Here is a 288,358-nt window from a genome sequence, read left to right as displayed (position 1 = left end):
TGATAATTGTGCAGAGACTCTGTGCTGTCCTCAGAGGATGGTAAGCTAGCTGTGATCCACGAGCCCACTCCATAACACTCCCACTGAATCACCGCTCCCACTGCTCTTAATGATAGAAATGCTTCTCTGTTTACCAGGAAGCTGTGGGAGTGGGAGGCTGGCTGCCTGGCTGGGGGAACCAACCAGGTTCATCAAATGTACTTTTAGAGGAGAGAACGGGTACACACTGTACTGCACTCTACCTTTTGAAGGTTTTGCTTGCTGGGGAAATAGACAGTATAAGAGACTGATTTAATCTCCACCACCACCACCAGAGAGGGTAAGGGTTACACAAACTATGTTTGACCCACCTTTGAAAAACATTTTTTTGAGAGAAGGCGAGAGAGCTGTTTTTCTCATTTTCTTTTCTGCTATTTGATATTATTGGCCTATTCTCTTGCAAATACATAAAACACTATATATTTGTGCCTGATAAGGTTGCACTGGATAGACTAATTTTATGTAAAATCCTGCTTACTGTAGGTCCAAGTGACTCATCCCTATTCACCATTATGCAACACATTTTCATTTGGAATCATAAAATGGTTCTGTATGCTTTATGATAATATATATATATATATATATATATATATATATATATATATATATATATATATATATATATACAGTATGGCCCCAACAATAGTGTTACCTAGACTCACACTCCAATGTAGGGCATAATGATTTAGCTGTAATGGTGATTTATTTCGGCTGACTGATGCTCAATATTTGTTAAATGTAACTGCATGTGACATGTACAGATGTAGCATCCTAATTTGATCCAGTTTGCTACAGCAGGAAAATAATCCTGCAGCAACAGGAAATGTGAATTATGATGTAGATTATAATTAATGGACATTTTTGTAGTGGTTGATACATTTTTCTAAAGTAAAAATGAAGTCTGAAATTTTACGTGCCCCCTCAGATTTATCCTGTTTAACAAATAAATGTAAAAAAGTTGTTGTTGTTGTTTCTCTGTAATACTACTAGTGACCTAGCAATTTTATGAAGTTGGCATTAGCTAGCCCAGATAGGTTCCCAATCTTCCAACCTCATAACTATCTACCAAGAAGCCATTTCAGGCTATCAAGTTAGAGTAGCTAACTTGTCTAACTACAGGTAACTGCCAAAATAAAGGAAACATAAAGTGTCTTAATACGGTGTTGGGCCACCACAAGCCAGAACAGCTTCAATGCACTTTTGCATATTCTACAAGTGTCTGGATCTCTATTGGAGGGATGCGACACCATTCTTCCACGAGAAATTCCATAATTTGGTGTTTTGTTGATGGTTGTGGAAAACGCTGTCTCAGGCACCGCTCCAGAATCTCTCAGAAGTGTTGAGTTGAGATCTGGTGACCGAGACCTTTCATCATTTTCATGCTCATCAAACATTCAGTGACCACTAGTGCCCTGTGGATGGGAGCATTGTCATCCTATGTATCCTTTTCTCTCTCGCTCTCCTCCAACACTACTCACTCTGCCCCTACACAGATGGTAACGCGCCGCCGCAACCTTCGCTCTCTCTCTCCCACTACTCTCTCCTCTTCCATCCTATCATCTCTTCCCTCTGCTCAATCCTTCTCCCTCCAATCTCCTGATTCTGCCTCCTCAACTCTCCTCTCCTCCCTTTCTGCATCCTTTGACTCCCTGTGTCCCCTATCCTCCCGGCCGGCTCGGTCCTCCCCTCCAGCTCCGTGGCTTGATGACTCATTGCGAGCTCACAGAACAGAGCTCCGGGCAGCTGAGCGGAAATGGAAGAAAACTAAACTCCCTGCCGACCTGGCATCTTTTCACTCCCTCCTCTCTACATTTTCTTCATCTGTTTCTGCTGCTAAGGCCACTTTCTACCACTCTAAATTCCAAGCATCTGCCTCTAACCCTAGGAAGCTCTTTGCCACATTCTCCTCACTGCTGAATCCTCCTCCCCCCCCCCCCCCCCCCCCCCCCCCCCCTCCTCCCTCTCTGTGGATGACTTTGTCAACCACTTTGAAAAGAAGGTTGACGACATCCGATCCTCGTTTGTTAAGTCTAATGACACTGCTGGTCCTGCTCACACTGCCCTACCCTATGCTTTGACTTCTTTCTCCCCTCTCTCTCCAGATAAAATCTTGCGACTAGTGACTGCAGGCCGCCCAACAACCTGCCCGCTTGACCCCATCCCCTCCTCTCTTCTCCAGACCATCTCTGGTGACCTTCTCCCCTACCTCACCTCGCTGATCAACTCATCCTTGACCGCTGGCCATGTCCCTTCCGTCTTCAAGAGAGCGAGAGTTGCACCCCTTCTCAAAAAACCAACACTCGATCCCACTGATGTCAACAACTACAGACCAGTATCCCTTCTTTCTTTTCTTTCCAAAACTATTGAGCGTGCCGTCTTTAGCCAACTCTCTTGCTATCTCTCTCAGAATGACCTTCTTGATCCAAACCAGTCAGGTTTCAGGACTGGTCATTCAACTGAGACTGCTCTTCTCTGTGTCACGGAGGCTCTCCGCACTGCTAAAGCTAACTCTCTCTCCTCTGCTCTTGTCCTTCTAGACCTGTCTGCTGCCTTTGATACAGTGAACCATCAGATCCTCCTCTCCACCCTCTCCGAGCTAGGCATCTCCGGCGCGGCTCACTCCTGGATTGCATCCTACCTGACCGGTCGCTCCTACCAAGTGGCGTGGTGAGAAGCTGTCTCCGCACCACATGCTCTCACCACTGGTGTCCCCCAGGGCTCAGTTCTAGGCCCTCTCCTTTTCTCCCTATACACCAAGTCACTTGGCTCTGTCATATCCTCACATGGCCTCTCCTATCATTGCTACGCTGACGATACACAACTAATCTTCTCCTTTCCCCCTTCTGATGACCAGGTGGCGAATCGCATCTCTGCATGTCTGGCCGACATATCAGTATGGATGACGGATCACCACCTCAAGCTGAACCCTGGCAAGACGGAGCTGCTCTTCCTCCCGGGGAAGGACTGCCCGTTCCATGATCTCGCCATCACGGTTGACAACTCCGTTGTGTCCTCCTCCCAGAGTGCGAAGAGCCTTGGCGTGACCCTGGACAACACCCTGTCGTTCTCTGCTAACATCAAGGCGGTGACCCGATCCTGCAGGTTCATGCTCTACAACATTCGGAGAGTACGACCCTGCCTTACACAGGAAGCGGCACAGGTCCTAATCCAGGCACTTGTCATCTCCCGTCTGGATTACTGCAACTCGCTGTTGGCTGGGCTCCCTGCCTGTGCCATTAAACCCCTACAACTCATCCAGAATGCCGCAGCCCGTCTGGTGTTCAACCTTCCCAAGTTCTCTCACGTCACCCCCCTCCTCCGCACACTCCACTGGCTTCCAGTTGAAGCTCGCATCCGTTACAAGACCATGGTGCTTGCCTATGGAGCAGTGAGGGGAACGGCACCTCCGTACCTTCAGGCTCTGATCAGTCCCTACACCCAAACGAGGGCATTGCGTTCATCCACCTCTGGCCTGCTGGCTCCCCTTCCTCTGCGGAAGCATAGTTCCCGCTCAGCCCAGTCAAAACTGTTCGCTGCTCTGGCACCCCAATTGTGGAACAAGCTCCCTCACGACGCCAGGACAGCGGAGTCACTCACCACCTTCCGGAGACATTTGAAACCCCACCTCTTTAAGGAACACCTGGGATAGGATAAAGTAATCCTTCTACCCCTCCCCCCCCCCCCCCAAAAAAAAAAAAAAAAAAAAAAAAAAAAAAGTATAATTGTAAAGTGGTTATCCCACTGGCTATAGGGTGAATGCACCAATTTGTAGTCGCTCTGGATAAGAGCGTCTGCTAAATGACGTAAATGTGCCCTTGAGCAAGGCACTTAACCCTAATTGCTCCTGTAAGTCGCTCTGGATAAGAGCGTCTGCTAAATGACTAAAATGTAAAATGTAAATGATAGCCATGGTAGCCAAAATAATGGCCTGCCCAAAATGTTTATACATGACCCTAAGCATGATCGGATGTTAATTGCTTAATTAACTCAGGAACCTTGTGTGGAAGCACCTGCTTTGAATATACACTGAGTGTACAAAACAACAAGGACACCTTGCTACTATTGAGTTCCTTCTGTAGCTCTTTCCTGCAGTCAATGACCAAAAGCGCCCTCTTTGGCCTCATGGGTGGAATATTATTCATATTTTTCATTACAAACTCAACGGAAATCTGGTATTTCTATGTCAAACAGTTTTATTATATTTCAGTGTTTTGTGATGTATATAAAGTGTAATATTGCCATGCAAAGTCAAAATTGAATACATTTCAACTCTATACCTGACATGGTACAGGTGTTTTCTCTTTTTTTAAGCCCATAACCATGTGTTGTAGGTGTATAGGTGCATCCCATTATCCTGTGAGTTGTACAATTATTCCCCAATAAATCATTTTTACATAAATCATTGCATGCACTCTGATCTGTGATTTAATTTCAGAGGGTCAGCTGACCTTTCAGAAGCAAAAAAGTGAACTTTGGCCCAGCCTGACTCAGTTAATATAGAATGGCCTGGTATATTAATGGACTATTAAATCGTTAATGAGCCATGTAATCACTAATGAGAGAGTGTGTGTGTGCGCGTAGGAGGGAGGTCAGATGCCATTGTAACAGTGATTGGGTGGCCCACAGGGAGGTAATGTCAGGTGGAGGAAGCTAGTGAGATGGAACAGGACAGGACTGTGCAGCTTCATCCAGACTTAAGCTGAGCTACCAGCCTCTGATATACTTCAGAGCTGGCTAAACTTGGGCAAGAAACTGAGTTAAGCCTTCCTACTTTCACACATTTGAGTCATTTAGCAGACACTCTTATCCAGAGTGACTTACAGTAGTGAGTGCATACATGTTCATAGTTTTCCCATACTGGTCCCCATGGGAATCGAACCCACAACCCTGGTCATGCTCTACAAACTGAGCTACACACCTACGCACGCACAAACTGATGTTTAGTACTGTTTTTTTTTTTTTTTTTTACTTTGTACAGACAAAACAAAATATGATAAAAAAATGCTGTCATTTTGAATAGATCTCATTCCAACCACACCTTCTGTTGTCCTATTCGTTACCCTCTGAAAAACTCACAGTGAATTTATGAGGAGACACTCTCCAAGATAACAATATGACATTGTACAGTATGTTAGACTCAGACTGAAAGAAATTTGAAACACAATCTCTCTGTTGCCTCGAATTCCCATTTGTCTGTTTGAAAAGAAAGATAGAGAAGCTGTAAATGGAGTGTGAATATAAGCTTGATTTGGTTACTGAAAGCTGTCTATACCTCCAGACTGCTATGAGAGATGGCGATGCTGTCGGGAATAGTTTGTCTTGCACTGCAGCTCTGACTGTTTCTATTGGGCACGGGACCCCAGAGAGTGTTGACTTATCCTGGATTGTTGTCTCACAGTTACCTGTCTTGTTTAGGAGATGGTATTGGGGTTGGATTGTGCTTCTGAGATTTAAATGATTTATTAATGCGTAAACGTTCTAAAGAATTGACAGAAAATACTGACTGTTACAACCCTTTGCTCACTCCCTCATGGAAAAAACACAGTATAATTTTCCTCCTCCTTTTCTTTCCTCTAACAAACAAGTAGAGAATAGAGAGATACCCATGATAGAACCTGTCTTAGATACTTTTGATAAGGTTACAACTGTCATCTGCACTGTTTCACCTGTCCTCTATCTGTGAATGTAACTTCAGGGGCCACCAGGCAGGAAGCCATACAGACAAAGATAAATTGATTACTCCTGCACCATGTGAATCACAAAAACCCATTTGTTGGATTAACACAGGGACATATAAAAACACATGAATCAAAGGGAGCTAGGGATATACCTTAGGGAAGGGGCTGGTGGTGGACCACATTCGAGGTGTCTTTCAACCTCAACAATACAAATCTGCAACCAATCTACCAAGAAGCACAAAACAAGTAGCGAGGTACCAGCAGAAAGTGGAATGTCTCATCATGTCAAAGGCATGCCTATCAGTCCCTAGCTGCTCCTCAGATGAGCACACCCAGCTGTGGAGCCTAATCGCCCCCACCAATCCAGAGCTAGTGTCCAGCTGGGTCTAGTTCCACCAGACATGCAGTCACAGTGGAGGGCTGCTGTAGAGGCCTCTGAAGGAACTAGACCTCCCTCCGCCACATCTCTCTATACTGACCCAGTTTAGGAGTGGACAACTAAGAGATGCTTGATGGGAAGTACACATTCAGTACATAGCAAGGGTCTCCTTTAATACATGTTTTATAGCAGCAAGAAGCATAGAGAGATGTGAATAGAAAAATATTTGAATAACAACTGTTGGTGTACTCAGATTTTTGATGGAACATGGGGGAGAATATTCAAGATTTTCAGTACAATATCAGTTCAAAACTATGAATTAGTTGCTGAACATGCATTGCGGCAGAGAGCTCAAATGGGATGCAAATGTTTCCACATTTTGGCAAACGACTCGAGATTCGAGACCACACTCTGGGGTGTGTCGAGGTCTTGGTTGTGTTTGTATACATCCCCAAGTGGACCATTGTGCTACCGTGGATACAGGGGAATGAGAAATGCCTGAGCATGTCCTATGGTCAAGTAGACTGCTGGCAGTGTGCATATGTTGATGCATGAATTCCAAATGTCAAATATAATTTTCTTTGCCTGAAATATACATTGCATTGCATGACTGATACTGATTCTGTTGAATACTTTGGAGTTGCCCTTCCCTCTGTATAATGTTGAGCCATTTACCTCTGTTTCTTCATTCCCCCAGAGAATTTCACCAGATCCATAAATCTCCTCTCTGTCTCCCACGTCTGAAAACATTAACTATATCAAGAGCCTGTACCACCGTTAATCTCAAGTGTCTCTCTCTCTCTATATATATATTTCTCTCTCCCTCTCTTTCCCTCTCTCTCTGTGAGCTTAGTTCTTACATTCATGCCACACATAAATGCAGTTGATCTTGATATAATATTCCCTGTTATTCCTTTTAAAAGGCCAAAAAAACAAACAGACTCTCACCTAATGATACAGTGTACATGGAAACCCGATCTGCAGTATACCGGACAGCATTTCCTGACCTAGTTTCTGGATTATACATTTGTTGCCTGAAGGATATAGAAAATCCAACACGCAAATGTTATCAGTGAAGCAGATAAAACAACAATGCATTCACAATGTATTCATAACACATGACACAACACATGACACAACACAACTGTGCACTCATAACACATGACACAACACATGACACAACTGTGCACTCATAACACATGACACAACACATGACACAACTGTGCACTCACAACACATGACGAAGAATGCCCATAGTGTCTCTAAAGACTATGCTTGCATAACGCACACATTTTCAAACCAAGCAACAACTTTTCTCACATTATGAGCAGAGCTAGGCTCTCTTTAAATTGTGTCTAGTCTCAGTCCATTTGATTTGATTTGAATCACACCTTAGTATGTCTTGCGATGTCAGTTTTAAAGGCTTCACTTCCATCTCAGTTTGATTAAATCATAGTACAGTTCCCAAAACACAAAATCTGGCCAGTTGTGCTGACATTCATAAAATGTTTGTATTAGGGTGCAGAGAGAGGATAACTAATCTAAGTTCTCCATTATTTCCTCACCAATTCTCTTCATATACCATGCAGTTGGGATGTTTTGACTTTTATTTTCCCTATGGACTTGGTTTCAGAAATCATGTTAAATTATTACCTGACAGATTGTGGTGAGTGATACATAGATAGATGTGCATATGTACTAAGAAATATAGCCATAGTTTGAATAATAATTGAAGGATTTCAGTGAAAAGGGAAATCGACTGGAAACATTAGGATGCAGCAGACTAAGTAGCCTACAGGGCTGGAAGATAGCAGATTGCAGGTTCAAATCTATGTTTTGGCAATACCTTAATATATATCGAAGATTGAAATGCCATTTCTTTAAAAGTTTGTCAATTTCATATAATATGTTCTGTTATTCCTATGTTCCAAGGAACAGTACAGTACATATCAATATTAGAAGAATTGCAGCAATGTCAGCAATGTTTTCACAACTACTTCCATTATTGTTGAAGTATGTTTTTAGAACATTATTGGAACATCATGTCATAACATTAACGAAAACTTTATAAGAGTCTCGCCCGAATGTTTCTTGTTTGTTGTTATAGGTGTTTGTAGTCATATCTCCACATTTTCTTATAAAAAAATAGTTGGTGATCAAAAACATTTGAATGTTACAGCCCTCTAACCAATTGTACTATTATGTGTGTTTTTTGTGTTATTTGTAATTTATTCTGTACACAATGTTTCTGCCACCGTCTCTTATGACCAAAAAGAGCTTCTGGATATCAGGACAGCGATTACTCACCTCGTATTGGACGAAGATTTTTTCTTCAACGAGCCGGACGCGAAGGATATCCTACAGACACCCGACAAGGCCCAAATCCCCGTCAATCGCATGAGAAAGAGACTGAGATATCATGGACGGGGACTTTAATGCAGGGAAACTTAAATCTGTTCTACCTAATTTCTACCAGCATGTTAAATGTGCAACCAGAGGGAAAAAAAACTTTACTCCACACACAGAGATGCATAAAAGCTATCCCTCGCCCTCCATTTGGCAAATCTGACCATAACTCTATTCTCCTGATTCCTGCTTATAAGCAAAAACTAAAGCAGGAAGCACCAGTGACTCAGTTAATAAAAAAGTGGTCAGATGATGCAGATGCTAAGCTACAGGACTGTTTTGCTAGCACAGACTGGAATATGTTCCAGGATTCTTCAGATAGCATTGAGGAGTACACCACATCAGTCACTGGCTTCATCAATAAGTGCATCGATGACGTCGTCCCCACAGTGACCGTATGTACATACCCCAACCAGAAGCCATGGATTACAGGCAACATCCTCACTGAGCTAAAGGGTAGAGCTGCCGCTTTCAAGGAACGGGACTCTAACCCGGACGCTTATAAGAAATCCCGCTATGCCCTACGACGAACCATCAAACAGGCAAAGAGTCAATACCGGACTAAGATTGAATCGTACTACACCGGCTCTGACACTCGTCGGATGTGGCAGGGCTTGAAAACTATTACAGACTGCAAAGGGAAGCACAGCCACGAGCTGCCCAGTGACACAAGCCTACCAGACGAGCTGAATCACTTCTATGCTCGCTTCGAGGCAAGCAACACTGAAGCATGCATGAGAGCACCAGCTGTTCCAGATGACTATGTGATCACGCTCTCCGTAGCCGATGTGAGTAAGACTTTTAAGCAGGTCAACATTGACAAGGCCGCAGGGCCAGACGGATTACCAGGACGTGCACTCCGAGCATGTGCTGACCAACTGGCAAGTGTCTTCACTGACATTTTCAACATGTCCCTGACTGAGTCTGTAATACCAACATGTTTAAAGCAGACCACCATAGTCCCTGTGCCCAAGGACACTAAGATAACCTGCCTAAATGACTACCTACCCGTAGCACTCACATCTGTAGCCATTAAGTGCTTTGAAAGGCTGGTCATGGCTCACATCAACACCATTATCCCAGAAACCCTAGACCCACTCCAATTTGCATACCGCCCCAACAGATCCACAGATGATGCAATCTCTATTGCACTCCACACTGCCCTTTCCCACCTGGACAAGAGGAACACCTACGTGAGAATACTGTTCATTGACTACAGCTCAGCGTTCAACACCATAGGGCCCTCAAAGCTCATCACTAAGCTAAGAACCCTGGGACTAAACACCTCCCTCTGCAACTGGATCCTGGATTTCCTGACGGGCCGCCCCCAGGTGGTAATGGTAGGTAACAACACATCCGCCACGCTGATCCTCAACACGGGGGCCCCTCAGGTGTGTGTGCTCAGTCCCCTCCTGTACTCCCTTTTCGTCCATGACTGCATGGCCAGGCACGACTCCAACACCATCATTAAGTTTGCTGACGACACAACAGTGGTAGGCCTGATCACCAACAATGATGAGACATCCTATAGGGAGGAGGTCCGAGACCTGGCAGCGTGGTGCCAGGATAACAACCTCTCCCTCAACGTGATCAAGACAAAGGAGATGATTGTGGACTACAGGGAAAAAAAGAGGACTGAGCACGCTCCCATTCTCATCGACGGGGCTGTAGTGGAACAGGTTGAGAGCTTCAAGTTCCTTGGTGTCCACATCACCAACGAACTATCATGGTCCAAGCACACCAAGACAGCCGTGAAGAGGGCACAACAAAGCCTATTCCCCCTCAGGAGACTGAAAAGATTTGGCATGGGTCCTCAGATCCTCAAAATGTTATACAGCTGCACCATCGAGAGCATCCTGACTGGTTGCATCACCGCCTGGTATGGCAACTGCTCGGCCTCCGACCGCAAGGCACTACAGAGGGTAGTGCGTACGGCCCAGTACATCACTGGGGCCAAGCTTCCTGCCATCCAGGACCTCTATACCAGGCGGTGTCAGAGGAAGGCCCTCAAAATTGTCAAATACTCCAGCCACCCTAGACATAGACTGTTCTCTCTGCTACCGCACGGCAAGCGGTACCGGAGCGCCAAGTCTAGGTCCAAAAGGCTTCTCAACAGCTTCTAACCCCAAGCCATAAGACTCATGAACAGCTAATCATTGCTACCCGGACTATTTGCACTGCCCCCCCACCCCCCTCTTTTATGCTGCTGCTTCTCTGTCTATTATTTATGCATAGTCACTTTAACTCTACCCACATGTACATATTACCTCAATTACCTCAACTAGCCGGTGCCCCTGCACATTGATTCTGCACCGGTACCCCCCTGTATATAGCCTCCCTACTGTTATTTTATTTTACTGCTGCTGTTTAGTTATTTTTTTAAATTTTTTTTACTTAACACTTTTAAAAAAATATCTTTAAAAAATGCATGGTTGGTTAAGGGCTTGTAAGTAAGCATTTTCACCTGTTGTATTCGGCGCATGTGGCAAATACATTTTGATTTGATTTGATTTGATGAGATGATGAGGTACAGGTGCGCTGGAGGTGATTAGGGTGCGTTGGGTTTCCATTCCAGTGTTGCCGATGTGGTGCGCTCAGACCGGTGGCTCAGTAAACCGGCGAATCAGAGCGCTGGAGGGGAGCAATTGGAGGAGATGTGACAGTACCCACCACCGGACGCGAGGCTCCCGCCGCAGGCCGTCATCGGCCAGGAGGATGACCCCGAGGACGAGGAGCAGGCCGGTCAGGGCGGCGACGGTGGAAGTCCCGAATTAGGCTGGGGTCCAGAACGTCCCCAGCCGGAACCCAGCTCCTCTCCTTAGGACCATACCCCTCCCAGTCCACCAGGTAATGGAGCTGTCCCCCAGGGAACCTGGAGTCCAGCAGGTCCCTCACCGCATACGCCGGACTCCTGTCAATGTCCAGGGGCGGAGGGGGCGTACGCCGGGGGATGGCATCCGCCAGAGGACCAGGACCCACCGGCCTGAGGAGAGACACATAAAAAGTGGGTGAGACACGATAGTGAGGAAGAAGGACCAGCTGGTACGATACCTAATTTGTCTGCCGGAGGACCTTAAACGGCCCCACCGGGGCTAAGTTTCTTGCAGGGCAGGCGGAGAGGGAGGTTTTTAGTGGACAGCCAGACACGATTACTAGGCTGGAATACGGGGGCCTCACTGCGGTGCTGGTCGGCTTGGTCCTTCTGCTGACGAATGGCCCTCTGGAGATGGACATGGGCGGCGTCCCAGACCTGTCCGGCCTTGCGGAACCACTCGTCAACAGCGGGCGCATCGGTCTGGCTGGGTGTCCAAGGGGCCAGGGCCGGCTGGTACCCCAGGATGCACTGGAAGGGAGTGAGCCCCGTGGAGGAGCGAACAAGGGAGTTCTGGGCATATTCTGCCCAGGGAAGAAACCTCGCCCACTCACCCTGCCAGTCCTGACAGTAGTAACGAAGAAACCACCCCAGCTCCTGGTTCATGCGCTCCACCTGCCCATTCGACTGAGCCCTATACCCGGAAGTGAGGCTGGCCGTGGCCCCGATCTTCTCCAGGAAAGCCTTCCACACTTGGGAGGTGAATTGGGGGCCACGGTCCGAGACGATGTCCTCCGGAAGTCCATAAAGCCGGAAGACCTGTTGGAACAGGACCTCAGCGACCTGGAGAGCAGAAGGAAGACCAGTTAGTGGCAAAAAACGGCATGATTTGGAAAACCGATCTACGACCACCAGGACTGTGGTGAAGTCGTCAGAACGTAGGAGGTCGGTGACAAAGTCTATGGACAGGTGTAACCAAGGTCGCTGAGGCACTGGGAGAGGAAATAGTTTGCCTGCCGGGGCGTTCCAAGGTGTCTTCGTTTGGGCACATACGGAACAGGAGTTGATATAGAGGGAGACATCAGTAGTCAAGGTGGGCCACCAGTATTTTTGTGAGAGAGAATGTAGGGTGCGCGCCATACCGGAGTGCCCTGCCTTATGGGTGGTGTGCGCCCAGATCAGCAGGCGGTTACGGACACTGGTGGATGTCTTCGTCCACATCCCAAATGACAGGTGCCACGATGAGACCGAGGCAGGATAGGACCCCCCAGATCCTTCCTTTCTCCGGTATGGTGCATCCTGGAGAGTGCGTCAGCATTCACATTCTGGGATCCTGGGCGGTAGGACAGAATAAACTGAACGCGAATAAGAAATTGGGCCCACCTGGCTTGACGAGAGCTCATCCGTTTCGCTGCCCATATGTGCTCCAAATTCCGGTGGTCAGTGAGAATCTGGAATGGATGGACTGTGCCCTCCAGCCAGTGTCTCCATTCCTCCAGAGCGAGGACCACCCCCAACAGTTCCCTGTCTCCAACTCCATAGCTCCGCTCTGGGGGGGTCTTTTTTTTTTTTTGAAAAAGGCACAGGGATACATTTTCTCTGGCTTACCTTGCCGCTGGGAGAGGACCCCACCCACGCCCTCCTCAGTGCGTCCACCTTCAGGATGAAAGGACGAGCTGAATCTGGGTGTTTTAGGAGGACGCTGTGGTGAACCTCTCCTTCAGCCTCTTGAAGGCAGCTCCTCCAGGCCAGCTTCTGAGGCCCCCCCTTAAGGAGAGAGGTGAGCAGGGCGGCTATGGAGCTGAAGGACCTGATGAAACGCCGGTAGAAATTTGCGAAGCCCAGGAAGCTATGTAGGCCCTTGATGGTGGTGGGGACTGGCCATGACCTGACGGCGTCCGTCTTCGCTCTCTCCATGAACACCCCCTGAGGACTGATCCTGAATCCCAGGAAGGAGATGGCCTGTTGGTGGAATTCACATTTCTCCCCCTTCACCAACAGGCTGTGTTCCCGGAGGCGGAGTAGGACCGCTCTGACGTCCCTGACGTGCTCCTTGAACGTAGCCGAGTAGATCAGGATATTGTCGATGTACACCACCACCTGTCTACTCAGCATGTCTCGGAACACGTCATTGACGAAGGACTGGAATACGGAAGGTGCGTTGGCGTAGGGCATGAAGCAGTATTCATAGTGGCCTGAGGTAGTGCTGAATGCAGTCTTCCACTCGTCTCCTTCCCGGATTCAGATCAGGTTGTAGGCACTCCTCAGGTCCAACTTGGTAAAGTACCGGGCCCCTCACAGCTGCTCGATGGCCGATGGAACCAGTAGGAGGGGGTACCGGTACTTGGTGGTGACTGCGTTCAGCCCCCAGTGGTCAATGCACGGCCTGTACGGGAGTAAATGCAACACTTCGGAAGGTGTTTTGTGCCTCCAGCAGGTCAATGGCGCAGTCCCAGGGCCTGTGAGGAGGGAGACACTTAGCCTTGGAGGCAGAGAAGACATCGGAGAGATCTGCGTACTCACGTGGAATGTTGGGCAGGAGGGCGGACTCCGGACTCTCCACTAACGTGGAACAACAAACCACCGGCAGGCAGGTCCTTCGGCATGAGGGGGACCAGGCTGTGATCCTCTTAGTGATCCAATTGATGGTGGGGTTGTGTAATCTGAGCCAGGGCAATCTCAAGACAATCCGGTGAAGGGGTGATGTAACAATGTTTAAGGACAGCTCCTCGTGGTGCTCCGGTAGTGTGGGAATGGTGATGGTGATGGGGAGAATGGTTTATTGTCCAGCGAGGTGATGTGTAGCGGAGAAGGCAGTGGCACGGTGGGCAACCCCCATTCAGAGACCAGCTCCCTATCTATAAGGTTCCCCGCTGATCCGGAATCTATCATTGCCATGGAAAGCGAAGAGAAGGAAGAACCATTCACCGTTAGGGGAACTAAAAGCAATGGTTTGGTGACAGGTGATGACGGAACACTCACAGAGCGGCAACGGGAATCATAGCGCCTAGATAGGGAGCCGCCAGGAGATCTGTGGTCCGTGGTGGTGTAGGGGGTGCTTCCCACCTCCATGGGTGAGGACACGGAGGCAGGGCAGCTTCCATAGCTATGATGGGGTGAGCGTCAAGGCTCCAGGAGGTGTTGGGAATGCCGTCGGTCTCTCAACATGTCGTCAAGACGACTGGACGTGGCGATGAGGGTATCAAGGTCCATCTCGTCGACCCGACATGCGAGTTCCATCGTGATGTCCTCCTGTAAGCCTCTCCTGAGGGCCGTGCGCAGGGCACGCTCATTCCAGCCTGAAGACGCCGCCACCGTGCGAAAGCTCAGGGCGTAATCGAACGCGGCCCCCTCTCCCTGTTGTAGCCGGAGGAGACGCTCACCCCCGTCCTTTCCCTCCATGGGATGATCGAACACCGCCCTGAACCGAGCGAGGAAGGTGGAGTAGGGAAGTGCCGCGGCCTCACCTCCTTCCCAGACTGCCGTGGCCCAATCCAGCACCTTTACCTTCAGTAGTGAAATCACCAACGCTATCCTGGCTTGGTCCGATGGAGATGCCCCAGGCTGACGTGCCAGATACAGTGAAATCTGTAGCAGGAAGCCTCTGCATTTCGTCGTTTTCCCGTCATAGTGCTCTGGCAGGGCGAGGGGTCCCTCAGACGTTGGTGATAGCACGGGAGGAGGTGGACTGGGTGCACTCGCCGCTCCCAGAGGTGGAACCGGAGCGATGGTCAGTTTATGCAGCGTTTGGAGCACTTCCTGCATGATGGCGTTCTGCTGGGCAATCTGCTGCTGGTCAAAACGCTGGGAAACTCCAGGAGGATTACCTGCTGCATCCATCTTCGTGATTGGTGTGTGATTCTGTGACGAGTACTGAGGATACGAAGAGGCAGGATGCAGACATCAACAATGAAAAGGTTTACTTAACACTGCGCAAGAGCACAACAACACGCGAGTACATGACAAGACACTAACAATCACACACAACACTGAACAGTCCAGGGCTATATAGGGGTGGTGATGAGATGATGAGGTGCAGGTGCGCTGGAGGTGATTAGGGTGTGTTGGGTTTCCATTCTGGTGTTGTCCGAGGTGGTGCACTCAGACCGGTGGCTCAGTAAACCGCCGAATCAGAGTGCCGGAGGGGAGCAACGGGAGGAGACGTGACACTTTCGAGAGCTGTACTTTGTATTTTTAAATACAAAATACTTTTCCATACCATTTTTTATAGCGGTTCACCATTTTGTGGCCCCCTTTCACCCTGCTTTGGAATATGAAGTCTGAAGGCACTGTGGTGTGATAAGAGCATCTGGTAAATGAACTAAATATAAATGTATATGTAAAAATGAGCAATTGCGAAGCATGCTGAGTATTATTCGAATGAGCTCCACCCCAATAATAATACCCAGTGTGCTTTGCAGTTCAGTTTGGTATGTTCATTTTCACATATCAAGTTTCAAGTTTTAATGTCACATGCACAAGTACAGTGAAATGCCTTTCTTGCAAACTTACATTTTGGTCATTTAGCAGACATGCTTATCCAGAGTGACTTACAGTCAGTGCATTCAACTAAGGTAGATAAACAACAACATATCACAGTCATAGCAAGTAAAGCATTTCTGTAACCGTTGTTGAGAATGTTGTTGCTGTTCGGACCGGCTACTTGCAAATCTATATCTGTATTTTCAAATACAAAATAAATGTATTTTTATCAAATACATTTCAAAATACAAGTATTTTGTAGTTTATTTTGAATCATTGATCTTTATGGTATTTTGTAATTATATTTTGTAATTTTTGCCCATCCCTGGCTGGGTCATCACTTAAACATTTTCATTAGAAAGTGAAATGTGTCATTCTGCTATCATCAATAAAAGCAAAGCCCAACAATATATATTGGCTGACACTAAAGTAAAATTGATTCTCATAAGAAGGCAGGGATGAGGAGAGTGATTTATGATGATTCTACTGAGAGCAAAATAGCCTATCAAGCAACCCTGTAGGATGCATTTCAATGGTGTCATCTTTTCTTTTCAGGCTGTAAAACATCTCAGTTGACAATTAGAGACATTTTACAGTAACCAAAGGTGTCTCTCCTATGCCATGTCTGTGTCATTGTGTCTGTAGTCACAGAGCTAATTGTGGGGGCACACGAGCCAATTAAAAACCAAGCTCCATAAACTTCTGCTAATTACAGCAGGTGGCATATTGCAATAATGGAGTAGGTGACAGGCCAAGAAGGTCATATGGAAATGAAATACCACTGCACACTTTGTTGCCAGAGTTACCAAACAAAACAAAACAAAATGCAACAGCAGCTTTCTAAGACACCCATATGAATATGCAATTTTGAGCACTGTGCTGCTATGAATTCTCTCTCTCTCTCTCTTTCTCTCTCTCTCCCTCCACAGTATTCTTTATGAGCTACAGGGAACTGAACCTGGAGCCTGTGGATCAAAAGCATCATGGAAAAAGTAAGGCTGCACTTCTCACACACAAACCTTAAGGGCTCCAAGTCCCGGGAGAGCTGTAGAATGCTGGGGAAAGGAGGGTACATTACATAAGTACAGTTGCGGCCAAATATATTGGCACCCTTGCACTTTTCTTAAATAACCTCACTTGGGATTTGAACTCACAACATCTCGGTTGCCAGCGACCGGAGTTTTCTGCTACACCACTGGATCTGTGGGTATGATAAAGATTGTTAAAAGATTAGAACCAATAGACATTCTGTCATTTGTCCCTATGGGGGAACCCTTTTGGGTGCCACGTAGAACCCTTAGATTTTTTAAATCCTGCTGTAGGGGAACACTTTGGGTTCTACATTTAACTCTGTCATGAAAAACCTTCTGGTTACAGAGTTATGTAATTTGTCCCTATGGGGGAACCCTTTTGAGTTCCATTTAGAACCCTATCATTAAAAACCCTTTGGTTCCAGGTAGAACCAATGACAGGTTCTACAGTTATACTTATAGGATAATTCATATGTGCTTATGGCACACACTGTTAAAAATTACCTGTAAAATGACTTGTGGTTTAACTTACATTCACTGCACTTTGTTTGAAATGAAGGTCGGGGCAATGAGCTGGTGGGTGCTGATTAGCATATTTGGGGGCATGGTCTAAAATATGTTGTATTAGTGCCAACCATTAGTGGAAGTATTGTACCACTTTAAGTGGTTTTATTGTTATGTTGATGAAGGTTGAGGGCTACGGTGAGGAGCAATGGTGGCATGATTGATGATTGATGATTGATGATTGATGATTGATGATTGATGATTGATGATTGATGATTGATGATTGATGATTGATTTGTATTGGCGGATCACAACCAACTGAAAGGTGCATACACTGCCACAATGTGTCTTTCGCCTCCGACTCATTCTAGTAGAAATCCTTGTCCAAACACTTCCACTGACGGTTGGCACATATACACATATTATTAGATCACACTCCTAAATATGCTAATGCCCACACCTATATTTCAAAAGCGCAGTGATGATTGTACCTTCTATTTAAAATATTGGCAAAAATGTTTTACCATTATACTAGATTGTCCACACATGTACCCTAAAAGGAACCGACCAGTACCATGTGAGTTCCTATGTGTACCTCTGAAGGTACCTTATGTGTACCTTTGACCTTTTTGTACCCCGGTGAACAACGCTGTACCCTAACCGTACCCTAATTTTGGGAACGTGAACACTGAATGTACAAAACATTAGGAACAGCTGTTCTTTCCATGACATAGACTGACCAGGTGAATCCAGTTAAATACTATAATCTATTATTGACGTCACTTAAATCCACTTCAACCAGTGTAGCTGAAGGGGAGGATACAGGTTAAAGAAGGATTTTTAAGCCTTGAGACAATTGAGACGTGGATTGTGTATGTGTGCCATTCAGAGGGTGAATGGGAAAGACAAAATATTTAAGTGCCTTTGAACAGGGTATGGTAGTAGGTGCCAGGCGCACCGGTTTGAGTGTGTCAAGAACTGCAACACTGCTGGGTTTTTCACACTCAACAGTTTCCTGTGTGTATCAAGAATGGTCCACCACCCAAAGGACATCCAGCCAACTTGACACAACTGTGGGAAGCATTGGAGTCAACATGGTCCAGCATCCCTGTGGAATGCTTTTGACACCTTGTAGAGTCCATACCTCAACGAATTGAGGCTGTTCTGAGGGCAAAAGGGAGTGCAACTCAATATTAGGAAGGTGTACCTAATGTTTTGTACACTCAGTGTATGTTCTTGCTGATGAAGATGTACCTAGTGGCACTACTGAAACATTAATGCACTTCTGCCCAAAATCAAAGTTCAAATCCCCAAAACATTTATGCACATTTTACATCAAGTGTCCCGGAGCACTGCTGTTTTTATATTGGTGTTGTCAGATAATCTGACAATTATTGACTTGATTCTGGACAACTTTTAGCAAAGTGCAGAAATGTAGTCTTGCCATTAAATCTGTGGCCAATTTCTGTCATGCCCACAGACCTTGTGGCGTAGCAGGAAATTCAGGTCATTAGGAACAAGAGGTGGTGAGTTAAAATCCCAAGTGAGGTATATTCTCTAGTAACCAGCATTTAGCAATAAACTGTCCTATTCAGGGCTCAAAACACATGCATTTGTTACCAGAATGTCAAGCCCTGCAAGGGCATGCTAATTTAAAAGATGGCTAATCATTATTAGCCTGGTTCTGTATGGACTGCAGGTATATTATGGGACATAGGTCAGGTCATATGGGACACAGTCATTTGGTGTGACCAAATCATGTGCTGGTGCCATCAATTGAAAAGGTTGGTAGCATCAGTAGAAAAAGTTAGTCTAGAGCCCTGCTTTTACATTCAGCTGTAAAATATTGTAACTTGTTGTTGTTTACCTTACTTTCACTGCAACCAGTAGCCTGTAGTATAAAGTAAAATGACAGGAACTTTGTAACAGTGTAACATTTCATGGCATAAAAGGAAAACCTGGTGGAGAGGTTTTTCACAACCATCACAGCAGTAAAGAACAATTCCTGATATGCAAAATAAAATTGTTACACATATCACCCTCACCCCTGACAAAGAACCCCTCAATAAAACATTTTATAAGAGTGTATGCTGGTCCAGCATGGTCTTCTAGCTGGTCAAGCTGGTCTGCAAAACCACACTCATGATTATCATAGTTCCAGCATGCTCTAATGCAGTTAGATTTTTAGAATTGTTTGTTTCAATATCTATGTTTTTTCATCTACATTGATTGATTAATTCATCAATTAATTTATGTTATGCTACACAAAGATAAATAATATAAAATGTTCTAAACTAATTCAATCTGTTATTTGGACTTATTGCACCCGCTACTAAAATTATTGTTCCCGTTTAGATGGTTTAGGTACAGTAGTCTCATTTATTCATCTTTCTAACCCTGGCAGTCATTCTGAATGCAGATTGTGGGTGAATAAAAGTCCAAGTTGGCATAGCAGTGCGTTCGTGTTTTCTATAGTGTCCTCATGTAAATAGACAGCTAGCCAGCTAACTAGCTACTTGCTATTAGCCACCGTTAGCGGTCTTCACCATTGTCCGTGGCCTGCACTACCTACCTTACACGGTACCCCTTCCTATTTATCTGTTTTTATTTTATTTTATTTTATTTAACCTTTATTTAACCAGGTAAGCCAGTTGAAAACAAGTTCTCATTTACAACTGCGACCTGGCCAAGATAAAGCAGTGCAGAAAAAAACAACAACAACACAGAGTTACATATGGAATAAACAAAACGTACAGTCAATAACACAATAGAACATCTATATACAGTGTGTGCAAATGTAGTAAGTTATGGAGGTAAGGCAATACATAGGCCATAGTGCAAAATAATTACAATTATAATTTATATGTTTAGCAGCATGAGTGAAGGGGACTTTGTTGCGAAATAGGAAGCTGATTCTAGATTTAACTTTGGATTGGAGATGCTTAATGTGAGTCTGGAAGGAGAGTTTACAGTTTAGCCTCAGCCCAAACTTTCGTCGCCATTACCAGTTGTTGTCTTAGCCCTCTCGAATAACACCTGTGATTGCGTTATGCCTCTCTTCCATGTCAATATGCCTAGCCATTTTCGGTTTGGGTTAGTTCTTATTATACATTTTCACTGTAGAGCCCCAAGTTCAGCTCATGTACCCACTTCTGTAACCGTAAAAGCCTTGGTTTCTTGCATGTTAACATCAGAAGTCTCCTCCCCAAGTTTGAGTTATTCACTGCGTTAGCACACTCTGCCAACCCTGATGTTCTAGCAGTGTCTGAATCTTGGCTTAGAAATTTCCATTCTGAACTACAACATTTTCCGTCTAGATAGAACTGCCAAAGGGGGCGGAGTTGCAATCTACTGTAGAGATAGCCTGCAGAGCTCTATCATACTATCCAGGTCTGTGTAAAAGAGTTTGAGCTTCTACTTCTAAAATTCTACCTTTCCAGAAATAAGTCTCTCACTGTTGCCGCTTGCTACAGACCCCCCTCAGCCCCAAGTTGTGCCCTGAATTGCTTGCCCCCCATCTATCCTCAGAGTTCGTACTGCTTGGTGACCTAAACTGGGATATGCTTAACACCCATCCTACAATCTAAACTAGATGCCCTCAATCTCACACAAATCATCCAGGAACTTACCAGGTACAACCCTAAATCCGTAAACATGGGCACCCTCATAGATATCATCCTGACTAATTTACCCTCTAAATACACCTCCGCTGTCTTCAACCAGGATCTCAGCGATCACTGCCTCATTGCCTGCGTCCGTAATGGGTCCGCGGTCAAACGACCACCCCTCATCACTGTCAAACGCTCCCTAAAACACTTCAGCGAGCAGGTCTTTCTAATTGACCTGGCCTGGGTATCCTGGATGGATATTGACCTCATTCCGTCAGTAGAGGATGCCTGGATGTTCTTCAAAAGTGCTTTCCTCTCCATCTTAAATAAGCATGCCCCATTCAGAAAATTCAGAACTAAGAACAGATATAGCCCCTGGTTCACCCCAGACTTGACTGCCCTTGACCAGCACAAAAACATCCTGTGGAGTACTGCATTAGCATCGAACAGCCCCCGCGATATGCAACTTTTCAGGGAAGTCAGGAACCAATATACACAATCAGTTAGGAAAGCAAAGGCTAGCTTTTTCAAACAGAAATGTGCATCCTGTAGCACTAACTCAAAAAGTTTTGGGACACTGTAAAGTCCATGGAGAATAAGAGCACCTCCTCCCAGATACCCACTGCACTGAGGCTAGGAAACACTGTCACCACCGATAAATCTACGATAATCGAGAATTTCAATAAGCATTATGCTACGGCTGGCCATGCTTTCCACCTGGCTACCCCTACCCCGGACACCAGCTCTGCACCCTCCGCTGCAACTTGCCCATGCCCCCCCCCCCCCCGCTTCTTCTTCACCCAAATTCAGATAGCTGATGTCCTGAAAGAGCTGCTAAATCTGGACCCCTACAAATCAGCTGGGCTAGACAATCAGGAACCTTTCTTTCTAAAATTAGCCGCTGAAATTGTCGCAACCCCTATTACTAGCCTGTTCAACCTCTCTTTCGTAACGTCTGAGATCCCCAGAGATTGGAAAGCTGCCACGGTCATCCCCCTCTTCAAAGGGGGTGACACTCTAGATCCAAACTGTTACAGACCTATATCCATCCTGCCCTGCCTTTCGAAAGAATTTGAAAGCCAACTTAACAAACAGATCACCGACCATTTCGAATCCCACCGTACCTTCTCCGCTATGCAATCTGGTTTCCGAGCTGGTCATGGGTGCACCTCAGCCACGCTCAAGGTCCTAAAAAATATAATAACCACGATCGATAAAAGACAGTACTGTGCAGCTGTCTTCATCGTCCTGGCCAAGGCTTTTGACTCTGTCAATCATCGCATTCTTATTGGCAGACTAAATAGCCTTGGTTTCTCAAATGACAGCCTCGCCTGGTTCACCAACTACTTCTCAGATAGAGTTCAATGTGTCAAATCGGAGGGCCTGTTGTCTGGACCTCTGGCAGTCTCTATGGGGGTGCCACAGGGTTCAATTCTCGGGCCGACTCTATTCTCTGTGTATATCAATGATGTCGCGCTTGCTGCTGGTGACTCTCAGATCCACCTCTACGCAGACGACACCATTTTGTATACATCTGGCCCTTCATTGGACACTGTGTTAACAAACCTCCAAACGAGCTTCAATGCCATACAACACTCCTTCCGTGGCCTCCAACTGCTCTTAAACGCTAGTAAAACTAAATGCATGCTCTTCAATCGAACGCTGCTTGCACCCGCCCGCCCGACTAGAATCACTACTCTCGGCGGGTCTGACTTAGAATATGTGGACAACTACAAATACCTAGGTGTCTGGTTAGACCGTAAACTCTCCTTCCAAACTCACATTAAGCATCTCCAATCCAAAGTTAAATCTAGAATCGGCTTCCTATTTCGCAACAAAGCCTCCTTCACTCATGCTGCTATACACGCCCTCGTAAAACTGACTATCCTACCGATCCTTGACTTCGGCGATGTCATTTACAAAATAGCACTCTACTCAGCAAATTGGATGTAGTCTATCACAGTGCCATCCGTTTTGTCACCAAAGCCCCATATACTACCCACCATTGTGACCTGTAAGCGCTCGTTGGCTGGCCCTCACTACATATTCGTCGCCATACCCACTGGCTCCAGGTCATCTATAAATCACTTCTATGCAAATCCCCGCCTTATCTTAGATCATTGGTCACCATAGCAACACCCACCCGTAGTATGCGTTCCAGCAGGTATATCTCACTGGTCATCCCCAAAGCCAACACCTCCTTTGGCCGCCATTCCTTCCAGTTCTCTGCTGCCAATGACTGGAACGAACTGCAAAAATCTCTGAAGCTGGAGACACTTATCTCCCTCACTATCTTTAAGCATCAGTTGTCAGAGCAGCTTACCGATCACTGCACCTGTACACAGCCCATCTGTAATTAGCCCACCCAACTACCTCATCCCCATATTGTTATTTACATTGTCATTTATTTTGCTAATTTGCACCCCAGTATCTCTATTTGCACATCATCTTCTGCACATCTATCACTCCAGTGTTAATACTAAATTGTAATTATTTTGTACTGTGGCCTATTTATTGCCTTACCTCCATAACTTACTACATTTGCACACACTGTATATGGATTTTCTTTTGTGTTATTGATTGTATGTTTTGTTTATTCCATATGTAACTCTGTGTTGTTGTTGTTTTTATCGCACTGCTTTGCTTTATCTTGGCCAGGTCGCAGTTGTAAATGAGAACTTGTTCTCAACTGGCCTACCTGGTTAAATAAAGGTGAAATAAAAGAAAAATAAATAAACAATTGTTGGATATCCACACTCAGGCTGGATTCCAATAGGAGTTAGACATCACCTTGCAAACCTGCATAATGTGACTTGATGCTGGTTTTGCAGGATTTAGATTGTCCCGTGCTGGGTGCCAGCCGGTTACTGGGATGCATTTTACCACCTAATCCGATTGAGGCTCGTTATGACAACAGTACCCCCAAGTGGTGATGCCAATCGGGGTACGTCACTGATCGCCGGAGCTCTTGTACCCAGAGTGGGCCTGGCTTTCAAACTTTTTGACCCGTGACCCCCAAAAAGGAATGGTACAAAACGTGTTTTCTCCGTGCATATGCGAACATGCCCGCACAATCACTGCGCAATTGTAGTATGTCATTACAGATATAAACGGTGATGCACTTTCAAAATGCACGATAGTATACAGAAATAAACTGCATTTGGAGCTGAAAGTCATTAATGTTAGCAGACAATATCAACTAGGGATGTATCATGTCACTTCTCTGGAGTCCAGAGCAAGCAAAATCAAACAGCCTACTTGTAGCAGAGGTTGCAGGATCGGTTGGAAAGGATGTTCTGTCTGCACCATGCCATCACTTTGAAGGGCAGCCTGCCTACAGAGTGCTCGTTGCCAGCCGGGTAGCCCTGTTCTTCCTCACAAATAATGTAATACATTTGCCAGAATATGTTACACCTTCATCCCATAATATTGAAGGCAGTGCTATGTTACAAGTGCTTATCTTTACACACATAGCCAGTAGCCAGTATATGGATAATAAACGTAGGCCTACTCTGTTTTTGCCAGGCAAAACTGGAGGAAATAAAACAAGTTCTTTCTGGTCTAGATATGCGCACCCGCCCTTTCTGCGCCAACGATGATGACTTGTCATTGGTCAACAATCAAGACTTGCACATTTTTGGTTCTGAAGCGTAGATGAGAATTTAACTACAACTTGCAGGCAGTGGGTTCAGAACAAGAAATTATTTTGGGGAAATTATACCACCACCCAAAAGGGCACTTCAGAGACTGGAAGGGCAAAGGGGCATGTGCTCTGCACAGGTAGAGCCCTATCTGTGCACGTGCCTGCCCATCAGGCCTGCGGACCCTGTCCCAGTTGTGGGACTCTGCTATAAATCGAGAGCTTGGGGCTATAAGGTTTATCTGCATTTTTGTCAAATTGAGTAATTGACATAGCCTTGTTCTGTTCAATGTTCTCTACCTATATAGTATGCTAAATACCCCCAATTCATGTTGCTGCTAAGTTCAAAAGAATACAAGATAGACATTTTCTGACACCATTCAAACCAATGACGGTTTGGAACTTTAAAGCCAATTATTTAAGAATGATATTTTTGCAGATAGAATCTTATAGTCCCAAGCTCTCATATTGTCTGGGGGCTCCCATGGGCTGAGTTGTATCCTGCAAGGTGATCACAACGGACGCATCCCCCCGAGGGTGGGGTGCGCTGTACTAAGGCAAGGTTATGAACAGTGATGTGGAGCGCACTGCATGTCAATTACTGTACCTGGAGCTCCTAACGGTGTATCTGGCTCTCAGACGCTTCCTCCTACTTTTGTCGGGCAGGCTTGTGCTGGTCAGAACCGACAGTATGTCAGTGGTGGCTGCATCAACTGACAGTGAGAGATTCGGTCTCTCTCCCTCCTAACTTTGGCTTGCTCCCTATTGCTGGGGATCAGTGCGCACATGCTTTCGCTTCGGGCGACGCATGTCCCCGGTTGCCTCAACTCAGGTGCAGATATTTTATCCAGGGGGGGGCCCTCTCCCTCAGGAGTGGAGGCTACACCCCTGGGTGGTCTCCCAGATATGGGAAATGTTTGGATATTTGGTGGCTATTTTAGTGTATCATGTGGGCATTGATGGTGCCACGCCAGAGCTAATGCCCTGGTGGTGCGGTTCCTAAAAGGTGCACCGTCTCGGACCGGTTTCTAAACCTGTTGCGCCCATTTGGGATTTAGCTTTGGTTTTGGATGCTCTGAATGAGGCCCCTTTTTGAACCACTGGAGTTTGTGGATATGAAGATCCTTTCCTACAAAACCTCCTGGCTCTTAGCTTTGGCATCGGCTAAACGCATTGGGGCTCTCCATGCATTTTCCGTACACCCTTCCTGTACTCAGTTCACTCCTGGCGACTCTAAGGCGACGTTGCTTCCTAATGTGGTATTCGCTCCCAAAGGGCATGACTATACCCTACAGGTCTCTAGCTTTGAGCTAGTTCCCATTTCGCCTCCTCAATTTGCTTCTGAGATACAACGGCGGTTACATGGCATGTGTCCCGTACAAGCTTTACACACACACTGTACATTGAGCACACCGGGATATCCATTTATGTTACCAGCTTTTTGTCTGTTTTGCTAATCCAGCTCACAGCTGGGCGCTATCTAAGCACTCTCCCACTGGATTGTAGACTATCTCCCTGGCATATAGCAGCAAGGGGCAAGAGTTACCTAAATCCTGTCTCATGCTTCCCAGTCGAAACAGTTTGCGCATATATTCGGACAACATTTTCAGACATTTTTGTTCATTTTGGTGTTCGGCAGGTTTTTTTCAGCTATTCGAGCACCTTTCTTTTTTTCTTGAGGCAAGTCGAAGTTTAGTAGCAGAAGTTTACGCCCCTTCGTCTGTGATTGGTCAACAGTACCACTTCTAGTAGGTGTGGGAACTATGGCTGGGACTCTTCAATTAAGTGTTTGTTGTCAGATGACTACTTTTCATGCACATTTTTTCACTTGAGAAATACTGCATCAAACATTTGAATTAGATGTAACATTTTGCGATTAAGACCTCCTTGGCAAAAACGTCAAAATGAACTACAGATCATACTTTTTTTAATTCGGACTATATAGAGGAAGTGTATACTGGCTATGTTGTTGCTACGGCATCTCAAGAGGGACAAACAATATTGCAGATTTTCTTCTTGTTTTTCAAGCTAAGAACTTTTATGGGAGTATGTGAGGCACAGACGTTCGCTTCGCGTGCTAGGAGCCAACCAGCCTTAACAGTGTATGCGCCCACTCCACCAGGGGTCTGACGGTGTCTTCGGCATTATTTAAAGGGTTGATTGTACGGGATATTTGTGCTGCGGCGAGTTGGGCCTCACCACACACTTTTGTGAGGTTTTATCGCTTCGATGTCACTGCTCCCAGTGTAGCCCACAGTGTGCTTACAGCTGGGACAAGAAAGGGTCATAAGGCACGCGCAGTGTGCGCAATACTCAGACTACCACAACTTGCGGGGTGGAGGTCTGGGTGGTTTGCCATGGGCCATTTCATTTGGTATTGGTTGGGGAGGAATTTCATTTCCCATAGCTGTGTTGTACCAAGAGTACCGAATGATGCCCAGCTTGTGCAGTAAGGCAAGGAACAGCACATGCTTTTTTATGTGCTACTTTTTCAAATCATAGTCGCATACCTCATGTAGCGTAGGCTTTGTATCACAACTGGTTTGTATCACAACTAAAGTGGCCAAATAACTTCTTAAAATTAAGCACATTAATCTGCTTTATAACTAGTGTAGAGCCTAACTGGCATACATAGGCTGTGCATGAGTTTCAAGTTTGGAGAAGATCATTTTCATCAGACAAAAGCACCTTTATAATAAAGCATTACATGCATAATCGCATTTGCCGTCACTTTCGAGAACAGTGTTTTCATGCTAATTGATTGCATTTTGGAACATTCGCGCTTATAGCCTAATGCCGTGTGCACATTGCTGCGCTTATAATGTGAAGCCTAATAGTTTATCAACATTTTAAGCTGAACGTTCTGATCTGTTGCATCAGCTTTTAAAAGGTTTTTGATGGTAGTGGTTGTATTAATTTGGGATCTATCGCACCCCACAACTTTCCCAGAGTATGTTTGGAATATTTATTTATTGCACAGAAGAACAAGTTGACCAATAGAATAGTTCAACTTTTGTACTATGGGGGATAGTAGATTGACATAGGCTAGTGCTTTAGTTGTTCGTTAGGCCTACTCATCTTGTTGGCTGACGAAAAGTAAATGTGGACAGTTCTAATATCTTCAATATGCGCCTCGGAATTCGATAAGTGGGACGCGCGCAGTTGCGTCCCCATGTGTCTGTCTTCATTCCCTTGTAGCCTACTTCTTAGCTGAAATGCCTGTGAGAAGGACCCAATCACGTGAGGGCATTGGCTATATCTGAGAGAGCCATGTAAGGGCGAGGTGCTTCGGAGCAAGGTAGCCGGGAATTATAATTATTATATTCAGCCCAAGGGCACAAAGGTCACTTTGGTCGCAAAAGGCATGGATTTTGGGGGGGGGCATTACAGTCACACAAGGGGGATGCCGCTGGGAAATTCGAGGCCTGGTGAGAATATTATCAAGTGCTTGTCAAATTGTGAATGAGAGACTGATGAAGAGTGTGCAGCTTGCGATTTATTTCAAATCATCATTAGAGTCCCATCATGCAGCCTTAGAATGTATTAAAAATCAAAACATATAGCCCAACGTTTATATCACAACTAAAGTTGCATAAATAACTCAATTAAGCATATAGGAGGACCAGTTTCATAACCGCTCAATACAGAACACCATATCCTTTGAAATTGTTTGGAGAAAATATCCTTTCTATTTTATTAAGCTATGTTCAACTCTATTCTTCATACTATAAAATAAAAAATAATTCCAAGCAAATCTTGTCTGCTAAATGAACTAGTGTAGCCCACAGCCATATGGCATAGCCAGATCAGGGCCTAACATAAGGACAACTCAGAGTATGCTATTCTGTTCCTCCGAAATATAATACATTTTCTTCATATCAGGTTTCTTTAGACCTGTCTAAAATAAATAAGGGATTTATTGTGATGGTGTAGGCTATATTAAATTGATTTATTAGACTGTGTAAATGTAGATGCTCCAAAGGTCTGCATCAGTGGCTTGTAAGCTATGCATGAAAGCCAGGAGATGCTCAATTTGTTTATGTTAATTAACGGTCAATTACCCTGAGACCGGCAGTTATTTGCTTAACAATCACCGGCTGACAAAATTTCATGACCGCCACAGCCCTAGACTGACAACATAACAAATACTTGTGTCCATTGTGTCGCTTTAAGCACAAACAGTATAGGGGTCATAGTGAACAATTATGGGCACTAGCCTTGTGAATGTTGGTTCCAATGACAAATCCAATGTGCCACTATATGAGGAATCTCATCAAAGTCAAGGATGCTTGAACAAACACCCCTTGTAGCACAGACCACAAAAGTGACTTCAGTAATTAGAGAGTATTATGGAGTGCTGAATAAAGTGTTCAATTCTGTGTGAAGGTATATAAGACTAATACACTTACATTGCAGCTGTAAAACACAGCGAGATGAAAAGTCGGTTGAGAAAGGTTAATCTAATTATGTTGACAGGGTCATAATGAAAATACAGCCAGTGTGAGATTCTTCCAGATTGGAGGTCTGAATTCAAAGGCCACTTAAATGGATCTGTCACTGGACACTCAAAACATGTCGAATGCAATTGAAGGGCTTTATTTTTGCCTGCCTTTCAGTCAACTGAGTGTAATTATGTAATTGAGGTTATATTTTTCCATGCGCAGCAGCAGGTGAGAACGCTTAATGAGACGGGATCATCCTTTTGATACCCTTTTGATTCTGGGGAAAGCGTCATGCTCTGGAACGTGCAAATGTTACACACGAGGACGCGCTCCATCCACAGGCATTGCACATAGACTTGTGTCTCTATGGGAAATCAATAGCATTCATCTGTGACTGGGTCTAGACCCCCATCCATGGACAGGGGGGATGAAGCCATTAGAGAGAATGTACACTGGGGAAAGCTTCTCACTCATGGGCAATTACTATACTGCTGGCTCCATAGCATTGCTCTGACTCGACTGAAGCCTCATACCATGATGGCCACTGAATTATTTTCCATTACAATCAATGACACCACCTAACAGTTGAGAGCTGTGAGAGGTACTAGTATGTGTATGGCATGTAGAAGCGATATCCCCTAAGGGACAGCCATTATGCCTTGACCTTCACTGTCAAATTATCTTACAAAATGGCTTTTCACTCATACACGGGCAAAATCCCCTCTAAATCTCTAAAATCACAATACAAAACCAAAGCCTTTGGCTCAGTGGTGTAGATAGTTTGAGTTTATGTATTCTTGCTCAGAGATAAAACTGAAGAAATGCAGAATTTACATCAATCAATCAAATTAATGAAATGTATTTATAAAGCCCTTTTTACATCAGCAGATGTCACAAAGTGCTTATACATAAACCCAGCCTAAAACCCCAAACAGCAAGCAATGCAGATGTGGAAACATGAGTGCTTATTATCATAGAAAATTGCTAAACACTCACCTCAAATACATAACACATGCCATAAATAGAATACAGGACAATTAATACATTACAGAACATTTTTTCATGATGGAAACTGAAATGTTAAAATGTGATTGTTAAAAAGATAATTTTGGTATATAGGTAGGCTTGAATAGCAGAATCATAGTATGTGGGCTTTAGCAAGCCTGTTAAATAACCAAAATGGATGAATGACTGCAGATACCTTTTCAACACAGTACAACCAGAAGAGGACTGGCCACCCCTTGGAGCGTGGTTCCTCTCTAGGTTTCCCACTAGGTTCCTGCCTTCTTGGGAGTTTTACCTCACCACTGTGCTTCTGCCTCTGCATTGCTTGCTCTTTGGGGTTTAAGGCTGAATATCTGTAAAGCACTTTGTGAAAACTGCTGATGTAAAAAGGGCTTTATAAATTACATTTGATTGATTGATTGATTGATTGATTCAACCTGTCAGTCACCTGCCCTCCCTCTGATATGTCCCCTGGGTGCTCTTCTAGGTTGTCAGGACAGGGCCTACCTTTTTTTTTACCCCTCCTCCTCATGTCCTCACCTCCTGCAGATAATCCTTCTTACTCAATGACCAGGTTCACATTCACACAGTATTCTAGCTCATGACCCGCTTATGGTCTTATTTGGGATAAGCTGTTTAAATGCACCTTTGATATCCCGCTCACGAGTATCCCTGTATCCATGAATAAACTGAATATTCCTCATTTAAGTTCATATGGGTTAAAGTGGAATAGTAACTGAAATATGGACTCTAACTGTAGGCTTAGAACTGCTCACATGTAGCGTATTATAATATTAACTCCTGCAGAATGATGCATTTCTTGGAGTAAAATGATACAACGAATATTAATTTTGTCTCGTGAACAGGAGTGGAGAAATATGATTTCTTTCTTTCAGCATCTCTTGAGAAAATGTGATTGCGCGTGTAATGTGTTATCTTTGAAACTGTTATGCAAGCAAACAGTATTTCAATGTCACAATCGTTGAACGGAGTAGACCAAGGCGCAGCGTTGAAGGCAAACATCCTTTATTAACCAAAGTGATAAAACACGAACAAAACAATAAACGAATAACGTGACGTCCTAGGTTAAACAACCAACACGGAAACAAACCAAAAGGAACAAGATCCCACAACACCTGTGGGAACACAGCCTGTCTAAATATGGCTCCCAATCAGAGACAACCAGCAACAGCTGACACGTTGCCTCTGATTGGGAACCACTCTGGCCAACATAGAAATACCATACTAGACTGTGACCATAGAACAAACACACATAGAATCTACACACCCTGGCTCAACATATAGAGTCCCCAGAGCCAGGGTGTGACATTCAACCACATAAAATACGCACCCAAGATAAACTGAAGTCTTATCAGAAATCGTTTTCTCAGCTTTTCATTTCCTTAAAACCAGTCAAACTGATGACATTTGGAAATTTTGCACAGGACCAATCTTTCCACTGTTTTGGAGTTAATGCATAATCTCGCCAGTTCCTAAACAAAACCGACAACTTTACCAGTGTTAACTAGATTACTAATGCATTAATTCTATCTATGTAAGACATTATTCTGGTGAACACTACTTTATAGTCTTCTGGGGCAACAAGTTATGACAGAAGAGAAGCTGCATGGATTTAACTATAGTTGACAAACAAATGGCCTACCAGATGTCGGAAATTATAATATGGCCTACCAAATGTCGGAAATTATAAGCAGAAACTTGTCTAAATTAGGGGTGAAAGTAGCCAGTAGATTATACGGTCCAGTACGGAGTATCAGCAAAATAAATTATTATGGAATTATGCCGGATCCAACTGCGCAGGTAGCCTACTTTTTGAAGTGATTTGTTTGACAATCAGATGAAAACATCATCACACAACACCCATGATATGCAAAACTGAGCCTGCGCAGACCGCGAAAAACTGTAAACGGGGTAAGATGTTTACATGCCACAGTATCCCATCTAAGATCAGCATATCCCAGGCATCTTATCCGGGTTTCTCATAATAACCGGGATACAAGCTTTTTCGGGTTATTGTAAATAGGCTATGATGTTTATATGAGTCAACTCAAAAACAGAATACTTCAGTATCCCGAATAATAACGGGATATTGGTGTGCATGTAAACGTGGTCACTTGTCAGCCATAGTCAGCCCAGGCAGGTGTAATAAAGGCTGAATGGAGAACAATTTCCTGGTGGATCTCAGTTACCATGTGCCAGCAGGACTCATTAACACACATACTGTGTATCCATCAATTTACCCACCACTCGCCACGATAAATGAACCTGCTTGGGCACAAATGATATGCCTTGACATTAAATAAGTGATTCCAATTTGCCTTTGAGAGCTATCAAGCTTTTTTTTTTTTTTACAGTAAATAGGAACTCTTGTCCAAGAGAGTGACATGGCCAGCTGCTTCTTTGATTCAAGTATTAGAATATTCTCTGGGTATGTCTTGAGTTCATGTCAGCGTGAAGAAATTCCACTGCCCTAGTCTCAACCAGGTTGTGATTAAAAAGTACTTGCTAAGCGTTATCATAATGACTGGAACAGTGTAAAGGTAAAGGCACATATTTTGCAACAATTTATTTTGCTAAAATGTTTCCTTTTATTAAAGCATGCTAGGCTAGCTAATGCTAAAGCAGCCAATTGGATTCCACAACACTTCTGGCAGCAACTAACCCCAATGCTAAGGTCACATTTTAATGGAATCCAATATATATATTTTTATATATACTTGTGTTGTGTACTTCTTCTTTTACCATTGCATGTTTTAGGATATTTTGGGCCATTGGAGGAGAATCAGGTACTGTCTACTAACATACTTGGCGCCGACAAGATGGCGGACTCGTGACTAGTTCTTAGGAAACTTTGCAGTATATTTGTATTTATATATTATTTATTACATTATTAGCTCAGAACGTGTTTGGCATCATTACATACAGCCGGGAAAAACTATTGGATATCAGAGCAGCGGTAACTCACCAGCATTACGACCAGGAATACGACTTTCCCGTAGCAGATCCTTTGTTTGCTCTCCCCAGGGCAACTGAACTGATTCCAGCGGCTGACCCAAAACATCGGCGGCGGAGGAGAGGCACTCGGAGCGGCCTGCTGGTTCGACTTAGGAGGCACGCACACCACCCACCGCTTCCAAGTATACTACTCGCTAATGTTCAGTCTCTGGTTAACAAGCTCGACGAACTCCGGGCAAGGATTTCTTTCCAGATAGACATCAAGGCCTGTAACATACTCTGTTTCACGGAAACATGGCTCTCTTGGGATATTCTGTTGGAATCGGTCCAGCCAGATGGGTTCTCAGTTCATCGCGCAGACAGGAATAAATATCTCTCCGGGAAGCAGAAGGGCGGAGGTGTGTGTTTCCTGATTAATGACTCATGGTGTAATAGTAGTAACAAAGAGGAACTCGAGTCCTTCTGTTCACCCGACCTAGAATATCTCACAATCAAATGCCGACTGTATTATCCCCCCTCAAGCCGATACCACGACGGCCCTCAAAGAACTTCACTGGACCTTATGCAAACCGGAAACCACATATCCTGAGGCTGCATTTATTGTTGCCGGGGATTTTAACAAAGGAAATTTGAGGACTAGGCTGCTGAAGTTCTACCAACATATCGACTGTTGCACTCGCGCTGCCAAAACCCTCAACCATTGCTATTCGAACTTCTCGGATGGTTATCAGGCCCTCCCCCGCCCTCCTTTCGGCAAATCTGACCACGACTCCATTTTGCTTCTCCCTTCCTATAGGCAGAAACTCAAACAGGAAGTACTCGTGCTAAGGACTATTCAACGCTGGTCTGACCAATCGGAATCCACGCTTCAAGATTGTTTTGATCACGCGGACTGGGATATGTTCTGGGTAGCTTCCGAAAATAATTTAGACGTATACACTGAAACAGTGACTGGGTTTATCAAGAAGTGTATAGGTGATGTTGTGCCCACTGTGACTATTAAAACCTACCCTAACCAGAAACCGTGGATAGATGGCAGCATTCGCGTAAATCTGAAAGCGCGAACCACCGCATTCAACCATGGCAAGGTGACTGGGAATATGGAAGAATACAAACAGTGTAGCTACTCACTCCGCAAGGCAATTAAACTGGCAAAACATCAGTATAGAGACAAAGTGGAGTCGCAATTCAACGGCTCAGACACGAGACGTATGTGGCAGGGTCTACAGACAATCAAGGACTACAAAAGGAAAACCAGCCACGTCGCCGACACCGACGTCTCGCTTCCAGACAAGCTAAACACCTTCTTCGCCCACTTTGAGGATAACACAGTGCCACTGACGAGGCCCACTACCAAGGACTGTGGCCTCTCCTTCTCCATGGCTGACGTGATTAAGACATTTAAGCATGTTAACCCCTGCAAGGCTGCTGGCCCTACGGCATCCCTAGCCGTGTCCTCAGTGCATGCACAGACCAGTTGGCTGGTGTGTTTATGGACATATTCAATCTCTCCCTTTCCCAGTCTGCTGTTCCCACATGCTTCAAGATGGCCACCATTGTTCCTGTACCCAAGAAAGCAAAGGTAACTGAACTAAATGACTATCGTCCTGTAGCACTCACCTCTGTCATCATGGAGTGTTTTGAGAGACTAGTCAAGGATCATATCACCTCTACCTTACCTGTCACCCTAGACCCACTTCAATTTGCTTACCGCCCCAATAGATCCACAGACGATGCAATCGCCATCACACTGCACACTGCCCTATCCCATCTGGACAAGAGGAATACCTATGTAAGAATGTTGTTCATTGACTATAGCTCAGCATTCAACACCATAGTACCCTCCAAGCTCATCATTAAGCTCAAGACCCTGGGTCTTAACCCCGCCCTGTGCAACTGGGTCCTGGACTTCCAGACGGGCCACCCCCAGGTGGTGAAGGTAGGAAACAACATCTCCACTTCACTGATCCTCAACACTGGGGCACCACAAGGATGCGTGCTCAGCCCCTTCCTGTACTCCCTGTTCACCCATGACTGCGTGGCCAAGCACGCCTCCAACTCAATCATCAAGTTTGCAGACGACACAACAGTAGTAGGCTTGATTACCAACGATGACGAGATCGCCTACAGGAAGGAGGTGAGGGCTCTGAGAGTGTGGTGCCAGGAAAATAACCTCTCACTCAACGTCAACAAAACAAAGGAGATGATCGTGGACTTCAGGAAACAGCAGAGGGTGCACCCCCCTATCCACATAGACAGGACCGCAGTGGAGAAGGTGGAAAGTTTCAAGTTCCTTGGCGTACACATCACCAACAAACTGAAATGGTCCACCCACACAGACAGTGTGGTGAAGAAGGCGCAACAGAGCCTCTTCAACCTCAGGAGGCTGAAGAAATTCGGCTTGGCACCTAAAACCCTCACAAACTTTTACAGATGCACAATTGAGAGCATCCTGTCAGGCTGTATTACCGCCTGGTACGGCAACTGCACCGCCCGCAACCGCAGGGCTCTCCAGAGGGTGGTGCAGCCTGCCAAACGCATTATCGGGGGCAAACTACCCGCCCTCCAAGACACATACAGCACCTGATGTCACAGGAAGGCCAAAAAGATCATTAAGGACATCAATCACCCGAGCCACTGCCTGTTCACCCCGCTATCATCCAGAAGGTGAGGTTAGTACAGGTGCATCAAAGCTGGGACCGAGAGAATGAAAAACAGCTTCTATCTCAAGGCCATCAGACTGTTAAATAGCCATCACTAGCACATTAGAGGCTGCTGCTGCCTATTGAAATCACTGGCCACTTTAAGAAATGGAACACTAGTCACTTGAATAATGTTTACATATCTTGCACTACTCTTCTCATGTGTATATACTGCATTCTATTCTATAATATTCTACTGTATCTTAGTCCATGCCGCTCTGTCATTGCTTGTCCATATATGTGTATTTTTCTTAAATTCCATTCCTTACTAGTTCTGTGTGTATTGGGTATATGTTGGGAAATTGTTAGATATTACTTGTTAGATATTACTGCACTGTTGGAGCTAGAAGCACAAGCATTTCGCTACACCCAATATAACATCTGCTAAACACGTGTATGTGACAAATAAAAAAAATTCAACCAGCAAAATAAAGTTCTGAACCGGTTCGAATCCCCAACAAGTACTGGTTTATATCATTCCTTTTCTGTTCCTGTGAAATAAAACGTTTTTTACATTTAGATCATCAAATTACTACACCAATCAGTGCGGATAGAGCAGGCAAGCTAGTTGTTTTCAAGCATGATGGACAGACAAGTGTAGCCTATAGTGCAAACTGCGACTGAAATGTTGAAGTGCTGGGCATCTTGTTATGACATGCAATATATAAATTAGGTCCACAGAATTATACCTAGGAGGAGCGGATTCTATTTAGGAATTTCTATTGTCCTTTGAGCTAGCTAACAAGCTTGTGTGTGCAGAGCTGCACCAGAATTAAAAACGTCTTACCTTTCTGTAGTTAATAAATTCAACATGAAACGTGATAACTAGGCCTGTAGTATCTTTAAATTGCACTGAAAATGTTAATCAATTCTTCTCTAGCTAATAAAAAATCTTGGGGCAGGTAGCCTAAAAACGCACAAAGATTTTCAGCTTGCAGGAAGACACTCAAATACGTTTCTGAGTGAAAAAGTAAGGGCTTTGCATAGGCGCTTTGTTGCATTTCGTTGTGGGACTAGAAAGAAATGCCTGGAACGTAACAGGACGTTATTAACCGGTTCCCATTCTTTTAAAATAACAGTTCTGTTCCGAAACAGTATGGATCACTTTCATTCTAGGTTCCATTTCTGTTCCTTGATAAATGTCATTATTTTCTGGTTCCAACCTCTGACTGGTACTTTAGCTTCATACTTGTGTATTATATTCCTCTTGTGTTACTATTTGAAATGTTCTTTTTTTTTTATACTCTGCATCGTTGGGAAGGGCTTTTAAGTATGCATTTTATGAGTCTACAAACATTAATTTGGCGCCTGTGACAAATACATTTTCATTTGATTTAATTTAATGTGGCCAGCTTTTGGGGAGTAACAAATAACAAAATGCTTCTTTTTTTTGAGGGTCTCAGATCATAGACAGGCAATAATATTCAAAAATTACATAGACAAAGAATCGAAAGATACTATAAAATAAAAACTTGCATTCAAGACTAAACAACAAACAATACATTAAAAAATATATACAATAATGAATTAAGAAGTCAATAATTGTTCTGTCTGTCCCATTTCCCCTTTCCCTCCCCCTTCTCTGTAGACCCATTCCTACTTCCTACATACAGTGGGGAAAAAAAGTATTTAGTCAGCCACCAATTGTGCAAGTTCTCCCACTTAAAAAGATGAGAGAGGCCTGTAATTTTCATCATAGGTACACACCAACTATGACAGACAAATTGAGGAAAAAAAATCCAGAAAATCACATTGTAGGATTTTTAATTAATTAATTTGCAAATTATGGTGGAAAATAAGTATTTGGTCACCTACAAACAAGCAAGATTTCTGGCTCTCACAGACCTGTAACTTCTTCTTTGAGGCCCCTCTGTCCTCCATTCGTTACCTGTATTAATGGCACCTGTTTGAACTTGTTATCAGTATAAAAGACACCTGTCCACAACCTCAAACAGTCACACTCCAAACTCCACTATGGCCAAGACCAAAGAGCTGTCAAAGGACACCAGAAACAAAATTGTAGACCTGCACCAGGCTGGGAAGACTGAATCTGCAATAGGTAAGCAGCTTGGTTTGAAGAAATCAACTGTGGGAGCAATTATTAGGAAATGGAAGACATACAAGACCACTAATAATATCCCTCGATCTGGGGCTCCACGCAAGATCTCACCCCGTGGGGTCAAAATGATCACAAGAACGGTGAGCAAAAATCCCAGAACCACACAGGGGGACCTAGTGAATGACCTGCAGAGAGCTGGGACCAAAGTAACAAAGCCTACCATCAGTAACACACTACGCCGCCAGGGACTCAAATCCTGCAGTGCAAGACTTGTCCCCCTGCTTAAGCCAGTACATGTCCAGGCCCGTCTGAAGTTTGCTAGAGTGCATTTGGATGATCCAGAAGAGGATTGGGAGAATGTCAGATAAAACCAAAATATAACTTTTTGGTAAAAACTCAACTCGTCATGTTTGGAGGACAAAGAATGCTGAGTTGCATCCAAAGAACACCATACCTACTGTGAAGCATGGGGGTGGAAACATCATGCTTTGGGGCTGTTTTTCTGCAAAGGGACCAGGACGACTGATCCGTGTAAAGGAAAGAATGAATGGGGCCATGTATTGTGAGATTTTGAGTGAAAACCTCCTTCCATCAGCAAGGGCATTGAAGATGAAACGTGGCTGGGTCTTTCAGCATGATAATGATCCCAAACACACCGCCCGGCCAACGAAGGAGTGGCTTCGTAAGAAGCATTTCAAGGTCCTGGAGTGGCCTAGCCAGTCTCCAGATCTCAACCCCATAGAAAATCTTTGGAGGGAGTTGAAAGTCCGTGTTGCCCAGCGACAGCCCCAAAACATCACTGCTCTAGAGGAGATCTGCATGGAGGAATGGGCCGAAATACCAGCAACAGTGTGTGAAAACCTTGTGAAGACTTACAGAAAACGTTTGACCTGTGTCATTACCAACAAAGGGTATATAACAAAGTATTGAGAAACTTTTGTTATTGACCAAATACTTATTTTCCACCATAATTTGCAAATAAATTCATTAAAAATCCTACAATGTGATTTTCTGGATTTTTCTTTCTCATTTTGTCTGTCATAGTTGACGTGTATCTATGATGAAAATTACAGGCCTCTCTCATCTTTTTAAGTGGGAGAACTTGCACAATTGGTGGCTGACTAAATACTTTTTTCCCCCACTGTATCTATGCATAAAACAAAATACTTCATGGATAACTCATCTTATTGTCAAGAGTGGAGTGTAGTGGGATGTGGAATCACACGCAGGACACAGAGATATAAATCCAAAGGTCTTTAGTGAAGTCCGTAGTAACACGCCAACAACGGCCACAGGCCACAGGCGAAATAAACGCACACTACACAGAACAAAGTAAGTGTGCACAAAGTGCAGGACTCTCTAAATACAACATGAAATAAAGAGAGAACAAAATCCAGCGGACCAAAACTACCACACGACAGTAAAACAATTACACACAACACCTAAACTAACACAAGGAACTAAATAGGGTGCCTAATGAGACTAAACACTAAACAGGTGTGACAAACAGACAAAACCAATCAAACATGAAACATCGAACGGTGGCAGCTAGTACTCCGGAGACGACGACCGCCGAAGCCTGCCCGAACAAGGAGGAGGGGCCGCCTCGGCCGAAACAGTACCCCCCCCTTGACGCGCGGCTCCAGCCGTGCGCCGCCCCCGGCCTCGGGGACGACCAGGAGGACGCGGAGCAGGGCGCGTAGGATGACCACGATGGAATTCGGTCAGAAGGGACGGGTCCAGGATGTCCCTCCTCGGCACCCAGCACCGCTCCTCCGGGCCGTACCCCTCCCACTCCACGAGATATTGGAGACCCCCCATCCGGCGTCTCGAATCCAGGATGGCCCGAACAGTGTACGCCGGAGCCCCCTCGATGTCCAATGGGGGCGGAGGAGTCTCCTCTATCTCAAAGTCTTGGAGTGGACCAGCTACCACCGGCCTGAGGAGAGACACATGGAACGAGGGGTTAATATTTTTGTAATCAATGGGCAGTTGTAACCTGTAACACACCTCGTTCAATCTCCTCAGCACTTTAAAAGGCCCCACAAACTGCCGACCCAGCTTCCGGCAGGGCAGGCGGAGGAGCAGGTTTCTGGTTGAGAGCCAGACTCGATCTCCAGGTGCGTACACTGGCCCCTCACTGCGGTGGAGGTTGGCGCTCGTCTTCTGTCGACGGATGGCTCGCTGCAGATGGACGTGTGCAGCGTTCCACGTCTCCTCCGAGCGCCGCACCCACTCATCCACAGCAGGGGCCTCGATCTGGCTCTCATGCCAAGGTGCCAGAACCGGCTGGTACCCTAACACACACTGGAAAGGGGTTAGTTTAGTGGAGGAGTGGCGGAGAGAGTTCTGTGCCATCTCGGCCCAGGGCACATATCTCGCCCACTCCTCCGGCCGGCCCTGACAATATGACCTCAGAAACCTACCCACATCCTGGTTGACACGTTCGACCTGCCCATTACTCTCCGGGTGGTAACCCGAGGTAAGGCTCACCGAAACCCCCAACCGTTCCATAAACGCTCTCCAGACTCTGGAGGTAAACTGGGGGCCTCGATCAGACACTATATCCTCGGGTACCCCGTAATGCCGGAAGACGTGAGTAAATAGAGCCTCAGCGGTCCGTAGGGCATTAGGAAGACCCGGCATGGGAAGGAGACGACAGGCCTTCGAGAACCGATCCACAACGACCAGGATGGTGGTATTCCCCTGTGAGGAGGGAAGGTCGGTAACAAAATCCACCGAGAGGTGAGACCAGGGTCGTTGTGGAACGGGCAGGGGTTGTAATTTACCCCTGGGCAAGTGTCTGGGCGCCTTACACTGGGCACACACTGAGCAGGAGGAGACATAAATCCTCACATCCCTGGCTAACGTTGGCCACCAGTACTTTGTACTAAGGCAGTGCACTGTCCGGCCAATACCTGGATGTCCAGAGGAGGGTGACGTGTGAGCCCAATAAATAAGCCGATCCCGGACCTCGAGCGGGACGTACGTCCGACCCACCGGACACTGTGGAGGGCTAGGGTCGGTGCGTAATGCCCGCTCGATCTCCGCATCGACCTCCCACACCACCGGTGCAACCAGACAAGACTCAGGTAGTATGGGAGTGGGCTCCACGCACCTCTCCTCTGTGTCATACCGCCGAGACAGGGCATCTGCCTTCCCGTTCTGGGACCCAGGGATGTAAGTGATCTTAAACACAAACCGGGCGAGAAACATAGTCCATCGAGCCTGGCGAGGATTCAGTCTCCTAGCTGCCCGAATGTATTCCAGGTTACGGTGGTCAGTCAGAATGAGAAAAGGGTATTGAGCCCCCTCAAGCCAATGCCTCCACACCTTTAGGGCCTGTACTACGGCTAACAGCTCCCTGTCCCCTACGTCATAATTCCGCTCCGCCGGACTGAGCTTCTTAGAATAAAAAGCACAGGGGCGGAGTTTAGGTGGTGTGCCGGACCGTTGTGAAAGAACAGCCCCGATACCGGCTTCAGACACGTCTACCTCTACTTGGAATGGTAAAGTGGGATCCGGGTGCGCCAGCACTGGAGCCGAGGTAAACAGGTCCTTCAGTCTCCCAAAAGCCCTGTCCGCCTCAGCTGACCACCGCAAGCGCACAGGACCCCCCTTCAGAAGGGACGTTATGGGAGCTGCCACCTGTCCAAAACCCCGGATAAACCTCCGGTAGTAATTCGCAAAACCCAAGAACTGCTGCACCTCTTTAACCGTAGTTGCGGTTTGCCAATTACGCACGGCAGACACACGGTCAACCTCCATTCTCACCCCTGACGCAGACAACTGATAACCCAAAAAGGAGACCGACTCCTGAAAGAACAGACATTTCTCGGCTTTGACATACAGGTCATGCTCCAACAATCTCCTCAATACCCTGCGCACCAGGGCTACATGCTCGGCCCGAGTAGAACTGTACACCAGAATATCGTCTATGTACACCACTACTCCCTGCGCCTGCATGTCCCGGAAAATCTCATCTACAAAAGATTGGAAGACTGATGGAGCATTCATTAACCCGTATGGCATGACGAGATACTCGTAATGACCGGAGGTAGTACTAAATGCTGTCTTCCACTCATCGCCCTCTCTAATGCGCACCAAGTTATATGCGCTCCTGAGGTCCAATTTTGTGAAGAACCGTGCCCCGTGTAAGGACTCCGTCATGGTCGCAATCAGCGGGAGTGGATAACTATATTTCACAGTCACCTGATTGAGACCGCGGTAATCAATACACGGACGCAAACCTCCATCCTTTTTCTTCACAAAAAAGAAGCTCGAGGACGCGGGAGAAGTGGAGGGCCGTATGTAACCCTGTCTCAGAGACTCGGCAATGTATGTCTCCATTGCCCTCTTCTCCTCCTGTGACAAAGGATACACATGGCTCCGCGGGAGCGCAGCTCCTGCCTGGAGGTCTATCGCACAATCCCCCTGTCTATGAGGCGGCAACCTTGCCGCTCTTGTCTTGCTAAACACGAGTGCCAAATCCTCATACTCAGGTGGAATGTGCAGTGCTGGCATCTGGTTCGGACTCTCCACCGAGGTCGCCGCTACGGAAACACCCAGACATAGCCCCTCACACTGAGCAGACCACCCTTTAAGAGCCTTCTCTCGCCACGAAATTGTAGGATCATGGGTAATCAACCAGGGAAGCCCCAGTACCACCGGATACGCAGGAGAGTCGATCAGATAGAGTTGAATCGTCTCCTCATGACCCCCCTGCGTCTTCATCCTAAGTGGCGCCGTGACCTCCCTAATCAACCCAGATCCTAACGGACGACTATCTAGGGCATGTACAGGGAAAGGATTATCAACCGGAAGGAGGGGAATCCCTAACTCAACACAGAATTTACGATCTACAAAATTCCCAGCTGCGCCTGAATCTACTAGCGCCTTATGCTGGGAACGAGGTGCAACCTGTGGAAAACAAACAGGTATAGTTATGTGTACGACAGAAAGCTCTGGGTAAGTGGGGCGCCTACTCACCTGGGAGGATTCCCCAATGTGTGACCTGCCGTCTCCCTCACCAGGGGACCCTCCCCAGCACCTAGCCGCGGTGTGCCCTCCACGGCCACAGTTGGTGCAGGGGACAGCCCCCCTCGGGCTCCTTCTTCTCCCCCCTCTAGCGCCAGCACCTCCGAGCTCCATCGGGCTCGGCTCGGAGGCGCTGGAGGGTGGAATGGGCGACCCCCACCTGGGACGTCCGCGGGTAGCGAGCAGGGTGTCCAGCCGAATGGCCATGTCCACCAACTGGTCAAATGAGAGTGTAGTATCCCTGCACGCCAACTCTCTGCGGACGTCCTCCCGGAGGCTGCAACGAAAGTGGTCTATGAGGGCCCGCTCATTCCACCCTGCATCTGCCGCTAGAGTCCGGAACTCCAGCGCAAACTCTTGAGCGCTCCTCATCCCCTGCCGGAGGTAGAATAGACGCTCCCCCGCCGCCTTCCCCTCTGGTGGATGGTCGAAGACCGCACGGAAGCGGCGGGAGAACTCCGCATAGGTGATAGTGGCGGCGTCTATTCTCCTCCATTCGGCGTTGGCCCACTCCAACGCCTTGCCGGTGAGACAGGAGATGAGGGCGGAAACGCTCTCGTGTCCCGAGGGCGCCGGGTGTACGGTGGCAAGGTAGAGTTCCACTTGTAACAGGAACCCCTGACATCCGGCAGCGGTGCTTCGTACGCCCTCGGGAGCGAGAGCCGAATCCCACTGGGTTCCGGTAGTTGGACGGGCGGGCTGACCGATGGTGATGGTGCGGTAGGTGGAGGTGTGGGTACATCGCTGATCTCCCATCGATGGAGAATGTTCATCACCCGGTCCAGGGCGTGCCCGATTTGGTTGATCCGATCTTCTTGACCACGAAAGCGCTCCTCCATGATGTCGGTGGGAGTGGGTGCTCCTGCTGATTCCATGAGATGGTGTGTAATTCTGTCAAGAGTGGAGTGTAGTGGGATGTGGAATCACACGCAGGACACAGAGATATAAATCCAAAGGTCTTTAGTGAAGTCCGTAGTAACACGCCAACAACGGCCACAGGCCACAGGCGAAATAAACGCACACTACACAGAACAAAGTAAGTGTGCACAACGTGCAGGACTCTCTAAATACAACATGAAATAAAGAGAGAACAAAATCCAGCGGACCAAAACTACCACACGACAGTAAAACAATTACACACAACACCTAAACTAACACAAGGAACTAAATAGGGTGCCTAATGAGACTAAACACTAAACAGGTGTGACAAACAGACAAAACCAATCAAACATGAAACATCGAACGGTGGCAGCTAGTACTCCGGAGACGACCACCGCCGAAGCCTGCCCGAACAAGGAGGAGGGGCCGCCTCGGCCGAAACCGTGACACTTATGTTTGAATATTTGTTTGTGGAACCAAGGTAAACAAAAATTAAGTCAGCCTGCATCCATTGATACACAATAAAGATATTCAAGCTAAAACATGGTTCTGAAAACATAGAGACAATACATTGGACTGAGCTCATTTATTAATGACCCTCAACTCAATATACAAATAAATTCCTCTTACCTAAGACTATTGTGACGGTTAACCCAGTCAATTCCCAGAGAGAGACAATATACTCTCATGTACTGTACATGCTCTGGAAATGGATGGACGACTCATGAAGTGTGAAGAGATTTGTATTAATCCGCACAGAAATAGTTTCAAAATGTGTGTGAAAATAGCATGCAGGGAAATATATACATTTCCGTGGCCAAGAGTGAAAATATCTATGTGAAAATACATTTTTCCCACCAACGTAAAGGACATAATAGAAAAAACTAGATAATTGAGTTGATGTAATATAGCCATGGTTTTAAACCTGGAGCAATTTGAATTAGATATAAAGCAGAACGCATTTTAGAATGATGTGTAAATATATTTATCTGTGGGAATGGGGAATACATAGAAAATATACAATACCTTCAGAAAATATTCATATCCCTTGACTTATTCTAAATTTTGTGAATTTAAAATTGATTAAATATATATTTTTCCCTCAGCCATCTACACACAGTACCCCATAACGACAAAGTGAAAACATGCTTTTAGAGATTTATGCTAATTTATTGAAGATGAAATACAGAAATATCAAATTTACCTTAAATATTCACACCCTTGAGTCAATACTTTGTAGAAGCACCTTAGGCAATGATTACAACTGTGTCCGCTGGCAGTGATTACAGCTGTGAGTCTTTCTGGGTAAGTCTCTAACAGCTTTCCTCACCTGGATTGCACATTATTATTTTCAAAATTCTTCAAGCTCTGTCAAATTGGTTGTTGATCATTTCTATCATTGCTAACCATTTGCAGGTCTTGCCATAGATGTCATGAACCCTGCGTCCTGAGTCGGTTCCTGCCTGTGTTGCCATTTTTCTGCTCGGAATCTCCTGTTTCCTGAAGGTTCTTGAACGCTCCCTGCCTGGTTGCCGGGCGACGTTGCTAGGTGGGAGATCTCCCGATTACCCGCACCTGCATCTCATCAGCGATCTGCACACCTGGTCCTGATCATCACCCTTCATAAGCTCTGACCTGACATCCATTCCCTGCCGGATCGTTAGCCATGAACAGTATGTTTGTCAACGTATCAGCCCTTGAGTTTCTAGCGTTAGTTTTGTTGTTTTGCACCTTGTTGGCTTGCCGTGTACTTACCTCCGTTTGTTTCTATCTACAGTCAATCTCCCGGAACCTTCACCCAACCCCTGCCTGGTTGTCGGCGGCTGCCGAGCCATTATTGGATCTGCCACTGCACCTCCACCAACTCATCTCCGCCGCCCGCTCTGTCCCCTGGATTATTCTGCATCGTGTTTTTTTGAATCTGTTAATAAATACTCACCTTCGGTCAACTCACCTTGTCCTGGTCTGCTTCTGGGTTCTGGCTTAGAAAACCGTGACAATAGATTTTCAAGTAGATTTAAGTCAAAACTGTAACTCGGCCACTCAGATATATTCACTGTCTTCTTGGTAAGCAACTCCAGTGTAGATTTGGCCTTGTGTTTTAGGTTATTGTCCTGCTGAAAGGTGAATTCATCTCCCAGTGTCTGGTGGTGTCACGCTCGTGGATTGACGGCTCGGACAAAGGTGCAGCGTGGTAGGCAAACATATTAATTTATTAACTGAATACAACAAAATACACACAAACGTAAAGTTCTGCAGGCTAACAAAGCCACTACACAAAAACAAGATCCCACAAACTAAGATGGGGAAAAGGCTGCCTAAGTATGATCCCCAATCAGAGACAACGATAGACAGCTGCCTCTGATTGGGAACCTTACCCGGCCAGCAAATACATAGAACAACTAGAATGCCCACCCAAATCACACCCTGACCTAACCAAAATAGAGAATAACAGGGATCTCTAAGGTCAGGGCGTGACAGGTGGAAAGCAGACTGAACCAGGTTTCCTCTAGGATTTTGCCTCTGCTTAGCTCCATTCCGTTTCTTTGTTATCCCGAAGAACTCCCCAGCTACTACTATGCTTGAAAATATGAAGAGTGCTACTCAATAATGTGTTGTATTGGATTTGCCCCAAACATAACACTTTGTATTCAGGAAAAAAAATATTGCTTTGCCACATATTTTGCAGTATTACTTTAGTGCCTTGTTGCAAACAGGATGCATGTTTTGGAATATTTTTTATTCTGTACAGGCTTCCTTCTTTTTATTTTTTTGTTGATCCATCCTCAGTTTTCTCCCATCACAGCCATTAAACTCTGTAACTGTTTTAAAGTCACCATTGGCCTCATGGTGAAAACCCTGAGCGGTTTCCTTCCTCTCCATCAACTGAGTTAGGAAGGACGCATGTATCTTTGTAGTGACTGGGTGTATTGATAGTGTAATTATTAACTTCACCATGCTCAAAGGGATATTCAATGTCAGCTTTTTTTTTTTACCCATCTACCAATAGGTGCCCTTCTTTGCGAAGCATTGGAAAACCTCCCTGGTCTTTGTGGTTGAATCTGTGTTTGAAATTCACTGCTCGACCGAACGACCTTACAGATAATTGTATGTGTGGGGCACCATTAATGCACACAGGGTGAGTGCATGCAACTTATGTGACTTCTTAAGCAAATGTTTACTCCTGAACTTATTTAGGTTTACCATGACAAAGGGGTTGACTACTTATCGACTCAAAACATTTCAGCTTTTAATTTTTAATTAATTTGTAAAAATGTCGAAGAACATAATTCCACTTTGACATTTTTGGGTATTGCGTGTAGGCCAGTTACAAAAAAATCACTATTTAATCAATTTTAAATTCAGGCAGTAACACAACAAAATTTGGAAAAGGTCAAGGGGTGTGAATACTTTCTGAAGGCACTGTAGTTATAGCAGGAAAGAAGATAAGGAAAAAGGGGGTTGGGGAAGTATAACTCTATTAGGAAACTATTATTATGGGGAAATGACATGAATACTGCTAATTTTTCTAATGTAATTCAAAACGTCCAGAATTCATAGCTCGCATGCCTGCATGAATGGCTAATGAACAGTACAAGATTAATTTATTAATTTTTAAACATTTTTATACACAGACAGAATAGACGATTTGCATGTCAAACTGAAGGTTCTAAGGTCAATTACATTTTCAATACCTGGGGGCATTTTGTAACTTTCTAATGGAATTCATTTAATATATGCTATGGAGGAGTTTGGAAATAAATTGCAGCATGTTACTTTGCACACACCTCTTCTGACCCCAGTGAATATTGTTGTGTGGGAGAGGATGACTACTTTAATCTCTCCTCATAAATATTGTATTCTACACCAATTAGTACTCCAATAGGGGAGTCCTAAATATGTGATATGTAGATTATATGTGATTAAGGCGCTAAGTGTATTCAGTGCCAGGAAAACAACTTGGAATGTTTTTGTCATAAATTCAGTAGATTTGGAAACAGCATCTGCATATTTACAGAGATGGATGCCTTACGGCGATATGGAAAAGGTTCTGAAATATTTAAATATATTCACCAATAGCGTAGCTCTCACATTACTGCCACACAAATCTCAGTGTGTTTGTGTCATACTCAAATTAATCAAATAAAAAGGAAGATAATATAAAGTGTTAAGGTCCCTTATTAATCCATGTATAAACCGTTTGTAAAGAGTTTACTTACCATTTATTAATTATTATTACAAAGTGTCAAAAAACAATCTCTAAATAGTGTTTATAAATGGGCAAATGACTATTTTTAGTTATTTATTAATGATTTATAAGATAATTAATAAGGTGTTTGATTATATTATATTCACAATTTGTAAATTATAAATAATGTACTACTAATGTACTTAGAAACTAGGTATAAAGGAGTTATTGTCAACTCATACAATTATTAAAAATGCATTTGTTAATGGTTGGTAAATGCTTTGACTCACCATTTATATACATATTTATAAATGTATTTAAATATGTAATGAATGGAATATTTATTAATTGTTAACGACTGCATTTGTAAATGTGAGTACATGCACTTACTTATACATCAGTTGATAATTAATGTAGATCCTTATCCATTTACAAATTATTAATAAACTATTTTGCAGCCCCTAATCTAAAATGTGCACTATATATACTTTATAAATATTTACCCATTACGTATTACTCGTCGGACATCTTTGCACGTGCGATAGAAAAGCAGAGTATGTACTATAATTTTTACCACGATCCCGGAGCTCCTATTCTCCGTTTAATAAACAAAACAAAAACCATAACAAATACAACTAGGGGGCCCAATGACAGTGCATTCGGAAAGTATTCAGACTCCTTGACTTTTTCCACATTTTGTTACGTTACAGCCTTCTTCTAAAATTGATTAAATAAATAAAAATATCATCAACCTACACACAATACCCCATAATGATAAAGCAAAAACAGGTTTTTAGAATTTTTTGCAAATGTATTAAAAATAAAAAACTGAAATCTTACATTAACCTAAGTATTCAGACCCTTTACTCAGTACTTTGTTGATGCACCTTTGGCAGCGATTACAGCCTTGAGTCTTCTTGTGTACAAGCTTGGCACTCCTGGCTTTGGGGAGTTTCTCCCATTCTTCTCTGCAGATCCTCTCAAGCTATGTCAGGTTGGATGGGGAGCGTCGCTGCACAGCTATTTTCAGGTCTCTCCAGAGATGTTCGATCGGGTTTAAGTCCGGGCCCTGGCTGGGCCACTCAAAGACATTCAAAGACTTGCCCCGAAGCCACTCCTGCGTGGTCTTGGCTGTGTGCTTAGGGTCGTTGTCCTGTTGGAAGGTGAAACTTCACCTCAGTCTGAGATCCTGAGCGCTCTGGAGCAGGTTTTCCCAGTCCCTGCCACTGAAAAACGTCCCCACAGCATGATGCTGCCACCATCATGCTTCACCGTAGGGATGGTGCCAGGTTTCCTTCAGACTTGATGCTTGGCATTCAGGCCAAAGAGTTCAATCTTGGTTTAATCAGACCAGAGAATCTTGTTTCTCATCGTCTGAGAGTCCTTTAGGTACCTTTTGGCAAACTCCAAGCGGGCTGTAATGTGTATTTTACTGAGGAGTGGCTTCCGTCTGGCCACTCTACCATAAAGACCTGATTGGTGGAGTGCTGCAGAGATGGTTGTCCTTCTGGAAGGTTCTCCCATCTCCACAGAGGAACTGGAGCTCTTTCAGAGTGACCGTCGGGTTCTTGGTCACCTCCCTGACCAAGGCCCTTCTCCCCCGATTGCTCAGTTTGGCCGGGCGGCCAGCTCTAGGAAGAGTCTTGGTGGTTCAAAACTTCTTCCAATTAAGAATGATGGAGGCCACTGTGTTCTTGGGGACCTTCAATGCTGCAGACATTTTTTGGTATCCTTCCCCAGATCTGTGACTCGACACAATCCTGTCTCGGACCTCTAAGTACAATTCCTTCGACCTCATGGCTTGGTTTTTGCTCTGACATGCACTGTCAACTGTGGGACCTTATATAGCCAGGTGTGTGCCTTTCCAAATCATGTCCAATCAATTGAATTTACCACAGGTGGACTCCAATGAAGTTGTAGAAACATCTCAAGGATGATCAATGGAAACAGGATACACCTGAGCTCAATTTTGAGTGTCATACCAAAGGGTTTGAATACTTATGTAAACAAGGTATTTCTGCTTTTAATTTTAAATAAATTTGCAAAAATGGCTAATAACCTGTTTTCGCTTTGTCATTATGGGGTATTGTGTGTAGATTAATGAGGAAAAATGTTTACTTCATCCATTTTAGAACAAGGCTGTAACGTAACAAAATGTGGAAAAAGTCAAGGGGTCTGAATACTTTCCGAATGCACTGTATGAATGGACAAAGCCATTGATCATATGACACCATTCATTCCTATGTGAAGACTCAATAGCACATTGAAGCCAAATTTTGTCGGTTAAGATGGCATGTCATGGAGACATAACATGCGCAGTTTGTGCTACTCCAGGAAGTGACATTGTAGGCTAGCTCAGTGCTGCCCCCTCTATCTCAAATTGTAGGCCAACCGGGGTACTGCAGGCTTCCATTAGCAACTAAATGGCTTTACATCACCTGCCATCACATGGTTGGAGTGTTATTTATCCAATAGATACCAGAGAGTGCTTCAATGGAAGCTTTTGGTCTTTTCCCATCTTGATTTCTGTCTGGTAATATGGTCAAGTGCAGCAAGGAAAGACCTAGCAAAGCTGCAGCTGGCTCAAAACAAAGCAGCACGCCTTGCCCTTAACTGCACATACATAACTAACATCAACAACATGAATGCCAGTCTTTCCTGGTTGTGGGTTGACGAGAGATTAACTGCTTCTCTTCTAGTTTTCATAAGAAATATTACTGTGATGAAAATTCCAGATTGTCTGCATAATCAAATGACATTCAGCTTAGACACCCATACATACCCCACAAGACATTCCACCAGGGGTCACTTCACAGTCCCCAAGTCCAAAACGAATTCACTGCAACTCACAGTATTATACAGAGCCATGATCCCTTCCATCTCCAATTACTCAAGCAAACAGCAAAATTACCTTTAAAAAAAATAATTTAACAACATGTCATGGAATGGCGGGGACTGTGAGGGGACACACAAACACACACACACACAGACACACTCTAACAGACACATCATTTTTTTGTTGTATTGTTTCTATAATTTTGTTGTTGTATTGCTTGTACTGTATATCGTTGTATTTTAAATGTGTGTGACTGTCCTTATCTATCAGTGTATCAGTGTTTTGTTACTTGTCATGTTTTGTGCTTTTTGTGGATCCCAGGAAGAGTAGCTGATGCTTCTGAAAAAGCTAATGGGGATCAAAATAAACAAATACACAGATAAATAAACAAATGAATGATCCTTATAACTTCTTCTGTGTGTGATTTTAAAATAGTCCGTTCAAGGACATACATCTGGTGTATTAGAAGCAATTATTGGTACCATGATTGCTCTTGAAACATTTTTTTATTTACACAAAGATTGACCACGAACATAGGCATTTTTCCATTCATTATAACGGGGGATCCTGTTTTCTGCTAACAATACCTGCAATACCGTGGTTGGCTTTGAACTTCCGTGGTTTCAATGATAAGGGCCAGTCGTATCTCAATCCAGGGATGGAAGGTGTCGCTGTACTCCTAATTATCCAAGCCGCAAAATCGAGAAGATTGAAACACTGCTAGTTTTTAATTAAACTGCCTATTTCATCAGCATGCTAGGCTAGCTAATGCTAAAGCAGGCCATTGGATTCCACAACACTTCCAGCAGCAACTCACCCCAACGCTAGGCGTCACATTTTTCATGAAGTGTTTTTTATTATACTTCTTTGTGTTGTGTACTTCTTCTTTTACCATTTAATTTTTTAGGTAACTGTTTTGCCATTTGGTGGAGAATAGCCACCCTTTGCCTCCTGTAGCTCAGTTGGTAGAGCATGGCGCTTGCAACGCCATGGTTGTGGGTTCGATTCCCACAGGGGGCCAGTATGAGAAATGTATGCACTCACTAACTGTAAGTCACTCTGGATAAGAGCGTCTGCTAAATGACTAAAATGTAAATGTAATGACAGCTTTGCACACTCTTGGAATTCTCTCAACCAGCTTCACCTGGAATGCTTTTCCAACAGTCTTGAAGGAGTTCCCACATATGCTGAGCACTTGTTGGCTGTTTTTCCTTCACACTGCGGTCCGACTCAACCCAAACCATCCCAATTGGGTTGAGGTCGGAGGATTGTGGAGGCCAGGTCATCTGATGCAGCACTCCATCACTCTCCTTCTTGGTAAAATAGCCGTTACACAGCCTGGAGGTGTGTTGGGTCATTGTCCTGTTGAAAAACAAATGATTGTCCCACTAAGCCCAAACCAGATGGGATGGCGTATTGCTGCACAATGCTGTGGTATCCATGCTGGTTAAGTGTGCCTTGAATTCTAAATAAATCACAGGCAGTGTCATCAGCAAAGCACCCCCACACCATAACACCTCCTCCTCCATGCTTTACGGTGGGAACTACACATGCGGAGATCATCCGTTCACCCACATCGCGTCACCGCGTCACCCACACCTTTTAAGAAGGCACACCTGTTAATTGAAATGCATTCCAGGTGACTACCTCATGAAGCTGGTTGAGAGAATGCCAAGAGTGTGCAAAGCTGTCATCAAGGCAAAGGGTGGCTATTTGAAGAATCTCAAATATGAAAATATATTTGTTTAACACTTTTTTGGTTACTACATGATTCCATATGTGTTATTTCATAGTTTTTATGTCTTCACTGTTATTCTACAATGTAAAGAATTGTAAAAAAAATTAAGAAAATCCCTTCAATGAGTAGGTGTGTCCAAACTTTTGACTGGTAGCGTAGAAAGTATGAAATATAAAACAACAAACAGGTTTCCAATACACATTTCAACACCGTCAGATTTATCTAGTGTTTCAAGGTGTCCTAAATATATCCTATATGCTGCTCCCTTCAGGAGAGGGGTTGTTGTTTCTGTCTGAGTATAGGTGGCTGGAGTTTACTAGACATTTCACCCTAGAGAGTGAGGGGGAGGAGCTCACAAGCGCTCAGCAATAGCAAGCCCACTGATAACACCAAGTTAAAAAGGCTTAAAAGGTAACATATGACTCTGTTAAAATAGCAATATAGAGTCAGAGTGTCAGAAAAGGATAGGGATAGGCAAAGACAAAATGGAATAATGGCAGTTTTGTTTGACATGTTTAAATCCACAGTCTGCTTGTGGGTTTTAGTTTTTGGGGAATGGCACGATATTTGATTTTGAAATGGGTAGAAGCTCAAGGTACTTGGACATAACACTGGAGCAATGGCGTAAAACTACAGGTGTGGTATCTTCATTTGATCACTCTGTTATCGCTGAGAATTTCAAATGAGCCTTGTGATATACATAAATTCACTGAAAACCTGCAGTTCTCTCTCTCGCTCACTCACTCAAACGCTAACACACCAGACATAATAAATGTCCTACTACTGTAGGTCCTACTACTGCGACATTAAAATGTAGAACAACTTTTGTTTTATATAGCTTAATAACACAAGATAGATATTGGTCTTCACTATGACATACAAGTGTATCCGAAATGCAGCCTTAGGATACACCTAAACAAAGCCTACGGTAGCCTATGAAAACTAATTCCTGTATCACTTTTTTTAAATAATCAAATCCTTCTGCTGCAGGATTATTTTACACCTGAGACTAAACTGGTCAAATTAAGATCCGACATCTGTACACTGTGTTGTTTTTGTCTCATGTTTGAACATGAGCAGTCTAAAACTGCTACAGTGTGCTGCATATGACATTTAAACCTATGACTATTGACACACTTCAACTAATCCAAGCTGACTGCGTTGACTCCAGGTCCCATCTTCTCCTCCTCTTCTGTGATGGTGGTGATTGGGGTGTCATGGGGATGTCATCCAGACAGGACAGGTATGCAACCCTGGGCTGATGAGGAGAGAAGGCAGGTGTTTTGATTCCTTAATCTGCAGCTCGCTATAATTCAACGCTTCAGATGCTAGTCCTTCAGCCATGTCTTTTTCAGCTACAACACTGATACTGTCACGACTTCCGTCGAGGCCGCTTCCCCTCCTTGTTCGGGCAGGTTTCGGCGTCACCGGCTTACTAGCTACTGCCGATCCATTTATCATCACTCCATTTGTCTTGTCTTCAATCACACACACCTGGTCCTTATTCCCTCATTAGTCATTGTATACGCGTTCCCTCTGCTTCATTGTCTGTGTGGGTGATTGTTTATTGTGGAGGTTAGTAAAGCTCGGTGAAGCTTGTGTATTTTGTATCGACGGGAGTATTTCCCGTGTGCCTTGTATTTTCCAGTGTGCCTGTTTGGTGCCCTGGAGTGTGTTTGACGCATTTCTGCGTGAACCTGTATTTTGCGGATTAAAGCCTGTTATTCTGTGATTTACCCTCCTGCGCCTGACTCCTTCAACACCACCTCATCACAGAATCACCCACCCGATATGGAGTCAGCGGGAGAGACGCGCATGCCTGGAGTCGTGGAACGGGTCCAGGAGCATTCAACTATGCTAGCCAGCTTGGGGGAAGCGATGGATCTTTAGGTCGTCCAATGCCTGGAAAGGAGAGAGCCAGATCCGTTGAGACCAGCTGGCCAACCGGATCCCGCCACCCACACCCCAGCACCCGGAGGGATCCAGATATTCCGACCACGGGAGTTTGACGGGACAGCGGCACTGTGCCAAGGATTCCTTCTCCAACTGGAGCTCTACTTCTCCTGCATCCAGCCGGTCCCATCGGAGCGGGAGAAGATGATCTCCCTCGTCTCCTGCCTCTCGGGGAAAGCCCTGGAGTGGGCCAACGCGGTATGGAACGAAGGAGGAGCCACGTTGGAGAACTAGCGGCGAGCGGCTGGTCCACCTGAGGCAGGGGACGAGGACTGCGCAGGACTTCGCATTGGAGTTTCGAACTCTGGCAGCTGGGTCCGGGTGGAACGAGCGGGCCCTGATCGACCATTTCCGGTGCCATCTGCGAGAGGATGTCCGACGGGAGCTAGCCTGCCGTGACACCATGTTGTCCTTCTCGCAACTGGTGGACATGGCCATTCGTTAGGACAACCTGCTGGCAACCAGAGGACGTCCTGGAGGAGGTCTGCCCAGGGGAGGGAATGGCCAGCAGGGATGTAGCTCAGTTGGTAGAGCATGGCGTTTGCAACGCCAGGGTTGTGGGTTCGATTCCCACGGGGGGCCAGTATGAAAAAAAAAAAATATATATAATAATGTATGCACTCACTAACTGTAAGTCGCTCTGGATAAGAGCGTCTGCTAAATGATTAAAATGTAATGTAAAAATGCATCACCCCAGGTATCGAACACCCACACTCGTTCAGAGCCCTCTGCTGTGCACTGTAAAATACACATCTCCTTTCCTGAGCACATGGTAGTTCCCCAGTGTAAGGCGCTAGTCGATTCAGGCGCAGCTGGGAACTTTATGGACTGGGCATTCGCACACCGTATAGGCATTCCATTGATTCCCCTATCCATTCCACGCCCCATCAGAGCACTTGATAATCGACCATTAGGATCCGGGTTGGTTAAGGAAGTTACTGCACCAGTCACCATGATTACCCAGGAGACTCATTGTGAGCAGGTTACTTTTTCCATTATTGAGTCTCCTGCTTTCCCTGTGGTATCCCTTGGTTAGCACTCCACAACCCCACCTTCTCATGGCCGCAGAGGGTTTTCACAGGGTGGTCGTGAGAGTGTCAGGGTAGGTGTCTAGGTGTTTCCGTTGGTGCAACCACGGTGGAAAGTCCAGACAGTACCTCCACCGTGCGCATTCCCTCTGAATACCTCAATCTGGTGCAAGCGTTCTCTAAAACGCAGGCAACTAAATTACCACCTCATCGGGCGGGGGATTGCGCGATAAACCTCTGGGTAGACGTTGTACCTCCCAGGAGTCATACAGTGGGGGGGGAATTATTTAGTCAGCAACCAATTGTGCAAGTTCTCCCACTTAAAAAGATGAGAGAGGCCTGTAATTGTCATCATAGGTACACGTCAACTATGACAGACAAATTGAGAATTTTTTTTCCAGAAAATCACATTGTAGGATTTTTTATGAATTTATTTGCAAATTATGGTGGAAAATAAGTATTTGGTCACCTACAAACAAGCAAGATTTCTGGCTCTCACAGACCTGTAACTTCTTCTTTAAGAGGCTCCTCTGTCCTCCACTCGTTACCTGTATTAATGGCACCTGTTTGAACTTGTTATCAGTATAAAAGACACCTGTCCACAACCTCAAACAGTCACACTCCAAACTCCACTATGGCCAAGACCAAAGAGCTGTCAAAGGACACCAGAAACAAAATTGTAGACCTGCACCAGGCTGGGAAGACTGAATCTGCAATAGGTAAGCAGCTTGGTTTGAAGAAATCAACTGTGGGAGCAATTATTAGGAAATGGAAGACATACAAGACCACTGATAATCTCCCTCGATCTGGGGCTCCACGCAAGATCTCACCCCGTGGGGTCAAAATGATCACAAGAACGGTGAGCAAAAATCCCAGAACCACACGGGGGGACCTAGTGAATGACCTGCAGAGAGCTGGGACCAAAGTAACAAAGCCTACCATCAGTAACACACTACGCCGCCAGGGACCCAAATCCTGCAGTGCCAGACGTGTCCCCCTGCTTAAGCCAGTACATGTCCAGGCCCGTCTGAAGTTTGCTAGAGTGCATTTGGATGATCCAGAAGAGGATTGGGAGAATGTCATATGGTCAGATGAAACCAAAATAGAACTTTTTGGTAAAAACTCAACTCGTCGTGTTTGGAGGACAAAGAATGCTGAGTTGCATCCAAAGAACACCATACCTACTGTGAAGCATGGGGGTGGAAACATCATGCTTTGGGGCTGTTTTTCTGCAAAGGGACCAGGACGACTGATCCGTGTAAAGGAAAAAATGAATGGGGCCATGTATCGTGAGATTTTGAGTGAAAACCTCCTTCCATCAGCAAGGGCATTGAAGATTAAACGTGGCTGGGTCTTTCAGCATGACAATGATCCCAAACACACGAAGGAGTGGCTTCTTAAGAAGCATTTCAAGGTCCTGGAGTGGCCTAGCCAGTCTCCAGATCTCAACCCCATAGAAAATCTTTGGAGGGAGTTGAAAGTCCGTGTTGCCCAGCGACAGCCCCAAAACATCACTGCTCTAGAGGAGATCTGCATGGAGGAATGGGCCAAAATACCAGCAACAGTGTGTGAAAACCTTGTGAAGACTTACAGAAAACGTTTGACCTGTGTCATTGCCAACAAAGGGTATATAACAAAGTATTGAGAAACTTTTGTTATTGACCAAATACTTATTTTCCACCATAATTTGCAAAGAAATTCATAAAAAAATCCTACAATGTGATTTTCTGGAGAAAAAAAATCTCATTTTGTCTGTCATAGTTGACGTGTACTTATGATGAAAATTACAGGCCTCTCTCATCTTTTTAAGTGGGAGAACTTGCACAATTGGTGGCTGACTAAATACTTTTTTCCCCCACTGTATATACCCCCTGTCACAGGCTGAAACGGTGGCTATGGAAACATATGTCACCGAGTCCCTGCGCCAGGGGTATATACATCCCTCCACTTCACCCGCCTCCTTGGGTTTCTTCTTTGTGAAGAAGAAGGACGGAGGTCTGCGCCCGTGCATTGATTATCGACCACTGAACAGGGAGACGATAAGATTTAGTTATCCTCTCCCCCTCATTCCTTCAGTGATTGAATCAATGCATGGGGCGCGCTTCTTCACCAAATTAGATCTCAGGAGTGCGTACAACCTGGTGCGTATCCGAGAGGGAGATGAGTGGAAGACAGCATTCAGCACAACCACGTTATGAATACCTGGTGATGCCCTATGTTTTGATGAATGCTCCCTCAGTTTTCCAGTCCTTTGTGAACGAGGTGTTTCGGGACATGCTTGGTCGCGGTGTAGTGGTCTATATCGATGACATCCTGGTGTATTCCGCTATGCACGCCGAGCATGTGTCCCTGGTTCGCAAGGTGCTGGCCCGACTGTTGGAAAATGACCTTTATGCTAAGGCAGAGAAGTGTATGTTTTTCCAGAAGTTTGTCTCCTTCCTTCGATACCGCATTTCCACCTCAGGTGTGGAGATGGAGGGGGATCAAATTTCAGCCGTACGTAATTGGCCGACTTCAACCACAGTTAAGGAGGTGCAGCGCTTCCTTGGCTTTGCCAACTGCTATCGGAGGTTTATCCAGGGCTTTGGCAAGGTCGCAGCTCCCATTACCTCCCTGTTGAAGGGTGGGCCATCCCGGCTCCGCTGGTCTGCTGAGGCTGACCTGGCCTTCAGCAAACTGCGGGGTCTGTACTGGCCCACCCTGATTTATCACTACCGTTCGTAGTGGAGGTGGATGCGTCCGAGGTTGGGATAGGAGCTGTCCTGTCTCAACGGTTGGGTACGCCACCCAAGCTCCACCCCTGTGCGTTCTTCTCGAAGAAGCTCAGCCCGGCGGAGCAGAACTACGGCGTTGGTGATCGGGAGCTGTTGGCTGTTGTCTGAGCCTTGACCGTGTGGAGATATTGGTTCGAGGGGGCAAAACACCCTTTCCTCGTCTGGACGGACCACCGTAACCTGGAGTACATCCGGGCAGCGAGGAGGCTGAATCCTCGCCAGGCCAGGTGGGCCCTATTCTTCACCAAGTTTGATTTCACTCTATCATACATCCCGGGTACAAAGAACGTTAAGGCAGACGCACTGTCCCGGCTGTATAACACAGAGGAGAGGCCCAGCGACAACACCCCCATACTGCCGGCCTCCTGCATGGTGGCGCCGGTAGTATGGGCGATGGACGCGGATATAGAGCAGGCATTACGCACGGATCCCTCTCCACCTCTGTGTCCAAATGGCTACAGTACGTGCCTGCTCTTATCCGTGATCGTCTGATCTACTGGGCACACACGTCACCCTCCTCTGGTCACCCAGGTATCGGCCGTACAGTGCGCTGCCTGACCGGAAAATACTGGTGGCCTACCTTGGCTAAGGATGTGAGGGTGTACGTTTCCTCATGCTCAGTGTGCGCCCAGAGTAAGGCACCTAGGCACCTCCCAGCTGGTAAGTTACAACCTTTACCAGTTCCACAACAACTATGGTCTCACCTAAGTGTTGATTTTCTAACTGATCTTCCCCTCTCTCATGGTAACACCACTATCCTGGTCGTTGTGGACCGCTTTTCTAAAGCCTGCCGCCTCCTTCCTCTGTCCGGTCTCCCCACGGCTCTGCAAACTGCAGAGACCCTGTTTACACACGTCTTCCGGCATTACGGGGTACCAGAGGATATAGTGTCTGACCGAGGTCCCCAGTTCACGTCCAAGGTCTGGAAGGCGTTCATGGAACGTCTGGGGGTCTCGGTCAGCCTGACCTCTGGGTTCCACCCCGAGAGTAATGGGCAGGTGGAACAGGTAAATAAGGACGTGGGTAGGTTCCTGCGGTCCTACTGCCAGGACCGGCCGGGGGGGTGGTCGGTGTTCTTGCCATGGGAAGAATATGCCCAGAACTCTCTCCGCCACTCCTCCACTAACCTAACGCCTTTCCAGTGTGTTCTAGGTTACCAACCGGTTCTTGCACCGTGGCACCAGAGCCAGACCGAGTATCCTGCGGTGGATGACTGGTTTTGGTGCGCGGTGGAGACGTGGGATGCTGCCCACGTTCACCTCCAACGCGCAGTGCGTCGTCAGAAGGCCAACGCTGACCGCCACCGCAGTGAGGCCCCCGTCTTTGTACCGGGGGATCGGGTCTGGTTCTCGACCCGGAATCTGCCCCTCCGCCTGCCCTGCCGGAAGCTGAGCCTGCGGTTTGTGGGGCCTTTCAAAGTCCTGAGAAGAGTCAACGAGGTCACTTATAGGTGGTTATTACTTCCCCCTGATTACCGTATTAACCCCTCGTTTCATGTGTCTCTCCTCAGGCCGGAGGTAGCTGGTCCGCTCCAGGAGTCTGAGGTGCGGGAGGTCCCTTCACCTCCTCTGGACATCAAGAGGGCCCTGGCGTACTCTCTCCGTTCCATCCTGGATTCGAGGCGTCGGGTGGGGGGCCTTCAGTACCTCGTGGAGTGGGAGGGGTACGGTCCGGAGGAACGGTGCTGGGTCCCGGTGAGGGATATCCTCGATCCCTCCATGTTACGGGATTTCCACCGTCGCCATCCTGCTCGCCCTGCTCCGGCTGGAGCCGCGTGTCAAGGGGGGGTACTGTCACGTCTTCCGCCGAGGCTGCCTCCCCTCCTTGTTCGGGCAGGTTTCGGCATTCGGCATCACCGGCTTACTAGCTACTGCCGATCCATTTATCATCACTCCATTTGTCTTGTCTTCAATCACACACACCTGGTCCTTATTCCCTCATTAGTCATTGTACAGTGGGGAGAACAAGTATTTGATACACTGCCGATTGTGCAGGTTTTCCTACTTACAAACCATGTAGAGGTCTGTAATTTTTATCATAGGTACACTTCAACTGTGAGAGACGGAATCTAAAACAAAAATCCAGAAAATCACATTGTATGATTTTTAAGTAATTAATTTGCATTTTATTGCATGACATAAGTATTTGATCACCTACCAACCAGTAAGAATTCCGGCTCTCACAGACCTGTTCGTTTTTCTTTAAGAAGCCCTCCTGTTCTCCACTCATTACCTGTATTAACTGCACCTGTTTGAACTCGTTACCTGTATAAAAGACACCTGTCCACACACTCAATCAAACAGACTCCAACCTCTCCACAATGGCCAAGACCAGAGCGCTGTGTAAGGACATCAGGGTTAAAATTGTAGACCTGCACAAGGCAAGGATGGGCTACAGGACAATAGGCAAGCAGCTTGGTGAGAAGGCAAGAACTGTTGGCGCAATTATTAGAAAATGGAAGAAGTTCAAGATGACGGTCAATCACCCTCGGTCTGGGGCTCCATGCAAGATCTCACCTCGTGGGGCATCAATGATCATGAGGAAGGTGAGGGATCAGCCCAGAACTACACGGCAGGACCTGGTCAATGACCTGAAGAGAGCTGGGACCACAGTCTCAAAGAAAACCATTAGTAACACAGTACGCCGTCATGGATTAAAATCCTGCAGCGCACGCAAGGTCCCCCTGCTCAAGCCAGCGCATGTCCAGGCCCGTCTGAAGTTTGCCAATGACCATCTGGATGATCCAGAGGAGGAATGGGAGAAGGTCATGTGGTCTGATGAGACAAAAATAGAGCTTTTTGGTCTAAACTCCACTCGCCGTGTTTGGAGGAAGAAGAAGGATGAGTACAACCCCAAGAACACCATCCCAACCGTGAAGCATGGAGGTGGAAAAATCATTCTTTGGGGATGCTTTTCTGCAAAGGGGACAGGACGACTGCACCGTATTGAGGGGAGGATGGAAGGGGCCATGTATCGCGAGATCTTGGCCAACAACCTCCTTCCCTCAGTAAGAGCATTGAAGATGGGTCATGGCTGGGTCTTCCAGCATGACAACGACCCAAAACACACAGCCAGGGCAACTAAGGAGTGGCTCCGTAAGAAGCAACTCAAGGTCCTGGAGTGGCCTAGCCAGTCTCCAGACCTGAACCAAATAGAACATCTTTGGAGGGAGCTGAAAGTCCGTATTGCCCAGCGACAGCCCCGAAACCTGAAGGATCTGGAGAAGGTCTGTATGGAGGAGTGGGCCAAAATCCCTGCTGCAGTGTGTGCAAACCTGGTCAAGACCTACAGGAAACGTATGATCTCTGTAATTGCAAACAAAGGTTTCTGTACCAAATATTAAGTTCTACTTTTCTGATGTATCAAATACTTAAGTCATGCAATAAAAAGCAAATTAATTACTTAAAAATCAATGATTTTCTGGATTTTTTTGATTCTGTCTCTCACAGTTGAAGTGTACCTATGATAAAAATTACAGACCTCTACATGCTTTGTAAGTAGGAAAACCTGCAAAATCGGCAGTGTATCAAATACTTGTTCTCCCCACTGTATAAGTGTTCCCTCTGCTTCCTTGTCTGTGTGGGTTATTGTTTATTGTGGAGGTTAGTGAAGCTCAGTGGAGCTCGTGTATTTTGTATCGATGGGAGTATTTCCCGTGTGCCTTGTATTTTCCAGTGCACCTGTTTTGTGCCCTGGAGTGTGTTTGGCGCATTTCTGCATAAACCTGTATTTTGCGGATTAAAGCCTGTTATTCTGTGATTTACCCTCCTGCGCCTGACTCCTTCAACATCACCTCATCACAGATACAGCTTCCAGCTTCAAGACATGCGCCTTGACAAGAGATATGTGACAGTTTGGTGTGACCACGATTTATTTTGCCTGCGTGACACATCTCCTTCGCATAGAGTTGATCAGGCTGTTGATTGTGGACTGTGGAATGTTGTCACACTCCTCTACAATACCTGTGCGAAGTTGCTGGATATTGGCGGGAACTGGAACACGCTGTCGTACACGTCGACCCAGGTCATCCCAAACATGCTCAATGGGTGACATGCCTGGTGAGTATGCAGGCCATGGAAGAACTGGGACATTTTCAACTTACCGAAATTGTGTATAGATCCTTGCAACATTGGGCCATGCATTATCATGCTGAAACATGAGGTGATGGCGGCGGATGAATGGCACGACAAAAGGCCTCAGGATCTCGTCAGGGTACCTCTGTGCATTGAAATTGCCATAGATAAAATGCAATTGTGTCCATAGCTTATGCCTGCCCATACCATAACCTCACCGCCACCATGGGACACTCTGTTAACAACGTTGACATCAGCAAACCGCTCACCCACACAACGCCATACACGATGTCTGCCATCTGCCTGGTACAGTTGAAACCAGGATTCATCCATGAAGAGCACACTTCTCCATCGTGCCAGTGGCCATTGAAGGTGAGCATTTGCCTACTGAAGTCGGTCACGACGCCAAACTGCAGTCAGGTCAAGACCCTAGTGAGGACGACGAGCACGCAGATGAGCTTCCCTGAGACGGTTTGTGACAGTTTTTGCAGAAATTATTTGGTTGTGCAAACCCACAGTTTCATCAGCTGTCCGGGTGGCTGGTCTCAGACGATCCCGCAGGTGAAGAAGCCGGATGTGAAGGTCCGGGACTGGCGTGGTTACATGCGATCTGCGGTTGTGAGGCAGGTTGGACGTACTGCCTATTGGAGGAGGCTTATGGTAGAGAAATGAATATTAAATTATCTGGCAACAGCCCTAGTGGACATTCCTGAAGTCAGCATGCCGATTGCACGCTCCCTCAAAACTGTGGCATTGTGTTGTGTGACAAAACTGCATATTTTAGAGTGGCGTTTTATTGTCCCCAGCACAAGGTGCACCTGTGTAATTATCATGCTGTTTAATCAGCTTCTTGATGGATTATCTTGGAAAAGGAGAAATGCTCACTAACAGGGATATAAACAAATTTGTGCAAAGAATGTGAGAGAAATAAGCTTTTTGTCCATATAGAACATTTCTTGGATCTTTTGTTTCAGCTCATGAAACATGGGACCAACACTTTACATTTTTGTTCAGTGTAGTTAGCTTAGCTAGCTAGCTAGAGTTGACGATGGTCCTATAATCTTTGTCTATCATGGATTATATGAAACATCCTACCTGCAGACTGAAAACATTAGGAACACCTTCTCTTTCCGTGACATAGACTAACCAGGTGAATCCAGGTGAAAGCTATGTCACCTGTTAAATCCATCTCAAAAGGTTAAAGAATGAATTTTAAGCCTTGAGACAATTGAGACATGGATTGTGTATGTGTGCCATTCAGAGGGTGAATGGACAAGACAAAACATTTAAGTGCCTTTGATCGGGGTATGGTAGTATGTGCCAGGCACACCAGTTTGAGTCCCCTGTAGCTCAGTTGGTAGAACATGGCGCTTGCAACGCCAGGGTTGTGGGTTCGTTTCCCACGGGGGGCTAGTATGAAAATGTATGCACTCACTAACTGTAAGTCGCTCTGGATAAGTCTGCTAAAATGACTCAAATGTAAGAACTGCAACGCTGCTGGGTTTTTCACTCTCAACAGTTTCTGTGTGTATCAAGAATGGTCCACCACCTAAAGGACATCCAGCCAACTTGTCACAACTGTGGGAAGCATTGGAGTCAGCATGGGCCAGCATCCCTGTGGAACACTTTCGACACCTTGTAGAGTCCATGCCCCAACGAGTTGAAGCTGTTCTGTGGGCAAAAGGGGGTGCAACTCAATATTAGGAAGGTGTTCCTAATGTTTTGTACACTCAGTGTATGTAAGACAATTGGGATTTTGAACAAAATAATCAAATCATCAAATATTAACTGTCTAGAATTGGCATGTGGTTGGGGCTGATATTTAAAAGTTCAAATTGTTCATTGAGAAGCGAGGAGACGTTAAGCCTAAAATGTATTGAAACTACAGAAATCACTTGCCATAATGTCACCAAATGGATTTAATAAACTATTCAGACCCCCGTTGCTATATAATTAGCGAGTGGATGCGCCCATTGCCTCCTGAATAGCATGAATGAATTAGTCGGCCATTTCTATGCATTCATTTTTCAAGGCCTTCTACTTGGCTGAGTGAATTTTTTTTTGTTCTATTCAATCAGACATCCTGCATTCTCAGCAAAGAGACACACATTTACTGCCTCTCATGAGGACTGATAGCAAACTTTTAACATACTTTTGATATCAGCACTGTTTTTCAGAGGAAGAACATTTGGGAACCATTGGTGTGAAGTAACTAAGTAAAAATGCTTTGAAGTACTTTAGTGGTAGGTTTTTGGGGTATATGTACTTTATTATTTATAATGGTCCAATTCACGCACTTGTCAAGAGAACACGTGGTCATCCCTACTGCCTCTGATCTGGAGGAATCACGAAACACAAATGCTTCGTTTGTAAATTATGTGTGAGTGTTGGAATGTGCCCCTGGCTATCTATAAATAAATAAAAAACAAGAAAATCGTGCCATCTGGTTTGCTTAATATTTGTAATTTTAAATGATTTATAGCATTTACTTTTACTTTTGATATTTAAGTATAGTTTGGCAATTACATTTACCTTTGATACGTACGTATATTTAAAACCAAATACATTTAGACTTTTACTCAAGTAGTATTTTACTGGGTGACTTTCACTTTTACTTGAGTCTTTTTCTATTAAAGGGCAACTCCACCACTTCTCATTTTCATTCTCCAGCACAATACCATTGTCTGCATACGTGAAAACGGCACATTTTTAGGTTTTGTAGGGAAAAAAAGTTCTACCCTATGACAGATTTTGCGCATAGCTGCGGGAAGTAGGGATGCTGAGGATGCTGCCCTAAAAATATATATATATACGTCCACAGAGTGGTGCAGAGACACCATTCAATCAAATGTGTGCAGACTCTTTAAGGCAGCACAGGATCACCTTCACCTTGGTGATGAGGATATCCAGGGGTTGAAGGGAATGCATCCAGACAGGCAGGAAGTCCCAGCTCCGCAGCCTCACTGGCAGACAGCCTGCCCTGTGTACCTGCAGCATGTTCGCCACAGACACCAAGTGGAGGGCCACAGTGAAGGGCACTCCCACCCCCGCCATCACCTGCCAGGCTGCCATGGAGAGGGCAAAGATGAGTGAGGGCAGGAGCAGGAAGCACAGAAGCAGGTAGAGCACAGCGAACCAGCGGTACTTGGTCGTGCACTGCCCCAAAGTCCTGGCCATATGGGCAGGCGGGTGATGGACACAGGGTACCACAGCAGAATGCCCAATATGTTAAAAAATAAATGACACAAGGTAACCTGTAGAACAGACCAGGGTAATTCGAGAGGTATGACGAGAGAATACTGGGACAGAAGACCCTGTAAATACAGCCAGCATGTTCCCTGGGCTTGACAATGCTGCCAGGATAGTTGTGGGGGTTGTCCCAATGTTTGACCCCAGTGTCAATATCTGAGATCACAAGAAATCACAGTACAATGTCATGTCATCACAGAGCCATGTAATGGGGCTGAAACTCCATAGAGTGGAGCTTTGTTTTCTATAGAAATCAGATGGTAAGTTATCTAGTTCTAGATAGGGAATAGCAATGGCTCCCGCTGTGAAACAACAGTCAATTCTGAGATTCTTAGTGATTTGCTGTCTGAGAAAGATTCTGTTTCCATGCATGCACAGCGGATCCCAAGCTCCCACCAGTATGGCCAGGTAACCTGTCCGCCAGCCAAACGGGTATGGGGAGTCTGGAGGGGGGGAGAGAAGGGGATTCAAATTACTTACAGTATGTGAAGTTTCAGTAATGAGCTTTCAGGGGAAATATGTGGGATGCTGGGGTTGTTGTTGTTATTTTACATACTGTATAATGTAGCTCTGTGTTTACAGATGTATTTAAGCTTTGCTTATACTTAAGAGCTTTCCTCATACAACCTAAATGTAGCTATGCTTGCTAAATGATTATGTCAGCTATATTGTAGTGCTTATGTAAAAGCTTTGCAGAGTCGATCGACGCCACCTCAAATCGGCACCAAGTCAAATAGATATTCAATGCAATCATACAACACAGTGATTCCAAAAAAAGGCAATGCTACAGTGCCTTCGGAAAGCATTCATACCCCTTGACTTATTCCACATTTTGTTGTGTTACAGCCTGAATTTAAAATGGATTAAATAGATTTTTTTTCTCACCCATCTACACCAGTGGTGGTCTGTGCCATTTAAGATGAGGGAGGATGCTATATATTTTTTATGAGCATGGCCTTATTTCTATTACAGCATATTGGATGACTGTCATTCATATTCCATTCACCCAGCTCAATGTAACATGTTTCACTATTTTTATTTTTATGAAATTCACTGAGGAGGATGGTCCTCCCCTTCCTCCTCTGAGGAGCCTCCACTGATTGACACACAATACCCCATAATGACAAAGTGAAAACATGTTTTTAGAAATTTTTGAAAATGTATTGAAAATGAAATACATAAATGTCTCATTTACATAAGTATTCACACGCCTGAGTCAATACTTTGTAGAAGCACCGTTGCCAGTGATTACAGCTGTGAGTCCTTCTGGGTAAGTATTTAAGAGCTTTCTAGACCTGGAATGCCCATTATTCTTTTCAAAATTCTTCAAGCTCTGTCAAATTGGTTGTTGATCATTGCTAGTCAACCATTTTCAGGTCTTGCAATAGATGTTCGAGTAGCTTTAAGTCAAAACTGTAACTCGGCCACTCAGGTACATTCACTGTCTTCTTGGTAAGCAACTTCAGTGTAGATTTGGCCTTGTGTTTTGGGTTATTGTTCTGCTGAAAGGTGAATTTGTCTCCCAGTGTCTAATTTTCCTCTAGGATTTTGCCTCTTCTTAGCTCCATTCCATTTCTTTTTTATCCTGGAAAATTCCCCAGTCCTTAAAGCATACCCATAACATGATGCAGCCACCACTATGCTTGAAAATATGGAGATTGGTACTCAGTAATGTGTTTTATTGGATTTGCCCCAAACATAATACTTTGTATTCAATTCAAAATTGAATTGCTTTGCCACCATTTTTTCAGTATTACTTTAGTGCCTTGTTGCAAACAGGATGCATGTTTTGGAAATAATGTTTCTGTACAGGTTTCCTTCTTTTCATTCTGTCAATTAGGTTAGTATTGTGGAGTAACTACAATGTTGTTGATCCATCCTCAGTTTTTTCCTGTCACAGCCATTAAACTCTGTAATTGTTTTAAAGTCAACATTGGCCTCATGGTGAAATCCCTGTGTGGTTTCCTTCCTCTGGAAACTGAGTTAGGAAGGACGCCTGTATCTTTGTAGTGACTGGGTGTATTGATACACCATCCAAAGTGTAATTTATAACTTCAATGGAGCAGAGAGTTGAGTAGCTTGACCAACAGCACCAGACAGGTACACAGGAGCACCAGAGAGCAGGCCAGCAGAATGAGGCTTACCGCCAGCTCTGACAATGACGAATCCACTAACAGATGCCTGCCTAGGGGCATCAACAGAGCAGAGAACTGGGTCAGTCATTCTATTCTGCTACTTTTATCTGTAAAGACCGTCACTAGGGCCCCCAGCCCCAGGACTGTAGTGGAATCAGTATGACTGTCACATATTTCCATGTGACAGTACTTTGTCGCTCGCTCAATTCCAAGAATGAAATGACATTGACCTCCATTTTTGTATATTTACAAGTAGAGTCACGATCTGGGTTGTCCAGGTTGCTGCATTGCTTTGTATTGATGTACAGTAGTATTGATGTACAGTTGAGGGACTAACATTCACAGAGGACTGCAGGTGGAAGAGAAAAACATCCGTCTTTGAAACCAGCTGGTGACTCCAAATATATTACACATCAAGAGAGGCCAGTGGGTAACCGTTAGGGTCTTACCATTAGGATGTGGCTCTTAAACCACACCCTCACCAGACTCATGCCCTCGTCTCCCGTGGCGATGCCTGTGATGACAGATTTGTCTAACTGCAAGGAAGAATAGGAATAAAACATCATATTGATCAATGCAAAGTGATCAAAGGAAGCAGGAGTGATCCACAGCCAAGCTCATTACTCAAGTCGTTCCAGTTTCCTGGACATATGAGCAAAGTGTTTGACCTTAGCCATACAGTACAGACTGTTTGGCCCACACATTAACCCCTGCAGTACCTGTATGATGAGTTTGCTGAGTGGTTCAGTGATGACCTTGAGCAACTCCTGGGCCTCCTCTCCAGAGCGGATGTGGAAGGTGTCCACCACGGCCTGAGACAGTCTCCTCAGCAGGCCTGAGACAGTCTCCTCAGCAGGCCTGAGACAGTCTCCTCAGCAGGCTTGAGACAGTTTCCTCAGCAGGCTTGAGACAGTCTCCTCAGCAGGCTTGAGACAGTCTCCTCAGCAGGCCTGAGACAGTCTCCTCAGCAGGCTTGAGACAGTCTCCACAGCAGGCTTGAGACAGTCTCCTCAGCAGGCCTGAGACAGTCTCCTCAGCAGGCCTGAGACAGTCTCCTCAGCAGGCTTGAGACAGTCTCCTCAGCAGGCCTGAGACAGTCTCTAGTGGCAGTAGCACCAGCACTTTAAAACAGCCATGTAAAACAGCCTGTCACTCCAGCAAATGCCCTGCAATGAACAGACCATGTTACTGCACATCATGCATGATGCCAAACTGTACAGGTACTTGGTTCAGGGTTTTTCTAAGGCAGGGCTCGCCAACTCTGTTCCTGGAGAGCTACCGTCCTGTAGGTTTTCGCTCCAACTCTAATCTAGCATTTTGATAAGCTGAATCAGGTTAGCTACAACTGGGGTTGAAGTGAAAAGAGGAGGGAACAGATCTAACGCATAAGGCATTATGGGACAGGAGGATACAGCCGTTTCCAGTGGTGGAAAATGTACCCAATTGTCATACTTCAGTAAAAGTAAAAATACCTTAACCAGTGGTGATTTTAGCAAACTCAACCTTTTTTGGGGATGCATGCCAGCAAAGCCACTATATAACACAACACTAAACAGTACATTAATTACACTATAACGGTGACAAACGGTGCCCACAAACTGTTAGGGCCTACATAAAGCTGTCCCAACAGCAGAGCTTTCTTTTCAGCACAATGGAGTGAATCCTTACCATCACTACACCTGAATATCAACGGAGCCTTGTCTGGCAGCAAAACAGTTCATTCAGCCTCATTTACTGCCTTTTTAAAAAACATAGCTGATATGGCTGACTTGCTAAAACAAATGTGGTTTCTACAGAAAATGTAGATTTACAAACTATGGCATAAGGGTGAGCGGATAAAGAAAATAAAATTTGACATATTTAGCTGATGTTATTGCAGGTGTAGCGAAATGCTTGTGTTCCTAGCTCCAACAGTGCAGTAGTATCTAACAATTCACAACAATACACACAAATCTAAAAGTAAAATAATGGAATTAAGAAATGTGTAAATATTAGGACGAGCAATGTCGGAGTGGCATTGACTAAAATTCAGCAGAATAGAATACAGTATATACATATGAGATGACTAAAGCAGTATGTAAACATTATTAAAGTGACTAGTGTTCCATTATTAAAGTGGCCAGTCTTCCATGTTTATATACAGTGAGGGAAAAAAGTATTTGATCCCCTGCTGATTTTGTACGTTTGCCCACTGACAAAGACATGATCAGTCTATAATTTTAATGGTAGGTTTATTTGAACAGTGAGAGACAGAATAACAACAAACAAATCCAGAAAAACGCATGTCAAAAATGTTATAAATTGATTTGCATTTTAATGAGGGAAATAAGTATTTGACCCCCTCTCAATCAGAAAGATTTCTGGCTCCCAGGTGTCTTTTATACAGGTATCGAGCTGAGATTAGGAGCACACTCTTAAAGGGAGTGTTCCTAATCTCAGTTTGTTACCTATATAAAAGACACCTGTCCACAGAAGCAATCAATCAATCAGATTCCAAACTCTCCACCATGGCCAAGACCAAAGAGCTCTCCAAGGATGTCAGGGACAAGATTGTAGACCTACACAAGGCTGGAAGGGGCTACAAGACCATCGCCAAGCAGCTTGGTGAGAAGGTGACAACAATTGGTGCGATTATTCGCAAATGGAAGAAACACAAAAGAACTGTCAATCTCCCTTGGCCTGGGGCTCCATGCAAGATCTCACCTCGAATCAGCCCAGAATCAGCCCAGAACTACATGGGAGGATCTTGTCAATGATCTCAAGGCAGCTGGGACCATAGTCACCAAGAAAACAATTGGTAACACACTACGCCGTGAAGGACTGAAATCCTGCAGCGCCCGCAAGGTCCCCCTGCTCAAGAAAGCACATATACAGGCCCGTCTGAAGTTTGCCAATGAACATCTGAATGATTCAGAGGAGAACTGGGTGAAAGTGTTGTGGTCAGATGAGACCAAACTCGAGCTCTTTGGCATCAACTCAACTCGCCGTGTTTGGAGAAGGAGGAATGCTCCCTATGACCCCAAGAACACCATCCCCACCGTCAAACATGAAGGTGGAAACATTATGCTTTGGGGGTGTTTTTCTGCTAAGGGGACAGGACAACTTCACCTCATCAAAGGGACGATGGACGGGGCCATGTACCGTCAAATCTTGGGTGAGAACCTCCTTCCCTCAGCCAGGGCATTGAAAATGGGTCGTGGATGGGTATTCCAGCATGACAATGACCCAAAACACACGGCCAAGGCAACAATGGAGTGGCTCAAGAAGAAGCACATTAAGGTCCTGGAGTGGCCTAGCCAGTCTCCAGACCTTAATCCCATAGAAAATCTGTGGAGGGAGCTGAAGGTTCGAGTTGCCAAACGTCAGCCTCGAAACCTTAATGACTTGGAGAAGATCTGCAAAGAGGAGTGGGACAAAATCCCTCCTGAGATGTGTGCAAACCTGGTGGCCAACTACAAGAAACGTCTGACCTCTGTGATTGCCAACAAGGGTTTTGCCACCAAGTACTAAGTCATGTTTTGCAGAGGGGTCAAATACTTATTTGCCTCATTAAAATGCAAATCAATTTATAACATTTTTGACATGCGTTTTTCTGGATTTTTTTGTTGTTATTCTGTCTCTCACTGTTCAAATAAACCTATCATTAAAATTATAGACTGATCATGTCTTTGTCAGTGGGCAAACGTACAAAATCAGCAGGGGATCAAATACTTTTTTCCCTCACTGTAAGGCAGCAGCCTCTAAGGTGCAGGTTTGCGTAACCGGGTGGAAGCCGGCTAGTGATGGCTATTTAACAGTCTAAAGGCCTTGAGATAGTTGCTGTTTTTCAGTTTCTCGGTGCCAGCTTTGATGCACCTGTACTGACCTCACCTTCTGGATGATTGATAGCGGGGTGAACAGGCCGTGGCTTGGGTGGTTGATGTCCTTGATGATCTTTTTGGCCTTCCTGTGACATCGGGTGCTGTAGGTGTCCTGGAGGGCAGGTAGTTTGCCCCCGGTGATGCGTTAGGCAGACCGCACCACCCTCAGTTGCCGTACCAGGCAGTGATACAGCCCGACAGGATGATCTCAATTGTGCATCCGTAAAAGTTTTGAGGGTTTTAGGTGCCAAGCCAAATTTCTTCAGCCTCCTGAGGTTGAAGAGGCGCTGTTGCGCCTTCTTCACCACACTGTCTGTCTGGATGGACAGTTTCAGATCGTCAGTGATGTGTACACTGCAGTCCTGTCGATGTGGATAGGGGCGTGCTCCCTCTGCTGTTTGTTTGGTTGACGTTTAGTGAGAGGTTATTCTCCCAGGGCCCTCACCTCCTCCATGTAGGCTGTCTTGTCATTGTTGGTAATCAGGCCTACTACTGTTGCGTCGTCTTCAAACTTGATGATTGAGTTGGAGGCATGCGTGGCCACACGGTGCTGAGCACGCCCCCTTGTTGGGCCCCTGTGTTGAGGATCAGCGAAGTGGAGGTGTTGTTTCCTACCTTCAGGGCCCGAGCTTAATGATGAGCTTGGAGGGTACTATGGTGTTGAATGCTGAGGTATAGTCAATGGACGGCATTCTTACATAAGTATTCCTCTTGTCCAGATGGGATAGGGCAGTGTGCAGTGAGATGGCGATTGCATCGTCTGTGGATCTATTGGGGCGGTAAGCAAATTGAATTGGGTCTATGGTGTCAGGTAAGGTAGAGGTGATTCTTAACTAGCCTCTCAAAGCACTTCACAATGGTGGACATCTTGAAGCAAGTGGGGACAGCAGACTAGGATAGGGAGAGATTGAATATGTCCGTATACACTCCAACCAGCTGGTCTGTGCATGCTCTGAGGCCGTCTGGGCCGGCAGCCTTGCGAGGGTTAACACGCTTAAATGTCTTACTCACATCGGCCACGAAGAAGGAGAGCCCACAGTCCTTGGTAGTGGGCACGTCGTTGGCTCTGTGTTATCCTCAAAGCGTGCGAAGAAGGTGTTTAGCTTGGCCGGTGTCTGTGACGTGGCTGGTTTTCCATTTGTAGTCCGAGATTGTCTGTAGACCCTGCCACATATGTCTCGTGTCTGAGCCGTTGAATTGCGACTCCACTTTGTCTCTGTACTGATGTTTTGCCTGTTTGATTGCTTTATGTAGGGAATAACTACACTGTTTGTATTCAGCCATATTCCCAGTCACCTTGCCATGGTTCAATATGGTGGTTCGAGCTTTCAGTTTTGAGCGAATCCTGCCATCTATACATGGTTTCTGGTTTGGGTAGGTTTTAATAGTCACGGTGGGTACAACATCTCCTATACACTTCCTGATGAACTCAGTCACCGTATCCGTGTATTCGTCTGTGTTATTCTCAGAGGCTACCAGGAACATATCCCAGTCCGCGTGATCAAAACAATCTTGAAGCATGGATTCCGATTGGTCAGACCAGCATTGAATAGATGTTAGCATGGGTACTTCCTGTTTGAGTTTCTGCCTATAGGAAGGGAGGAGCAAAATGGAGTCATGATCAGATTTGCCGAAGGGAGGGCAGGGGAGTGCCTTGTAGGCATCCCGAAAGGGGGAGTAGCAGTGGTCCAGTGTTTTTCCAGAGTGAGTTCTACAGTCAATGTGTTGATAGAACTTCGGTAGCGTTTCCCTCAAATTTGCTGTGTTAAAATCCCCAGCTACAATAAATGCGGCCTCAGGATATATGGTTTCCAGGAAAAGAGGCAATCCATAATTTCGATTAAGACATTAATGAGTGAGCTAAGATGGAAATAGTCAATATAACTATTTGTTTAGCACTTTTGAAATGTATAGTACAGTGACAGAATTCTGAACATATAAGCAGACAATGAAAGCTCTTACAATATTCGATGATGATGTTTCTCTAAAACAGGCTATGTGCACCACCAGAACAGTAGGCTAAGTTATGAGGGAGAAAGGTGCCACATTATTAGGGTGAGGCACATGGGCTACTAACAGCTTACTACACAACATGCACTTAGTATTAGTTTCTTAGCTACAGTATACATATCTCCCTGGCATATTACATAATTTATGCAGCAGCAACAAATACATTTTTTGGACTCATCTTGTTGTTCTATGCTGACTAGAACAGGAAGGTTGTGCGGTGGTCCTTCATGGGCAAATTTTGGCATCAAACTTTGTAATCAAAGTCTGCCATTCTCTGGATTTGCGGTGCTTTCAAGTTGTCTTGAACTCACTGAAGTCTGAGATTTCCCAATTCCGAGTTTCCAGTTGTTTTGAACGTGGCAGAAGTCATGCTGGATTGACAGCATGGCCAATGTATTCAACCTTTTCTGGCCCATGGTGTTGCATGTGAATGTTTATCCTTTTAAGCATGGAAAAGAGACCCTTAAACCCAAACTTGGACCACACACCCTCTCCTGTCACGCTCTGGCTCCGGGACTGTGTTGTTTGAGCCAGGGTGTATTCATTTGGTTGTGTTGGGTATAGGGTGTGTTCATTTGTTGTGTTTGGTATTGGTTTTGTTTTCCGTGTTTGGTCAGTGACTCCCAATCGGAGGTAACGAGTGTCAGCTGTCGGCTCGTTATCTCTGATTGGGAGCCATATTTAAACTGCCTGTGTTCACCTTGTGGTTGTGGGTTTTTGTTCCGTATTCAGTCATTGTCACTGTGGACTTCACTATCGTCATTTGTTTTGTTATTTCGTGGTTGCTTTGATTTAATAAAGTCAACATGTTCGCTAAACACGCTGCGCCTTGGTCCGCTTCCTTAGACGATCGTGACAGAAAAACCCACCTCAAAAGGACCAAGCAGCGTGTCCAGGAGCAAAGAGACTGGACATGGGAGGAGGCGCCTGGTAAGGAGATCGAGAGGCTGGCGATGGCCCAGGTGGGCAAATCGTGGTCCTGGGAGGACATGCTCGGGGGCAAGGGACCTTGGGGGAAGATCAAGGCCCTGGCGAGAGAGGAGCAACGGCGTCAGCAGGGCCATCGTCGGAAGGACGAGAGGCAACCCCAAAAAGTTTTTTGGGGGGGGCACATGGCTTGGGCGGCTGGGCAGCAGGAGGCTGCCACAGGGAGACGTGGAGAGAAGGCTACCGGATTACGGGAGCCATTGGCGAGTAGAGGGAGGGAAGTAAGTGAGGCACGGCGTGAGAGACTGAGGTGTGTTACCAGTCCGGACCGGCCTGTTCCTGATCCCCGGTTAAGGCCAGTGGTGTGTGTTCCCAGTATGGACCGGCCTGTTCCTACTCCACGCACCAAGTCCACGGTGTGCGTCGCCAGCCCGGCCCGGCCTGTTCCTGCTCCACGTAGAAAGCCTACGGTGTGCGTCGCCAGCCCAGCCCGGCCTGTTCCTGCTCCACGCACAAAACCTACGGTGTGCGTCGCCAGCCCAGCCCGGCCTGTTCCTGCTCCACGTACGAAGTCTACGGTGTGCGTCGACAGTCCTGCCCGGCCTGTGCCTGCTCCACGTACCAGACCTACGGTGTGCGTCGCCAGCCCAGCCCGGCCTGTTCCTGCTCCACGTACTAAGCCTAAGGTGTGCGTCGCCAGCCCAGCCCGGCCTGTTCCTGCTCAACGCACAAAGCCTACGGTGTGCGTCGCCAGCCCAGCCCGGCCTGTTCCTGCTCCACGTACGAAGCCTACGGTGTGCGTCGCCAGCCCAGCCCGGCCTGTTCCTGCCACCCGCACCAAGTCTACGGTGCGCGTCGCCAGCCCGACCCGGCCTGTTCCTGCCACTCGCACCAAACCTACGGTGCGCGTCGCCAGCCCGGTCCGGCCTGTTCCTGCCACCCGCACCAAGTGTACGGTGCGCGTCGCCAGCCCGACCCGGCCTGTTCCGGCCACTCGCACCAAGCCAAGGGTGCGAGTCGTCAGCCTGGTCCAGCCCGTTCCTGCTACTCGCACCAAGCCAAGGGTGCGAGCCGTCAGCCTGGTCCAGCCCGTTCCTGCTACTCGCACCAAGCCAAGGGTGCGAGTCGTCAGCCTGGTTCAGCTCGTCCCTGCTACTCGCACCAAGTCTGTGGTGCGTTTCGTCAGCCCTGTCCGGCCCGGTCCCGCTCTCCGCACCAAGTCAAGGGTGCGCTTCGTCAGCCCGGTCCGGCCCATTCCTGCTCCCCGCGCCAAGGCAGTGGTGCGCGTCGTCAGCCTGGTAAGGCCCGTTCGTCCTCCACGCACCAAGCCAGGGGCGCGTGTCGTCAGTCCGGCTCCGGCCAGCGGGGCTAGACAGGACCAGGGGTACTTTGGGGGGTTGGAGAGGAGGTGGGGATCAAGGCCGGAGCCAGAGCCACCGCCGAGGAGGTATGCCCGCCCAGCCCTCCCTTGTTTAGCCCGTATTGAGGCGCGGTCGCAGTCCGGATATATGGTTTCCAGGAAAAGAGGCAATCCATAATTTCGATTAAGACATTAATGAGTGAGCTAAGATGGAAATAGTCAATATAACTATTTGTTTAGCACTTTTGAAATGTATAGTACAGTGACAGAATTCTGAACATATAAGCAGACAATGAAAGCTCTTACAATATTCGATGATGACGTTTCTCTAAAACAAGCTATGTGCACCACCAGAACAGTAGGCTAAGTTATGAGGGAGAAAGGTGCCACATTATTAGGGTGAGGCACATGGGCTACTAACAGCTTACTACACAACATGCACTTAGTATTAGTTTCTTAGCTACAGTATACATATCTCCCTGGCATATTACATAATTTATGCAGCAGCAACAAATACATTTTTTGGACTCATCTTGTTGTTCTATGCTGACTAGAACAGGAAGGTTGTGCGGTGGTCCTTCATGGGCAAATTTTGGCATCAAACTTTGTAATCAAAGTCTGCCATTCTCTGGATTTACGGTGCTTTCAAGTTGTCTTGAACTCACTGAAGTCTGAGATTTCCCAATTCCGAGTTTCCAGTTGTTTTGAACGTGGCAGAAGTCATGCTGGATTGACAGCATGGCCAATGTATTCAACCTTTTCTGGCCCATGGTGTTGCATGTGAATGTTTATCCTTTTAAGCATGGAAAAGAGACCCTTAAACCCAAACTTGGACCACACACCCTCTCCTGTCACGCTCTGGCTCCGGGACTGTGTTGTTTGAGCCAGGGTGTATTCATTTGGTTGTGTTGGGTATAGGGTGTGTTCATTTGTTGTGTTTGGTATTGGTTTTGTTTTCCGTGTTTGGTCAGTGACTCCCAATCGGAGGTAACGAGTGTCAGCTGTCGGCTCGTTATCTCTGATTGGGAGCCATATTTAAACTGCCTGTGTTCACCTTGTGGTTGTGGGTTTTTGTTCCGTATTCAGTCATTGTCACTGTGGACTTCACTATCGTCATTTGTTTTGTTATTTCGTGGTTGCTTTGATTTAATAAAGTCAACATGTTCGCTAAACACGCTGCGCCTTGGTCCGCTTCCTTAGACGATCGTGACATCTCCACTGAATAGCAGGCTAGTGATTGCTTTGCAACGCTAGCAGTTAGCCACTGATTCCTTCCAAACCACTCATTGTTGAATTTGCGATTTCCAACTTGTTGTGTAATGTTTATGTTTAATGTCCGATGAGCATCGATACGTTTTATTTATAATTTCTCTTCATATGACAAGGATTGAAAAGGATTTGCCAGACTTGATTCATGATGATGACTGCTTGTCTTGCTTGCTAGCTAAGATTTTGAAAGTATGATGTTGATATGATGTGTCCCCATGAGTGGCAGAACACTGAGCCAATCACGACGCAACTAGAGAACATTACCAACCCCTTCGCTCTGTATTTTCTGCTGGCTCCCCCACCACCACAGGTAGCACTGAGCTAGCCTGAAACACCTGCATTTTGGTACTGCCTTACTCAAGAAAGAAAAAAAGAGACCATGTTTGTATGCGGCTATATTAACTCAATGATTGTTTTTTACAATGTTTGCAAACTGATATCTGACACGTATTAATTCCAAAATAACAGGTGGGGCCCCACCTGCCCTGAATGACGGGTCGCCACTGACCTTAATAGAAAATGAATGTCACCCAGCAAAATTCAACTTGAGTAAAAGTCTAAACGTTTTTGGTTTAAATATACTGAAGTATCAAAAATAAAAGTATAAATCATTACACATTCCTTATATTAAGCAAACCAAACGGCACAATTTTTGTAATTTATTTATTTACAAACAAAGCATTTGTGTTTATTGAGTCCACCATATCAGATGCAGTAGGGATGACCAGGGATGTTCTCTTGAGAAGTGCGTGAATTTTAGCATTTTCCTGTCCTGCTAAGCATTCGAAATGTAACGAGTCCTTTTGGGTGTCAGGGAAAATGTATGGAGTAAAAAGTACATTATTTTCTTTAGGAATGTAGTGGAGTAAAAGTTTAAAAAATATAAATAGTGAAGTAAAGTACAGATACCTCCAAAAATGTATTTTTACTTAAGTACTTTAGACCACTGGCCGTTTCTTACCCTTCAAACTCATCCCTCTCCCCAGCCTGCATCAGAGCAACGATGGTGTTGGTGACAGACGTCCCAAAATTCCGATGATCGGGATGGCAGACCTCACATTGAGCATTCCATGATGATCGGGATGGCAGACCTCACATTGAGCACTACACAAGCAAGCAGTTCAATAAACCCCTATTCATCTATATTACAATGCAACACATCAACAAATAACCTTTCATCTTGTATTGACTTAAATCAGTTGCTCCTCCTGTAATCCAGATCTATTGTGCAGTAGAGTGCAAGAGTGAAATATAGTACAGTAGAGGTTGTGTGTGTGTGTGTTTGTGTGTTACAGGAGTGGGTCGCAGTTCCGGAGCGACCCACTAGGTGTCATCCTCCGACAACCTTAGGCACCTCCTCACTCACAGTCGGGACTAATCATCTTCCTATTGGTGTCACCTGTGTCTATCAGATTCACCTGTGTATTTATGCCCTCACTTCCCTGTGTTCCCTTGCTCAGTTTTCTCTGCTAGTTCCTTAATGTCAAGCAGTACGTATCAGTGTCGGATCACGTGACGGAGTTACAGGTACTCGAGAAGTGTTCTCCCTGTGTCATTGTGTTTTTCCAGTCAGAGTTAGTATTTCGTATTGTTTGCTGTCAGCCTGTTTTTTGGAGACCTATGTGCTCCTCATTTGTTTTCGTGTTTAGTCCATTGTTTTGTATCCTGGCTTTTGGACAACCAGTAAAGATCCTTGTTTCACCATCCTTGCCTACTGGGTCACACCTCACACCAACCCTTACAGAAAACTGAGCCAATATGGACCTAGCGGAGGCAGCACAGTATCATAGCGCATTGGCAGTGCAGGGAGCCATGCTGGATCAGCACGACCGCGGCCTGCAGCAGATCATCAAGGGTCTCCGCCGGCTGATGATCGCCGTGCAGAGCCAGGTGGACACCCGACCAGCCCCGGCAGCCGGCAGAGTGGAAGCCGCGGCAGCGGTGTCTCCAGTCTCGCCTGCGACATTGCGAGAACCCCGCCTACCACCTCCGGAGAGGTACGACGTACGTCCAGAGGGCTGCAGGGAATTCCTAACCCAGTGTTCCCTGATGTTCAGCTTACAACCCTCCTCCTTCCTGACGAAACAGGGTCGGGTGGCCTACATTATCACTCTGTTGACGGGTCGGGCTCTTTCCTCGGCTACCGCGGAGTGGGAGAGCCAAACTCCGGCATGCTCCGACTCCTACCAATTCACCCAGGAGTTACGCAAGGTGTTAGACACCTCTCGACTGGTATCAGCCTGGAAGCTTTCTGACGATTCAGGAAGGAGATGCCTCAGGAGGAGATGCTGAGGCTCGCTTGTCCCGGATGGAGAGGTAGAGGCATCTGCCCCATGGACGTTGCCGGTACTGCGGCCACGCAGGTAACCACTGCGACTCATGCCCGGAGAAGCCAGGAAAACGGGAGGGCTCGCTGGTATCGGGAGGGGTGCTAGCGAGCCGGAACTGAAACCCCAACTCCAGAGACTCCCAGACTTTTCTCCCCGTCAGGGTTTAGTGGGCCCGCGCTCCGTGTCGGAGCATTGCACTGGTGGATTCTGGGGCCGCGGGAAACCTGATGGACGCAGGGCTTGCCCAAGGGTGGAACGTTCCGTTACTCTCTCTCTCCGAGCCGGTTCCGGTCATGGGCCTGGACGGCCGGCCATTGGGGTCGGGCTGCATCACCCGGCGCACTGTCCCCGTGCGTGTCCGGGTGGCGGGGGGGCTATGGGAGTATATCCAGTTTTTCATTGTTGACTCTCCGGAGTGTCCCCTTATCCTCGGGCACCCCTGGCTGGTCGCCCACAACCCCCGGATAGACTGGTCCACGTGGTGGCTCATCCTGGAGGGAGGCTCCGCCCCCGTCCTGTTCCGGTCGCCACAGACCACTCATCAGCCCAAACCACCATCCCAGACCACCTAACAGTCCTCACCTCTTAACCCAGGTCCCTTACGTGGGTGTCTGTGTGTGTGTGTGTATCTGTGTGTGTGTGTGTGTGTGTTTGTGTGCCACACAAAGCTCCCTCTCCCTCTGAAAGGATACGTTTTCTTTTTTTCTTGATGCAGGTCTTTAGATGTTGTACACATGAAATTGTGTCATTCCGAATTGTATCCACAATGTTATATTCCCTTTTGAACAAGTTTTCTCTCACTTAACCATGGAAACAAACAATCTTTCTGAATGTTTTACTTTTCAACATTATGCCTGGAGTGTTGCAGGTGTAAATCACCTCTTTCACTTTCCGTGTGCTTTTGTGAGTCGGGATTCAGCCCAGGTTTTCGCAGGGTCTGGAAGGATGTCACCTTCCAGGTATGACTGTTGGCTCAGGTATTTCCTCTCCACCAGAGCACATGATGAGTCCTGGAGGGGCATGCTGTCATGGAACTCTACGTCTGAGAGGCCTTTCCTATTGTAGAGGAGTCTCTTTCCAGTTAGAAATTAATAGAAATGACATTAGAGACCACAGTAAAGTCAAATTACAGTTCCCTGTGAAAAATATGTCTTAAGCATGGACCCAACAGAACATAAAATATATGATAATAAACCATTTGGACTGAGGTCAGGTGAGATAATAGAAATGTGATTCTGTATTAAGTAGCCTATGTGAGTCAACATTGCATTCAATCTTGTACGAAGGCGATTTCCAGTCATTTAAAAGGCATAGGCTTTTGTATCATATTCCTCCATTATGCTAATTGTTCTCATTAAGTCATCTTTCAGTACAATATGTGGTTGCATTTGCTCTTAACCTTAAAACAAAACGTTTTCATGAATGTGTACCTCAATTAGGAGGCCCATATACAGGAAGGAGTGCACACGTTGTATGGATCTACCGCTTTTGAAATGCAGATCAAAACGCTGCCACAAAACTGTTTTTGCGAAGCGTAGCGGCATTATAAAGCCTGGTGGTCCATGAAAGGGTTAGATCCTGTCGTCACTGTCTTTATTGCTGCTGAGGAGGCTGATCATCAAGCCATTAGTCTTCCACTAATTCAAAGGCTTTACATCTGTGGGTACAAAAAGTACTCTCCAATGCCACTCAAACTCTCTCTAATCCCTTTGATAAAAAATTAATATCTAGATAGCACATGCTAGCTTAGAACCCCAAAATTGACAATGTTAACAGGACCCACAGAGAGAGAAAATAATTTTCATTATTTTGTTATAAAAATATATGTTTGATTAGTGACAGCTCGTAGACAGACTTTTCGAGCCCAACACTTTACCACCAAACAATTACAGCACACTCCTGTTTTGACAATGTGTGAAGGAGAGAGTCCTGGCTTTTGTATGTCTCCTCCTAAATCTGGGGTGCAAAGTCTAAAAGTAGCACCTCTCTAGTGGTTAACCACAAACTATTAATGTGTTCCAGGTGGTTAAATAATAACTAGTGGAATATGAGGGGAGAGTTCATTGATCATGTGTGAAATGCCTAAAGGCTGCAACTCTCTTGAGGAAAGACAGTGTACGAGGGATGGGAAGCGTTCTCATCTTTGCTCCGTCTTTTTAGTGTTGAAATTGAATGTAAGTGTGACACCTTGTGGTCAGACTTGGAGAAGCCGGCGAACGTTGATCTCCATTGAGCTGCCTGGCTGCCCACTACTTGTAAGGTCACTCCGGAAAGGAATAGTTGGTGTTGTTGATGTCATAGCCCTGGCTGTGAATGATGAATCTACTTCCTGGACAGAAACGTACCATTTCTGTCACACAGAGAGGACAAACATGATGAGTCACATGGAGATCTAAGCCAGATAACAGACATCATTGATCACACACATATTTTTTATTTTATTTTTTTAACCTTTATTTAAGTAGGCAAGTCAATTAAGAACAAATTGTTATTTAAAATGACGGCCTACCAAAAGGCAAAAGGCCTCCTGCGGGGACGGGGGATTAAAAATATAGGACAAAACACACATCACAAGAAGAGAGACACCACAACACTACATAAAGAGAGACCTAAGACGACAACATAGCATGGCAGCGACACATGACAACATAGCATGGTAGCAACACCACATGGCAGCAGCACAACATGGTAGCAGCACAAAACATGGTACAAACATTATTGGGGACAGACAACAGCACAAAGGCAAGAAGGTAGAGAAAACAATACATCACGTGAAGCAGCCACAACTGTCAGTAAGAGTGTCCATGATTGAGTCTTTGAATAAAGAGATGGAGATAAAACTGTCCAGTTTTAATGTTTTTTGCAGTTCGTTCCAGTCGCTAGCTGCAGCGAACTGAAAAGAGGAGCGACCCAGGGATGTGTTTGCTTTGGGGACCTTTAACAGAATGTGACTGGCAGAACGGGTGTATGTGGAGGATGAGGGCTGCAGAAGGTATCTCAGATAGGGGGGAGTGAGGCCTAAGAGGGTTTTATAAATAAGCATCAACCAGTGGGTCTTGCGACGGGTATACAGAGATGACCAGTTTACAGAGGAGTATAGTGTGCAGTGATGTGTCCTATAAGGAGCATTGGTGGCAAATCTGATGGCCGAATGGTAAAGAACATCTAGCTGCCCGAGAGCACCTTTACCTGCCGATCTATAAATTACATCTCCATATTCTAGCATGGGTAGGATGGTCATCTGAATCAGGGTTAGTTTGGCAGCTGGGGTGAAAGAGGAGCGATTACGATAGAGGAAACCAAGTCTAGATTTAACCTTAGCCTGCAGCTTTGATATGTGCTGAGAGAAGGACAGTGTACCATCTAGCCATACTCCCAAGTACTTGTATGAGGTGACTACCTCAAGCTCTAAACCCTCAGAGGTAGTAATCACACCGGTGGGGAGAGGGGCATTCTTCTTACCAAACCACATGACCTTTGTTTTGGAGGTGTTCAGAACAAGGTTAAGGGCAGAGAAAGCTTGTTGGACACTAAGAAAGCTTTGTTGTAGAGCGTTTAACACAAAATCTGGAGAGGGGCCAGCTGAGTATAAGACTGTATCATCTGCATATAAATGGATGAGAGAGCTTCCTACTGCCTGAGCTATGTTGTTGATGTAAATTGAGGGGAGCCTTGGGGTACTCCCTTGGTGACAGGCAGTGGCTGAGACAGCAGATGTTCTGAATTTATACACTGCACTCTTTGAGAGAGGTAGTTTGCAAACCAGGCCAAAGACCCCTCAGAGACATCAATACTCCTTAGCTAGCCCACAAGAATGGAATGGTCTACCGTATCACAAGCTTTGGCCAAGTCAATAAAAATAGCAGCACAACATTGCTTAGAATCAAGGGCAATGGTGACATAATTTAGGACATTTAAGGTTGCAGTGACACATCCATAACCTGAGTGGAAACCAGGTTGCATACCAGAGAGAATACTATAGACATCAATAAAGCCAGTCAGTTGATTATTGACAAGTTTTTCCAACACTTTTGATAAACAGGGCAAAATAGAAATTGGCCTATAACAGTTAGGATCAGCTTGATCTCCCCCGTTAAATAAAGGACACACCGTGGCTGCCTTCCAAGCAATGGGAACCTCCCCAGAGAGGAGAGACAGGTTAAAAAGGTCAGAGATAGGCTTGGTGATGATATGGGCTGCAACCTTAAAGAAGAAAGGATCTAAACCATCTGATCCAGAGGTTTTTTGGGGTCAAGTTTAAGGAGCTCCTTTAGCACCTCAGACTCAGTGACTGCCTGTAGGGAGAAACTTTGTAGAGGGGCAGGGGGAAAAGAGGGAGGAGCATCAGGGCTAGTCGCATTAGAAGGGATGGGAGATGAGGAGATGTTGGACGGGCAATGAGGCATGGCTGAGTCAAATAGGAATCCTGACTCAGCCATGTGCTCCTTGTCAGTAACAACCACATCATCAACATTAAGGGACATGGGCAGCTGTGAGGAGGAGGGTTTATTCTCCAGGTCTTTAACCGTTTTCCAGAACTTCTTGGGGTTAGACCCACAGAGAGAGCATGCATGCACGCACTCACACACACATACACACGCACACACACACACACACACACACACACACACACACACACACACACACACACACACACACACACACACACACACACACACACGCATGCAAGCTCACATTGCATGAATATATGATGTGAAGAATGCAGATGTAGCCATTTTGAAAATGTTCAATACCGGTGGGTAAATCAGCTCATTTTCAGGGAAGAATACATTTAATAGAACACTATGTTCTGTGTTGTGTGTTGTGTGGTCTCAAATCAACAACTCTGGAGAATACACAATAAGGTATATTTACAGGTTCAAATGCTTCACATTTTCAAAACAACATACAGACATTGATTCTGACAAATTAGTACCAAAAATTGTTTTAGGAGAGTGTGTACATAGCCAATGTGTAATAATTAGGCAATAATGTGTGATGGGGTGTGGTATATTTAAGCAATAAGGCCCAAGGGGGTGTGGTATATGGCCAATATACCACGGCTAAGGTCAGGGCGTGACAACCAGACCGTATACCATGGGTATGACAAAACATTTATTCTTACGGCTCTAATTACGTTGGTAACCAGTTTATAATAGCAATAAGGCACCTCGGGGGTTTGTGGTATATGGCCACCTCCTCTGTCCTTATTGGATACAGCCCTTAGCCGTGATATATTGGCCATATACCACAAACCCCCGAGGTGCCTTATTGCTATTATAAACTGGTTACCAACGTAATTAGAGCCGTAAGAATAAATGTTTTGTCATACCCATGGTATACGGTCTGGTTGTCACGCCCTGACCTTGAATGCCTGTTATTCTTTAGTTAGGTTGGTCAGGGTGTGAATGCTAGAGGTTATCATGTGAATATCTAGGTATCTATGTGTAGATCTAGATTGTATATTTCTATGTTGGCCGGGTGTGGTTCCCAATCAGAGGCAGCTGTAGATCGTTGTCTCTGATTGGGGATCATACTTAGGTAGCCATTTTGCCTACCTATGTTGTGGGATCTTGACTCTTGTTTGGCTTGTTTGTGTGTAGCCATTGTGAGCTTCACGTTACGTTGCTTTTGTTGTTTTGTCAAGTGGTTAACTTTGTTAATAAACACGTACGCATTCCACGCTGCACCTTGGTCCAATCCTGTACTCAACGAACGTGACAGAAGATCCCACCACCAACGGACCAAGCAGCGTGGCCAGGAGGAGCAAACACCCTGGACACAGGTGGGGAAGATATTTGCTGGGAAAGGACCCTGGGCGAAGGTAGAAGCCCAGGTAGGAGAGGATCAACGGCGACGTCAGTGGTCCCGACCGCTAAGGAAGCCCGAGAGGCAGCCCCAAGATAAAACATTTTGGGGGGGCACACGGGGTGGTTGGCTAAGCAGCAGGAGGCTCGGAGAGACCTGCAGATTAGCACTCTGACAGAAGAGACTCTGCCAGAGCAGTCCGCTCCACCGGTGTCTAGTCCAGCTCCGGTCAGCTGCTCCACTCCAGTGCCAGAGCTGTCCGCTCCACCGGTGCCCAGTTCAGCTCCGGTCAGCGGCTCCACTCCAGTGCCAGAGCAGTCCGCTCCACCAGGGTCCAGTTCAGCTCCGGTCAGCTGCTCCAGTCCAGAGCCAGAACAGTCCGCTCCACTGGGGTCCAGTTCAGCTCCGGTCAGCGGCTCCACTCCAGTGCCAGAGTAGTCCGCTCTACCGATGCCTAGTCCAGCCCCGGTCAGCTGCTCCAGTCCAGAGCCAGAGCAGTCCGCTCCACCGGGGTCCAGTTCAGCTCCGGTCAGCGGCTCCACTCCAGTGCCAGAGTAGTCCGCTCTACCGATGCCTAGTCCAGCCCCGGTCAGCTGCTCCAGTCCAGAGCCAGAGCAGTCCGCTCCACCGGGGTCCAGTTCAGCTCCGGTCAGCGGCTCCACTCCAGAACCAGACGTCAACCCCTCTCCAGGGTCGGGGCCTCCCACACCAGGGTCCAGACAGGGCTTGGTGCATAGTGGGAGGACTGAGAGGGGAAGCATCTCTGCCTTTCCCTGTCTGCCACTGACTGCCCCTTCATAATTTCAGCTCTTCTGATGAGGAGGATGGGGTCTCTGGGGTCTCCTGGCAGACAGACAGATAGACAGACAGACAGACAGACACAGAGAGAGAGAGAGAGAGAGAGAGAGGGGGGGGGGGGGGGGGGGGGGGATGAGCGAGAGAGCGATAGGGGGAGAGCGAGAGAGAGAGAGAGAAAAGAAAGAAAGAAAGAAAGAAAGAAAGAAAGAAAGAAAGAAAGAAAGAAAGAAAGAAAGAAAGAAAGAAAGAAAGAAAGAGGGTGGAGAATGGGAAAGAAGTGAGAAATAAGATAATAAAGACATTTTAGCAGCAGGAATAATGTGATAGACAATGGAAAATGAATGCAGTCTCAGGCCTGGAAGAAACGTAAGATAAAGCATGTTATACAGTATCTACCTTATTCTCCATCCCCTGGCAATGATTTCTGTGTTGTGTGAAAGGCCTGGAAAAATAGACTTTCATACCAACAAAAGGAAAACAGCCGAAAGGTACTGTTTCTCTCTGATAATCAGTTCTTCCAAGTTTCAAGTTCTATTTATCACATGCACAAGTACAGTGAAATGCTTAACTTGCAAGCAATTCCCAACATGCAGTATACAAATTCAAAGTAGTATAACAAAAAAAACGGGAGAAATAAGAGAGGAAGAAAAAAAAGCTGGAGAATGCAAGCTAAATACAGGGTCAGTGCCAGTACCAAATGTACAATGTGCATGGATACTAGTGTAGTGGAGGTAGATATGTACATGTAGGCAGGGATTAGGAGAAAGTGACTGGTAGCAGGATAAATAATAACAATAGTAATAATAATCAACAGCTGCATAAGTGGTGGGTGGGTATGTGGTGGTGAGTGTGTGTATGTATGTGAGTGTATGTGTGTGTAAGAGTGTCAGTGTAGGCGTGATAGGCTGATATACTGTACATGTAAACAGGGCTATGTAAAATAGGCTGATATACTGTACATGTAAACAGGGCTATGTAAAATAGGCTGATATACTGTACATGTAAACAGGGCTATGTAAAATAGGCTGATATACTGTACATGTAAACAGGGCTATGTAAAAGGAATAACCTGTCACCTGGCAGTCTCTCTCTCTCTCTCTCTCTCTCTCTCTCTCTCTCTCTCTCTCTCTCTCTCTCTCTCTCTCTCTCTCTCTCTCTCTCTCTCTCTCTCTCTCTCTCTCTCTGACATAACATGCCACGTCTTGTCATGAAAGGAAGACCTGCAGCTCAGGTGGTTTAAACACACCAGCAGGGGGCACTCTTAGATATGGAAATGCTTCGGTACAATGAGATGGATCAAGAAAGATGGTGTTGCAAACACATGAGCAGACTGACTGATGGTACAAGGCCTTCCACCTTTTTGGCTTGTTGAACCTCATCTGTTGACTTAGACCTGTTCTTCACTCTCTGTTTATGAGGACAGGTTGGTTGAGCCTGCATGGGAAAAAGAAAAACAAGCAAAAATAAAATTTGTTCAGACAGGATGATGACACCAATTGACGTAAGTCCCACATAATTTTTTTTCTCATTAACTTTATTCTGTGCCGACTTCATAGTAGTTTCTTCTAGCCCCAGGTTATGTGTAGAGTCTGTAGTTCACAGGCTGTTGTTCAATGCCACCGGTAGCTGTTCTTCTGCTTTAAAAACAACAGTCAACAAGAACCCAGGTCAAGGGGCAGACTGAGACTTCTCTTGGATCAGGTCCTCTCAGGGATCTAAAGCTGTAAATGAAAACAGTACATTGTAAGTTTCGTTATGGAGGTTTCTGATGTTTTGCAATAGACCCAGTCTGTAATAGGCTACTAATGGAGGGTTTAAAGCATTTAACAAACACTTCATGAGCATAGGTGCATTACTGAGACTGCATGACCTTGTATGAACCAAAACAGGTTTTTGTCAAAGTCAAGAAAACTTATCCCAGCACGTACAGCCCATAGACAATGTTTCACTGTCAGACTACTGTTGATGTAGACATCTGATAAGCCTCGTATAGGGAGGAATACATTGACCTTTACATTGAATAGGAACTAGAGTTACAGATTCAGAACTCTGGTTACAGATAGATCACAATACAGATTGAAGAAATGATCATTCTAGCTTAACTTTGAGGAGAGCTCTGAAAGGCATCAAAGATTAAAAAAACATCACACAGCCTTGATTTTCATCCCTGAAAATAATTGTTACGTAGCAGACGTTCTTGTATGGTTCACTATTGCCCAAAATACACTTCACTGTACAAAGCCGGAACTAAAGCCAGAATGACTATTAAAGCCAATTTATGCTTGATTCCGAAAATGTGGTCGGAGGCTTCATATGGAGGGTGTAACGCAATTGCGGTGCCTCCGGAGGCACGCAGAGGCCAAATCAAGCTCTGTACCGCATCGCCGTGCACCTCTCAAATTTTGTAACAATGGGGAGGGCTCCGTGTTGCTTTACATGATTGGTTGACGGTAGGTGGGGGAGGCAAGTCCTGTATAAACACAAACTCACTTCCTTGAGAAGTATGAAAGCCCTGAAGTCTGCAGAGGCTGCATGGTAGTAAATGCTGTACGGCCACTTCAGACGTCAGATTGACCATGTAGAGCCTTTTAAGGGGTCTACAGACAATACGCAAACAGGGCAGATGGAGCATAGAGCAGTGTTGCAATGACGACCTAGTTTTGTTCTACCTGGAAATTGAGACCCGACATATCATTCCTTGTGAAGACTGAGAGCCAGTATTGAGTGAGTTTTGCAACAGAAGTCCTGCCCCTGTGTCTACATCACATCTTTTCCCGTATCCCTTCTGGTATAACCACAGAAGAGATGGATGTTCTGCTACTTCGCTGCTACTACTTGCAGTCTTCCTTTTTTTGTATTTTTATTTCGAGTTTTGCTAAGCACAATTATGTCGATGTCCAGTTTTGAGGAGCATCTGTTTGAGCTAGTGAGACAATACCAGAACCTTTACAACCCTTTGATGCAGTTGTATTCGGACAAGCAAGCAAAAGACAACAGCTGGAGGGAGAACACCGATACTGATATCAAAGACACATGGAGAAAGATTTGGGACCGATATGTTCGCAATATGAAAAGGGTGAAGGAGACAAGGAGTGGAGCTGCTGCTGGTTTGTGTGTCCCAACGATTGTCAGACAACTGGATTGGCTTCGTGTTCATGTGAAACATCGTCAGACAGACACCAATATGCCAGATATGGAATGTACTCGTCTTGCAGCCGAGTCCTTTTGTACAGTGTGTGTGTTTGTGATCTTATTTGTACTTATTAAGGATCCCCATTAGCTGCTGCCAAGGCAGCCTCTTCTCTTCCTGGGATCCAGCAACATTAAGGCAGTTATATACTATTTAAAGTATTACATGACATTACATTTTATAACACTTTTCACAACACATTAAGAGTGCCCTCAGACCACTACTCTACTACCACATACTGTATATACAATACAAAATCCATGTGTATATGTGTGTAGTGTGTCTTATCGTGTGTAAGCGTGTGTCTATGCCTGTGTCTGTGTCTCTTCACAGTCCCCGCTGTTCAATTTTTTTCTGTTTTTTAAATCTGATTCTACTGCTTGCATCAGTTACCTGATGTAGAATAGAGTTTCATGTAGCCATGGTTCTATGTAGTACTGTGCGCCTCCCATAGTCTGATCTGGACTTTGGGATTGTGAAGAGACCTCTGGTGGCATGTCTTGTGGGGTATGAATGGGTGTCCAAGCTCGGTGCATTCAGCATGTTAATACTTCTTACAAAAACAAGTAGTGATGAAGTCAATCTCTCCTCTACTTTGAGCCATGAGAGATTGACAAACATATTATTAATGTTAGCTCGCCGTGTACATTTAAGGGCCAGCAGTGCTGCCCTGTTCTGAGGCAATTGTAATTTTCCTGAGTCCCTCTTTGTGGCATGTCACGCCCTGGCTCTAGGGACTATTTTATGTTGAGCAAGGGTGTGTAGAGTCTATGTTTTGTGTTCTATGTTTCAGTTTCTAGTTCATGTGGTTCTATGTTGGCTGGGGTGGTTCTCAATCAGAGGCAACGTGAATCAGCTGTTGCTTGTTGTCTCTGATTGGGAACCATACTTAGGCAGCCGTTTGGGCATTTGTGTTTTGTGGGATCTTGTTCCGTGTTGGTTAGTGTTTGTTTAACCTTGGACTTCACGTATCGTTTATTGTTTTTGTTCGTGGTGTACTTAATAAATAAGAATGTACGCATATCACGCTGTGCCTTGGTCCACTTTTCATGACGAACGTGACATGGCACCTGACCACACAACTGGAAAGTAGTCCAGGTGCGACAAAACTAGTTGAGTCACTAACTGCCTTGTTCATAGTGTTGTTAAGAAGGCAGAGCAGAGCTTTATTATGGACAGACTTCTCCCGATCTTAGTTACTGTTTCATTAACATGTTTTGACCATGACAGTTTACAATCCAGAGTTACTCCAAGCAGTTTAGTCTCCTCAACTTGCTCAATTTTCTCATTATTCATTACACGATATAGTTGAGGTTTAGGGTTTAGTGAATGATTTGTCTCAAATACAGTGCTTTTAGTTTTAGAAATATTTAGGACTAACTTATTTCTTGCCACCCATTCTGAAACTGACTGCAACTCTTTGTTGACTACAACTAATTTCACTCACTGTAGTAGCTGACGTGTACAGTGTTGAGTCATCTGCATAAATAGACACACAGGCCTTACTCAGAACCTTATCCACAATATAGCAGGGGGTGTAAAGCCATAACACATAAATTTTTCCAGCAGCAGACTACGATCGATAATGTCAAAAGCCGCACTGAAGTCTAACAAAACAGCTCCCACAATCTTCCCCTTGATCCTGACTAGTCTCCCAGTCCCTGTCGCTGAAAAACATCCCCATAGCATGATGCTGCACCACCATGCTTCACCGTAGGGATGGTGGCAGGTTTCCTCCAGATGTGACGCTTGGCATTCAGGCTAAAAAGTTCCATCTTGGTTTCATCAAACCAGAGAATGTTGTTTCTCATGGTCTGAGAGTCCTTTAGGTGTATTTTGGCAAACTCCAAGCGGGCTGTCATGTGCCTTTTACTGAAGAGTGGCATCTGTCTGGCCGCTCTACCATAAAGGCCTGATTGGTGGGATGCTGCAGAGATGGCTGTCCTTCTGGAAGGTTCTCCCATCTCCACAGAGGAACTCTGGAGCTCTGTCAGAGTGACCATCAGGTTCTTGGTCACTTCCCTGACCAAGGCCCTTCTCCCCCGATTGCTCAGTTTGGCCGGGCAGCCAGCTCTAGGAAAAGTCTTGGTGGTTCCAAACTTCTTCCGTTTAAGAAGAGGCCACTGTGTCCTTGGGGACCTTCAATGCTGCAGACATTTTTTGGTACCCTTCCCCAGATCTGTGCCTCAACACAATCCTGTCTCTAAGGACAATTCCTTCAACCTCATGGCCTCGTTTTTGCTCTGACATGCACTGTCAACTGTGGGAACTTATATAGATAGGTGTTTTTCTTTCCAAATCATGTCCAAATCAATTGAATTTACCACAGGGGAACTCCAATCAAGTTGTAGAAACATCTCAAGGATGTTCAATGGAAACAAGATGCACCTGAGCTCTATTTCGAGTCTCATAGCAAAGGGTCTGAATACTTATGTAAATAAGGTATTTTATTTGTATTTGTATTTTTTGCAAAGATTTATTAAAACGTGTTTTCGCTTTGTCATTATGGGGTATTGTGTGTAGATTGATGAGGAAAAATTATAATTGAATCAATTTTAGAATAAGGCTGTAATGTAACAAAATGTGGAAAAAGTGAATCGGGTCTGAATAGTTTCCGAATGCACTGTACATTATCAAGCATTTCACACATATTATCCAGATACTGACTGTTAGCACTTGGTGGTCTATAGCAGCTTCCCACAACAATTGGCTTTAGGTGAGGTAGGTGAACCTCTAGCCATATTACTTCAACAGTATTTAACACGAGTTCCTCTCTAAGCTTTACAGGAATGTGGTTCTGTATATAGGCGTCAACACCGCCCCGTTGGCATTTCTGTCTTTTCTGTAGATGTTATAGCCATGTATTGCTACCCCTCATCAAAGGTATTATCTAAGTGTGTTTCAGAGATAGTCAGAATATGAATGTCATCTGTTACTAGCAAGATTGATTTCATGAATCTTGTTTCTTAGGCTACATATGTTAATGTGGGCTATTTTTATTACTTTTCTGGGATGCTTGATTGTTCTTATTGCTTTACTGGGAAGGTTACCAGAAGTAGACATGACAATATTATTTATGTTTGAGCTGATCCTTTAACTAATTATGCAATGCCAGGGTTGTGGGTTCGATTCCCACGGGGGGGCAGTATGAAAAATGGATGCACTCACTAACTGTAAGTCGCTCTGGATAAGAGCGTCTGCTAAATGACTAAAATGGCAATGTAATAGTGAAGGGTGAGCTGCACACAGTGTACTTCCTACTAAGGCACACCGCCTCAATGCTAACAGTATAACTCTGGGATAATGTACATTTGCTGTAGCATTACTACAACTCAGCGACACAATGGTAGGGATTATCTGAATGCAGCTTTGAAATGTGTGGACAGAGTCTAGGAGCCAAGATTATTTGGATGGACTCCGTTACTCCTGTAGAGCATCTTCTTTTTCCAGACTGGTCAGAAGCAGCCTTGTTATGTCCTGTACTCGTGCTCCAGGATAGCACAGGGTTTTTGCCCCGGGAACCGAAATGTTTCTTACCATAGAGCTGCCGATGACGACAACTGGTGCAATGGCCCAGGAGGTCCGGCCGTTCTTTCGCCTCGAGGGGTTTCGCAAACCCCTCGAGGACCGAAGGGCCCGATGGACCTGAGCCAGCTGTAGTATCCATCGTGGATGATGAATGGGCCGGAGTCTTAGACAGCCTCACGGTCTGATGAGGAGGGAGCTCTGAGGATCTGAACCCGAGGTAGAAGCCACAGGAGAGGGAGACAAATGTTTAGCAGACCTAGTTAGAACATGTGAAATCAGACAGTGTGTTGTGTGTGTGTGTTAATTAGATTGAAATGTTTATGAAATCTGTTATTTGGGGTAAACATTTTAACTCAAAGGAGCTCATGGAGATGTTTTAAGATTGCTTGCATTCTGTTCTAATGTATTTGCCATCTGCTTGTAGGTGTTGGAGAGGGGTGGTGTTTTGGACAGTCCAGAGATGAAGCTGAGCCCTGAGGGCCCATCTACAGGGGGTTCATCGCCCCTTGATTCATCATCTCCCCAGCCTGGTTCATCACCTCTCCGGCCCCTCTCCCCAACGCCCAGGCCCTTCTCACCAACACCTTACCCACCATCCAGGCGCACCCTTGCTCTCTGCCCTGCAACTCCATCAACCTCCACTCCATCTCCCCGACCCAGCTCCAATTGCCAGAAGAGGAAGACAGCTGAGGGTGGTGGGTAATTTACTGGGGGGGTTTTGGTGGATGTTTTTTATACCTATTTCCTCATTTGCATGGTGTTTACTTTGTGTTTTGTCTCTTATTTTCCCCTTTCATCATACTTTTCACTTGTGTATTACATTGTGATAAATAAATATCTAAAAGGTCAGCAAATGTATTTGTCTAGTTATTTGTACTTGTGGCAGAAAATATGACAGTTTTGAATGTCACTCAGTAAACGTGTACTGCTTTGTACATGAGCTATGTAGATGAGTTTAACATCTCGAGGGTCTGTCCTTATTGTCTACAGCTGGATAGCCATTGTCACCCATGTACCAAAGCAGGAAGGTCTCTACACATAACACAAGGTTAGGTACATTTCTTGAGTGTCTACCCTCCCAAAAATATATGAAAAACTAAAACAACACGAGAATGAAGTGAATGTCGTTATATTAATCTTTATTGTGATTTGTAAAGTGTGAATAAGAAAAACAGCAAAATCTAAACAGCAAAACCAAGTGTGTAGCTCACAATATGACAAACAGTCATCAACCAGAAGAAGAGAACATACATTTGAAGTCGGAAGTTTACATACACCTTAGCCAAATACATTTAAACTCAGTTTTTCAAAATTTCTGACATTTAATCCTAGTAAGAATTCCCTGTCTTAGGTCAGTTAGGATCACCACTTTATTTTAAGAATGTGAAATGTCAGAATAATAGTAGAGAGAATGATTTATTTCAGCTTTTATTTCTTTCATCACATTCCCAGTGGGTCAGAAGTTTACATACACTCAATTAGTATTTGGTAGCATTGCCTTTAAATTGTTTAACTTGGGTCAAACATTTCGGGTAGCCTTCCACAAGCTTCCCACAATAAGTTGGGTGAATTTTGGCCCATTCCTCCTGACAGAGCTGGTGTAACTGAGTCAGGTTTGTAGGCCTCCTTTCAGTTCTGCCCACAAATGTTCTATAGGATTGAGGTCAGGGCTTTGTGATGGCCACTCCAATACCTTGACTTTGTTGTTCTTAAGCAATTTTGCCACAACTTTGGAAGTATGCTTGGGGTCATTGTCCATTTGGAAGAAGCTTTAACTTCTTGACGGATGTCTTGAGATGTTGCTTCAATATATCCACATAATTTTCCTTCCTCATGATGCCATCTATTTTGAGAAGTGCCCCAGTCCCTCCTGCAGCAAAGCACCCCCACAGCATGATGGCGTAGTAGTGCGGTCGTGTATTGTGTTGTGTCCTCGTGTAAATAGCCTGTTTTTTTTGTTTTTTGTCTTTTATTCGTATATATTTCTCTATCTCACTTTCCATCCTTTAACTAAATATACTTTCCTGCAACCGGCCTCACCCAATGTGGAACGGATTCTATTATTTCTTTATTTTCATCAAGAACATACGGCTGAAACTAGCCAGCTAGCCAGCTAACTAGCTACTTGCTATTAGCCACCGTTAGCGGTCTTCACCACTGTCCATGGCCTGCACTACCTACCAGCCAGCTCTAGCCTGGTCAATTATCGGCCAGTCTGCACAGTGTGCTATCGACTCAGAGCATATCAGATTTTCTGCCGGAATCACTGAATAACTGGACCTTAACAACGGACCATCGCAACTAGCTAGCTGCAACCGAATGGCTGTTGTTGGCTAATCTCCACTTCCCGATGTACCAGTCAGCCTTGAGCTAGCCTCGAGCCAGGCCCATCTCCCAGCTATCTACCTCTCTGTCAACCGGACGGGACCTCCTAGTGTCGACACGGAGCCCCGCCAATCTATCACGACTGGTCTGCCGAGGTAATCGTCTGATGTGGTTTCAACAGGCTTCCCGTTGCGACGACCACGAAGATCCATCTGCTAGCCCCGGCCCTCTAGCACGCGCAATCAACAGCCGTGCCTCCTGCTCGCCTGTGCTTTAGCAGCCTACGATCTGCTCCCGGACTTACTTACTGCTGTTCACTGGACCTTATGATCACTCAGCTACACAGCTAATGCCTGCTGGACTGTTCCTTTACACGGTACCCCATCCTGTTTATCTGTTTAGCCTCAGCACAACTTTCGTCACCATTACTAGTTGTTGTCTTAGCCCTCTCGAATAACACCTGTGATTGCGTTAAGCCTCTCTCCCATGTCAATATGCCTAGCCTATTGCTGTTTGGGTTAGTTCTTATTATACAATTTCACTGTAGAGCCCCAAATTCAGCTCAACCAGCCTCAGAGAGCTCCTTTGTCCCACCCCCCCATACACGTGGAGACCAGCTCAATCGGTTCCTCCAGTGATGCTATCTCTTTCATAGTTACCCAATGATTAGGTGTACCTCCACTGTACTCATATCCTTCCATATCCTTGTCTGTACAGAATGCCCTGAATCTATTCTACAACGCCCGGAAATCTGTCCCTTTTCTCTAAACCCAACACACTAGAAGACCAGCTCTTAAAGCCTTTAGCCGTATCCTTATTCTATTCCTCCTCCATTCCTCTGGTGATGTAGAGGTTAACCCAGGCCCTGTAGCCCCCATTATCACTCCTACCCCCCAGGCACTATCATTTGTTGACTTCTGTAACCGTAAAAGCATTGGTTTCTTGCATGTTAACATCAGAAGTCTCCTCCCCAAGTTTGAGTTATTCACTGCGTTAGCACACTCTGCCAACCCTGATGTTCTAGCAGTGTCTGAATCTTGGCTTAGGAAGGCCACCAAAAATACAGATATTTCCATTCCGAACTACAACATTTTCCGTCTAGATAGAACTGCCAAAGGGGGCGGAGTTGCAATCTACTTTAGAGATAGCTTGCAGAGCTCTATCATAGTATCCAGGTCTGTGCCCAAACAGTTTGAGCTTCTACTTCTAAAAATCCACCTTTCCAGAAATAAGTCTCTCACTGTTGCCGCTTGCTACAGACCCCCCTCAGCCCCCAGTTTTGCCCTGGACACCATATGTGAATTGCTTGCCCCCCACCTATCCTCAGAGTTCGCACTGCTTGGTGACGTAAACTGGGATGTGCTTAACACCCCGGCCGTCCTACAATCTAAACTAGATGCCCTCAATCTCACACAAATTATCAAGGAACCTACCAGGTACAACCCTAAATCCGTAAACATGGGCACCCTTATAGATATCATCCTAACTAATTTACCCTCTAAATACACCTCCGCTGTCTTCAACCAGGATCTCAGCGATCACTGCCTCATTGCCTGCGTCTGTAATGGGTCCGCGGTCAAACGACCACCCCTCATCACTGTCAAACACTCCCTAAAACACTTCAGCGAGCAGGCCTTTCTAATTGACCTGGCCCAGGTATCCTGGATGGATATTGACCTCATGCCGTCAGTAGAGGATGCCTGGATGTTCTTCAAAAGTGCTTTCCTCTCAATCTTAAATAAGCATGCCCCATTCAAAAACTTCAGAACTAAGAACAGATATAGCCCCTGGTTCACCCCAGACTTGACTGCCCTTGACACTCTAGATCCAAACTGTTACAGACCTATATCCATCCTGCCCTGCCTTTCGAAAGTATTTGAAAGCCAAGTTAACAAACAGATCACCGACCATTTCGAATCCCACCGTACCTTCTCCGCTATACAATCTGGTTTCCGAGCTGGTCATGGGTGCACCTCAGCCACGCTCAAGGTCCTAAATGATATACTAACCACCATCGATAAAAGACAGTACTGTGCATCCGTCTTCATCGACCTGGCCAAGGCTTTTGACTCTGTCAATCACCGCATTCTTATTGGCAGACTAAATAGCCTTGGTTTCTCAAATGACTACCTCGCCTGGTTCACCAACTACTTCTCAGATAGAGTTCAATGTGTCAAATCGGAGGGCCTGTTGTCTGGACCTCTGGCAGTCTCTATGGGGGTGCCACAGGGTTCAATTCTCGGGGTGACTCTGTTCTCTGTGTATATCAATGATGTCACTCTTGCTGCTGGTGACTCTCAGATCCACCTCTACGCAGACAACACTATTTTGTATACATCTGGCCCTTCATTGGACACTGTGTTAACAAACCTCCAAACGAGCTTCAATGCCATACAACACTCCTTCCGTGGCCTCCAACTGCTCTTAAACGCTAGTAAAACTAAATGCATGCTTTTCAATCGAACGCTGCTTGCACCCGCCCGCCCGACTAGAATCACTACTCTCGGCGGGTCTGACTTAGAATATGTGGACAACTACAAATACCTAGGTGTATTTTTAGACTGTAAACTCTCCTTCCAGACTCACATTAAGCAACTCCAATACAATGTTACATCTAGAATTGGCTTCCTATTTCGTAACAAAGCCTCCTTCACTCATGCTGCTAAACATGCCCTCGTAAAACTGACTATCCTACCGATCCTTGACTTCGGCGATGTCATTTACAAGATAGCTTCCAACACTCTACTCAGCAAATTGGATGTAGTCTATCACAGTGCCATCCGTTTTGTCACCAAAGCCCCATACACTACCCACCATTGTGACCTGTACGCTCTCGTTGGCTGGCCCTCACTACATTTTCGTCACCAAACCCACTGGCTCCAGGTCATCTATAAATCACTGCTAGGCAAATCCCCGCCTTATCTTAGCTCATTGGTCACCATAGCAACACCCACCCGTAGTTTGCGTTCTAGCAGGTATATCTCACTGGTCATCCCCAAAGCCACCACCTCCTTTGGCCGCCATTCCTTCCAGTTCTCTGCTGCCAATGACTGGAACGAACTGCAAAAATCTCTGAAGCTGGAGACACTTATCTCCCTCACTAACTTTAAGCATCAGTTGTCAGAGCAGCTTACCGATCACTGCAGCTGTACACAGCCCATCTGTAATTAGCCCACCCAACTACGTCATCCCCATATTGTTATTTACATTGTTATTTATTTTGCTCATTTGCACCCCAGTATCTCTATTTGCACATCATCTTCTGCACATCTATCACTCCAGTGCTAATACTAAATTGTAATTATTTTGCACTATGGCCTATTTATTGCCTTACCTCCATAACTTACTACATTTGCACACACTGTATATATATTTTCTATTGTGTTATTGACTGTATGTTTTGTTTATTCCATATGTAACTCTGTGTTGTTGTTGTTTTTATCGCACTACTTTGCTTTATCTTGGCCAGGTCGCAGTTGTAAATGAGAACTTGTTCTCAACTGGCTTACCTGGTTAAATAAAGGTGAACAAAAAAAAATTAACAAATGCTGCCTCCTCCATGCTTCACGGTTGGGATTTTGCAAGCACCCCCCCTTTTTCCTCCAAACATAACGATGGTCATTATGGCCAAACAGTTATATTTTTGTTTAATCAGATCTTTGTCCCCATGTGCAGTTGCAAACCGTAGTCTGGCTTTTTTATGGCGGTTTTGGAGCAGTGGCTTCTTCCTTGCTGAGCGGCCTTTCAGGTTATGCGAATATAGGACTTGTTTTACTGTGGATATAGATACTTTTGTACCTGTTTCCTCCAGCATCTTCACAAGGTCCTTTGCTGTTGTTCTGTGATTGATTTGCACTTTTCGCACCAAAGTACGTTCATCTCTAGCAGACAGAACACGTCTCCTTCCTGAGCAGTATGACGGCTGCGTGGTCCCATGGTGTTTATACTTGCGTACTATTGTTTGTACAGATGAACGTGGTACCTTCAGGCGTTTGGAAATTGCTCCCAAGGACGAACCAGACATGTGGAGGTCTACAATTTTTTTTTTGTTAACAAGACATTTGTGGAGTGGTTGAAAAACAAGTTTTAATGACTCCAACCTAAGTGTATGTAAACTTCCGACTTCAACTGTATGTGTGCACATTTTCCAAAGCACACTCTAACATTTACTGTAGCGTGCCACACCTGATAGCAGCATCAAGTAGTCCTTGAGGTTGTTGCACATGTCTATAGCAACTCTGTTTGCCCTGTCTGCCGACATGTTTCTTGGGTCCAGGAAGCTAGTACCACCTGTCTCCACTCTCCTGGAAACAGGTCCCCAGTGGGTGTGGAGTGGTCAACAAAAGTGGGGGGGATGTACCGTGTTGATGAATCTGTGTTGTCAGTGTCTGTGTTGCCTGTGGTGCAAAGGTAATTGTGGAGGGCCACGCAGGCCTTCACAATGGTCTGAGCTTTCTCTGAGGAAACCTCAAGGGCTCGTCACAGCATCCTCCATCTTGCAGCAACGATCCCAAAGCAGTTCTCTGAAATTCTTCTGGCTCTTGAGTGGTGGTAGTTGTAGATCTTCTTGGCGTCATTAAGGCCAGAAGAACCTTTGAATAAAATTACTGGTTTCATTAGTATTGAACAGGAACATGAAGGCTATCAAATGTGTACTGTAACATCTGTGTAACCTATGTATATACTCACATGTATTTAGCGTATCTTACCTGGATATGGTTGCATCAGGTTTACCCTCAGAGGGAATGCCTCATCTCCCACGAAGACATATGGGCTCGGTGTCTGGGTCCCCCGGCAAGCACTCTGGCCTTGGTAGCGGCAGCTGGCTTGCAATGAGTTGGGAGTTGAACTTGCTTCGTGAGAAGATTCCCGCATCTCCCTCCCGACCATATGTGCCCACATCGATCATGGTGAAGCTGTACCTTGCATCGCAGACTGCCATCAGGACTATTAAGAAAAAGCCCTTGTTTGCGGGGCTCGGATCCGAACATGTTTTCCATCGACAGCTCCTGCACAAAATGGATAATTCAAATGATCCCCCAAAATCTCTGCCGATTTCTGCTCATTGTGCCACGGAGGGATAAGCAACAAAATCCTCTTTCAGGAGAAGTCAGATAGCCTGGCACACTTCCGTGACGATGGCACAAACTGTAGAGATTCCTAGATTATAACTTGCAGCGATACTTTGCTGTGTGCTGCCTCTCGCCAAAACCAAAGGGTCACAGACAGCCTTTCTGCAGCACTTACGGGCAAGCTGTGAGTTCTCTCGTGCAAGATGTGAGGGGCAAGTCGCTGAAGCATGTCTTTCCTCATCAATGCTTCGCATAGGTTGGACAAGAGACGTGTATTCTCCATCATCCCCTCTTCTAGTGTTCATTGGATGAACTTGTCATTTTATATATCTTTTTTTATTCCTGAGCAGTAATAGCAGTTCCAGCTCTTGCTGTTCAAGCTCTAGCAATTGCAATTCAAAAAGAGACATATTTGCTTCTGCGGCTACAAAGTAGTGTCGTAAAGCATTGAACACCAGACTAACCATGTAGCTAGCATTTGTAAACAGGCATATAACACCAGATCCGGAAGTCCAAACATCGTCGCTAGCTAGAGTCAAAAATAGTTCCTCGGCCTATCTTGCTTGGTAAGCTACTCTGGCTCCCCAAGCCCCCTAGTGGATATTCACTACACAAGGTGGGCTTCCTCTCTCGGTGGAATGCAAAAACAATGCCCCCAAAAAACCGACTCCACCCACGCACGCAAGTAGATCAATGGAGTGTAGCTTGTAGCCGCCTTTAATCGCGCCAATCAAATCACATACAATTGTATTGGTTGCGTACACATATTTCGCAACCAATATTGCAGCTGTTATTGCGGGTGTAGCGAAATGCTTGTAAATGCTTGTATAAATGCTTATAAGCCAGTACAGAAAGCATCACCATGGCAACAACATGTCACCAGGAGCCAAGTAGGCTAACTGAAAGAACCCAATTGTCTGAGAGATGCCTCCCTGGGGAACGTGCTCTGCTACACAAATACACAGACTGGGCTCCACTCAATACTGTACCATCACCTAATCACACTCACTCAGTTACTCAGTCACCCACTCACTCATGTACTGACTCACTCACTCACTCACAGCCATCGAAAGTGGATCTATTCTTAATCTTGAAAACGCAATGTATAAACTGTAAAAAAAGAAATCCCTGTTGTTTTTACAGTAACTTGCTGGCGGCCAGTTACCTTTTGACAATTTTATGGTACCAATGCTGTTACTGTAACCCATTGACGGTACCATTACTGGTACTGTAATCTATTGTAAGGGGTGGGTGAGGGAAGGGGGAGAGTTGTTTGAATTCAGGCTAAGTGATGTTGCAATTTGCCTAATTTCCACAATGGGCTTGTGTTTTACATGTAGCTCCTATTTTGTGTGTGCTTGGTTTCTATATTTTTTCTATAATAGTACAAAGACAGTGCTCTCCCTGAGAAGATGTAGACTACTTGCACTCTTTTCTACAACTAGATGCAGAACTGCTTGAGTTGTAAGGCTAAAAGACATGCCTGAGGATGGTTAAGTGGGATGGATAATAATTATACTCTTCCTCTCTCTCCTCCCCCCTCCGTCTGCTCTCTGTGTGTCTCACTTGTTCCTCTCTCTACCCTATATCCATGTAGAATTTATAAAGTGATTACTCATCAGACAGATCAGACCTCACCTCTTTATTTGTCACCCCCCCCCCCCCCTCCCCTAACAACACACCAAAGGACACTGAACATAAAAGGCTGCTACATACCAAGGCAAGAATCAACAATTTCATCCTCCACAGTATCTCTTCACCAAGCGAGAGATACATTAATTTCTCCACTGGATTTCTCCATTACTTCCAGTAATGAAATTGTTGTGGCAAACATTGTATTCCAATGACATAATATAATTTCATTTACACTTTACACTGTAGGTTATCAATACATCAATTTATTATCTCCCAGGCAAAATAAACAGCACAGCAACAGTAAAAACACCAAGACACTATAGGTAACCATTTATACTGTGCATTTAAAGGTCCAATGCAGCCATTCTTACCTCTATATCAAATAATTTCTGGGTAACAATTAAGTTCCTTACTGTGATTGTTTTCAATTAAAATTGTCAGAAAGAAACAAAAATAGCTTCTTAGCAAGGAGCAATTTCTCAAGCAAGAATTTAGCTAGGACTGTAAATTAGCTGTTATTGGCAGAGAGGTTTGGAACTCTCTTTCTTATTGGTCTATTAACTAATTTACTGCATGGGGATGTCACCATGGAAGGCTGAAACTCCATCCCACCAAAACAGGCTGACATTTCAGGTTTTTTCAAACAGCTCTTACACTAAAAGGGCATGATCATAATTTTCACAATTTCACAGTATTATTCCAACTTCATAATGTGTAAATATATAGAAAACACAGGAAAATCACATTTTTGACTGCACTGAGCCTTTAAGCAAAGGTAAAGTGAAAATGTCAGTTCACGCCAAAGGTCAGGTAAACAACATGAGGCAATAGAAGGCACTGTACTGTAAATCAGCTTAATAAATAAGGTAAAACAGCCATTCATAACTAGCCTGGGTACCAGTCTGCTTAGCTAACATTCCACTCTGTGTCATTGCTAAACAGACTGGTACCCAGACTATTTCATAATCCATTCATCCACAGCATTTCTCTTCTCCCTCAGTCACACCACAGTCTCGCGGCCAGGGTCAGGCTCTGAGAGCTGGCTGTCTGAGAAGGGAGGTCTGGTCTGCTCCTCCCCTCCCTCTCCTGTGTCTGAGAACTGCAGTGGAGGCCCAGAGGGCAGCTGAAAGGGCTCAGGGAAGGCATGAAAGAGGACAGGAGATGGCTCCAGCTCTGTCTCAGTGAGCCCTAGTCCATCCTGACCCTGCAGTCCCCCCATTCCTCCTCCTCTCTTCCCCTGCTCCTCCTCCTGGTCCTCCTCCTGGTCTTCCTCGTGTGCCTCATCCAGAGGGAGCTGTAGGAACTGAGGGAGCCACAGCTGCTCTTTCTTCAGCAGGCCTCTCTGATCGTCCACACTGCAGCACTGGGTTCTGGACAGAAGCTCCATCAGACCTGCAGACAACAGACAAATCATGTTAGGCTCATGCCTTAATGTAATAGCTACATATATACATGAAAATAGCTGATCATAGCAATAATGTCCAGTAGGTTCCCTCACAAACCATTCCCTTACCATCCATGTCATAGGTTTTTCTAACTGCAGGGTTTCTCAGCCTGGTGTTGGTCCGGACTCTGTCAGAACTAAAGAGAGAGCTGGTGTCCACCTCTACAACAGCTGATCTTCTCACCTAACCAATATAGAAAAATGTCACATTGTTGGAAATGCCAATAACTTTTTAAAGATTCAATCAGATCAAGCGTTAACCGGCAATAGCGGACTCCCGCATGGCTGGTATTTTGGCGGTGTCGGAGTTGTAACTGTGTTAGAGCTGTCAAATCGGTGAGCAGCTGCACGTGTGGTTGTCACGAAGCTACAACTGTCCCACTCGCTTTAGAAGTTCAGAACGAGAAAGTGTATGCTAAATTGAAATAATGGCAATGTAATTGAATATCATTCAACAAAATAATAAGGATTTATATCAGCCTAATCGGGGTGTAGATTACATCACACATTCCAGTGTTCCAATTTGTAACAAGGCTGCATGGGATTATTACTAATATGACTCGGCGCCTCCAATGGCAATGTCTGCGATACCCGCATAAAAAATACTACAGTTTACTATAGAATATTATAGTACTTACTATAGAATTCTGTAGTCAACTGTAGTATACTGTAGAATACTGTACTCCACACCGTAGTTGATAGATAGATTTATTTGACAATTTAAAACGCAATACAATCACACATGTGGATAATGCATTTAAAATCATCAAGGATGACACAAAAAAGTTTGAAAACGTATTAAATAAATGGTTTAAATTTTTTTACAAACATAAACATAGTAGGCCTAGGCTACACAGTAGACTTAGCCTACTTGGGTTACATATATAACACATAATAAAACAAAAGACAGGATGACATTGTCATAGACATTGTCATGCCTAGAGCAGGACTCCCTCAGTAGATCAGCGATCTCAGGCTCCTAAATCGAGTTAAATTATGGTTTGATGATGGTGATGCCAGATGATGGTGATGCAGTTTGCTTGCCGGCTCTGGTGTTATCCTCTGCCTCTCTGTAGCCTGTGATGCCAGATGATGGAGTTGGCTTGCTGACCCTGATGTCATCCTCAGCTCAGCCTCTATGTAGCCTGGACTTCATACTCCTCCACATCCAACGTGTAGCAAACACTTGGGTGATGCCTCTACTGCTACAAAGCACAACAAAGCCCACCACACATCAGTCCAGAGCAGTAGTGATCCTTACTAGGAGCTCTCTGCCATTTCCACAATGCAGTCAGGTCTTATGGATCAAGAAGCAGTCGGTGCTGAGATGCATCATTTAAATGCATGCAAACATTAGCCAGCTAGCTAGCTAGCCAAACCAGACAAGTCAACCTGCCATCAGTCCTGCAACTCCATGGGTAAAAACAACCAGATACTGTATATCCAATCAACAACTCAATGACTTATCAAAACTAAAATTCCAGATCTCTCTGTTTAGGCTGCCTTACGGCGCCATGGAAACCACAGAACCAGTATCCCTTGATCATGTGTAGTATTTACTATACAATTTTGTAGAATACTATGGGGGTGTTCGTAAATTCACTCTGGCTATCTATTACAATTTCAGAGCACTCTCATCTGAGTGTGCCAGAGCGCAGAATAACTGATGAATTTACGAACATGCAACACCCGTTGAATATGACCGTTGTCAGTAAACGGCGGCAAAAAAACTTAATTAAATTGTTGCCAGCAGCACAGTTACAGTCACCAATGCTCTAGATAACATGAAAAAAGCCTAACCAGCTCTGCTAGGGCGAGTAAAATGGTCAGAGTGAGGTGTTCTCTCCGTTGTGTCTGGAAGTAGCTAGCAAGCTAGCCAACTTTAGCTAGTTAGCTTGGGTGCTTGAATGCCGTTGCGAGGTCAGAATGCTCATATCAACCCTACTCCTCGGCTAGAGTGTCCAGTGTGCGCTCTGAACACTCCAAGAGCCATTCTGAATTTATGAATGCCCAGAGCGCACTCTGGCACTCCAGAGTGAATTTAAGAACACACCCATTAGTACACACTGTAGTATTCCTCGATTGTGTAGTGCTTACTATATCATTTTGTAGTATACTGTAGAATTAGAATACTATACTCCACTCAGTAGTAACCAGTGTTAATTAAGCAATAAGGCATGAGGGGGTGTGGTATATGGCCAATATACCACGGCTAAGGGCTGTTCTTAGGCATGATGCAACGCTATTATTGCTATTATAAACTGGTTACCAACGTAATTAGAGCAGTAAAAATAACTGTTTTGTCACACCCATGGTAGACGGTCTGATATACCACGGCTGTCAGCCAATCAGCATTCAGGGCTCGAACCACCCAGTTTATAATTGTTTTTATAACACTGAGTGTGTTAAATCAACACTGAAAGTGTTGAATCTGTGGAACCATATAGACACCAAAACAGTGTTAAATCAAATTAACACAATGCTTAATGCCTTGCCTTTCAAGTAAATTGTAGAGTTACATGACTGTATTTGTTAGTGACAGAGACATGGTTGTTGCATTCATTCATTTTTGGTCCCATGGACTTCACCAATGAGAGATCCTAAGCAAATATGTTATTATAAAAAAAAGTTTTATTTTGAGGGCCTAGTTTTACCCTAAAACCAAAACCATGCCTATCATTATCATATTTCCCAGCATGCTCCATTGCAGGTTGATTTTTAGAATAGTTTGTTTCAATATCTATGTTTGTGCATTGATTGATTGATTCATTAATTAATCTTATACTACTCAAATATAAATTACAAAAATGTTATAAACTTATCCAAAATGTTACTTGGACTTATTGCACTGATTACTGAAATGGTTGTTCCAGTTTAGATGCTTTAGGTAGTCCCACAGCTTAGTCTTCCCAACCCTTGGAGTCATTCTGAGTACAGGTTGTGGGTGATAAAACATTCTAAAAGTTGGATAGCCCCACACTGGATGGATTCCAATAGGAATTACACATCACCTTGCAAGCCAGCATAATGCAACTTGCAGGCCTGAGTTAAGATTTGTTCCTAAAGGGGTACAACACCATGTAAGGTCATCCTTTGTACCTTTAATTATAAGTGCATAATTGTACCCCAGTTCATACTGTATCTCAGGCCATATCGGGCCTTCAAGTAGGGTTGCAAAATTTCGGTGACTTTCCCCAGATTCCCTGATTTTTCAAAAATCCTGATTGAAGGATTTCTGATTTCCTACCTCCATTTCCAAGAAAACTTCTAACCAGGATTTCTGGAAAAACTGAGAATTTGGGAAAAGTTACCAGAATTTTGCAACCCTACATGCAAGTCACATTATGCTAGCTTGCAAAGTGATGTCTAATTCATATTGAAATCCAGACAGAGTTAGGATATCCAAGAGTTGGAATTTTTATTCACCTGCAACTTGCATTCAGAGTGCCAGGGTTAGGAACGTTGAGGAGACTACCTAAGGCATTTAAACTGGAACAGAAATGTCAGTAACAGGTGCAAAAAATCTAAATAACTGATTGGATTAGTTTAGAAAAATGTATGTTATTTATCTTTGTGTAGCATAATATTAATCAATCAATGTATATCCACAAACATAGATATAGCAGAACAGATGCTTTAATGTTCAAATACATTTATAGAACTTCTAGTCATTTTCTTGCCTTAGAATCTGACTTGCATATCTTACACCACCTTTTACAAAACATTCAATACAAATGTCATCAGTGAATACAAAATTCATTGTTAAGTGTTTTGTTGACATAATATTAAAGGTGCAATATGCAGAAATCGCTCCAGCATTTCCTGGTTGCAAAAATTCTGATAGTTTGCCTAATTTCAGTTTGTGACAAAACAAGCCATCCATAGTGTAGAGAATCATTGTACCATCTAAACCGCCATGAAATGTATTTTCAATAACCATAAATATTGTATTTTCAGTTGTTTGAAGCTGGCGTACCAAACCAAAAGGAGAAGACGCAAAAACGAAGCTTAAGAATGTGAAGCATAGAAATAGTTCACATAGAACCTATCTAACGCTTCTTACACTTGCTTTCAATGAGAATGACAGATCTATAACTCACATTTATATGTGAATTTGGCAGGTCACCCAAAAAGTTACATATTGCAGCTTTAACACATTGTTTTCATCAGAAGAGAAATGTGTTCAATTGTGTTCACTGTTTCCAGCAATCAGTAAATGTCTAATTGTTAAGATTTTGTACAATATTGCCGACTTGCAGAGATCCAGAGAATGAAGTTGGGTTGCTTCTAAGTAACTTTGGGTTACTCCTAAGTCATTATCTCCAACATTGTGACCTTCCTTAGAGCTTTTCTTTGGTGTGGATTTAGGCCTATACATTCATATCCTTGTGTTTCTCCATTGTATTCACCTTTCCTTATTTCTATTGTGGATTGTGTTTCTGTGCGTCAATTGAAAGTCTATAAAACTATGAGCAAACCAAACTTTGTACTGAATACATGGAATTGAATTGTGATGATACCGATGAATTATTCCTTTTTTATTTTTGGGGAATAATATTTGATTTGATGTTTGGTGAAATGTGCATAAAAGGAGAGTAATTCTGCACCTTTGGATAGTTGTACTTCCAATTCTACTCATCATGATTTAGTGACTCCAAAGAAAATGTATTGATCTACTGGGATTTGTAAAACACAGACTAACTTTCTGTTTTGCCTGCTGGGATTTAAGAGATAAGTATGGTTGCAATTTTTTTTGTTGCAGGCAGTCATGTTCTTTTGATGAATGTATTTGCAAGTTTGATGGTATAATAAAAGTTTTGATGATTGTATGTATGTTTTGAGAAGGCAACTACATTTTGAAAACGCATTTACTGTTTTGCAAAAGGCCACATAATTCTGTGTCTTGCGGACTCTGTTTTGAAAATCTACAACATCGTTCCAAAAAAATGCTTGTACGCGATTCAGAAAAACTGAAATAGCACTTACTATAGAAGTTTGTCATAAATTGCAATACACTGTACAATAAGACATTTTATCATATTGTACTATTGTACATACTATAGTTTACAATGGTATACAGTGGTGAGTACTATGGTAGGCCTACAAATAAATGTATGTGTATATATGATAACTTTGCAAATAATGGTATTTATTTATCCATATTACTCTACTGTGCAATGACAATCATGTACACAATTAATGTGTTGTACTGTAAGTAAATATGTAGCCATTGAACAAATCTGATGTATCATGGTGTAAAGCTAGAAATCATTCTATGAATAAGATCATTATGGAAATAAATAATGGTTAACACATACAAAAATACTATAGTTTACTATCAAACACTACAGTACTTACTATTTAAATTCTGTAGTACACTGTAGTAAACTGTAGTATACTGTAGAATATAAATACTACACACTGCATTGATATGCTAATATATATAATTTGCATATACCCCAGAAACCTAAATGCCAAGTATAGATCATATATTGTGTTCAACAACAATTATAGTTTCTGAGGTGGAAGTTGGGAGAGTTATATTTGGGTGTTGTGGTGAGGGAGGCCCCGCTCTCTCCTTTCCCAGATGCTTAGTTCATTTCATTCCGATCTCCTTTGCATTATTGTAGCCATTTTCTGTAGCCTGTCAACTATGCCTCTGTCTATCCCTGTTCTCTCCTCTCCGCACAGGCTATACAAACGCCTCACACCGCGTGGCTGCTGCCTCTCTAACCTGGTGGTCCCTGCACGCACCACCCACGTGGAGTTCCAGGTCTCAGGCAGCCTCTGGAACTGCCGATCTGCTGCCAACAAGGCAGAGTTCATCTCAGCCTATGCTACCCTCCAGTCCCTCGACTTCTTGGCGCTGACTGAAAACACTGCTACTCCTACTGCTCTCTCCTCGTCTGACCATGTGTTCTCGCATACCCCGAGAGCATCTGGTCAGCGGGGTGGTGGCACAGGAATCCTCATCTCTCCCAAGTGGACATTCTCTATTTTTCCCCTGACCCATCTGTCTATCTCCTCATTTGAATTCCATGCTGTCACAGTCACTAGCCCATTTAAGCTTAATATCCTTGTCATTTATCGCCCTCCAGGTTCCCTTGGAGAGTTCATCATTGAGCTTGAAGCCTTGATAAGTTCCTTTCCTGAGGATGGCTCACCCCTCACAGTTCTGGGGGACTTCAACCTCCCTACGTCTACCTTTGACTCATTTCTCTCTGTCTCCTTCTTTCCACTCCTCTCCTCTTTTGACCTCACCCTCTCACCGTCCCCCCCTACTCACAAGGCAGGCAATACGCTTGACCTCATCTTTACTAGATGCTGTTCTTCTACTAATCTCACTGCAACTCCCCTCCACGTCTCCGACCACTACTTTGTATCCTTTTCTCTCTCGCTCTCCTCCAACACTACTCACTCTGCCCCTACTCAGATGGTAATGCGCCGTCGCAACCTTTGCTCTCTCTCTCCCGCTACTCTCTCCTCTTCCATCCTATCATCTCTTCCCTCTGCTCAATCCTTCCCCCTCCAATCTCCTGATTCTGCCTCCTCAACCCTCCTCTCCTCCCTTTCTGCATCCTTTGACTCTCTATGTCCCCAATCCTCCCGGCCGGCTCGGTCCTCCTCTCCAGCTCCGTGGCTTGATGACTCATTGCGAGCTCACAGAACAGGGCTCCGGGCAGCCGAGCGGAAATGGAGGAAAACTAGACTCCCTGCGGACCTGGCATCTTTTCACTCCCTCCTCTCTAAATTTTCTTCATCTGTTTCTGCTGCTAAGGCCACTTTCTACCACTCTAAATTCCAAGCATCTGCCTCTAACCCTAGGAAGCTCTTTGCCACCTTCTCCTCCCTGCTGAATCCCCCCCCCCCCCCTCCCTCTCTGTGGATGACTTCGTCAACCATTTTGAAAAGAAGGTTGACGACATCTGATCCTCGTTTGTTAAGTCAAATGACACTGCTGGTCCTGCTCACACTGCCCTACCCTATAATTTGACTTCTTTCTCCCCTCTCTCTCCAGATAAAATCTTGCGACTTGTGACGGCCGGCCGCCCAACAACCTGCCCGCTTGACCCTATCCCCTCCTCTCTTCTCCAGACCATCTCCGATGACCTTCTCCCTTACCTCACCTCGCTGATCAACTCATCCTTGACCGCTGGCTATGTCCCTTCCGTCTTCAAGAGAGCGAGAGTTGCACCCCTTCTCAAAAAAACAACACTCGATCCCTCTGATGTCAACAACTACAGACCAGTATCCCTTCTTTCTTTTCTCTCCAAAACTATTGAGCGCGCCGTCTTTAGCCAACTCTCTTGCTATCTCTCTCAGAATTACCTTCTTGATCCAAACCAGTCAGGTTTCAAGACTGGTCATTCAACTGAGACTGCTCTTCTCTGTGTCACGGAGGCTCTCCGCACTGCTAAAGCTAACTCTCTCTCCTCTGCTCTTGTCCTTCTAGACCTGTCTGCTGCCTTTGATACTGTGAACCATCAGATCCTCCTCTCCACCCTCTCCGAGCTGGGCATCTACGGCGCGGCTCACTCTTGGATTGCGTCCTACCTGACCGGTCGCTCCTACCAAGTGGCGTGGCGAGAAGCTGTCTCCGCACCACGTGCTCTCACCACTGGTGTCCCCCAGGGCTCAGTTCTAGGCCCTCTCCTATTCTCGCTATACACCAAGTCACTTGGCTCTGTCATATCCTCACATGGCCTCTCCTACCATTGCTACGCAGACGACACACAACTAATCTTCTCCTTTCCCCCTTCTGATAACCAGGTGGCGAATCGCATCTCTGCATGTCTGGCAGACATATCAGTATGGATGACGGATCACCACCTCAATCTGAACCTTGGCAAGACGGAGCTGCTCTTCCTCCCGGGGAAGGACTGCCCGCTCCATGATCTCGCCATCACGGTTGACAACTCCATTGTGTCCTCCTCCCAGAGTGCAAAGAACCTTGGCGTGACCCTGGACAACACCCTGTCGTTCTCCGCTAACATCAAAGCGGTGACCCGATCCTGCAGGTTCATGCTCTACAACATTCGCAGAGTACGACCCTACCTTACACAGAAAGCGGCACAGGTCCTAATCCAGGCACTTGTCATCTCCCGTCTGGATTATTGCAACTCGCTGTTGGCTGGGCTCCCTGCCTGTGCCATTAAACCCCTACAACTTATCCAGAACGCTGCAGCCCATCTGTTGTTCAACCTTCCCAAGTTCTCTCATGTCACCCCGCTCCTCTGCACACTCCACTGGCTTCCAGTTGAGGCTCGCATCTACTACAATACCATGGTGCTTGCCTACGGAGCTGTGAGGGGAACAGCACCTCCTTACCTTCAGGCTCTGATCAGCCCCTACACCCAAACGAGGGCACTACGTTCATCCACCTCTGGCCTGCTAACTCCCCTACCTCTACGGAAGCACAGTTCCCGCTCAGCCCAGTCAAAGCTATTCGCTTGCTCTGGCACCCCAATGGTGGAACAAGCTCCCCCACGACGCCAGGACAGCGGAGTCACTGACCACCTTCCGGAGACACTTGAAACCCTACCTCTTTAAGGAATACCTGGAATAGTATAAAGTAATCCTTCTACCCCCCCCCACCCCCCCCCTACCCCCCCCATAAAAAAAAGTGGTTGTCCCACTGGCTATCATAATATGAATGCACCAATTTGTATGTCGCTCTGGATAAGAGCGTCTGATAAATGATGTAAATGTAAATGTAAATGTAATATACTACAGTAATGTCCGCAAAAACACTACAGTAAATACTACAGTTAAGTCTGTAATAACACTACAATGAATACTATAGTACAGTGCCCTCCATAATTATTATTATATACTCCAAAAGTATGGATTTGAAATCAAACAATGACTATGAAGTTAAAGTGCAGATTGTCAGCTTTAATTTCTGGGTATCCATATCGGGTGAACCGTTTAGAAATTACAGCACTTTTGTACATAGTCCCCCCATTTTAGGGGACCAAAAGTATAGGGACAAATTCACTTATATGTGTATTAAAGTTGTAAAAATGTAAGTATTTGGTCCCATATTCATAGCTAATAATTAATCGTGAATATTGAGGAGTGAGAACGTTACAGAAGCTACAGGGGAGTTACAGGGGAGCTTAGCATTTTTTAAGGGGTATGATATTTGCGCGTCTATAACTTTCTCACTCATCATTATTCACGATTCATTCAGGATTATCCGTAATCATGGTAGCATCCACATTCATATAGAAGTGTTTAGAAACATATTCTATACATGTTTACAGTAAAGGTGACTCTAAGAAGGCTCTGTCGCAGCCGGCCGCGACCGGGAGACTCATGGGCAGCGCACAATTGGCCTAGCGTTGTCCAGGGTAGGGGAGGGAATGGCCGGCAGGGATGTAGCTCAGTTGATAGAGCATGGCGTTTGCAATGCCAGGGTTGTGGGTTCAATTCCCATGGGGGACCAGTATGAAATAAAATTAATAATAATAATAATAATAATAAAATAGAATAAAAAATAAATAAATAAATAAAAATATATATATATATATGTATTCACTAACTGTAAGTCGCTCTGGATAAGAGTGTCTGCTAGATGACTAAAATGTAATGTAAATGTAATACATTCTTTACCATTAATTTCTATTGCGCACAGAATAATCTGAAACACAACCAAGACAAACAGCAAATGCATCCAACACATTTGTAGAGTCACAAGCTTGATGTAGTCATTGCATGCTATGAATATGGGACCAAATACTTCACTTTTCACTACTTTAATACACATATACAGTAAGTGAATTTGTCCCAATACTTTTGCTCCCCTAAAATGGAGGGGACTATGTACAAAATGTGCTGTAATTTCTAAACAATTCACCCAATGTGGATAAAAATACACTCAAATTAAAGCTGACAGGCTGCACTTCAACCTCATGGTCATTGTATAGAGCCAAAAGACAAAATATTTTTTTATAAATATGATAATACTACAGTTTTAATAACATAGTAACCTATAATATTTTTTCATGTGGGTATAACGACAGGAGCTGTTTGCTGATTTGACAGCTCCAATGCAGTTACCTCAAATATCGCCTACAGACAGACAGACAGACAGACAGACAGACAGACAGGCAGACACACAGACAGACAGACAGACAGACAGACAGACAGACAGACAGACAGACAGACAGACAGACAGACAGACAGACAGACAGACAGACAGACAGACAGACAGACAGACAGACAGACAGACAGACAGACAGACAGACAGACAGACAGACAGACAGACAGACAGTCAGACAGACAGAACAGTGCTCCGGTACCACTCACCTGAGACACAGGGCCTGAGGAGCTACCACTCACCATTGACCTGCTGCTCTGCTCAGTACCTGGGGGAAATAATAGGATCAAATATTCACAATCTCAAAAACAAAACTACGCAAAACAATTTAGACATGTTGTACTAAATGTAAGAACAGCACAGCATAGAGTGTTGTCTTCAACATGAACAAACCAGAGAAATTCCTGCTCCTAAAAGAGAAGTTGTCAGAAGCCTTATTCTCTACCACCTGACATTTGCTATACATGAATTGCTTGGTCAGTAATGGTTGTGCTGTAGTTAATTCAGTAGATGCAAAGTGAAGTGGGTTTGGTGATGCTAGTGAGACGCTAGTGAGAGCTTCAATGGGGAGGGGTGACACAGTCCACAACAACATAAATGTGGGAAGACATTTGCTCGAGAGGGAGCCCTGGTCCCACTGCCGTTGGTAGCGTGAGAAAACATTGTTTTGGTAACTGATGCACATTTTATTTTATTTTTACCTTTATTTAACTAGGCAAGTCAGTTGAGAACAAATTCTTATTTACAATGACGGCTTACACCGGCCAAACCCGGACGACGCTGGGCCAATTGTGCGCCGCCCTATGGGACTCCCAATCATGGCCGGTTGTGATACAGCCTGGAATCGAACCAGGGGGTCTGTAGTGACGCCTCAAGCACTGAGATGCAGTGCCTTAGACCGCTGCGCCACTCGGGAGCCCACATAAGCAAAGGATGAAGAGATAATGTACTGTAAACGAAGCAAGTCCACTCACAAGGACATTTACAGTAGTATTCACACCCAATGACCTTTCCACATTTTGTTGTGTTACAAAGTGGGATTAAAATGGATTTAATTGTCATGTTTTGTCGACGATGTACACAAAATACTCTGTGGAGAAAAATTCTAACATTTGTCAAAATAAATGTATGGAAAATAAAAAACGAATATATTTTAATTAGATAAGTATTCAACCTCCTGAGCCAATACATGTTAGAATCACCTTTGCCAGCGATTACAGCTGTGAGTCTTTCTGGGTAAGTCTCTAAGCGATTTGCACACCTGGAATGTACAATATTTGCCAAATATTATTTTACAATTTCTTCTAGCTTTGTCAAGTTGGTTGTTGATCATTGCTAGCCTTGCCATAGATGTTCAAGCTTATTTAAGTCAAAACTGTAACTAGGCCACGAACATTCAATGTCGTCTTGGTAAGCAACTCCAGTGTGTATTTGGCCTTGTGTTTTAGGTAATTGTCCCGATGAAAGGTGAATTTGTGTCTCTGTGTCTGTTGGAAAGCAGACTGAAACGTTGCTGTTTTTGTCAAGCAAAACAAGACAATTAGTGAAACAGAGTTGGCATGATAGCACAAACAGACTGACACTTAGGCTAGGTAAAATGATGGATTTTACTTCTTTGAGATTCATTGCAAAAACAAACAAGCACCACTAAGTATTGCCAATTGTGCTGTCTTCTTAGAAGTAATTACCATGAAGTGCTGTGTAAATACCAGACAAACACTAGCTAAACAAGCACTGTAAATGATCAAGCTTTACAGAAAATTCTCATAGGAAATCATAGTGTTTTGGCGTAATAGGATATAGCGTAATGCAGAATATTGTACTGACTCCTTTGGGAAATATGGGTATAAGCTTTGTGGATACAGTATCAGTTTTGAGCACAAGCAATCTCACTGTCTAGGTGTCTCTCCTGCACACACATGCACACAAAATAAAACACACAAAACAAACGCAATTTTGCAGCATACTAGCCTTTCACTCTGTCCAGTGTTAGCTTTTTGTTGGCCAGGGAGGTTACGGCCATGCTCATGCTTAGGGACTCTTTGCTCCCACTCTGAAATAAAAGGGAGTATGGAGAGAAAACATCAGAGGGTTTATAGGTTATGCAACAGCATAGAAAGTCACAGTCAGTCCCATAGTTAGACTCACCATGGTGACTATGACATCCTGTGGTCGCAGACGTTGCTTCTGGAGAACTGGGGTCAGTGCTTCCTGTAGAGACTTACTGGACTTTACCACAATACCCACTGTCTTCCCTGTGGACACTATCTCCACCCTGAGAAATAGACACAACTTGGCATTGGTATGATTTTGTTTGTTTGTAGGGTTTATTTCATTACAGGATAATAAAAGTGGACATGTTGTAAAATATCAGGATGTGGACACTCACGCAAAAGTCACCCTGAGCTCCAGAAAGACCTGCTGCTCCTTCAGAACTGAACTGTCCTGATCCAAAGAGAGGGGCTTCTGGGGAGAGACCGGAGAACAGAAGGTGAATAAATAGCACAGGTACATCAACTATACTAGGCATAGAAACTCTCCAGTCTCCTCCAACTAAGATGCTGCTGAGTCTGACAGACAGACACCATATTGGGTGAAACCAATCGTCTGCATGAGAGGTTGCTTGATTGATTGATTTTATAAGCCACTTACAAAAATACATATACACACAGTACATATTCAAACACACGATAAAGTCAATGATTTATTTCCATTGTGGTCCCTTGGGGTCCCATTGTGTTACATACTCTACACTCTTAGAAGGAAAGGTGCCTGGAATAACCTTTTGGGATTCTAAAATTGCCACACCAGTGGAACCTTTCCAGGTCAAAAAGGTTCCTTGAGGAACACCTCTGAAAAGGGTCTTCGAGGAACCCCTGTGTAAAAGTTTAAACCGGAAACTTTTTGTGATGGGATGGGTTCAATAGTCCGCCACAGTGGATGTGTCATAATATCCATAAAAACACAGAAATGGTTCCAATTGTTTTTCCGCCATATATTTTTCACATTGTGAATTTTACAAAAAAATCGAATTAATTGTGTGTTTGGTGTAGACTTACCTTGGCGTGACAATTTGATAGCTGTGTAATTCTCTCTCAGACAAGATGAGTCGCTATGCTAATTATTGATGAAAGTGACCTTGTCCGACCGAGAGAGATTTGCGCAGTTATCTAAATGTCATACCAGGGTAAGCCTACATGAAACACAGACCTTATATGAAGTAGTTCTAAAATCACAGAGGGAAAAATGAATGGTGGAAAAATGACTGGAACCATTTCCAGGTTTTATGACTCATAATGTGGTATTAAATGTTGAACCTTTTTAATAATATATTGTAGAGGTGGCAGCCTATCAGGAGATTAGAGGCGTGGCTTATTGGAGGCGTGGCTTTCCTATAGTTATTCTTTGCCACCTGTTAGAGTAAATGTCATTCCTGTTCGCCATTTTAAGTTTATACACTGCAGATTTCAATTTTCTTGACTTTTGCTATTTCGAACTGTCTGCATCTGGGTTTTATCCTGAGTAGTGATAATTGAGGAACTCTAAGCTGAATTGAAGCTACAAAACTGTCAGTGTTCAAACTTAACATATGATGACAATACAACAGAACCGATGAACAGGGATTACATTTATTCTAACGCCTTCAAGCTCAACTCTGGATGTCCAAGTCAGTTCCACTGCATTTTTTTCATTGTTCCCCTCTAATCAGGGACTGATTTAGACATGGGACACCAGGTGTGTGCAATTAATTATCAGGTAGAACAGAAAACCAGCAGGCTCTGGACCTCATAGGGTAAGACATATTCCACAGCTGGCCTCTGCTCTGCATGTAGGAGCCGATTCTGACTGAAGCTCACCTTGTCCTTGCCCTGCAGGTAGATTATGACATCCGAGAGGGGGAGGCCTCTCTTCTCACAGAGCCCAGTGAGCATGGTGCGGATGGAGAGGCCAGGTCGGGCTGGTGCCAGGGAGGCAGTGCCATCAGGCAGGAACACACAGCAGTACTTCTCAGCCTGGCCCGCACGCCAACGCTCCCTCTCCAACTGCTGGGGGGAAAGGGGGTAAAAGGCACAAGTTAATTCAAAGTGAAATGTTGACAACAATGATGTGATAGTTAGAGCTTGGTGTGTGTATGCTCACCTCTACTGCTTTGAGGAGAGACCCCGACCTGGCTGTGCTCTGTAAGACTGCAGCATGGTCAGCAAGCTCGGCTAAGGGAATGGGTATTCATCAGACCAGAAAAGTAATATACTGTACTATAAATTCTGAACCAATGCTATCCCCATTGTATTATACCTCCCCACGATCCCCTCTTTTCCCGTCCTTTCTCACTGGTCAGCTTGTTCTGTGGAGCTCCTTTTCTCTTCTCTGCTCCCTCGTCCAAATCCAAAGGTAGAGACTTTCCTGGTTTGACCTTTGGTTTCTATGAACAATACTCAGTCATGAAGTGATGCGTTGGTTTATGCACAAACATTATAGCACATTTTTACAGTACTGTATGGTCAGGGCTGGCCCTAGCCTTTTGGGAGCCCTAAGCGAGATATGGTTGAGGGGCCCCACACCTCGCAGGCAAAACATTTTAGTGGCCTCCCTCTTGACGTCTGAGATAAACATTTTAGTTTTAAAGTATATTTCCTGCAATTCTACACATTTTGCCATGGGGTGGAGATAACATTTATCAGTTTCACAGCTAATTTCCTGCAATTCTACACATTTTGCCATAACTTATGCCATGTTAATATGATATCTGAGTGAGAGTGACTAACAAAATCAATGGGGGCCCCCTGGAGGTCAGGGCCCCTGGGCACGTGCCCTTTGTACCCGGTCGTTAATTCGGACATGATTACTACAAGTTTAGATAGTTGGCTAGACTAATTTACCGATCTAAAATGTTTTGGCTGATATGGGCTATTTGAGGGACTGTCAGCAACTGACATAACAAGAGGAAAACTGCTGATGCACAACCAAATTTCGAAACTGCACCTTCTGTATTCTACTATTCTAACTCTCAACAAACAGTAAGTTGAGACCCCAACTGAGTTCCAATTGTATTATTTTTTTTGTACGCTTATGTCGCTTATACCTGGGGTCGGCCTTGTGTACAGTACCTCTTTGGGTTTCTGGTCAGCCTTGGGTCTGTTACTAAGAGCGGGGATGTCAGTCCCAGCAGTCTTTCTGGTTGCTGTGCTCTTCAAGCGGGGGCCCAGCTCAGGTAGAGGCCTGCCCTCCACATTGGCCAACATGCAGCTCTGGTAGAGCTGGGAGCGAACAAAGCGTGTGTAGCTGTCAAACTTCATCAGCTTGAAGATCTGAAGTGAGGGAGAGAGAGAGAGGAAGCTTTGTCAAGTCAGGCAACACAACCATCTTTGTTACTAAACTCAGTTTTCATGGCATTTCATATTTTTCCTGCTATGTTTCCCACAGCAAAAGATGACCATGCTACTGTATGAGTACTTAATAGAGGAATATTTCATTATTTTCTAATGAGGCTTGGTACTGTAGATGATGTGGCCATGGTGGTGTACCTGTTGTTGAGCCTTGTGATACATATCAGGGTGAGGGTTTCTCACTTCCCGCTCCTCGATGCGGACTGTGTCATCAATGTTGATGGGATGGGAGGCACTGCCTGAGAGGTAACTACTGTAGATGGAGCGAGCCTCCTGATTTAACTGGACAGAAGAGGAACATGGTCAAACCCTGACTGATAGAGACCCCTCTTAGAAATAGCACATGGGGTAATCTTGAAGCTGTCAAAACCCATTTTCATCTGTGAAGTACCTTCTCTTTCTGATTGGATGGGATCTGTCTGAACTTTTCACATGCCTGCCAAAATAAGATGTTCTCAGCACTGACCTCCGACTTCAGGAAAGCCTGTGGGTTTAAGCAGAAAAACAGCCCTGTCACCAATCTTTACCCAACAACAATACCTTATCACCAGGCATAATCTTCAGCCTGTTTTGACTCTGAAAACTGTGGGTAGTTTCTTAAGATGGAAACCTCTTGCACAGTGTTTTTATTGGATCTTAGCACTACCTTAAATTCGACTTACAGTATACCCAGCAAACCAAAATTGGTCTGAGAACGTTCCCAGAACATTCATTAAGTTGCCCCAAAAACTGTCTAGTTGTGCTGATGATTATGCAATGTTTGAATAAAACATTTACCTGATGTTGCAAGAACTTTCCCAGAACACATTTTGTAATTACATCACCTGGAAACCTAATAAGAACCTTAGGGGAATGTTCTGTGTTGGTTGTTACAGATGTTGTGCACAACATTTTAGTGAATGTTAGGAGAACATTCCAAGGATATTTCATTTCAAACATTTTCAGCAAAAAAAACATTTTGTTATCAAGAACATTACTTGAATGTTTTTGGGACGTTGTCATCCTAATGTTAGATAAAACCCTAACTAGAACTTAATGGGAATGTTAGCTAATGTCCTGGGAATGTTCTCGGTTAGCTGGGTATTGTTTACTCTGATATTTCTGTCTCACTCACACACATTCCTCTGCTCTCCACAGGCCTAATAATCCAGACTGGTGAATCTCATCTCTTTTTCTCATAAATCCTCCAGCCCTCAGGAGGAAATCAGACGCCCACGTGGTTTTGACTATTAAAGTGACTCTTGCGTGGGCCTCTTTCTCACTTTAAATTCTTGGCAATTTGACAATCAATCTTTGTGGCAGAGCTTTGTATTGTCTCCCAGTCAGTAAAATGCTATCATTTAAATAATGTTTTTTGTTTGCTTTTAATGTATTGTGTAATTGATGTGTATATAGATACAGTATGTAGAGTGTAATTGTTGTTTTTGATTTTTGCTAAAGAAATCGTTGTCGTTCCTTTTAGATGACAATGTAAGTGTTCAAAATAACTTCAGTTATCTCTTCAAATCAATGGGCCCTCCTTGAAACAAACACACAAGACCCATAAACACACAAGCACAAATACACTGTATACTAAAGCTCATCATGAATAAGCCTGAAAGATTGTGTACAGTCAGGTTGAGGTCTTACCGTGAAGTAGAGGACCCCAGTTGGGTCCTGTAGGAGCCTCTCAAAGCTCACAGCCCAGCTAGCCACCTTCCCCACACCACTGGCTCCATCACTGGGCACAGTGGGGAGACTGGAGTTACTGCTGGAACACAGGCCCACACTGGCCCCACGCTCCTCTGGTACCACATTCAGCTCTGGAGACATTAACAACAGGGCTGTACTGGATGTAATACAGAAACTAGCATGTACGTTTCACTTTGAAATATGATCTGTGTCTTCTCCTGTACTTGAACATAGTAATGGGATTTTGAATAGAGAAAACTTTAAACTAATCACTGAGTTGTGAAAATGTACAGGAAATTAAAAGATGAATGTACAAGAGAACAAGTCCTGAGAAACTCCCTCACGTGACTTTCTCTCACATACAGCTGTCAGCTATTGAGGAGGAAGTCATTGTGGTAACACTGGAACATCAAAGCCAGACAGGCTCACTTTGACAAACAGCAAACATTACTTACAGTGAGCTCCAAAAGTATTGGGACAGTGACACTTTGAATTTGAAATGATACAGTGTCTATGAGGTTGAAGTGTAGACTGTCAGCTTTAATTTGAGGGTATTTTCATTTATATCGGGTGAACCGTTTAGAAATTACATCACTTTTTGTATATAGTCCCCCCATTTTAGAGAACCAAAAGTATTGGGACAAATTCACTTATGTGTATTAAAATAGTCAAAAGTTTAGTATTTGGTCCCATATTCCGAGCATGCAATGATTACATCAAGCTTGTGACTCTACAAACTTGTTGGATGCATTTGCTGTTTGTTTTGTTTGTGTTTCAGATTATTTTGTGCCCAATATAAATGAATGTTAAATAATGTATTGTGTCATTTTGGAGTCCATTTTATTGTAAATAAGAATATAATATTTATAGATACTTCTACATTAATGTGGATGCTACCATGGTTACGGATACTCCTGAATGAATCATGAATAATGATGAGTGAGAAAGTTACAGACGCACAAATATCATACCCCCAAGACATGCTAACTTTTCACCATTACAAAAAAAAATGTTGGGGGGGGGGGTATGATATTTGTGCTCACTCATCATTTTTCACTTTTACATATTATGTGTGTCTTCTCCTGTACTTGAACCTAGTAATGTGATTTTGAATACAGAAAACTTTAATCTAATCACTGAGTTGTGAAAATTTACAGGAAATTGAAAGATGAATGTACAAGAGAACAAGTCCTGAGAAACTCCCTCGTGACTTTTTCTCACATACAACTGTCAGCTATTGAGGAGGAAGTCATTGTGGTAACACTGGAACTTCAGAGCCAGACAGGCAGGTGAACCAAATAGACAGTGCATTCTTCAGCTTTGACAAACAGTAAACACTACTTACAGTGAGCTCCAAAAGTATTGGGAAAGGGACATTTTTGTTGTTGTTTTGGCTCTGCGCTCCAGCACTTTGAATTTGAAATGAAACAGTGACTATGAGGCTGAAGTGCAGAATGTCAACTTTAATTAGAAGGTATTTCCATCTACATCGGGTGAACCATTTAGAAATTACACCACTTTTTGTACATAGTCCCCCCATTTTAGGGAACCAAAAGTATTGGGACAAATTCACTTATGTGTATTAATGTAGTCAAAGGTTTTGTATTTGGTTCCATATTCCTATCACTCAATGATTACATCAAGCTTGTGACTCTACAAACTTGTTGGATGCATTTGCTGTTTGTTTTGGTTGTGTTAAAGATTATTTTGTGACCTAGATGCCCTCAATCTCACACAAATTATCAACGAACCTACCAGGTACAACCCTAAATCTGCAAACATGGGCACCCTCATAGATATCATCCTGACAAATTTACCCTCTAAATACACCTCCGCTGTCTTCAACCAGGATCTCAGCGATCACTGCCTTATTGCCTGTGTCCGTAATGGGTCCGCGGTCAAACGACCACCCCTCATCACTGTCAAACGCTCCCTAAAACACTTCAGCGAGCAGGCCTTTCTAATTGACCTGGCCCGGGTATCCTGGATGAATATTGACCACATTCCGTCAGTAGAGGATGCCTGGTTGTTCTTTAAAAGTGCTTTCCTCTCAATCTTAAATAAGCATGCCCCATTCAAAAAATGCAGAACTAAGAACAGATATAGCCCCTGGTTCTCCTCAGACTTGACTGCCCTTGACCAGCACAAAAACATCCTGTGGCGTACTGCATTAGCATCGAACAGCCCCTGCGATATGCAACTTTTCATGGAAGTCAGGAACCAATATACACAATCAGTTAGGAAAGCAAAGGCTAGCTTTTTCAAACAGAAATGTGCATCCTGTAGCACTAACTACAAAAAGTTTTGGGACACTGTAAAGTCTATGGAGAATAAGAGCACCTCCTCCCCACTGCACTGAGGCTAGGAAACACTGTCATCACCGATAAATCTAGAATAATCGAGAATTTCAATAAGCATTTTGCTACGGCTGGCCATGCTTTCCACCTGGCTACCACTACCTCGGCCACCAGCTCTGCACCCTCCGCTGCAACTTGCCCATGCCCCTCCGCTTCTCCTTCACACAAATTCAGACAGCTGATGTTCTGAAAGAGCTGAAAAATCTGGACCCCTACAAATCAGCTGGGCTAGACAATCTGGACCCTTTCTGTCTAAAATTAGCTGCCGAAATTGTCGCAACCTCTATTACTAGCCTGTTCAACCTCTCTTTCGTAACGTCTGAGATCCCCAGAGATTGGAAAGCTGCCAAGCTCTTCAAAGGGGGTGACACTCTAGATCCAAACTGTTACAGACCTATATCCATCCTGCCCTGCCTTTCGAAAGTATTTGAAAGCCAAGTTAACAAACAGATCACCGACCATTTCGAATCCCACCGTACCTTCTCCGCTATGCAATCCGGTTTCCGAGCTGGTCATGGGTGCACCTCAGCCACGCTCAAGGTCCTAAATTATATTATAACCGCGATCGATAAAAGACAGTACTGCGCAGCCGTCTTCATCGACCTGGCCAAGGCTTTCGACTCTGTTAACCACCGCATTCTTATTGGCAGACTAAATAGCCTTGGTTTCTCAAATGACTGCCTCGCCTGGTTCACCAACTACTTCTCAGATAGAGTTCAATGTGTCAAATCGGAGGGCCTGTTGTCTGGACCTCTGGCAGTCTCTATGGGGGTGCCACAGGGTTCAATTCTCGGGCCGACTCTATTCTCTGTGTATATCAATCATGTCGCTCTTGCTGCGGGTGACGCTCGGATCCACCTCTATGCGGACGACACCATTTTGTATACATCTGGCCCTTCATTGGACACTGTGTTAACAAACCTCCAAACAAGCTTCAACGCCATACAACACTCCTTCCGTAGCCTCCAACTGCTCTTAAACACTAGTAAAACTAAAGGCATGCTCTTCAACCGAACACTGCTTGCACCCGCCCACCCGACTAGAATCACTACTCTCGGCTGGTATGACCTAGAGTGTGTGGACAACTACAAATACCTAGGTGTCTGGTTAGACTGTAAACTCTCCTTCCAGACTCACGTTAAGCATCTCCAATCAAAAGTTAGATCTAGAATCGGCTTCCTATTTCGCAACAAAGCCTCCTTCACTCATGCTGCCAAACATGCCCTCGTAAAACTGACTATCCTACCGATCCTTGACTTCGGCGATGTCATTTACAAAATAGCCTCCAACACTCTACTCAGAAAATTGGATGTAGTCTATCACAGTGCCATTCGTTTTGTCACCAAAGCCCCATATACTACCCACCATTGTGACCTGTACGCTCTTGATGGCTGGCCCTCACTACATATTCGTCACAAAACACACTGGCTCCAGGTCATCTATAAATCACTGCTAGGCAAATCCCCGCCTTATCTTAGCTCACTGGTCACCATAGCAACACCCACCCTTAGTCTGCGCTCCAGCAGGTATACCTCACTGGTCATCCCCAAAGCCAACACCTCCTTTGGCCGCCATTCCTTTCAGTTCTCTGCTGCCAATGACTGGAACGAACTGCAAAAATCTCTGAAGCTGGAGACTCTTATCTACCTCACTAACTTTAAGCATCAGTTGTCAGAGCAGCTTACCGATCACTGCACCTGTACACAGCCATTCTGAAATTAGCCCACCCAACTACCTCATCCCCATATTGTTATTTATATTGCTAATTTGCACCCCAGTATCTCTATTTGCACATCATCTTTTGCACATCTATCATTCCAGTGTTAATACTAAATTTACCCCATATGTAACTCTGTGTTTGTTGTTTTTATCGCACTGTTTTGCTTTATCTTGGCCAGGTCGCAGTTGTAAATGAGAACTTGTTCTCAACTGGCTTACCTGGTTAAATAAAGGTTAAATAATTTTTTTTTTTTAATAATGTAGGGGCTTCATAACATATGCATGCACCATTTTTCCGATATTTATTTTGTATAAATTTTTGAAACAAGTTATTTTTTTCATTTCACTTCACCAATTTGGACTATTTTGTGTATGTCCATTACATGAAATGCAAATAAAAATTCATTTAAATTACAGGTTGTAATGCAACAAAATAGGAAAAACACCAAGGGGGATGAATACTTTTGCAAGGCACTGTATATGTGTGAATATGTTGAGAGCGAAGGACACAATGTGCTACAGGGCCATTCACTTATTCATACACATCTCTGATTTACAGCTCCTCAAAGCACTCAGCTGAAAGTGTGTGTGTGTGTATGTGTGTGTGTGTGTGTCTGGCCATCCATATGTATAACTGTGAGAAAGCAGACCATCTATTGTCTGGTCCAGTCTACTGTCTGGTCCGACATGTTCAGTAAAAAAAAAACGAATGTATCAACTCACCTCCGTCTGACACTGCCAGACTCTGTAACCACAAACATAGACCAGTGAATACATCTGCTTTGGATTAGGGTAACAACAACCAGATACACAATGATTTTACATCTAAAGTAACATATTTTTAGTTGGAATAAAACCTCTACTCTTTAGCAGACTTTAGAGCTTAGACAGTGAGACTGCGAGACAGACAGACAGATCAAATCACAAAACACACTAACAAGTCTAGGCCCACTTACTGCACGTCCATTCGGTATTCCAAGGTTTTTATGTATTATGAACATTGCCGTATCGCTTCAGTTAATTTAAAGATTCCAAGAGAGACATTGATAGATCACTGAAAAAGGGTTCCGGTAGTGTTCTTCTCTGAACCTACCTGCTTCGCAGTGACTGCCACTTCCTGACTGCACAGGAAGTCTTGCCATAGCAACATGACCACAAGAGGATGTGTGTGCACTCTGCACAAACCCTTGTCTCACTTTACCCACTTGTCTAAACCAATATCATTCTCATTCATGCAGACAATAGTATACACCAAAACATGAAATGAATACACTGCAGATTACACAGTTTGAAAATAGTTTGTGGTGTCTGAGTTTCTCTTGCCAAATATTGGTCTTGTCTTAATTAGCATAAAACTGGATCTTAACCATATAGAATTAGGAGGATCTCTATGCTTAACCACAATAAACTGCCACCAGCTGTAAGTGACTAAACACATGCCATCACTACCATAAACCACAGCTCTCATGTTGTCTAATATTAGTTAATAATTAGTAAATACATTATTATCTATAAGTGAATTAAGTGAATTATCTATAAGTCAATTTTAGTATAGGTTTACCCTTGTGAAATTCAGTGGTCTAATGCTGGTTTCATTGTTGTATCTTCCAAGTCTCCGTCGGAGAGAGGTTCTCAGGGAAAGTTGAGAGAATCCTTTGGTGAACTCTTTGAACATCATCGTTTTCTGTAGGATAAATTCAAAACAATCCATCATTGATCAGATAAATTACGTCACACTTGGCTAAACTATAATATGACTTGTTTGAGCATGTTTCATACTCTCTCAAAATCTTGAACTTCCATGACAACCCAAGGGGAGCTGGAAAATCGGATCCTAGCTATCCCTAAGTGTTACAATAGCAACAAGGCACCACAGGAAATTCCCCAAAAAGCCACAATCCTCACGAGAGACAGAATATCTACTGCACATGATTAAATTAACATAAAAGTATTGTACCTTCTCTCTGGTATCTCCAGTTGTTTTCCTCAAAGGACAGTGGCAGGATGCAGAGGTCTCCATGGCAGTGGTGGACCCTACTGGAGTAGACAGAGAGAGAAAGGAAAGGAGCGGAGAGGTAAACAGCTCTGGGCGGCTGATGCCAGGGGACTGGTCTGCGGCCCACAGTGATGATGGCTTATTACTGAACAAACAACATCCCTGCCATAAACCACAGCTCACATGGATATAAAAATCAATGGGTGGGACACAGATAGATGAACACAGCAACCGTTCAAGGGGAAGTCTCAGGTTGTCTCCTCCTCCGTTCCAGTTTTGCAGTGACTATCGGTTCCTAAACCTGTGTGAACCAGCCCGCATGTAACCCACTCATAACCCATTTTAACATAAACCAGCCTGCATGCCCATATGGCCATTTATGCATACACAATGTAGACCTGTGCATACCATGTTTTTATTCCTCAATTCAAGAAAATAAGATTGACCTTCATCCTTGTGTAATATACTGTATATGACACCATTCACTGTAACATTTAATTATTTGCAGTAACCTACTAATATTTTAGTAGTATTTTATTAGGATCCCCATTAACTACAACCAAAGCTGCAGCTACTCTTCCTGGGGTCCACACAAAACATGAAATAATACGTAATATTAATAGACAATTATAGCTGAAGGACAGAACTACATAAAATAGCATTATACATAGCGTTAATAGACAGGTACAAAACTACATACATTTTAAATAAGAATACACACTTTCATATTCTTATGCCTTAGCAATCCATGCAACATGTACCTATAATAAAGGCTACACTGCAGTCTTCCATTTTGTTACAGTTGCTTACTGTTACAGTTGCAGGTCCTGATCCTAATCTCTCAGAACCAGTTGTTCTGTAAACACCAGTGAGAATCTCACAACATTAGGAACCACCCGTGTCTTTGGTTCTCCCATTTTGATGTCAATATTATTCATAATAATAATGTGATTCATAGATGCTACTGAATGCAAGTGCAACGAAAACGACAATGGAGCCTGTGGCTCACTCATACTGAGAGAGGAACTGAAGTGAGCTACAGCTTGCAGGGCATCATGCATAGAGAATGACAATAGAGTAGCCTACTGATGGATAAGTGTGTGAATGTGTGTTAGACGAATCTGACTCATGGCGAGATGATGCATGAGTCGAAGAGGAGCAAATACTAAAACAAACACCAAGATGATTTGCATTGAATTTGTGACTCTAGAGAACATTTCTTGTTACGATAGAATAGAGTTTATTGGCAAGACAAAATCAAAGAGATTACAGGTGCAATGAGACACAAATGTCTCAGCAGTTTCTATTGTATGATATAATTTGAATAAGCCCCCTTTCTCCTTGTATGGTATAGATGTAGGATCTTAATTTGAGTTAGTTTGCTACAGCGGGAACATAATCCTGCAGCAACAGGAAATGTGAATTATTATATGGATTATAATTAATGGGCATTTTTGCAGGGGTTGATACATTTTTCATAAGGGAAAATCAAGTCTGAAATGTCAAAGTGGAAATTAGAAACTTCAGAAGCCTTTTTAAATCTCAAATACACTACAAGTTGTATATTTCCTGCATTGCAGGAATGTTCTCCTGCAACATGGTGATCAAATTAAGATCCTACATCTGCATTATCCTCTCGCTCAATGCATTAGCAGCAATACAGCTTTAAACTGACCACAGCTGGAGCAGACTGGATCCTCAAACCGGACTGACATGCACTATTAAGGCTCTCAGCTCTCACTCTAGGAGCATCAGGCCACGAGACTCAGAGGTAGAGTGACCGCTAGGATTACCTTGACAACACCCTCTCCTCTTAGCAGCCCAGGTATTTGTATTGCAGCAAATAAGCAATGAGGCCAAAAAGGTATAATAACCAGTGCAGTTGGTAGGGTTGCTATAGTTGTCATTCGGTCTTACTCAGGATTGCTTTCTCTTAAGATTGACAGGATTCCAAGATAATGTGCAATCTTCTTTGACTGTATATCATATACAGACGTTTAAAAGGCATTTGTGCTGGACTGCATTGTGTAAACTGTAACATTCCATCTTAGTTGTGTCACTCTGACAGTCTGGTTAAGCTGGAGCTCAGGGTTGGCTTGTAAATAATTGAGGACTGAGAATGTCTCCTTCTGCAGCTATACAGGAGGGGATGATGTCACTCACGGCAATCACTGCAGCAGCAAAGTCAATGCGAAGAAAGATTACAGTGACATAACTAAGGGAAACAGCCCAAACTGGCTCTATTTGTGCCTCTGTTCCATTTTAACAAAGATTTCCCCCTTGGTTTATAATAGACCCAGACCAGAGAAATGCAGGCTTTTGTACTGGGAGAGGGAGAGGACACTCAAGCTACTAATCCTTGAGTAACGGTCCTCTGAGGGTAAAATGAAGTCGTGATTCTTTCAAATTTGAAACTTTTTCAGAAAGCTATTTTTACTCAAAACACAAATCCCAATAGAGACTCAGAAAATACTTGAAGATTGGTTGGGCCTATGTTGTATTCTCCTCATGCAAACATGCATGATGTCAAATATAATCATCTGATGATGATTAATGATCCCCAGCTTGACTCTGACTGGATTTTCCTTGATATTATTCACTAACAATCACTGAGTATTTCATTGATTCAGACATATGCTGGAGTGTATTGTACAAAATAGGAAAATCCATGTGTCTGAGTGACAAAGGTTGATCCACGGGCACTCCACCAAACTTTTCCCTGTAGATTTACAACATTATACTGGCAGTTGCCAGTTATATACTGTAATTGTGATTTACAGAAGGGATGCTGAACATGTTGTACAGTAAGAAAAACAGTGCTGTATTACACAATACAGCATTATACTGTAAACAAGCCTACTGTAATCATTACAGCAACACAGCTGTAGGATATTATATAATTAAAGTAATTTGCTGGCAATTCTGATGCCAGTATAATGCTGTAAATGTACAGTACAGCATGTTACCGTAATCAGTTTTACGGTACCAATACTCTTACTGTAGTCTTTTTACGGTAATTGTAATGAATGAATTAATGAATTAAATTCATTGAGGGGAGGCGGGTTTGTATTTTACAGTATTTAACTGTAATTGCATGGGATTGGTGCAAGCAGGTTGGCTGCAAGTGTTTTTTATTTTTATTACAGCATATCATATACTGTACATACATTACATAGAAAAGGTATGTGAACACCCCTTCAAAATAGTGGATTCGGCTATTTCAGCCACACCCGTTGCTGACAGGTGTATAAAATCGAGCACACAGTCATGCAATCTCCATAGACAAACATTGGCAGTAGAATGGCCTTACTGAAGAGCTCAGTGACTTTCGACGTGGAACTGTCATAGGATGCCACCTTTCCAACAAGTCAGTTCGTCAAATTTCTGTCCTGCTAGAGCTGCCCCGGTCAACTGTAAGTGCTGTTATTTTGAAGTGGAAACGTCTAGGAGCAACAACGGCTCAGCCGTGAAGTTGTAGGCCACACAAGCTCACAGAACGGGACCGCCGAGGGCTGAAGCGCATAGCACGTAAAAATCGCCTGTCCCCGGTTGCAACACTCACTACCGAGTTCCAAACTGCCTCTGGAAGCAACGTCAGCACAATAACAGTTAGTCGGGAGCTTCATTAAAGGGTTTTCGATGGCCGAGCAGCCGCACACAAGCCTAAGATCACAATGCGCAACGCCAAGTGTCGGCTGGAGTGGTGTAAAGCTCGCCGCCATTGGATTCTGGAGCAGTGAAAACGCACTCTCTGGAGTGATGAATCACGCTTCTTCTGGCGGATGCCAGGAGAATGCTACCTTCCCCAATGCATAGTGCCAACTGTAAAGTTTGGTGCAGGAGGAATAATGGTCTGGGGCTGTTTTTCATGGTTCCAGTGAAGGGAAATCTTAACGCTACAGCATACAATGACATTCTAGACGATTCTGTGCTTCCAACTTTGTTGCATCAGTTTGGGGAATGCCCTTTCCTGTTTCAGCATGACAAAACCCCCGTGCACAAAGGCAAGTCCATACAGAAATGGTTTGTTGAGATCGGTGAGGAAGAACTTGACTCGCCTGCACAGAGCCCTGACCTCAACCCCATCGAACACCTTTGGGATGAATTGGAACGCCGACTGCGAGCCAGGCCTAATCGCCCAACATCAGTGCCAGACCTCACTAATGGTCTTGTGGCTGAATGGAAGCAAGTCTACGCAGCAATGTTCCAAAATCTAGTGGAAAGCCTTCCCAGAAGAGTGGAGGCTGTTATAGCATCAAAGCTGGGACCAACTCCATATTAATGCCAATGATTTTGGAATGAGATGTTCGACGAGCAGGGGTCCACATACTTTTGGTCATGTAGTGTCTTTAGTTATAACAAAGGGGTTGAATACTTATTGACTCAAGACATTTCAGATTTTCATTTTTTATTTTTTTAAACTGTAACGTCCTTTGTTTTTCTCAGTCGTGAAACAACCGTCAGGACCGGTCAGCAGATTCGGGTAAGATGAAGGGAGGAGGGGTGTGTCTCTTTATTAACAACAGCTAGTGCACAATCTCTAATGTTAAGGAAGTCTCAGGTTTTGCTTGCCTAAGTTAGAAAACCTCATTATAAGCTGCAGACCATACTATTTACCGAGAGGGTTTTTATCAATATTTTTCATAGCTGTCTATTTTACCACCACAAACTGATACTGGCACTAAGAATGCACTCAACGAGTTATATAGGGCCATAAGCAAACAAGAAAATGCACATCCAGAGGCGGCATTTCGTGGCCGGTGATATTAATGCAGGGAAACTGAAATCCGTTTTACCTCATTCTTACCAGCATGACACCTGTGCAACTACAGGCGACAAAACTCTAGATCACCTTTACTCCACACACAGTAACGCAAACAAGGCTCTCCCTCGCCCTCCCTTTAGCAAATCTGACCATAACTCCATCCTCTTGATTCCTGCTTACAAGCAAAAACTCAAACAGGAAGTAACAGTGACGTGCTCAATACGGAAGTGGTCCGACAAAATGGATGCTAAGCTACAGAACTGTTTCGCTAGCACAGACTGGAATATGTTCCGGGATTCATCCGATAACATTGAGGATTTTACCACATCACTCACCGGCTTCATTGATAAATGCATCGACGACGTCGTCCCAACAGTGACCATATGTACATATCACAACCAGAAGCCCTGGATTACAGGCAACATCCACACTGAGCTAAAGGCTAGAGCTGCCGCTTTCAAGGAGCGGGACACTAATCCGGACGCTTATAAGAAATCCCGCAAACAGGCAAAGCGTCAAAACAGGACTAAGATGGAATCCTACTACGCCCGCTCTGACGCTCATCAGATGTGGCAGGGCTTGCAAACTATCACTATCAGCCGCAAGCTGCCCAGTGACACGGGCCTACCAGACAAGCTAAATGCCTTCTATGCTCGCTTCAAGGCAAGCAACACTGAAATATGCATGAGAGCCCCAGGTGGTCCGGACGACTGTGTGATCTCGCTCTCCATAACCGATGTGAGTAAGATCTTTAAACAGGTTAACATTCAACTGGCCACGGGGCCAGATGGATTACCAGGATGCATACTCAGAGCATGCGAGAACCAACAGGCAAGTGTCTTCACTGACATTTTCAACCTCTCCCTGACCCTGTCTGTAATACCTACATGTTTCAAGCAGACCACCATAGTCCTTGTGCCCAAGAACGCCAAGGTAACCTGTCTAAATGACTATCGCCCCGTAACACTCACATCTGTAGCCATGAAATGCTTTGAAAGGCCGGTCATGGCTCACATCAACACCATCATCCCGGACACCCTGGACCCCTCCAATTTGCATACCACCCCAAAAGATCTATAGATGACGCAATCTCTATTGCACTCCACACTGCCCTCTCCCACCTGGATAAGAGGAACACCTATGTAAGAATGTTGTTCATTGACTACAGCTCAGCGTTCAACACCATAGTGCCCTCCAAGCTCATCACTAAGCTCAGGACCCTGGGACTGAACACCTCCCTCTGCAACTGGATCCTGGACTTCCTGACAGGCCGCCCCCAGGTGGTGAGGGTAGGCAACAACACATCCGCCACGCTGATCCTCAACATGGGGGCCCCTCAGGGGTGTGTCCTCAGTCCCCTCCTATACTCCCTGTTCACCCACGACTGCGTGGCCGTGCACGACTCCAACACCATCATTAAGTTTGCTGACCACATTGCTATGGTAGGCCTGATCACCGACGACGATGAGACAGCCTATAGGGAGGAGGTCAGTGACCTGACAGTGTTGTGCCAGGACAACAACCTTTGCCTGAATGTCAGTAAGACAAAGGAGCTGATTGTGGACTACAGGAAATGGAGGGCCGAGCACGCCCCCATCCACATCGACGGGGCTGTAGTGGAGCGGGTCGAGAGCTTCAAGTTCCTCAGTGTCCATATCGCTAAGGAATGAACATATGGTCCACACACACCAACACAGTCATGAAGAAAGCATGACAACGCCTCTTCCCACTCAGGAGGCTGGAAATATTTGGCATGGGCCCTCAGATCCTCAAAAAGTTCTACAACTGCACCATTGAGAGCATCTTGACTGGCTGCATCACCGCTTGGTATGGCAACTGCTTGATATCCGACCGCAAGGCGCTTCAGAGGGTAGTGCGTACGGTCCTGCCATCCAGGACCTCTATACCGGGTGGCCCTACATATGTTCAAAGACTCCAGCCACCCAAGTCATAGACTGTTCTCTCTGCTACCGCACGGCAAGCGGTGCACCACGTCTGGAACAACAGGACCTTGAACAGATTATACTCCCAAGCCATAAAACTGGTACCCCGTGTATATAGCCAAGTTATCATTACTCATTGTGTATTTATTCCTTGTATTATCTTTCTATCATTTGTCTATTTTTCTCTCTGTATTGTTGGGAAGAAATGTAAATGATTTGTAAGGAAAACACCAAAACAATATTTTGGAGGAACACAGAGGAGGGAGAAGGATGAGGGGTTGGAGGATAGTGGGCAGAGACCAGAGAAAAGCAGCAGAAGGCAGATATTTTCCCTTCTTCCAGCACTGATGAAGAGCCCTGGGCTTCCTGTGTGGCAGGTGGTGGGGAGGATAATCCAGGTAAATTATTTAATGCATGGAGGGAGGGACAGGAAGGACAAGGGAGGGGTGGGGGCCAATGGGGTTGGGGGAAAGGTGTGCACAACAGGGAGGGCTAATTGTGGCCTGGTAATCCTTCCCTGGCCCCCACCTGCTCCTCCTCCTGAGCGAGAGCTGCTGAGGTAGGCCAAGCAGGAGACGATTCCACCCTGGTTCTGGACGCTTCAAACAGACGTAAGGGGTACCGAGGAGATTCCTTTAGGCCTATTTACTGGGTACCTGGACAACACTGAAGATTCACCATAGAATGAGGCTTTGCCTCTTACCTGTCCTTTTTCCTGCTTTCTGAAGCACATCATTCAACATGGGAGAAGTTCAAAAGGTAATCCCGCTACCTTCTGCTGCCGATCTTTGAGTTTGATGGAAATGAACATCTTGGGTTATTCAGAGACAGACTGTTTTCCCTTTTCAATAACAAACTAACTGACGATTTGACACAATCTCAGCTAATAAAATGCATTGTAGTCCCTTACAAGCTTCCTAATTGCTTTTTTTCTGTGTCTGTTTGTAATATCCTCTTCTTTCTTGTTTTTCTTAGGGGTTTTTCTCAGTCCTACAGAAATTAAAAGGAACCACAGAACAGGAACTTCGGATAGTCCTTCTGGGTCTAGACAACGCTGGCAAAACAACGCTGCTAAAACAGCTTTCATCCGAGGATGTCAACACCATTACTCCTACACAGGTCAGATCCAATCCTGGCATGCTCTGAACTTACATAAGCAGGCCACTGCAGTTTTGTAATGACAACTCTGTGACCCGCCTCCATGGCAGGATATTACACTTCCTTCCTCAAGTTGTTGCCGAAGGCTTCCACGGAATGGCACTTACTCAATGGTAGCCGGATGTCAGATGTTTTTTTAACCTGCTGTTTCAAAATCTGATCTTTGATCAAATCAATGTCTTCTACCAAACTATAATCATTCTTGGATCTCTAAATGGGTGACATGGGTGAGAAAACAATTGCATATTAACCTCAGCTAATGGCACCATTGGTAGCAAGTAAAGCCACTCATCCCTAATAGCAGTTAAAATAGATGCAAAGGATTGTCACACTTCATGTCAGACATGGAAAGGGAAATAGATGGCATGAGTCAGACATGGAAAGGGAGATACAGTGGCTTGCGAAAGTATTCACCCCCCTTGGCATTTTTCCACTTTTAAGATGCAATATATTTTTATTTTTTTATAAACAAGAAATAAGACCAAAAAAATGAAAACTTCAGCATGCATTACTATTCACCCCCCCAAAGTCAATACTTTGTAGAGCCACCTTTTGCAGCAATTACAGCTGCAAGGCTCTTGGGGTACATCTCTATAAGCTTGGCACATCTAGCCACTGGGATTTTTGCCCATTCTTCAAGGCAAAACTGCTCCAGTTTGCAGACTCTGGGGCCTTTCAGAACAGGTGTATATATACTGAGATCATGTGACAGATCATGTGACACTTAGATTGCACACAGGTGGACTTTATTTATCTAATTATGTGACTTCTGAAGTTAATTAGTTGCACCATATCTTATTTAGGGGCTTCATAGCAAATGGGGTAAATACATATGCACGCATAATTTTTCCGTTTTTTATTTCTTCGAATTTTTTGAAACAAGTTATTTTTTTCATTTCACTTCACCAATTTGGACTATTTTGTGTATGTCCATTACATGAAATCCAAATAAAAATCCATTTAAATTACAGGTTGTAACGCAACAAAATAGGAAAAACACCACTTTTGCAAGGCACTGTAGATGGCCTGATCCCAGATCAATAAATCAAATGTATTTTATGAAGTCATTTTTGCAGAAGCAGTTGTCATAAAGTTCTTTACAAATACCCAGCCTAAAACCCAATGCAGAGGCAGATGCACAGTGGCTAGGAAAAACTCCCTAGAACGCAGGAACCTTGGAAGAAACCTAGAGAGAAACTAGGCTCCGAGGTATGGCCACTGGCCAGGCCTCTTCTGGCTGTACCGATGACTTTACAAGGGTCAGGTCACTCCAGAGGGTTATACTGCAAAGCAGGATCAATGAGTTAGCCAGCTAACTTCCCTAAATATTCTGAAATAACTTGACATTTTTTTAGAAAGATTAGCTTGAAATGGGTATGGTCTAATTGACTCAACAACCAAAAACACATGGCTAACTCAATGATCCTGCTTTACAGTATATCCCTCTGGCCAAGAGCTCTGGAAGTAAACAAGTAGTGTCATCAAATATCGACACGTTGTCCATTCAAGTTCATCATAGTAGTGTTGAATGATTTGGTTGGTTTTTCATATGTTCGAAGGCAATAAAAGACAGTGCTTGTTTAAGCAGTCGGTTTATGCAGACTTTGCACAAAATAGCACATTGACAATAGTACATTTAGCTAGACTAAGAATAGAGACTAGGCTGTGACTTTAATCCGGGGGTTGAAGATGACTTAACCATAAAGGCAGAGAGGGTGCGACACACATTGTGTAAGGCCTAGCTAAAAATAGAGGGTAAAGGTTTATTATCATTGTACATGTCTGTCTTGTAATGTCAGAATGTTACAAACAAATGCTTATTTAGAGACACTAGTACAATATTAAGGCTGTGTTCTGTTAAACTGTGTTACCTCCGAATTCTGCGCCTCCATTGATCCCAAAGGGCTTCAACATTAAGAGTCTCACGTCTCACGGAATGAAACTGAACGTGTGGGACATCGGAGGACAGAGGAAGATTCGGCCCTTCTGGAAGAAATATTTGGAAAACACAGATTTGTTGGTGTGTAAATGATCTCTCACTTTGTCCTATTATACAGCGGCTTCAGAAACTATTCACACCCCTTGAATTGTTCCACATTTTGTTGTGTTACAGCCTGACTTTAAAATTGATTCAATTGAGAATTTGTGTCACTGGTCTACACACAATACCCCATAATGTCAAAGTGAAATTATGTTTTGAGACATTTTTACAAATTAATTAAAAATGAAAAGCTGAAATGTCTTGAGTCAATAAGTATTCAACTCCTTTGTTATGGCAAGCCTAAACAAGTTCAGGAGTAAAAATGTGCTTAACAAATCACATAATAAGTTGCATGGATTCACTGTGTGCAATAATATTGTTTTTAACATGATTTTTACATTATCTCTAAGGTCCCTCTGTGATGCGTGTGATAGAAGGAGTCAGGCGCATGAGAGTAATACGCATCCAAAGAGTTTATTCCGTCGATAAACAGTTGCGCAAGCATGTGACAACAAAACTCAGGCACAGGGGAAATATCTACCCTGGCAACAACAAGGTAAGGGTAGCTCAACCGAGCTACACACAGCTCACTACAAACAATCACCCACACAGACAAGGAAGCAGAGGGAACACTTATACATTGACTAATTGGGGATAAGGACCAGGTGTGTGTGATTAATTAGACAAGACAAGTGGAGTGATGATAAATGGATCGGCAGCAGCTAGTAAGCTGGTGACGACGAACGCCGAAACCTGCCCGAACAAGGAGGAGAGGCAGCCTCGGCGGAATTTCAAACACAGATTCAACCACAAAGACCAGGGAGATTTTCCAATGCCTTGCAAAGAAGGGCACCTATTGGTAAAAGGGTAAAAACAAAAAAAGCAGACATTGAATATCCCTTTGAGCATGGTGAAGTTATTAATTACACTTTGGATGATGTATCAATACACCCAGTCACTACAAAGATACAGGCGTCCTTCCTAACTCCGTTGCCAGAGAGAAAGGAAACCGCTCAGGGATTTCACATTGAGGCCAATGGTGATTTTAAAACAGTTAAATAATTTAATGGTTGTGGTATGAGAAAACTGAGGATGGATCAACAACATTGTAGTTACTCATCACTTTTTATTTTATTTATTTTTTATTTCACCTTTATTTAACCAGGTAAGCCAGTTGAGAACAAGTTCTCATTTACAACTGCGACTACTAACCTAAATGACAGAGTGAAAAGAAGGAAGCTTGTACAAAATAACAAATGTTCATAAACATTCATCCTGTTTCCAATAAGGCCCTAAAGTAAAACTGCAAAAAATGTGGCAAAGGAATTAACTTTATGTCCTGAATACAAAGCGTTATGTTCGGGGCAAATCCAACACAACACATCACTGAGTACCACTCTTTATATTTTCAAGCATGGTGGTGGCTGCATCATGTTTTGGGCATGCTTGTCATCGGCAAGAACTAGGGAGTTTCTTTGGATAAAAATAAACAAAATATAGCTAAGTACAGGTAAAGTCCTAAAGGAGAACCTGGTTCAGTCTGCTTTCCAACAGACAATGGGAGACAAATTCACCTTTCGGACAATAACCTAAAACACAAGGACAAATATACACTGGAGTTATTTACCAAGAAGACATTGAATATTCCAGAGTGGCCTAGTTACAGTTTTGACTTCAATCGGAATGAAATTTTATGGCAAGACTTGAAAATGGCAGTCTAGCAAAGATCAACAACCTATTTGACAGAGCTTGAGGAATTACAATACCAGTCAAAGTTTTGGACACACCTACTCATTCAATGGTTTTTCATTATTAAAAAAAAAAATTACATTGTAGAATAATAGTGAATACATAAAAACTATGAAAGAACACATATGGAATCATGTAGTAACCAAAAAAGTGTTAAACAAATAAACATATATTTTATATTTGAGATTCTTCAAATTGCCATCCTTTGCCTTGATGACAGCTTTGCACACTCTTGGCATTCTCTCAACCAGCTTCATGAGGTAGTCACCTGGAATGCATTTCAACTCACAGGTGTGCCTTCTTAAAAGTTAATTTGTGGAATTTCTTTCCTTCTTAATACATTTGAGCCAATCAAGATAGGGGGTATACAGAAGATAGCCCTATTTGGTAAAAGACCAAGTCCATATTATGGCAAGAACAGCTCAAACAAGCAAAGAGAAACGACAGTCCATCATTACTTTAAGGCATGAAGGTCAGTCAATACGGAATATTTCAAAAACTATGATGAAACTGGCATAGGAATGGAAGACCCAGAGTTACATCTGCTGCAGAGGATACGTTCATTAGCGCTACCAGCCTCAGAAATTGCAGCCCAAATAAATGCTTCACAGAGTTCAAGTCACAGACACATCTCAACATCAACTGTTCAGAGGGGACTGTGTGAATCAGGCCTTCATGGTCGAATTTCTGCAAAGAAACCACTACTAAAGAAGAGACCTGCTTGGGCCAAGAAACACGAGCAATGGATTTGGTGTCCAAATTGGAGGTTTTTGGTTCCAACCGCCGTGTCTTTGTGAGACGCGGTGTGGAGGAACGGATGATCTCCGCATTTGTATTTCCCACCGTAAAGCATGGAGGAGGAGGTGTTATGGTGTAGGGGTGCTTTGCTGGCGACACTGTCTTCAAGGCACACTTAACCAGCATGGCTACCACAGCATTCTGCAGCGATACGCCATCCCATCTGGTTTGGGATTAGTGGGACTATCATTTGTTTTTCAACAGGACAATGACCCAACACACCTCCAGGCTGTGTAAGGCTATTTTACCAAGAAGGAGAGTGATGGAGTGCTGCATCAGATGACCTGGCCTCCACAATCCCCCGACCTCAACCCAATTGAGATGGTTTGGGATGAGTCAGACGGCAGAGTGAAGGAAACGCAGCCAACAAGTGCTAAGCATATGTGGGAACTCCTTCAAGACTGTTGGAAAAGCATTCCAGGTGAAGCTGGTTCAGAGAATTCCAAGAGTGTGCAAAGCTGTCATCAAGGCAAAGGATGGCTATTTGAAGAATCTCAAATATAAAATATATTTTGATTTGTTTAACACTTTTTGGGTTACTACATGATTCCATATGTGTTATTTCGTAGTTTTGATGTCTTCATTATTATTCTACAATGTAGAAAATAGTAAAAATAAAGAAAAACCCTTGAATGAGTAGGTGTGTCCAAACGTTTCACTGTTACTGTAAACTAATTATAATGTGCAAATATTGTATAATCCAGGTGTGCAAAGCTCTTAGAGACTTAGCAGAAAGCCTCACTGCTGTAATTGCTGCCTAAAGTGAGTCTAACATGTATTGACTCAGGGGTGTAATATTTCTGTATTTAATTTTCAATGTCTAAAAAAAAAGTCTAAAAACATGTTTTCACTTTGTCATTATGGGGTATTGTGTGTAAATGGGTGAGAAAATAAATCAATTTAATCCATTTTAAATTCAGGCTGTAACACAAAAAATGTGGAATATGTCAAGGGGTATGAATAGTTTCTGAAGGCACTGTATCTGTAATATGCTTCAGAGAGTAAAATAGAAGCCATTTACTACAGTTAGGTTTAGACCACAGTCTGTTTCATTGCTTAGAGAAAACACTGGACATTAGTTTACTTCAGAATCTTGAATATCAATAAAAGTTAGATACCGAATAGAGAATCAGTCTTATACAGTGAGGGAAAAAAGTATTTGATCCCCTGCTGATTTTGTACATTTGCCCACTGACAGAGAAATGATCAGTGTATAATTTTAATGGTAGGTTTATTTGAACAGTGAGAGACAGAATAACAACAAAATCCAGAAAAACACATGTCAAAAATGTTATAAATTGATTTGCATTTTAATGAGGGAAATAAGTATTTGACCCCCTCTCAATCAGAAAGATTTCTGGCTCCCAGGTGTCTTTTGTACAGGTAACGAGCTGAGATTAGGAGCACACTCTTAAAAGGAGTGCTGCTAATCTCATCTTGTTACCTGTATAAAAGACACCTGTCCACAGAAGCAATCAATCAATCAGATTCCAAACTCTCCACCATGGCCAAGACCAAAGAGCTCTCCAAGGATGTCAGGGACAAGATTGTAGACCTACACAAGGCTGGAATGGGCTACAAGACCATCGCCAAGCAGCTTGGTGAGAAGGTGACAACAGTTGGTGCGATTATTCGCAAATGGAAGAAACACAAAAGAACTGTCAATCTTCCTCGGCCTGGGGCACCATGCAAGATCTCACCTCGTGGAGTTGCAATGATCATGAGAACGGTGAGGAATCAGCCCAGAACTACACGGGAGGATCTTGTCAATGATCTCAAGGCAGCTGGGACCATAGTCACCAAGAAAACAATTGGTAACACACTACGCCGTGAAGGACTGAAATCCTGCAGCGCCCGCAAGGTCCCCCTGCTCAAGAAAGCACATATACAGGCCCGTCTGAAGTTTGCCAATGAACATCTGAATGATTCAGAGGAGAACTGGGTGAAAGTGTTGTGGTCAGATGAGACCAAAATCGAGTTCTTTGGCATCAACTCAACTCGCCGTGTTTGGAGGAGGAGGAATGCTGCCTATGACCCCAAGAACACCATCCCCACCGTCAAACATGGAGGTGGAAACATTATGCTTTGGGGGTGTTTTTCTGCTAAGGGGACAGGACAACTTCACCGCATCAAAGGGACGATGGACGGGGCCATGTACCGTCAAATCTTGGGTGAGAACCTCCTTCCCTCAGCCAGGGCATTGAAAATGGGTCATGGATGGGTATTCCAGCATGATAATGACCCAAAACACACAGCCAAGGCAACAAAGGAGTGGCTCAAGAAAAAGCACATTAAGGTCCTGGAGTGGCCTAGCCAGTCTCCAGACCTTAATCCCATAGAAAATCTGTGGAGGGAGCTGAGGGTTTGAGTTGCCAAACGTCAGTCTCGAAACCTTAATGACTTGGAGAAGATCTGCAAAGAGGAGTGGGACAAAATCCCTCCTGAGATGTATGCAAACCTGGTGGCCAACTACAAGAAACGTCTGACCTCTGTGATTGCCAACAAGGGTTTTGCCACCAAGTACTAAGTCATGTTTTGCAGAGGGGTCAAATACTTATTTCCCTCATTAAAATGCAAATCAATCACGTTTTTGACATGCATTTTTCTGGATTCTTTTGTTGTTATTCTGTCTCTCACTGTTCAAATAAACCTACCATTAAAACGATAGATTGATCATGTCTTTGTCAGTGGGCAAACGTACAAAATCAGCAGGGGATCAAATACTTTTTTCCCTCACTGTATGTGTGACAAGATGAGAAATATCCCTCCTATTTCCTCTTTCCTCCAGATATATGTCATAGACAGTACAGACAAGAAGCGGTTTGAAGAAACTGGACTGGTAAGGCCAACTGAAATAGTAGTCATACTCTATTCCAAGTTTTTTAACAGTTAGCCTTGTATTATAATAGTGGATATGCAAACCTGTAATTGCTGACAACACAAAGATGTAGTCCACATACTATGCTCCTCTCTGGAATAACACTGCTGACCCCTCAGGAACTGTCAGAGCTGATCGATGAGGAGAACCTGAAGGGGGTTCCCGTGCTCATCTTTGCCAACAAGCAGGACCTGTCCACGGCCTCGCCTGCCAGCGAGATTGCAGAGGGCCTGAACCTTCACACATTACGCGACCGGGAGTGGCAGATCCAGGCCTGCTCAGCTTTCTCTGGAGAGGGAGTTCAGGTAGGCCACAACATCTCTGAAAATAGGACAGAAAATGTCACATTCAGCGTTTAATGAAGTTAGAGGGACACCATATCACAATATAAAATAACAACGGTACAATCCTCTGGGACTTACAAGACGTATTAAAGGCATCATCGAGTGCCAATTCAGTGGACTCAGTTGGTGTTCATGTTCTGTTCCTCCTCATGTAGTACATGAGGGGGAGTGCTGTGCGCACTGCAGAAAAGGTCCTCTTCTCACTCTGTTCATGTAGTAAAATAATTGGAGCCCACAGGAGAATAAGTTATTCTCTGTTAGCCACCATGTCATTAGTAGGATCTTTCCAGAACCTTTAACTGGGTTTCACATAGTGTGCAGCAGATTATGTCACTACAGTTTCCAGTAGGACAACATCTCATTAGCGGTGAAAATTAAGAGCTAAAACAAACTATTGGAGGGCAGACAAATGTTTTGCCTCATTGTCGTGACACCACATGAATGCTGTGTAAAGCTCCAGATTAGCATCTGCACCTGAGTACTGTCCTGGAGGATCAGGTCAGGAGGTCAGACCCCAACATAACGCCTTACTATGTGTCCCATGAAATACGTAACACTGTAGCTACAGTATACACTACCAGTCAAGTGTTTGGACACACCTACTCATTCAGGGTTTTTCTCTATTTTTACTATTTCTTACATTGTAGAATAATAGTGAAGACATCAAAACTATGAAATAACACATATGGAATCATGTAGTAACCAAAAAAGTGATAAACAAATCATAATATATTTTATATTTCAAATTCTTCAAATAGCCACCCTTTGCCTTGATGACAGCTTTGCACTCTCTTGGCATTCTCTAAACCAGCTTCATGAGGTAGTCACCTGGAATGCATTTCAATTAACAGATGTGCCATCTTAAAAGTTAATTTGTGGAATTTCTTTCCTTCTTAATGTGTTTGAGCCAATCAGTTGTGTTGTTACAAGGTAGGGGTGGTATACAGAAGATAGCCCTATTTGGTAAAAGACCAAATCCATATTATGGCAAGAACAGCTCAAATAACCAAAGAGAAATGATAGTCCATCATTACTTTAATACATGAAGGTCAGTCAATATAGAACATTTCAATAACTTTTAAAGTTTCTTCAAGTGCAGTTGCAAAAACCATCAAGCGCTATGATGAAACTGGCTCTCATGAGGACCGCCATAGGAATGGAAGACCCAGAGTTACCTCTGCTGCAGAGGATAAGTTCATTAGAGTTACCAGCCTCAGAAATTGCAGCCCAAATAAATGCTTCACAGAGCTCAAGTCACAGACACATCTCAACATCAACAGTTTAGAGGGGACTGTGTGAATCAGGCCTTCACGGTCGGATTGCTGCAAAGAAACCACTGCTAAATGACACCAATGAGAAGAAGAGAACTGCTTGGGCCAAGAAACACAAGCAATAGACATTAGACCGGTGGAAATTTGTCCAAATTGGAGATTTTTGGTTCCATCAGCCGTGTCTTTGTGAGACGCGGTGTGGGTGAACGGATTATCTCCGCATGTGTAGTTCCCACCGTAAAGCATGGAGGAGGAGGTGTTATGGTGTGGGGGTGCTTTGCTGGCGACACTATCTGTGATTTATTTAGAATTCAAGGCACACTTAACCAGCATGGCTACCACAGCATTCTGCAGCGATACGCCATCCCATCTGGTTTGGTCTTAGTGGGACTATCATTTGTTTTTCAACAGGACAGTGACCCCACACACCTCCAGGCTGTGTAAGGGCTATTTTACCAAGGAGAGTGATGGAGTGGTGTATCAGATGACCTGGCCTCCACAATCCCCCGACCTCAACCCAATTGAGATGGTTTGGGATGAGTTGGACCACAGAGTGAAGGAAAAGCAGCCAACAAGTGCTAAGCATATTTGGGAACTCCTTCAAGACTGTTGGAAAAGCATTCCAGGTGAAGCTGGTTGAGAGAATGCCAATAGTGTGCAAAGCTGTCATCAATGCAAAGGGTGGCTATTTGAAGAATCTCAAATATAAAATATATTTTGATTTGTTTAACACTTTTTTGGTTACTACATGATTCCACATGTGTTGATGTCTTCACTATTATTCTACAATGTAGAAAATAGTAAAAATAAAGAAAAACCCTTGAATGAGTAGGTGTGTCCAAACTTTTGACTGGTACTGTACATCTACGTCCGGTATATGGTGTAATTGCTTTGTAATTTTTAAAATGTAATGTGTATATGTGATCTTTTTGTTCTCACAGGATGGCATGAACTGGATTTCCAACAACATTGTGAATAGGAAGAAAGCTGACTAACCCCTGAATATACAACATGCTGCTTTCTAAACACATACTTTTGTGTGTTTCATGACAACTCTGTACATATGTTGACACCCAATGCAATGGTGACAGGTTTTATAGATGAAGCTATCTATCTGAAGATGCCCCAAAACATTTGAGATCTTGCTGGCTTCTCAAATCCAGCCACAGGAAAATGGATTGAAGGAGGGGGTCACAACAGAAACAATCAACAAGAGAAAAAACACTTAACTTCCAGTCCCATGAACGGTTATTGCCAATGCTCTGGAATGATACTTATTTGATTTAGTCTATGGAAGAAAACTATTCTTGAAGAGCACAAGTAATCCAAGGGACAGAGCATTTCATGTGTAAATAGTCCCACAAAAACATCTCTCTTTAGTTTTAGGCACATGAATAAGGCAAAATTCATACACTAAGAAAAAAAGGTTACATTTATAGTGTCACTGTTTATACATTATTTGTTTATTGTGTGAATTGAGACTGTGATATAAAATAAATATTGAATTGGCAGAATCTGCACATACTTGATGTGATATGCATGATTTGTTTGTACCATAAATTACCCCTATAGACAAGCACCATTCCGTCGCCTGCCACTGTTTGTTGTCATTGCTCATATATACAGTTGAAGTCGGATGTTTACATACACCTTAGCCAAATACATTTAAACTCAGCTTTTCACAATTCCTGACATTTAATCCTAGTAAAAATCCCATGTCTTAGGTCAGTTAGGCTCACCACTTTATTTTAAGAATATGAAATGTCAGAATAATAGTAGAGAGAATGATTTATTTCAGCTTTTATTTCTTTCATCACATTCCCAGTGGGTCAGAAGTTTACATACACTCAATTAGTATTTGGTAGCATTGCCTTTAAATTGTTTAACTTGGGTCAAACATTTCGGGTAGCCTTCCAACAGCTTCCCACAATAAATTGGGTGAATTTTGGCCCATTCCTCCTGACAGAGCTGGTGTAACAGAGTCAGGTTTGTAGGCCTCCTTGCTCGCACACGCTTTTTCAGTTCTGCCCACAAATGTTCTATAGGATTGAGGTCAGGGCTTTGTGATGGCCACTCCAACACCTTGACTTTGTTGTCCTTAAGCCATTTTGCCATAACTTTGGAAGTATGCTCGGGGTCATTGTCCATTTGGAAGACCCAATTGCGACCAAGCTTTAACTTCCTGACTGATGTCTTGAGATGTTGCTTCAATATATCCACATAATTTTCCTTCCTCATGATGCCATCTATTTTGTGAAGTGCCTCAGTCCCTCCTGCAGCAAAGCAACCCCACAGCATGATGCTGCCACCCCCGTGCTTCACGATTGGGATGGTGTTCTTCGGCTTGCAAGCTTCCCCCCTTTTCCTCCAAACATAACGATGGTCATTATGGCCAAACAGTTCTATTTTTGTTTCATCAGACCAAAGGACATTTCTCCAAAAAGTACAATCTTTGTCCCCATGTGCAGTTGCAAACCGTAGTCTGGCTTTTTTATGGCGGTTTTTGAGCAGTGGCTTCTTCCTTGCTGAGCAGCCTTTCAGGTTATGACGATATAGGACTCGTTTTACTGTGGATATAGATACTTTTGTACCTGTTTCCTCCAGCATCTTTACAAGGTCCTTTGCTGTTGTTCTGGGATTGATTTGCACTTTTCGCACCAAAGTACGTTAATCTCTAGGAGACAGAACGCGTCTCCTTCCTGAGCGGTATGACGGCTGCGTGGTCCCATGGCGTTTATACTTCCGTACTATTGTTTGTACAGATGAACGTGGTACTTTCAGGCGTTTGGAAATTGCTCCCAAGGATGAACCATACTTGTGGAGGTCTACTGATTTATTTTGATTTTCCCATGATGTCAAGCAAAGAGGCATTGAGTTTGAAGGTAGGCCTTGAAATACATCCACAGGTACACCTCCAATTGACTCAAATTATGTAAATTAGCCTATCAGAAGCTTCTAAAGCCATGACATCATTTTCTGGAATTTTCCAAGCTGTTTAAAGGCACAGTCAACTTAGTGTATGTAAACTTCTGACCCACTGGAATTGGGATACAGTAACTATAAGTGAAATAATCTGTCTGTAAACAATTGTTGGAAAAATGACTTGTGTCATGCACAAAGTAGATGTCCTAACCGACTTGCCAAAACTATAGTTTGTTAACAAGAAATGAGTGGAGTGGTTGAAAAACAAGTTTTAATGACTCCAACCTAAGTGTATGTAAACTTCCGACTTCAACTGCAGCTCAGTGGATGTCGTTGCATTGTTGTCAGACAGTAAGTCAGTGCTGCCCCACAGTGGGGGACTGTCATCATTACCCCTGTGCCAGGAATGGTAAACTCACAAAAACTACTCTATGGTCTGTGTCAAATACATTGTAAGTAAATGTATATTCCTGTCACACACACGATGAGGGCTCAGCGAACAACTAAAAGAGAAGTATCTGCATCTCTATAGACTATGGTCCTTAAATTCAAATCTGGAACTCAAAGCCAGTTCTACTGCTTTTTTTCATTACCCCCTCTTATCAGGGACTGATTAATTTATCATAGGTACACTTCAACTGTGAGAGACGGAATCTAAAACAAAAATCCAGAAAATCACATTGTATGATTTTTAAGTAATTAATATGCATTTTATTGCATGACATAAGTATTGATCACCTACCAACCAGTAAGAATTCCGGCTCTCACAGACCTGTTAGTTTTTCTTTAAGAAGCCCTCCTGTTCTCCACTCATTACCTGTAATAACTGCAACTGTTTGAACTTGTTACCTGTATAAAAGACACCTGTCCACACACTCAATCAAACAGACTCCAACCTCTCCACAATGGCCAAGACCAGAGAGCTGTGTAAGGAATCAGGGATACAATTGTAGACCTGCACAAGGCTGGGATGGGCTACAGGACAATAGGCAAGCAGCTTGGTGAGAAGGCAACAACTGTTGGCGCAATTATTAGAAAATGGAAGAAGTTCAAGATGACGGTCAATCACCCTCGGTCTGGGGCTCCATGCAAGATCTCACCTCGTGGGGCATCAATGATCATGAGGAAGGTGAGGGATCAGCCCAGAACTACATGGCAGGACCTGGTCAATGACCTGAAGAGAGCTGGGACCACAGTCTCAAAGAAAACCATTAGTAACACACTATGCCGTCATGGATTAAAATCCTGCAGCGCACGCAAGGTCCCCCTGCTCAAGCCAGCGCATGTCCAGGCCCGTCTGAAGTTTGCCAATGACCATCTGGATGATCCAGAGGAGGAATGGGAGAAGGTCATGTGGTCTGATGAGACAAAAATAGAGCTTTTTGGTCTAAACTCCACTCGCCGTGTTTGGAGGAAGAAGAAGGATGAGTACAACCCCAAGAACCCCATCCCAACCGTGAAGCATGGAGGTGAAAACATCATTCTTTGGGGATGCTTTTCTGCAAAGGGGACAGGACGACTGCACCGTATTGAGGGGAGGATGGATGGGGCCATCTATCGCGAGATCTTGGCCAACAACCTCCTTCCCTCAGTAAGAGCATTGAAGATGGGTCGTGTCTGGGTCTTCCAGCATGACAACGACCCGAAACACACAGCCAGGGCAACTAAGGAGTGGCTCCGTAAGAAGCATCTCAAGGTCCTGGAGTGTCCTAGCCAGTCTCCAGACCTGAACCCAATAGAAAATCTTTGGAGGGAGCTGAATGTCCGTATTGCCCAGCGACAGCCCCGAAACCTGAAGCATCTGGAGAAGGTCTGTATGGAGGAGTGGGCCAAAATCCCTGCTGCAGTGTGTGCAAACCTGGTCAAGACCTACAGGAAACGTATGATCTCTGTAATTGCAAACAAAGGTTTCTGTACCAAATATTAAGTTCTGCTTTTCTGATGTATCAAATACTTATGTCATGCAATAAAATGCAAATTAATTACTTAAAAATCATACAATGTGATTTTCTGGATTTTTGTTTTAGATTCTGTCTCTCACAGTTGAAGTGTACCTATGATAAAAATTACAGACCTCTACATGCTTTGTAAGTAGGAAAACCTGCAAAGTCGGCAGTGTATCAAATACTTGTTCTCCCCACTGTACATACATACATTCCGGACTCCGACATTGCTCGTCCTAATATTTATATATTTCTTAATTCCATTCTTTAACTTTTTAGATGTGTGTATTGTTGTGAATTGTTAGATACTACTGCACTGTTGGAGCTAGGAACACAAGCATTTCGCTACACATGCAATAACATCTGCTAAATATGTGTATGCGACGAATAAAATTGTATTTTATTTGATAATTAATCAAATAAAGTAGCGGAAAACTGCACTGTCTTTGGAAAACAGTTTCTTACACCATCAATCAGAAGTGAATTAGTGGATATCTGGAGGTAGTTCTGGAATTCTAATAGCAGGTAAGACATTGAGACGAGGGTGTGTTCTGTTGGTTAGTCTCATGTTATTACTGTTGAACTACTGTACAACTCCTGTTCCATATAAAGTGACTTTCAACAGACTGGTTTCACTGTGACCAATTTACTCGTAACATCTCTGGATTTGTCCTTGCTGCTATGCTGTATTGTTATGTCGTAGCAAAACTATAACATAAGAACACACGCTTACTGCGACTGTTTCTACCTGCCATACTCTCTGATCGCAGGGTGTAATCCTACTGACAGGGACGATGCAAGCACAACACTGTGACATGGCCAAGCAGAGGAAACAGCTGGGCCAGGAACTGTGCATGGAGACACAAGGAGGTATGGCAACCACCACATTCCACCGAGGGAATCATGACCGGCTACTGAAAAAGAAAGCCACATTACATTTCATTGGAGAATTCCATCATCTTTGGGTTCCCTTAGGTTAAATCCGATTTTATTTAAAAAAGTGAATATATTTCATATAAACTGGGCATAGAGATTATGGGTGGCTGTGTTCTTTTAAAGTCCTTATATGAAAGTGTATGTTACAGGTGTGTAGGTTTTAAAATAAGAATACTAGGAGATGGAGACCTGCACACTGTCAAATAAGTGGACAAATCCAAAACTGAGGCTAAACTGCAAAAATAGATGATTTACACTGATGGCTTTATGTTGAAACGTTTGTTTAGTTTTTCACCTTCCATTTATGCACTTTTCTAGCCTCGTATTACCACACTGACCTTGTGAGCTTATATAAATATGTTTCACTACACAGAATTTGAGTGACTCCGTGTAGTGAAACATATTTAACGGTATATAATCTCTTGAGATCTGTGTGGTAGTACGAGGCTAGCACTTTTCTGCACAATGCACTTTTTGGGCATCATGATGTCCCATTAAATCATCTCTATTTTTGTATTTAAGCCTCAGTTTTGGATTTGTCCACTTCTTCGACAGTGTGCGGGTCTACATCTCTCCTAATATCAATGGGGTAAACACCATTCCATCTTAACTGTGTTTGAGGGTCATAAACAGAGAGGAGAGTGAAGACCCAGTAATGTAATGTCACTCCAGGGGAGGAATATCATTCTGCCGAGGCAAGGGGTGAATCATAGCAGCGGGATTGGGCAAAGTCGTGAATCCCACATTCATGACCTCATAAAAAGAACAGCATGCCCCAGAGTCCTCCTAGTGTCAGGTTTAGTGACTAAACAGCTCCAGCAATCAAAAACATTCCTGAAGTAATCATCCTCATTGATGATCTGAAAAAAGTACTTTATGTACCAGTATCAGACGCTGTTACAAACAGTGAGAGGCTAGCTACATGATTAGTGTCTGCAATTCTGTCATGCACTGTCAGAGCCGTTTAGTCATATTCTATGGAACACAGAAGACATACGGAACTTTGATTGAGGGCTGTAGGTCTACGTGTCGGAAACAACCTCGCTCCGGCTTGGGCAGTGGCTTTGTTCACAAGGTAAAGAAGTCACTACAATCAAGTCAAAAGACTGGAGGATATGGATACTTCAGTCTGTGTTTATCTCTCGAGTATGTATGGGATTGTATGCGCATTGTACGACTACACTATCTACTGTATCTGCCTTTGTGTTCTCATCTGTGTCTTAGAGCACTTCGACCTGGGGAAGATGATCGGCGTTCCTAAGGATGTGAGGACGGAGGAGCTCAGCCTGCTGTCTAGCAGATGTTCTAACGATCCACCTCGCCCCTCACTCAAAGGTTACTCTGTGCCTCAAAGAAGTTCCTCGTGAGAGGTTCAACAACACTGTGATCCCCAAGTTCTACTGCTCCCCATGGCAGGACCAGCTGCTGTCTGCCATCTCTGCCCGTCTCCCTGAGCTGCCCCAGAAACTCACCCCAGCCAACTACAGTGCTTCAACAGGTGAGCCCCAGCTACTGCCTCTGTAGCCTGCCCTCGACACACACCTTTCAGTTCAGTCTAGGAGTCTCAGTCAAAGAAGGTTCTATGAGTCCTCCTTTGCCGGCTTCTGAAACCGCTTTATAAAAGGCTGCTGTCTGCTTGTGAATACAGAATCTGGCGCTGGCTCACACACCAGTCTGGGCCACTGAGTAAAGCTTCTATTTTAAAATACGTCTGTAAGCCAAAGTCCACACAACTCTAAAAAAAACACTCAAGACCGATTTATATCCAGATACAAAGGGAAACGACTAATCAGAACTGGTCATCTGTCTGTGTCATTCAACTTTTTGAGATAATCTCTTCACACCATGCTACCATGACCCACACACTAGAGGCCTTTTGAGAAGAGAGAAGCTATATTTCATCTATGGTTATCCTTACTAACTACAAATCCTGACACCCATTTATTTCTATAAGGGCCCCAATGCTGTTTGAGGGGACAGCAGGTAGTGTGTGCATGTTCCCCCTGCCTGGGTTTGAGCGCCCAACTTCAACTGCACCCGCAGGTGCTGGGCCACCCAATACTCTGCTAAAATGAAGACTTCATACCGGTAACACCATGACCGCTTTAGAATTTAGATGACTTTGCAGAGGACCTATCTTTGTACTCTTACATACATAAACTGCAAGTCCAAATAGTGGATAGTTTGTGTTTGAGAAAAATGTTGTTCGCTCTGTCTTTTTCTACCAGAAATAATGATATCAAGAATAGCTTAAACCAGGTAATTCTTTATCAAGGACAGAACTTGGTAAACTATGTGAATAAAATATGTACATAACAAAAACTTTCAAATGAAAGGATCATATTTATGAAGCTAAAATGTGACAACCATACACTTCTCACAGTTCTCTTAAAACAAAGACATTTACAATTCTACTGAGACATGGACAACTTCATCAATCTTTAGATAATAGTGCCACCACATGGAAGTAAATGGCCTTAACAATTGGAATTTCTGAAGACCGTTAAAGCTGGAATCCTTAATGATGAAATTGCCATGTCCTTTCGGGATATTACAAAAAAAAATAAGTTACAACAAACAATTAACACTTTTTTTCCCCTTTGACATTGTTCCATGCACGATAGAGCAGAATACACACTGCATACACACAATGTATTTTTTTTACCACGCTGCTCACCTCCGTTTGGACGCTCCTCACCTCCATTTCATCAACAAAACAAAAACAATAAAAGGTGCCGAGGGTGAACAGTGGCACGGTTTCCCCTAATGAGGAGTCCATCGTTAACATCTGACAATTCTGCACAAAATGCATGATATATAGAATAATTTTGTAATGGAAAGTTTGACATTTTCTTGTATAAGAACAGTTTCGTACAATATGCACATTTTGTAAACATCACCCTCCCTCCTTTCAAATCTACAAGCCATCACATCAGTTAGAACCAGGGGTTGGAACCTCAATTATCTTCCAATCGTTTCGTTCTGAACAGAACCATTATTTTTTTCGTTCCGTTCCACTGTTCCGACCAGCAAAATACAGTTCTGAACCGGTTCGAACATATAGTTCCTTTCTATTCCTTTTTAAACCTCAGAAATTTACTTTTTTATTTACATTTAGCTCGACATTAAATGACTTCACCAATCAGTGGGGATAGAGCAGCTTGCTGTGGAGTCGGTAAGCGATGTAATCTGTATAGGAAAGTTGTTAAGAGCAAATAGTATTTTGCCGTAACAGCATGGTTTAATCATAATGAAAGACAAACACACACACACTGTGCTGCCAGTCAGTGTAGGGCGCTTGATGCAACATACATTGAGTGTGAGGAGAGAGAGAGAGAGGATGGAGGAAGCTTGCCTTGAAGCGCTGGGCATCTTGTTATGACATGCATTATCTGAAATAGGCCCACAGAATAATACCTACGGAGGATCCGCTTCTATGGAGGAACTTTGAATGTCATTGAACTTCCGGGTTGGTTTAACGTTGGACCAGAGCAAACGTTAGCTTACAAGCTTGTGTGTGCAGAGCAGCACTAGAATTAAAAACACATCTTACCTTTTTGTAGTTAATAAATCCAATGTGAGACGTGATAACAGTATCCTTAACTATCATTGAAAAAGTCAATCCACTCTTTAAATAAACAACTCTCCCTAATTTCTGAATTATGCGTGTAACATCGCCAGTAGGCTACAGTAACCTATGCTTCAGGAGGGAGGGGCAGGTAGCCTACACACACACCCACTGGCAAAGGCGCTTCTTGTGGACTGAGAAAAAATGCCCAGAACGTAAAATAACATTATTAACCGGTATCATGCTATTAAAATAACGGTTCTGTTCCGGAACAGTATAGATCACTTTTGTTTTCAGCTCGGGTTCTGTTCCTCAAATAATTTAGTTATTTTTCGGTTCCGTTCCCTGAACCGGTTCCAACCCTTGGTTAGAACATAGGTTCAAATGGAGGAAGGTATAAGGAACCATTAAAAAACTCCACAGTTCAGAACTCCCTTTTCCTAACCAGCGAGACCTTGCTGGTGCACAAACAGATGTTATTCTCTATAACGCTTATATAGAACAAGGATCTCACATCAGTGAAATGTGCCTACAGTTACAGTGCCTGGTTTATTTATAGGGTGAAATTGGTAATTTGGTAAGGAATTGGTATAACACAATGTGTCTTAAATCAAAATGTGTCTTAAAAAAACAGTAATCACTACAAACAGTAGGGTCTAGGAGCCTCCGTGACGACTGGCGTGTGCACCCATGCGCTGTGGATCCTGGGAGGGGTAGTGAACATGGCCAGGAGGCCTCATCCCCATGTGGTCCATGGAGTGGAACATAGGTGGCCCAAAGCCTGTAGGGACGGAAACACCACAAGTTATAAATCCTTAGTGCTGCTGGTGCTTTGGGGGTTAAACAAAGAGTCGTATACAGATAGACGGAGTACATTAGGACTCAGGATAACACAAAACACTTATTTCAAATGTGGTCCTCTACAGGGGGGAAAGTATGGGAAAAGGTTAGAGAAGAATTCATGGGACTCTTGTTTACCTGGAGGAGGGGGCATAGCCACACCGGGGGGTGGGGGTAGACTGATGTTCATGACAGGAGGGTCTGAGTTGGGGCCCAGGTTGAAATAGTTTGTAGGGGCATCTTCGTCCACAGGGGGTGGAGGTAGTGCTGCAGGACAGAGACAGAGGGTCAGTATTGACAAACACATTATTGGGAAGTGTTCGGTAAAATGTGTGAGAGTTTTACTGCTAAAAAGATAAAAGTATAGCTCTCGTGACCGTGCTTCTACATCCGCATTGCTTGCTCTTTGGGGTCTTAGGCTTTTTTTTCCTGGTATCTGTATAGCACTTTGTGACAACTACTAACGTTAAAAGGGCTTTATAAAATAAATGTCATGAATTGCCCTCACCTCCAGGCAGTCCAGGTACCGGCTCCAGCTTCATCCCCATCTCAGTCACCCCTTCCCTCTCTCTTCCCTCCTTCCCCCGCGCTCCCTGGGACCTGGGACAGACCACACATCAATCAATTCATCAAATACATTCATGTCACACTGGGGGCATTTATACTGGGTTGCAAATGCACAGCTTGGAATATCTATGATAACAGAGCAATCAGTCACAGAAGAATGGGCACCTGCTGGCATAGCCATCTGTCACTAGTATTACAAACCACAGGTGTAAGTGTATGAGGTTGTCATATCAGAGGGTGGGACTTTACCTGCCCCACTTGACGTTGAGTCTGCGCCCGTTGATAATGAGCTTGTTGAAGGACTTCTCAGCAGCCAACTCTGCAGCCTGACGGGTGGCAAACTGGATGAAGGCACACTGCTGCCTCTGAACGATGGTGGTGGTCCGGATCTCCCCAAACTGGTAGAAATGGTTCCTGTTGGGAGGCACGCGGTTACAGCCCAACTGCCGCAACCAACCATCGTTAACATTCAGCAAAGCACAAGTGACTACATTCCATATGCTTCATTTGGAGTAAAACGTACTACATTAATTTCGAGTGGGCACTCACCTGAGCTCTGAGTCTGTGATGGAGTCTCCAAGTCCCCCCACATAAAGCGTAGTGATGGACTTGTCCTCTGGAGCATCCAGTCTAGGCATGGTAGAGGCCCTCTTCAGCAGCTTGTCAGCCACAGGGTCGTTGATACCATAGTAACGGTCCTTAATGTTCTGGTCTGCCAGGGGATCGTCAGGATCAGTTGGCTTCTCGTGCCTGGAGTTCAGTAGTTCACAGTTAATGAGAGTTAAAGCAAAACATATGGCAACAATCTTCTTATCTTGGACAAAGTAGATAATCAGACATTACATTTACTTTTCCCTTGGCTCATAAGTCAACAATTGCCTGATGTTTAACACGTGTGTCAAGTCTCTCTTTGCACCTTTGGTTTCATGATGTTGACAGTTGCTCACCTGTACGGACACTCTTCTCCTCTCTTACATTCTCCCTTCACCCAGAAGGAGCAGATGTGTGGTCTGTTCCTCTTGTAGTAAGGCGTGGTGCGGGCTAGCTTCAGCAGCATGTCACTAGAGCTGGGGACCTTACCCAGGAGACCCACTGGCCGGGTACCATCAGAGTTCCCTATCTGCAGTTAGGAAAGAGCTACTGTCAAGAGGGTGCATTTTGGTTCCATTAAAACTAAAGCCCGACCGATATGGGTATTTTGGGTCTGATACCGATTCTGATTTTTGGGGTGACAACTTACCGTTACATCTGCCGAGGAAATGAAAAGGCGAGATTTTTCCACACCGAGTTCTCATTAATTGTCAACCAAAAGAGCAAATGTAGAAGACAAAGGTTTCAAATGTTGACTTATTACATTGTGACAGTAATGACACATCAAGAATGGTCACAAGTGTTCAGATCTGTTTCCGGTGGGATCCATTAAAACACATGGCTTTCTTTTGCAAATTACTATGAATTAATTAACTTCTTTCTTCAAACTTGTCTATACTAAACATCATATTAAGGTGTGGGACATTCATTGTATGACAATAAATAACTAGCAGGTTTATTTCGCTCCAGCAGCTAGAATTTGTCTGTTCACTATTCAACTGTGGGAAAATGGCGGCTCTCAGCACCAGACAATAGAAAGAGCTGGCCGCTACTATACGAGAGATTGTTTGTGAGGAGATTACCTCTGCCCTCTACTTACAATTCAAACTGATAAATGAATCATTGGCAGTGCTCACTGCTAAAGTGGATACCTATTCAACAAGTATTCAGATAAGCATGATATTTCCTTTTAACATCCTATTGGTAAAAGGCCAATATCGGCTGATAATATCAGTGAAACTAAAATATATATCCGTCGGGCTCTAATTAAAACCAGGGTGTTAGATTTACCAGGATGAAGAATGAAATAAAGATGAATGGGCGGCAGGTAGCTTAGTGGTTAAGAGCGTTGTGCAAGTAACCGAAAGGTCGCTGGTTCTAATCCCCGAGCCGACTAGGTGAAAAATCTGTTGATGAGCCCTTGAGCAAGGCAATTAACCCTAATTGCTCATGTAAGTCGCTCTGGATAAGAGCGTCTGCTAAATGACTAAAATGTAAATGTAATGAAGGTACACAACTCAGACCAGAGGACCAAAGACCAGATATTTTTGGGTGGTACTAATAAAATCAGTGAGTAAACATTGTCTGGAATCTTTCCAAGGGAAAATGAGAAACGTCAAAGGGTGCTATCTGAACCTTCTTGGCATGAACATACTGTAAGGCTATTTACAAAGCAAGAGGAGTTATGACAGAATGTAAACGTTGATCTGTCTGGTAACATTACCGACACCATTAGACGTTTACTCACAGGACTCGGATCTTAATGTAGGAATGACCTTTTATCTTAAATAAGGAAAAATACATCACCTCTCTTTCCATGTTCTGAGTGTAGTATTCCTTGTTCACGTCTGATTTTGGCACGTCGTCCTTGATTGACAGCCCAGTGTCTCTGACCTGTATTGGCAAGCCTAGATGAAGGAGTAACGCCCATTTAGACAACAGCCACTCTGAACGTGTCTGAAGTGCAATCTCTCTCATATACCCGTACAACTCTGTGTGTGTTCATTCTCTGGATGGTAACAGGCATAACCTGGCCCAGAGGATGAGTGTTCCAAACACTGTCTTTGTTGACTCACCATACTCTAGATCCAGTAGGCACGTCTGACAGACATTCTTCATCTTACTGCACGTCTGGCACACCTCTGTCTTTTTGAATCGCATGCGGGTCCCAGGACACCATCGGAACACTGTGAAAGGTCTGGCACATATCTAAGCAGGACATAGCGGAAGCAGGGTGTGAGTCAAGATTGCACAGTTTCATACCCTGTACTAATAAGGTTCTCTAACTCTAGTGCTGGACAGCTGATGCATGTGCAGGCTTTCTTTCCAGCCTAGCAGTAGTTAACAAACACATCTGCTAGTGGTGGACCTGATTGAAGACCTTGATTAGGTAAGTTCTTAAAATCATGTGTGGGCTGGAACAATGGATTGCACACCCAGTATCTCCTCAGAACCTAAATTTGAGAACTCTACTATATGAGTAAACAGTGACTGATTATCCAACTAAGAATTAATTAACTTAATTTCTTACCTTGCACTCCTTGCCATATTTCTCCTTGGTCTATCAAACAGAAAGTGTGATACAGGGTGATTTTTTTATATATATATATATATATAACTATAACTAGAAGAACATGCCAATCAAAATAACACGTTTCAGCCATAGAGATATGGTTTCAGCTAACGTTACATGGCCATATGAAATGTAGCAAAAATATGGTTAACAATTAGCTCCTACAGAACATTAACCCAAAGACAATTGATTAAACTTACCATTCGAATATAAGGATTCTCTCCAAGACATGTCTGGCAGAGAATAGGAAAATCCTATGTGGAAGGGAAGATTAGTACAGTATCAAACAAAACAATTAACGTCAGCTAGCAAACTTGCTAACGTTAGCTATAACCTATTTTTGTACACATTTTTAGCTAGTTATGTAGCTGTGAATGTTTGTTTTATTTTGCTAGCTTAACGACTTTGTAAACCAGCTAGAAACCATCTCTGATTTGCACTGTTATTATTGGGCGATTCCATGCCAGCTAACTAGATATCTATTAGCTAGCTAGGCGAGCTCACATGACAATAAGTTACTTGTCCAGTACAACGCTACCACCGCTTATTGACACAATCAATGTCACGGAATAACACGTTCCTTTAAAATAATTCAGATTAACTGAAAATGTAATTTCAAACATACCGCGTCCTCCCAATTTTGTCTGTTGTAAATATTAGCTCCTAAAGATGTTGCCATTTTCAAAAAGCTTGCTTCCCAGCATGCAACGCAGCAAAAGGCGTCTCACGCGATCAGACCAAAAACACACGCTTTTATTAAAGTGTATAACTATTATTTCACAGTCGAAACAACATCTTCAACAATTAATTATCTGTATGTGTATGATCATTTTAATGTGTATGGTGAATAATTCTACCCCGCATGGTTGTGCGTATATAGGGGTTGTTCATTGCGAAAAGCGGTAAAGTAATTTACCCCAAGTCTCTCATGTGGGCCTAGTTTTTTTTTGTTAAATGATGTGATCGGATTTCGGCAATCAAATAGGATTAAATGTTAGAATTGTTTTTTTTTTTACTTAAAAACATTAATTCTGATAAGGATTTGGTAACCCAATCTGACCAGACAGCTGATGTTCTGAAAGAGCTGCAAAATCTGGACCCCTACAAATCAGCTGGGCTAGACAATCTGGACCCTTTCTTTCTAAAACTAGCCGCCGAAATTGTCGCAACCCCTATTACTAGCCTGTTCAACCTCTCTTTCGTAACGTCTGAGATCCCCAGAGATTGGAAAGCTGCCGCGGTCATCCCCCTATTCAAATGGGGTGACACTCTAGATCCAAACTGTTACAGACCTATATCCATCCTGCCCTGCCATTCGAAAGTTTTTGAAAGCCAAGTTAACAAACAGATCACCGACCATTTCGAATCCCACCGTACCTTCTCCGCTATGCAATCCGGTTTCCGAGCTGGTCATGGGTGCACTTCAGCCACGCTCAAGGTCCTAAACGATATTATAACCGCGATCGATAATAGACAGTACTGTGCAGCCGTCTTCATCGACCTGGCCAAGGCTTTCGACTCTGTCAACCACCGCATTCTTATTGGCAGACTAAATAGCCTTGGTTTCTCAAATGACTGCCTCGCCTGGTTCACCAACTACTTCTCAGATAGAGTTCAATGTGTCAAATCGGAGGGCCTGTTGTCTGGACCTTTTGGCAGTCTCTATGGGGGTGCCACAGGGTTCAATTCTTGGGCCGACTCTTTTCTCCGTGTATATCAATGATGTCGCGCTTGCTGCTGGTGACTCTCAGATCCACCTCTACGCAGACGACACCATTTTGTATACATCTGGCCCTTCATTGGACACTGTGTTAACAAACCTCCAAACGAGCTTCAATGCCATACAACACTCCTTCAGTAGCCTCCAACTGCTCTTAAACACTAGTAAAACTAAATGCATGCTCTTCAATCGAACGCTGCTGGCACCCGCCCACCCGACTAGAATCACCACTCTCGACGGGTCTGACCTAGAGTATGTGGACAACTACAAATACCTAGGTGTCTGGTTAGACTGTAAACTCTCCTTCCAGACTCACATTAAGAATCTCCAATCCAAAGTTAAATCTAGAATCGGCTTCCTATTTCGCAACAAAGCCTCCTTCACTCATGCTGCCAAACATGCCCTCGTAAAACTGACTATCCTACCGATCCTTGACTTCGGCGATGTCATTTACAAAATAGCCTCCAACACTCTACTCAGCAAATTGGATGTAGTCTATCACAGTGCCATCCGTTTTGTCTCCAAAGCCCCATACACTACCCACCACTGTGACCTGTACGCTCTTGTTGGCTGGTCCTCACTACATGTTCGTTGTCAAACCCACTGGCTCCAGGCCATCTATAAATCACTGCTAGGCAAATCCCTGCCTTATCTTAGCTCATTGGTCACCATAGCAGCACCCACCCGTAGTCTGCGCTCCAGCAGGTATATCTCACTGGTCATTCCCAAAGCCAACACCTCTGGCCGCCATTCCTTCCAGTTCTCTGCTGCCAATGACTGGAACGAATTGCAAAAATCTCTGAAGCTGTAGACACTTATCTCCCTCACTAACTTTAAGCATCAGTTGTCAGAGCACCTTACCGATCACTGCACATGTACACAGCCCATCTGAAATTAGCCCACCCAACTACCTCATCCCTATATTGTTATTTATTTTGCTCTTTTGCACCCCAGTATCTCTATTTGCACATAATCTCTTGCACATCTAGCATTCCAGTGTTAATACTAATTGTAATTATTTTGCACTATAGCCTATTTATTGCCTTACCTCCATAACTTGCTACATTTGCACACACTGTATATATATTTTCTGTTGTATTTTTTGACATTATGTTTTTTTACCCCATATGTAACTCTGTGTTGTTGTTTTTATCGCACTGCTTTGCTTTATCTTGGCCAGGTCGCAGTTGTAAATGAGAACTTGTTCTCAACTGGCTTACCTGGTTAAATAAAGGTGAAATAAATAAATAAATAAATAAATAAAAATAAAAGTATGTTGTTGTTGCGTCTTTCAAAACTCAAAGATAGTGATTAGGAAAATGTTGATACCGAAAATCTGGATTGTTTTGATCCCACTGGAAGGGTGGATTTAGAAAGGTGAAAGGCACTACAACCAATAAATGTTAATGTAACTAAGGTGAGGAGTTTAAAAAAACGTTCTTACATCTGAAAACCAAAGGTTAATTATATGAAATGAACTGCAGTATATGTAGGCTATGTGGTCAGTTGTTATATTGAGAAGTGTCAAGTAAATGCAAGTATATGGGTTATATAATTATTTTATCTTTGGGACATCCCTACCCCATTGAAGTTGAAATGTAAAATGCTTAAGGTTAGGGTTATGGCTAGGTAAGGGTGATGGATAGGGTTTAGGGTGTGTACGTCCCAAGGATCCCCATTAGCACTATTCATACCTTTATTCATGTGGTTTAGTCATCTCTGTTTTCCTATGACAGTGTAGAAGTAGTAGCATATCACAATCTGTCCAGTAGATGGCAAGGTGTAGGCCTGTTCAAAGCACTGAAAATCCGGATTGTGTGATCTTGATATTGTCGTATCTAGATCAGAATTATCCTATCTGATTATTTTCAGAAAAAACACCTCAAAAACCGCCAGATAGATCTTACCCTGGATAGCAAAAAATAGGATTACAAATCCGGATCATTCTGATCCAGATAAAAAGTTTTGAAAAACTGGGCCATGACCGTGATGATTAGCAGCATGGCATGAGCGGAGGTCAAAGATAGCCTACTATTTATCTGTGAGGCCATGAGAATAACCAAGATTAGGGATCAACACACTTAAGTATTTTAGTGATTTCATAAATGCATTATGGCAGGCACAGGTGTAAAGAGGCATGTTTCTGTTGAAGAGCAATGGACCAACTATCTCAGAGGACTTCGGGTCCCTGCCCCATTAGTGTCAGAAGGTATCTATATAGTATGAAACCCATGCCTTCAGAGAGAGAGAGAGAGAGAGAGAGAGAGAGAGAGAAGAGATACAGATTATTGTGATTCTTATCCCATCGTGAATGTTCAGTGGAATGCCATATAAGCATAATTGATTTGAGTAATTTTTATTTACAGCCTATATTTAAACAAAACAACAATACAACAAATATATATTTTTTCAAAACATAGAATGTTGCAATTAGACTCATCAGTTGTTGACGTTTTGTTTTTAGAGTGGGGGGAAATCACTCGAGGTTTGTTACGTCATCTGGCGACCTTCTTCTTCTTCTTCTTCAGTGGGGTTTATCGGCGGTTGGCATCCAACATTATGGTGCATTACCGCCACCTACCGTACTGGAATGTGGGCCAGAGACATGGAGAAAAGTAATCCTACCTGCCAACCCCGTTTCTCTTAAAAAAGATAACAAAATATTTGAGACTATATCTAATGCCGTTCTGCTCAATATACTCTTTAATCTAATTTCCTGTATCCTCTTCTCCCTCATACTAAATCTCATCCTCTCTATTTCCCTCTGATACTGCCCACACTGTAGCAATACATGCTCGACAGTCTCTATTTCCTGACAATAATCACACTTTCCTGATGGATGCTTTCCTATCACGTTTAATGTCTTATTCAACTGCCGGTGTCCCACCCTTAACCTTGTAAAAATAGCCTCCTCTCTTCTGTCCATTCCTGCCGTCCTCCCCTCCCCGACTTTCCTCTGTACTTGAAATAAATGCCTTCCCTTATTATTTCTATTCCACTGCTCCTGCCATCTCTGCACCATCACTGTATATATCAGTATTTTTGTCTCTGCCTTGCTCAGTGACACTTCAACATCCCCACTACTAAGTGCTTGTTTAGCCTGTTCATCTACTGCCTTGTTCCCCTCCACCCCCACATGGGCTGGAACCCAAGTAAATCTAATCTGAATACCCATCTGTTTAATCCTGCCATGGGTTTGCAGCACCTCATAAAGCAGGTCTTGTCTGCTACCTGAGCTAAAAGACTGGAGACTCATTAACACTGCACATGAATCAGAGCAAATAACTATTCTGTCTGGCTTAACTTCCTCCACCCACTGCAAGGCCAACAGTATGGCCATCAGCTCCGCCGTATATACAGCCAGATGATCTGTAATACGTTTCCTGACTTCCACCCCACATTCCTGCACTACAAATGCTGACCCAGTACGTCCTGTCCTTGGATCTTTTGAACCATCTGTGTAAATGGCCACAAAATCCTGATACACAGTTTCCAGACGTCTCTTAAAGAAATCAGCTGGATCAACCCCCTCCCTATCTTTCTGTAGTCTCTCCAACACTTCTAGATCAATTACTGGAGGCGGGAGTAGCCCCATCTGGCGACCATTCGGTACTCTACGAGAAGGCGACCAGGGGTGTATTCATTGCGTATTGAAACGGAAACCGTTTACCTTTAAGAACCAAACAGAGCAAACGGAACGAAACGTTGCGGGACCTACCTGAATTTGTCCAATAGAAACGTTTTCGTTGCAAAGCATTTCCCGTTTGGAGTAAACGGGTTCTGTTGTAAAACGTTTAACAACAGAATCAGCTTAATAAATATACCCCAGTAGAAGGAGGGCGGCGAGGCCACTCGTGTTTCTCTCGCCCACTAGGAACAGTCTATATCTAAACCGGGACGCCCCAATTCTAGTAAAGCTACTGCCTAAAGCCGAACTTCAAATCCTTCTTTTATACACCAAGTGTTGGTCGTGTCGATGAAACAATCAAGTTGGTAAGTTGCTATTTTGTTCTTTGGGATTGTGTAGTAAGCGTGCGGCAGGGAAGCACACGCGTTCCCGGGGAACGCTACTGTATTTAACGTTAGCCTCTGAAAGTCCCCGCGTCTCCAAATTCGACTCTCAAAAGTGGGTGCCAGCTAGCTACAACGACAGAGCATCGAGGGCATCGCTAGTTAGATATGTTAACCGTTTAAATGGTAGTGTCTAAAATCTTAACTACGGTTGCTCGCAACCTATATAACAACAAAACAGAGTACACTGATTTATTAACCTGGTAAACTGCAATGCTAATGCATGATTATAGCTAGCTTATCTGGTAACGTTAGCTTCACACTGATTCAGTTAGCCTGCCAACTAACTAGTTCCGCTAGCCAGCTAAATCATGAGTTGAAAAAACAGCCAACTATTGTCGGGGTACAGTATCGATCAAGCTAACTAGCCAGGGAGGATAGCATTTGCGTACATTGTAGTTACAGCTTTTGTGTCTATGCACAGTTGCTGAGTGATTATAATTTTTGTCTAGAAGATTCACTTTGTGGTGATGAATATAAAACAACAAAGTAACACGGATAGCTATGTTGAATGCATTTTAATGTATCTTATTATGTCAGTGCTTAAATGTAACCAGACCGGTTTCTAATGCACACTTTAGAGAGAATGTGAGAGAATCCCAGTGATGGAGCCTACTACTACAATGCAATGCACACATAAACAGCAACATGTCCTGTTTTGTCTATACTTGGCCCTAGCTAGGTAACGTTACTAGCTGGCAATGTTGCTAAATTATGCACACCGTTTGAGCGTTATAATAGAGGTATACCCAACTACAAATACATTTTTGGATGGTATATGCTTAAGAGCTCTTTTTTTTGCACTTATATTCTCAGAGGATATGCAATATGTTTTTGCCTCGGTCACCCACCCTCTTGAAATTGATTTAGCAGAGCAGTTTTGGACATATTGTATTCATTTTCTATGAAAAGTAGCACAAGATTACGTTTCTAGATTCGGGCATAGGCCATTTCCTATAGAAATATGCTTTGCCTACTTCGTTCTGTTCCTGTTGGTCAGTCGTCAGTGCACTGGGTCAGATTGCTTTCTGCCAAACACTTTCAGGAGTTATCACTTCATTTGGCTGTATTTTGCAATGTTTTTAAACCTTAGGTTTATTTTATTTCCAAATAAAGTGTGATCTATGTTATTTATTTTTTTAACTTATAAGCATCAAGAGGTCCCCTTTGCATACTTACACCAAGCAATGTGTTTTTTTCATGCTGTGAAACGGACGTCAGTGTGCTGCTAACAGTTTAGCTTCCTCCACTGTCCTGTCCCCATACCAGGCTCGAACCAGTGATCCTCTGCTCGCAGACATACGTGACCGCCATCCTAGAGATTTTACTAACCGTTTGAGCTATCTAATTTGCTATCTAATTTTTTATTGTAATTTTTTTCGATAGCTCCATCGGTGACATTTCAAGCTAGCTGTGGCGTGAGCTCATGATAAGTTCTTAACTCTGTTACACTGCACATGCAACACAGAACAATTCCCCTCACTGTGTCATGTTAATCTTTCCTTTATCATGGGATTGGACTCTGTCAACCTTCCAATCCTTGGACCTTAGTCTAAACCTCCCTCACCGAGCTCTTGCTGTGCTGCTCCACAGGGTGCTCCTCTCTCTCCTGTAGTGGGTCACAGTCCACCACCAGCACTTAGGCAAATGAATCAGAATGTGCTCATAGCCCAATTTCTCCCCAGAATATTGCTTTCTACCTCCCTGGGAGATGACTTATTTGTAGAGCGATGTTGATTTGGGCTACATAAATAAAATTGCAATGCATACATTTGGTTCGGATGTTACATAAGTCTATGCAGAAGGGTGTTGACATTACATTTATTAAAATATTGTTTACTTTAGGATCACCTGACCTGATTAGTTAGTCTTACATAATGTTATTTATTCTGTTTTTGACTATTTATTTTACATATTTATCTAAAGGTACATTTTTCAAATTGATCTAAATTCATCTATTTTATTTGTCAAAAATCTGCCCTCACTCATATCTCATGCCATAGCATTAGACAATGGTACTGTACATGCACAAATATTATGTGTTATTGTAAACCACTATGTGGAATTGGTATTTTACTGCATTCAACAGATGTTGGTTTCCAGTTTTTGCATTAGCCTATGCTCTGACTGTCCTGAAACCCAAACCCCACCCTCTGCCCTCCAAAGTCCATGATGTATGCTCCCCTCTCACAAGGCACTTTGATTGCCTGACATGAAGCACTGACATTAATGAATTGCTCGCCTGTGATGGAACACATCATTGTAGGGAGAGAGTCCCTTTGCTCTGCCAACTTTCTGCCTCTAGACTTCACTGTGATGTTAGGCTGGTGAACACATCTGCAATACATGCTGCTGGATGTTACAGGCCTGTAGTTGATTGGCCACAGTCATTGTACAGTAGTTTCAGAGCGCCCCACTAATGACGTGATCATACCTTTCATCATGGTTTCCAGGACTCATAGGCTACACTAGTTTTTCCCTTTTTATCCAGGGAAATTGGAGATCAAAAAATATCATTAATCAATTTCACTAATTGAGTTTAACCATGGTAACGCTTCACCTATGGGATGGATTGTAGAGATTGTAATGGATAGTAAATAATATCCAAGACTCTCCTTAAGCCACCATTAGTGACTTTTTGGCCATATGCAATTACATTTCGGCCTATATTGTGGTGGTGTAATCTGTGTAATGGACCTTTAGCAAAATGAACAGCCGCTGTTTTTACACAGTAATCTTTGAATATGTTTTATGGCCCGGACTGGAGATTTTAGTGTACTTGAGAATTATACCTCAGCGTTTTAAATGCTCTTAAAAAGCCCACTTTTTGGAGGTATGATCAAGATCATCCTCCACTTGTGCAATATCCATTAGTATATTCCATTAAAGTGTTACCCGAGATGGTTATGTAATAGTGTACTGCAGATTGATATGCTCCTCAGATTAGTGTCATCACAGTCCCTGCTTCCATGACGTGTCAGGTTGCAATATTGGTCAGTTGAGTTCTAATGTATGCCTAATTGATGGTGAAACAATCTACTTAAAGGTGCAATATGCAGAAATTGCTCTGCAATTTCCAGGTTGCAAAATTTCTAATAGTTCACCTATTTTCAGTTTATGACAAAACAAGCAGTGTAGAGAATCGGTGTACCATCTAAACCGCTTGAAATATATTTTTAATTCAGCAGTATGAAGCTGATATACAAAACCGAAAGTAAAAGACACACAAACTGGAAGCATAGAAATAGCGCACATAGAACAGATCTACCGCTTCTTAGACTTGCTTTCAATGAGAGTTACAGATCTATAACATATATTTCTGTGTTCCATTTTGCAGCTTTAAAGAACCACTGAGGCTGTGAAGCCATCTATTGTTGTTTGATTGGGCAGTAATGTTCCAATAATTTGTAATGTATGGTGAATGCAAGTTAAGTACCTCATCTCCCATTCAGAAAGGCTATTGTCCTACAGAGCCTATTTACGTCAGGGTGTGTTCTACATGGTCCATGATTGAGCAAAAGTAGTACCGGTAATATGATGTACTCTTGTCATGATATTCCACATTCTGGCAGAACGCTTCCTTCCAAAGCAAAACCATTTACCAAAATGACACCAAATTAAATGGCTATAACTTAACCACATAACTGCCACTTGTGATTAGTAGTGGTCAGGAGGAAGGTTGGTTGTCCCTGCCTGTGGCTGTTGGTAACCAGAAGTAAAGGGACGGGCCCACATAATGCCTCTGTGCCTGTCACTGGTCCTCTCCCCAGTCCCCATGCTGCCAGCCAGCCAGTGCCTCGCTCTCATTCTGTTCGACACGGAGGAAAGAGTAATTAATCTCCAGGAGGAGCATGCCAAATCTAGGGACTGCATAACAATTTGTCTTCTTCGCAGGGGCACTGCCAAGTTCTGCCTGGCCCAGTATCTCTCCACCCTCCCTGCTGGAACCGACACTGAGCAAGCTGTCACTTTGCCTCTCTGTCAACACAGGGATATTTGTGTTCAACTCGCCCAAGTATCAACTCCTTCTCATTCGCGGTAGAATACATCAGCAGCTGGCCTCTTATCTCTTGGCACAGTGAGCCACTTGACTTCATTAATAAGGTACATGTGTTGTTCTGGAAGTGTGTGGGGGTCAAAGTTCAGACAGTGAAGGATAACGATATGATGTCTAACTGCTCTAAAGTAAGGCTCAGGGCAAATGAAAGGCCTAGTTTGCCACAGTTAGCTTGTAGTTAGATGAAGGCCTAGCCTCCATCTGTTGTAAAACCCTCCAAGTCAGACTTGCTGTGTTCAAAGTCCTGGTTCTGTGTTTGCGCATGTGAGGAGCCAACTAGCTGATTCTCTGTAATGACTGGGATTACTCTGTTGATCCATCATGTTAGACTAATGATTATCCAGGGGTCCTTGCTACTATTGTAAACCACACTCATGTAATTTGTTTGGCAGAGATCAGCTCCTTAGGTTTACACTACTGGATTCTTTTGACTGGTTAAAATGGAATAAGGATTTATTGAGAGTAGCTGGATAGAAAAATGGAGACACGCTGTCTGCTTGCATGTTTGGAATGCAGTTTATGGTGTTATGGCAAAGAGTGACTCTAAATGCTGTAAGAATGTGCTATTGAGTCACTTATTCGTCTGTGGAGACTACAGTTAATTAAGTTTGTTGGCAGTATGGTTCTTCCTTTATCCAATAGTGTTTGTGCCTGTGTCTTCTGATTAGTCCTGTTTGACCCGGCAGAGCGTCTGGCATGCAGGTCCAGATTGATTTCATTAGGATAGATCAGAGAAGATTCTCACCAACAAATCTGTGCGCCGAGTTAGATTTGGCTGAAAAATGTCTCTACATTTCCTGACAGATGGGCAGCATTTGGATAACAACCACATGTTTTTTTTTTTTTCCCCCTCTCATATCAAAGCTGATGTGAACAGCATTGTTGACAAAGTAAAGAGCCTCTGACACATTAGCGAACCCCTATGATTAGTGACCCTAGCACAGCATTTAGGCTAGATGGTCTGCTGTTTACTCAATTGGCCATTGCCCCAGCTTGCACTCACAGTTGCACCAACTTTTATTTGAACAACAATGCTCTCATAAACACACTTTTCAATGCATGCTCTCTCAATACCAATGTACATTTTCACTTTGTAATACTTATTAAATGGCTATAACAACAACACATACTGGTAATGTCAATCGCAACAACAGGTATTTACCGTCATGTCAAATCCACTGATCTGACAAACCAGTGAGGTCTAAAAAAGCACATGCTAGCACCATTGTCATTGCCCAGGCCAGCAGTGAAAATGACACAGGAATAATGCGGAGTATGATGTTAGTCTGAGTATGATCCGATAATCCGGTGGGCATGAGCCTTGCAGCTCGACCACTGCAGGTGGCCTCCACTGCCAGTGGTTGTATTAGCCCTGCATCTGTAATCACATGGATCCAGATAAGCACATGTCCGCGCAGCCAGCGTGAATTGCATGCCTTTGACTCTGTAAATGTCGCCAAACACACACACAGTGACATACCATCCCCCAGGTATCAGACTGCCATTCCTTTCATTTTCAGTCAGCCGTGATGCAGTAGGAAATCTGCTGCTAGTTCATTTCCCCCCCCCCCCAGGTGAGATTGGCATGATGGTACCAGTCTGCAGTAGGGCTTAGCAATGTATTTATTGGGTTTGTGTGATTTAAGTGTTCTATAATATTACAATAAAATTTACACCATGCTATTTATTCTACACACAAATATTACATATTTATGTCTCTGCCGTCCCATATTCTATTGATAGAAAATTATTGGGATTTTTAGCCATTTCGCCCAGCCTTACTCTTCAGGTTTCCCTTGTTACATCAGTCTCCCAGGCCAGGCTTCCACCTCTCTCTTGTGCCAGAGTATGGAACTGTCACAATGAGTGACGTTTCAAGCTAGTTTGAGATTTATTTGAGCAGTCAGGGAAATTATTGTATGTATTTTTCTGAAAATGTGAATAATTGATGAAAAGCATTCAGTCAGAGATTGTAGGACAGGTCTCTCCCAGCAGGAATAGACTGTATTCCCACATGGATGTGGAACTGCCTGCTGTCCCCTTGTGTCTTGTGCAGTCAGTACCTCTATTGGTATGCAGCCCTGTCCGCGCCAGTAAATGGATTCTCCATTGAAATGGAAATTGAAAGTTGCCTTGCGTAGATTGTGCAGTAAGTAGCTTTGTGTCTTAACAAGCAGCTCAACTCATCCCTACATCCCTAATGATGAGCCAGTCAGGCACCAATGACTTCATGGGTATTAGCTGCAGAAAGCAGATGCGGCTGAGCATTTTGCTCTGCATTCAGCAGTGGTCCACTTAAATAAATCAAAAACTGAAGAGATTATCATTCACTGTTTTACAATTATACCCCTTTCAAACAAAGACAAAAACCCGCCAACTTTAGCATGCCGCTTTTTGCTTTTCTTTATATCTGAAAGGTATTGCAGGCAACAATGCCTGTACTTACACTTAGAGTACAAAATATTAAGAACACCTTCCTAATATTGAGTTCCACCCCCTTTTGCCCTCAGAACAGCCTGAATTCGTTGGGGCATGGACTCTACAAGGTGTCGAAAAAGTTCCACAGGAATGCTGGCCCATGTTGACTCCAATGCTTTCCACAGTTGTGTCAAGTTGGCTGGTTGTCCATTGGGTGGTGGATCGTTCTTGAGCGTGAAAAGCCCAAAAGCGTTGCAGTTCTTATCACAAACCGGTACGCCTGGCACCTACAGTTGAAGTCGGAAGTTTACATTAACTTAGGTTGGAGTCATTAAAACTTGTTTTTCAACCACTCCACACATTTCTTGTTAACAAACTATAGTTTTGGCAAGTCGGTTAGGACATCTACTTTGTGCATGACACATAATCGTTCCAACAATTATTTACAGACAGATTAATTCACTGTATCACAATTCCAGTGGGTCAGAAGTTTACATACACTAAGTTGACAATGCCTTTAAACAGCTTGGAAAATTCCAGAAACTGTCATGGCTTTAGAAGCTTCTGATAGGCTAGTTGACATCAATTGAGTCAATTGGAGGTGTACCTGTGGATGTATTTCAAGGCCTACCTTCAAACTCAGTGCCTCTTTGCTTGACATCATGGGAAAATCAAAAGAAATCAGCCAAGACCTCAGAAAAAAATGGTAGACCTCCACAAGTCTGGTTCATCCTTGGGAGCAATTTGCAAACGCCTGAAGGTACCACGTTCATCTGTACAAACAATAGTACGCAAGTATAAACGCCATGGGACCACGCAGCCGCCATACCGCTCAGGAAGGAGACGCGTTCTGTCTCCTAGAGATGGCAGGAAGCTTGGCCTCAGTGATGTACTGGGCCGTACGCAGTATCCTCTGTAGTGCCTTGTGGTTGGATGCCAAGCAGTTGCCATACCAAGCAGTTATTCTGCTTTCAAGATGCTCTCAATGGTGCAGCTGTATAACTTTTTGAGGATCTGAGGGCCCGTGCCAAATATTTTGTGAGTGGGGGTGTGCTCGGCCTTGCCGTGATTGCGGAAATGTTTTTAAAAGTCCCGCCAGCCCCTCAGTATAAACATGGCCTTTCATCTTACCGGCTTTGTCACGCATTAGATCATGAACCTTATTTTGTTGTTGTCCGACATCAAACTTGTCCTTGTCATTATGAAAATATATAAACACAACGGCAGTCTGCATAACAGCAGCCTGGTTCAAATAGCAATGTTACTTGCAAAAAAATGTTGCACCAAAAAATACAGCAACTAAAACCGACAACTTTCTAGTCAATGTTTTAAGTAGCTATCTTATCTATCTGGCCAGCCAGCCAGCTCATATAATTACCAGAACATATTTGAAAACGTTTTGAATTTAACTGTAGCCAACTTTTTATTCACCATAACAGAAAAATTTACACATTACAAGGAAATTATTAAGTATGGCGAGATTCTAACAACTGTTGTGAAGAAATGAAAGCCATGCATTCTGTCTGATGAATTTAGCACTTGATCAATACTGCTTACTGTCATGTCAGGTTACCATGACAACGATTGCAACAATAGGGTCAAAGATTAATGTCTCTTGCTCAGATGTCGGCTAAGCAATGGCTCTATAGAAGGCGAATGCCAACAAGAAAGAGGTAACAATGGGGCTGTTTTGAAAGGTGGTCATAAACATTACATAGAAATTGCTCCTATTAGTGGAATTTAATCAAATAATTTGATTGTGCAGCCTGTGTACTTGTTCCATTCCAGTTGGTGTCCTGTGAGATTGTGTCAATGTGTTTAAACAGGGCTGAGGGCAGAGAGTGCAGACAGAGAAAACAATGGGAGCAAGCACAGAAAGGTCACTGCATCACACAGCTTATGCCTGGAAGAAATATTCAGTTTCAGACAGGGTCAAGGCCAGAATTGGCACTTTGTCGCAGTAAAATCGTTTTTCAAAATGGGTTGCTCTAACTTGCTCAGACACAGAACGTGTGCTTGGATAACTGATATTGCTCATCTCAGTGCTTGCACACGACGCGCAGATGGCTATTTCTGTCACCTGCTTTTTTTCTGTCTGTGATATACTTGTCTCTTCCAGCCAGGCAAGCAAGCTGTTTGAATTATATTGCTGCTGGATGGAAGAAATTGGGTTCAAATGTCAAGAGCGGTGACAAAATGACTGACTTGTTTTTGCTTCCTTGTCTGTGTTATTTCACTGGAGAGCTGACAAAAGTGGAGTTGTCACGGGGAGGAAAGGTTGATGAAACGTAGAGGAGAGACAAGGCTGCAGTTCAAGCCTCTCAGCCCCTCTAACGCCAGAGACAATTCTCCACATGATGTAATTCCACTGCTATGGCTGGCGTGGAGCCTAAGACCTTTGGTTGTACCAGAGCCCCTCCACACTGGAACACACCCCTCACATGGACATCTGATTCATTTTCTTATTACATTGTGCTGGAATGTCCTATCCAATCTTCCGATACATTTTTCCAAAATGCATGTTTTTCTGTCTTCTGGGAAAGACAGATTTGAGCTCGCTGTTGCAATACATTTTTGTGTCTGTGCTCACATTTTGCTCATCCCCCCCCTTCTCTCTCAAAGTACTGTAAGAAGAAGTGAGAGTCTAGATGAAGGGGATACTGCTGCAGTACAGCCCCACCCTTCCTAGCCTCTTTTTAATTTTTCTAGTTCATTAACATGGCTTAATTATTATTATTATCTCTGGAGACTCAATGTTGTTGCAATCGAAAAGTTGATGTTCTGTTTTATTCCCAAAAGCACAACATGATCAGCATGTGCCCCGTATATGCCTAAGCAGGTGCCCTGGGCCTTTCTGCAGACCCACGTGCTTCCCTCAGTCTACTGTATATCAAAATAAGCCCATGATCTCAGCCCCGATTGTTAGCCTGTCGCATGTTCTGTTCTGCAGAACTGCTGACTCAAGGACGGTTTCCTTTCCCCCATCTGAATTTTTTAAGTGTCTGCCTTTGTTGCTCTAGTTTCCACTATCTTGCACCCCATGGGCACATCCGATATGGAGCGACACTGGTGCTGCGTGTGTAATTTCTCCTGCTTCCCACTGTTGTCTGGGAGTGCACGGGGAAGAGATTGAATGTGCTCCTGGAAGATACTGTATTTTCCTCATTTGCCTCTGGGTCCTCAGGTGGGAGACAAGCTCCACTTATCAGTTACAAACATGAGGCTACTTCCTTTGATAATTTTACTTTGGAATTATAAAGTTTTACTTTGGAATGTCATTTGGGTTAATATTGCATCACTTACTACTTAGAATGTGTTATATAAATCCAAATATGAAAACCTGTTAAGAAAGCAGACTAGCGCTCTTGTGAGAGAACAGTGCGATCAAGGTTCTGTGGGAGTTGGGTAATAGGCTTTGTGGCAAAGCTTACATTATGTTTAGCCGACATAGCATGGGGCACTAAATGTGAGCTGCAATCAATGGATGTCGACATCCTTCATTATAGGAAACTGTTTTAGCCACTCTGAGCTGGTGAAGCTCTTCTACATTTTCTGAGATTCGATTGGTACATGGCTCTTTGGCTCAGGGGACCACACACAGATATGGGTTAGAGCTTGTTTGTTTTGGGGCCATACATGGAAATGATGAGCTGCACTCCTGTAAGTTTGGCTCTTTAATCTTGAGCATCTAGGCCAGTTGTCAGTAAACTCGTCATACACGCATATGACCTCCTTCCAGAATGTGCTTTTGATGAAGCTCCTCATCCATGCGTGAGTTAGTTCTAGGTTGCTTTTGCCTCAGCTGCTGCCTCAGTCTTGACCTATTCAGGATAAGCTAGCACTGTGGGATACTTTAAATCTTCACACAAACATTGTTTTTCTCATTAAGTCTAAACCCTCATTCTTGTAGCACAGGAATGTTGTGGTGTTGTTTTAGAGGAGCCCTAAGCTCAGCTTGACGCTGTTTCTGCTTCATTTAGGCGCAATAGCTGTTTTATACTGTTTTGGTGATGTTGCTAGGAGAGGTTCTCTTGTATCCATCTAGGTTTTGTTTTCCAGAGGAAGATTGCTGTGGGTTTAGTTTCTTTTTGGTGGGTGTGGGAATTGAGCTGTAAGCTGTCATATGTAAATACAACTGCTATGGTTACTTACCTGCCTTTTTAACTCACTTACTAATTAACATTGATTAGACCTATAGTTGCATATTGTAATTAACAGGTGTTCCTTCTTAAAAGTTAATTTGTGGAATTTCTTTCCTCCTTAATGCGTTTGAGCCAATCAGTTGTGTTGTGACAAGGTGGGGGTGGTATACAGAAGATAGCCCTATTTGGTAAAAGACCAAGTCCATATTATGGCAAGAACAGCTCAAATAACCAAAGAGAAATGACAGTCCATCATTACTTTAAGACATGAAGGTCAGTCACAAAAACCATCAAGCGCTATGATGAAACTGGCTCTCATGAGGACCGCCATAGGAATGGAAGACCCAGAGTTACCTCTGCTGCAGAGGATAAGTTCATTAGAGTTACCAGCCTCAGAAATTGCAGCCCAATAAATACTACACAGAGTTCAAGTAACAGACACATCTCAACATCAACTGTTCAGAGGAGGCCTTCATGGTCGAATTAGAAACCACTACTAAAGGACACCAATAAGAAGAAGAGACTTGCTTGGGCCAAGAAACACGAGCAATGGACATTAGACCGGTGGAAATGTGTCCTTTTGGTCTGGAGTCCAAATTTGAGATTTTTGGTTCCAACCGCCGTGTCTTTTTGAGACAAGGATGATCTCTGCATGTGTATTTCCCACCGTAAAGCATGGAGGAGGAGGTGTTATGGTGTGGGGGTGCTTTGCTGGCGACACTGTCTTCAAGGCACACTTAACCAGCATGGCTACCACAGCATTCTGCAGCGATACGCCATTCCATCTGGTTTGGGCATAGTGGGTCTATCATTTGTTTTTCAACAGGACAATGACCCAACACACCTCCAGGCTGTGTAAGGGCTATTTTACCAAGAAGGAGAGTGATTGAGTGCTGCATCAGAAGACCTGGCCACCACAATCCCCCGACCTCAACCCAATTGAGATGGTTTGGGATGAGTCGGACGGCAGAGTGACGGAAAAGCAGCCAAGTGCTAAGCATATGTGGGAACTCCTTCAAGACTGTTGGAAAAGCGTTTCAGATTAAGCTGGTTGAGAGAATGCCAAGAGTGTGCAAAGCTGTCATCAAGGCAAAGGGTGGCTATTTGAAGAATCTCAAATATAAAATATATTTTGATTTGTTTAACACTTTTTTGGTTACTACATGATTCCATATGTGTTATTTCATAGTTTTGATGTCTTCACTATTATTCTACAATGTAAAAACCCTTGAATGAGTAGGTGTGTCCAAACTTTTGACTGGTAGTGTATATAAAAACTGTCTTACTAAGATACTCAGCTGATTTCCTAAATTTGAGGAAAGAGCATTAATGTAAGCACCACATAAAATTTAGGAGCCCCAGAAAGATGAGTTTAAAAAACAAAAATTGATAATATGTGTGTTACTCTAGTGAAAGGAGGATAAACTGCACTAATTCCAGCAAAACATTTGCCTAAACTCTGAAGACTGATCTGCCTCATGCTAGCCATCTGGAAAACAATGACATGGGACACATTTTCAATGTATTGGTATTTAGCTATGTTTTCATCGATTGTAGGGCTGTATGTAGCAACTGAATTCTGGTAGTTGTCACCAATGTTCCCTTTATTTTTTTCCAGCACTGAGCAAATTTCAGGTCTGCTGAGCGCAAACTCAAACGTTGTGAAAATTCTGTGCAACTTTCAGTGCGCGTTTGCTGTGAACACTGAGGCTGTACCCGCTTTAAGTTAGTTTCAGACAATGGTCAAGTAGGCTACTGTGGCTATTTGATCATATCATAATGTATGCCTACCAGAGTGACCTACAATAAAAAACGCATCTCATAACATTTTAACACGGAAATAGCTGTTCTATCATTCAGCCTACAGTAGAAGCCAATGTGTGGTGTTCACTGTAGGCCTACATTCCATGACTTTTGAAAATAAACATACAGGACTTGACATTAACCTGTTTATCCACTTGTCCTTCAGACAAGGAGGTGACTGAAAATGTTGTTGTTTAATGCAAGAAACCACTTTCCAATATCAAATGCATTATTCCCTCTGCCTATTGGCTACTTAGCTTATTCAAGCCTGTCTCAAAATACAACACTGCCTTTTAAGACCAAAAAAAAGAAGCTCTTTACCAGACTCGCTTTTCAAAGATAACTAGAAATGTTTTGTGCTCTTGTAGGAAGCAATGACTCCCTCATTGCTGACTACAAATTATCTATAACTGGACTAATAACTCACTAACTAGTAAAGGGTGTGAGCAAAATGTGCACACGTGGCTACATGCAGTTCTCGCTTTGATCTCAAAGATCATGCTGTAAACACAGTCCAGTTCAAAGTCAATGGCACAGATCCATATATGGCAATGGTCTATTTGCATATAGGCCTACTGCAGCTCTGATTGCTTATGCCGCAGCGGTCTGTGTAGAGAATGGCTGTTGTGCATCTCAATGCAATAGAATCCTACTCCACTTGCGTTCTGCCTACAACAAAATATCTTTCATAGTTAGTTTTATTTCGGTGTGTTGCATTGAAATTGGCTAATATTGCGTTGACTCTATCACAATTCCAACAGTAAATGGAATCGTTGATAGTGTTAAGGGGGAAAACTCTCCCTCTAAGCTGCGTGCGTGCTTCTCTGCGCCTGCTGATATTTCTTCTGCGCGGCAGTCCCGGGGGAGCTGTGCGCAGGCGCAGCTTAGAGGAAACATTGGTTCTCACTTGAAAGGAAAAACATAAATAACAAAATGTGCCGCTGGCACTGCTGCCTCTTGCCCAAAGCGTTGCCTTGGTGAACGTTCTTTGCTATCTGGAATCCTTGGGACGTCCCTACCCAATTGAAGTAGAAATGAAAAATGCTTACGTAAGGGTTAAGGTTCGGGTTAGGTAAGGGTTATGGATGGGGTAGGGGTTAAAGTTAGGGTTTAGTGTAGGGCAGTGTAAGATTAGGGAGGACGATAACATTTTTTTATGAGTATGCCCTTATTTCTATTACAGCATATTGGATGACTGTCATTCATATTCCATTCACCCAGCTCAATGTAACATCGCTAGGTTTAGGCCACTACATGATACTTGAATTTTCCCTATACCCATCATGAGGTTGCTACAACAGCCTACGAATCAAAGTTTATATCGTAGGTACACACATTGAGAGACAAATTGAAGTAATCAAGGTGACGGACAGGGACACATTCAATACCGCCTTGCACACACTTGCCTGCATCTAGCTGATTTGGGTGTAATCATCAGTCCAAACAGTTGCAAATGAGAGTTTTATTGGACAAATTCAGATTTATCCCTGCTTCGTTTGCTTCCGTTTTTAAGAAATGTTTTTCAACAGAATCAGCGGAATGAATACACCCCTGATCACCCGCACCACAGTTCACTTTCATAGCAGCCACATACAAACCACATCGTCACTTTGTTCGTTCTATAATTCCTTCTTGCATCTACACGCTCTCCTCCTCTCTCCTTTTCCCTTCGCTTGTGGACTTCAGTGCACAACAGAACTGCTGTCTGTGACCAGGCGGAAAAAACCTTTCCAAGCCAAATCTTCATACCTTAACCGCTAACTGCTACATACAGCCTACATCGTTGTCACCATATTGGTTAACGTCATAATCAACATAGCTACTAGAACTAATGCGTTAGTTAACCCGCTACAATCACGCAGTACAGTGTACAGCAAGCAGTTTAGCAGTTACACCGACGGGCCCCGCTTGCAATAAATATAACAAAACCGAAAGCTTACCTTGACTTGGAAGAGTTCCAGTGTTGGATAGCCTTAGCCAGCTAGCAAACATAAATAGCATTCCTGTCTGTTTTAGCCAGGTGTTTAAGTAGGCTAAATTAGCTAGCTGCATTAGCTCGCTGTGAAAGTGAACAAAAATGCAATTAAAGATCTCTCGCTCGCTCTCTCTGCTGCTTCTCAATTTTTTAAGAAATGTATTTGTTCACAACTGTTCAACTATTGTCCTTCTCTTTCGATGAGTCAACTACTCACCACATTTTATGCACGGCAGTGCTAGCTAGCTGTAGCTTATTCTTTCAGTACTAGATTGATTCTCTGATTGGGTGGACAACATGTCAGTTCATGCTGCAAGAGCTCTGATAGGTTTGAGGACGTCCTCAGTAAGTCGTCATAATTACTGTGTAAATCTATGGAAGGGGGTGAGAACCATGAGCCATATTGAAATGTCTTGAGTTTTGTTTACGTGTTCTACAATCTTGTAAAGATATGCGGGTGACTGGGACAGGCAATGTAACATCCATTATTCTTTTTTTTACATGCAGCTTACTTCGGATCGTCTTGACACTTTCTCTGTAAAGCTTACTTTGTCTATAATTGGTTTCTCTCTTCATTGTCAGTGTCCTTTTTTTGGCATTATAATATAGGTAACATCCATAACAGTTGTGGATTCTCAATATTCTGATTTTAGGAATACATGTGACTATTAGGCAGCCACTTGTTCTCCTATTAACATTGAACTGAAGTTAGGCAGTGGCTGCCTAATATTTCTCATTTGCCAAGGTAATCCATCCACCTGACAGGTGTGGCATATCAAGAGGCTGATTAAACAGCATGATCATTACACACCTTGTGCTGGGGACAATAAAAGGCCACTCTAAAATGTGCAGTTCTGTCACAAAACAATGCCGCAGATGTCTCAAGTTTTGAGGGAGTGTGCAATTGGCATGCTGACTGGAGGAATGTCCACCAGAGCTGTTGCCAGAGAATTGAATGTTAATTTCTCTACCATAATGTCGTTTTAGAGAATTTGGCAGTACGTCCAACCGGCCTCACAACCGCAGACCACGTGAAACCAGCCCAGGACCTCCACATCCGGCTTCTTCACCTGCGGGATTGTCTGAGACCAGCCACCCAGACAGCTGATGAAACTGAGGAGAATTTCTGTCTATAATAAAGCCCTTTTGTGGGGGAAAACGTATTCTGATTGGCATGTGCCCCTTGGGGTCCCGAGGACCGAGTTTGGGAAACGCTGTCTTTGATAGCACAGCTTTATTAGTTGAGTGACAACCAATGTAATTTGCTGGGTCATTGTTACCAAATGTGCTGTAGAAAATTGTTTTACCGGAGTTGTGTGGCCTACCGGAGTGGACGCAACTCCCATCCAACTGCTAATTGGGCTTTTAAATCATTCAGATTTTATTTAGATTGTTCATCATAAGAAATAGTTTTGGTGGTTTTGCTTTAAACAGTCAGTGTATTTGGTCATTTTTACATGAACAGGGTCATTTCATAAAGGACAGCAATCATTTTTGCCAGCTGCGCATGATCGCATTCATTCATTCATTGGTCGGAGCGGGAAATCCTCCAAACAGTCTAAACCATTCACTTTTGAGATGGGTAAAATCCAAAGCTGCGTTATATATTAATTGGCAAAATGCCTTGCTAATTTCTAAAGATAAATATTGACATATTACTAGCTGAAAAACCGATTTTTTAATCTACAAAAATTACAAATTAATCAGTGGGTGATTTCAGATAACTTGGTAGTTAAATGGAGCAGTGAAATATTTCTTTCTAATTCCTGCCTTAAGTGCATTTATTTGTTCTAGCTTAGTGTGTGTGTGTGCGTGTGAAAGAGACAAAATGAGAGAAGATAATTAAATGAGTAGCAATCTAAAGAAAATGTAAAAGTTGAATTATGATTCCATCCACCTTCATTCCTTCCACAAAGGTGATTAGCTTTTCTTGTCATGCAAGTCGGATTCTCTCTCTATGCCTTTCTCACTCCACACCTTTCCTAAACGACATACTTCCTAGATGTGAATAGTGAGCCCATATGTCTTTCCATATGTGCTGAAGGATTTAGGTTACCTCGTACAAAATAGGAAATCCTGTGTAACTTTGACTATAAATAACCAACTTTGAAGTACACAATATATACGAAAGTATGTGGACACCCCTTCAAATTAGTGGATTCGGCTATTTCAGCCCGTTGCTGACAGGTGTGTAAAATCGAGCTCACAGCCATGCAATCTCCATAGACAAACATGTGCAGTAGAATGGCCTTACTGAAAAGCTCAGTGACTTTCTACGTGGCACCGTCATAGGATAACACCTTTCCAACAAGTCAGCTCATCAAATGTCTGCCCTGTTAAAGCTGCCCCGGTCAACTGTAAGTGATGTTATTGTGAAGTGGAAACGTCTAGGAGCAACAGCGACTCAGCCACGAAGTAGGCCACACAAGCTCAAAGAACGGGACCGCCGAGTTCTGATGCGCATAAAAATTGTCTTTCCTCAGTTGCAACACTCACTACAGAGTTCCAGTGAAGGGAAATCTTAACGCTACAGCATACAATTACATTCTAGACGATTCTGTGCGGATGGAACGCTGACTGCAGGCCAGGCCAAATCGTCCAACATCAGTGCCCGACCTCACTAATGCTCTTGTGGCTGAATGGAAGCAAGTCCCCGCAGCAATGTTCCAACAGCTAGTGGAAAGCTTTCCCAGAAGAGTGGAGGCTGTTATAGCAGCAAAGTGGGGACCAACTCCATATTAATGCCCATGATTTTGGAATGAGATGTTCAACGAGCCGGTGTCCATACTTTTGTTCATGTAGGGTAGTTAGGTCCATTTCCCTGCTTCTGAGATGAGCTGGCTAGTAGTTCCTGCAGATTAACAGCAATTGCGTTAAGCTAACGATATGCTGCCTTCAACTTTCTTCAAACTGTACACTGAGACATAACATTTTTATCCATGAGTTCATCTGACTCTGGGTAAGTAGGAAAAATGAATTCCCCAAATCCTGAAGTATCCATTTAACTAGTCAGTTCTTCTGACAATGGTTTGTGTTCAGGGTACCTTTTTTTATTCTTTTGCCAACAGCGTTTAGAAAAAATCTGATAGCTGTAGGGATAGAGAGAATGTGGGATAGTGTAGTCAAATATTTCTTATGATTTGATTCATAGATAAAACGCCTCATCCTGAAACCAAGGACAAAACAATCAGACAACTTTACCATCAGTAGAGCTGGTGACAGATGGCGTCAGCTGTGAGTTCTGACTACTGTCCAGAGTGGTTTCGTTATTGTTGGCCGTGTGAGCCTGTCCCCTTCTCTCACCTACGAAGTGTTACGATACTCTAAAAATGACAGATGCCAACCCAAAATAAAGGGGTCCTAGCCCTGAACAGCTGAAATAACCTTCCGCATGCCACCCAAAATCTACCCGCATCCCCCCTCTCTCTCCCCATGGAATAGAAGTATTTTATTTTATCTGCTCATGCTCACTGTCCAGGCTTGGCATGTGCAATGGAAAGTTGTCACATGGGGAGGCATGCTGGCTGTCAGCAGGTCAGGCAGATGAGACCTTGTGGTCCCAGTAAACTGCCAGGGATGTGGACCATCCTATAACCTTTTCACTGGGACAAGAGTGGTCATTGGCAAAATCACTTATTTTGTTCCAACACTGGAGTTTTGAAGTGATAGATGTTATCATTTTAAATGGGCTTCTATCATAACAGGAAAATGGCACATTTTACTTCAAAAGCAGTTTTACAGGTTGGGGTGTTTGGTTACCCAGTTAGATTTTTCGAGAGAGAGATTAGTTTCTGCTAGGCTCAATGGGATTTTCTTGCGTTTTTAGCGCCCCCTTGTGTGCTAAATCGGTAATACGTAAATCCCGGGATGAGAGGACATGAAAATCTGGATACCGCCCAAGCCTAATTAGCAGAATTGTCAGGCTTTCTCTTTGCAATGCTGTTAGTGGAACATACAGTTGAAGTCGGAAGTTTACATTCACTTAGGTTGGAGTCATTAAAACTCGTTTTTCAACCACTCCACACATTCCTTGTTAACAAACTATAGTTTTGGCAAGTCGGTTAGGACATCTACTTTGTGCATGACACAAGTAATTTTTTCCAACAATTGTCTACAGACAGATTATTTCACTTATAATTCACTGTATCCCAATTCCAGTGGATCAGAAGTTTACATACACTAAGTTGACTGTGCCTTTAAACAGCTTGGACAATTCCAGAAAATGATGTCATGGCTTTAGAAGCTTCTGATAGGCTAATTGACATCAATTGAGTCAATTGGAGGTGTACCTGTTGATGTATTTCAAGGCCTACCTTCAAACTCAGTGCCTCTTTGCTTGACATCAAGGGAAAATCAAAAGAAATCAGCCAAGACCTCAGAAAAAGAATTATAGACCTCCACAAGTCTGTTTCATCCTTGGGAGCAATTTCCAAACGCCTGAAGGTACCACGTTCATCTGTACAAACAATAGTACGCAAGTATAAACACCATGGGACCACGCAGCCGTCATACCACTCAGGAAGGAGACTCATTCTGTCTCCTAGAGATGAACGTACTTTGGTGCGAAAAGTGCAAATCAATCCCAGAACAACAGCAAAGGACCTTGTGAAGAGGCTGGAGGAAACAGGTACAAAAGTATCTATATCCACAGTAAAACGAGTCCTATATCAACATAACCTGAAAGGCCGCTCAGCAAGAAAGAAGCCACTGCTCCAAAACCGCCATAAAAAAGCCAGACTACGGTTTGCAACTGCACATGGGGACAAACATCGTACTTTTTGGAGAAATGTCCTTTGGTCTGATGAAACAAAAATAGAACTGTTTGGCCATAATGACCATCGTTATGTTTGGAGGAAAAAGGGGGTAACTTGCAAGCTTGAACACCATCCCAACCGTGAAGCACGGGGGTGGCAGCATCATGCTGTAGTTTTGTTTTTGCTGCAGGAGGGACTGATGCACTTCACAAAATATATGAAAATGATGTGGATATATTGATTCAACATCTCAAGACATCAGTCAGGAAGTTAAAGCTTGGTCGCAAATGGGTCTTCCAAATGGACAATGACCCCAAGCATACTTCCAAAGTTGTGGCAAAATGGCTTAAGTACAACAAAGTCAAGGTATTGGAGTGGCTATCACAAAGCCCTGACCTCAATCCTATAGAACATTTGTGGGCAGAACTGAAAAAGCGTGTGCGAGCAAGGAGGCCTACAAACCTGACTCAGTTACACCAGCTCTGTCAGGAGGAATGGGCCAAAATGTACCCAACTTATTGTGGGAAGCTTGTGGAAGGTTACCCAAAACGTTTGCCCCAAGTTAAACAATTTAAAGACAATGCTACCAAATACTAATCGAGTGTATGTAAACTTTTGACCCACTGGGAATGTGATGAAAGAAGGAATTATTTATTTCTGACCTAAGACAGGGAATTTTTTACTAGGATTAAATGTCAGGAATTGTGAAACTGAGTTTTTAAATGTATTTGGCTAAGGTGTATGTAAACTTCCGACTTCAACTGTAAATACACTACATGACCAAAAGTATGTGGACACCTGCTCGTCGAACATCTCATTCCAAAATCATGGGCATTAATATGGTCTTGGTCCCCCTTTGCTGCTGAAACAGGAAAGGGCCTTCCCCAAACTTGCCACAAAGTTGGAAGCACAGAATAGTCTAGAATGTCATTGTATGCTGGAGCGTTAAGATGTTCCTTTACTGGAACTAGGGGGCCTAGCCCGTAACATGAAAAACAGCCCCAGTCCATTATTCCTCTTCCACCAAAATGTACATTTGGCACTATGCTTTGGGGCACGTAGCGTTCTCCTGGCATCCGCCAAACCCAGATTCGTCCGTCGGACTGCCAGATGGTGAAGCGTGATTCATCACTCCAAAGAATGCGTTTCCACTGCTCCAGAGTCCAATGGCGACAAGTTTTACACCTCTCCAGCCGACGCTTCGCTTTGCACATGGTGATCTTAGGCTTGTGTGCGGCTGCTCGGCCATGGAAACCCATTTCATGAAGCTCCCGACGAACAGTTCTTGTGCTGACGTAGCTTCCAGAGGCAGTTTGGATCTCGGTAGTTAGTGTTGCAACCAAGGACAGATGATGTTTACCGCTATGCGCTTCAGCACTTGGCGGTCCCGTTCTGTGAGCTTTTGTGGCCTACCACTTCGCGGCTGGGCCATTGTTGCTCATAGAAATTTGACAAACTAACCTGTTGGAAATGTAGCATCCTATGACGGTGCCAGGTTAAAAGTCACTGAGCTCTTCAGTACGGGCCATTCTACTGCCAATGTTTGTCTATGGAGATGGCATGGCTGTGTGCTCGATTTTTATACACCTGTCAGCAATGGTTGTGGCTGAAATGGCCAAATCCACTAATTTGAAGGGGTGCCCACATACTTTTGTGTACAGTGAGGGGAAAAAAGTATTTGATCCCCTGCTGAATTTTTACGTTTTGCCCACTGACAGACATAATCAGTCTATAATTTTAATGGTAGGTTTATTTGAACAGTGAGAGACAGAATAACAACAAAAAAAACAGAAAAACGCATGTCAAAAATGCATTTTAATGAGGGAAATAAATATTTGACCCCTCTGCAAAACATGACTTAGTACTTGGTGGCAAAACCCTTGTTGGCAATCACAGAGGTCAGACGTTTAGTTGGCCACCAGGTTTGCACACATCTCAGGAGGGATTTTGTCCCACTCCTCTTTGCAGATCTTCTCCAAGTCATTAAGGTTTCGAGCCTGACGTTTGGCAACTCGAACCTTCAGTTCCCTCCACAGATTTTCTATGGGATTAAGGTCTGGAGACTGGCTAGGCCACTCCAGGACCTTAATGTGTTTCTTCTTGAGCAACTCCTTTGTTGCCTTGGCCATGTGTTTTGGGTCATTGTCATGCTGGAATACCCATCTACGACCCATTTTCAATGCCCTGGCTGAGGGAAGGAGGTTCTCACCCAAGATTTGACGGTACATGGCGCCGTCCATTGTCCCTTTGATGCGTTGAAGCTGTCCTGTACCCTTAGCAGAAAAACACCCCCAAAGCATAATGTTTCCACCTCCATGTTTGAAGGTGGGGATGGTGTTCTTGGGGTCATAGGCAGCATTCCTCCTCCTCCAAACACGGCGAGTTGAGTTGATGCCAAAGAGCTCGATTTTGGTCTCATCTGACCACAACACATTCACCCAGTTCTCCTCTGAATCATTCAGGTGTTCATTGGCAAACTTCAGACGGGCCTGTATATGTGCTTTCTTGAGCAGGGGGACCTTGCGGGCGCTGCAGGATTTCAGTCCTTCACGGCGTAGTGTGTTACCAATTGTTTTCTTGGTGACTATGGTCCCAGCTGCCTTGAGATCATTGACAAGATCCTCCCGTGTAGTTCTGGGCTGATTCCTCACCGTTCTCATGATCATTGCAACTCCACGAGGTGAGATCTTGCATGGAGCCCCAGGCCGAGGAAGATTGACAGTTATTTTGTGTTTCTTCCATTTGCGAATAATCGCACCAACTGTTGTCACCTTCTCACCAAGCTGCTTGGCGATGGTCTTGTAAGCCCATTCCAGCCTTGTGTAGGTCTACAATCTTGTCCCTGACATCCTTGGAGAGCTCTTTGGTCTTGGCCATGGTGGAGCGTTTGGAATCTGATTGATTGATTGCTTCTGTGGACAGGTGTCTTTTATACAGGTAACAAACTGAGATTAGGAGCACTCCCTTTAAGAGTGTGCTCCTAATCTCAGCTCGTTACCTGTATAAAAGACCCCTGGGAGCCAGAAATCTTTCTGATTGAGAAGGGGGTCAAATACTTATTTCCCTCATTAAAATGCAAATCAATTTATAAAATTTTTGACATGTGTGTTTCTGGATTTTTTTGTTGTTTTGTCTCTCACTGTTAAAATACACCTACCATTAAAATTATAGACTGATCATTTCTTTGTCAGTGGGCAAACGTACAAAATCAACAGGGGATCAAATACTTTTTTCCCTCACTGGTTATATAGTGTACCATGCTCAGGTCATTCACTCGCCCGCAACTGTTCTCCAATCTGGCGGCAACAAATCGTTGATAAGGCACACGCCATGGCTTCTCTCTCGGTGGTACAATCTCCTTGTAGAAAAATGGGCCACTCTACTTATCGTGTAGCTTCAAACAATACCAACGTTTCCAGGGGAGAAGACTGTGTTTGCACCCACAAGTTGACAGGGAAAAATACTACAAACCTCGACATCTGAAAGCATATCATCCCAATATACACTGAGTGTACAAAACATTATGAACACCTGCTCTTTCCATGACAGACTGACGAGGTGAATCCACGTGAAAGCTATGATCCCTTATTGATGTCAATTGTTAAATACACTTCATCCAGCGTAGATGAAGGGGAGGAGACAGGTTAAAGAAGGATTTTTAAGCCTTGAGACAATTGAGACATGAAATGTGTATGTGTGCCATTCAGAGGGTGAATGGGCAAGACAAATGATTTAAGTGCCTTTGAACAGGGTACTGGTTTGTGTCAAGAACTGCAAGAACTTCACGCTCAATAGTTTCCCGTGTGTATCAAGAATGGTCCACCACACAAAGGACATCCAGCCAACTTGACACAACTGTGGGAAGCATTGGAGTCAACATGGGCCAGCATCCCTGTGGAACGTTTCCGACACCTTGTAGAGTCCATGCTCCGACGAATTAAGCTATTCTAAGGGCAAAAGGGGGGAGGTGCCACTCAATGTTAGGAAGGTGTGTTTTGTACACTCAGTGTATACGCTAAGGTAATAACAGATTGATAATGCTAGCTAGTAGTTTGCTGAAACCTATCAGACCACTACTTATGACAGAACTTTGATTACCACCCTTTTGACTTGGCTGTGCGAGTACACTCAGAAGTTTCAAAACATATTTTTTTGGGCGGCTAAAACCATGATTTGGTCAACTGTAAAGTGCATTATCCTCATGATTCCTTTAATGAAATTGTCTGCCTAGACCCTGGGCCTGTTTTGCTGGGGCCTGCTGCTGTGATGAGCAATCCACTTGATGTGCACTCCGGAGAGAGAGAAAAGGCTTCTGATTGTATAACATTTCAAAATCCAATTGTGGGAAATACACTGCTCAAAAAAATTAAGGGAACACTAAAATAACACATCCTAGATCTGAATGAATGAAATAATCTTATTAAATACTTTTTTCTTTACATAGTTGAATGTGCTGACAACAAAATCGCACAAAAATTATCAATGGAAATCAAATTTATCAACCCATGGAGGTCTGGATTTGGAGTCACCCTCAAAATTAAAGTGGAAAACCACACTACATGCTGATCCAACTTTGATGTAATGTCCTTAAAACAAGTCAAAATGATGCTCAGTAGTGTGTGTGGCCTCCACGTGCCTGTATGACCTCCCTACAACGCCTGGGCATGCTCCTGATGAGGTGGCGGATGGTCTCCTGAGGGATCTCCTCCCAGACCTGGACTAAAGCATCTGCCAACTCCTGGACAGTCTGTGGTGCAACGTGGCGTTGGTGGATGGCGCGAGACATGATGTCCCAGATGTGCTCAATTGGATTCAGGTTTGGGGAACGGGCGGGCCAGTCCATAGCATCAATGCCTTCCTCTTGCAGGAACTGCTGACACACTCCAGCCACATGAGGTCTAGCATTGTCTTGCATTAGGAGGAACCCAGGGCCAACTGCACCAGCATATGGTCTAACAAGGGGTCTGAGGATCTCATCTCGGTACCTAATGGCAGTCAGGCTACCTCTGGCGAGCACATGGAGGGCTGTGCGGCCCCCCAAAGAAATGCCACCCCACACCATGACTGACCCACCGCCAAACCGGTCATGCTGGAGGATGTTGCAGGCAGCAGAACGTTCTCCACGGCGTCTCCAGACTCTGTCACGTCTGTCAGACGCCGTGGAGAACGTTCTTTCATCTATGAAGAGCACAGGGCGCCAGTGGCGAATTTGCCAATCTTGGTGTTCTCTGGCAAATGCCAAACGTCCTGCACGGTGTTGGGCTGTAAGCACAACCCCCACCTGTGGACGTCGGGCCCTCATACCACCCTCATGGAGTCTGTTTCTGACCGTTTGAGCAGACACATGCACATTTGTGGCCTGCTGAAGGTCATTTTGCAGGGCTCTGGCAGTGCTCCTCCTGCTCCTCCTTGCACAAAGGCGAAGGTAGCAGTCCTGCTGCTGGGTTGTTGCCCTCCTACGGCCTCCTCCACGTCTCCTGATGTACTGGCCTCTCTCCTGGTAGCGCCTCCAAGCTCTGGACACTACGCTGACAGACACAGCAAACCTTCTTGCCACAGCTCGCATTGATGTGCCATCCTGGATGAGCTGCACTACCTGAGCCACTTGTGTGGGTTGTAGACTCCGTCTCATGCTACCACTAGAGTGAAAGCACAGCCAGCATTCAAAAGTGACCAAAACATCAGCCAGGAAGCATAGGAACTGAGAAGTGGTCTGTGGTCACCACCTGCAAAACCAGTCCTTTATTGGGGGTGTCTTGCTAATTGCCTATAATTTCCTCCTCTTGTCTATTCCATTTGCACAACAGCATGTGAAATTTATTGTCAATCAGTGTTGCTTCCTAAGTGGACAGTTTGATTTCACAGAAGTGTGACTTGGAGTTACATTGTGTTGTTTAAGAGTTCCCTTAATTTTTTTGAGCAGTGTACGGCTTTGGAAGAAACTACTGTTGTTCGCAGCTTTCTGTGGGTATATTATTTTTAATTGTCATCTCTTTATATTGAGCGCCTCAATAGCAACTATTTTAAAACCAAGATATTTGATACGTCTTTAAGGTACGAAATGCGCAATTGCACATCGGCCATTGCGAGTGCATAGGGTAGCAAGCTACAACTGCAATGTTGGCCATTTTAAATGTACTGTTAAATTAAGACATGACTACTAGCAGTGGGTATTATATTTAGTGTTAGCGATCTAGCTAATGTATTTTGAGTTTTCACTTCCTGGTGGTGAATTAGCCCCAAAATAAATCAGCCTATGATATTAGTGCACATAAAGATGTAGGCAAATTCATCTCTTGAACAACAAAATTCAGAAAATTCTGGAGCCCTACTTTAACAGTCAAATATAACAACAATACCCTACTCTCAACCCACAATTCATGACAATCACTGGATTCGGTTGCACATCAAAATATCTTGAATCATGCATGTTGGATGAAACAACTTATTTATTGAATAGCCTACGATCTCAATAGTCATATTCAGTCTAAAGCACTGTGAATGACTTTATAAGGTGATCACAAATGTTTTCTATTGCGTGACGCTGCAGAACAAGTTTGTTGTGAGCAAATCATGGGCTGGTGCCACCAACTGAAAAAGTTAGTCAGTGCCACCAGGGGAAAATGTTAGTCTGGTGTGATTTTTGTTTTTTGTTGGTAGGACAAGGCTATGTATGTTTGTTGGCATGGAAGTCAGTGATTTATGTTTACTATAGGTTCATGAGGCAATACAAATGCGACAAATTAAATGGCATTTAGTTTCCTAAAATGGCCCACTGTTTTCATCATTTTGACAATAACTAGATTAAATCATTGTTCAAATGACAAAAATGTGACTAAGACATAATAATATTTTTGTCAAAATGACTAAGACTAGACTAAACCTAAAAAAGTGTGCCAAAATTGACACGGCCTTATTCCCGATTCCACTTTCATTCTTGTTATTGTGCTGAAATGCACAGAAGATGGAGAGAGTTGAGTAGACCCAATTGTAATTGACGGCTGCTGGAACTGCTCTTTTTAAAATGGTACCCTTTCCTTTATATTAAGCAAGGGGGTTTAGATAATTAAACCAAAGAGAACACCATATCAGCAGGATGGTTTGTTGTTGCTGTAATGTTCATTTTGCAGGAAGGTGTACAGTGAATATTGACAATCACTTTGGTATACAGTGGGGAAAAAATGTATTCAGTCAGCCACCAATTGTGCAAGTTCTCCCACTTAAAAAGATGAGAGAGGCCTGTCATTTTCATCATAGGTACACGTCAACTATGACAGACAAATTGAGAAAGAAAAATCCAGAAAATCACATTGTAGGATTTTTTATGAATTTATTTGCAAATTATGGTGGAAAATAAGTATTTGGTCACCTACAAACAAGCAAGATTTCTGGCTCTCACAGACCTGTAACTTCTTCTTTAAGAGGCTCCTCTGTCCTCCACTCGTTACCTGTATTAATGGCACCTGTTTGAACTTGTTATCAGTATAAAAGACACCTGTCCACAACCTCAAACAGTCACACTCCAAACTCTACTATGGCCAAGACCAAAGAGCTGTCAAAGGACACCAGAAACAGAATTGTAGACCTGCACCAGGCTGGGAAGACTGAATCTGCAATAGGTAAGCAGCTTGGTTTGAAGAAATCAACTGTGGGAGCAATTATTAGGAAATGGAAGACATACAAGACCACTGATAATCTCCCTCGATCTGGGGCTCCACGCAAGATCTCACCCCGTGGGGTCAAAATGATCACAAGAACGGTGAGCAAAAATCCCAGAACCACACGGGGGGACCTAGTGAATGACCTGCAAAGAGCTGGGACCAAAGTAACAAAGCCTACCATCAGTAACACACTACGCCGCCAGGGACTCAAATCCTGCAGTGCCAGACGTGTCCCCCTGCTTAAGCCAGTACATGTCCAGGCCCGTCTGAAGTTTGCTAGAGTGCATTTGGATGATCCAGAAGAGGATTGGGAGAATGTCATATGGTCAGATGAAACCAAAATAGAACTTTTTGGTAAAAACTTGTCGTGTTTGGAGGACAAAGAATGCTGAGTTGCATCCAAAGAACACCATACCTACTGTGAAGCATGGGGGTGGAAACATCATGCTTTGGGGCTGTTTTTCTGCAAAGGGACCAGGACGACTGATCCGTGTAAAGGAAAGAATGAATGGGGCCATGTATCGTGAGATTTTGAGTGAAAACCTCCTTCCATCAGCAAGGGCATTGAAGATTAAACGTGGCTGGGTCTTTCAGCATGACAATGATCCCAAACACACCGCCCGGGCAACGAAGGAGTGGCTTCGTAAGAAGCATTTCAAGGTCCTGGAGTGGCCTAGCCAGTCTCCAGATCTCAACCCCATAGAAAATCTTTGGAGGGAGTTGAAAGTCCGTGTTGCCCAGCGACAGCCCCAAAACATCACTGCTCTAGAGGAGATCTGCATGGAGGAATGTGCCAAAATACCAGCAACAGTGTGTGAAAACCTTGTGAAGACTTACAGAAAACGTTTGACCTTTGTCATTGCCAACAAAGGGTGTATATAACAAAGTATTGAGAAACTTTTGTTATTGACCAAATACTTATTTTCCACCATAATTTGCAAATAAATTCATAAAAAATCCTACAATGTGATTTTCTGGATTTTCTTTCTAATTTTGTCTGTCATAGTTGACGTGTACCTATGATGAAAATTACAGGCCTCTCTCATCTTTTTAAGTGGGAGAACTTGCACAATTGGTGGCTGACTAAATACTTTTTTCCCCCCACTGTATACCCATGCAATCAAATGTGTTATTGAATTGTTTTGAATGTAGGTCCACTTCGTAAGTAGTTTCATGAAAGCGACAACAATATTGTTAAATCTGATACGAGCTATGCCATGTCGTCCCAACCCACATGACTGTTGATGTGTAACCCCTCCAACTTCATAATTACTTGCAATGGAGCTTTGTTTCCTACTCTTAAACCAATGTTGCTCTGTATCCTCCATACAGACTCTTCTCATGCATAGGCTACATGCATTGCAAGGGTGGTCCTCTGTAGCCCAGTTAGGTAGAGCTTGGTGCTTGCAATGCCAGGATAGTGGGTTCGATTCCCGGGACAAAAAAGATGCATCCATCACTGTAAGTCACTTTGGATAAAAGTGTCTGCGAAATGGCTTATATTCTTATTGTTATATATTACATCTCATTAATGAATGTCTTCTCCTTGTGTTTTTCGTCTTAGTGCCTGACTGTGGTGCGTCTGAGAGGAACATTAGTCCACATCACCAAGTACACCAGGGTCCCCTGACCTGACTTGAAGCCTGTTCATATCTGATGCTCTTCCAGAAGAGAGAGTACCACTGCACTGTGGCTGGGGACTTCTAGGGAAGATACCCCTACACTCACTCCACTGTTTGGAAAAGGGTAAGAACTTTCATCCAGACTAGCGTCCTGTCCAGGGGTTGTAGGCTACGTATAGCTCCCTCACGCTACATAAACAGGAGAGAGGCTCCTGCCCTATGGGCCACTCTGGCCTCGGACAAGGCTTACTTTCATCCTGAGATCAGTTCAATGGGAAGGAGAGTATCACCATGGTAACTCTAATGGACTTGTTCTATCATTATGATCACATTTCCATGCTCAGCCTAATTACTCCCATGCTTGTTGGGAAGGAAGCTCAGGACAGGAAGCAGTGTGTAGAGATATTTAAACTCTGAGCTTAAGTGTGTATTCTTTCAAGAAAAAAAGGTACCTTTCTGGATCAAACTGTATGGTGAGTTATTTTATTATAAACATGAGCTAGCCAATCATTTTGGTTGTCTTTGGGCTGTTCTTGTTGCCATTCTCTATGTCAGCGCAGCAATGATTAGCCTAAACCCACCATTTCTAACTCTACACCATCAGGGTGGGAAATTAACTTTTTGGTCTACCAGCCAGTCTTTTTTTTTTTTTTTTTACCAGCCAAATATTTTTCCCGCCATAGTTACACCCCCAAAAATCTAAAAACAGATGAGCATGCTTTGTAATGTTTCTAAAACAAGGAATGTATTACTAATAAGAAGTAATGGGGTATATTGCTTAATACAATTTTTCACTTTTAACCAATTATGTTAAAATAAATAATCTACATACAATAATAAAAACAGAAACAGTTTTGCAACTGAACATCAAAGAATCAACAAAGTGCCTGCCCTGCCACAAAATGCTGAGTGATACAGCTTATTTATATTGTTGTTCAGGGCTCTACGCTGACATTTTTTACAAGGAGTACATGATGTGCTCCTAAGTAGAAATGTAGAAGCACACCAATAAATCTAGGAGAACAACGACTAAAAGTTCATGAATTAACGTTTTTGGGAGTGATCCATGCTCAATCAAGCACAATCATTAGGCGAGACCAAAAAATGCGGCTGCCCCTTTAAGGGATAGGCTGTAACCGTGGTAACTTGGGCACTCCCTTGTCTGTGATGGGAAAAAAATCTCAGACTGCGTGATGTCTTCCTAGCAGCAGAAAGTTGAAGCAAACTCAAACTAACATTGAAAAACAACCTAGCATGTGAATAAAACTATGTAACTGGCCAAAGAAAACATAAAGACAAAGTAACACTTTAGTAGCCTTTCTTGTCAATTTGACCAACTTCTACATATGGGTTTTTAATTAAAAAAACACTGTTCCCCAATGCTGTGTGACCACCCGCCAACGTTGCTGGTGAAATAGACATTCTTACCCGCCAATGACAAAATCTACCCACATTTGGCAGATGGTGGGTGTTCATTTCCAACCCTGGACACCATGATTCAAAAGCTCAAAGCTTTGCGTTTTACCAAACCCTCTCTGCTTTAGGGAGAGGGGGAGAATGGAAGAGAGAATGATTTGTTTGAATGGCAGATGTGGCAGATCTCCTAGACTGAGGGGCATTCAGCACTGAAACAGGAGGCACTAGGCCTCCCTCCACTAATAAGACAACGCACCCAGTGCTTATGTGGGAGGTGGAAGTACCCATCACTTGCCATTAGGGCTGGGGTTGTGCACCAGTGGTATGCTAGTAGCAGCATGTTCAACAGGCATTCTAACCTTGGGGGCTTGATCTTGGTACGTTTACACAAAAGATCCCGTCAACTTGGAGTCGCAGTTAACACTGATATTGGATAGCATCGAATGCAGGAAATAGAGTATTGGGTTTCGAGTGGAAATGTAATATTGGACTTGGGCAAAAGGATAAAAACAAAAATGGAGCGGTCAAAAGACCCTTGCCCATTTGGGCCATTGCCAAGATACTTGGTCTGTCTAGCTCTGGGACGGGCAACTGTGGCCCGCGGATAAACCCAGTCGGGGTCTCAATTTACTGTTGAGAGGTAGAATACACAAAGTCACTTTTATAACAATGCATTGCATGGATATCATTGCTTTTGCATGCTGACACAGAGCAGTAGAGTAGAGGCGCTTGCAGAAGTTGCACACATGGGGATTTTTTTTTTTTTTTACGTCTAGGGAAAATGTTGTCCTTTTTACAAACTCATTTCATGTGCTTGTATCTCTCACAGAACTAGAATGACATTCACTTTCTATGATCTCGCTCCGTCTCTTTGGTCTGATAGACATGAGCCTGAAACTTTCATCTCTCCAGCGTTGCACTTCATCATTTATTTCCTTATAGAATCACAACCTCGGGAAGGGTGCTGGAGGTGCCACAGCAACCCTGATAAATTGAAATACATTTGCCAAAGTTATAGAAATAAATGAAATAGTTCAGAATACTACACCAGGAGTAGGCCTATAATTTATCAGGGTTGGATCAATAGCCACAGTGGATCAATAGCTTTTTATTTTTTTATTTTAAATAGCCTGGTTGTGGATTGTGTGTAGCCCAATCACATGGCATATAATATAATAATATGATATGCCATTTAGCAGACGCCTTTATCCAAAGCGACTTACAGTCATGCATGCATACATTTTTTGGGTGGTCCCGGGGATCGAACCCGCTACCCTGGCGTTACAAGCGCCATGCTCTACCAGCTGAGCTACAGAGGACCACAGGCATGCCTACAGACGGGAATTTGCATCAAATCTGTCAGTGAACTGGCCTTTCACAATATTTCAAATACAATTGCGGTGAAACACAGGTTGGAAAGCAAATGAATTCTGCTGAAAAGAGAATACTAATCTGTCTATAGCAGGCCTTGAATTTCCCAGTGGCATCGACGGCCATGTCCATCGATGCCCCCTTGTGTGGCCGTAATGCCCCCTAAAAAATCCATGCCCTGCGGCCAGTGTGCCCTTGGGCTGAATATAATAATTATAATTCCCTTTTCCAGGCTGCCAATCGCCATGCTACGAAGCACCTCTCACTAACATGACCCTTTCAGATATCTAAATTCTTATTAGCCAATGCCCGTCACGTGATCAGTTCCTTCTCACAGGCATTGCAGCGCCGAAGTAGGCTACTAGTGAAGACGGACGCGTCGGGGATGCAACGGTTCTACCTTACCTGTCACCCTAGACCCACTGCAACGCTGGAGAGATGAAAGTTTCAGGCTCATGTCTATCAGACCAGAGAGGGGGAGTGAGATCATAGAAAGTGAATCTCATTCTAGTTCTGTGAGAGATACAAGCACACTTCTCTCTCACAACCATAATGTTGGGCAAACCATAAACTCGGACTGGCCTAACACAAATCAATTCTTAGAATATCAGGCACCTTTTCACATTGTTTTTTAGGGGGCAGGAGAATCACGGAGGAGGTAACTTTAATTCACTCTGATTTTATTATAATTTTTACATTGCAAACAGTGAAAAATTATTTTCAAGAGCGGTACCGGATCCTGGCAAATGGGTTCCGGAACAAAACAGTCCAAAATTGAGAGGTGCCGGATTCTGTTCGGGCAGGATCCAGCTCAAATTAAGCACTAATACCAGCTATCTAAACTTGTAGTAATCATGATCGAATTACCAATCAGTGGGGCCCCCAATTGATTTTTTTCTGTCACTATCAGTCAGATATCATATTAAAAACTGCAAACATTTCTCTCTACCCTATAGCAAAATGTGTAGATTTGCAGAAAACGTGCTTTAAAACTGCTAAATGGCAAAATGTGTAGAATTGCAGGAAATTAGCGCTACAACTTCACATTTCGCTTAGGGCCCCCAAAAGGCTAGGGCTGGCTCTGACTGCATGTGTGGGTATGGGTGTGGGAATGCTGACCCATGAGCCACTGTGGCCCCCACATGATAAGTTCTGATTTTTTTGTGGCCTCCACCCCCATCAATTATTGCCCATCCCTGATCTAGCTTTTATTTAATAGTAGCCTGTTGTTGGGTTGATGTATTACCCAGTCTATTTATATCCTCTTAGAAACACAATTTCTAAATGTCTGGTGTTAACAAATACAAAGTTATAGTACTTGTTGTACTACACCACAGTTAAGTTCTTTGACTATTCATGTGTACTTCATTAATGAAAGAAATTGCATTTGGACCATTGGCATTCACCGACTTGAAATTTTCTTCACCTTCTATAGGGAAGTGATGGAGGAGGATGAATTATGAACTTTCATGAATAATTGAAAGCAATTGGCAGGTTTTATTAATTAATGTGAGAGAAAGGCATCGCCAGTTACTGAGCTGGGATTAACTCACAACACTGCCGGGTCCTGCAAGGCTGCTTCAGGCTGGACATTAGCCAGTCTGGACAGACATAACTTTGTCAGATGATACATATTCAAGACCTCATGAGGTCCTTTGATCATAATTGGACCAGCATCTCGGTAGAGGCACAGGCCAAACTCACCTACTTTACCATAGAAGAGGTACAGATACACCACACTTAGTTGACCCAAGTGTGGAGACTTGTTTTCCAGTCATAAAAACTTCTGTGGCCATCGCTATCATGATTACACATGAATAATTAATAAGCAATCTCGCCGAAAAACATATGCAAGCACACAACCACAGATACATGGGCCAAATGAATATCCAAACAGACATTGTACATCTTCTACACTCTACCCCTGTTTTCACTCTTTCTTTCACCCAACCTACAATCCATGAGCATTTAAAGGCGATACTTTGGACTTAGTCAGAGAAGGGGGCCTGACGGCTGCTGTCTGTCTGGCCGTAATCTGGGCACCTAGCCTCAGTCCCTGACTCAGTACCTGTGGCTCTCGGGCCTTGTTCCAAACCGCCAGCTCAGCGCTTTCTAATCCTCAGGGGGGACTTTAAAACACAAATGCTCACACAGGAGAAAAGATGCAGAGGACGTCCACTAAACTGATGGGACCCAGGTGGCACTAAACTGCAGAGGCCAGTGTGATAGTTCATACTGACAAGCCAGTCAGAAGGTTGGCGTTTACATGCAGAAAGGCTTGATAGAGCTGAGGCGACGAGGTCAGCGGCAGCACTCTAGTGGGAGTTTTACTTGCCTTTTGGCTTTACCCCTGAAAATGGGCCTTTACTCACACAGAATACATAAACGCTTGAGTGAGTGGGAGCACATGGTGATAACCAGAAGTTCTGCTAGTGCATTCCAATAACTAGCCTAAATGTGCATGTGTCATATAGAATCATTAAACTGTCTTGTATTCAACTCCGACTTAGCACCGCCAGGCTTAATACTGGATGGAGCTGTGTCAGTTTAAGTAGTAGGCTAGAGCTAAATCACAGCCGTTCAGCTTTGACGCACAATTAAAGAGAAGACCGTTAATAGGGTCTCTACAAAATATTAGCGTCTTTGACACTGAACCCAATGACACTTGGCGAGGGGGTTTTGAGGGATCAGCAGGGAGGCAAATGACAAACAAGCCTTTAAGCAGGTTATTCTGAGCATCGCCAGCGGCGTGGTGTGGCGTTCTATAGATCCATGCCCCCTCGACAGACCGCTAGCTGGCAGATGGTCTCTGTGCTGGCCGTGTGAGGGTTGCTCTGCTGTACCCTCTAGCCCGCCCCAGCCGGCCAGCCTTTGACATCGTCCCTGTTCTCCCTTGTTTGCCCTGATTGATCAATTGTGTTCCGAATGGCCTAGTTCTTCTGCAGGTACGGTATGTGCTGCAGCACCTGTTCCATTATGACAGCATGTCGCCCCCACCAGCCGTCCTTCAATTTGACCTGAATGTGTTCCACAAGAGAGGTTGCTTTGCTACCCAGACATCAGAACTGATCTAGCTGTTGTGAATGAGAGCACAGCAGAGCTCCCGAGTGGACAGCTCCCGAGTTGACGCTTGGTGGAGAAAGGTTAGGCTACCCATTGGGAAGAGATGCAGGTAGTGCTGAGCGATTAGTGCTTTTTGAGGTCCGTTTCAGTTAGATTATTACAAAATTTGTATTTCGGTTTATTATTTTGACATTAAATGCACTATGCATTATGTGAGTTGGATGCTGTAACACAGAGTAAAACAATGAATGGAAGTCCCATGATGGTAGTGACTGCCCATTACTGCTTATCACTTATTAACCATCATTTATTCACATTACTTAAAATGTTTCAGTTGTGGACATATTACATTTGTTTTATTTGATGACTTTATTATTTCATTCCAAGTCATCATCTCATCTCTATAGAGCTGCTGTCTGACAAAATCACAATTTTAGTAGTTCTTCAAAGTAAATGAGGCATACTTTTATGACTGCTGAATCCCAACTATCAATCACTTAGATCATGTATTTTCAGGCAGAGATATCTTGCGAAGCAGTCAAGCAACTGCTCTCGATCACATGATCACTGAGTGTATAAAACATTAAGAACACCTTCCTAATATTGCCCTCAGAACAGCCTCAATTCATCGGGGCATGGACTCTACAAGGTTTTCAAAGTGTTCCACAGGGATGCTGGCCCATGTTGACTCCAATGCTTCCCACAGTTGTCAAGTTGGCTGAATGTCCTTTGTGTGGTGGACCATTCTTGAGACACACGGGAAACTGTTAAGCGTGAAAATCCCAGAAGCGCTGCAGTTCTTGACAAACTGGTGCGCCTGGCACCTACTACCATACCCTGTTCAAAGGCACTTAAATATTTTGTCTTGCCCATTCACCCTCTGAATGGCACACATACACAATCCATGTCTCAATTGTCTCAAGGCTTAAAAATCCTTTAACCTGTCTCCTCCCATTCATCTACACTAATTGAAGTGCATTTAACAAGTGACATCAATAAGTGATCATTGCTTTCACCTGGATTCACCTGGTCAGTCTGTCATGTTCATGATGTTTTATACACTCAGTGTATTTGAGATATACATTTTTCTAGCCGCACTGGTGCTCCTAAATTAAAATTCCAGGTCGCACAGCAACATATTTAGCCGCAAATACAAGTCAAATGGTCGCACTGTAGAACTATGTCTGGAGAAACTGCGCATTGAGCTCATAGAAAAACATTTAACGAAATGGAATTCAAATAATTGAACCAATGTCGGTCAATTACTTGTTTAAAAACCGAAAAATAAAATAAATGTTGTTTAATTGCTCAGCACTAGATGCAGGAAAGGGAGAATGGAAGGATAGCCCACTTTAAGAGAGTGAGATGCTGCTGCTGATTATAGGCCTGATACCTGCTTGCTTGACACTGAAAGGTAATCTTACACCTTGTTCCAATGTTTTAATGTGCATGCCTTTTCTTTTAGAATACACACACACACACACACACACACACACACACACACACACACACACACACACACAGAGACAATCATACTATTGCAAGGCTCTGATTTTTATCACCAGCTCTTTTGGTTTCCATCTCTTTGGGTTCCATCCTTAATGCTCCCCGAGCATTAAGGCAGTCTTCACATCATTAATTTTTCATCGTACGCTCAGAGCCAAATTCTGACACGTAGGAGATTGGTTCCATATTCGTAACGCACTGGGAGAAGAAAAAGCAGTCCATGAACTTCGTTAGTTATGCTGGGAAAGTGTTTCCATCGCCTCCACCCCTACCCCCACGGCACTGCTCAAACAAGACCCCATCGCCACTTTCCTCAGCTGCTGTTCAACTCAATTAACTGAATGGCTGAGTACTAGCCTGTACCCTTTTAATAATGGCTTGTTGTGTTTAGGAATTCTCTGCATGCTGACAATTACAATGGGGGGAGGAGGGGTCCACATTAAACTACCCCTCCCTCTGCACCAAAGCCAAATGAAATAGTAAAGGTGACTCTCCACTCTCTTTCACTCTCCTCACCCCCTTTCTTTCTCTTGCTCTCCCTCTATACTCCTGCTCGGAGTCCATGCCAGGCTTCTATTCTCCTGTTATTTCGTTTTGGTTGTATTTTATATGTCTGGTATTATTTTTACAGAATGATGTGCATATGGGAGTTATGTAAGGATATTTTGTGTGGTAATCCTGCTTTAGTCACATATGCTCAAGCTATGTCTGAACAATTTTAGTTTTTATATATGTGATAAAAAGAGAAGTCTGTGTTTCTCATATTCGTGTAATGCCAACAGATTGTGTTGTCATGAGAATATTGTTCACGTTCATTTGAAATTCTAATCTCCTGACTAGGAAAAATATCAATGTTCATTGAATCAAAGCACACCATGTATCAAGGGATAAAGACTTAGCAAAGTCTTACTGTTTTTCCACCATTTTGTTTTTGTTAAATTACTATTTCAATGTGTTTTGCATAGAACACTGGAGCACACCATTGCTGATGTGAGGAGCACTGAAAGGGGATTGAGTGATGGAAAAAATAATATTTTTCTGTTCTGAGGAAAATGCAACCTCCACTTAATCGTTTTCTCCCTGTGGTGTGCTCCTGTCAGCTATCTCTGAACATGCCTCATCCAGTGGAGTGTTATTGCAGACCCCCCCCCCCCCCCCCCTCCCCACCAGACTGGACTCCCTGTGTGTTTCGAGTCCATCACCCCACCGTTCGACTCCTCTTCTCCCCAACTATGACACAATTGGAGCAAGGTAAATGTAATGGCCTAAAGTGGATGAACTTCAAGGTGAGATGACCCCATTTAAGTGAGATATGCTGCTGCCATGATGCCAATTGCTCCCAAGTGCATTGACGCCCCGCTTCTCCAGTCCCAACGCCGTGTCATCTTAACCTCGAGACTCTGTGCAGTGGTGTAACTTTGTATCACTGTGTAGTTCGATAGTGAGGCCACACTGAACAGTCAAGGCCTCTAATCGCTGTGAGTATTTTACTCCACAGATATAATGTACGGAATGCCCTCTCCCACAATCCCTTTATATCCTATGGATTGCTCCAGAAGCTGGCATTATTTTTCAATAGAATGTAGTCAAAATATGTAGTGAAGAATGGGGATCTAAAAACGAACATTTGTAAAATATACTGTGTCCGTAAAATGTATATAGTATGTATAAGCTGGAAGTAAAGCCTAATTGTTGTTGTCCATTAGATTACTCCAATTAGGGGAGGGATGGTAGGGTTGGGGGAAAATATATTACAAAATATATATATATAATTTATATATACAGTGCATTCAGAAAGTATTCAGACCCCTTGACGAATACAGGTTTTTTAGAAATGTTTGCAAAACAGAAATACCTTATTTACATAAGTATTCAGCCCCTTTGCTATGAGACTCGAAATTGAGCTCAGGTGCATCCTGTTTCCATTGATCAACTTAGATGTTTCTACAACTTGATTTGAGTCCACCTGTGGTAAATTAAATTGATTGGACATGATTTGGAAAGGCACACACCTGTCTATATAAGGTCCCACAGTTGACAGTGCATGTCAGAGCAAAAACCAAGCCATGAGGTCGAAGGAATTGACTGGATTGTGTCGAGGCATAGATCTAGGGAGGGGTACCAAAAGATTTCTGCAGCATTGAAGGTCCCCAAGGACACAGTGGCCTCCATCAGTCTTAAATGGAAGAAGTTTGGAATCACCAAGACACTCCGTAGAGCTGGCCGCCCGGCCAAACTGAGCAATCGGGGGAGAAAGGTTGGGGAGGTGACCAAGAACCCGATAATCACTCTGACAGAGCTCCAGAGTTCCTTTGTGGAGATGGGAAAACCTTCCAGAAGGACAACCATCTATGCAGCACTCCACCAATCAGGCCTTTGTGGTAGAGTGGCCAGACGGAAGCCACTCCTCAGTAAAAGGCACATGACAGCTGGCTTGGAGTTTGCCAAAAGGCACCCTAAAGGACTCTCAGACCATGAGAAACAAGATTCTCTTATCTGATGAAACCAAGATTGAGCTCTTTGTCCTGAATGCCAAGCGTCACGTCTGAAGGAAACCTGGCACCATCCCTACGGTGAAGCATGGTGGTGGCATCATCATGCTGTGGGGATGTTTTTCAGTGGCAGGGACTTGGAGACTAGTCAGGATCAAGGGAAAGATGAAAGGAGCAAAGTTCAGAGAGATCCTTGATGAAAACCTGCTCCAGAGCTCTCAGGACCTCAGACTGGGGCGAAGGTTCACCTTCCAACAGGACAACGACCCTAAGCAGACAGCCGACAATGCACGTGTGGCTTCGGGACAAGTCTCTGAATGGCCCAGCCAGACCCCGGACTTGAACTCGATCGAACATCTCTGGAGAGACCTGAAAATAGCTGTGCAGCGACACTCCCCATCCAACTTGACAGAGCTTGAGAGGATCTGCAGAGAAGAATGGGGAAAAACTCCCCAAATAAAGGTGTGCCAAGCTTGTAGCGTCATACCCAAGAAGACTAAAGGCTGTAATTGCTGCCAAAGGTGCTTCACAAAGTACTGAGTAAAGGGTCTGAATACTTATGTGATATTTCCGTTTATTTTTATTTTTAACCAATTAGATTTGTCATTATGGGGTATTATGTGTAGATTGATGAAAAAAATGCAACAATTTATTCAATTTTAGAATAAGGCTGTAACGTAACAATGTGGAAAAAGTAAAGGGGTCTGAATACTTTCCGAATGCACTGTATATTTACTAAAAAGATATGGGGGATTGGAAATGATGCAGACAATAACATTGATGGAAGCCACAATCTATCTACAATATTAAAGCTGATCTACCCCCTACATTTTTTATATATATATGTAGTTGGAAAAGCCTAGGGCTTATATAGTATCCATATCATGGTGGACACACAATAGAAGGAGAGGAAATGGGGGTTAGTAGTATTCAGTATAACAGCACATTGCTGTTATCCGTTAAGGGAAATCGACTGGTGGCTGCAAGTGGCTCTAAAATGTACATTTGCTGTGCGCCTACTGACAAAGCAAGGATTGCACATTCTGAATTACTCATGAAATAATGAATTCATTTTTCAGGGTCGAAATTTGTAGTAGCTATTGAGTTTGATCTGATCTGTCCAAGTGTAAGCGGATCTCAGTCATTAAGATAAGGGACCCAGCAAAGCAGTGGAAGATATTGGTTGTGGTGCGTTTGCTGTTTGCTCAGTGTAAGAGAGGATATAGAGTGTAAGAGAAAAGGTGGGGCAGTTACCCTGCGTTGTGATTGGAGGAGCCAAGAGTAAGTGTCATTGATCTGGATGTTTTAAGATGCGTGCTGCAGCCCGAGCCAGCCCTAGTGTTTCAGAAAGGCATCGCTGATTCTAGAAGACGTGCAATCATAAATCTCACTGCTGTCTATCTCCCACTCAGAGTTCTGGGAAAAGGCTGGCGTGTAATCAACACGTTTCCAATGCCGCTATGTACCTTCAATCCACTCTTCCAGCCCTATTTTCCCTCCTTTGTTCTTATTGACTGTGCTCCATTAAAGTGAGAGCATCGTTCTTTTAGCCTCAGTTTGCTACAAAACAGACTTGTAGCGGTTTAACTGAGCCAAAAGTCAAAGCCAGCAGAGTAAAGATTATAGGCCTAATGGATAGTTAAGGAAACAGTCAATTTGCCCCTGAGAAGGTAGGAGGTGAGAACAGAGTTATGGGAGAAACAACCCCCTCACCACAGCCTTAAGAAAGAATGTATGGCATCTGGTATTTAATAAAGTACCAGTATATCGTCTCCACAGGGAACACTGCTAATGGATATGATAACGGGTTAGTGGTGCAGCCCATGCCTGTGGTTCCAACGCTATTTGCTCCATTTCGAAATGCACGGTCATGAGTTTCAAACAGGACACTGACTACAAGTGCCAGTGAGGATAAACAGTCCGCATGCTTCAATCATAGACTTAAACAATGGACGCCAAGGGAGCTGTTTGGGGATGTTGAAAATGCCCAACCCGTCCCCTTCCGTCTTATTGTCCACTGTAATTTGAGATGCACACCACATTTTTTTCAGCCAATAAGATAACAAACGCAGCTATATAGACCCCTCAAACTCTTCTCTGGACCTCGAAGCCAGTTCCACTGCGTTTTTTTCATTGTTCCCCTCTAATCAGGGACTGATATAGACCTGGGACACCAGGTGAGTGCAATGAATTATCAAGTAGAACAGAAAACCAGCAGGCTCCGGATCACGTAGGGTAAGAGTTGACCACTGCTGGTATAGACTATAGAAGAAGCTCATGTTTTGGCAAGTGGTTATTGTCAGGGCTGTGTGAGCATTGCTTACTATGGTGCCTTGTCTCTGAGTGACAGTAAGTGTCCTCAGGACAGACTGTGTACAAACCACCTAAAGCAATAAGGTGAGGGAAGCAGGTAGGTATGCCAGTGCTTGGCCTACCATCTGTTAGCTGGTGATTATTTAATTGCTTCTTAAGTCTGTGTTTGTTAAACCGATGCCACAGATGGGCCAATTCTAAGAACCTCTCAACTCTTCTTAATTAATCTGTATTGCTGTGCTTTTCAGCACAAATTTGGTTTTCCACTGTTGCAAATCTACAGGCGCTGTTTGAGGGCTATTGGCAAGACCCAATATGCCACTTCTTTGGGGGGTGGCGGTGTGTGCGATGGAATTTTCAGAGAACTGAGCCGAGGTTTCGAGGAGGCCAAACTGCCACGTATTAGTTATCTCCATACAACGGAAGACTAAGAGTTGTCTGCAGTTGTTGGTTTCCCCCAGCTGCAGTACTTTGTAAACCTATATGCATCAATGAAGGTGTAACAAAAGGTTTCTCCTGTAAAAGATCAATGGCTGTGAGAGCTCCTGACGTTTGAATTGGTAGTGCTCGTGATACATCTCTGGGAAGGAAAATCCTATTGGTTTCCTTTACAATCCATTAGAGTAAACTCTGCCTCCCTCACGCTTGAATCATGACAAACTGATGAATCAATCTTGGCTTTCCTCAGCTTTTTTCTCTTTAACCTTCACACCTTTTTCTTCTGGGCCTAGTATAGTATACTTCCCCCCCTCTCTCTCTCCTTTCCTTCATTCACTGCCTGTTCATTGTCTACAGCTAGAGGGGATATGGAAGCTGACAAAAACACTAGTGCTGTGGATGTTTTCCTGTAGCGGGACCCTCGATTTTCATTTTACGATGGAATGTATATTAATCTCCTGCCCCGGGTTAAAGAATGCACACATTCTTCTAGAATGAATTGAGTGTCATCTTGGAACTTATTTTTGTATTTGTCTGTGTTGTGTCTCATGGTGGTTTAACAAGGTTACCAGTATCAGGTGATATCTGTTCTTCCACTTCTCCGAAATGAAGATTAATGATGAAGTGCGGGTGCCAGCTGGGACCAAAATAGATTTTGTAAATTGGCTCTCCTCTAATGTTTAGAGGGGGGGTCAGTAGGATGAGCAACATGTTTCCCATAATTCTCACCTTGTAGCCTTACAACGGACACACATCCAAGCCCCACACATCCAAGCTAGTATGGGTGAATTGGACTGCATTCATTCCTAGCCCTTTCTACAGAAATGTGTTGCTTATCGCTGAACTCCCACAGAGGCCTCAGTTGTATGTTGGCTTCTCCCACTGAAAGCTTGCTGTTATGGGGAAAATCAAAGCTTAATTCCACATCTAACTAAAGCTGATGATGACTGCCTCTGAGGTAGAGGGGAGCTGATTAACTGGAAATTAAAATAATACAAGTAGTTCAGAGTAAAGAGTTAAGCCTATTATTTTAACAGAGCGGCTGCGGATCCGAGTTCTCTCGAACCCTCTACCCGACGGTAAAAGGCAAGGTTCTTTACGCAGTCTCCGCTCTACTCGTTCGGCTGCCCAGAGAACAGGCTACTCTGGCGAATGGTGCTCGTTTAATAAAGTTTCATCAACGTCTGTAAGAACACATAATGATAGTATTCTACATAACAGAACCGAGTATAATAGCATAGTATAACGTTACTGTAAGACAAAAAACACCACCTCCATGTATTATGAGATTTTAGGGTGATTGTGCAAATGGTCTTATTTTTCTTTAATGTGGCCAAAACTTAACAGTATGCGCCACTAGGCAAAATATGTGCATTGATTGAAACTAAACACAGGTAGGCTATGCTATATTTTAACACCATTTGCTCTAATATTCACTCACTGTACCTAATTCAAAACAACACAGGTTTACTTCAAAACAACACTGTATAACTCAAGATCTAAATGCATATCCCCATGAAACTGATTGAGATCAAATGGTTGGCATGCAGATGCTGCATGGGCGTTTCACCGGTAAAACTTGAAGAATTATCATTCAAGATTAACAGTGTGAAATGTGAAGGGAGGATGACCCAAAACATTGGTGCGTAAAGTAGAGGTAATGAAACACAAAACGCAGAACGTGATTCGGATCTTCAGTTTTGGGGAAAAGGGATCCAGGGGGGCACACTCGTTTGGTTTTCCTAGCCGACTTCGGCTAGCCGGCAGCCGAACTGAAGCATGCTGACGCCTAAAACAGTCATGTTAGCCCTAGTCTAATTACCAGCAATGGAACAGATGGCTCCCTTTTGTCTTATTTAAACAAAACCTCCAAAATGGGTAAAGAAAAGGCATGTACGTGTGTGCTATTTGTGCAGTTGGTTCCAATCAATAGAGCTGGATGGAAAGCTATGGGATCAGGGTAAGTTTAGTTCTGTCTGTGATGTGTGTATGTATACATCTTCCTCTGGGGGCCTTACCTGGCATCACTCAGACGGCTGGCTGGTCTCAGCCAGATAGAAGCTGTTTAATGAGTTGTTGTGCGATGTAATCCAGACAGGTCAAGGGCACAAAAATGTCTAGGATGTCATTACAGGGATTATGAATTAATCATTTAAAGACCATTGTCTCATACTGGGCCGGGTATGTAGAAGTGTCACTACAAACGGTATAGTGCAGTCTTGTCATTTGGTTAACAATGGCAGGTGTGCGTTGTACCCACCCAACCGCTCGGAAAATAAGATTTTAGGTGTGACTTGCCACAACTCTGTGACAGTAGCCTGAATCTACATTTTGAAGAAGTGTACTTACTGTGATCAAGATGTGGTTGTCCCACTGGCTATCCTAAGTTGAATGCACCAATTTGTAAGTCGCTCTGGATAAGAGCGTCTGCTAAATGACCTAAATGTAATTCAGAGGCCATAGCAAAAAAGTGCCAGTGTTCTCTGAAATAAAGGTACGATTTGTGTTTCCCCAGCCTGCCTCTGCCTCTGGGTGCTGTCTGTCAGTTGTTAAAGCATCTATAAATAGCGGGTCTTTTGCCGTGTTGTGCAGCCTAATTAAGAGGAGAGGGATGAAGATGCTCCCAAGCATCTGGGCTTGGCGCGGAATGGCTGCCCTGTTCATACGCACTAGTATTTGCACACCGCTTCCAATTATCCCCAGTAACGTGTGATCCTCCAACATCCTCTTCCAAGGGTTCTCTCAGAGGAATCACGGACTGAAGTTAATATAACTTTAAAGGAACACTCCCTGATAAAAACATTTTTACTTAACAAAAGAAAAACAATGTAATAGAAATCGCCGCCCAAGATTCTTATGAAGGTTAGTGAAGAAATATACATCCCACTTTTAGTAAACAAGAGTGAACAATGTAGATTTGTGTCTGTCTGAGACAGTCATGTTCCAATCCTCGCTTGATTTATGGTAATAGCTCTGGCGTTTTGTTCCCAGAATCAATTTAGCCAGTTAAAAATTGGAGACAGAATGGCAAAATGGTTCCTATTGTTGTTCCTGAAGTTATTTCCTCGGTCTTTGCTCCTAGGGGAATACTTTTGACAGAGACAGTGAGTAGGATGGAGATGAGGGTCAGCATGTTTTACGTACGGATAAGGGAAGTGACGTTGTCTGGCTATAGCAGACCATGACACAATACGGCGCGCAAATTGATTTTGATGAACAAAATCAGTCCAAAAAAAATAAACCGTTGCCCTCTACAGGTCCCCTGTAGCTCAGTTGGTAGAGCTTGGCGCTTGCAACGCCAGGGTTGTGGGTTCGTTTCCCACGGGGGGCCAGTATGAAAAATGTATGCACTCACTAACTGTAAGTCGCTCTGGATAAGAGCGTCTGCTAAATGACTAAAATGTAAATGTTGAAAGCTACAAGCTTGGCACACCTGTATTTGGGGAGTTTCACCCATTCTTCTCTGCAGATCCTCTCAAGCTCTGTCAGGTTGGATGGGGAGCGTCGCAGTACAGCTATTTTCAGGTCTCTCCAGATATGCTCTGGCTGGGCCACTCAAGGACATTCAGAGACTTGTCCAGAAACCACTCCTGCATCGTCTTGGCTGTGTGCTTAGGGTCGTTGTCCTGTTGGAAGGTGAACCTTCGCCCCAGTCTGAGGTCCTGAACGCTCTGGAGCAGGTTTTCATCAAGGATCTCTCTATACTTTACTCTGTTCATCTTTCCCTAGATCCTGACTAGTCTCCCAATCCCTGCCGCTGAAAAACATCCCACAGCATGATGCTGCCACCACAATGCTTCACCATATGGATGGTGCCAGGTTTCCTCCAGACGTGATGCTTGGCATTCAGGCCAAAGAGTTCAATCTTGGTTTCATCAGACCAGAGAATCTTGTTTCTCGTGGTCTGAGATTCCTTTAGGTGCCTTTTGGCACATTCCAAGCAGGCTGTCATGTGCCATTTACTGAGGAGTGGCTTCCGTCTAGCCACTCTACCATAAAGGCCTGATTGGTGGAGTGCTGCATAGATGGTTGCCCTTCTGGATGGTTTTCCCTTATCCACAGAGGAACTCTGTCAGAGTGACCATCGGGTTCTTGGTCACCTCCCTGACCAAGGCCCTTCTCCCCCGATTGCTCCGTTTGGCCGGGCGGTCAGCTCTAGGAAGAGTCTTGGTGGTTCCAAACTGCTTCCATTTAAGAATGATGGAGGCCACTGTGTTCTTGGGGACCTTCAATGCTGCAAAAATGATTTTGTAATGACCTTCCCCAGATCTGTGCCTCGATACAATTCTGTCTCAGAGTTCTACGGACAATTCCTTTGACCTTATGGTTTGCTTTTTGCTCTGACATGCACTGTCAACTGTGGGACCTTTATATAGACAGGTGTGTGCCTTTCCAAATCATGTCCAATCAATGTAATATACCAGTGGTGGACTCCTATCAAGTTGTAGAAACATCTCAAGGGTGATCAATGGAAACAGGATGCACCTGAGCTCAATTTCGAGTCTCATAGCAAAGGGTCTGAATACTTACATAAATGTTTTTTATTTGCTTTGTCGTCATGGGGTATTGTGTGTAGATTGATGAGGATTTTATTTATTTATTTAATCCATTTTAGAATAAGGCTGTAACGTAACAAAGTGTAAAACGTGAAGGGCTCTGAATACTTTCCGAATGCACTGTAAATGCTAAATTAGACCAATTAATCCACTTATGGAAAGTCAATATCGCTATCAGCAAAGATGATTGGAGATATGGACTATCCTGCTAGCATACACTGAGTGTACAAAACATTAAGAACACATGCTAAGGTGTTCCTGATGTTTGGTGTACTCAGTCACTGCTCTGCCTGTCTCGTCCTTTCCACCACCTCGCTCTGCATGCTCTGCCCGTACGCTTTTGGTGAGTTATTGCGGGACTGGACCAGAGGGGTATCCTACGAAGCAGGTTTGAGGAGTTAGCGGTTTCAACTCGCTGTATGTATTTGAGGTTTGGGCCAACAGAATCAGTCATATGGAAAGAAACATTATTTTACTGTAATAGAGGAGAAGTTAACCTTTCTAACAATACCCGTTTTATGTCTCAACGTCTCAAATTACGTGCAGAGCAGACACTACTAAAACGGGAGTATCAATGAACATTGATTCTGGAAAATTAATGCTAATGTCTTGTGCGGCATTACGGTACCACGTACTGCTTGCTGCATTTAGCCAAAGACTGTTATACTAGCTGTCTAGTCTGTTTTTTTTTATAAATGTGCAATAAGCATAAAACACAATTATATAAGGAATTGGCAACTCGTTCTCATTCTGAGAAATAAGGTAGGCTACATGATTTCATCATCTGAACAAAGTGGACAGGCTATCATGCTGTTCAAACAGTTGGAGACGGACAGAATGGTGTGTTTTATAACAATTCAACTGTTCTACCTTGTTAACTAGCAAATAGGTCCAAGTTGGCTAAACTTGAAATATAAAGATTAGCTGGCTACTTACTAGCACGTGGGCTTGTGCTTGAGAGATTGTTTCAGACCTGTGTTAATTTTCTTTAATGCCTGCTACAAGAACTTAGTCATTATTTGTGAATGTGCATTATGCATGGTTCTGGTTGCAAATAACGAAAAGGGAATTTTCATAAACAGACTTCAAAAGCCATATCAGTGATTATTGAAAAAAGCAGGTTAAACAATTTTGATAAAATAATTACATTATTAGTGGGAGGCTAATTTCACAAGCCCTGAATTCATTAGATTATTGCTCACTGTCTGAAATGCAGTGTATTTGACCTTTTTAATCATACAACAAAGCTTATTTAGAGAAAACATAAAAAAATTTGAGACACTACCGGTCAAAAGATTTAGAACACCTACTCATTCAAGGGTTTTTCTTAATTTTTACTATTTTCTACATTGCAGAATAATAGTGAAGACATCAAAACTATAAAATAACATCTACAGTGGCTTGCGAAAGTATTCACCCCCCTTGGCATTTTTCCTATTTTGTTGCCTTACAACCTGGAATGTTGTTGGCAGCTTTTCCTTCACTCTGCCGTCCGACTCATCCCAAACCATCTCAATTGGGTTGAGGTCGGGAGATTGTGGAGGCCAGGTCATCTGATGCAGCACTCCATCACTCATTCTTGGTAAAATAGCCCTTACACAGCCTGGAGGTGAGTGGGGTCATTGTCCTATTGAAAAACAAATGATAGTCCCACTAAGCCCAAACCAGATTGGATGGTGTATCGCTGCAGAATGCTGTGGTAGCCATGCTGGTTAAGTGTGCCTTGTTTTCTAAATAAATCACAGACCGTGTCACAAGCAAAGCACCCCCACATCATAACACAACCTCCTCCATGCTTTACGGTGGGAAATACACATCGGAGATCATCCGTTCACCCACACCGCATCTCACAAAGACACGCGGTTGGAACCAAAAATCTTCAATTTGGACTCCAAACCAAAGGACACATTCCCACCGGTCTAATATCCATTGCTCGTGTTTCTTGGCCCAAGCATGTCTCTTCTTCTTATTGGGGTCCATTAGTAGTGGTTTCTTTGCAGCAATTCGACCATGAAGGCCTGATTCACGGTCTCCTCTGAACAGTTGATGTTGAGATGTGTCTGTTATTGAACTCTGAAGCATTTATTTCGGCTGCAATTTCTGAGGCTGGTAACTCTAATGAACTTATCCTCTGCAGCAGAGGTAACTCTGGGTTTTCCATTCCTGTGGCGGTCCTCATGAGAGCCAGTTTAATCATAGCACTTGATGGTTTTTGCGAATGCACTTGAAGAAACTTTTAAAAGTTCTTGAGATTTTTTGTGTTGACTGACCTTCATGTCTTAAAATAATGGTGGACTGTCATTTCTCTTTTCTTATTTGAGCTGTTCTTGCCATAATATGGACTTGGTATTTTACCAAATAGGGCTATCTTCTGTATACTTTGATTTGTTTGACACTTTTTGGGTTACTACAGTGCCTTGCAAAAGTATTCATCCCCTTTGGCGTTTTCCCTATTTTGTTTCATTACAACCCGTCATTTAAATGGATTTGTATTTCATGTAATGGACATACACAAAATAGTCCAATTTGGTGAAGTGAAATGAAAAAAATTATTTTTTTCAAATAATTCTACAAAATAAATAACGTAAAAGTGGTGCGTGCGTATGTATTCACTCCATTTGCTATGAAGCCCCTAAATAACATCTGGTGCATCCAATTACCTTCAGAAGTCACATAATTAGTTTTAAAAAAGTCCACCTGTGTGCAATCTAAGTGTCACATGATCTGTCACATGATCTCAGTATATATACACCTGTTCTGAAAGGCCCCAGAGTCTGCAACACCACTAAGAAAGGGGCACCACCAAGCAAGCGGCACCATGAAGACCAAGGAGCTCTCCAAACAGGTCAGGGACAAAGTTGTGGAGAAGTACAGATCATGGTTGGGTTATAAAAAAATATCCGAAACTTTTAACATCCCACGGAGCACCATTAAATCCATTATTTAAAACAAACCTGCCAAGAGAGGGCCGCCCACCAAAACTCACGGACCAGGCAATGAGGGCATTAATCAGAGAGGCAACAAAGATAACCCTGAAGGAGCTGCAAAGCTCCACAGCGGAGATTGGAGTATCTCTCCATGGGACCACTTTAAGCCGTACACTCCACAGAGCTGGCCTTTATGGAAGAGTGGCCAGAAAAAAACATTGCTTAAAGAAAAAAATAAGCAAACACGTTTGGTGTTCGCCAAAAGGCATGTGGGAGACTCCCCAAACATATAGAAGAAGGTACTCTGGTCAGATGAGACTAAAATTGAGCTTTTTGGACATCAGGGAAAACACTATGTCTGGGGCAAACCCAACACCTCTCATCACCCAGAGAACACCATCCCCACAGTGAAGCATGGTGGTGGCAGCATCATGCTGTGGGGATGTTTTTCATCGGCAGGGACTGGGAAACTGGTCAAAATTGAAGGAATGATGGATGGCGCTAAATACAGGGAAATTATTGAGGGGAAACCTGTTTCAGTCTTCCTGAGATTTGAGACTGGGACGGAGGTTCACCTTCCAGCAGGACAATGACCCTAAGCATACTGCTAAAGCAACACTCTAGTAGTTTAAGGGGAAACATTTAAATGTCTTGGAATGGCCTAGTCAAAGCCCAGACCTTAATCCAATTGAGAATCTGTGATATGACTTAAAGATTGCTGTACACCAGCGGAACCCATCCAACTTGAAGGAGCTGGAGCAGTTTTGCAAAAATCCCAGTGGCTAGATGTGCCAAGCTTATAGAGACGTACCCCAAGAGACTTGCAGCTGTAATTGCTGCAAAAGGTGGCTCTACAAAGCATTGACTTTGGGGGGGGTGAATAGTTATGCACGCTCAAGGGTTCTGTTTTTTTGTCTTATTTCTTGTTTGTTTCACAATAAAACATATTTTGCATCTTCAAAGTGGTAGGCATGTTGTGTAAATCAAATGATACAAACCCCCAAAAAATCCATTTTAATTCTAGGTTGTAAAAATGCCAAGGGGTGTGAATACTTTCGCACACCACTGTAAATGATTCCATATGTGTTATTTCATTGTTTTGATGTCTTCACTATTATTCTACAATGTAGAAAACAGTAAAAATAAAGAAAAACCCTTGAATGAGTAGGTGTTCTAAAACTTTTCACCGGTAATGTATAAATCGTGAATCGCCCATACATTTTTTTTAATGGAGATGTTTTTTAGGCTATATTGCCCAAATAGAGGTGACAGACCGAAATGATCACTGCATCATCACATGACATAAAATCGAAAGGTATAAGGCATTTGAAGTGGCGGCAGCACAGCCTCTTCGTACTGCACTGCAGGATGGGAAATGTTCTAACTCTAAAACATGACTGTTTCATAGCCAGTGGAATGCTATATTCTTCTTTCCAAAGGAAAATGAATTTAAAAGAACAAGAGGTGGTACTTATTCTTTGCTCTCAACCTTTTGTAGTGTTTGAGATGAGGAGTGTATTGAATGGACGTCACATCAATAGTCCTCTTAGAGTGACTGTGGAGATGTGAGAGCTACAGCAGCAAGCTCCGTTTTATCCGCTGGAACTGATTTAGCCTCCTACCTTTGTTTCTCCATAGTGCTTTATTTAAGTGTGATTGCATGCTGTAACCACATTTACTACATCCATCGCTAGTCACAGCAGCAGTAGTTGGGATCGGTCTATATGCTTGTCAGGCCATCTGTGGGCGCGATATTTCATCACAGTCACAGATGGATTGAGTGCGAACCAATTAAATGATGCATTTTATGACAGCCAAGTGGTTGTTGAACGCTACTGGAATTCTGACTGTTGTTGTTTCAGTGTACTGTCTTTTTCATGTTTCATATTTGTGCTGCTGCATTAGAGCGTTCGAAGTGAACTACATTGCACAAGCGTGCAGTGGTGTGTCATATTGGATTTAGACCCACAGCTTCCCCCAGTCTTTATCTCTGAAACCGCAGACGTTTCACCTGTCTTCTGCTCTCCCTTCATTCGTTTTCAGGAGACAAACAGGACACCTCCAAACGGGCAGTAATCCCCTTACCATCATGCCGGAGTCAGTCCATAGGGGGATTACGTCAGGGGTACAGCTCACAGGGTTAGCACCGCCCCAATGACAGGAGATTAGCACACATTAGATAAGCAGCGTGGTAGGCTCGCCGCTCACACCAAACACTGGCCGTGCTGTGCGTGGGGGTTGAACCTGCTCTGGCCAAGTAAGTCCTCTCTAAGGGCTGGCAGAGCAGTGGTGGTGCTTATTGATGCGTGGGTTGACTTATAACCCGCAGTTACTGTATATCCACGGGGTGGGAAGGTTTAGGGTCATGACATATTGTGTGGATGAGTGGCGGGCGGATTGAATAAAGAGAAAACAATACCTTAAATCAATGAATACAGTCCCGTGTAGCTCAGTTGGTAGAGCATGGCGCTTGCAACGCCAGGGTTGTGGGTTCGATTCCCACGGGGGGGCCAGTATGGAAGAAAGAAATGTATGCACTCACTAACTGTAAGTCGCTCTGGATAAGAGCATCTGCTAAATGACTAAAATGTAATAAATGTATCATTCTTGTGCAATTTATACTTTGAGGTTGTTCTTTCATTATTTTAGGCAATCTGGCATTAGAGCAGAAGCCTAAGCTTTAGGGCCTTGCTGTATGCGTGCCAAATAACCTACAGCCAAATGCTTTTGGGAATGGGCAGAAAAAGTTAACATTGATCAACGGAGGCTAAAAGGACAATGTCGGAGTTGAATTCAATAAGAGAAAAGACATGGAGAGTTGAAGATAAAGAGGGTAAATTAATGTAATGTTTGGGAAAGATTTGGTCAAGTGGTAAAAGAAGATATCAGTGCCAGCTATGTTATGTGTGATGATTTTTGAGGCACTGTACAAACTTTGACAGTCACAAGACGGGGACTTCAAATAGGCCTATGGCACGTCAATGGACCTGTAGCCTACTGTTTAGATGGGTTAAATGGAAACTGAAATCTGGACACTGACTGTAGGTCTATAACCTCTCACGGAGCCTTAATATTCACTCCTGCAGAATTAAGCATTTCCTGCAGTAAAACGATACACCAAAGGTAGGCAAAATTTGGACTTGGGAACGGGCGTGGAGAAATATGATTTCTTTCTTTCTGCATCTTGAGAGAAAGGGAATGCACAGTTAGATACCATCTGTAGAGTTGCTATCTTTATCAGCATCATAAAAGCCGATTTTAGGATTTCAACCACATAAAATCTGCATCTAAGCCAAACTGAAATCTTATTAGAAACATGTTGGGTCGTTTTCAAAGCTTTCTATTTCCTTAACCGGTCAAGCTGATGTCATTTGGACATTTTGGACATCAAATCTTTATTATATATTTTTTTTTTTATTGCATTTTGTCCCCGGTCCCTAATTGTCTGCTCCGCAAAAGAAGCAGATGACAGAGAACTTTACCAATGTCAACTAGATTTAAGCATTAATTCTATCGATTTTTTTAAAAAATAATTCTGTTGAGCAGCGGGTGTATTTAGTCTTCTGGGGCAACATATGACAGAAGAGAAACTGCATGTTCTAATTATAGGCAAGTTGACTAACAAATAGCCTACCAAAATGTTTACAATTATAAGCGGAAACATATCTAAATCAGGCTAAACAAATCCTGCGTCCCATGTCAAAAAATTGTTCTGCCGTCTATGACTGTAGCATACAGCACCTTTTCTGTATTATCGGTTAGGGTCCGGGTGCGGGCCTCAGATTTTCACTTTATCACATATAGTCGGGTGGTTACGGGTGGGTTATTAGCATTTGCGGTGAACGAACAGCTGACCCGTGCACCATTAGTGGTGGTACAGTGTGCGCTGGGCTGGCAGACTGGGCTGGCTGGCGGACTCTGTGTGTTTTTGTCACCAGATCTAAGCAGCAGTGTGTGTGCTGTGAGTGTGAGAGCTCAAAGCCGAGCAGAGTGAGTGAGGCTGGTGGTGAAGTGGTGCTAAAGCTCTGAGAGCAGAGTAGAGCGGAGAGCCTGTGGAGGTAGGCAGCAGCATTAGCTAGCGGGGTGGAGAGTGGAGGAGCACAAACAGAGACTGGCTTGGCAGGGCACACAGGCTGCTGGAGGGCCCTCGAGGTGCAGAGGTGGCCATGGGAGGATGGAGCTCTCCAGACGCGCTTCACAAGGTACTGTGGCTGATGCTTTCCTGCAGAGTAGCTCCATTGAGAAGAAATGTGATTGTATGGTCTTATGGAGGTTTGGCATTTACAGTTCCTTCAGAAAGTACTCATACCCCTTGACCTTTTACACATTTTGTCGTGTTACAGCCTGAAATTAAAATGGATTCAATTTAGATTTTGTGTCACTGGCCTACACACAATAACCTATAATGTCCAAGTGGAATTATGTTTTTAGAAATGTTTACAAATTAATTAAAAATGAAAAGCTGAAATGTCTTGAGTCAGTAAGTATTCAACCCCTTTGTTATGGCAGGCCTACATAAGTTCAGGAGTAAATATTTGCTTAACAAGTCACATAAGTTGCATGGACTCGCTCTGTGTTCAATAATAGTGTTTAAGTTGATTTTTGAATGACTACCTCATCTCGGTACCCCACACATACAATTATTTGTAAGGTCCCTCTGTTCAGCAGTGAATTTCAACCACAAAGACCAGGGAGGTTTTCCAAAAAGAAGCGGACATTGAATATCCCTTTGAGCATGGTGAAGTTGTTAATTACATTTTGGATGGTGTATCAATACACCCAGTCACTACAAAGATAGTTGTCCTTCCTAACTCAGTTGCCAGAGAAGAAGGAAACTGCTCAGGGATTTCACAATGAGGGCAATGATGACGTTAAAGCAGTTACAGAGTTTAATGGCTGAGATAGGAGAACACTGAGGATGGATCAACAACATTGTAGTTACTCCACAATACTAACCTAAATGACAGGGTGAAATGAAGGAAGCCTGTACAGAATATTCCAAAACATGCATCCTATTTTCAATAAGGCACTAAAGTAAAACTGCAGAAATGTGGCAAAGAAATTAACTTTATGTCCTGAAAACAGTGTTATGTTTGGAGAAAATCCAACACAACACATCACTGGGTACCACTCTTCATATTTTCAAGCATAGTGGTGGCTGCATCATGTTATGGATATGCTTGTCATTGGCAAGTACTTGGGAGTTTTTTTTTTGTTGATTAAAAGAAACGGAATAGAGCTAAGCACAGGCAAAATCCTAGAGGAAAACGTGGTTCAGTCTGCTATCCAATAGACACTGGGAGACAAATTCACCTTTCAGCAGGACAATAACCTAAAACACAAGGCCAAATATACACTGGAGTTGCTTACCAAGACGACATTGAGTGTTCCTAAGGGGCCTAGTTACAGTTTTGACTTAAGTCGGCTTGGAAATCTATGGCAAGATTTGAAATTGGTTGTCTAGCAATGATCAACAACCAACTTGACAGATCTTGAATATTGCAAATATTGTACAAACCAGGTGTGCAAAGCTCTTGGACACTTACCCAGAAAGACTGACAGCTGTCATCGCTGCCAAATACTTATGTAAATGAGATATTTCATTTTCAATACATTTGCCAAAATGTCTAAAAACATGTTTTCACTTTGTCATTATGGGGTATTGTGTGTAAATAGATGGGTGAGAAAATATTTATTTAATCCCTTTTGAATTCAGGCTGTAACACAACAGAATGTGGAATAAGTCAAGGGTGATGAATACTTTCTGAAGGCACTGTATGCTTAGGCTATATTGAACAAATGTTATTCACTGGTTCACATTGATGTCTTAGAGTTCAAGCTGATTTATTTTGTTTACTGGAAATGTTCTGGATCCATCTATGCAGGAGTCCATGTTGGACACCAGGTTGTGGCCACTGACTCTGCTCAGTCTGTCTTCATCTGCCGCTTGTTTGCGCATTTGGTCCAGTCTAGATAAACAGGATTAGATATTTAGGATTACACTTCCCTGACCCTCCCCATATTGTGCTAGTTTAGGCCCTTCAGATTGCTAATGCTTTGTTTTAACCCTGCCTCAGACCGAGGTGACTACCAACCCAATGCCACATTGATTGATATGCAATTGGGTGGTTGATGACCTGAAATGATTCGGATATGATTCTGTGTCTCACAGTATTTGAATGGGTATTGGTTTTATATTCAGTGGTTTTTCTTGTTAGTTTTGAAAATTGCTTCTCCTTGGGCCATTTCATGGTACCCCTCAATCTGTGCATACAAATACGAAATTGCAGTTTTACCAAGCAAGAATTGTGACTGCGCTAAATGAATGGCTGCGTGAAGGCAGTAAACTGCATTGTGGTTCTGACTTTTATTGCCTATTAATAAGAGAGAAGTGAGGACAACGGTGTTAGAAGTAGGGATGTCATCTTATTTTTCAGTTAGACCATAGTAAAGATCACACGCTCTTGTAGTTATTATGGTGCTCTACATTCATGGCATATCATATTCAAATGCACAGACAACTAAGAAATTCATTTGTGCGATAGATACAACTTCAGCGCTGGGATCTGAGGCTCCTCAGTCAAACCGATTTTCGACGCTATCAGAAAGCATTGGCGCTCTTAACAGTTTTTTTTACTTCTGTCTGTTACAGCGGCTGATCACATTTCTCTGCACAATCTCCGTCTGAAGTTTGTGGTGTCTGTTTTCACGGACGGCAGTTGCCAGCTCTCCACAAAATAATTCAAATTCATATGGAGATGGGAGACTTTGTGGTGATGTCTGATATAGGACACAGTTTTACTTCTGCTTTCTGAAGGATGATGTGGTTTGTACTTTTCCTTAGAAGTGGTAGCTGGAACAGTTGATCCAACCAAAGCTTGTTTTTAGCCCTGTTTTTCACATCGTGTATGTCTTCCCCTTGTTTACGTAACCCTTTACACTCATGGGAATTGGCCTATATGTCTAGTGCTAAATTGTAATGTTTCTTACAGAAGAAATATGAAATGCATATGCATAACCATGGTAGCAATTGAAGGGGAACAGTTTAAAGATTATGGGGAAAATTATATGCGTGAGTTGCTCAATTTCCGAACGGCTGTCAGTCAAAACCCATACAGCACTGTGAAGCGCAGAGCCAGAGCTCTGACGTCGTGTATAGCATGTTACTGTAAAGCCACTGCGTCCGATTTAGGCGTTTATCAGTGCCCAAATCTGCCATTTTCAACCCGTGTACGAGTGTAAAGGGTTAACAAAGGTAGGCTACATCTTTGGGTTAGTGCTGTCTTTCATATGTACAGTACAGATACTGTCCCACAGACAGCAATATTTATGTTCTTCATGTATGTGTTGGCAGAAATAGATTTCTCGCCCATGTGAGACTTCTAAGGTATCCCGAATATCTCAAATTAGGTCATCCAAGTGGAGAATTCCAGGCTCTTAGTCATATCCCTCCCTCTGTGATGTAAGTCGGCCTCAAAACATACAATAGGTCTATGTGTAAAAGCCTATGTTATCCAGTTAGCATGGATCCCTCTGTAATGGCTATTCACCTGGGTTGTGATTAGCCTTAGCAACCCTTTTGGTTCCTAACCAAGCATAATTAAACGAATCTATCTGTAAACCTAAGCATGGTCTTATTACCCATACCCCAGACAGTCCAACGCTGTGGTGATTCACAAACATTCACAACTTCTTGTGAAATGAGTCAGACCTCGGTGATGATAGTAGTTAGTCCGAAGACTAATTAGCGGTAACTATCCCAGTGCCTTAGATACAGAGCTTGGCTAATTGCACATAATTAGTGGCTGGCAGATGCATTTTAGAAAGTACAAGCATTAACATAATGAGCATATTCCTCACTCTGCACCAACTCTCCACTATTTCCTTTCCTTTATAGATGTCTTGATTGCAAGAACTGCAATAACGCAACATAACCTCTGGAACAGGAAACAAATCACTGTCCACATCTGGCTTTTGAAGAGCTATTTTATAATGTCTGTCCTCTGATGTCTACCACAACATGCTGCTCCTCTATTGTACTGCCACCAAACCCCATGAGCCAACCGACTCCTCTGCCTCCATTGACTAGATCCACCCTGACTTCTTTTTAGGTGAACAGTGGAGACGAAAGCTGAGGCAGGAAGGGAAGGCCATTAAAACCTGCATTAGTCTCAGTCTGCTAACTCCTCATGCATGAGCAAGGACCGGATTCTCCGGCCGTCGTCATGTGCTTCAAACAATGTCTGTCATTGTGAATCTGAAATGGCACTGGGCCCAGGGGAGTAGGCCTGGGTACACTCTGTGAATCTGAAGTTAGGGTTGCCTGAGACTAAGAGAAAGCAGTCCTGCAAGGCTAGCCATCCAGGGCCAGCGGCCAGGGATTGTCTTGTAGCCCAAGCCTCTGGCGCAGTTACCCACGGTGCTCATTACAGGAAGTGTTCCGGTGTTACTGGCCCTACACTCCAATCAGTGGCTCGCTAATATTCGATTCTTTGTTTTTTCACATTATCTTTTTTATTTCAGTAGCCAATCTCCACTGTCCAATAAAAAAGAAAGGATTGAGAAGAAACCTTGACTGAGATAAAGAAAAAGCAGAGAGGCTTTGAAGACTCTATCTTTGAACCTTTTTTCTGTCTTAAATTTATTCCACTGAGGTGTCATACAGCCCCTCACATGCCAGAAGGACTCAGTCTCCTAAATGTGTTGATATTCTAGCCTCTTCTCTCTTCTAGTCTCTATTCTCCAATAAAATCCCATTGATTGGTTGAATCGGATGACCAGTAATTCCAGCACATTAAGAGCTTTGACCATCATCTATTGCATTCTAATAACACGTTTGATTAGGTGCAGCGGTGTTCCAATTGTAACTACTTTAATAAGGGTGGTTGATACAGATTCCTCACATGCCTGAGGTTATGATGACAATAACATTAAAATAATTAAAATAGGCGGCCTACGTTAAAATACGATTTCTTGTCCTCATTTTGATAGCCACATTAAAGATGATATTCCTAGAGTTTGTGGAATATGAGTCATGCTTAATCGTTCTCTCCACATCTGTTCAGCATGTAGCTAATGTGTTGTAAGGGCCTTTGTACTGTGTGTTGCTGGGTCAGGGTAGAGCTAAGAGCATATTGCTGTCCCTCTCTAGGAACACATGATGCATGAGGTATGTGATGCCCTGAGGGCAGGGTGTGTGCTAGCACTGATCCTGCTCCTAGAAAATGGCTGTGTGTTCCCGGAGGCCCTCAGCTCTTTTTCACACGTCTTTCAGAACTCTCTGACTGCAAGAAAAAACTGTAGGAACTTGGGAGATGGTGACTTATTCTTAAATGTCAAGGTCCTCGTTTTCCTACATTTCTAAAAGTCCTGTTTTTTTCCCGTCTTCCTTTACTTTTCTCAATCTCAGCATATTTGGTATGTCATTGCGGAGGCTTTTGAAACTTGTGAGCATGGTGGAATGAGCAGTGTGTTGGTGAACCAGACAGCCAGTCTCTACTCATTAATATTGCTCATTATATTATTACTAAAGGTTTCATTTCTCAAAGTTAGGATCGACTTTCTGCGCTTCAGATACACAAGACTCAAATGCCAGGAATAAAACTTTTCCTTCCCCCCTCCCCGTTTTTGTCTGGTACATGGAACAAAAAGAAAACTCCTGAAAGCCGTTGTCACTCTTGTCTTGTAAGAATATCTGCCGTCATCTCAGCCTGGTATTCAGTTTCTCCGAAGAGACAATTGATGTCAAGGAAAAGGTGTATTGATCTGGATGAGATGTGAAAGTTATCTGTTCTTTTGTCTGCTATTTGCCACAGGCACTCTGGTTCATGTCACGTATAGCGCCTTAAGAAGGTATTCACTCCCATTGACTTTTTCCACATTTGTTTATGTTACAGCCTTAATGTACAATTGATTAAATTGAGCTTTTTTGTCACTGGCCTACACACAATACCCCATAATGTCAAAGTGGAATAATATTTTTAGAAATGTTTACAATTTATTTTAAAATGTAAAGCTGAAATGTCTTTGAGTCAATAAGTATTCAACCCCTTTGTTATAGCAAGCCTAAATAAGCACAGGAGTAAAAATGTGCTTACCAAGTCACGTAATAAGTTTGAAATGAAATAAGTTTGCTAACTCAATCATCAAGTTTGCAGATGACACAACAGTAGTAGGCCTGATTACCAACAATGAAGAAACAGCCTACAGGGAGGAGGTGAGGGCCCTGGCGGAGTGGTGCCAGGAAAATAACCTCTCCCTCAACAAAAGGAAGGAGCTGATCGTGGACTTCAGGAAACAGCAGAGGGAGCACGCCTCTATCCACATCGACGGGACCGCAGTGGAGAAGGTGGAAAGCTTCAAGTTCCTCGGCGTATACACCACTGACAATCTGAAATGGTCCACCCACACAGACAGTGTGGTGAAGAAGGCACAACAGTGCCTCTTCAACCTCAGGAGGCTGAAGAAAGTCGGCTTGGCCCCTAATCACAAACTTTTACAGATGCACAATTGAGAGCATCCTGTCGGGCTGTATCACTGCCTGGTACGGCAACTGCACCGCCCGCAACCGCAGGGCTCTCCAGAGGGTGGTGCGGTCTGTCCAACGCATCAACGGGGGCACACTGCCTGCCCTCCAGGACACCTACAGCATCCAATATCACAGGAAGGCAAAAAAATATAATCAATGACATAAAAACTCGAGCCACGGCCTGGTCACCCCGCTGTCATCCAGAAGGCGAGGTCAGTACAGGTGCATCAAAGCTGTGACCGAGAGACTGAAAAACAGCTTCTATCTCAAGGCCATCAGACTGTTAATTAGCCATCACTAGCCGGCTACCACCCGGTTACTCAACCCTGCACCTTTATATGCTGCTGCCCCATATACATAGACATGGAATCACTGGTCACTTTAATAATGTTTACATACTGCTTTACTCATTTCATATGTATATACAGTGCCTTGCAAAAGTATTCATCCCCCTTGGCGTTTTTCCTATTTTGTTGCATTACAACCTGTAATTTAAATGGATTTTTATTTGGATTTCATGTCATCGACATACACAAAATAGTCAATTGGTGAAGTGAAATGAAAAGTATAACTTGTTTTAGAAAAATTCTAACAAATAAATAACGGAAAAGTGGTGCGTGCATATGTATTCACCCCCTTTGCTATGAAGCCCCTAAATAAGATCTGGTGCAACCAATTACCTTCAGAAGTCACATAATTAGTTAAATAAAGTCCACCTGTGTGCAATCTAAGTGTCACATGATCTCAGTATATATATACACCTGTTCTGAAAGGCCCCATAGTCTGCAACACCACTAAGCAAGGGGCACCACCAAGTAAGTGGCACCATGAAGACCAAGGAGCTCTCCAAACAGGTCAAGGACAAAGTTGTGGAGAGGTACAGATCAAGGTTGGGTTATAAAAAAATATCAGAAACTTTGAACATCCCACGGAGCACCATGAAATCCATTAATAAAAAATGGAAATAATATGGCACCACAACAAACCTGCCAAGAGAGGGCCGCCCACCAAAACTCACGGACCAGGAAAGGAGCGCATTAATCAGAGAGGCAACAAAGAGACCAAAGATAACCCTGAAGGAGCTGCAAAGCTCCACAGTTGAGATTGGAGTATCTGTCCATAGGACCACTTTAAGCCGTACACTCCACAGAACTGGGCTTTACAGAAGAGTGGCCAGAAAAAAGCCATTGATTTAAAGAAAAAAATAAGGAAAAAAGTTTGGTGTTCACCAAAAGGCATGTGGGAGACTCCCCAAACATATAGTAGAAGGTACTCTGGTCAGACTAAAATTGAGCTTTTTGGCCATCAAGGAAAACGCTATGTCTGGCGCAAACCCAACACCTCTCATCACCCAGAGAACACCATCCCCACGGTGAAGCATGGTGGTGGCAGCATCAAGCTGTGGGGATGTTTTTCATCGGCAGGGACTGGGAAACTGGTCAAAATTGAAGGAATGATGGATGGCGCTAAATACAGGGAAATTCTTGAGGGAATCTTGTTTTGTCTTCCAGCGATTTGAGACTGGGACTGAGGTTCACCTTCCAGCAGGACAATGACCCTAAGTGTACTGCTAAAGCAGCACTCGAGTAGTTTAAGGGGAAACATTTAAATGTCTTGGAATGGCCTAGTCAAAGCCCAGACCTCAATCCAATTGAGAATCTGTGGTATGACTTAAAGATTGCTGTACACCAGCGGAACCCATCCAACTTGAAGGAGCTGGAGCAGTTTTGCCTTGAAGAATGGGCATTAATCCCAGTGGCTAGATGTGCCAAGCTTATAGAGACATACCCCAAGAGATTTGCAGCTGTAATTGCTGCAAAAGGTGGCTGTACAAAGTATTGACTTTGGGGGGGTGAATAGTTATGCACGATCAAGTTTTGTGTTTTTGTCTTATTTCTTGTTTGTTTCACAATAAAGAAAAATATTTTGCATCTTCAAAGTGGTAGGCATGTTGTGTAAATCAAATGATACAAACCCCCCAAAAATCAATTTTAATTCCAGGTTGTAAGGGTGAATACTTTCGCAAGCCACTGTATTCTATTCTTAATTCCATTCTTTTACTTTTACATTTGTGTGTATTGTTGTTAACTGTTAGATACTACTGCGCTGTTGGAGCTAGGAACACAAGCATTTCGCTACACCCGTAATAACATCTGCTAAATGTGTATGTGACCAATAGAATTGGATTTGATTTGATTCATATGGGTGATTGTTAATGGGACAATTGATTGTTGCAACCATCAAACTAGTAGCAGTAGTTTAGAGGATAATATAAAATAAAATAATGTATACTTTATAAGCGCTTTAGCTATACCTACCGTGTGAAACCTTGTGTAGCCCAGCCCTGTCCTACAGTAGAACCTACGGTCTATGACCGAGCAGCTTTGGCGCTCCCTGTTTTCTGGGTGTATCCCCTCTGTTTCACTTTACAAATGCATTGTGTCATCTGAATCATACTGGGTTTTCATAATCCTTTACACATTTAAAAGGGTTGGCTTCTCCCGTTGTGGTGGCTGCCTGGTGCATATTAAATAACTTGTGGATGAATAGCAGAGCCCCCGTCCCTTTTAATCCTGGCCCAGATGACATGGTGACAGGCCTTCACGTCACACTCGTGGCCACAATGGGAGCCAAGTGACAGGTATTGTGGTTGGAGCTTAGACTCTTGGTGTGGGGACTGGGGAGGGGGCGGGGAGTGGGGTAAAGGACTCAAATGCCTGCACGTCATCCTTACAACCCCTTCTGGAATTTACTATTGCTTTGTTGCTTCCTAAAACTAGCCCCCTTTCCCTCCTCTAAAATGTCTGATGGGGATGTTGAATCACGCTAAAGGACTAGAACACGAACAGCTGCGTCTCACCAAAGGGAGGGCGACTCGGGCGTCTTTCATATGCTCTGCTCCCAGCACCCTTTTGAAGTGATGAAATGGCTTTCTCCCTGGCCCTCCTCTCCTATCCTCTCCCTGGCCTTGCCTGTGTTTTCATCTTTATAAATGTACTTTTGTGCTCTTTTGCTTTGCTTTGGTATTCATGCATTTTTATCCCCGTACCCCTGCAAGGCTTTGATTCTTTGTTCTACACTCTTTTCCCATGCGCCCTCCCACCTTCCATATATTAATGGATCTGTGGTGCCTGGCTGGATCCCACCTCAGGCATGCTGGATCTTGTTGTCTCCCTGTCGCCTCACCCTTTCCAACGATTGAACAAGCTCTCGTTTTAAGCTTGTGTATTTATCCTCTGAAAATTGGTGCTTTGTAGAAGACATAAAAACAAGGTGGGGCCATTCTAAACAGAGAACCCTGTAGAATAGGCCCGGGCAGGTTAAATGTACCAGTTTTTGTGTGTTTTGAATTGTTTCTGTAGGTAAATAGAAGTTCTGTTTGCAGACCTGTGTTTGTTAGCTTCACTATAGACTCTCTCTACCTTTTTTGGGGTTCATTTCAAACCAAAATGTCATAACAGATTAGGCTCGTAGAGAAATGTCCAGCTGAAATTGCCCAAATGACCGTACATGAACAGTATGCAAGCAACTTCTATTATACAATGAAGTGACCCTGGATGGGTGCTTGGTTTCCAGAGTCATGATGGAGACATTGTGGACAGGGTAGTCCATCCTGGCAGTGATGCAGGCTTCTAGAAACTAGAAGTCATTCCCATTCCGCTCCACCCCCCCTCTCTTTACCTGTACCACACTCGCTTCTTAAAGTTTAGTTTTATAACTTTACAGATGAAAAAAACAAGACAATTCAGTTCCTTTGAAGTGAATGGTAGAGAGCAAGGATCATTTGTGAAAGCCCCTGCTAATCAATTCAAGCGGCTGTCATTACCCTGTAATCCAGAATTGGCCTCTCCCGGATCCTCTTGGTATTCTCTGAGAGGAACGCCTGAACGTCGGGATCTCATGACATCAGCACATTGGTTTGCTGACTGGGTCTTCTGCTCTCTTTTTAAAAACCCATTATACATTTCTCTTTGTCAAACGGTATGAAAAAGTGACGGTGCAGCAACCAGCACCTTACTGTACGTGTTGGAATGTGCCTCTTTCTAGGGATCTGACGTTAGCTTGTTGATGTCCCTGGGAGCAGGTTGAACACGGTTTCCTTGAACAATCAGGTAGACACAGGCACAATTCCGACTAATTTTGATCAGGGTGGCCTAGCTTAAGAGAGAAACTGTTTTTAGTTAATTCAAAATGGATGTCATTAAACAACATTAAAAACAATGAATCAAAGATGCAATCAAGAAATGCAGAGGGGGATGGAGGTTGAGCTCAGTAAAAGGAGGAGAGAACTGGAACACTGAACAGTCCTATTCTAAACTGTGTGTATATTTGTCTTTGTCCTCCAGGTCTCCAGGAGAATGTTTTGGGGATGAACTGCTGGAAGAGCAGCACCTTGCTGGACGACCCGTGTGACCCCAGAGAACCATATTTACCCCATCGCCACCTCCGCCCCTCTGTCAGTGCTGCAGAAAGCCCAAAGACTTAGTGTGAGCAGTAGGGGGGTGGGGGGGTAGGGAGGGAGGGCAGGGGACCTGGGCTGGTGGATGGAGTAAAGGCACACATCCCTTCTGCCAGAGAGCCACCCACCCACCCTAATGGTGTCCCCTGCCCATGTCGCTCCCACTACCCCTCTGCAATGGTGACATGAGAGTATGTGATGTGGAGGAGCCTATTGTATTTTGGAAGAAGAATCTCTGCCACCTCTAAAGCTACTGTTGCATTCTGATTGCTTTCACCGTGCACTCTGTGACTGATTCTGCGCAGGGTGATGTTGCTGCCGTCATGCGGTCGCCTCCGGCGGCTCTTCCGTCACTCTCACTCCTTCACTCTCCAGACCAGCCTGCTGCTCCTCTTCCTCTTCTGCATGGTCAGCGTCCTGGTCTCCGCCTACTTCCTCTACGGAGTCAAGCGGGAGCTGGAGCCGGCTGCGGGGGGCGTGGGAGGGTCGGAGGAAGGCACTGCCGACTGGGACGACCCCCGGGCCGCCACCCCCTCCACCTCCTCTCGAGCGCTCCCTCCACGCACGGCCAGGCCCTCAGACGCGTCACGCACCGACCCTGTGGTGCTGGTGTTTGTTGAGAGCCTGTACTCCCAGCTGGGCCAGGACATTGTGGCCATCCTAGAGTCTGGACGCTTCCGCTACCGGACCGAGATCGCCCCGGGGAAGGGGGACATGCCCACTCTGACAGACAAGGACCGAGGCCGTTTCACGCTGGTCATCTACGAGAACATCCTGAAATACGTCAACCTGGACGCCTGGAACAGAGACCTACTGGACAAGTACTGTGTGGAGTACGGAGTGGGCATCATAGGCTTCTTTAAGGTTAGTACTGTGTGGAGTACGGAGTGGGCATCATAGGCTTCTTTAAGGTTAGTACTGTGTGGAGTACGGAGTGGGCATCATAGGCTTCTTTAAGGTTAGTACTGTGTGGAGTACGGAGTGGGCATCATAGGCTTCTTTAAGGTTAGTACTGTGTGGAGTACGGAGTGGGCATCATATGCTTCTTTAAGGTTAGTACTGTGTGGAGTACGGAGTGGGCATCATAGGCTTCTTTAAGGTTAGTACTGTGTGGAGTACGGAGTGGGCATCATAGGCTTCTTTAAGGTTAGTACTGTGTGGAGTACGGAGTGGGCATCATAGGCTTCTTTAAGGTTAGTACTGTGTGGAGTACGGAGTGTCATAATGACTCAACAAATTGTACTTTTTTAATTACTCTGCCATTTAAGTAATGCCCCTCCCCCCCCTTTACTTTTCCTAAATAAGTGTATATAACAGACTGTCGTTGTTAGAATCTTAATATCACAAACAGAATTTGTGTTATAGTTTTAAGAGGACATGTCACCCCCCCCCCCCCCCCCCCCTTTAATGGTTGTGATAGGAGACAACTGAGGATGGATCAACAACATTGTAGTTAGTCCACAATACTAACCTAAATGACAGAGTGAAATGAAGGAAGCCTGTACAGAATGCTCAAAATATTCGAAAACATGCATCCTGTTTTCAATAAGGCACTAAAGTAAAACTGCTAAAAATGTGGCAAAGAAAATTAACTTTATGTCCTGAATATAAAGCGTTATGTTTGGGGCAAATCCAACAAAGCACATCACTGAGTACCACTCTTCATATGTTCAAGCATGTTGGTGGCTACATCATTTTGTGGGTATACTTGTTATCGGCAAGGACTAGGGAATTTTCTGGGATAAAAAGAAACTGAAAATACAGCTAAGCACAGGAAAAATCCTAGAGGAAAACCTGGTTCAGTCTTCTTTCCAACAGACACTGGGAGATTAATTCACCTTTCAGCAGGACAATAACCTAAAACACAAGGCCAAATCTACACTGGAGTTGCTTACTAAGACGACATTGAGTGGCCTAGTTACAGTTTTAACTTAAATCGGCTTGAAAATCTTTGGCAAGACTTGAAAATGGCTTTCTAGCAATGATAAACAACCAACTTGACGGAGCTTGAGGAATTTGTTAAAGAATAATGGCCAAATTTTGTACAATCCAGGTGTGGAAAGCTCTTATAGACTTACCCAGAAAGACTCACAGCTGTAATTGCTGCCAAAGGTGATTCTAACATGTGTTGACTCAGGGGGTTGAATACTTAGATATATTAGTGTTTTATTTTTCATAAATGTTTTACAAATGTAATAATTCTTCTTCCACTTTGACATTGCAGATTATTTTGTCTAGATCGTTGACAACAAATTACAATTAAATAAATGTAAATCCCACTTTGTAGCACAAGAATGTGGGAAAAGTGAAGGGGTGTGAATACTTTCTGAAGGCACTGTACCTCACGAAGCAACTGCTCTCTATACCTCTCGATCACACGTTCTTCTGTGTCTACCCTCAGTCTCAGACCGGACAAGTAGGCGCACCATGGCATTATGGTCATTGTAGTTAATTACCACGTTTTCTGCACTAAACTATGTAGAGTATTGGCCTGTTGGAAACTACAACTCCCTACTACATCGCACAGTTCGGGCTTGATCTGATTTATCTCTAGAGAAACTCTGCATTGCACTCACAGGAAAATTAATAAATGGAATTCAATTAATTGAACCGTCGTCGTCAATTAGTTGTTTTAAAATAACCAAAATGTTGGTTAATCAGTCAGCACTATTAAAATATGATATGTTATTTTTAAGTACATTTTCTTATTTCCATAATGTTTCTTAAGTAAATTATAATGGATTTTTTTGTGACGTATTTAACTCTTGAACTGCGGTGGTTTTAGTGTTTTTTTGTTTGTTATTACAGTAACATAAAAAAATTATATAATAATATAATATGCCATTTAGCATAAACCATTTAACATAAACCAATGAATGCTATTATGTTCTTTTAAATAATTGTTTTTTTCCCTTGTTCTGATACCTAAGACCTTCATAAACACAACCAAATGATTATTTTTGCGATCTCATATATGAAATCTATTTATTAGACTGTTAGAATGTTGATGTTCAAAAGAGGCGTCATTGGCCCGAAGGGGGGTCCAACAAGGCCAGGCTTTTCTAGTGTTTAAGGTTAGTACTGTGTGGAGTACGGAGTGGGCGTCATAGGGTTATTTGTAAGGTAAGAGCCAGTCACTGATTGCAGGCTGGTAAGATTGATGTACATTTCTTATCAATCTCAAGTGTCTTAAATCAGCCGTATAAACAAACAATACGTCCTATGAAACGCTATAGACATTATACTGATTTGCCGGGTAGGAGCACTTGTGCTGATTGTGTCAGACCTTTGTGTGTTCAGTCTGATCCCTGGTTCATCATGCTGAATAAGTAATCAGACTTATCATCATGCCTCTACTCTTGAGTCTCCTCACCCTGACTTTGCCCCTGGCCCTCTTTCTGCATCAGGCTACAATCACAATGTAGACTAGAAGAGGTCCTCCTAAGCACTAAGCATCCTCTCATAGTCTGGGATATGCAGGCATTGCTGGAGGTCAGGTCAGAGTAAGTGGACACCTAGACTGGTTTGTTTAAGTACATAGTCGGATGAGTAGGAAAGTGGACTGTGAGCTGCAAGACTGCAGAATTCTCCGGTCCGCCCTGAAGCCGAGGGGGAATTCAGTGGTTTGCAATAAAAGTGTCTGAATGAAATGTGCGCTCGTTAATTTTAAATGACTCCCGACTGTGTAAAAGGCGTGCCTTGAGGGTGTCGTCTAACCTGGAAGTCTAGCTCTGTGTTTAGCGTGTACAGTATAATACAGTACACACACACACACACAGGTCTATCAACAGAGTCTGTGCCTGTGGTTGGCTGCTACCCTGCCGTTCCTCTAGTACGGTGGTTCTGTCATGGCTCATCGACCGTAGGCCCGTAGCTTAGCTGATAATGGCCCTGCTGGAACGGCTCAGCAAATTCACCAGGGGTGGGAGTGGGACTCACTCAGCTGCTTGGCTGCTAAAGTAACTTGGTCTGCCTAATTCCCCTTGGTGGGGTCTGAAGTAAACCCCCTCCTGTTAGAACCACAACACTGGGGCTAAGTGGACTCGCCCAGCCTGGTCCCAGAGCTGACGTACATGGGAAGTCAAAGTGCTATAGCAGGGTTATCACAACCTGAGAGGCCAGCCAGGGCCATGGCTAACCAGCACCCTCACTTTTAATTACACCCAGGCAGGGATAGAGGCTGCTTTAAGCCCCTCTCGTCCTCCCATTAGTCCTTGAGCTTAATCCCATATCCATGTTGTTGCTGTGTAATTGGAATAAATCCTCCCCTCCTGAACTAGCACTAGTCAGTCTCCTCATAATTCACCCAGGGCTAGGCTATATTAAGAACTGCCCCATTTTCTTGCTGTGGGCGTTTGGCCAATCAACCCAGTAGTATCCCTGGGCTAGTTGCCATGACCAGTGGTGTAAAGTACTTAACAAAAAATACTACTTAAGTCGTCTTTTTGGGTATCTGTACTTTACTTTACTCAAGTATGACAATTTATTACGTTTTCCACCACTGGCACGCACTGAAGGCTAGGCCTAATAGGTGATATCCAGCCGGATAGATGGATAGCAAATCATATTTTCCAAAGTCACATATTGCCAGTGGCTCTGAGCGTAGAGCAGCATTTGCTAAGCCACTGAATTATGATTTGCTAGTTTGGTTTGGATGGGAGTCTGCCAGGCTCAGACTGTCTATGGCTGTGACTGTGATTGTGTCGAATTGCCAAATGCTGTTTATCACCAATCGATACAACAGTTATGGGGCTCCTGCTCAGAATGTAAATGAACAAATAAGGGGCAGAGGGTTCACCTGCGTATTTATTTCGCCCCTGCACAAATGCACACAAACACAGGGATTTACACACGACCCACGCATAGCCAGAGCCCCTAACTCTTTGGTAAAGAATCTGGGAATCAGAGTTTATATTGTGTGTAGGAGAGTTAGTTAATTAACATATTGCCAGTTATGTAATAATTTAAAAGATAAAGTGTGCAAATGTTTTCAGCATTGGAAGAGAATTTTGAGGCCACAGAATTGTGGAGGAAATTAACTGTAAACTGAAATGCAGCTGACGTGACCTGGCTCCATCTCTCCTCTCTCCTCTCTCCCAGGCCAATGAGAACAGCCTGCTCAGTGCCCAGTTGAAGGGCTTCCCTCTCTTCCTCCATTCCAACCTGGGCCTGAGGGACTGCAGCGTCAATCCCAAGTCCCCCCTGCTCCTCATCACTAAGGCCCGGGAGGTTGAGCGAGGCCCCCTACCCGGGGACGACTGGACCGTCTTCCAGTCCAACCACTCCACCTACGAGCCTGTTCTCCTAGCCAGGACCCGGGTGCCTGACCTGGGCCCATCAGGGGCGGGGGTGGGGGTAGGCGGCCCCCCCCTCCATGCCTCTGTGGTCCAGGACCTGGGGCTTCACGACGGCATCCAGCGGGTGCTCTTCGGCAACAACCTCAACTTCTGGCTGCACAAGCTGGTGTTTGTGGACGCTGTAGCCTTCCTGACGGGCAAGAGGCTGTCTCTGGCTCTAGATCGCTACCTGCTGGTGGACATCGACGACATCTTCGTGGGCAAGGAGGGCACCCGCATGAAGGTCTCCGACGTCAAGGTAAGCATCCGCAGTTTATTGGTCTTTGTAAGGGATTTTGTTTATGAAGTGGGTTTACTTGTGTTGGTATGTTTCTGTGCGTGGTATGACTGTGTATATATTTATATTTAGTTCAGTGAGTAGGCTAATCACCAGAGGTGGGGCCGAGTCACAAGCAAGTCTCAAGTCACAAGGTACAAGTCTCAAGTCGAGTCCCAAGTAGAACGGGTCGAGACTCAAGTCAAGTCCAAGTCGTGCATTCTAAGAGCAAGTCGAGTCACAAGTCAAGTAAAAAAAAATCTATACAGGCAATGACTTGTTGAACTAACAAATTATGCTTGCATTCATTATTTGGTCTACAACACATTTTGATTATATAATAATTCATTTCAACAAATTCTAATTGCAAGCTTCATACGTAAATTATCAATTTCAAGCAATTTTGACATGCCAAAAGACCAGTAGGTCTATGCTAGTAATTGTTACTTGATGCCCCATTGCTGGTAAGTAAATGGTTCATATTCTTGATCACATTTTACATTTTAGTCATTTAGCATACATTTTCATACTGGCCCCCCGTGGGAAACGAACCCACAACCCTGGCGTTGCAAGCGCCATGCTCTACCAACTGAGCTACAGGGGACACATTTTTGAGGAGCTGCATGTTCATTTGTGGCAATCCTCTCTCCCTACAATTTGTCTTTTGCACTGCACCCGATCCTATACCTGTACAGCAAATCAGCAATCTGTTCGATAGCTCAGTGGTTTTCAAACTTTTTGACCCTCGACCCCCAAAAAGGAGTGGTTCAAAGCTTGCGACTCATGCGCGTGCACATGCAATCGGGCACAGGGCAAACGCGCGCACAATCGCTGCGCAAATGTACACTGCCTTCGGAAAGTATTTGGACCCCTTGACTTTTTCCACATTTTGTTACGTTACAGCCTTATTCTAAAATGGATTCAATACAAAAAAATCCTCAGCAATCTACACACAATACCCCATAATGACAAAGTGAAAAGAGGTTTTTAGAAATGTTTGTAAATTCAATTGATTGGACATGATTTGGAAAGGCACACACCTGTCTACTCCTGAGTGGCGCAGTGGTCTAAGGCACTGCATCGCAGTGCTAACTGTGCCACTAGAGATCCTGGTTCGAATCCAGGCTCTGTCGCAGCCGGCCGCGACCGGGAGACTCATGGGCGGCGCACAATTGGCCCAGCGTCGTCCAGGGTAGGGGAGGGAATGGCCGGCAGGGATGTAGCTCAGTTGATAGAGCATGGCGTTTGCAACGCCAGGGTTGTGGGTTCGATTCCCACGGGGGGCCAGTATAAAAAAAATATGTATTCACTAACTGTAAGTCGCTCTGGATAAGAGCGTCTGCTAAATGACTAAAATGTAAAATGTAAAAATAATGTCCCACTGTTGACAGTGCATGTAAGCGCAAAAACCAAGCCATGAGGTCGACGCAATTGTCCGTATAGCTCCGAGACAGGATTGTGTCGAGGCACAGATCTGGGGAAGGGTACCAAAAGATTTCTGCAGGATTGAAGGTCCCCAAGAACACAGTGGCCTCCATCATTCTTAAATGGAAGAAGTTTTGAACCACCAAGACTCTTCCTAGAGTTGGCCGCCCGGCCAAATTAAGCAATCGGGGGAGAAGGGCCTTGGTCAGGGAGGTGACCAAGAACCTGATGGTCACTCTGACAGAGCTCTAGAGTTCCTCTGTGGAGATGGGAGAACCTTCCAGAAGGACAACCATCTCTGCAGCACTCTACCAATCAGGCCTTATGGTAGAGTGACAAGACGGAAGCCACTCCTCAGTAAAAGGCACATGACAGCCCGCTTGGAGTTGCCAAAAGGCACCTAAAGAATCTCAGACCATGAGAAACCAGATTCTCTGGTCTGATGAAACCAAGATTGAACTATTTGGCCTGAATGCCAACCGTCACGTCTGGAGGAAAACCTGGCACCATCCCTATGGTGAAGCATGGTGGTGGCAGCATCATGCTGTGGGAATGTTTTTCAGCGGCAGGGACTGGGAGACTAGTCCAGATCGAGGCAAAGATGAACAGAGCAAAGTACAGAGAGATCCTTGATCCAGAGCGCTTAGGACCTCAGACTGGGGCGAAGGTTCACCTTCCAACAGGACAACGACCCTAAGCACACAGCCAAAACAATGCAGGAGTGGCTTCGGGACAAGTCTCTGAATGTCCTTGAGTGGCCCAGCCTGAGCCTGGACTTGAACCCGATTTAACATCTCTGGAGAGACCTGAAAATAGCTGTGCAGCAATTCTCCCCATTCAACCTGACAGATCTTGAGAGGATCTGCAGAGAAGAATGGGAGAAACTCTACAAATACAGGTGTGCCAAGCTTGTAGCGTCATACCCAAGAAGACTCGAGGCTGTAATCGCTGCCAAAGGTGTAAAGGGTGTGAATACTTATGTAAATGTGATATTTCTGTTTTTATTTTTAATACATTTGCAACAATTTCTAAAAACCTATTTTTGCTTTGTCATTATGGGGTGTTGTGTGTAGCTTGATGAGGGAAAAAAGTTGCATGAAAGACATGAGCTCTGCTTTGTTTCTTGCACAATTTCACAAGCACTTGATAAATGCCTCAAATTTCCCGGTGGCATCCCCCTTGTGTAGCTGTAATGCCCCCAAAAACATCCATGCCTTTTGCGGCCGTTATATAATAATGATAATTCCCTTCTTCCGGCTGCCAATCGCCGTGCCCTGAAGAACCTCTCACTCTCATGGCTCTCTCAGATATCGCAATTACAGTGAGGGGAAAAAAGTGTTTGATCCCCTGCTGATGTTGTACGTTTGCCCACTGAAAAAGAGATGATCAGTCTATAATTTTAATGGTAGATGTATTTGAACAGTGAGAGACAGAATAACAACAAAAAAATCCAGAAAAACGCATGTCAAAAATGTTATAAATTGATTTGCATTTTAATGAGGGAAATAAGTATTTGACCCACCTCTCAATCAGAAAGATTTCTGGCTCCCAGGTGTCTTTTATACAGGTAATGAGCTGAGATTAGGAGCACACTCTTAAAGGGAGTGCCCCTAATCTCAGCTTGTTACCTGTATAAAAGACACCTGTCCACAGAAGCAATCAATCAATCAGATTCCAAACTCTCCACCATGGCCAAGACCAAAGAGCTCTCCAAGGATGTCAGGGACAAGATTGTAGACCTACACAAGGCTGGAATGGGCTACATGACCATCGCCAAGCAGCTTGGTGAGAAGGTGACAACAGTTGGTGCGATTATTCGCAAATGGAAGAAACACAAAAGACCTGTCAATCTCCCTCGGCCTGGGGCTCCATGCAAGATCTCACCTTGTGGAGTTGCAATGATCATGAGAACGGTGAGGAATCAGCCCAGAACTACACGGAAGGATCTTGTCAATGATCTCAAGGCAGCTGGGACCATAGTCACCAAGAAAACAATTGGTAACACACTACGCCGTGAAGGACTGAAATCCTGCAGCGCCCGCAAGGTCCCCCTGCTCAAGAAAGCACATATACAGGCCCGTCTGAAGTTTGCCAATGAACATCTGAATGATTCAGAGGAGAACTGGGTGAAGTGTTGTGGTCAGATGAGACCAAAACGAGCTCTTTGGCATCCACTCAACTCGCCGTGTTTTGAGGATGAGGAATGCTGCCTATGACCCCAAGAACACCATCCCCACCGTCAAACATGGAGGTGGAAACATTATGCTTTGGGGGTGTTTTTCTGCTAAGGGGACAGGACAACTTCACCGCATCAAAGGGACGATGGACGGGGCCATGTACCGTCAAATCTTGGGTGTGAACCTCCTTCCCTCAGCCAGGGCATTGAAAATGGGTCATGGATGGGTATTCCAGCATGACAATGACCCAAAACACACGGCCAAGGCAACAAAGGACTGGCTCAAGAAGGAGCACATTAAGGTCCTGGAGTGGCCTAGCCAGTCTCCAGACCTTAATCCCATAGAAAATCTGTGGAGGGAGCTGAAGGTTCGAGTTGCCAAACGTCAGCCTCAAAACCCTATTGACTTGGAGAAGATCTGCAAAGAGGAGTGGAACAAAATCCCTCCTGAGATGTGTGCAAACTTGGTGGCCAACTACAAGAAACGTCTGACCTCTGTGATTACCAACAAGGGTTTTGCCACCAAGTACTAAGTCATTTTTTGCAGAGGGGTCAAATACTTATTTCCCTTATTAAAATGCAAATCAATTCATAACATTTTTGACATGCGTTTTTCTGGATTTTTTTGTTGTTATTCTGTCTCTCACTGTTCAAATAAATCTACCATTAAAATTATAGACTGATCATCTCTTTGTCAGTGGGCAAACATACAACATCAGCAGGGGATCAAATACATTTTTCCCTCACTGTATTATTAGCCAATGCCCGTCACGTGATCAGGTCCTTCTCACAGGCATCTCAGCTCCGAAGTAGGCTACAAGTGAAGATCGACACATCGGGAACGCAACTGCGCGCGTCCTTATTGAATTCATTAGATGTTAGAACTGTCCACATTTTACTTTTTGTCAGCCAACAAGATGAGTAGGCCTAACGAACAGCAAAAGCACTAGCCTATGTCAATCTACTATCCCCCATAATACAAAAGTTTACCTATTCTATTGTGATAAATAAATATTCCAAACATAGTCTGGGAAAGTTGTGGGATGCGATAGATTCCAAATTAATACAACCAATCGCATCAAAAAAAGTTTTTAAAGCAGTGGGGCTGATGCAACAGATCAGAATGTTTAGCTTAAAATGTTGATAAACTATTAGGCTATTTCTTCACATTATAAGCGCAGCAATGCGCACACGGCAGTAGGCTATAAGCGCGAATGTTCCAAAGTGCAATCCATTAGTGGGAAAACACCATTCTCAAAAGTGACCGCAAATGCGATTTATGCATGTCATTTTTTATTATAAAGGTACATTTCTATGGTGAAAATGATCTTCCCCAAACTTGAAACTCACGCGCCGCCTCTGTATGCCAGTTAGGCTCTACACTGGTTGTAAAGCGGATTAATGTGCTTAATTATAATAAGTTATTTGGCCACTTTAGTTGTGATACAAACCTTATCAAAATATATAGGGCTATGGGCTAGGATACATGAGGTGTGTGACTATGATTAGAAAAAGTCGCAAAAAAAAGGCATGCACTGTTTCTTGCCTTAATACACATGCTGGGCATCATTCACAAGGGATATTATGTCATTCAGTGATAGGCTAATATTGTCACCCATCAGACTATTCTTAATTTAATCTTGTCTTTACATATACTAAATAATGTATGTGTGAAATTTAGTTTTGATTTAAAATGGACCAGTCATCTATGCACTTAAATAGCGAATGGAGGACGCTTTTCCCATGGTTCATTTTCATGCCAGCCAGGTAGGCTATACTCCTGGTGAAAAGCGAAGCAATGTGCTTAATATTAGGAAAGTAGAGAAATAAAGACCATCAGCAGCATCAGAGCATGGAGAAGCCTAATTACCATGACTAAACGGTCACATGGAATTTGACTGCGGTCATGACTCGTGACCGCCGGTGTGGCGGTAATACGGTCACCGTAACAGCCCTAGTTACATCTTTATCCTATAAGTATTGAAGGTAGAGCGATGTTACAGCTGTCTTTAGACAAAGCCAGTACCACCACTGAGGTATATAATTATAACCCACTCAAACTAAGCCTAACTGAAATATGAAAATGATCAATGAAATCACCAGGTACCTATTATTGTGGGACAGATGCGTCCGTAGCAGATTGCTAAATGGTACTTTATATAGATAATATTAATATAGGTAGGCATAGACTACTCTGTTTTTGCCAGGAAAAACCAGAGAAAATTAAACAAGTGCTTTCTGGTCACTAATGTGCTCCTGCCTTTGCATGCCAATGCTGATGACTGGTCATTGGTCAACATTCAAGACGCAGTTACCCCGATACTTGGGGAAAACGCCCCTTTTCTAAAAACATTTAAATGAAATAACTAAAGTGTAGCCACTTATTTCCCTTCCTAGTTTGTTTGCCTAAGCCTGACCATCATCCACATACCACGTGTTTACCAAACTTTGCTTTTTTTTTGCCAGCAATTGGACATTGTTCTCGGGGGGGGTGGGCTTGTTACCCCACATTACCCTAATCCAAGGAGACTGTGCTACAAAATGAGTGACGAAACGTTGTTAAACCTGGCCAGATAACTTCAAGTCATCAGTCTCATCAGTCCCGAGTCTTGAGGTTCCTAGTCAAGTCTCAAGTAAAAAAATTTTTTATCAAGTAATCAGACTCCAGTTTAAGTTTTATGACTCGAGTCCACAACTCTGCTAATCACTCATTATCTGTTGCATATCAATCTGCCCTATTCTATTGCTGGTGCATACATATTCCCAGAGAGATTTACTGTGTGACAGTGCCAATGTTATTATAGTAAACTAAGACTGAAACTAGTAAAACAAAAAAAACAAAAAAATTGTAAACTGAAATAAAATAATTAACAAACTCGTTTTAAAAACTAACTATACTGAAATTATCTTTGACTGTAAAACGAACTAAAATAAAAACCATGAATTATGTTCAGTTTTAGTTTTTTTCTAAACTGTGTGCAAAACATTCATGGGGTTTTCAAGCTTTTTGGGGGGTTTTCAAGCCTCTGAATCTGGTTGGTAAATGTTGCCTGGAGATGGTGAGGTTTGAAATAGACCTTGCTTGTGCATCACAAGCTAGCTAACAGTGAAGAAATCCGCTAGGTAGATGGCCTAGCCAAAGGGCGAGGCAGAGCTTAAGCAATAGCGACAGCAAACCCTAAACCTCCACTGGTCGGTCGATAACAGCAAAGCCCCGAATAGGATTACTTTGAGAACTTTCTGTCAGATAAAGGTAACGGTTCTTGATTCTTCTTACATGTACTACTAAAGTTAAAAAGCATTGGATTGGTATAAACATAGGCGAGAGAGTTTCCTTCTAGCATATTCCTTGCACCAGTCTAGGCGCTATTCCTTTTAAATTCAAGTCACATTGATATTGACTTTATAATTTAAACCTGACCCCATCCTTTTATGTATTACCGCCCCATAGTGGTGTCCCAAAAAACACTAAAACTATACAACCCAAATGGCTCCTAGCCTCCCACGCATACCTTCTGTCCCGAACCCTGAAACTAAAACTGAAACTAAATAATATAAAAACATAATATACATATTTTTATAAAACTTTAACTAAATGAAAAAATAGCAAATCAGGTCTGAAAACCAACTGAAGCTAAACTGAATTTATAATAAATAAATAAAAAAACAACACTAAACTATAATAAGCAGTGAGTCATTCAGGTGTCGGTGCCAGAGGCAGAGCTGACCTTGGAGGAGGGAGACAGACAGGTGACTTTACCATGTGTGAGTGAGCCCATGCCAGAGTTGGGAAGATGTGACAGTGACAGAGGGGTACAGGTGCAACCACCTACATGTCTCTTCCCAGGGGGGCCGTCTTGAGGACACAGGACAGGGGGACACAGCTGGCCTGACTGCCATGGTAGTCTCTCCCTCACGCTGTCACTGTATATCAAATCAAATTTTATTTGTCACATACACGTGTTTAGCAGATGTTATTGGGGGTGTAGCGAAATGCTTATAAATAGTACATTAAAAAACAAAATACCGCAAAGTTTCTGAAGAGCTAGTCGCGAAGCCGCCATCTTTGTTGGCGCCTTACTTCACAGCCTGAGAGAGAGAGAGAGAGAGAGAGAGAGAGAGAGGGGTGGAGGGGAGAGGGGAGAGGACGGATTAGAATGCAACGGAGTGGAACAGAATATATTTTCTTGTATTTCCATCCAATGCCTCTTTGAAAGTAGAATAAGACTCGGTGTGACTGGAATCCCATACAGCCTCCTCCTCAGTCAAACACTTATTACTAACTAAAGGTCAGGAACCGCCCTCCAGCGTTCGTCCACATCTTTGTCTCTCTCCCTCCAACCCAGGGGACATCCTTTGTCCATCCAGCCTTTCTAGCCGTCCAGGCCTTTTAACACCCCCTCCCTGCCACAGCAGCAGCAGGGTGTGAAGCTCAGCTCAACCACTGTCTTCGGCTTTGTTTTGTGATGAGTCACTGTTCAAGGGGCGTCCGCAGACTGGCCTACAGCATGAATATTTGATACGGACGCAGCTTTGCATTGTTTTTCTTGTTTTTCTCATCTTCTGAGTTGTTCAGTGAAGGGGGCAATGAAACGCAAAGACAATCAAGGCGGTGTTGTCTTGTCTGCCACCACAGTGTTAAATGTGAATCAGGCTTTGATTGAGCTGTGGCAGAGAGGGACTAAACCTAAAAAAAGAAAAAATAGACCCAGATGCAAAGTGAATGTGGACAGGGTAATGAAGCATAGAGGAATGATGAGATGGATGCTAAGTTGCTGGAGGCAGAATAAACAACTCACATCAGTGTGTTTGTTAGAGAGAGGGGGAGAGTGCGTTTGTCTGTCTGTGCGGGGGGAAATGTGTGGACTGAATACAACTGCTAACTACAGTGCTTCTTTGAGTAACTGATAAAGAATGCACATGTGGTGGCCTGGGGTGGTCTAGCAGTCTATGTCACAAGTAAAATGTACCGCTGCCAGCAAAGGCTCTTTCAGCACTCTCTCTCCTACCTTTCACCCTATCTCGCTCTCTCCAAGAAAACATACAAAATAGTTAACATACAGTGCATTCTGAAAGTTTTCAGACCCCTTTACTTTTTCCACGTTTTGTTACGTTACAGCCTTATTCTAAAATTGATTAAATCGTTTTTTCCCTCATCAATCTACAGACAATACCCCATAATGACAAAGCAAAAACATGTTTTTAGATACCATTTTTGTTTCTTAAAAAAAAAACGGAAATATTACATTTACATAAGTATTCAGACCCTTTACTCAGCCTCGAATCTTCGTGGGTATGACACTACAAGCTTGGCACACTTGTATTTGGGTAGTGTCTCCCATTTTTCTCTGCAGATCCTCTCAAGCTCTGTCAGGTTGGATGGGGAGCGTCGCTGCACAGCTATTTTCAGGTCTCTCCAGAGATGTTCGATCGGGTTTAAGTCCAGGCTCTGGCTGGGCCACTCAAGGACATTCAGAGACTTGTCCCGAAGCCACTCCTGCGTTGTCTTGGCTGTGTGCTTAGGGTCGTTGTCCTGTTGGAAGGTGAACCGGCCCAGTCTGAGGTCCTGAGCACTCTGAAGCAGGTTTTCATCAAGGATCTCGTTCATCTTTCCCTCGATCCTGACTAGTCTCCCAGTCCCTGCCGCTGAAAAACATCCCCACAGCATGATGCTGCCACCACCATGCTTCACCGTAGGGATGGTGCCAGGTTTCCTCCAGACGTGATGCTTGGGATTCAGGCCAAAGAGTTCAATCTTGGTTTCATCAAACCAGAGAATCTTGTTTCTCATGGTCTGAGAGTCTTAAGGTGCCTTTTGGCAAACTCCAAGCGGGCTGTCGTGCCTTTTACTGAGGAGTGGCTTCTGTCTGGCCACTCTACCATTAAGGCCTGATTGTTGGAGTGCTGCAGAGATGGTTGTCCTTCTGGAAGGTTCTCACATCTCCACAGAGGAACTCTGGAGCGCTATCAGTGACCATCAGGTTCTTGGTCATCTCCCTGCCAACATTTCTAAAAACCTGTTCGTTTTGTCATGATGGGGTATTGTGTGTAGGTTGATGAGGAAAAATAATGTAATTCATTTTAGAATAAGGCTGTAACGTAACAAAATGTGGAAAAAGTCAAGGGGTCTGAATACTTAGTATTGTATTTATTTATTTTTAAAAAATGTAATGCATGTGAATGACTCCTAACAGTTGTCCCTGTCCCCTCTGTCCAGGCCCTACTGGAGACCCAGAATGACCTCCGAACCTTAGTCCCCAACTTCACGTTCAACCTGGGGTTCTCTGGAAAGTTCTTCCATACTGGTGAGTGGACAAGCAGTTTGGTCACCCACTGAATGACTGTGTAGGCGAACCTAGGGCAGAGCTTATAATACAATGTCTCATGACAGACAATCCCAGTCCTGCATGTTCCAGAGCATAGTCTTGATCATCAAGTACATCACCAAGAAAATGCATAGATCAAATGTCAAATACATTTGAATGCTAATTTCTATGCACATTTTTGTGCTTAATGAATGAACTTGGTTCAGATTTTCACAGCGCATATAGCTTGGTTTTCAACACCACCACACACCTATGCCTGTATATGTGTAGACTAGACTAAACTCCCAGTCTCCCTCTGTCTCTATGCTCCAGGCACGGATGAGGAGGACCTGGGTGATGACCTACTCCTGTCCTATGGGAAGGAGTTCTGGTGGTTCCCCCACATGTGGAGCCACATGCAGCCCCACCTTTTCCACAACCAATCAGTGTTGGCCGAACAGATGCTGCTCAACAGGAGGTTTGCACAGGTAGGTTGGGGGGTCCTCTTCAGACTTTACCCACACTACACATTCTACACACTGAGGGTTGGGTTGTACTGATACTAGGAGATGGGTGGTTGTTCAAAAAATGAATTTCTGTTTGAATGTCACCATTACCGTTGATTAAAAAGGTAGAAAAATAGCACGGGTGAATTAAATCAGAATGTGTTGAATGAACTGGTTCTCTCCCCCAGGAGCATGGCATCCCCACCAACATGGGCTACGCGGTGGCTCCCCACCACTCTGGGGTGTACCCCGTCCACGTCCAGCTGTACGACGCCTGGAAGAAGGTGTGGGGCATCAAGGTGACCAGCACGGAGGAGTACCCCCACCTCAAACCTGCGCGCTTCAGACGAGGCTTCTACCACAGTGGCATCAGTGTAAGGACTCTGCCCAATCACCCCCTTTCCCCATCCTCTCTCTCACACACACACACACACTAGGTTCTATGTATAAACTAGCAGTTCTTGTAATTATCTGTGTTAGTTGATATTTTCAAGACTTGGTTTTGTGCTCAATAATTTAACTAGAAGTATTCAATTGAGGTTGTTTGATTTATTTACTCTGGTTAGAGTTCACCCAGTTATGTTAATAGATAAAAGCTCCGGCATCTGGTAAGTGCTTGGTATTGTAAGGTGTGTGCCTTTGAACGGACAAAGCTTAGTTTTTTGTGTGTTTGAACATTTTGGTTTAGCTCTTGGTAACACAGCATTGAGTGGAGTAAAGGAAAGGGAAGCAGCCGTGCTGCCACGCCATGAGGGTGGCGTGGTCTATTCACTCCCCTTCTCTATCAGTATTTACCCCTCCCCTCCCCGGAAATACAGCAAGCTGACAGACAGACAGTAGTGTGAATGATCATAATAGATATTGCTATGTTTAGCTCTCTCAACATGAAAATTTCACCGTCGATGACAGCCCTGCCAAAATCGACAAAGACAACTGCTGGCTGGTGATGTGACGAGAACGTTGTCATTTTTAGACATGTTAATCTCGCTGTCAATGCCAATTTATTTACAGTATCTCTACGAAGTCTCATTTTAAGTCTATATGCTTGGCATGGACATAAACAACAGCTTGCCTGGGTACGATATTTATGCTCAAATGTCTCATACATTTTAGAGCTTAAAGAAATGTGTATTTTCTGTATACACATTGTGTTGTGGATTTTAACCATAATGCTGATCCTTGTTAGAATGACCCTTTTCTAGACGCAGCACTTTTCAGTTATTTATTTATTTATTTATTGTCTGGTGGAGGAGTGCGACGATGTCACCGAGATGTTAATTCCGACCTCAACACATCCCTGTGAAATATTCACTGGGTACTTGGCAGAGACTCTCTGAGGTGTAAACATTGATTTTTTTTTTTTCCTCTCCCTCCTCCTCTTCTTTCTTCCACTCCCTCTTTACCCTTAATCAGCAGTCTGTGACTCCCGTTAGCCACTCTGTGTTTTTAAAAATCAGAGAGAGAGATAAGCCTGGGAGCTTCAGTCTGTACATCCAGCCTTCCCTTCCTTTCCCTCCCTAAGCATCTCAGTGCTGCTTTCGCTGCTATTTTTACCCACAGCCCCAGCTAGCTATTATCACAGGGCCAGATTGATACACCGGGTACAGCACTTCGGCTGAACAGACCTCGGCGATGCTTTTTCAGGTCGTTCTGCTCCTGTGATTGTGTGCTCGGATGCCAACCGATTGCGTGTTGTTCTGTTGTGTTTGAACAATGTTAGGACAGAGGCTTTGTGTTAGGATCGAGAAATGGGTTCGAAGACAGACTAAATTGAGCTGCGTCCTCAAGCATTTATGACCGATTGGCCATGTTTGGACATTTGTGTATTTGATTAGTTATTCACTGGGTATCAGGGTCTGGTTATATTAGTACACTCACTGTGCAGATGTGTTGATATGTAATATTGATTGTGTGTTTTATGTACTGTAGGTGCTGCCCAGGCAGACGTGTGGCCTTTTCACTCACACCATCTTCTACAACGAGTATCCTGGAGGACCCAAGGAGCTGGACAAACTCATCAACGGAGGGGAGCTCTTCCTCACGGTGCTCCTCAACCCGGTGAGACCAGACACACCTCCATAACTAGCATCAGGAGACCAATGCTCATCTCTCTATGGTTGCTTTGAAAAGCCTTATTTGTTATGGTTTTTTTTTTTTTGCATTTTGTGCAACGGTGGTTGGAAATGACATTGACATTGCAGACAGTGCATTGAATGTTGTTCTGTGTTTTTCATTCCTTCCTCACAGATCAGCATCTTTATGACCCACCTGTCCAACTACGGGAACGACCGTCTGGGTCTGTCCACCTTTAAGAACCTGGTGAAGTTCCTCCAGACGTGGACCAACCTGCGGCTGCAGACCCTGGCGCCTGTGCAGCTGGCTCAGCGCTACTTCCAGATCTTCCCCGAGGAGAGGGACCCCATCTGGCAGGTGTGTGTGTTTTGTGTGTGTGAGAGGCCATGAGAGCTGTGGGTCACTGGGTGTTTGGAACTCGGGACTATCATACACCAGGCTGTCATTTTAGAGAAGGCTAGAGATGTTGCCTTTTGACTCAGTCTCCATTGCTTCATACAGTGCAAATCTTATTTTGTTAGGTACAGCTAGGAGAGGCTGGCTCTTTGAACTGTGGTTTTGTTGTACTCCTGCTTCCACAGTACCACTCTTTGACACTGTTTCCCATCAACGCAGAAAAAAGACAGGTTTCCTTCCCTAAGAGGTCCAAGTGCCATCTTGGCAGTTCCTCACACTGACTGTCAATATTGAGTTCTCACTAAGTGGATAGGTTAATGTGTGCCGGCCGGCTCCCTTTGAAGTTTGGAGCAAACTTGTGCCTGCCTGGGTCCAAAGGTTTCTTCATCAGAGCACTGTGTTAAATGTCTTGGGATTAATGTGATATCCTGGTCGCCTCATTACCCATCATGCAGATGGCAGTGGGGACTGAAGGGAAAGAGACAGATAGATTTAAGGCAGTTGGCATCAGCTTGACATGCAGATTGACCCTGAGGCTCGCCTTGCAGGGCTGCTCTGCACTATCTGCCACACAGATACACTGAAGGCTACTCCACACTCAGGAAAAACAATGAAGAGGCAGCCTGCCTGATACTGATTACGGGTTCTTTTCCTAGGCCTTTCTTGTAGAAGCATAATTGATCAAGGGGTGAATCAGTAACCAAATGTTTGAGTCTGCTCCCCCAAACCTCTGTTGGACTAGACTGGTTTGGTTAATTTGAGCTGAATTAAAAGTACCCATCCTCCGCTTGGCATTGTTGGTCACACAGGGTGGATACAGTTGCCTGTAACCATTGTGCCGCATGTCTGTACACTCCCCCCACAGGTCTCACTGCTTTCTTGGCTGGCTTTAACACCGTAACTCTGAAGTCCCCTGGCCAAGTCAGTGGTAGACTTTAATTACAAACAGACTGCCGCTAGATATGATACTGGAGCCTGAAGAGTCTGTGTGTCTGTGTGTGTGTGTGTGTGTGTGTGAGAACAAGTCATATCCATGGCAACTTATCCTGAGGCACCTTCCCGTTTACTGAACTGAACTTCCAGGTGAACTAACTCTGCCCACTCTGTCCCTACAGGACCCCTGTGAGGACAAAAGGCACAAAGACATTTGGTCCAAAGAGAAGACATGCGACCGATTCCCGAAGCTGCTCATCATTGGACCACAGAAGACAGGTGAGCAGTAAACGGATATCATATTGTACAAAAACATTATCTCATGAGGCCTCCCGAGTGGCGCATCGGTCTAAGGCACTGCATCGCAGTGCTTGAGGCGTCACTACAGACCCGGGTTCGATCCCAGGTTCTGTCACATCCCAGGTTCTGTCACATAGGGCGGCGCACAATTGGCCCAGCGTCGTCCGGGTTAGGGACAAGATCATAATTGGATTGCAATTGGATATTGCGAAATTGGGGAGAAAAAGGGGGTAAAATACAACAACAACAAAAATAATATTATACATACATACATACATACATACATACATACACTACCGGTCAAAAGTTTTAGAACACCTACTCATTCAAGGGTTTTTCTTAATTTTTACTATTTTCTACATTGTAGAATAATAGTGAAGACATCAGAACTATGAAATAACACATATGGAATCATGTAGTAACCAAAAAAGTGTTAAACAAATCAAAATCTATTTTATATTTGAGATTCTTCAAATAGCCACCCTTTGCCTTGGTGAAAGCTTTGCACACTCTTGGCATTCTCTCAACCAGCTTCATGAGGTAGTCACCTGGAATGCATTTCAATTAACAGGTTTGCCTTCTTAAAAGTTAATTTGTGGAATTTCTTTCCTTCTTAATGCGTTTGAGCCAATCAGTTGTGTTGTGACAAGGTAGAGGCGGTATACAGAAGGTTGTCCATATATACCAAGTCCATATTATGGCAAGAAAAAGCTCAAATAAGCAAAGAGAAACGACAGTCCATCATTACTTTAAGACATGAAGGTCAGTCAATACGGAAAATCTCAAGAACTAAAGTTTCTTCAAGTGCAGTCGCAAAAACCATCAAGCTCTATGATGAAACTGGCTCTCATGAGGACCGCCACAGGAATGGAAGACCCAGAGTTACCTCTGCTGCAGAGGATAAGTTCATTAGAGTTACCAGCCTCAGAAATTGCAGCCCAAATAAATGCTTCACAGAGTTCAAGTAACAGACACATCTCAACATCAACTGTTCAGAGGACACTGTGTGAATCCGTCCTTCATGGTCGAATTGCTGCAACGAAACCACTACTAAAGGACACCAATAAGAATTAGAGACTTGCTCGGGCCAAGAAACACGAGCAATGGACATTAGACCGGTGGAAATGTGTCCTTTGGTCTGGAGTCCAAATTGGAGATTTTTGGTTCCAACCGCCGTGTCTTTGTGAGACGCGGTGTGGGTGAACGGATGATTTCCGCATGTGTATTTCCCACCGTAAAGCATGGCGGAGGAGGGGTTATGGTGTGGGGGTGCTTTGCTGATGACACTGTCTGTGATTTATTTAGAATTCAAGGCACACTTAACCAGCATGGCTACCACAGCATTCTGCAGCGATACGCCATCCCATCTGGTTTGGGCTTAGTGGGACTATTATTTGTTTTCAACAGGACAATGACCCAACTCACCTCCAGGCTGTGTAAGGGCTATTTTACCAATAAGGAGAGTGATAGAGTGCTGCATCAGATGACCGGCCTCCACAATCCCCCGACCTCAACCCAATTGAGATGGTTTGGGATGAGTCGGACGGCAGAGTGTAGGAAAAGCAGCCAACAAGTGCTCAGCATATGTGGGAACTCCTTCAGGACTGTTGGAAAAGCATTCCAGGTGAAGCTGGTTGAGAGAATGCCAAGGGTGTGCTAAGCTGTCATCAAGGCAAAGAGTGGCTATTTGAAGAATCTCAAATATAACGTATATTTCGATTTGTTTAATACTTTTTTGGTTACTACATGATTCCATATGTGTTATTTCATAGTTTGATGTCTTCACTATTATTCTACAATGTAGAAAATAGTAAAAATACAGAAAAACCCTTGAATGAGTAAGTGTTCTAAAACTTTTGACCAGTAGTGTGTGTATATACAGTGGGGGAAAAAAGTATTTAGTCAGTCACCAATTGTGCAAGTTCTCCCACTTAAAAAGATGAGAGAGGCCTGTAATTTTCATCATAGGTACACGTCAACTATGACAGACAAAATGAGAAAAAAAATACAGAAAATCACATTGTAGGATTTTTAATGAATTTATTTGCAAATTATGGTGGAAAATAAGTAATTGGTCAATAACAAAAGTTTCTCAATACTTTGTTATATACCCTTTGTTGGCAATGACACAGGTCAAACGATTTCTGTAAGTCTTCACAAGGTTTTCACACACTGTTGTTGGTATTTTGGCCCATTCCTCCATGCAGATCTCCTCTAGAGCAGTGATGTTTTGGGGATGTCGCTGGGCAACACGGACTTTCAACTCCCTCCAAAGATTTTCTATGGGGTTGAGATCTGGAGACTGGCTAGGCCACTCCAGGACCTTGAAATGCTTCCTTCGTTGCCCGGGCGGTGTGTTTGGGATCATTGTCATGCTGAAAGACCCAGCCACGTTTCATCTTCAATGCCCTTGCTGATGGAAGGAGGTTTTCACTCAAAATCTCACGATACATGGCCCCATTCATTCTTTCCTTTACACGGATCAGTCGTCCTGGTCCCTTTGCAGAAAAACAGCCCCAAAGCATAATGTTTCCACCCCCATGCTTCACAGTAGGTATGGTGTTCTTTGGATGCAACTCAGCATTCTTTGTCCTCCAAACACGACGAGTTGAGTTTTTACCAAAAAGTTCTATTTTGGTTTCATCTGACCATATGACATTCTCCCAATCCTCTTCTGGATCATCCAAATGCACTCTAGCAAACTTCAGACGGGCCTGGACATGTACTGGCTTAAGCAGGGGGACACGTCTGCACTGCAGGATTTGAGTCCCTGGCGGCGTAGTGTGTTACTGATGGTAGGCTTTGTTACTTTGGTCCCAGCTCTCTGCAGGTCATTCACTAGGTCCCCCTGTGTGGTTCTGGGATTTTTGCTCACCGTTCTTGTGATCATTTTGACCCCACGGGGTGAGATCTTGCGTGGAGCCCCAGATCGAGGGAGATTATCAGTGGTCTTGTATGTCTTCCATTTCCTAATAATTGCTCTCACAGTTGATTTCTTCAAACCAAGCTGCTTACCTATTGCAGATTCAGTCTTCCCAGCCTGGTGCAGGTCTACAATTTTGTTTCTGGTGTCCTTTGACAGCTCTTTGGTCTTGGCCATAGTGGAGTTTGGAGTGTGACTGTTTGAGGTTGTGGACAGGTGTCTTTTATACTGATAACAAGTTCAAACAGGTGCCATTAATACAGGTAACGAGTGGAGGACAGAGGAGCCTCTTAAATAAGAAGTTACAGGTCTGTGAGAGCCAAAAATCTTGCTTGTTTGTAGGTGACCAAATACTTATTTTCCACCATAATTTGCAAATAAATTCATTAAAAATCCTACAATGTGATTTTCTGGATTTTTTTTTCTCAATTTGTCTGTCATAGTTGACGTGTACCTATGAGGAAAATGACAGGCCTCTCTCATCTTTTTAAGTGGGAGAACTTGCACAATTGGTGGCTGACTAAATACTTTTTTTCCCCACTGTATATATCATAAACATGGTTACCTCAGTTCAGTGATACAACCACACCCGCAGCAATTATCAGTTGTAAACCCACACACCAGTAGAAATCCACTTTTTTGAGCTGCAAGACGATGGCTAGAGCTTACCCATGATGTTGCACAACGATTTAAGTCAATAAGTCATTGTTTTAGTCAAAGTATGATGTATTTGGGCATGAAGTGACATCTGATGGGCCCACTTCGTCCAAATCCGTGTGAATACGGTGTCTTTTCCTATGATATGACATACAAATTATTTTCAGCCAACGTTTTGTTTCAGGGCTGGGTTTTATTTTATTGTTACCAGCATTGCATTGTTTATTAATTATAAACAGCTGCCGAGTTATTCCAAAGTTATTGGCCGCCTGAGCACATATAAATAAGGGGTGCAAACTTATGTTTTCTCACCTCCACTTTTTATACGATAAAAATTATCAAAATCCATTGGGATCTTTTTTACATTTTCACTTATTTTTGAGCTAGTCTGTATTATAAATATATATCTGACCATTTTATAAATGGTATAATTGCGTGATAGGTTGGCATTTTGCAAACCCACTCCCCCCGTCACCCCAAGATGAATGGTTTTGACCACTAAGGTTTTCCGTCACTACATGCTCCAGATAAGGTTAGCAAGATGGCTAGCTATCTAGCTAGATAATGTAAGCATGCTAGCTAGCTACACTGACAGCTGTCAGTACCCTATTTGTTGATGTTTTTCAACTTTATCAACATATTCCCAATTTGTGAATATGTATCCTCGAAGCTGGAACCTAAATGTGCATTTCCACTCTATGACAGTCGTTTAACCTGTCATAGAGTGGTCTAAGGCACTGCATCGCAGTGCTAGCTGTGCCACTAGAGATCCTGGTTCGAATCCAGGCTCTGTCGTAGCCGGCCGCGACCGGGAGACCCATGGGGCGGCGCACAATTGGCCCAGCGTCGTCCAGGGTAGGGGAGGGAATGGCCGGCAGGGATGTAGCTCAGTTGGTAGAGCATGGCGTTTGCAACGCCAGGGTTGTGGGTTCGATTCCCAAGGGGGACCAGTATGAAAAAAATTAAAAAATATATTTTAAAAAATTAACTAACTGTAAGTCGCTCTGGATAAGAGCGTCTGCTAAATGACTAAAATGTAAATGTAAATGTAGGTAACTGTCAAAATAAGGGAAACACCAACATAAAGTGTTTTAATAAGGCGTTGGGCCACCACTAGCTGCCAGAACAGCTTCAATGTACCTCGGTATGGATTCTACAAGTGTCTGGAACTCTATTGGAGGGAGGCGACACCATTCTTCCACGAGAAATCCCATCCCTTGGTGTTTTGTTGATGGTGGTGGAAAACGCTATCCCCCATTTACTCAAGTGTTTCCTTTATTTTGGCAGTTACCTGTACATCCAGAGACATGACCTGAGCTCGTTCCAGGTGCAGCTAGGAGGTTATAGATACTGTACTGTATGTCTCAGTTAGTGTACTCTACACACCACCAGTGTGTGGCTCACAGTACTAGATCCACTGCACCAGAAAGACAAGCGCTTCTCTGCCTGGCATGGAGCAGCCTTGAACCTTTGTTTATTGACAGCCTGGAGAGAAGCGATGGATAATGGCAGATGGGCAGTCATTTACGGAGTGTCACACACTTTATTTAATTTATAGGATCACTGCAGAGGCAGGCAAGCAGTCAGTCATTGGGTTTTATTGTAACCTTGACTGCTCCCCACTAAATGGGAAATTCAGGTTTACTGAGTAGCCTAATTAAACTTCTTAAAGATGTCTTAAGGGAGCGATAGCCCTCCTTCTGAGATTGCTGTAAAATGGCCATGTTAATCTTTTCAATCAAAACGGATTAGGGGGTTGGGTCTGAGAGTAAATTTACACATTTCACCATTGTAATTACCAAACTGCACCAGCACTCACAAATAGTTTGGTCAGCCATCTTGTCTGTCAACTTTACATTCACCACTCCTCTTTACCTGACACTTTATATCTTACTTAGTTGAGTGTTTTGGGCTCTCAGCCTCTAGGTAGACCTGTTGCTATTTAAAGCTTTAGCACATTTCAGAGGGGTAGTAAATAGCTGTGGTAAAGAACCAGAAATATATGCAAGGTTAGCATTTACAGTGTCTTCAGAAAGTATTCACACCCCTTGATTTTTTCCACGTTGTGTTACAGCCTGAATTTAAAAATTAATTAAATTGAGATTTTGTGTCACTGATCTACGCACAATACCCCATAATGTCAAAGTGGAATTTTGTTTGTAGAACCTTTTGGAAATTAATAAAAAATGAAAAGCTGAAATCCTCTTGAGTCAGTAAGTATTCAACCCCTTTATGGCAAGCCTAAATAAGTTCAGGAGTAAAAAAATATGCTTAACAAATCACATAATAAATTGTATTGACCCATTCTGTGTTCAATAATAGTGGTTAACATGAATTTTGAATGACTACCCCATCTCTCTACCCCACACATAAAAGTATCTGTAAGGTCCCTCAATCGAGTAGTGAATTTCAAGCACAGATTCAACAACAAAGACTAGGGAGGTTTTTTAATGCCTCGCAAAGAAGGGCACCGATTGGTAGATGTAAAAATTATTATAATAACAGACGCTGAATATCCCTTTGAGCATAGTTATTAATTAGGCTTTGGATGGTGTATCAATACACACAGTCACTACTACTAACTCGATTGCCGGAGAGGAAGGAAACCGCTCTGGGATTTCACCATGAGGCCAAAGGTGACTTTAACTGAGGATGGATCAACAACATTGTAGTTACGCCACAATACTAACTTAAATGACAGAGTGGAAAGAAGGAAGGCTGTACAGAATAAAAATATTCTAAAACATGCATCCTGTTTGCAACAAGGCACTAAAGTTAGAAATGTGGCAAAGAAATTAACTTTTTGTCCTGGATACAAAGGGTTATGTTTGGGGCAAATCCAACAAAGCACATCACTGAGTACCACTCTTCATATGTTCAAGCATGTTGGTGGCTACATCATTTTGTGGGTATACTTGTTATCGGCAAGGACTAGGGAATTTTCTGGGATAAAAATAAACTGAAAATACAGCTAAGCACAGGCAAAATCCTAGAGGAAAACCTGGTTCAGTCTTCTTTCCAACAGACACTGGTAGATTAATTCACCTTTCAGCAGGACAATAACCTAAAACACAAGGCCAAATCTATGCTGGAGTTGCTTACCAAGACGACATTGAATGTTCCTGAGTGGCCTAGTTACAGTTTTAACTTAAATCGGCTTAAATCTGTGGCAAGACTTGAAAATGGCTTTCTAGCAATGATCAACAACCAACTTGACAGAGCTTAAATAATTTGTTAAAGAATAATGGGCAAATATTGTACAATCCAGGTGTGGAAAGCTCTTATAGAGAAAGATTCACAGCTGTAATTGCTGCCAAGGTGTTTCTAACATGTATTGTCTCAGGGGGGTGAGTAGTTATCTAATCAAGGTATATTAGTGTTTTATTTTTCATTCATTTTTAATACATGTAAGAATTGTTCTTCCACTATGACATTATAGAATATTTTGTGTAGATCGTTGACCAAAAATGATAATTAAATCCATTTTAATCCCACTTTGTAACACAACAAAATTAGCAAAAAGTGAAGGGGTGTGAATACTTTCTGAAGGCACTATGTCTAATATCTAACATATATACATTGCCTAATAGTATCTATATTGGATATTTGTATCAGCAATACTCATGAAAAGTCCTGGTCTCTGTGCAGGCACCACAGCCCTGTATCTGTTCCTGGGGATGCATCCTGATCTGACCAGTAACTACCCCAGCAAGGAGACCTTTGAGGAGATCCAGTTCTTCAATGGCCACAACTACCACAGGGGCATCGACTGGTATGTGACTCCCCTTTTCCTACTCTATCTTTTGCATTGCCACCACTCCGGCACTAATTCCTCTTCTCCAAGACATTTCCAACAGTCCTGGTTGTGTTTTGGGGGCAGCATGTTGGAATGGAGAGAGAAATTGCTCATGTTAACCACCATGCTTTTCATAGTATATTAAACCAACTGAGTTGCACAGTTTTGAGACATATTCCAGTTAGTATTTTTGGCTTTAGAGGAATGTTTCATCCTTCAAAGGGAGAGGCTTTGGTTCATCCCCCTCTGAGCTCAATCATTGATTAACAGAAAGCAGACCATTGGATTAATGTGTGTGGTGGGCTCAGTTGTGGAAAATCAGTCTCTTACTCCCATTCAGCTAGTGATTGGTTTATGCCGGTGCAGTCATATGTTTTATCCCAAACATTTCAGAATTTTCATAGTTATTGATGAAAAATGAAACTAGTCTGTGTTGTTTACATAGGATATTGGTATTTGTTATATGGACAAGAATTATATAGTTTATCTTGAATCATTCTGATCCTTTTTGTCAGGTAATTGTTGTTGTTATACTGTTATGTTGTACTTAAATGCTGCAAAGGAATTGTCTTTTGGTGACAAAGATTAATCTAATCTGATTCAAACCGCTCTGTCTGTTTTTCCTCGCTGGAACAGGTACATGGAGTACTTTCCCCTACCCTCCAACACCAGCTCAGACTTCTACTTTGAGAAGAGTGCCAACTACTTTGACTCAGAGGTGGCTGCACGGCGGGCAGCCGCCCTCCTGCCCAAGGCCAAAATCATCACCATCCTCATCAACCCTGCAGACAGGGCCTACTCATGGTACCAGGTGAGCCTCCCTCCCAGAGAAAAAACACTTCCCACTGTTCCATTTCCAACATCAGACTCTATTATAGGGATAGCAATTGGGTGAAATGTTGTGGGTGGCTTGAGGGTAGCTTCACTCCTTTTCCAGGTCAGCTGCATTGATGATTTCCCTTGAGCTTGGAAATAAATTATCTAATATCCTGGTATAGAAGTAGGTGATGTACCGGTTTGTAGGAGTGTGAAATGAGTTGGAATGCCCTCTGCAAGGACACAGAGCTGTGGATGAATCTGGCAAGATGGGCTGACTGTGATGTCATATCTGTCTGTTCTGCCCCAGCACCAACGTGCCCATGGCGACTCAGTCGCCCTGAAGTATACTTTCCATGATGTCATCACTGCTGGCCGCGATGCCCCCATCAAGCTGCGGGTGCTCCAGAACCGCTGTATGGTACCGGGCTGGTATGCCACCCATCTGGACCGCTGGCTCAACCACTACCAACCCAGCCAGGTACGTTTGGTCATCTGGGTCCCAGGTGTGCATGCTTATAGTCATGCGTGTTTACAGTTGTCAGTAAGTGATTGGGCAAAAGCATGTGGTTAAATGGAAACAAACATTTATTTATTCAGTCTGTATACAGTGAGGGAAAAAAGTATTTGATCCCCTGCTGATTTTGTTCGTTTGCCCACTGACAAAGAAATGATCAGTCTATCATTTTAATGGTAGGTTTATTTGAACAGTGAGAGACAGAATAACAACAAAAAAATCCAGAAAAACGCATGTCAAAAATGTTATAAATTGATTTGCATTTTAATGAGGGAAATAAGTATTTGACCCCTCTGCAAAACATGACTTAGTACTTGGTGGCAAAACCCTTGTTGGCAATCACAGAGGTCAGATGTTTATTGTAGTTGGCCACCAGGTTTGCACACATCTCAGGAGGGATTTTGTCCCACTCCTCTTTGCAGATCTTCTCCAAGTCATTAAGGTTTCGAGGCTGACGTTTGGCAACTCGAACCTTCAGCTCCCTCCACAGATTTTCTATGGGATTAAGGTCTGGAGACTGGCTAGGCCACTCCAGGAACTTAATGTGCTTCTTCTTGAGCCACTCCTTTGTTGCCTTGGCCATGTGTTTTGGGTCATTGTCATGCTGGAATACCCATCCACGACCCATTTTCAATGCCCTGGCTGAGGGAAGGAGGTTCTCACCCAAGATTTGACAGTACATGGCCCCGTCCATCGTCCCTTTGATGCGGTGAAGTTGTCCTGTCCCCTTAGCAGAAAAACACATAATGTTTCCACCTCCATGTTTGACGGTGGGGATGGTGTTCTTGGGGTCATAGGCAGCATTCCTCTTCCTCCAAACACGGCAAGTTGAGTTGATGCCAAAGAGCTCGATTTTGGTCTCATCTGACCACAACACTTTCACCCAGTTGTCCTCTGAATCATTCAGATGTTCATTGGCAATCTTCAGACGGGCATGTATATGTGCTTTCTTGAGCAGGGGGACCTTGCGGGCGCTGCAGGATTTCAGTTCTTCAGGGCGTAGTGTGTTACCAATTGTTTTCTTGGTGACTATGGTCCCAGCTGCCTTGAGATCATTGACAAGATCCTCCCGTGTAGTTCTGGGCTGATTCCTCACCGTTCTTATGATCATTGCTATTCCACGAGGTGAGATCTCCCCAGGCCGAGGGAGATTGACAGTTCTTTTGTGTTTCTTCCATTTGCGAATAATCGCACTAACTTTTGTCACCTTTTCACCAAGCTGCTTGGCGATGGTCTTGTAGCCCATTCCAGCCTTGTGTAGGTCTACAATCTTGTCCCTGACATCCTTGGAGAGCTCTTTGGTCTTGGCCATGGTGGAGAGTTTGGAATCTGATTGATTGATTGCTTCTGTGGACAGGTGTCTTTTATACAGGTAACAAGCTGAGATTAGGAGCACTCCCTTTAAGAGTGTGCTCCTAATCTCAGCTTGTTACCTGTATAAAAGACACCTGGGAGCCAGAAATCTTTCTGATTGAGAGGGGGTCAAATACTTATTTCCCTCATTAAAATGCTAATCAATTTATAACATTTTTGACATGCGTTTTTCTGGATTTTTTTGTTGTTATTCTGTCTCTCACTGTTCAAATAAACCTACCATTAAAATTATAGACTGATCATTTCTTTGTCAGTGGGCAAACGTACAAAATCAGCAGGGGATCAAATACTTGTTTCCCTCACTGTATACTGTATGAGCATGGTTAGTACTGTGTGTGTGTGTGTGTGTGTGTATAGGTGTGTATAGACTGTTGGTGTTGTATTTGAGACAGCTCATCTTGTCTATCTGACCTACTGTGGTGTTGTAACTGGTTCCTCAGATCCTGGTTCTGGATGGTCAGGTGCTGAGGACGGAGCCTTTTGCCGTGATGGACAAGATCCAGAAGTTCCTTGGGCTGACAAACACACTGAACTACCACAATATTCTAGCGTGAGTGTCTTATTAGGCCTTGGAAATACTGTAGACCCACTTGCTAGAGCCAACACTTGGCAAATGAAGGCTTTTGTTTCCCTAACCATTTGAAATGTAACATTATGCAGATTAATGTATTGAGCTGGCCAACACCAGTGTGGCTGTGGAGGAGCCCATCTTTCCTGTTTGGAGCAGAGGTGCTTGGTTTGTGAACAGCTTTGATGTGATTTTCAGAATGTTCCCTTGTGGAGGGATCACCATCGCTTTGACATCACCATGACAACCGATACCCTTTCTTTTGCCTCCCCCTGTTCACCAGCCCCCATATCTCTGTTTCTGCCTCTGATGCTTGACCACATAATCACTCAGCCAGCCTCGTAAACAGCAACATCTGTCAGCCACATCCTCTGTAGACAATGGATATGTTTTGTCCCGTGTCTCTTCTCTAAACACGAAGAGCCGCAAACCATCTGTTCAGGATGTTCCCTTTTGATTTTGTTGAGAATTTATTTTCATCATTTTGACTGGCCCGCCTCCATTTTATGGTTCTGTGTTCCTCTGTTCCAGGTTTGATCCCAAAAAAGGGTTCTGGTGCCAGTTGTTAGATGGAGGGAAGACCAAATGCTTGGGAAAGAGCAAAGGACGGAAATACCCTGACATGGACACAGATGTAATTTATTATTAACCTTTCCCTAAACATAAAAGTGTATTAAATTATTCAACACTTATTTCACTTTTGTCACCTTGAAAAGCAAGTATTTTTATATAGTTGGATTGTCTCTCCTAGAATAGATTTTATAGAAGAAGAAAAAAATATGTATTTCCTACAGTCAGTGCTGCTTTATCATCTCATTGCTTGTCTGTGACAGACTCGGCTCCTTTCAGGCTGGGTTTGGAAAGCCACCAGATCGGGTAGAGTGTCTAATGAGCAGACATAGAGAGGGGTTTTGAGGGGGGCAAGGTGGGCAGTGGGCACTGAGCTCAGGTCCTTGAAGTTACCTTGACTGTTTTGGCACAGACACCTCGGAGGTAATTAGCTGGGTAATGGCGGGTGATTTTTCTCTCTCTGCTTCAGTCAGAATGGCAGGGCTCATGAGACTCACAGAGCAGAGTTGCAGTGCCCGCTGCCTGAGTTGCTCAGTATCTGGGCAAAAAATCTCTGCACACTAAGTTAACGACAGATCATGTAAAATGTAATGTGGTATTGTTCCCTGGGCATAGAGTTAGATATTCATGATAACATTGAAGATTTTAGTATAATTTGAACACCATCTAAATGGGCAACTACGGAATCTAGGGTGGAAGCTACAAATGATGTATTGGTCTATTAGAATTTTTCTTGTAACTATATGACCCTATATTTGTCTCTCTCTCTCTCTCCCTCTTGTCCTGTGGCAGTCTCGCTCTTTCCTTAGGGAGCATTACAGGGACCACAACATAGAGCTGTCCAAGCTGCTCTATAAGATGGGCCAGCCTCTGCCCAGCTGGCTCAGGGAGGAGCTGCTCCACACCAGGTAGCCTCAGCATGACCGGGGACACAAGGACAGAGGTGCCACCCCAACCTGCCCACACAGAGGGGATGCACTCTCCCCTCTGCTCCAGCCAGTCACCGCCACACGGGGTGACCAGGAGCTGAGGAAGTAGGAGAGACACAGCAGCCCCTCCATGCCCACTCAACCCAGTGGCCCCCAGGGACCAGGGACCCCAGCTTGGGGTGTGGGCCTCAGAAGGGAAAAGAGGCAGGGGTGAAGGAGAGATGTGAACTGTGTTTAGGATTGTTCTATTTCTTTCTCAGAAAGAATGACAAAGTGCCCGTCTTGACCATGGGCACATGCACACAGCAACACTGGGGCAAAGAGAGAAGAGGGAGGAATCAAAGAGATGTATCATTTCCTCAAGGAGAACCAATGTTCTTATTCGGTCTCTCACACAGACAGACAGACCGACACACTCACTCTCTGTGCGCTTTGCAGAGGGAGGAGAAAGACTTTGTTTCTCTGTGCCAGTCATGAAAAATACACTAGCAAATAATGGATATTCAAGTGCCAGAGTGGAATGTTAATTTGAAAGTATTTCTGAATTTATATTTTAATAATTAACACTCATATACTGCTGGATGTCTGTATTTGTTTCCAAGCTGTTATGGTTGCATAATGCATCTGTCGAGACTTGTATGTTCCTTTTAACTGTTCCATGTTTTTAATCTGTGTTCATCTGAAAGCATAACTGGAGTCCATGTATTGCTCCCACAGACCACCTGACCTTTATACAGTCAAGTCAAATCACCTTTGGGTCTCTAAGGCCTTCAATTTAATGAATCCACAGTACAGTGGGTTAAAAAAGTGAAAACTGTAATGATATTTCCAAACGAGACAAGCTTGCTTTGCATTGGTCAGTGGAATGTTCCCGCTTGTCCTTGGTTGTAACTGCCTTAATAATGAAATATTTAAACCCATTCCTAAATACAGCTGACCCTACCATGTCTGTAGAGTACACTGCAAACTGAACATAAATGTGGCATGAGAAATTTAGCTGCACGTTTAAAGGCCTTAAGGTGGACATTGCAATTTATCACTCCGAGGAGATGGGCATCATCATCGCCATCCAACGTGTTACTGTACCGAGCACATCTCTTGATTTCCTCTAATAGAGCAAGGAGAGCAGTATGTTGACTCATGGTCTTTCCCAACTCATCTGACTCCAGCTTAATCACCTCCCTATTCATTCTGTCACCTGATTTGTTCCTCATATTGTGCCTGTACAATAGGTGAGAGCAGAATAGAAGGATATCTTTTGATCGGCTCCACTTGGGAAGTATACTGGGACCCTTAGCCCTAGTGTCGTGATGTCCAGTTACAGACAACACCGTCTTCCCTTTCACTTGGAATGGCTTTGCCACATGTTGTTGTCAAACCAACACACCAGAGGAGTGTAGGTCACAGCAACATGTATCTAGCTCTGCAGCATTTAGCTCTGCAGTGGTTGATTTAGTATTTAGTATGCCCTTTGAACGCAAGCCCACTGAATCAGATGGTAGTGTAAATGGCCGCCTGTAAGAAGTGGTCCGTATCCTTCCATGTAGGATGGCTCTTAAAGGTTCACACTGCACCATGTCATCCTCATACATTATTCATCACTGCAGCTTATAGCCCTAGCCCATTTCAAAGTGTCCAATCAGGTGTGTTCTGCAAAGACTTTGGGGAAAATAAAGAGGTGAAATTGGATTTGAAGCTGCAAATTCAAGACTGTTAATCCCACCCTCTGGAGGAACTGGAGTTTTCTATACAGGACACATTGAGAGCCTTTTCATTTCTCAGTTTATTAGTCAAGGATAGAGGAATGTAAACTCACATCGTTTTATCTCCTGTTAGATGCTATGGAGACAGATACAAATAATAAGAACATATCTGGGAGGTTAATGTTTCTTTGTTGTATTACAATTGAGTATGTACAGACACATGATCTACTCTGAATCCATGCTCTCCTAGAAGCACAATATTTATTTCTCAACACTAAGTGAAAGAAGAAGGTTTTGGTACAACTTTCCTGTTAAAGAGAACAGTCCTTGTTTGTTTGAGGGATTTTGCAGTGCTCCAGAAAACAAGGGTCCATTTAGCATTGTGTATTACTTGGACTCGTGTAAACAAGTGTGGTCTTATGGGACCATTCTAGGTTAATTGTATTTAAGGTACTGAATCATGCACCTTGTGTGGTGACACACACGCATGCACAAATGCTGCTCTCATTTCAATTTGCTCAAGGAGCTGTGATATATTCACAAATCCTTTGTCTTGTCATTTCCTTTGTCTTGTCATTTCCTTTGATTTTGAGCTGTTTTACAATGCAATATATGGTACAAGTGTTCTGGTTCAGAGTATCAGGGAGGGTGTTGTGTTGTTGTTTGAGCCTATAGACACGATGGTCAGGAGATGGGCCGAGCACGTTCCCATGTCTGTGGGCAGTTCCTTCATTACCCCAATCACTCAGCAAAAGTCCCAGTGAATTTCACTCTGTATGATAATGTTGGACATTGAGTAGTGATAATTAATTAACTATAAGGAAATGATAATCATCTGGACTGTACAATCAACCAATTGTTGTTAATATTTTTTATTGTTGGTAGCTAATATTTTTGTGATTTTTAATTTCCAAATAAAGAAACCACTGTCTTTTTAACTTTTGTCATGCATTTTAATTTTGTAGTTGATGACGATCTCTTGGAGCAAGTAATGTGATAAGAGCAGGACAGGGAGCCACCCTGAAAGCTGTGTAAACCAATGTGGCTCATAAACTAGGTTTTATCCAATTGGCGACAGATTTTCATGTGAATATTGTAAAACCCACCTAAAGAAAATATGCGCATTTTCGCACGGAACAGATTCGTTGCGGATTTAAGTCAGTGCGTGATGACGTAATGCACATGTTTTTTTCGCTTACATTTTCATGTACCAAATAAAACATCAAAGTTCAATGTGTTTCCATCGCATTTTCAATTCTACTGATAGTTTGTCAAACTTTTGCGTTAAATAGCAAATGCCCCTACTCTGGTCCTGGCATTTGCGCTCTATCGAACAGCTCGCAGATACAGTGCGGGTAGGCTAGTTTACATTATGAGATTATAATGGATAAGAGCGAGAATACTTTTATTTGTCAAACGGCAGGCAAGCATCAATCATGTCACCAGAATAAGACCCTTGATATTTATGGGAAAGGAGCATTAAGATCATCTTGCACTTTCACCACCCTGTGAAGTTCATCATAACTTATTTCATCTGTAGCCTAATAAACTGTATTGTGTCTATAGAGTCGTAGTTGGAGGACCACACACATATAATCGCGTGACTCCAAATGTACTTCTAAGTGATGGTTATTATATCAATATTTGCGCGTAAAGGCGTTTCCACAAAAAGATCCCATGTCGAACAAACAAATAATCTGTCGGCATTTATAAAATTGTACTGAAACTACCTGTTTCCATCACAGCTCAGTCATTTTTTATTTTTTATAAGGTATGACTTTACTTGCATAAAAACTGGATGGAAACGTGGTGAGTGACTGTACATTTTCTTCTTAGCTGTCAAATAACAGTAAATCCAGTGCTTAATTTGAGCCGGATCGTGCCGGAACAGGATAGGGAAAAGTAATGTATGGCCATATATATAAAAAAACGTGACATATATTTTAAAATATATGATCATGTATTTAAAACGCATATATAAATCTCACAACCCCATACAAAATAATTATAATATGGATATATATTTTCATCATGCAAAATGTACGCAGAACATATTTTTTGTTGTTCAATGCATGTATTGCTTTGAAATGTATTCCATAAAAGTTTTTTTTTTTACATAACATATATTTAAAAACGATACATACATGTAGGGATTCATGATTTAGTCATTGCATTTGGTGTTAGGCAACATTATTGCTACTTTATTGTTTCTTGTAGCTACCGTAGATGATACTTGCCATCTCATGTTGAGATGTGGCAGACAACTATTGTAGGTTTATAATTGCAAAACAGTGCCCCTCTGTCTCTGTATGTGTAGGCCATCTATCTGATGCTGTCTGGTCAAAAAGAGTATGACATTGGAGCATTGAATGCAAGGGAAACCAGCGAGCATTTGGCTTCCCTTGATAAAAGAAGTATAAAATAATAGCCAATCAGCGTTGAGATAAACTGAGCGAGCTCAACTGTGAATGGTGCTGGCGCACCAAAAAAAAGTGTCAAGGGAAGCCAGTTTGGATTTGGCTTCACTCCAATCACATGACATCGAGAGCAATACATAATTGACAGAAACAACTTGAATTGTTGCATCTCATTGTGTTGTTGTCCTCCGGTGGCTAGCTAGCTAAGATTGTCCCTTTCCTAAATTAGCAATGGATGGAGATAGGGATTTGGACTTGTGGTTTTACTTAATTCTCTGTCCTGGCCAATGATTGTAACGTCGATTCTGATCCAACCATAAATTCATACATTGTGCCCCTGGCCTGAGAGGATGGAAGTTAAATATGTAGCTAGATGTAGAAGGCTAATGTTAACAATGAAAATAAGTTAGCCTAGCGAGCAATCATTTTATCCAGGTAGCCTAGGACAACAAAAAATAAAAGCATGTACTGTATGACAGAGTCATAGACCGTTTCGTCAACATGAAAGAGCGGAGGATGGCATTGGCATTTCTCTACAAGTAGGGCGAGTCAACATGTTTTTTCTACTTGCACGAACGCACACTCGCACACAGAGAAATCAGAACCATGGACAGCCACATCATATTTAGCTGACGTTGATTGGACTAAATTGTTTTTGGTATCTTTTAGTTCTCACTGTATTAGACTAAGCATAGGTGATTTGTTAATGTTGAAATGTTGAAGATGAAATGGTGCTGGAATAGTGGAGGTAGCTCCTGTTTTCATTGCGACTTGCAGTAACTCTCCATGGTTCTAAATCAATAGTTGTTTAGTAGTCCGAAAATGTCGGAAACATTAGCTTGCTTGACCATACTGTAGGTCTTGTAACTGTTTGTTACATGCAACATGCTTTATGGACTTCACCGGACAGAGGTTGCTCTTCTAACTTCAGTTTTGTGATGAAACAAAGGTGTGGTTGAATTTATTCTAACACTGTGTCTTCTTATTGTCTCGGCCTTAGGCCTATATATCACGGTCGCAAGGCACATGAACTAACAGGTTATAGAGCAAACAACGCAGTTATCACAACACATACAGTAGGTTGTAATATGGCTTTTTTCCTGGCTTGGCTTCCACAGTGATTTTACCCACGCACCGCTACTGTACACAAGCACATTATCTATAGAAAATGTTGGAGTCTAAATGGTGTTCTGAGTGATATTTACCTTTTATGTTGAACTTGTAAAGTTTAAATGTGTAAACTGATCGAGTGAAAACCATAAGCGATCTTGACATAAAGATGACTGGGTTTGCGGCTAAGCTAGCCTAGCCCATAGAATAACATGAAGAAATGGTGCCAGCTAATATTCTGGTTTGAATTTATTGATTCATAGCTCCTCTGAGGTAATATTGTGGTTTCTTTTCTACTCCGTTTATATTTTCTAGGCCCTGACATCTCCAGATTCCAAGTGTTATATATTACAGAGTTGTATTATTATTTTATTTTTTTACTGTATACACTAAGTCTATAGGGTTGCTATTAGCTTAGTGGCTACCGTAGGCTGGCTCAGTATTGAGATGGCTGATTTGGTTTATGGTTTATTTAGCTATAAAGGTTAAAACAGGCTTCCTTATATGTGTATTTATTTTTATTGAAACAGTACATGATTGTTAACCTTTATATAATCTGAGGTTAAGATAATGGTATATTTTAAATACAAGTCAAGTTAGCATGACTATTTTAAATAAAGGTAATGTATTATGTTACTTTACTTACAGTACTTTATAGTCTTTTACAGCATCTGACTGAATTATTCATGTTTTGCAGATCAAAATTCACCCAGGCTCAAACATTATGGTCCCAAAGAACGCCTGGAGGGCGCTCATGCAACCAGGCCAACAGTTCCACTGCCATGACAAGAGCGCTGTTGGGTGCTTTTGATGTTGACATGTTGCTGAAAAGCAACCTGAGAGGTATGTACAGAGATCGTATAGACCGTAGAATTAGAATTACTATAAGGGGCATAGGCCCTTAGATCATGGAAGGGCTGGGCCTTGCGGGTGATGGAGAAGCTTTCTCAGGCTCAGTCGAATGTAGTCTCCAAGTTTGAAGAAGATCCAATCACATTGGGTCATTTTTGGGGGGTCTCCATCTCAGAATGAACATATAAGGATAACAGGTAACCGGAGGAACATTGCCTGTGAAAGGAGGCTAGTTGCTGTTCACGCAAACCAACACTGTCTGATGGGAATGTCCGTTTTACTCATTCTAATTCTATGGGACTATGGAAAGGGGAAGGGGGATACAGAGTCAGTTGTACAACTGAATGCATTCAACTGAAATGTGTCTTCCGTATTTAACCCAACCCCTCTGAATCAGAGAGGTGTGGGGGGCTCCCTTGATCGACATCCATGGCTGTGGTATAGTCTGTATATATATGTATGTATTATTTGTAGCATTGTACAGCTAAACCAGAGTCATGATCTTTAGACCTAACTCAAATTTAAATATTTGGCTTTGGGGAATTATTTATGACACATTGAATGTATTTCATTTGAACAATTCTAGGTGGCAAAGCTAAAAGAGGAGAAAAGGTGGGGAGCTAAAAGACAAATTGGATCCTGAAACAATACCCGGTGAGTAGGTTTTTTCTTCATCGATTACAAATAAGCATTTGACAGTGTGCGGGTATCTTCATGATATTGTTTTTAAAAGAATATGACTTATAAATGACTCATGGCAGAAAGAATGGTGAATATTATCGCAGACACTGATATGGATTAAAGGGATACTGCGAGATTTCCAGATTTCCTTTTTTCACTCTACTTACCAAGAGTCAGGCGAACTCATGGAAACCATTTCTATGTGTGCAGTTTGGAGATTATTGAAGGTAAAATTGACTGATAATCATAAGAAACTAGATTCTAGCCTCTTCCTCAATATCTGTCCTGTTAGTGCATATTGATGTATAGAGATCGCAACATTGTATCTGTCTCATAATGGAGTCGGTAAGCGCACGGGCAGTGCCATTGATGCAATGTTGGGATCTGCTGGATACTGTCTCCTGTAGAATTCTCTGATACAGAGCAGAATTCATGGTTCCTTCTATTAAGGCAAGTCGTCCAGGTCCTGAGGCAGCAAAGCATCCCCAAACCATCACACCACCACCACGCTTGACCTTTGGTATGATGTTCTTACTGTGGAATGCAGAGTTTGGTTTTCGCCAGGCATAATGGGACCCATCTCGTCCAAAAAGTTGACTCAAGTTTGCCAAAAAGCACCTGGATGATCATCAAGACTCTGGGAAGAACGTTCTATGGACAGTCTTTTTGGAAGACATGGTTCCAGTAATGCCTGGTGAAAACCAAACTCTGCATTCCACAGTAAGAACATCATACAAAAGGTCAAGCATGGTGGTGGTGGTGTGATGGTTTGGGGATTTTCTACAATGTGAAAAATAGTAAAAAGAAAGAAAAACCCTGGAATGAGTGGGTGTGTCCAAACTTTTGACTGGTACTGTATATGAGCATATAATTATTATGCCCATATATACAGATATATGTATCCACACATACAGTGGGGAAAAAAAGTATTTAGTCAGCCACCAATTGTGCATGTTCTCCCACTTAAAAAGATGAGAGAGGCCTGTACTTTTCATCATAGGTACACGTCAACTATAACAGACAAATTGAGAAAATAAATTCCAGAAAATCACATTGTAGGATTTTTAATGAATTGATTTGCAAATTATGGTGGAAAATAAGTATTTGGTCAATAACAAAAGTTTCTCAATACTTTGTTATATACCCTTTGTTGGCAATGACACAGGTCAAACGTTTTCTGTAAGTCTTCACAAGGTTTTCACACACTGTTGCTGGTATTTTGGCCCATTCCTCCATGCAGATCTCCTCTAGAGCAGTGATGTTTTGGGGCTGTCGCTGGGCAACACAGACTTTCAGCTCCCTCCAAAGATTTTCTATGGGGTTGAGATCTGGAGACTGGCTAGGCCACTCCAGGACCTTGAAATGCTTCTTACGAAGCCATTCCTTCGTTGCCCGGCGGTGTGTTTGGGATCATTGTCATGCTGAAAGACCCAGCCACGTTTCATCTTCAATGCCCTTGCTGATGGAAGGAGGTTTTCACTCAAAATCTCACGATACATGGCCCCATTCATTCTTTCCTTTACACGGATCAGTCGACCTGGTCCCTTTGCAGAAAAACAGCCCCAAAGCATGATGTTTCCACCCCCATGCTTCACTGTAGGTGAAAAAACACGACGAGTTTAGTTTTTACCAAAAAGTTCTATTTTGGTTTCATCTGACCATATGACATTCTCCCAATCCTCTTCTGGATCATCCAAATGCACTCTAGCAAACTTCAGACGGGCCTGGCTTAAGCAGGGGGACACGTCTCGCACTGCAGGATTTGAGTCCCTGGCGGCGTAGTGTGTTACTGATGGTAGGCTTTGTTACTTTGGTCCCAGCTCTCTGCAGGTCATTCACTAGGTCCCCCTGTGTGGTTCTGGGATTTTTGCTCACCGTTCTTGTGATCATTTTGACCCCACGGGGTGAGATCTTGCGTGGAGCCCCAGATCGAGGGAGATTATCAGTGGTCTTGTATGTCTTCCATTTCCTAATAATTGCTCCCACAGTTGATTTCTTCAAACCAAGCTGCTTACCTATTGCAGATTCAGTCTTCCCAGCCTGGTGCAGGTCTACAATTTTGTTTCTGGTGTCCTTTGACAGCTCTTTGGTCTTGGCCATAGTGGAGTTTGGAGTATGACTGTTTGAGGTTGTGGACAGGTGTCTTTTATACTGATAACAAGTTCAAACAGGTGCCATTAATACAGGTAACGAGTGGAGGACAGAGGAGCCTCTTAAAGAAGAAGTTACAGGTCTGTGAGAGCCAGAAATCTTGCTTGTTTGTAGGTGACCAAATACTTATTTTCCACCATAATTTGCAAATAAATTCATAAAAAATCCTACAATGTGATTTTCTGGATTTTTTTTTCTCATTTTGTCTGTCATAGTTGACGTGTACCTATGATGAAAATTACAGGCCTCTCTCATCTTTTTAAGTGGGAGAACTTGCACAGTTGGTGGCCATTTTGCCACAACTATGGTAGTATGCTTGGGGTCATTGTCCATTTGGAAGACCCATTTGTGACCAAGATTTAACTTCCTGACTGATGTCTTGAGATGTTGCTTCAATATATCCACATCATTTTCCTTCCTCATGATGCCATCTATTTTGTGAAGTGCACCAGTCCCTCCTGCAGCAAAGCACCCCCACAGCATGATGCTGCCACCCCCGTGCTTCACGGTTGGGATGGTGTTCTTTGGCTTGCAAGCAACCCCCTTTTTCCTCCAAACATAACGATGGTCATTATGGCCAAACAGTTCTATTTCTATGTCCCCATGTGCAGTTGCAAACCGTAGTCTGGCTTTTTTATGGCGGTTTTGTAGCAGTGGCTTCTTCCTTGCTGAGCGACCTTTCAGGTTATGTCGATATAGGACTCGTTTTACTGTGGATATCGATACTTTTGTACCTGTTTCCTCCAGCACCTTCACAAGGTCCTTTGCTGTAGTTCTGGGATTGATTTGCACTTTTCGCACCAAAGTACGTTCATCTCTAGGAGACAGAACGCGTCTCCTTCCTGAGCGGTATGACGGCTGCGTGGTCCCATGGTGTTTATACTTGCGTACTATTGTTTGTACAGATGAATGTGGTACCTTCAGGCATTTGGAAATTGCTCCCAAGGATGAACCAGACTTGTGGAGTTCTACAATTCTTTTTCTGAGGTCTTGGCTGATTTCTTTTGATTTTCCCTTGATGTCAAGCAAAGAGGCACTGAGTTTGAAGGTAGGCCTTGAAATACATCAACAGGTACACCTCCAATTTACTCAATTGATGTCAACTAGCCTATCAGAAGCTTCTAAAGCCATGACATCATTTTCTGGAATTGTCCAAGCTGTTTAAAGGCACAGTCAACTTAGTGTATGTAAACTTCTGACCCACTGGAATTGGGATACAGTGAATTATAAGTGAAATAATCTGTCTGTAAACAATTGTTGGAAAAAATTACTTGTGTCATGCACAAAGTAGATGTCCTAACCGACTTGCCAAAACTATAGTTTGTTAACAAGAAATTTGTGGAGTGGTTGAAAAACGAGTTTTAATGACTCCAACCTAAGTGTATTTAAACTTCCGACTTCAACTGTACATATACACTACCGTTCAAAAGTTTGGGGTCACTTAGAAATGTCCTTGTTTTCAAAAGAAAAGAAAAGTTTTGTCCATTAAAAGAACATCAAATTGATCAGAAATACAGTGTAGACATTGTTAATGTTGTAAATGGCTATTGTAGCTGGAAACGGCTGATTCTTAATGGAATATCTACATAGGCATATGGAGGCCCATTATCAGCAACCATCAGTCCTGTGTTCCAATGGCACGTTGTGTTTGCTAATGCAAGTTTATCATTTTAAAAGGCTAATTGATCATTAGAAAACCCTTTTGCAATTATGTTAGCACAGCTGAAAACTGTTGTGCTGATTATATAAGCAATAAAACTGGTCTTCTTGAGACTAGTTCAGTATATGGAGCATCAGAAATTGTGGGTTTGATTACAGGCTCAAAATGGCCAGAAACAAATAATTTTCTTCTGAAACTCGTCAGTCTATTCTTGTTCTGAGAAATGAAGGCTATTCCATGCGAGAAATTGCCAAGAAACTGAAGATCTTGTACAACGCTGTGTACTACCCCCTTCACAAAACAGCGCAAACTAGAAAGAGGAGTGGGAGGCCCCGGTGCACAACTGAGCAAGAGGACAAATACATTAAACTGTCTAGTTTGAGAAACAGACGCCTCACAGGTCCTCAACTGGCTGCTTCATTAAATAGTACCCACAAAACACCAGTCTCAACGTCAACAGTGTAGAGGCGACTCCGGGATGGACTATGACAACTTTGTATAGGCCTACATTCCGGGGGAGGTTTTTATACAGTTAGAGGATTTTGACATTTGGCATTGTATTCTTTAATGCAGAGAAATAAATAGTATAATTTGGTACGGTATATGACAGGACTAAATAGCAGATTTTGTTTTGTTTTTAATAACAGAATTTCACTAGTTGAAATTTGTGCAAATTGTTGCTGTACCATATTTTTGGGGTGCTGTGTAGGCTACATATGAACCGCTTGGTGGTAGTGAAGTGCATGGTCCACTTCCGGAAAAAGAAAGCTTGAACTCTGAACCCGGTTGCGATTGTTCTTTCCTTTCCTGTTTCGGCTTTAGAAGAGACACATTGAGGTAAGATATCGCAGAATTTAAATCCAAAGTAATCCTATTTCACTCTATGTATATAGCGCCCTTTGTACTTTTAATTGATACACTGAGTTTTGATATGTATGTAAAATGTGCTATTTGTCTGAAATTGGCTATAGAAGTTTGGATTAGACCGCATTAGTGTCTACTGGAAGCAGCGGTTTCCATCATTGGAAGGCCTGAATTTCGTTTACTGGATGGAGCACATTGAGTGGGTTTTGTGATTTGCCATGTTAACCATATTGTCTTCCCCCTTGTGCATTTTTGCTGCTGTGAATTCCTATTCCTTTAAAATTCTATCGAAGGGACATGTTGAGTGTAACGTTAGCTAGTTAGGTTGATGTCGTCGTGGTTATTCAGTGCTAACGTTACAGTTGTTGGCTAACGATGGGGTACTGCAGTTTTTAGTCTTGACATTGCTGTGACAATCACACATGGATTATTTTTGTATTGAAATTGTGTCGTGTTGTACAATCTATGATATAACGTTAGCTAACTAGTCTAGCTACTTGCTGTGGTGCCATGTGATTTTTGTATCAAACGTTGTTTTTTTAGCTAGCTTACGTTAGTTGGTTATTGGTCAGTTGCGATAAGTTAGTTAATGGTGGTCCATATGATCACCTACACAGTGATTCACTTAACTAGTTAGCAATGGTACTCACTCCACCTGGTCCCAATTTGGGGCACTTGAATGGATGCTAATGCCAGACTTGTCTGACGCCATCAATGATGACCAATGTCTCTTTTGCAGCTATGGCACCTCGTAAGGGTAAGGAAAAGAAGGAAGAGCAGGTCATTGCCCTGGGACCCCAGGTTGCCGAAGGCGAGAATGTTTTTGGAGTCTGCCACATCTTTGCATCCTTCAATGATACCTTCGTTCATGTCACTGATCTTTCGGGCAAGTAAGTACTGGATACAATTGAACAGTGATGTTTTTGGGTTAAACTAATGCGTGTAAAAGGTGCATGCATCTCACTGCTATCCATCAATAGCAATCAGTCGTATGATCATATTGTGAGAGCAACTGCCTTGTCTGAATTGGTTTCAAATGCGTTGTCCCCTCCAGGGAAACTATCTGCCGTGTGACTGGTGGTATGAAGGTGAAGGCCGACAGAGACGAGTCCTCCCCCTACGCCGCTATGTTGGCCGCCCAGGACGTCGCCCAGAGGTGCAAGGAGCTGGGAATCACTGCCCTGCACATCAAGTTGAGGGCAACTGGCGGCAACAGGTAAGGAACCCCCCTCACTGATCTGAAGCACAATCTGGTGTTTTTCCATCAGACCTTGTCTTTGGTACATCCACAGTGCATGATGCAGCTAAATTGTTCTGGTACATTGTCCTTTGACTACTCTTGTTGCATCTGTAAATATACCATGCAATTAAAGGACCACTATTTCAATGTCATTTCTTGTCCTGTGCGGGTGTGGGAAGTTCCTGTGGAGTTGATAAACATCACAAATAGGTCACTGACAGCTCAGTGTAGCTAGCTAGCATGCTAACCTTATATAGTTAGATGTTTATGTACAGTATCTTGCTGATGTTATCGTTGTAGCAGCTTTTTTTTTTTAACTACACCATAATCAAAAGATTAGCCAAGCTGGCTCTATGGCTGGAGATGGATTTGCAGTAAGCATTGATTTAGGGAAAACTTCGCCACAGATGGAAACCACTGGCCTATCTTTTACTTTTAATTTATTAACTTTTATATAACCAGGGGACACCATTAAGTTCAGGGTCTTATTTCCAATGTGAGCAACAATTCAAGCATTTTCACTACAACATTAGTTACTTTCAATGTATACAATCAATCAAAACATTTATTTTATCAGAGCCCTAAATTCACCTTTTGGGACCAAAGACTAAAGTTGTTGGGACCTGTAGGTCATTACAGGACTGAGGGGCATAGTAACTGAAAGTAGTCTTCCCTAACTGAGGAGACCTGCGGAACCTCTAGAACCAACCAGTCTTGAGTGTTATATTAACTGGATTTCCAATTTAGAAGTGCGGTAGTATGGGAGTTTCTGGAGAAGTGCTTTTATATACAAATAAATGCCAATGTTGGGCCCTTCCGGTAGTCAGAATACCAGCCAACAGAACTATGAGAAGGGCATAAAATTACATTTTTGGGCCACCAGCCACTGGCAGGTAAATAAAAATAAATCTACCAGCCACTCAGTTTTTTTACCAGCCCAAATATTTCTCCCCTGCTGAAATTACACCAACACACACACAAAGATAAGCATGCTTTGTAATGTTTCTAAAACAATAAATGTATTACTGGTAAGAAGTAATGTGGCATATTGTTTAATTTCATTTTGTGACCTGAGTCTTTTAACCACAATATCACAGATGAGACAAATATTCACCTGTCCCTTTTAGGGCTTGGAGTTACCGCGACTCGAGTCATGTTTGTACCTGTGAGATTGAGTCTGACTAGTAGAAGCTTTGTCTTCTCTTCCCTTGCAGTTGAAACTCAAACCTAGAAAAACAACCAAGCTTTTGAACAAAACAATGTAAATAGCCAAGAAACACAAGTACAAAGTCTCACTTCACTAGACTTTCGTTTCAAGTAAAGAGATCAACTATTCCACCTCGTGTTGCAGCACGAGGTGGAATAGGCTATATAGATTCGTAGCTCTTTGATTTTGTGCAATTAATTTACCAGCTATGAAACAACCAGAAATACAAACAGCTACTGAAGCATTACTTTTACTATAAATGTGATCATACTTGACTATTTCTATTCACAAATGCGAGTGAAATGCTCACATTGTGGAGCCCTGACCACCGCCAACATGGCTTGTGAGATAGACATCTTACCTGCCAATGCCAAAATCTACCCGCGGGTGTTGGCGGGCCCTGTATATGAGACAATGATGTGTATGGAAATAATCACCAGGGAATAACCGCTATTGTCTTTGTTCATGATCATGCACGCTGCAAATGACATGTAACTTTTTCATTATCTGGATGGTTTCTAGCTAACGTTACACCTATCAAAGCACTGTAGTGAAGCGAAACTTCAGTGGTGAAAACATTCATCTTGGAGGAGCGGGTTTTGCTAAATGCCATATCGCACAATTATACCATTTTATAAAATTGTCAGATACAGTGCATTTGGAAAGTATTCACACCCCTTGACTTTTTCCACAGCCTTATTCTAAAATGGTTACAATTGTTTTTTTCCCTTCATCTACACACAATACCCCATAATGACGAAGAAAATATATATTTTTAGAAATGTTTGCTAATTTATTTAAGTATTCAGACCCTTTGCTCAGTACTTTGTTAAAGCACCTTTGGCAGCGATTACAGCCTTGACCCGAAACCACTCCTGCGTTGTCTTGGCCGTGTGCTTAGGGTCATTGTCCTGTTGGAAGTTGATCCCTCGCCCCAGTCTGAGGTCCTGAGCGCTCTGGAGCAGGTTTTCATCAAGGATCTCTCTGTACTTTGCGCCGTTCATCTTTGCCTTGATCCTGACTAGTCTCCCAGTCCCTGCCGCTGAAAAACATCACAGCAGCATGATGCTGCCACCACCATGCTTCACCGTAGGGAGGGTGCCAGGTTTCTTCCAGACACGATGCTTGGCATTCAGGCCAAAGAGTTCACTGTTGGTTTTATCAGACCAGAGAATCTTGTTTCTCATGGTCTGGGTCTTTAGGTGCCTTTTGGCAAACTCCAAGCGGGCTGTCATGTGCCTTTTACTGAGGAGTGGCTTCCATCTGGCCACTCTACCACAAAGGCCTGATTGGTGGAGTGCTGCAGAGATGGTTGTCCTTCTGGAAGGTTCTCCCATCTCCACAGAGGAACTCTGGAGCTCTGTCAGTGACCATCGGGTTCTTGGTCACCTCCCTGACTCAAGGCCCTTCTCCCCCGATTGCTCAGTTTGGCCGGGTGGCCAGCTCTAGGAAGAGTCTTGGTGGTTCCAAACGTCTTGCATTATCTTTGGGACCTTCAAGGCTGCAGAATTTTGGGTACCCTTCCCCAGACCTGTTCCTCGACCCAATCCTGTCTTGGAGTTCTACGGACAATTCCTTCGACCTCATGGCCTCGTTTTTGCTCTGACATGCACTGTCAACTGTGGGACCTTTTTATATAGACAGGTGTGTGCCTTCCCAAATCATGTCCAATCAATTGAATTTACCACAGGTGGACTCCAATCAAGTTGTAGAAACGTCTCAAGGATGATCAATGGAAACGGGATAAACCTGAGCTCAATTTCGAGTCTCATAGCAAAGGGTCTGAATACTTATGTAAAATTGTTTTATTTTTAATACATTTGCAAAATTGTATAGAAACCGGTTCGCTTTCATAGAGTATTGAGGAATTTATTTTTAATCAATTTTAGAATAAGGCTGTAACGTAACAAAATGTGGAGAATGGGTCTGAATACTTCCTGACTGCACTGTATATATTTTGAATACAGACAAGCTAAACATATTTATATAAAAATTTGCGAATTAACCATGGATTATGATACTTTTCTGGAGAAAATTTGCTCCATTGCTCATGCAGCCAAGTGGATACGAGGCTGTTTGGCTCATCCCAGTTGCGTAGAGGAATCACTTTGCAGCTGTTTCTGTTGACAATGCCATGCTGGTGGGTGGTCCCATTCAAATAAAACCCAGCCCTGAAACGTAACGTAGGCTGAAAATAATTTGTATATCCATAGGAAGACACCGCATTCACACGGATTTGTGCTAATTGGGCAGTTTGGATTTGTCACTTCAAGCCCAGATATATCATACTTTAACTAAAGCTATGACTTGACTTAAATCGTTGTGCAACACCATTCTTTCAGCTCGAAAAAGTGGATTTCTACTGGTGTGGGTGTTTTAAGTGCAGTCTATTTTGGCTGGGTTTATCTATAATGGACTATGTATTAGTCTTGTGTGCAACATTACTCAGTGTGAACATTTGCCTTTCAGAACCAAGACCCCTGGACCAGGAGCACAGTCTGCTCTCCGTGCCCTGGCTCGTTCTGGCATGAAAATTGGACGCATCGGTAAGCTTTCGCTCAGTTACCCTGTCAGGAGAATCTGTAATAAGCAAGCTACTGCTGTTTATTTTTTCTCACCCCCCGCCTTAGACCAATCGATGGTCCACTTGTTAGTAGGGCTGGGCGATATATCGAATTCATTCAAATTTGTTTTAGCGCGATGTTCCTAATGCCTGTATCGCAAGAATCAGGGTTTTTATTTTTACGTTTTAATAAGCGTTTGTCTTTTTGGTCTCATCTCCTTCGCTCCTTCTGTACTTGTGTGCACTGTGCATCTTCCCACTTGCACAGACATACAGCCCTTCCCACTGCCACTCACAAGATCACTTTTCCCTCTATGACAACAAGCAGTTTGAACTCGCTATTTTCGTTTTAAGATTTGGTCAAACAGAATCTGTTTTTAATGTTCAAACAGTTGGGAGATGGACAGGAGGGTGTATTCATTAGTTCTACCTTGTTAGCAAGCAGATAGATCCACTTATGCTAGAGTAAAAAGATTAGCTGGCTACTCACTAGCATGTGGGCTTGTGCTTGATTGTTTGAGACCTGTGTTTAATTTTCTATAATGGCTGCTACTAGAAGATGGTCATCATTAGTGTATGTGCATAGTTCTGGTTATATTTGTAACAAAGGGCCTTTTCGTAGACCAGACTTGAAAGCCAGATCAGTGAATATTGCAAAAAAGCAGGGTAAACTTTCTTTAAATAAAATATTTACATTATTAGTGGGTCTTGTGGTTGGGGATGACTTATATTTAGCCTAGGTATAACTTTACACGCCCTGGATTAGATTATTCCTGACTGTTTGAAATGCAGTGTATCAACCTTTTTAATTGTGCAGCAAAGCTTATTTAGAGAACATAAAAATATCTACAGTAGATGTGTATTGTGAATCCCCCATAAGTGTGTGTATATAAAAAATAAAGATTTTTAAGCCATATCGCCCAGCCCTAATTGTTAGTTATAGCACTGCCATGGATGATTCAACTAATCAAGGTGAGGGTTGGGAAACACTACCATGTGTCTGCGTGTATCATGAATGAAGGGTTACATCTACATTGATGTTTTCCAGAGGATTAACATGTTTCAGTTGGGAAATGATTTTTCTGCTAGTCTTAGAATACTCTGTTAAAAAAATATATACTGTTCTGTTAGCCTGTTTTGTTTAAGCCTCCTGAACAGTGTAATTTACATGCATACCATAAAACTTCAATTATGAGCCTTGCCGTTTTATTTGCTTAAATCGCTGGACACAACAGGCACTTATTAGCGACTGGGGTCAATTGGAGCAAGTCGTCAATTTCCTACTTACAGCTTTTGCTCATTTGCCTAGTTAATTATTTAATTCCAGCATTCACTTATAGCATTTTAATAATTTTCTTAATTTCCTGCACTTATCATTTATACACTGTCACGTTTTTTTTTCTTAGTACGCCTCTATTTCTATTGTCCTCTATCCTTTTCTGCAATTCTTACTTTCAGTCATTACTTGGTTTGTACAGTCGTGGTCAAACGTTTTGAGAATGACACAAGTATTGGTCTTCACAAAGTTTGCTGCTTCAGTGTTTTTAGATATTTTTGTCAGATGTTACTATGGTATACTGAAGTATAATTACAAGCATTCCATAAGTGCACCCTTCTTTTTCAAGTCCTCTGCAATCTGCCCTGGCATGCTGTCAATTAACTTCTGGGCCACATCCTGACTGATGGCAGCCCATTCTTACATAATCAATGCTTAGAGTTTGTCAGAATTTGTGGGTTTCTGTTTGTCCACCCGCCTCTTGAGGATTGACCACAAGTTCTCAATGGGATTAAGGTCTGGGGAGTTTCCTGGCCATGGACCCAAAATTTCTATGTTTTGTTCCCCGAGCCACTTAGTTATCACTTTTGCCTTATGGCAAGGTGCTCCATCATGCTGGAAAAGGCATTGTTCGTCACCAAACTGTTCTTGGATGGTTGGGAGAAGTTGCTCTCGGAGGATGTTGTTGGTTTCATTCTTTATTCATGGCTGTGTTCTTAGGCAAAATTGTGAGTGAGCCCACTCCCTTGGCTGAGAAGCAACCCCACATATGAATGGTCTCAGGATGCTTTACTGTTGGCATGAGACAGGACTGATGGTGGCGCTCACCTTGTCTTCTCCGGACAAGCTTTTTTTCCAGATGCCCCAAACAATCGTAAAGGGGATTCATCAGAGAAAATGACTTTACCCCAGTCCTCAGCAGTCCAATCCCTGTACCTTTTGCAGAATATCAGTCTGTCCCTGATGTTTTTCCTGGGGAGTAGTGGCTTCCTCGCTGCCCTTTACACCATGCCATCCTCCAAAAGTCTTCGCCTCACTGTGCGTGCAGATGCACTCAAACCTGCCTGCTGCCATTCCTGAGCAAGCTCTGCACTGGTGGTGCCCCGATCCCGCAGCTGAATCAACTTTAGGAGACGGTCCTGGCGCTTGCTGGACTTTCTTGGGCGCCTTGAAGCCTTCTTCACAACAATTGAATCTCTCTCCTTGAAGTTCTTGATGATCCGATAAATGGTTGATTTAGGTGCAATCTTACTAACAGCAATATCCTTACCTGTGAAGCCCTTTTTGTGCAAAGCAATGATAATGGCACGTGTTTCCTTGCAGGTAACCATGGTTAACAGAGGAAGAACAATGATTACAAGCACCACCCTCCTTTTAAAGCTTCCAGTTTGTTATTCTCACTCAATCAGCATGACCGAGTGATCTCTAGCCTTGTCCTCGTCAACACTCACCTGTGTTAACGAGAGAATCACTGACATGATGTCAGCTGGTCCTTTTGTGGCAGGGCTGAAATCCAGTGGAAATGTTTTTTGGGGGATTACGTTCATTTTGATGGCAAGAGGGACTTTGCAATTCATCTAATCACTCTTCATATCATTCTGGAGTATATGCAAATTGCCATCACAAAAACTGTGGCAGCAGACTTTGAAAATTAATATTTGTGTCATTAACTTTTGACCACGACTGTACTCCCGAAGTTGACTGTTTGTGATTGCCATTTAGCAAGCAGTATTCAGCTGTTAGCAGCCAATGGCTAGCAGTTTCTTACTGCCGATAAAAACGGATGATTGCCGTCTTTTGAGTCATTACTGAATTATGTAATGTAACATCAAACATTAAACCTTGTAAACAATTCATGGTAACCTCGTAAACCATAGATTTAGACTGGGCATTTGTTTAAAATAAGCTTTTTATTTGCTGAAATGTGTGCCACTGCCCAGCTAAGGGACAGGCAGCTATGAGACTGTTTAATTTAAGTTTTACGGTACTCTGGCATGTTTTTGTCACAACAATGTATTTTTTACATTTGAGTCATTTAGCAGATGCTCTTATTCAGAGCAGCTTACAGTTAGCGAGTCGCTTTGGATGAGAGAGACATATCAGCCAAGTGTATGAATCTGTTAAATGCCCTTCAGACAATATTCATTAAACATGTAAAAATGATGATGATGATGAATAAAGGATTGTTACTGTTTATCATGTGAAGCACACTAACGCTTGCTCTCTTCTTACAGAGGATGTCACCCCTATTCCATCAGACAGCACCCGCAGAAAGGGAGGTCGTCGTGGGCGTCGTCTGTAATGTGCTTATTTTGAGTTTTTCACTCAATAAAAGGTTAATTCCAACCTCTGCTTTTGTCTGGTTCTTCAGTGGTTTCTCAATTTGTTCCAAGTCTGTCTAGGGAAAATATCCTGTTTACTCCAAATGAATGTTCTTATACGTAAAGCAAATTGTTTAAATTATTTAGTGAAACAAGTCTGCCTGGCTTAAGACTTGTGATGCAAAGTTGTATGCAGCGAAAAGAGTGGCTTTATCAAACGGTGCAATTGATTTACACTGAACAAAAAATAAACGCAACATGTAAAGTCTTGGTTTCATGAGCTGAAATAAAAGACCCCAAAAATTTTCCATATGCACAAAGGTTATTTCTCATTGTGCACAAATGTGTTAACATCCCTGTAAGTGAGCATTTCTCCTTTGCCAAGATAATCCAGCCACCTGACAAGTGTGGCATATCAAGAAGCTGATTAAACGGCATGATCATAACAGGTGCACCTTGTGTTGGGGACAAAAGGCCACTCTAAAATGTTTTGACACACAACACAATGCCACAAATGACTCAAGTTTTGATAGTGTGTGCAATTGGCATTTCTGATTGCAGGATTGTCAACCAGCGCGGTTGCCAGATAATTTAATGTTCATTTCTCTACCATAATCCGCCTCCAATGTCAAATCAAGCTTTATACAGCACATTTCAGACATGGAATGCAACACAATGTGCTTCACAGGGGGAAAAAAACTATTACTTAAATATTTACTACACACAGATGAATAACACTGAATGACTAAAAAGCACCCTAAGGAAAAACTAAGCTAAAAATGTGTTAAAATCTCTTCATGTCCACTGTTTCGGCCTCCCTCAGGTTCTCAGGCAGGCTATTCCAGAGGCTGGGGGCATAGTAGCTAAAGGCTGCCTGTCCCTGCCTCTTGGTCCTAGGCTTTGGGATGGTTAAAAGGCCAGTGCCATAGGGCCTGAGGGACCTACTGGGTACATAACTTAAAAGCATGGGTCTGATGTATTTGGGTGCACAATCGTGGATTGATTTAAAAACCCAATAGAAGAATCTTAAAATTAATTCCAAAACTCACAGGCAGCCAGTGCAGAGACCTTAAAACCGGTGTAATGTGTGCTCTCTGTTTGGTCTTGGTTAGTACCTGTGCAGCAGCATTCTTTATGGTTTGCAGTTGACCAATTACTTTCTTGGGTTGACCAGACAAGAGAGCATTACAGTAGTCAAGCCTGCTTGTAATAAAAGCATGGCTGAGTATCAGCCTGAGAGGGAGATGGTCGCACCGTGGCAATGTTCATGAGGTCATAAAAAGCTATTTTGGTCAAATTCCTAGTGTGTGATTTGAAATTGAGTTCAGAATCTAAAATAACACCTAGGTTTTTTACCTGGTGTTTTATCTTTATTGCCCATGAATTAAAATGTGCGGCCAGATTCTGTCTGTGCTTTGGCTCCAACAATAAGTACATCGGTCTTGCCTTGATTTAGCTGGAGGAAGTTGTGAGCCATCCAAGGATTTAAATCACTAATACAATTTATCTGTGGAGCTAAAATCCTCTGGTGACACAGAAATGTGAAGTTGTGCATTGTCTGCGTAGCAATGAAAATCAATGCTGTGCTTTCTGATAACGCTGCCAAGGGGTAAGATATACAGTTGAAGTCGGAAGTTTACATACACCTTAGCCAAATACATTTAAACTAAGTTTTTCACACTTCCTGACATTTAATCCTAGTAAAAAATTCCCTGTTTTAGGTCAGTTAGGATCAGTGGCGGCTCCTGAAAAAATTCTCAGGGGGGGCAATTTTTCTGATGATTTAGGTGACCTACACACATTTTAAAAAAGATATGTCCAGCAACAACATGAAGACAGGGGCAGCATAAAAGTCAATACCAGAAGCATTTATTGACTGATCTCAAAAGTGTTGGCTTACCAGGGTTGGTGGAGCCCTCAGTTTCATCTTTGCCTCGCAAAGCTAACTCAAACACTCCGCAAAACTTCACACACTGGATTAGCCGGCTGAGGATGTGGCGGTTCTTGCTAATGTCGTAGTAAATATATTTGTTATAGTGAATATGATATGTTAAGTAAAATGTTGTGCTAAGATCTATTTAGGTCAGGAGCTGGTTATAAGTTCTGTTCCTATCCAATAACAATGGACAAAAGGGTCCTATCTTGTCAGCCTTGTCAGTTTCAGTTCTCCAGTAAACTTGTGATTATCAACACTAACCTCATCGTTGTGGCGGCGGACAGCTAGCCTGTATCCCTCATCCAGTTGAGTGGGAATGTTCACTCTCCCCAAAGCAGACAATCTCAAACAGCTATCCATGTGGGTCTTTGACAGCTCATGTTTCTTAATCTTTCCTGAAAGATGGTGCATGTCCGTTACACACCAGTCGCTGTCCAAGCGGTGCTGTCTGCCGTGCCGCCTTCAGGGTGAAAGAGTAAGCAGGGGGTAGCAGAAGACTGCATTAGCTACATCGCAGCCTGCTAGCCAGGTTTTTCGTTCGTACCAATTTTTGGAAAATCCTCGGGTGTAGGACTTCCCCCCTTTAGTAGAAACCTGTTGAATTATTACATTTGGTCTGGGAGGTCCTAATTGTTTCGTTGCCAATTTATCTTCATTTGTTCGCCGACAAAAAGGAACTTCTTTCAAAGACACAATCGAGTTGCACTGAAGCCTAGCCATTTTGACAGTAATAGTGAATTGATTGACGCTGCTACCCGCTCTTTTCTTAGTTACGTTCATGGTTACGTTACGTATGACGAAAGCGCGTAAGTGCAAGCCCTCAGAAACCCATAGAGATTGTATTGAAAGCTCTGATATTTGAAAAAAATAGATTTTACATGGGAGTCTATGACAGACTTCTGGGGCGATTTTCAACCTGACTGAAATCGCCCCAAAAGGGGGGGGGGGGGCCATTTGAAGCACGACTTTAGCCTGATTGGACATTTAGTGGCACTGTGGCAGATCAGACGTCTAGATTACAACACTGATAACTACTGTTGCCGTGATATAATTGATTAGAAAAAAAATCCCTTCCTTTTCCCGTTTGGCAGTGCGTCGCCCATATCGCCCTATTGAACACACCGCCCCTGGTTAGGATCACCACTTTATTTTAGTTCTGCCCACACATTTTCTAAAGGATTGAGGTCAGGGCTTTGATGGCCACTCCAATACCTTGACTTTGTTGTCTTTAAGCCATTTTGCCACAACTTTGGAAGTATGCTTGGGGTCATTGTCCGTTTGGAAGAGCCATTTGCGACCAAGCTTTAACTTCCTGAATGATGTCTTGATGTTGCTTCAATATATCCACCTCACAACCGCAGACCACGTGTATGGCGTCGTGGGCGAGCAGTTTGCTGATGTCAATGTTGTGAACAGAGCATGGTAGGGTTATGTTATGGGCAGGCATAAGCTATGGACAACGAACACAACTGCCTTCTATCAATGGCAATTTGAATGCAAATAAATACCGTGACGAGATCCTGAGGCCCATTGTGAGGCCCATTTTTTTTTTTTTAGGTATCTGTGACCAGTCGTGTGAAATCCATAGATGAGGGCCTAATTTATTTATTTAAATTGACTGATTTCCTCATATGAACTGTAACTCAGTAAAATCTTTGAAATTGTTGCATGTTACGTTTATATTTTTGTTCAGTATAATTCAGTAAAATCTTTGAAATTGTTGCATGTTACGTTTATATTTTTGTTCAGTATAATTTCTATGCCATCCATTTCATTGTTTTACCATTAGATCAAGCAAAATATTTGCTTTATTCCAGTTTTCATCCAACCTCCTATACAACTAAAAAACCTCCCATTCGTAGATAATTATTTTAACCCGATCATAAAATGCAATATCATAGGCTGCTGCCTTACCATATTTCTTGTGTTGAATTTTGATTGGGTTTGTAGCCGGAAAGTAGGTAACATTTTGTAGTGACAAATATTTCATATTGTACCACATACACTCGATCAGTCTGAGATAACCTGGATGTCCATCGGACACTAAGGCTGCGTTTACAGAGGCAGCCGAATTCAGATCTTTTGCCAATTATTTCAATAAGGTCTAGCTCCAGCAGACAACTTCTCAGGACACAGCCGCTGTAAGACATGCAAGCTGAGACAGGGTGTCGAATGGTGCCAGAGAGCTAGCTAGATAGTGTAGCCAATTTATCAAAGTGACAGCTAAAGAAACTGGCTAAAGCATGGGTAAACCAAAGATAAATGATGTCTGGAGGCGAAAGAAACGCACACCTGTTTAGGCGAGGTGCTGGCTAGCGGAGTGGAACACAGAAAAGGAGAGCCGCACACTCTAGGAGCTCAGATGTTATAATTTCATAACCGACGTTTCAAAAGACAAGCCGTCTTCGTCAGGGTATAATGTCAAACACTGCGGGTCACTAGTTTATATAGTTTGAAAGGACACACAGGTGTCTGTAATCGTGGCTTGAAGTCATTGGTTGATTTACAGATATAAATAGAACGTATAAAAAGCCTAAATGGATAATATACGATCATCGATACAATTTGGCTACATAGGCCTACAAACATTTACAATGAATAGCAAAACCACAAGAATGGCTTCAGATCAAAGTCTACGTTGAGACCGAAGGAAGCAATGGTCTTTAAATTAAAGATCCAGGCAGGCTCTCCTTTTAACAATAAATTGTCAAGGTCACCCCCTCTCCTAGGGAGGGTGACGTGTTTGATGCCGATATAACAAAGGGACGACATAGAGTGGTTCGCTTCCATAAAGTGAGCCGCAACTGTGTACATCGAGTTTTTGCACCTAATGGTGCTACGATGCTCCGAGCTTCGTACTCTTAATTCTCGCTTCGTACTCTTAATTCTCGCTTCGTTTTACCCACATCATTTTTTATCACAATGACAAGTTATAAGTTAAATAACTGCCTTAGTGGAGCACGTGATAACACCTTTGATTGGGATCTGTTTCCCTGTTTGAGGGTGTTTGAAGGATCTACATTTGTAAGTGCTGTTGCGTTGAGCACAGCCATTACACTTGTAGTTTCCAACTGGAAGAGGCGCAACTAGACGTTGTGCAGGGGTACTTTGGGATGGTAAATCGGAGTTTAACAATTGATCTTTGAGATTTCTGCCCCGCGACCAAGGAAGGGTCCGAAAACACATTACCGATACTGTCATCGGATCTTAGAATGTACCAATGTTTGTGAACGATTCCCTTAATTTGGTCAGAGCACATTGAATAGCGTGTAGTAAGAATGCAAGAATGCTTCTTTTTACAAGACTGTCCTTGAAAGAGATCAGGTCTCGATTTGTTTTGGATTTTCTCAATGGCAGTATTAATCTGGCCATTTTTCTACCACCTATCCTTGAATTGTCTTTGCATCTCAGTCATATTTCTGTCGAAATCTGATAGTTTTTTGCAAATTCTTCTGATTCGACAGAATTGGCTGTAGGGCAAACTGTTTTTCAAGGGAAGAGTGTGACAGCGATCAGCCCTCAACAAAGTGTTACGATCAGTAGGTTTCCTGTAAAGATCAGTGTATAGAACATTATCCTCACACAAAATCAAAAGATCAAGGAATCTGATTTGATGTGTGTCAGATTGCATAGTAAATCTCAGGTGCTCAGAACAAGAGTTAAGAAAAGCATGGAACGCCTGGAGCTGTTTTGCATCACCTCTCCATAAAACAAAAATATCATCCATGTACCGTTTCCAAATAATAATGTTAGGCAAGACAACTATTTTGAGAGGAATGATAATTGACCGTTTCTCCATGTAACCCACATACAAATTAGCATAGTTAGGAGCCATAGGGGATCCCATAGCAGTACCCTTCGTCTGGACAAAGACATCGTTAAGAAACATGAACTAGTTATGTGTGAGTACTAAACTCAGCAAAAAAAGAAATGTCCTCTCACTGTCAACTATGTGTATTTTAAGCAAACTTAACATGTGTAAATATTTGTATGAACATAACAAGATTCAACAACTGAGACATAAACTGAACAAGTTCCACAGACATGTGACTAACAGAAATGGAATAATGTGTCCCTGAACAAAGGGGGGGTCAAAATCAAAAGTAACAGTCAGTATCTGGTGTGGCCACCAGCTGCATTAAGTACTGCAGTGCATCTCCTGCACCAGATTTGCCAGTTCTTGCTGTGAGATTTTACCCCACTCTTCCACCAAGGCACCTGCAAGTTCCCGGACATTTCTGGGGGGAATGGCCCTAGCCCTCACCCTCCAATCCAACAGGTCCCAGACGTGCTCAATGGGATTGAGATAATAATAATAATAATAATAATAATAATAATAATATGCCATTTAGCAGACGCTTTTATCCAAAGCGACTTACAGTCATGAGTGCATACATTTTTGTGTATGGGTGGTCCCGGGGATTGAACCCACTACCTTAGCGTTACAAGCGCCGTGCTCTACCAGCTGAGCTACAGAGGACCACAGAGGACCAGAGATCCGGGCTCTTCGCTGGCCATGGCAGAACACTGACATTCCTGTCTTGCAGGAAATCATGCACAGAACGAGCAGTATGGCTGGTGGTATTGTCATGCTGGAGGGTCATGTCAGGATGAGCCTGCAGGAAGGGTACCACATGAGGGAGGAGGATGTCTTCCCTGAAACGCACAGCATTGAGATTGCCTGCAATGACAACAAGCTCAGTCCGATGATGCTTTGACACACTGCCCCAGACCATGATGGACCCTCCATCTCCAAATCGATCCCACTCCAGAGTACAGGCCTCAGTGTAACGCTCATTCCTTCGACGATAAACGCGAATCCGACCATCACCCCTGGTGAGACAAAACCGCGACTCGTCAGTGAAGAGCACTTTTTGCCAGTCCTGTCTGGTCCAGCGACGGTGTGTTTGTGCCCATAGGCACGTTGTTGCCGGTGATGTCTGGTGAGGACCTGCTTTACAACAGGCCTACAAGCCCTCAGTCCAGCCTCTCTCAGCCTATTGCGGACAGTCTGAGCACTGATGGAGGGATTTTGCGTTCCTGGTGTAACTCGGGCAGTTGTTGTTGCCATCCTGTACCTGTCCCGCAGGTGTGATGTTCGGATGTACCGATCCTGTGCAGGTGTTGTTACACGTGGTCTGCCACTACGAGGACGATCAGCTGTCCGTCCTGTCTCCCTGTAGCGCTGTCTTAGGCGTCTCACAGTACGGACATTGCAATTTATTGCCCTGGCCACATCTGCAGTCCTCATGCCTCCTTGCGGCATGCCTAAGGCACGTTCATGCAGATGAGCAGGGACCCTGGGCATCTTTCTTTTGGTGTTTTTCAGAGTCAGTAGAAAAGCCTCTTTAGTGTCCTAAGTTTTCATAACTGTGACCTTAATTGCCTACCGTCTGTAAGCTGTTAGTGTCTTAACGACCGTTCCACAGGTGCATGTTCATTAATAGTTTATGGTTCATTGAACACGCATGGGAAACAGTGTTAAAACCCTTTACAATGAAGATCTGTGAAGTTATTTGGAATTTTAAGAATTATCTTTGAAAGACAGGGTCCTGAAAAAGGGACGTTTCTTTTTTTGCTGAGTTTATTTCAGCCAATGTTATAATGCATGCACTGGAAGGTAGTTCATTAGGGTCACGTTGCAGAAGAACACACGTTCCATGGCTTCAATACAGCCCTCGTGTGGAATATTCGTGTATAACGTCAACATCAAAAGTAATTAACAAAGTATTCTCAGGGAGAGGATCAAGAGATTCATTTATAGAGATCATACTGCTGGTGTCCTTTACAAAGGAGGGGAGCTGTTCTGCGAGTGGGCTAATAAAAGATTCAACTGAAGTCGTTAGGGGCCGTTACTGCATCAATGCCCGCTACAATAGGGCGCCCTGGAGGTTTTGAAACATTCTTGTGTAATTTCGGCAAAGTACAGAAAGTGGCAATTTGAGGGTATTGAATAGCCAAAAAGTCATGTTATTTTGGGTGATTTGACCAGAACTTAAATACCCATCTAGGACAGTAAAGATAATGTTCTGAAATTGGGAAGTGGGGTCACTTCTGAGTTTCTTGTAAAAGGTGTTGTCAAGCAGTTGTCTATGACCATCATTTACATAAACTGTCCTATCCATGAGTACAACCAACCCACCCTTATCAGCAGGGGCGGGTAAGGACTGACATATCGGATTGTAAATCAAGCAAAGCTTGTTTTTCTTCCTTAGGTAAATTATGGAAAGATATGTACTCAAGTTTGTTCTTAAGGAGATTAAAAAAATATTTTTCAAAGAGTCTGCAATATGTCTCAATAGAGTGATTGCGATTGGCTGGAGGTACAAAATAACTCTTATTTCTAAAAGGAGTCGGAGTATGTGCAGGTGAGCAATGATGTTCCACTCAGGCCGTTTACCATACCAAAAAAGTATTGTACGGGGTGGCTCTCCCATAGACGCAATGCGATAGAAGCTGGGTCTGGTCTACATAGTTCATTAAATGGGGACCATCACACTCTCCCAGAAGCTTGGCTGGTACGTAAAACCCACAAATTCAAACAAACAAAAGGTGTAATGGGTCCGCACTCAAGAAGATGTCGCATAAAGCTTACTTCATTTTTCGATTTTTTAAATTATTTTTATTGCATCAGATTTAGCGTACACAATTTGTAGGCTTCAGCGTGTAGGTACAATGCTCTTTTAATTCAAAACAGCATTTGCAGGGAACAACCGATGAGCAGCAGGTGCTTATTATTTTTTGTTTTGTTTTTTATTTCACCTTTATTTAACCAGGTAAGCCAGTTGAGAACAAGTTCTCATTTATAACTGCGACCTGGCCAAGATAAAGCAAAGCAGTGCAATAAAAACAACACAGAGTTACATCTGGGGTAAACAAAACATAAAGTCAAAAATACAACAGAAAATATATATACAGTGTGTGCGAATGTAGTAAATTATGGAGGTAAGGTAATAAATAGGCCATAGTGCAAAATAATTATAATTTCGTATTAACACTGGAATGATAGATGTGCAAATAGAGATACTGGGGTTTAAATTAGCAAAATAAATAACAATATGGGGATGAGGTAGTTGGGTGGGCTAATTACAGATGGGCTGTGTACAGGTGCAGTGATCGGTAAGCTGCTCTGACAACTGACGCCTAAAGTTAGTGAGGGAGATAAGAGTCTCCAGCTTCAGAGATTTTTGCAGTTTGTTCCAGTCATTGGCAGCAGAGAACTGGAAGGAATGGCGGCCAAAGGAGGTGTTGGCTTTGGGGTGCCCATGTTTACAGATTTTGGGTTGTACCTGGTAGGTTTGTTGATCATTTGTGTGAGATTGAGGGCATCTAGTTTAGATTGTAGGTTGGCCGGGGTGTTAAGCATATCCCAGTTTAGGTCACCAAGCTGTACGAACTCTGAGTATAGATGGGGGGCAATCAGTTCACATATGGTGTCCAGGGCACAGCTCGGGGCTGAGGTGGGTCTGTAGCAAGCGGCAACAGTGAGAGACTTATTTCTGGAAAGGTGGATTTTTAGAAGTAGAAGCTCAAACTGTTTGGGCACAGACCTGGATAGTATGATAGAGCTCTGCAGGCTATCTCTACAGTAGATTGCAACCCCACCCCCTTTGGCAGTTCTATCGAGACTGAAAATGTTGTAGTTGGGGATGGACATTTCTGAATTTTTGGTGGCCTTCCTAAGCCAGGATTCAGACACTGCTAGAACATCAGGGTTGGCGGAGTGTGTAACGCAGTGAATAACTCAAACTTAGGGAGGAGGCTTCGGATGTTAACGTGCAAGAAACCAAGGCTTTTACGGTTACAGAAGTCAACAAATTATAACGCCTGGGGAGTAGGAGTGATACTGGGGGCTACAGGGCCTGGGTTAACCTCTACATCACCAGAGGAACAGAGGAGGAGTAGAATAAGGATACGGCTAAAGGCTTTAAGAACTGGTC

The 288,358-nt window shown here is 43.6% G+C and overlaps 5 protein-coding genes, 1 long non-coding RNA gene and 1 pseudogene across 7 annotated transcripts; 4 read left to right on the top strand and 3 right to left on the bottom strand.

Annotated features, from left to right (window-relative positions):
• Positions 1 to 65,114: 65,114 nt before the first annotated feature.
• Positions 65,115 to 78,147, bottom strand: LOC311143163 (sodium-dependent phosphate transport protein 2A-like; annotated as a pseudogene). The gene is made up of 9 exons: positions 78,042 to 78,147; positions 68,743 to 68,820; positions 68,374 to 68,489; positions 68,104 to 68,190; positions 67,885 to 68,003; positions 67,584 to 67,700; positions 65,950 to 65,962; positions 65,571 to 65,675; positions 65,115 to 65,524 (listed from the first exon to the last, which is right to left on the bottom strand). The product of its transcript is annotated as a sodium-dependent phosphate transport protein 2A-like (transcript).
• Positions 78,148 to 101,759: 23,612 nt separating this feature from the next.
• Positions 101,760 to 125,564, bottom strand: LOC311142043 (regulator of G-protein signaling 14-like). The gene is made up of 15 exons (XM_084177592.1): positions 125,403 to 125,564; positions 125,170 to 125,191; positions 120,329 to 120,501; positions 119,091 to 119,183; positions 118,838 to 118,981; positions 118,421 to 118,621; positions 117,609 to 117,735; positions 117,453 to 117,523; positions 117,170 to 117,358; positions 115,702 to 115,778; positions 115,461 to 115,587; positions 115,284 to 115,365; positions 113,522 to 113,580; positions 103,280 to 103,394; positions 101,760 to 103,158 (listed from the first exon to the last, which is right to left on the bottom strand). Exons 1-15 carry the CDS (start codon positions 125,445 to 125,447, stop codon positions 102,767 to 102,769), a joined length of 1,917 nt encoding a protein of 638 aa, XP_084033718.1. The 5' UTR covers positions 125,448 to 125,564; the 3' UTR covers positions 101,760 to 102,766.
• An 8,327-nt stretch (positions 125,565 to 133,891) lies between these two features.
• On the top strand, positions 133,892 to 144,324 carry LOC311142572 (ADP-ribosylation factor-like protein 3; the record flags this gene model as incomplete). Its single annotated transcript, XM_084178248.1, has 6 exons — positions 133,892 to 133,909; positions 134,126 to 134,269; positions 136,212 to 136,328; positions 141,625 to 141,675; positions 141,834 to 142,019; positions 144,271 to 144,324. 6 exons carry the CDS (start codon positions 133,892 to 133,894, stop codon positions 144,322 to 144,324), a joined length of 570 nt encoding a protein of 189 aa, XP_084034374.1.
• Positions 144,325 to 151,380: 7,056 nt separating this feature from the next.
• Positions 151,381 to 157,980, bottom strand: LOC311142842 (pre-mRNA-splicing factor RBM22). The gene is made up of 11 exons (XM_084178537.1): positions 157,894 to 157,980; positions 157,469 to 157,522; positions 157,227 to 157,256; positions 156,772 to 156,904; positions 156,503 to 156,603; positions 155,053 to 155,225; positions 154,655 to 154,855; positions 154,355 to 154,519; positions 154,047 to 154,138; positions 153,677 to 153,805; positions 151,381 to 153,479 (listed from the first exon to the last, which is right to left on the bottom strand). Exons 1-11 carry the CDS (start codon positions 157,945 to 157,947, stop codon positions 153,355 to 153,357), a joined length of 1,257 nt encoding a protein of 418 aa, XP_084034663.1. The 5' UTR covers positions 157,948 to 157,980; the 3' UTR covers positions 151,381 to 153,354.
• Positions 157,981 to 162,854: 4,874 nt separating this feature from the next.
• LOC311142044 lies at positions 162,855 to 226,587 on the top strand. The gene is made up of 3 exons (XR_014614266.1): positions 162,855 to 162,981; positions 191,434 to 191,615; positions 226,448 to 226,587. It is a non-coding gene; the product is annotated as an uncharacterized lncRNA (long non-coding RNA).
• A 78-nt stretch (positions 226,588 to 226,665) lies between these two features.
• Positions 226,666 to 261,264, top strand: LOC311142545 (bifunctional heparan sulfate N-deacetylase/N-sulfotransferase 1-like). The gene is made up of 14 exons (XM_084178219.1): positions 226,666 to 227,424; positions 231,661 to 232,155; positions 241,992 to 242,079; positions 242,413 to 242,567; positions 242,774 to 242,959; positions 244,515 to 244,643; positions 244,833 to 245,015; positions 246,170 to 246,266; positions 253,516 to 253,639; positions 254,300 to 254,474; positions 254,790 to 254,960; positions 256,811 to 256,920; positions 257,470 to 257,572; positions 258,301 to 261,264. Exons 1-14 carry the CDS (start codon positions 226,870 to 226,872, stop codon positions 258,418 to 258,420), a joined length of 2,691 nt encoding a protein of 896 aa, XP_084034345.1. The 5' UTR covers positions 226,666 to 226,869; the 3' UTR covers positions 258,421 to 261,264.
• Positions 261,265 to 269,779: 8,515 nt separating this feature from the next.
• Positions 269,780 to 278,507, top strand: LOC311142790 (small ribosomal subunit protein uS11). The gene is made up of 5 exons (XM_084178465.1): positions 269,780 to 269,848; positions 270,615 to 270,765; positions 270,930 to 271,091; positions 274,792 to 274,868; positions 278,396 to 278,507. The coding sequence occupies exons 2-5, from the start codon at positions 270,617 to 270,619 to the stop codon at positions 278,461 to 278,463; spliced, it is 456 nt and encodes a 151-aa protein (XP_084034591.1). The 5' UTR covers positions 269,780 to 269,848; positions 270,615 to 270,616; the 3' UTR covers positions 278,464 to 278,507.
• The last annotated feature ends 9,851 nt before the right edge of the window (positions 278,508 to 288,358 follow it).

Source organism: Coregonus lavaretus (genome assembly GCF_964263955.1).
Source record: "Coregonus lavaretus genome assembly, chromosome: 15".
Classification (NCBI taxonomy): domain Eukaryota; kingdom Metazoa; phylum Chordata; class Actinopteri; order Salmoniformes; family Salmonidae; genus Coregonus; species Coregonus lavaretus.
Note: the sequence above shows the minus strand (reverse complement) of the source record. Positions and strands in the feature narration are given on the sequence as shown.

What these genes read in the sequence shown, in the direction of transcription:
- LOC311142043 (XM_084177592.1), bottom strand. Translation starts at nt 125,447, where the DNA reads ATGTTCATAATACATAAAAACCTTGGAATACCGAATGGACGTGCA. An exon ending in ATCACAAGGCTCAACAACAG is followed by an intron (nt 118,622 to 118,837) that starts GTACACCACCAT and finishes CCCTCACTTCAG; the next exon opens with ATCTTCAAGCTGATGAAGTT. An exon ending in AAAAACCTATGACATGGATG is followed by an intron (nt 103,159 to 103,279) that starts GTAAGGGAATGG and finishes TGTTGTCTGCAG; the next exon opens with GTCTGATGGAGCTTCTGTCC.
- LOC311142842 (XM_084178537.1), bottom strand. Translation starts at nt 157,947, where the DNA reads ATGGCAACATCTTTAGGAGCTAATATTTACAACAGACAAAATTGGGAG. An exon ending in GACAAAATTGGGAGGACGCG is followed by an intron (nt 157,523 to 157,893) that starts GTATGTTTGAAA and finishes CCTTCCACATAG; the next exon opens with GATTTTCCTATTCTCTGCCA. An exon ending in ATCACAGACTCAGAGCTCAG is followed by an intron (nt 154,520 to 154,654) that starts GTGAGTGCCCAC and finishes GCCTCCCAACAG; the next exon opens with GAACCATTTCTACCAGTTTG.
- LOC311142545 (XM_084178219.1), top strand. Translation starts at nt 226,870, where the DNA reads ATGTTGCTGCCGTCATGCGGTCGCCTCCGGCGGCTCTTCCGTCACTCT. An exon ending in TCAACAGGAGGTTTGCACAG is followed by an intron (nt 242,568 to 242,773) that starts GTAGGTTGGGGG and finishes TCTCTCCCCCAG; the next exon opens with GAGCATGGCATCCCCACCAA. An exon ending in TCACGGTGCTCCTCAACCCG is followed by an intron (nt 244,644 to 244,832) that starts GTGAGACCAGAC and finishes CCTTCCTCACAG; the next exon opens with ATCAGCATCTTTATGACCCA.
- LOC311142790 (XM_084178465.1), top strand. Translation starts at nt 270,617, where the DNA reads ATGGCACCTCGTAAGGGTAAGGAAAAGAAGGAAGAGCAGGTCATTGCC. An exon ending in GTCACTGATCTTTCGGGCAA is followed by an intron (nt 270,766 to 270,929) that starts GTAAGTACTGGA and finishes TGTCCCCTCCAG; the next exon opens with GGAAACTATCTGCCGTGTGA. An exon ending in CATGAAAATTGGACGCATCG is followed by an intron (nt 274,869 to 278,395) that starts GTAAGCTTTCGC and finishes CTCTTCTTACAG; the next exon opens with AGGATGTCACCCCTATTCCA.